At 46.5% G+C, this 237,264-nt stretch overlaps 2 protein-coding genes and 2 long non-coding RNA genes across 10 annotated transcripts; 2 read left to right on the top strand and 2 right to left on the bottom strand.

Annotated features, from left to right (window-relative positions):
* Positions 1-18,968: 18,968 nt before the first annotated feature.
* On the bottom strand, positions 18,969-156,273 carry LOC138764694 (diacylglycerol kinase beta-like). 7 transcript variants are annotated; one of them, XM_069940923.1, is made up of 24 exons: positions 156,255-156,273; positions 126,127-126,231; positions 118,077-118,153; positions 113,497-113,614; positions 111,844-111,957; positions 106,911-106,960; positions 101,896-101,970; positions 101,170-101,289; positions 100,184-100,301; positions 98,400-98,488; positions 93,352-93,468; positions 92,889-92,987; positions 91,356-91,448; positions 79,877-79,950; positions 76,736-76,810; positions 58,470-58,555; positions 55,905-55,994; positions 47,227-47,384; positions 45,402-45,466; positions 43,412-43,502; positions 32,781-32,964; positions 30,194-30,314; positions 30,031-30,091; positions 18,969-19,658 (listed from the first exon to the last, which is right to left on the bottom strand). In XM_069940923.1, exons 2-24 carry the CDS (start codon positions 126,191-126,193, stop codon positions 19,584-19,586), a joined length of 2,217 nt encoding a protein of 738 aa, XP_069797024.1. In that variant the 5' UTR covers positions 126,194-126,231; positions 156,255-156,273; the 3' UTR covers positions 18,969-19,583. The 7 variants fall into 7 exon arrangements, with proteins under 7 accessions (XP_069797024.1, XP_069797023.1, XP_069797021.1 ...); XM_069940922.1 differs by lacking the exon at positions 156,255-156,273 and adding an exon at positions 146,223-146,347; XM_069940920.1 differs by lacking the exon at positions 156,255-156,273 and adding an exon at positions 128,896-128,967.
* Positions 21,319-27,473, top strand: LOC138763004 (uncharacterized). Its single transcript, XM_069936484.1, has 2 exons — positions 21,319-22,237; positions 24,312-27,473. Exon 2 carries the CDS (start codon positions 26,670-26,672, stop codon positions 27,471-27,473), a length of 804 nt encoding a protein of 267 aa, XP_069792585.1. The 5' UTR covers positions 21,319-22,237; positions 24,312-26,669.
* Positions 156,274-207,672: 51,399 nt separating the features above from the next.
* LOC138764737 (uncharacterized) lies at positions 207,673-208,445 on the bottom strand. Its single transcript, XR_011358287.1, has 2 exons — positions 208,153-208,445; positions 207,673-207,860 (listed from the first exon to the last, which is right to left on the bottom strand). It is a non-coding gene; the product is annotated as an uncharacterized lncRNA (long non-coding RNA).
* Positions 208,446-208,506: 61 nt separating this feature from the next.
* On the top strand, positions 208,507-219,540 carry LOC138764738 (uncharacterized). The gene is made up of 3 exons (XR_011358288.1): positions 208,507-208,869; positions 212,500-212,955; positions 218,687-219,540. It is a non-coding gene; the product is annotated as an uncharacterized lncRNA (long non-coding RNA).
* The last annotated feature ends 17,724 nt before the right edge of the window (positions 219,541-237,264 follow it).

The raw sequence follows: 237,264 nt of genomic DNA, 5'->3' as shown, positions 1-237,264 counted from the left end.
GCAGCTGACATGGACTTTACCCCTCCATAAATCTTCGTCCGCGAAGCCAAGCCAAAGAAAAGAAAGAATGTGTGTTTGTGTGTGCGTATCTGTATGTTGTGTGTGTGTGTATATATATGTGTTTGTGTGCGTGCGTCTGTATGTTGTGTGTGTGTGTGTGTGTGTGTGTGTGTGTTTGAGCATTTGCGAACCTTGGAACACATTTACTGCTATTAGATACTGATCATTTTCTGCCATTATTGTCGATTCTGATGGCTGTAATAATTTTGTTCTTAAACTACTTCCCTTTTGCTGTGTTAGGTTTATATTTGATCGGTGTCCAGTTTAAATATAAAGCCTCTCGCACCACGGCTCGACTCATCTCTTTGAGTTGATGGTCATTGCACAGGATATGATATCACTGTACTCCCAGCATTTATTGTCCATCCTAACTGATCCTGAATTGATGGGACAATGAACCATGCAACACGGGATGGATCAGGTGAAGCATCAGGTTTCCAAGCCTGGAGGTCTCTACGGGTCCCGGTGGGTGTTTACTGCAATCTGGTGCTTTCAGAGAACCTGTTATTCCTTTTCATCACTTTTAACACCCTGACTATTCAGACACCAATCAATCTCTGCCTCAAATACACCCAACGACCTGGCCTCCAGAGCCACGTGTGGTCAAAAAGGTAAAGGAGACTGAAGACGAGCACTCAGCAGCACAAGGAGAGCTTTTTCCCCACTGCCGTCAGATTCCTGAAACATCAATGAACCACCGACACTGCCTCATTTGGACTTTTCGTGCAATAGTTTTATTTATTGTTGGAAGGTGGTTAATATGAATATTTGCTCTGTGAAGCTGCTACAAAACAATGACTTTCATGGCTTGTTCTTGACAATAGATTCTGATACTGACAGATAACAAATGTAAACAAACTGACTGCAATATAATCAGAAAGAATTAAAACAATCAATAACGTGCACGAGTGAGAGTCCTTAAATGAGTCCCTGATTGAGTTTGACAATTGAGGAGTCTGATGGTGGAGGGGTAGCGGCTGTTCCTGAACCTGCTGGTGCAAGTCTTGTGGCACCAATACCTCGTCCCTGGTGGCAGCAGCGGGAACAGAGCGAGTGCTGGGAGGTGAGGGTCTTTGATGATCGCTGCTGCCCTCTGACGTCAGTGTTCCCTGTAGATATCCTTGATGGTGGGGAGGGTTTTGCCTGTGATGTCCTGGGCTGGGGCAACTACCTTTTGCCAGGCTTCACACTCTGGGGCATTGGTGTCCCCATACCGGACTGTGACGCAGCCGGGCTACGCACTTTCCACCAGGGTTTCCGATGTCATACCAAACCCCCACAAACTCTTGAAGAAGTAAAGGCTCTGACGTGCTTTCTGCATGTAGCTGTTGGGTGCAGGAACGATCCTCTGAGATAGTGACTCCCAGGAACTTGCCTGGAGTCCCTGCTGCAGAGAATGATGATAAACTCCTGGTACAGAGCACGTTTCACACACACATAATTCCCGATATCTGGGTGTCACTGAAAGCAGAGTTCGGCTGAAACAGATACTCTTGCGGTTCGTGCAATGCTGTTACATCACCAGCAGTCAGGACTGGGGTTCGAATCCTATGCTGTCTGTAAGGAGTTGGTACGCTCTCCCAATGACTGTGTGGGTTTTCTCCCAGGGCTCTGACCATTCAAAATGTCCTGGGGGTTACAGGTCAATGGGGTACAATTGGGTGGTACAACTCGTGGGCCAAAAGGGTGCTGTATGACTAACTTTAAAAAATTTTAAACATTTAGCAGTCCATGCACCACCTCCCCCATCACTGGTACCGGGATGTCAGGACTCATGCACACTCATCAATGGGCTAAATATGGACAGAAACAGCTGCCTTCATTTCTCAACCTGCACCTGTCCATCGTGTCAAAGTCGAGGATCGTCAGGCTATTCTGGCCGGGTGAGATCTCCAGACTAAGTGTGTGACATTACTGACGGCTCATGGGCCTCTTTAGCACAGATCGACACACGGTTGTTGGCGGTTACACCACGGCCAATTTTCAAACGACTTTTCCAAAATATACTCTGCCTAAGGCCACGTTCCAGAAAAGGTATTGGGCAACTAATACTTGTGTATGTACTCGTCCATGCATTCCAGGGCACACTGCGCTGTGGTCAGCACATCGAGCGAACTGAGAGGGCCCACATGTGAGGTGCAATGTTGGCGCTGCTGCCAGCGCGACCCCACGGAACCAGAGAGCAGAGGCCCAGTGCGCCTGCACGGGGTCCAACATCCAGCCTGACCGCCTCCGGGCTTCGAACAATCTGTTAAAGGAGGCAACGGTGGTTTCATTTAAAATCCCACGTCCAAGATGGCAGCACCTATGATCAGCGGGTGGCCATGAGGGGTTGCAGACTGAGGGGAGGTGGAGGAATGGCAGAGGCCACTGGAAATGGGGAGACCAACCATCGTCTGAGAAGGAGAAGCAGAACTCGTCAGGCGCATGATGGACACCCAGGTAAACGAGTGCAATATCAACTGTTTATTCGATAGAAGGAGTACAGAAAGCTTTATCCACCCTGATAAATGACTGTCCTTTAAAGCATAGCCCACCAAACACAGGATATCACTCGTGTCCAAATCATCCATGTGGTCCTGTTGGAGGCATGGTGTACAAACGTGCCAGACTGCTCACTCCACCACAATTCTGTACCCCTTTGCTACTGGATTTCCAGTGCCAACTTCACTCTGCGCTTCACCCACCCCCTCCCCCTCACTGTCTGCAACCAACAGTTTACAGGCTACATGTGGTTTCAGGACCCTCAGGGTTTCCCCCACCTCCCCCATTCCGTTCGCCAACCTCACCCCCAATTGCAAGCCAGTGGCCACCAGGAGTAGACGGTACTGTGCGGCTGACCGGGCATTCATTAAAAGGTGGAGGTTCAGCGCTTATTGGTCGAGGGCATCATCAAGGCCAGTAAAAGCCCTTGGAGGGCCCTGGAGTTCATGGTAAAGAATAAGATGGTCATGGACTACAGCCAGACCATCAACCAGTACACGCAGCTCGATGCTTTCTACCATTCCCACATATCCAATATGGTCGACCAGATCGCACAATATCAGGTATTCTCCATGAATGTCTTGAAGTCGGCGAATCACCACCCCCAATCCATCCAGAGGACTGTCAGTGTACAGTATTGGAAGAGGATAGCTGCCCATATCACTTCCTCCAGGTCTTTTTCGGCATCTCCTTTTTCCTGCTGGAGATGGACCACACGGTGGCCCGCTATGATCTGCAGGCCGCCTTCTCATATCTGCTGGTCATGGCCGCAGATAGCAATGTTATCTAGATACTATCTATGGCCACAACCAGAATGATCATGATGCGAACCTCTGCAAATTTCTCCGGGCAGCAAAATGCATGAACCGTATTTGGCTGTGTGGCCAAGAATGGTGTCATTGGCCCCAACCCGGACTGCGTGCGAGCACTGATGGAGCCATCTTTCCCACATACCCTCAGGTGGTTATCATACTGTGCTCAATGAGCCCCGAACTATGCGAACAAGATTCGCCCATTGGTCAAAACTACCTTGTTTCCCCACCAGCTGAGTTCGACTGTATCAAAGATGACATCGCCAAGGCAATCATGCATACCATATATGAGTCTGACTTTGCCCTGGGTTTCAAACTCAACCAAGCAGCCAGGCCCGTCGCCTTCTTCTCACGAACCCTCCAGGGCTCTGAAATTCGCCACTCCTCTGTCAAGAGGAAGGCCCAGGCCATCGTGGAGGCCGTGCGCCACTGGAGGCACTACCTCGCCAGGTAACGGATCACCCTCCTAATGGAACAGCAAGTTCAATAACAAGCTAAGGGGCAAAATCAAGAACGGTTAGATCCTTGGGTGGAGAATCGAGCCGTCAACTTACAACTACGACATTCTCTACCAGGCCGGCAAACTTAACAAGACCCAAGGCACTCTATCCCAAGAAACGTGTGCTAGTCTTCAAATGGACAATTTGCAGGCTCTCCACCATGACCTTTCCGCCCCACAGTTACCCGGTTTGTCCATTTTATCAAATCTCGAAATCTACCATACTCCGTTGAGGAAGTTCGGACTATGACTAAACTCTGCCGGGTCTGTGCCAAATGCAAACCCCAATTCTACCAGCCGGACAAGTGCATCTGATCAAGGCTACTGTCCCCTTCAAGCCCCTCCCCTCCTCCAACTGGTATGTCTACTTCCTTCCCATCATTGATTGAACACTCCCGTTTCCCCTTTGCCAGCCCCTGCCCGGACATGACCACGGCTACAGTTATCAAGGCCCTCCATAATATCTTCATTTTCTTTAGGTACACTGGCTTCATCCACAGTGACTGTGGTACATTATTCATGAGTGATGAGCTGCAGCAGTACCTGCTGGCCAGGGGCATCGCCACGAGCAGGACCACCAGCTACAACCCTTGGGGGTAGTGGGCGTGGAGAGGTAGAACCCCACTGAGGTCATGGGGTCTCCCTGCCTCCCAATGGCAAGATGTCCTCCCCGACGCACTCTACTTCATCCAGTCACTTTTATCCACGGACATTTGCTGTCCCTAGGAAGTGTGTGTCAAGGACTATGCTGCCTGCTGGGCTGACATCCCCAGGCCAGTCCTGCTCTGGAAGCACATCAGGCAATTTAAGCCTGACCCGCAGCTGAGATGGTCCGCCTCCTCCACACGAAACCCTAGTAGGCCCGCTTTGCCTTCCCTGACGGATGCAAAGACACCGTCTCAATCCGGGACCTTGCTCCATCGGGGGCATGCCTGACCACCACTGACTTTCAACAGGCACCCCACACCCCCCCACCAACTTCAACCTTGGGGTCCCGGACTCTGCAGCTGGCCACCCCTTATCCCTGGTGCCATTGTTGTCACTAGCGATGTACCAGCTCCACACTCCCCCACCATCGCACTCTTCGACAAACTGTTAACAGGCCAACCTCAGCAGCTGCTCAGGATGTTACAGCAGTGCTCCAACCATTGCCACGTCGCTCACTGCAGCAGAGGAGACCCCCTGATAGACTTAACCTGTGAAGTTTATTTATTTAGTCTTTCACCTTCTCTTTTTTCTCACCTCACAAGACTCTTCTTAAAAAGGAGGGGGGAAGGTGAGAAACCACTGTTATGCCATATTTGGCTGCTGCCGGCTAGACAAGACCAATCCTACCCAGAGCCCCTTGCGTGTTCCCCTTTTCTCTTTGCTTCGATCAGTTAATGAGGTTGACGGTTGTTCCAGTCTTTAGTTAATAAAAGCCTGATAGTTTCACAACTCCAGCCTTTCTCCTCCTCATCAGAAAGAGAGGGAGGGGAAGGGAGAGAAAGAGAGACCGGGAGAGAAAGAGAGAGGGAGAGAGAGAGAGGGAGAGTGAGAGAGAAACAGATAGATAGAGAGAGAGAGGGAGAGAGTGGGAGTAAAAGAGAGAGGCAGAGGGGGAGAGAGTGAGAGAGAAAGAGAGAGATCAGAGACAGAGAGAGAGTTCCAGCTGAAAACAGAGCCACCAGTTCCGGAAGCAAACGATCAGGAATGATCGGGAGTTTATCTGTGAAACATGCTGTTAATCATTGAAGGTAAACAAGGCGCCTGAAGAGACTGGAGTCTAGTGCAGTGCACAAAAGTGCTGGAGAAACTCAACAGGTCATGCAGCATCCATGCAAAGCAAAAGGCTGCTGACATTCCGGGCCTGGGCCCTTCGTCAGGTATTCCAAGTCATCGCATTGATTTGAAGTAGGTCCTTGATCAGTCAGGTTGGCAGAGGTCGCGGGGAGAAGGCGGGAGAATGGGGTAGAGAGGAAAGTTCCATCAGTCAGGGTCTGAGTGGTAGAGCAGACTCAATAGGCCAAGTGGCCTCTAATTCTGCTCCTACTATTATGTGGTCTTCCGTGTTGAGAAAGCACTCCGGCCCAGCAGTGCCCAATGCCTCCGGGGAACCATGTCGCAAGATCACGGTGCAGGAGCAGAAGGTGGCCAATCAGCCCATCGGGTCCACTCTGCCATTTAATCATGAGCCCCACTCCCCGTAACCCTTGGCTAATCAAATATCCGTCAATCTCAAATATCCTTCAATACACCCAGCGACCTCGCGTCCACAGCCACCTGCAGCAACAAGTTCCACAGACTAACGACCCTTCAGCTGAAGAAATTCCTTTGCATCTCTGTTTTAAATTATCCTAAAGTTGTGGTTTCTTGTTCTAGACTCCTCTACCAGGGGAAACATCCTTGCTGTATCTACTCTGTCCAGGCCTTTCAGCATTCAAAATGTCTCTATGAGGTCCCCTCCTCCTTCTGTACTCCAGTCCAAGAGCCAGCAAGCATTCCTCATATGCTAACCATTTAATTCCTGGGATCATTCCGGTAAATCTTTGAACCCTCTCCAAAGCTGCCACATCCTTTCTCCAATATGGCTCCCATAACTGTACATGGTACTGCAAGCGAGGGCTCACCAGTTCCCTATGGAGTCTCATCATTACATCCCCGCTCTTGTATGCTGTTCCTTGAGAAATGAACACCAGTGTTGCACTTGCTTTCTTCATTGCATTCGACTCACCTGGAGGTTGACCTTTAGGGTCTCCTGCATGAGGACTCCCAAGCCTCTTTTCACCACTGAATTATGAAGGATCTCCCCAGGTAAACAATAGTCTGTCCATATTTTTCCTGAACCAGAGGGCACTTTCCAACCTTGTATTTTATCTGCCCCTTCTTCTAATCTATCCAAATCTCTTTGCCATTTTGCCGTAACCTCAGCAAACAGGCGATTGTCCCGAGTAGGATCCCTTCATTCCCACTCTGTTTCCTGCCTGTTATCCAACCCTCTACCCATCCTAATATCCTTCCTGTAATTCCATGAGCTCTCCTCTTGTTAAGCAGCCTCACATGTGGCACCTTGTTGAAAGCCTTTTGAAAGTCCAAGTCACAGCATCCACTGCTTCTCCCCTGTCCATCCTGTTTGTTATTTCCCCAAAAAATTGTAGAAGGTTTGACAGGTAAGATTTTCCTTTAAGGAAACCATGCTGACCTGAAGATATCTTGTGATACTCCTCTAGGTACTCTATAACTTCATCTTTGAGGAAAGATTCCAACTTTTTCCCAACCACCGAAGTCAGACAAATAGGTCTATAGTTTCCTTTCTGCTACCTCCTTCCCTTCTTCAATAGTGGAGTGACATTCGCTGTTCTCCAGCCCTTTGGAATCATGTTTCCTGGAAGATCATTACCAATGCCTCCACAATCTCTGCCGCCACTTCCTTCAGAACTCAAGGGTACACTCCATCCATTCTAGGAGAGAAACTCCTGACCATCAACCCTCAACCCTCAGACCATTTAGCTTCCCAAGTACCTTGTCCTCTCTCTCCAGTGAAACCTCTGAAGAGTGCATGGCAGTTGTCCCGGATGAACCCCTCCCCAGCTCCTCTGCTCACTGCTCACCTTTATTTCCTTCAGTGCTGGTCAAGAACCTCCAAACTGTGGACCTTTGCACCCCTCACTGCAACTGGATCCTCATCAGAAGACCACAGTCGGGATGAATTGGAAACAACATCTCCTCCTCACTGACTATCCACGCAGTTGCACATCAAAGTTGTGTGCTAAGCCCACTGCTCTACTCACTGTACAGCCATGACTGTGAGGCCAAGCACAATTCCAATACTATCTACAAGTTTGTCGATGACCCCACAGTTGTTGGCAGAATCGCAAACAGCAATGAGGAAGCGTACAGAAGGGAGATAGATCAGCTCATTTGAGCGGTGTCACATCAACAACCTGGTGCTCAAAATTAGCAAAACCAAGGAAATGATTGTGGGCTTCAGAGGAAGTCAAGAGAACCTGATCTAGTCCTCATCATGGGCTCAGCAGTGAAGAGGGTCAATAACCTCAAATTCCTGAGTGACAACCTCTCAGAGGATCAGTCCTGGATGCAATCATGAAGAAGGTGTTTGAGGAGATTCAGTGCGTCACCGAAAACTTCTACAGGTGAACCATGGAGAGCATTCTGGCCAGTTGCATCACTGTCTGGTATGGAGGCACCAACTCTCAGGACAAGAATAAACTCCAGAGGGCTGTTAACTCAGCCTGTGACATCACAGGCACCAGACTTCACTCCATCGAGGACATCCATAAGATATGGTGTCTTAAGAAATCAGCCTCTATCCTCAAGGAACCCCCCCACTACCACCACCCAGGCCATGCCCTCTTCACTCTGCTACCATCGGGGAAAAGGTACAGGAGCCTGAAGACAAGAGGCACAAGGACAGGTTCTTCCCCACTGCCATCAGATTCGTGAACCATCAATGAACCACAGACACGGCCTCACTCTGACTTTTCATGCACTGTTTTTATTTATTGATGGTTTGTGTGAACGTTTGCCCTTGACGCTGCTACAAAATGATAAATTTGATGACTTGTTCGTGACGATAAATTTGGATTTGGATTCTGGGAGGTTGCGTGACTTGGATCACTGCTGCCCTCTGCTGATTTCACACAGATGTACATTTGCGTGGACCACTGATGCACAGTAGATCTTGCTAGAAACCTGCCCACATAGTTTTCCCCTCTGCCACAATCAACACAGCCCTCACCTGCACCACTTCAGTTATCCACGCATCTGCCCTGGCCCCATCTGTCCTCGCCCACAATGAGCCTCGGATTCCCTTTGTCCTCACCTACTACTGCATCTGGCACGTCCACCTCTGCCATTTCTGCCACCCACTACGTGATCCCATCACCAGACACATATTTTCCTCTCATCTCTGCCTTCCGTAGGGACTGCCAGACACATATTGCCCTCTCCTATCTGCCTTCCATAGGGACCGCTCCCTCCGTGACTCCCTTTCTTCCCTCTCACACCTATCCTCTGTGACCGTAGGAGGTGCTCCACTTGCACCCACACCTCCTCCCTCAGCACCACTCGGGGCCCCAAACAGTTCTTCCAGTGAAGCAACATTTCACTTGTGAATCTATGGGGGTCGTCCACTGCATCCCGAGCTCCCGCTGTGGTCTCCCCTACATCGGAGAGACTGGGCGCAGACTGGGAGATCGCTTCATTGAGCACCTCGGCTCTGACCACCGCAACAGCGGGGATCTCCCAGTGGCCACCCATTTCAATTCCCCGTCCAATTTCCCTGCTGACATGTCTGTCCATGGTCTCACGTGCTGCCAGACTGAGGCCACCCGCAAATTGGATGACATTAAGATCAAATTCTCCGGCTTCCATTAACCCCGGTTTCTCATTTTCCCCAATGTCTCCTCTCCGCTAGGACCCCCCACCTCTCTCTCTCTCCCCTTTTCTTCATCTCCTTTCTCAGAGTCAAAATCTACCCTCTATCAATTCCTTTTATCCAACCAGCACCTTTTGCCTGTTTTTCGCTTGCGCCCCGATGGGCTCAGGCCCGAAGCATCAGGAATATATCCTCCCATGGACTCTGTGAGGCCAGCTGATCCCTCCAGCACAGACTGTGCGCTTTCGCTGCTCTCTTGGTGTTAAAAGGTTGGAGGGTTGTGAGATGCTGTAACGAATGATGGACTTGAACTCTGGGCCGAACTGTTGCTGCACCAAACTGCTCATGGATATTTTCTAACCCTGTCAGGAGTCATAATTTAAACATACAACATGGTTGCAGGCCCTTTCAGCCCACGAAGCCCAACTGACCTACAACCACCAGCAGTTTTTGAAGGAAACCGGAGCCCCCGGAGGAAGGACGTACATACTACTGACAGACAGGGCAGGATTCGAAGCTCCCGTCGCTGGCGCGGTAACAGTGTTACGCTGACCGCTACAACAAACGTGCCCCCCCCCACCTCCACATTGTTTCATTGTTGAAATCAGCACCAGATTAATTGTTTAAATTATCCCCAAATCCTTTGCAACTTGACAATGCAAAGTCGTAGCTGGAAAGGTTTGGGATCTATTTATCTCACCTCCTTAAAGTAATGTGCTTGAAAGCAAATAACACTTGTTTTTTTAAAAACATAGAACATCGAACCCTACAGGCCTTTTGGCCCTCGATGTTGTGCCAACCCACATTGTGAGAAACAGAAGTACCTTCACAGAATTTGCTCAAGACAAAAATAGAGAACAAAGAACAATTATTATACAACAATGCAAAGTTGGGTGCTTCCCCTTACCCTGGGAATACACATACACACTGGGGCTCACCCAACTTTTCTACAGTTTATTTCAGTATAGAAGTACCCTCCCCCTTACATTCTTCTGCCTCCTGGATGAGTTTGGCATTAGGCAATCCTGTCTGCCTGCGTGCTGTTTCTGTGAACTTGGAGGACTGGGGGGGGTATCCTGTCTATGTCCCATCATGTCATTGTCCTTATTGACAAACCTGTCTTTGTGCTTATTCACACCTTCCCAACCCTCAGGGCTTACTAACTCTTATGCGGAACTTGCTGACTCTGTCTAAGGCTAGAAGACCCTTATCTTATTCAGACTAACTTTACTTCCTACATTCTATTATCTATCCTTATCCTATTCATACTGGCTTTATTCATTATACGTATATCCATACTAGCTTTCTTCATCTCTCATATTTTCATATTAGTTTTACTCATCTCTCACAATCCTCACTTTTCTTTCAGCTACACTTCGTGAATTCTCAACTGGAATATATTACTTGTAAACTTGGTCTTTTTCCCAGCGAGTTAGTAAACGAACTGCAGTCTCAGCATCATCAGACAGAATTTGGGAAACATACATCCTTTGGGTTATAAGTGATCTGACGAGGGGTCCGTTGAATTAAATACTGCACACAAGTCTTTAGGCAGGGGAGCACCATAATGGCCAGAATAGCGAGTCCAGCTGCTATAAGGGCTGTGGGTATCAGACTCCAGTTACCAATAAAAAGTCTAGTCTATCCCACACCGGACCAAGGTTGCCAAGTCTGAACCTGGGCATGGGAAGATTTTCGAACTCCTGAAGAAGTGTCTTTAACCGCCTGACCATTGTGAGCATTGTCATTAACCAGTCTTTCACAAACGTTGCCTTCAGCAGCCAACGAGTAATCGAGAGCCAGGCGGTTTTGTTGAACTGTGGCTCGTCTCTGTCGTCTTTCTTCAGCCCATAAATTCAGGGCCATCGCTGTCTGTTCGGTGATGATCTCCAAGGCTGCCTGGAGTCTGATTAAATGATTTAAATGCCAAGCAGCTGTGGTGTTCTGGAGCAGCTTACGTCGTTTACAACTGGAACTCCCCTTACAGTGGTGGTTCTTAACATTCCGAATGTCTGTGTGACCCAAAGGATGATTTACAGGAGACCAAGTTGGGGAGGGGTGTTTCTTGTCACTTAACCTGTGAGTTGCAGCTTGTCTGTGAACATTAGCATAAGTATCACTGAACCTGAGTTGCAGCCTGTCTGTGAACATTAGCATATGTATTCACCCTATCTCTGCTACATGTACAATCCTGACTAACATTCTGTCTGTCATTGTCCCACTATCTTCTTTGTGCTATCTCTTTAAAACTCCTCTTTTTAATATCTGTAGAGGCCGAAATACAAATCAAGTCTACTCCCCTAGGGCCATTCTGTTCCCCTGGTCCATGTTGGGATCCTAATATTAACCCATACTAAATAAGGTACCCCACTATGACTATACTCTATACCTGCGCCCTGTCTGCATTCTAAAGGTAAATAATTGGCTCCTCTGCTGCCCCTATTCCAGGAGGACTTAATACATTGTGAGTAATTTGGTGATTTCCCAAAAATTGGGAACCAACAAGTAAACAAAACAGCAAATGATACAAACAACATTACAGCACTTTTTCCTGGCATAATGTAACTTTCAGATCAGAAGGATGAAGGACTGCACGCCAGGTGGAGGGTAGATTATCAATGTCTTTAGTCCATGGATCAGCAGCTTGTTTAATTCGTTGTATGTGAGTCCACCTCTTTTCTTTCATTCGCACGGCAGTGTCTGTAATCAAAAGTACACAATAGGGGCCGTCCCAGACAGGTTTTAGTTGGTGATCTTGCCATGCTTTTACATATACCCAATCACCAGATTTAATAAAATGAATAGGATGCTCCAGGGGTGGGTTTTGAACTAATAAACCCTTCTGTCTTAATTAACTGCCAATGTTTTCCCAGGATTTATTAGTTCACGATCCTGTTTACTTGGTGAAATGCCAATTGAAAGTGAATAGCTGCAATTTAATGCCTTATCTGTTTTTACAATAGTTTCCAAAATTGCTGTGGGGCAAGACACCGTTTACCATAACAATCTGACATTTCTTTGTGTTAGTGTAAATGTTATATTTAGAATTATTGTAAAAAGAAACACAAACCATATTTCCATGGGTTTTGAATATATTAGACCTTATTAAAATGCAGTTGAAGCTGTTTGTCTGTATGGGGCAACCAACCTGCAATTTGTTACAGTGAGTACATAACAGACACTGCAGCACAAGAGCCCCTGCGAGAGAACTTGAAACATATTCAACCTTTAGTTCTGCCTTAAGTACACAATTAGCCATAATGATTCGGCGAGTGATATTAACTGTATTCTAAAATGAATTTATTTTAAAAATAGCCGAGTGGGAATAAGGCATGTCTTTGTCACTGCAGACGACAACGAATTTGACGATTATTTAACGTCGCTATTGAAATTTAAACATTAAATGCCTTGCGCCAAAGCCCACAGGAGCTGGCCTTATTTAAAGCAATCTGTAAAACCGGCACCGAAAAACATTTAAAATATGTTCTTATGAAGATTGCACACACAATCATTTAAGTACAGGCTAGTTTTTATTATATTCCACTTAAAGTACTGCTGCATGAATCCTGGAGCTTGTGGAGTCATTATTGAATCAAGAAATATTGGTGCCATGCCAATCTCTCTGTAACATGCCGATTTTTCCAGTCCTTAAGCCGAGACGTACTGAATAGCATCTGGTACAAGATCTGTGAACTATTAATGATATTGTTATGCCTATGCACCAAATTGTTCTGAACTATGCCACTAATTTAAATCATATTCCAGCTATTGCAGTACTCACACACCACCTGTTCGCAGGTTTATTTCTCCATTAAGCTAAATCCAGACGCGCAGGGTTTACCTCCGTGCACACACATTGCCGGCACAACACAAAAGTGTCTTTGCAGCGGCCAATATCACTTTCCATCAGCTGGTATAAGTTTGCAATCAACATTCAGTGCCGGCCCTCCTGATGTCTAATGAGACACACCACATGACTCAAGCATGTTTGAGCCTCTCTGAACTCTATTAGCGAACCCGTATTTGACCTTCACAACTGCAGTACTATTAACCCAGCAGTCTTTTAGACACCACTTCCAGATGAATTTGAAAAACCAGATCATGATTATTTACAATGTAACTTCCACACGACCGGATTTAAGTTATCATGAACTAAATTACAGCGGCAATACAGAGAAATTGTGTTGAGGCATGAGTTTCACTCCGGAGGAAAATGCACCAGAGAAATCAATCATTAAACTTATTGGATTCCCCAGAGGTTTCTTTATTCTCCAGAGGTGGGCGATCTTTAAGCTCACGGACCTTGACTGCTGAATGTGTAGAACAAATGTACCAAATCTATTGAGAGGACTCCATACCGCTAACTGCAAGACAGGAGCCTGGAGGCTCAGTTTCAAGTGAACAGAATACAATTCATTAGTGCCACAACACGCTTAAAGGGACATGCACACTCCCCCTTCAACTGGCTGATCCAGCCACTTTACACATCAGATCCTTTCTTTATCTTACATACACTTAAAAAAGTAAGACGTATAGAACTCACCATATTTGCACAAACATTTCTCCCTGCAAATGTTATAAAATCGCTCAACTCTCACGTACTCCCTGTGCAAAATCACATTTGAATACAATTTATTTTATAAAATGAAATTAACTGGAAGTTAAATTCACTCATTCTACAGTATTGGTAAATGATCATTTATGACATTTACATTTTATCATGAATTTTAATTAATATTGGTCAGTGACTGAAGTGAGAAGTTGTGATTTATGAAATTATCTCTGGTCTCTACTCTCCCACTCCTGGCGCTTCTTCCAACGTCCAGGAGCTGGCACACAGCCCCTAACATTTCCCTGCTGTCCCTCCACAACTTCCTTGACTGCCTGCATCAAAATCTTAGCCTTTCCTTTCTGTTTATCCTCCGACCTCGATGTATGCCCTTTGTGCGATCTGTAAAAGCTGTATGTGCCAATTCATGCCCTGTTCATGCCAATTCTCAGTCTTCTGCAATTTTCTCCTGATGTCTGGGGCTGAATTAGTAACGAAGCCCGTTAATACCAATTGTTCACCCGCTGGGGATTCTATATCCAAACCCCCATATTGCTGTATGGCCGCACGCAATATATTCAGAAATGCAGAGGGGGTCTCCTCGGGACCTTGGGGAACCTCAAATGCTTTCTTAAAATTCTGTCCCTTTGGTACAGACTCCTTGATTCCTTTTATCAGATTAACCCTATATTCCTCCATTAATGTGCGACCATCATTAGTATTCTTATCCCAATTTGGTTTTGCCAGGATGAATTTAAGTTCCCCAGGTATCACCTCTGGTCCCCCTTGGTGTTCCCTATCCTACACTCTAATCCCTGCCTGGCGAATCATTCCATGTTCATCCAAAGTGAACAGATGTTAACTCATCCCATGTATATATATTTGGTCCCAAAAATTGATCTAACTGTTCGGCACATCCCTGACGATCCTCTATCAGGGACGTAATTTCTCTCTTAAAGTTACGCACCTCCATACTAGTCAGGGGCACATTTACAAAACCGAGACCCCCTCCCATGGGAACTTCCCGTAACGGAAAATGAATCAAAGGGTTCTGCCCTTCCCTCCCGGAGGGTCTCACACTGTTCTGAATCAAAGTCTCCTCCCTCTTTTGTCAATTGAGGTGGTAATCTAGTACTTTGTGAATGGGTCATCATACCACCCCTACTTTCTTCTCCTTTCTTTAGATGTGGGGGAGGAGGGGAAGGTGAAGAGGGTAGAGCATAGGACAGAGGGGAAAGATAGGAGCCGGCATAGGAGGAGCACAAGGTGGAGGAAGGGAATGTAACACATCCCATCCTTGTGTTTCAGGGACAAAAGGTTCCTCATCCTTCTTGTCCTGACATTCCTTTTCATTCAAAACAAGTTGATCAACCGATCCACTGAGCCAGCAGGCTGCATATTCTCTGCTCTCAATATTATCTCTTTGATTTTGATAGAGCAAAATGTTCAATGCCTGACACATCCAGTCCTCATCGGATCCGAACTTTGGCCAATATACCGAATTCCCTTTTATTGGGTTTTTAACCCATTCCAGACAGCAATACCTGACCATGGTCTGTTTGTCTTTCCCGCGGGTTTTCCCCGCACCCCAATCAGATAGCATTAATCCTAACGGACTTTGCTTAGTTATCTGATCGTCCCATCCTTCCTTAGGACTATTTCCCTTGCTACTCACACCTCCCATACTAACAGGTAAGTAAAATTCCTCTTACCGGGATCCAGTAGCTATTCCTAGCATGCTTCCTTAATGTCCTCCCATCGTTTGTTCTCAATGCCTCTTCTCAGATATCACTCGCTTCATCCACTGACAAGTCACCCGCTGTCCGTGAGTCCAGCTGAATCAGCCGGGGTGCACCTACCCTCATCGTTGGGCACTCTGTCAGTGGAGGGAGTGGGATCCCGGACGAGCCCCCATTTGTGAGAAACAGAAGTACCTTCACAGAATTTGCTCGAGACAAAAATTGAGAACAAAGAACATTTATTATACAACAATGCAAAGTTGGGTGCTTCCCCTTACCCTGGGAATACACACACACACTGGGGCTCACCCAACTTTTATACAGTTTATTTCAGTATAGAAGTACCCTCCCCCTTACATTCTTCTGCCTCCTGGATGAGTTTGGCATTAGGCAATCCTGTCTGCCTACGTGCTGTTTCTGTGAACCTGGAGGACCAGGGGGTATCCTGTCCGTGTCCCATCATGTCATTGTCCTTATTCACAAACCTGCCTTTGTCCTTATTCACAGCTTCCCAACCCTCAGGGCTTACTAACTCTTATATGCAGAACTTGCTGACTCTGTCTAAGTATTGATAATGGCTTATTCGTTAATATATGCATATTAGCTTTCTTCATCTCTCTTATCTTCATATTAGTTTTACTCATCTCTCACAACATGTTCCTGGGGGTGGAGGTTAATGGAATCGTATATTTTACGGTCCGCCGTTTAGCGCCAGATATTTTACTGCTCGCATTTGGCGACAAGCATGGAATTTATTATATTTAAATTAAATATAACAAATGTAAAATTATTAATTTATTATTATTTTAATTACATATAATGGAATAACTCCTCCACACTCCCCTCTCCCCGCGGTGATGCCTCTGCGCTTCCCTCTCCCCCACGGTGATGTCTCAGCGACCCCTCTCACCCCGCGCCCCCTCTCCCCCAAGGTGACGCCTCCGACCTGGTCAGGAACCATTCAGCACCCTCTCACATCCCGGTTCTGATACCTGACACCGCTTCAGCCAGTCTCCAGCAGCCCACAGCCCTGGCGCGAGTGCCCCGACGGCAGTCTCCAGCAGCCCGCTGCCTCTGTGGATTCCTCCCCTCGAGTCGGCAGGTGCCCACCGCATGCGTGGGCCTTTCAGCCTCAGAGTCCCCTCACTGGTCCACCATCGTGGGCATTGTCCCATGGGTCGTCACTATTTTCTGGTGCCCCGTGCTAGTCCTCCACTCCCCTGGAATCGGAAACCTCTCGCAGCTGATGCTGATTTATGATGCCGGGCCAGACCCACGGTTCAAAGCATGTGCAGAGCTGATGGCAGTTGGACCCCATGGGAGCGCTGTATCCCCGCTCCTTGTGGGTCTGCACCAGCTGCCGTTACTGCAGCTTCAACAGCACAGCCATTTTCTTTTGGCTCAAGCCCGAAACATCAGTTGTGTATCTTTACTCTATATATAATGGACACTATTTGACCTGCTGAGTTTGTGAGGGGCAGAGTTGGGGTCAGGTTGTCGGAGTGCAGAGGGGAAGGGAAAATCTCACCCCCTAAGGTGGTCAGGGATTGTCAATAACCTGCTGGCATTGGACTGAATCATCTTTCTGCAAGTGCTGCCCAATCTAATGAGTGTTTCTGGCTTTTACTTCGGATTTACGGCATCTACAGCTTCCTTTTATCAAAATGTTCATCCGGAGGAATATTCGTTCCTCGCTCCTCCCTTCCCAGTGCATTGAGCACACAAAGACTTTTCTTTCTGAACCCTTTTGGATGTATTTTATGGATTTTGGGATGCTGATCATGAAAATGCCTTAAAACTTTTCCTATCACGTACCGTTTTATAGATATAACTTATTTTTTGTGATTTCCTGTCATATTTTAAGTCGACTTTGCAGTGAACTGGCATTCACTGTCTGTGTGTTCTTCAGATGCCTGGCTCCACCCCCACCTTCCCCAATATAAAGCCTGGTTTTCCCGCCTTACCTCAGATTCACCTGAGGACCATTGTGTCTACCAGCCATTGATTGTAAGCGATTACAATTGTAACGCATTGCACCCAGAGACGTGAGGAGTACAAACACGCTTTTAATAGCTTACAATCAATGGCCGGTGGAATGGCGCCTGAATGAAAAGGCAGAGGGTGAAGGGAAAAAGGGGCAAGGAGGAGGAAGGCAGGCCAGCAGCCAAGAGGAGGAAAGCTGATCATTGATCAGGAGGTGGCTCTGTGAATTCAGAGCTGGAGGGAAAGGAGAAGAGTGAGAGAGCCAAAGAGTGGAAAGCTTGAGGACATGTTCTTGTGTATGCTGTTCAATGAATATTGCAGGTGAGGCAATTGTAACAAACAGTGTCAAGGAATTCTAAAGTGGCCTTGGAATATCCAATTGGAGATCATTGGGTAACATCTCTAATAGATCTCTCATTCAAGTTATGATTAAATAGCTTTATTTTCAGTTCCTGGTCAGTTTTATCTTCCATCATGGAAAACTCTCCTCAGAAGAGGAACTTGCGAAATCCCGTTTGCCTCTCAGTTGAATCACTGTCTGGTACGGAGGCGCCAACTCTCAGGACAAGAAAAACCTCCAGCGGGTTGTTCACTCGCCCTACGACATCACGGGCGCCAGATTTCACTCCATCGAGGACATCTACAATAGGCGGTGTCTTGTGAAATCAGCCTCTATCCTCAAGGACCCCCACCCACCCCCCAAGGCTACGCCCTCTTCACTCTGCTACCTTCAGGGAAAAGGTACAGGAGCCTGAAGACGAGCAGAAGGACAGCTTCTTCGCCGCTGCCATCAGATTCCTGAATGATCAATGAACCACAGACATGGCCTCACTCTGACTTTTCATATATTATTTTTATTTATTGTTGTCAGGCTGTTTCTATGAATGTTTACACTGTGATGCAGCCACAAAACAACGGACTTTCATGAATTGCTTATCACAAAAAAATTCTGATTCTGAATAGAAACTTTCCACAACTGTATATTTAGTTAACACCCTGTAAACTGCATGCAAGATACTATTCATTCCTAGGATATACCCCAGATGTTGGTCAACGTCAGACAAAATATCACAGGATGGTGTCAGAGCAAAAGAATATGTGCTGTAATATTTCAACAGATTTCATAACAGATCAAGATCCAAGATCAAGATTCAATTCGTTGTCATGAAATAAACAGAGTCCATATTAAACGAAATTGCTTTCGTCTGCTGTAATGTAGACAGGTTTATCATCAGCAGAAATTACCTGATGTGCCTCTTACAGTCAGAGAAAGAGAAGCAAGAGAGAGTGTGTTCCCCCCCCCCACCCCACCCCCAGTGACTGAGTGTCCGTGGATTCACCTCCAGCGCTCCCGCAGAGTCCAGTCCAAACCATGACGACCCAAGCTCCAGATCCAAAACTCCGACACGACCAGGAACCCTTCAGACCCCTCTTACATCCCGATTCCGATACCTGGTCCCCCCCCCCCCCCCCCTTCAGCCAGTAGCCCAGAGCGAGTCTATTGACCGCAGTCTCCAGCAGCCCGCCGCTTCCGTGGGTTCCTTGAGTCTCAGAACCCCTCACTGCTCCGCCGGCATCTCCTTGTGAGGCACCGGTTTTCCGGTGCCCTGCGCACCAGTCCTCTGCTGCCCCAGGGTCTGTAACCCCGCGTGGCTGCTGCCATCTTGAGCGCAGGCCCCGCGATCGAGAGGTTTTAAATAAAACCATCGCCGGCTCCATTTACAGGCCGTTTAAAGGCTGTGTGGAGCTGATGGCAGTGGGACTGGGCGGCTGGACCCTGCGGGATCGCTGTAGCTCCTCTCCCCACTCTCCACAGGTCCACGCCAGCAGCCGTAACAGCAGCTCCAGCAGTGACACCAATTTTCTACCAAAGGTGCAGACCCATACCCTGAACTAGATGAAAGGAGTGAGAACATGAAACAAAGAGCACGTGACAGGCTAAAGGATCCGGGGGAGGGAGGGATAAAGGCTCTGACATAGCAGAGGATCTCAAAGAATTTCGATTTGCGTCATGTGGAGTCTCCGGTGAAGTGAAGAGCCCGGTGGGTTTGAAAGGATCGACGCACCTGTCTTGCCTGTCTCATTTCCTGGAACCCGACGACTTGGCGGAAGGTCCCATCAGCATTGGCGATTGGTTTTTATGGGTTATCTTAATCTGGAGGAGACACACAAGAGCAGTTAAACTTGGTGAAGGAATCAATGACTTCACTGTATCCGAACATTCATGACCGCTTCATAGAACATAAGGCCCTTCGGCCCTCGACGTTGTTCCAACCCATATATTCCTAAGCCCTCCCTACCCCACAACCCTCTATTTTCCTTCCATCCATATCCCTGTCTAAGAGTTTCTTAGATGCCCCTCATGTTTCAGCCTTCACCACCATCCCTGGTGAGGCACTCCAGGCACCACCTCTCTGTGTAAAAAAACCTACCCCTGAACTTCCCTCCCTTCACTTTGTACATGTGTCCTCTGGCGTTTGCTGATCCTGCCCTGGGGCACAAGTACTGGCTGTCCACCCTATCTATACCTCTCAGAATCTTGTCGACCTCTATTGAGACTCTTCTCATCCTCCTACGCTCCAAAGAGAAAAAGCCCAGCTCTGCTAATTTTGCCTCATAAGACAAGCAACATCCTGGTAAATCTCCTCTGCACCCTGTCCATAGTTTCCACATCCTTCCTGGAATGAAGTGACCAGAACTGAACACAATACTCTAAGTGTGGTCTCACCAGAGATTTGTAGAGTTGGTTCACGAAAGGTTGGTTCCCAGGGGGGGAAAGTTTATGGTTCCCGGTGACATGATAAATGGAAACCATACTGCAGTCATGGATCAATTCTACTGAGGGGAGGTCAGTTACAAACCAGAGGGCATGGGTTAAAGGTGAAAGGGGGAAAATTGAGCCCTTCTTCAGGGAATAGGCAGAATGAGGCAAAAGCAGGAAATCTCAGGATGCAGACAGTGCCGGCTGGGGGGAGGAGTCAGAACCAACATGAGGTGTTAATCGGATATGATGAGGGGAGAGGTGAGAATTGATCACGTCTGTGCGAAAGAAGACAGAGCTGGAGGAAGGGGACGGCGGGGGCAGGGGAGGGAGGTGGGTGGTTTTTAAATAATCGCCAGAGAAGTCGATTTCAATGGCATCTGGTTGGCGGGTGCCTAGTCGGAAGATGAGGTGTTGTTCCTCCAATTTGCGGGTGGTCTCAGTCTGGCCGTGCAGGAGGCCATGGACAGACATGTCAGCAAGAGAGTGGGGCAGGGAAGTGACATGGGCGGCCACTGGGAGATGCGCTCTTCTGCGGAGGACAGGGTGGAGATGCCCAACCAAGTGATCTCCCAGTCTGTGTCGTGTCCACAACAGGAGCACTGTTCGCGGTAGCTGACCACTGCCACTGGTGCGGACCCACGGGGAGTGAGGGAACGGAGGTACAGCGCTCCTGCGGGGTCCAACCACCCAGTCATCTGCCGTCGGCTCTTCAGACTTTGAATGGCCTGTTGATGGTGGTTTTAAATGAGATCCCCCGACCACGGGTCTGCACCCAAGATGGCGGCTCCTATTAATCGGCAGCAGGCATTCTGAGAGGGAGAAGCGGCGGAGTCGACCAACAGGAGAGCGACCACGGCGGCGAACCAGTGAGGGGGCTCTGCGGCTACGGAACCGGAGCGTGCAGCAGGCTGCTGGTGACTCAAGGCGAGGAACCCATGGAGGCTGGGGGCTGCTGGAGTCCGCCGCCGGGAGACTCGCACCAGGCAGCGGACTGCTGGAGAGAGGCTCGAACTGGCTGGAGGAGTATGTTGGAATCTAGGGGTTAAAACAGTATGAAATAAATGATAAATTAATAAGTGTATATTTACTGCATGGAATCTAGGGGTTAAAACAGTATGAAATAAATGATTAATCAATAAGTTTATTTGGACTGCATGAGTCAGGGAAAGAGGAATGTGGCTAAGTGGCTGTCACAGCATGGAGCAAAGTTGGCTGAACAAAATTGGCTGCTCCCAAGACACAGGGAGAGGATATGCATAAAACGATTTAGGAGGAATGCTCAACTGAAGGAGGTGGGAAGTAGCACAGGAGACACAGGCCAGATCAGAACAAAGAATGGCCCGCAAGAATCAAAGGGAATGGAAAACCAGTCTAGGAGGAAGATTAAGGCAGGAGGAGGTGTTAAAGAGAACAGCAGAAATTGGCAGGACAAGAACAGAATGGTGATTAGAGATATCTGGGGATGAAGTAATTTCTGATCAACACAACGGGATAGTCTGGCCAGGAGGATTAACATGGGAGTGCTACACCCCAGATATCTGCAAAACAGGAGATGACTTGTGATAACCCTTATGCAAAAAAATCTAGCAAAGGAAGCCAACTTTTGTTCTGTATGATAAGGTTGACCTATATAAACTGAACCAACTGGACAATAGGGGTCAGTCTCGGGGAGTAGCTCACTGGCAGGTGACCTATGAACTAACAGACTGACCCAGAGCTCTGTTAAGTTTTATTCTTGTGCTGTGTAATAAATTGACTGTTGAACCGAATACCTTCTCCTATCACTTCATTCAAAGAACGCGCTGGACTCAGACTACACTTAGACTAAATTAAGAGTAAGTTAAAGCCAGAGTCCGACAATTTGGTGACCCCGACGTGATGAAGATGGAGAAGTGACGGAAGAAAAAGATACGAAACACCGGTCGATTGTGGTGTGGTGATAACAACAAATGGCCATTCAACAAAGGGAGGTAAGCAGACGCCTGTTCAAACGAAGTTCTGCTATTGGCAAAGATAAAATTGTGTGTTGTCACTACTCTGCAAAAGACCTAGTTAAAGACAAGAATAAAACAGAAAGGAGGTTGGAATCCCTCTACGGAGGTTGAGGTCCCTCTAGGAAAAGGAGGTTGGAATCCCTCTACGGAGGTTGAGGTCCCTCTAGGAAAAGGAGGTTGGAATCCCTCTACGGAGGTTGAGGTCCCTCTAGGAAAAGGAGGTTGGAATCCCTCTACGGAGGTTGAGGTCCCTCTAGGAAAAGGAGGTTGGAATCCCTCTACGGAGGTTGAGGTCCCTCTAGGAAAAGGTTGGAATCCCTCTAAGGAGGTTGAGGTCCGGTTGGAATCCCTCTAAGGAGGTTGAGGTCCCTCTAGGAAAAGGAGGTTGGAATCCCTCTACGGAGGTTGAGGTCCCTCTAGGAAAAGGTTGGAATCCCTCTAAGGAGGTTGAGGTCCGGTTGGAATCCCTCTAAGGAGGTTGAGGTCCCTCTAGGAAAAGGAGGTTGGAATCCCTCTACGGAGGTTGAGGTCCCTCTAGGAAAAGGTTGGAATCCCTCTAAGGAGGTTGAGGTCCGGTTGGAATCCCTCTAAGGAGGTTGAGGTCCCTCTAGTAGAACGGGGTTGGAGCCCCTTGTAGCAATCTCGAGAGGTAGATTTAGACACTTGGCCAAGTAGTATAAGGTGTATTGTGTTATAGTTATTTGTTTCTATAGTGTGTAATAAGTATTTGTTTAAGAATCGTGTACCATAGTAGTGTATAATAAGTATTTGTTTAAGAATCGTGTACCATAGTAGTGTATAATAAGTATTTGTTTAAGAATCGTGTACCATAGTAGTGTATAATAAGTATTTGCTTAAGAATCGTGTACCATAGTAGTGTATAATAAGTATTTGTTTAAGAATCGTGTACCATAATAGTAATAAGTATCTGTATAAGGTGTTCGGCATTTAACTGTTTTTTCATGCACGCTGGTATTGTTGCTGTGTATATCACTGTGTTACTCACGATGTTTTAAGTACTTCTGAAAAAGGGGTAGCAGAGGTTACAGATTGTACTGTTTTACAGGGTAGAGAGGGCATAGAGGCAAGGTATTTAGAATACGGATCGGGGAAACACAGTGGGGATAGGCAGTCACACAGTGAGGCACCTGTGTACACAGACTAACCGCAAAACAAACAATGTACATTTCACACAAAGGGGGAAACTAACAAGCTAACCGCAAAACAAACAATAGACACTTCACACAACCACGAGACACATAATCCCCCAGCTGGCTCTCTCTCTGATCATCCCTGAAGGGGAACACCTGTTTTCAGGGAGCTGCTGGTCATCTAGTGGTTATACAACGTGGGAAGGGACGAAGTAGATTGCAGGGTGTCAGAATCACGAAGTCTAAAGGGTTAAAGATCAGAACGGAGATGGAAGGAGTAAATAGGGATGTAGGGCAAGAGCTCGGGGGAGACAGAGGGGTTCCCCTATCTGTAAACCGACAGTGGGAGAAAACAAGGGATCAATTACTGGGAGGAGTACCGAAGGGAGAGGAGGTACAGGCTATGGCACGATACGAACAGATATGGAGAGAGCTGCAGAATCAGGGGAAGGTGCCACAAGGATTTGAAAAAATCCGACTGGTACGGTACTTAGGAGAAGCAGAGAGGGAAGCAGCCAAGGAGGTGCAGGAACATGAGGCAAAAGGACAAGGATCTGATGTGTAAAGTGGCTGGATCAGCCAGTTGAAGGGGGAGTGTGCATGTCCCTTTAAGTGCACTGTGGCACTTGAAATTGAGGCTTCAGGCTCTTGTCTTGCAGTTAGAGGTATGGAGCCCTATCAACACATTTAATACATTTCTTCTACACATTCAGCAGTCAAGGTCCGTGAGTTTAAAGATCACCCACCTCTGGAGAATAAAGATACCTCTGGGGATTCCTATAAGTTTAATCATTCATTTCTCTGGTGCATTTTCCTCTGGAGTGAAATTAATGCCTCAGCACAATTTCTCTGTATTGCCGCTGTTATTTAATTCATGATAACTTTCCCCCATTCATCAGGTTTATATTTAAATCCGGTAGTGCGGAAGTTACATTGTAAATAATCACGGAGGTAAACCCTGCGCAACTGGATTCAGCTTAATGGAGAAATAAACCTGCGAACTGGTCTATGGTGCTGTGTGAGTACTGCAATAGGTGGAATATGATTTAAATTGGTGGCATAGTTCAGAACAATTGGGTGCATAAGAATAATAATATCATTAAGAACTCACAGATCTTGTACCAGATGCTATTCAGTACATCTTGACTTAAGGACTGGAGAAATTGGCATGTTAGAATGAGATTGGCATGGCACCAATATTTCTTGATTCAATAATGACTCCACAAGCTCCAGGATTCATGCAGCAGAACTTTTAAGTGGAATATTATAGAAACTAGCCTGTACTTAAATTATTGTGTGTGCAATCCTCATAAGAACATCTTTTAACTTTTTTTTGGTGCCTGTTTTACAGACTGTTTTAAATAAGGCCAGCTCCTGTGAGCTGTGGCACAAGGCATTTTACTTAAGGCAGAACTAAAGGTTGAATATGTTTCAAGTTCTCTTGCAGGGGCTCTTGTGCTGCAATGTCTGTTATGTACTCACTCTAACAAATTGGAGGGTTGTGCCCCATACAGACAAGCAGCTCCAACTGCATTTTAATAAGGTCTAACATATTCAAAACCCATGCAAATATGGTTTGTGTTTCATTTTACAATTTTTACACTAACACAAAGGAAAGTCAGATTGTTATTCATTTTATTAAAATCTAGTGATTGGTTATATGTAAAAGCATGGCAAGAGGATCAACTAAAACCTGCCTGGGATGGTCCCTTCTGTGTACTTTTAATTACAGACACCGCAGTAAGAACAAGAGAGAAAGGCTGGACCCACATTCAAAGAATTAATGACAAAGTGCCATAATGTTACAATTTTATTCGTTTTTTTAATGGTTTATTCAGTTTTGTGTATTTTATTGCTGTTTTCAATGAGCTTTACATTTATTGTGGTTTTATTCAGTTCTTCTTGCATTTTATTGCAGTTTTCAATGAGCTTTACATTTATTGTGTTTTATTCAGTTCTTATTGTATTTTAATGAGCTTACATGTATTCTTCATTGTTGTTTACTAATTTCTTTGGAATATTGTTCGTTAATGTTTTAAGCCCCCCTGGAATAGGGGCAGCAGAGGTTGCAATTCAGCTCCTTTAGAATGTAGACAGGGCATAGATTTAATGTATAGTCATAATGGGATATAAGGGATCCCAATACGGACCAGGGGAATTAAACAGCTTTAGTGGAGTACATCTAATTTGTATCTTAGCCTACACAGGTATTAAAGACAGGAGTTTTGAAGCGATAGCACAAAGGACATGGTGGGACAAAGACAGACAGAATGGTAGTCAGGATTGTACATGTAACAGAGAGAGAGAGAGTTAGTACATATGCTAATGTACACAGACAGGCTGCAACTCACAAGTTCAATGATACATATGCTAATGTTAGCAGACAAGCTGCAACACACAGTTAAGTCCCCCTTTCCCCCGGTGTCATGCAGTCCCTGACCTTTTCCATAAAGGAGGATGAGGAGATCTCGACTTTTTTGAGTCAGTGTAGGGAGAGTTGGACTGATAAGGCAGGAGTACACCCAGCCACAGATCCCTTGCAGACTACACTCTTTAGGGCTGCAGTAACGAGTGGACTGCCAGCTGTAGTTAGGGAGGCATTAGAGAATAACCCTGATATTCCTGGCTGCTCGAGTGAGCAATGGGAAAAACATTTGACCCATCACATGAAACGTTACAGGGCTAAGCAAAAGGAGGACAAACATACTATGGAGTCGGCACAAGTGCAACTCCTTAAGCTTCAATTGGCAGAGGCTAGGCAAAAGGCAAACGAGGTAAAAAAGATTTCCTCAAAGGGTGCAAACCAGATGATTCAGCAGCCAACGCAGCCACCACAAGGGAATAATATGAGTTGGCACCCGGCCCCATATTGGGCACCGGATCCCACCTATGTGGCCAGAATGGGAGGTCCAATGGGGGAATTCCGAGTAAGAGGGAGAGTTCGGAGTGCTCCACGAATGCAGCCAGCCGTATGTTTTGTATGCGGTCAGCCAGGACACTGGAAGAGAGACTGCCCCCTGGCTTGGGATCCTCGGGACACTGGGGGAAGGGGATATGGACCACCACAAAATGAGCATTGGGTCCAGTCCCAGAGATCGTCAGTGCCACCCCCGGTACATCAGGCACCCCATGCGGCTTTAGCTCCAAAGAGACAATTCCCTTTGCTGACAGAGGAGGAGCAATATTGCCCACAGTGACGGAGCCCGAGCACCCACGAGCAGGCTAGGTTGGCAGACCCTTTCCTGCAGATTAAAGTTATGGACATGGAAGTATCCTTTTTAGTGGATACGGGAGCCAGATTTTCAACACTCACTGGCACTGAATTTCAAGATAAAACATCATCCTCTAGCGTCCAGCTGATAGGGTTCTCGGGTACACCAGAAAATCTGCCGTTTTCTACACCACTAGTCACTTCTGTGGCAGGACAGACTTTTACACATCAATACATTTTGTCAGCCAGGTGCCCTACCAATCTTTTGGGCAGAGACCTGTTGGTCAAGTGCGGAGCATCGATCCTTTGTGGACCCAGCGGAATAGAGATTACCTTTCCAAATGGATATTCTATGAACTGTTCAGTAACTACACTGCATTCCAGTTCTCAGATGTTGTTGGCGGCAGCTGGAGGATCCGCGTCTGAGGGACAATGGGCTGACATTTACTGGGGGCTGCTGCAACCTGAGGACCCACAGAAGGGAGGGCTGCTAAAGCTTTATAATCAATGGAAGCCGTGGATCCAGACGTTACACCCGTATACCCCTCCCTCGGACCCTCCCCATATGACCCTCTTTTACGATAGGGATGGGGATGAAATGTATCAGCATGCCTTTTATGAAGAGGTAGAGGGCAGGCAATGGGAAATTAATTCGGACTACATAGTGATAGGAAAGGAGGGAGTGGCCGCTGCGGTGGCACTGACATCTGAGCAGCTGGAATGGTATGAGATGGCAGGTGAGGCCATTCCTCATGTCACCCTTGCAATTGGCACTACTCATCAGGCAAAAGATTTGGGACCGATGTGTCGGAACTTGATCAGAAATTACTTCATCCCCAGATATCTCTAATCACCATTCTGTTCTTGTCCTGCCAATTTCTGCTGTTCTCTTTAACACCTCCTCCTGCCTTAATCTTCCTCCTAGACTGGTTTTCCATTCCCTTTGATTCTTGCGGGCCATTCTTTGTTCTGATCTGGCCTGTGTCTCCTGTGCTACTTCCCACCTCCTTCAGTTGAGCATTCCTCCTAAATCGTTTTATGCATATCCTCTCCCTGTATCTTGGGAGCAGCCAATTTTGTTCAGCCAACTTTGCTCCATGCTGTGACAGCCACTTAGCCACATTCCTCTTTCCCTGACTCATGCAGTCCAAATAAACTTATTGATTAATCATTTATTTCATACTGTTTTAACCCCTAGATTCCATGCAGTAAATATACACTTATTAATTTATCATTTATTTCATACTGTTTTAACCCCTAGATTCCAACAAGTACCAGTGATCGGAAGGAACCGGGACGCGAGGGGGTGCCGAAGGGTTCTTCACCATGTTGGAGGGTTTTGATCTGGAGCTCGTGTTGCCAATGGTTTGGACCGGACTCTGTATGGCTGCGGAATCGCGGGGGGGTGGGGGGGGGGCTCTCATTTGCTTCTCTCTCTCTCTCTCTCTGACTGTAAGAAGCACTTAGGCAGTTCCTGCCAGTGGCACTTCATGTAATATGACACTGTTTTACCACTATGGTAATAAATTGAATCGTGATTCTCTTGCAAGGGCTGCTCCAGTCAGAAGATGAGGTGCTGCGGGTGGCCTCAGTGTGGCAGTGCACGAGGCTGCGGACAGACATGGACAGACTTCTGCAGGGCTTCCCTGGTTTCCGAAGCTGATTGGAGAGGTGGCAGGAAGTGGATGGCTACAACTCGGACTGCTGTGGGTTGGGTTTGAGGGGAAGGACCAAGCAGAAGGCTGAATACAAGTTTAGGAGAGTGGATGGACAGAGGGTCCTTGGGGTTCAGATCCACACGACCCTCAATAGTTCAGAAGGTCGATGGGATGCCTGTTCGGTGCGGACTAGAAGGGCCTAATGGCCTGTTTCCGTGCTGTAAATTGTTATGTTATGTTAATAGGGGGGTTGTGTTCAAGAGTCAATAGGTCATGTTCCAACTCTACAAATCTCGGGTGAGACCACACTTGGGAGTGTTGTGTTCAGTTCTGGTCACCTCATTACAGGAAGGATGTGGAAGCTGTGGAGAGGGTGTGGAGGGGATTTGCCAGGATGTTGCCTGGATTGGGAAATAAGTTTCATGAGGCAAGGTTTGCAGAGTTGGGAGTTTTTGGAGAGTAGAAGGATGAGAGGAGACTTCATAGAGGGCTACAGGATTATGAGAAGCATAAACAGTGCCTGTTTCCCAGGGCAGGATCAGCAAACACTAGAGGTCATGTGTACAAAGTGAAGGGAGGGGTTTAGGGGAGATGTCAGGGGTAACTCTTTTACACTGAGGTGCTTTGCCAGGGATGGTGGTGGAGGCTGAAACATTAGGGGCATTTAAGAGACTCTTACAGGCACATGGATGGAAGAACAATAGAGGGTTATGGGGAAGGGGGGGGGGGCTTGGTATCCTTTCAAAAGGGATATAGGGGTCAGCACAACATCAAGGGCTGAAGGGCCTGTATTGCACTGTACTATGTTCCTGGAATGTACGTCAATTCTGGGAGAAAGGGCCAGCGATGCACTGCATTGACCATCATCTGTCGAGGACATGAGGCACACCTTGTTCTCTATCTGCTGGTGGGTGGGAGAGTGGAGGGGTGGTGGGGAGGGTCATATCCCAAAGGCACGGTAGTTGGTAGGTCAATTGTCCAAGTGTCGGTGGGTGGACCTGGGGAAGCCAGTGGGTGAATAAGATAGAATAGCCTGCAGGGAAATTTTAAATATCTAATCTTTTACCTTAGTGCCATTTTCCAACACTATCCTCTTTTCTTAGTTTAGACCTACAGCACGGTAACAGGCTATTTCAGCCCACAAGTCCGTGCCACCCAATTAACCTACAACCACCCAGAAGCCAGAATCCCCAGTGGAAAATCCACGCAGACGCAGGGAGAATGTACAAACTCCATACAGACAGCAAGGGGTTCGGACCACGGTCCCGATCGCTGGCGCTGTAACAGCGTGGCGCCAACCGCTACGCAAACCAATCCTAATCGTGCTGCCTTGCATTTAGACATACAGCATGGTAACAGGCCATTCTGGCCAATGAGCTTGTGCCACCCAATTAACCTACAACCCCCAGTTTGTTTTGAATGGTTGGAGGCAACAAGAGCACCCAGGGAAATCCCACACAGATACGGAGGGAACGAGCAAACTCCTTACAGTCAGTGCAGGATTCAAACCCCGATTTCTGATGCTGTTACAGAGTCATGGTAACTGTGCTGCTCAAATAAGCAGTTGGTCAGCCTTTGAGATCAGTCCGAGTCCCTTTCAGGAAGAGACAACCGCATAATGTAGGCCAGCACTCCCATGCAGGGAGAGGGGAGGGGTCGCACCTGGAGGTGCGGTCCATGCCACCCCTGGGCCTGGAAGCAACGGGGAGAGTTTTGTCACCGGGCCAGGTCACGGGAGATGTGACTTACTGTGCAAGGGGGCTGTAGCCATGGTTCACCGTCAATCTGCATCGGCAGCAGTCGCTGGGTCCTTGGGGGGGGGGAAAGCAGAAACAGTCAGGGGCCACATGCCAGCCGGCCGGAAAGCAGGTGAAGATGGTGGGCGGTCACCGCATCGCACCCGCTCAGTTACCTGATGGTGACCTCTGTGGACTGAGCCAACCGCTTCCCGGCGCTCTTCAGACCTGCGTAGATCTGCCCCATTTCAATCACACCTTCCAGACCCACCACTTCAAGCAGTTGGTCACTCAGCTCTACAAAGCAGAAACATCACAGTGAATCCCCTTCCATCAGGTGGACTCTTCAAAATCAGAATCACGAACGAGCCACGAAATTTGTTGTTTTGCGGCAGGACCACAGTTCAAACATTTGTATAAACCACTGGGCAGGAATAGCAAACACCAGGGGATGTGTGCACAAAGTGAAGGGAGGGACATTTGGCCTTTATAAATCAAAGAATTGAGTGTGGAAGTTGGGATCTTATGTTGAAGTTATTGGCGAGGCCACACTTAGAATAACGTGCAGTTCTGGTCGCCCAGCAGCAGGAAGGATATCAATAAGATTGAAAGAGTGCAGAGAAGATTTACTATGATGTTGCCTGGTCTTTAGGAGTTGAGTGATAGGGAAAGATTAAACAGGTTAGGACTATACTCCTCGGAATGAAGAAGGATGAGGGGAGGTTTGATAGAGATTTATAAGATGATGAGGGGTTTAAACAGAGTAGATTTGATTAGGATGTTTCCACTTGGATTGGGGGAGAGGTCATCACTTTAGGCTGAAAGGGGAGAGGAAGAAGGGGAACATTAGGGGAAGGTTTTTCACTCAGAGAGTGGTGGAAGTGTGGAATGAGCTGATGTAGTGAATGCAGAATCAATCTTGAGTTTTAAAAATAAATTGGAGAAGTACATAAATGGGAGAGGACTGGAGTATTGTGGAATGAGAGCAGGTCAGTGGGGATAGCTAGTTTTATTGGTCGGCACAAACCGGAAGGGTCAAACTGCCTGTTTTTCTGTACTGTAATGTTCTATGGGGGACAACAGGGACAAGTTTTTTTTTTACACAGAGATATGGGTGTCTGGAATGTCTTGCTGGGGTGATGGTGGAGGCTGGAACATTAGGGGGCATTTAAGAGACAGGATCATGGGTTATAGGGTGGGGAGGGTTTAGTTGATAGGATAGTTAAGGAAGCCCATGGAACCCTGGGCTTCATTAGTTGGGGGATTGAGCTCATGTTGCAACTCCACAAATCTGTGGTGAGACTCCACCTGGAATATTGTGCTCACTTCTGGTCACCTCGTCGCAGGAAGGATGGTGGATGCTATGAAGAGGGTGAGAGGAGAGTTACCAGGAGGCTTCATTTGAGCTTCTGCTCTGTTAGAAACCTAATGTGATGTAAACCAGGTGATTCTTTTTCCCACCCACATCAATACATGAACGTGGGTGGCCTTGGGTACAGTCTGGAGGTTACACTGATGGGAGCTGGGCTGAGAAGTGGCGTTTAACCCAGAGAAGTGTGAACTGGTTCATTTTGGTCGATCAAATTTGAATATAGAGTACAATGTTAATGGAAGGACTCCGAGCAACACAGACGAACCAAGAGATCTTGGGGGTCATGACTTCAAAGCTGCTGCACAGGTTGACAGTGTGGTCAAGAAGGTGTGTTGTGTGTTGGCTTCATTAACCTTGGGATCAAGTTCAAGCACCAAGAGGTTAAGTATTAGACCTCGCTTAGGCCCCACTTAGAATGTTGTGTTCAGTTCATTACAGGAAAGACGTGCTCGCTGTACAGAGGGGGCAGACGAGATTCATAAGGAAGCTGCCTGGATCAGAAAGCACGCCTTATGAGGAGAGATTGAGTGAACTCAGTCTGTTCTCCTTGGAGCGACGGAGGGGTGAACCGATAGAGATGTACAAGATGACGAGAGGCATTGGTGGTGTGCATGGACAAAGTCTTTTTCCCCGGGGCTGAAATGGCTAACACGAAGGAGCATGGTTTTAAGGTGCTTTGGAGTTAGTACGGGGGTGAGATGTTCTTCACAGAGAAAGTGGTGGGTTCATGAAAGCGCTGCCGGCAACGGTGGTGGAGGCAGGGGAAGAGGATCGTTTACGAAATCATTAAACTGGTACATGAAACTGAGAGGGTACAGTCTGGAGGGTACGCAGCGGAGACATTCTAGGCGGTTGTTAGCGTGGGTTACTGGGTCGGCACAGCAGTTGTGGGCTTCTATTGAAATTTAATTTTTAAAAAAAATTAAATTACATCACGATAACAGGCCCTTCCGGCCCACGAGCCTGTGCCACCCTACAAACTTTGGTACGTTGAGAAGGGTGGGAGGAAACTTGAGCCACACACCCAACCCGGTGGAAACCTATGTAGGCACGGGGAAAACGTGTCAACTCTGAACAGACAGCATCAAATTCAAGCCCCAGTCCCGATGGCTGGTACCGAAGCAGCGTGGCGCTAACCGTGCTGCCCTTCCGTGCAGTAGGTTTCTATGTTCCTTTGAACCCCACAACGAACAGCTTTTTGTCGGAGAGAACCTCCAACTCCCATCATTTTTTTAAAATCCAGGGCATCCAAGCTCTCCGTTCAAGACGAGGTCTTTGAATTGAAAGCCGCAGGCTACGGAACCTGGCCCGCTGGATCTCCCGAACGTCTTGAATGAAGTTGGGTGCCTGCCTCTCATTGCTTATTGCCGCTTGGCAGGAAGGAGACTCACCCTGCACGCATGACTTCAAAGCCTCGGGGTCCGTGATGGCCAGGTAGGTTTTGTTTGGCAGGGGCTTACTCTCTCCCCTCCTGTTCTCGCCCCAGAGGTTCGAGCCCCCGTGCATGCTGGGAATGTTGAGGACGGCAATCCCCTCCAACGAGAGGTGGCTCAGGTCGACGAGGGTCCCGCAGCACTGCAAAGGAAAGGGGAGACGAGGTTTCACGAACCCGATGGGCACAAAGTAGACTTTCCAAATGCCACGGCCTTCTTCTGGAGGGGGTCTGCTACCCTGAACTGATTCAAGATTCAACTATTGGTATGTAATAAAAACAGCGTCACGTTTCATAAAATTGCCTTTTGCCTTCTGGAATGCAGATAGATTCCCTTTCAGCTGAAATTGCCTCTTACAATCAGAGAGAGCGAGAAGCAAGAGAGTCCCCGCGGAGTCACCGAGTGTCCAGCACTCCCGCAGCCTCAGAGTCCAGTCCAAAGCACCAGCGACACGAGATCCAGATCCGAGCCCCCGATACCATTAGGAAGCCTCAGTGCCCGAGGCACCTTCTCCCATCCTGGATCCGAGCCAATCTCCAGCAAGCCCGCAGCCTGCGCGGGTTCCTCGCCTTGAGTCGCCAGCAGCCACCGCCACCAGTGTGAGTCCTTCAGCCGCAGGTCCGCCACAATCCCGTGGGTCATCTCCTCCGCCTCTCCTTCTCAAACGGGAGTTGGTCTCCCCGTTTTCTGGGGCCCTCCGCCTGCCCGCAACCCCTCGCAGCTGCTGCCATCTTGGGCGCGGTGGCGGGATTGTGGATAAAACTGCCGTCGGCTCCCTTAACGGGCCGTTCAAAGCCCCTCTGGTCGGGCTGAGTGGTTGGACCCAGCGGGAGCCTCTGCTCCCCGCTCTTCGCGGGTCTGAACCAGCGGCAACGCTGGAGCAGCTCCGACAGTGCCACCATTTGGGGGTGGGGGGTAGACTGCCTGCCCGGGGTGAGGGACGCTTGTTCTGGGAAATGAATGGGAAATTTAGTGCACCTCACAGCCAGGTTTGGAAATCAAACTGGGCAAGAGTGCAGAAGGGTGAGAACCAGGTTTCCCCCAGCTGGGTGTGACTGTTACTTACCGCTCATCACAATGCTTTCCCCACTCACGTATCACCGTAACCAATCCCTTACCAGCAACAAAGAAACTGCGGCAAACGGGGAGCTTCATTTACAAAAACTACTGCACACACTTCTGTGGTCGTTGATTTTTTTTTGGATCACTTTTTACACGGGTCAAATTTTTGACCTGGTGAAGTGGCTGTGGCATTCAGGTGTCGGGAGCTCGGGTGGCCGGGACCTGGTGGTGAGTCTGCGGTCGGGAGCTAGGATGGACGGGCACCCAGGGTGTCAGAAGTTAGTATAGTATATGTGGGCGGCCAGGCCGTCTGGAGCTCGGGTGTATGTATGGGCGGCCGGGGTGAGGGTCTGTAGTCAGGAGTTGGGGCGGTCAGTGCCAAAAATAGGCGGGGGAGGGGTCCACTTTTACGCGGCATCGACGATTACAGCATTGGGGTGGCACCTCATGACACGGGAGCAAGAGTATCCCGGTGGCCCGTCAATGTGGACTCTGGCTGTGGACTCAATTTCCCTTACATGCTCCATTCCCCAACGATACAAAAAAAATCTGCATTTTAAATACATTTCATGAGGTAGCCTTTTCTGTGTCACATGGACAGGAAATTCAATTGATTCTCTCTTCTCCGTTACCCCATATCTCTGATTACTCCCCTGTACCTTGAGGCTATGTCCCCTGGTTCTAGTCCCACCTCCCAGTGGAAACAACCACCCTGTTTCTATCTTATTTATTAGAACCATAGAACATCACAACACAGAAACAGGCCTCTTTGGCCCTTTAGTCTGTGCTGAACCATCTTTCAGCCTCATCCCACTGACCTGTACCCAGTCCTTGTCCCTCCACACCCCTCCCATCCACTTACCCATCAAAATTCTTCTTGAATGTTAAAATTGAACCCACGTTCACCACTTCAGCTCGTTCCACTCTCCCGCCACCCTCTTTGTGAAGAAGTTCCCCCTCGTGTTCCTACTAAACTTCTCCCCTTTCACCCTTAACCCATGTCCTCCAGTCTGTATCTCACCAACCGTCCTCATAATTTTAAACACCTCAATCAAATTCCCCCTCATTCTTCTATGCTCCAGGGAATAAAGTCCTAACCTGTTTAACCTTTCCCTGTAACTCCGTTCCTGAAGTCCAGGCAACATCCTAGTAAATTTTCTCTGCACTCTTTTTACCTTATTGATATCTTTCCTATAGTTAGATGACCAAAATTGCTCACAATACTCCTAATTTGGCCACGCCAATGCCTTATACTACTTTAACATAACATCCCAACTCCTGTACTCTGTAATGTGATTTATGAAGGCCAATATGCCAAATGCTCTCTTGTTCCTTTCTTAATCTTATGCAGATCCCTTCATACTTCAAAACACTAATGTCTCACATGATTCCATCTCCCCTTACAAAATAACCCTCCACTCTGGACCCCCCCACCCACCCTCTGCACCACCTCCAAAGCCACCAGAACTGCACTCAGTACTCCAGGTGTGGCCTCACCAGGACCCCATACAGATCCTCCCTGCTCCTAAATTCAATCCCTCCACGAATTATGGCAAACATCCCATTTGCCTTCTTGATTGCCTGCTGCACCTACAAACTAGCCTTCTTGCAATTCATGCACAAGTGCTCCCAGGTCCTTCTGCATGGCAGCATGCTACAATTGCTTCCCGTTTAAATAATAATCTGATCTTCCATTTTTCCTTCCAAAATGGATACCCTCACATTTACCAACACTGGACTTCACCTGCCAGACCCTTGCCCACTCACTGAACCTATCCATATTCTCCCTGTGGACGCTCTGCACAATTTGCTTTTCAATTCAATTTAGTATTATCAACAAACTTAGATACATTACACCAGGTCCCCTCCACCTGTGACAAATGTGATAATATTAATCCTTAGTTCGATGTTAAAACTATATTTTATCTCAATTTGGTTTAATAAGTTAGCTTTGGGTGGACAAGGCTCATTTACATTCTTCGGACACACTTGGTTCTTTACAACTGTTAAATGGCTTCAGCACAAAGACAATACATTAGCAATTTAAACATGTGGTGACCCACTTACCAGCAAGAAAACCAACTCCCAAAATGGCGGACGTGCTAAGGAAAACACAGGAAATTGACCTACATCCAACACAGGTTTTTATCTGAGCTGATGATATCACTCATCATGATGACATGTCCATGTGACAGAAGGAGTGATGTCTATAAGCCCAGCTTGCAAACCTGGAGATGTCAGTCTTGCATTAGACTCCACGGTGTACACATCGACTTTCCTGCGTATACATCAACTCGATAATGTGTACAGTGATTCCACAATGTGCACACTGACATCTATAGCAGTTCAGTATAGAATACTTCACTACACACATGCAGTTTATTGCAGCTGTTAGCTGGCCTCAACACAAAGACAACACATTAGCAATTTAAACACACGTGGTTCTTTGAGATGGAAAACAGAAGCCAGTTTGAAAGACGGAATGGCTGCTTCTGCAGATGAAGTAAAGAGATGAAAGGATTTATGATGGTTACTGAAAAAAAGGTGTTATCTCAGAAGCACCTGTGTAAAACAGCCATTTTGTTGGTAAATTCCAGACAGCCTGGAAGCAGGAGGGCACCATCAAACAAAGTTAATTACTTTGATTCTGTGAGTGAGTGGACAGAGATGTTTTAGCACATCAGTGTGAAAAGACATTATGAACTTCAAAGACAGAAATTATGTCACATCTCATGTGATGAGAGATTTGGAGAAATATATTATCAGTTTCAGAAGTGAAGACCCTGTGACACATGGAGAAATTGTAAAAGACATGGTTGAATTACAGTAATAAAAGGGGAACACAGAAAATAAGTGGATTTCAAAAGGAAACCTACTTCACTTTCCGACTGCTCTTTCGAAAAGAAAAGTGCAGCCTCACCATGAATCTTAAGAAGAAAACTGAAAATTGACCTCTTGGAAAGACAAGACGTATTACCCTATTCACAGGAGGTACAACATAAGTGGCTTTTAAATAAGTAAGGCACTTCCCATTTGTGCCCAGAAGATGTTTGAAGAATATCTCTGAAGGACAACTGATCAAAAGAATTGTGAGTTTAAAGAGGCCTGATGTTTAAAAGCACTTTGTAATTATTTCTAAACAGAGAATTAAAGACCTTCAAGCAAGACTAAAATGATACTGAAGTTTTAAAAATGACTTTTCAGAGTTTGGGACTTTATCATGCGCGCGCACGCACACATACACACACACACACACACACACACACACATTTACATTTGTGCATAGTGGGGTTAAATTTAGAGTTTAACTACTATTTTGAATTTACCATTCTTTGGTGAATTTTCCATTGCTGTTCCTTTGTTAGTGCTCCTTTGTTGGGTATAAGCCCGTTCTCCACTGGACATCATGATGCCCACATTATGATGTCACCCTTATATATACAGTATAACCCTATGTGTCTAATAGAAGTAAAGGATGATAAAGCAACCTATCTCCGAGTCTTAATTGCGTGAGTGCATACACAACAGTGGCGATGAGGAATGAAACAATCCGTACAAATACTCCATGCTCCAACTGTAAGAAGGAAAACAACAGAAGAAAGGTAGAAAACGACTACTTATCAACCCCAACAAATTTCCACCAAAAGATTAAGACGAAAACGTGCCAAGATGGCGGTGGGAAGAAAGTTGGGATAACTATGTAGAACGGTTTAACCACTACTGCGTATCCCACAATATTGTGGAAAGACCAATAAACCGCAAACCTGCCCTCTTCCTCTGTATAATGGACAGCAAAACATTCGACCTCCTTAAGACCTTGGTGGGCCCAGAGGATCCAGGGATGAAGATTCAACGAATTATGCACAGCTCTAAAGAACTATATAAGCCCCAAACCACCAGTTATGGCAGAAAGGCAATGATTCTATGAAAGGAGACAAGGACCAGGAGAAACAGTAAGAGAATACCTGGCATTGTTGTGCAAACTGGTGGAGCACTGTCATTTCGAGCAGTTTCTCAATCAGGCACTGTGAGACAGATTAGTGATGGGGCTGGCAAATCGCCAAGGAAAAAATTGTTAGCAATGTATGAAGACGTTATGCTGCAGATTGCATACAGGACTGCTTGCAGCTCTGAAATGGCAGATAAAAACTTGGATATGGGTCAACAAGACCTACTGGTCGGAGATCTTCCCACCAACAATGTGGGAAGTGCAACCACTGATCAGAAAACTGTTTCTTCAAAAATTCTAAATGCAACCATTGCAAAACAGAAGAACATATCAAAGCTAAATGTCCGCTTATAAAGCGCAGGTGGCCTTCAGGTAAGCAGGCAGCTAAAGTCAAAACAATTGCAGAGCGAGAGAGGCAACCTAGCAATGACGATGATAACAGGCTGACCTTCAAGCTCCTGAAATTTCAGCTCTTGAGATATTGCACATCTGAGGAATAAACAGAGGAAACACAGCAATCTTTATACAGCTAAAAATAAATGGACACCCCTTGAAGATGGTTAGACACAGGGGCAGAGGTGTCCCTGATGCCGTTACAGGTAAAGGAACACTTGCTACCACACCTTCCGGTAAAAACAATTAAAATAACTCTAAGATCTGTTACAGGAGACTGAATCAAAGTGTTTGGAAAATGGACAGTCCAAGTACAATACAAACAACAGCAAACAAAAACACTCTCTCTACAGGGAGCAGCACTTTTCAGAAGAAACTGGCTACAACACATTCGCCTAGACAGGCTGGAAATTGTTCACGACTAAATATAAACCACTGGGACACCTCCTAGTGAGAAATCGACCAAATCCTCAACAACTACACAGTGATTTTCCAACCAGAATTGGGAAAATCAAAGGTGTTCAAGCTAAACTGCAATTAAAAGATAATGCAAAACCAAAATTCTTCAAAGCCAGAACAGTCCCATTTGCTATGAAAGTGAAAACTGAGACTGAATGAAAAAAACTAAAACATGAAGGGAATATGTGACAATCAATCCCCATCTGGGACTATTCACCTACACACAGGTCTTATGAAGTTTCAGCATTACCTGCGATTTTTCAAGCAACAATGGACAAATTTCTACATGGACTCTCAGTTGGGTGTTACCTAGATGATATCACCATCACGGCCTGAAACAACAGTGAACACTTACAAAATATTGAAAAGGTCTTAACCAGACTACAACAGGCTAATATATAATTATAAAAAGACAAATGAGTCTTCATGCACCCCTCATGGGTTTACAATCAACAAGGGGGTGCGAATGAATCCAGCAAGAACAGAAGCCATTCGCAATGCCCCATACCAACCAACAAATCGGAATTACAGTCCTACGATTTGTTAATCACTACTGAAAACATATCCTTAATATGTCTACACTATACAGCCTGCTGAACCAATTACTCAAAAAAGATCAAACATGGTATTGGAACACAGAAACTAAAAACACAGTCAATCAACTAAAGGAAATACTAATGTCAACAAATAAGGTGCTGATCCACTACGACCCTAGTAAAGAAATTACACTAGCCGTGGATGCTTCACCAATGGGACTAGGAATGGTGCTATCCCAAATCACAGAAAAAGGTGAGTAGAGTATGCTTCGCGAACATTAACCACAAGCGAACGCAATTATGCCCAACTAGAAAAAGAAGGATTGTAAAAAAATTCCACCAATGTCTTTATGGAAGAAAATTCACCCTGATCACAGACAACAAGCCTCTTAGTTTAATTCCGGGGCCACACAAAGGTATTAGCTGCGGCAAAAATTCAAAGATGGGCCATGCTACTAGTGGCAAACAACTATGATATAAAACAAACCAGGAACACTCAACAGTCATGCAGATGCCTTATCACACATGCCGCTACCCAGAATAACGAGAAGAAGTTATTAAATGGACAGCAGACGCAGCAGCCATCAACCAAGAACAACTTCAACAACTGCCCATTACAGTCTAGATGATCAGAAAGGAAACCCGAAAAGAGGCAACATTAAGCAGGATCCTATACTTCACCCTTAATGGGTGGCCCGAATCTGAAGTCATCCCAAAAGATCTAGAACCTTACCACAATGCCGCCAAGAAACTATCAGTCAAAGAAGGATGTTTACAATAGGGTACCCATACAATTATTCCAGCCAAATGGGAAACTACCATGTTATCAGAACTGCACCACAACCATCTGGGAATGGTCTAAATGAAGGCAGTGGCCCGGATGCATGTCTGGTGGCCCTCCATAGACAGAAACATTGAAACAACAGTAAGAGAATGCAAAGTATGTCAGACAATGCAGCCAAAAATGCCACAAGCCGAATCTAACCCATGGAAAGGCCATCCAAACCTTGGCATCAGATTCATGTAGACTTCGCTGGACCATTCATGGGTGAGACTTTCCTAATAGCTGTTGACACACACTTCAAATAGACAGTAGTTTCACAGCTGAAAAACACCAAAGCAGACCCCACGATTGACTGTCTATGAGGTATCTTTGCCACTTAACGGATTGCTTCAAGAATTAGTTACAGACAATGGGCCCCAGTGTACATCAAAACATTTTTTTTAATATATGCGTGACAACAATATCAGACATATTTTGTCCACACCCTATCACCCAACTTCTACTGGGGAGGCAGAACATTTTATAACCATATAACCATATACAGCACAGAACAGGCCAGTTTGGCCCTACTAGTCCATGCCAGAACAAATCCCCACCCTCCTAGTCCCACTGACCAGCACCTGGTCCATACCCCTCCAATCCTCTCCCCTCCATGTAATTATCCAGTCTTTCCTTAAATGTAAATAATGTCCTTGCTTCAACCACCTCTGCCGGAAGCTTATTCCACATCCCAACCACCCTTTGCGTGAAGAAATTTTCCCTCGTGTTCCCCTTATAGGTTTCCCCCTACAATCTCAAACCCTGGCCTCTGGTTTGAATATCCCCCACTCTTAATTGAAAAAGCCTATCCACGTTGACTCTCTCTGTCCCTTTTAAAATCTTGAACACCTCCATCAAATCCCCCCTCAATCTTCTACACTCCAGAGAAAAAAGCACCAGGCTGCTCAACCTTTCTCTGTAACTCAAACCCTGGCATCCTGTCAACATTCTCATGAACCTTCTCTGCACTCTCTCTATTTTGTTTATATCCTTCCTATAATTTGGTGACCAAAATTGCACACAGTATTCCAAACTTGGCCTCACCAATGCTTTGTACAATTTCATCATAACATCCCAACTCTTGAATTCAATACTCCGATTTATGAAGGCCAACATTCCAAATACCTTCTTCACCGTTCTATTTACCTGAGTATCAACTTTGAGGGTACTGTTTACCATAACTCCTAAATCCCTTTGTTGCTCTGCACTCCTCAATTGTCTACCATTCAATGTATATGACCTATTTAGATTTGCCTTTCCAAAATGCAACACTTCACACTTATCCGTATTAAATTCCATCAGCCATTTCTCAGCTCACTCCTCTAGCTTTCCTATATCTCTTTTTAAGCTACGGTAATCTTCCTCACTGTCCACAATACCACCAATCTTTGTATCATCTGCAAACTTACTTATCCAATTCACCACCCCTTCTTCCAGATCGTTAATATATATAACAATAATATATCGGCCCAGGACCGATCCCTGAGGAACTCCACTAGTCACTGGCCTCCAATTTGACAAACAATTTTCTACCAGTCCTCTCTGACATCTCCCATCCAACCATTGCTGAATCCATTTCACTACCTCCTTATTTATACCTAATGCCTCCACCTTTTTTCCTAACCTCCTGTGGGGAACTTTGTCAAAAGCTTTACTGAAGTCTAAATAGACAACATCCACAGCCTTCCCTTCATCAATCTTTTTTGTAACCCCCTCGAAAAACTCTATAAGGTTTGTTAAGCATGATCTACCCCTGACAAAACCATGCTGACTACTACCTATCAATCCCTGTTCTTCCATACATTTGTAAATGCCATCCCTCAGAACACTTTCCATCAACTTACCCACCACAGACGTCAGACTCACAGGTCTATAATTTGGACCCTTTCTTATTAAACAGCGGAACAACATGAGGCACCCTCCAATCCTCTGGCACTACCCCCGTGACCAGTGACATCCTAAATATCTCTGTTAATGGCCCCACTATCTGTACACTAGTCTCCCTGAGTGTCCTTGGGAATACATTTTCTGGACCCGGAGATTTGTCCACCTTTACCTTTTTTAACACTGCCATCATTACCTCCTCAGTTATCCTTATATGATTCATGACCTCCCCACTATTTTTCTTTACTTCAAATGGTACAATAGTTTTTTTTCCCTAGTGAATACCGAGGAAAAGAAATCATTTAAAATTTCCCCCATCTCCTCTGACTTTTCACATAGCCTATCCTCCCTATCTACACGGGGTCCAATTCTATCTCTCACTAATCTTTTACTTTTAATGTACCTATAGAAACCCTTTGGATTTATTTTTACACTGCCTGCCAAAGCCTCTTTGTGCCTCTTTTTGGCCTTTGTAATTTCTTTCTTAATATTTTTTCTACACTCCTTGTAGTCCTCTTTCAATTTCTCAGCACCCTGCTGTTTATACCTCTTGTTCACCTCCCTCTTTCTCCGAACCAAATTTCTAATATTCCTCAAAAACCAAGGCTTCCTATGACTCCTAAGCCTTTCCTTTGATCCTCACTGGGACATATCTACTCTGTAAATATTCAAAAAAGCAATGAAACCATGAAACTTCTAAATGCCTCCTGGACACACAAAATCACAGATTTCCTATTGGGGTACAGAAACACACCACATTCTCCACAAAACGCACCCCAGCAGACCAAACGTTTGGACACAACCTGCAGACCAGGCTGTCCACAGTTCATCCAGATCTGGATCTCTGATTGCAAAAAACAACATCATCACAAACCTCACCTGGAACACTGGAAGTGGGTGATAGAGTTCTGGTACAACATTATAGATAATATAAAGATTCATGGGTGGTGGGAGTAATCTTATAAAAATTGAGACCCTGCTCATGCTCTGTTATAGTGAGGGACAGATTGTGGAAGTGACACATGACCAATTATGAGGATTGAATGACACTAAGGTCCATGAACTGCCTCAAGAACTGGGGGAGGTGGAACCAGACCTGCCATGGCCTGCCCCGACCATCCCACCGCTCAGGCCGAGTGAAGAGGGGGGGTGGGGAGATGGTCGTGGAGTTGAGGAGTCCAGTGAGGTCCAATAACAGACACGCAGCCAAGAGTGTGGCTTATACTGATCTACATGGCACCCCACTCTCCACCGATTACCAACCAGAGAAATAACCATTTACCTCAACCATCTGCCTCTTATTGGTTAGTTATTCCTCTATCAAGCACCTTTTTGGAAATCTTAATGGATCCAATGTTTACCCCTTTTATTCACAGTGCTTGTGACCTCTTCAGTGAACTGGACCAATGATCTTTATATTTCCATGCATCTAGCAACCCTTGCTGAGACAACGTTGAGCCGAGCTGGATCCAAAGCAACTCACTTCTATCTCCAGAACCTCCTGCAGATTCTTGCAAGTGGCAGAGATGGTTTCTGAGGTGGCAAACTCAAAGTACCACAGTTTATTCTTCATCCTGTTGAAGAAGAAAATTGACCATGAGGAAGTAATTGAGGTTGGCAGGGTTACTAGTTGGTTGAGTGGTGTCACACCAACAACCCTGTGCTCAATGGTGGCAAAACCAAGGAGATGATTGCGGACAAGGAGGAAGTCGGAAGGACACGATCCAGTCCTCACCCAGGGCTCTATAGTGGACCAACACATGGGGACAATTAATGACATCACACCTCTCACCTACACATGAGGAAATTACTGGCATCCTACCCCTCACCTACACACAGAGCAATTAACGACGTCCTAACCCTCACCTACACATGTGGTAATAAACGACATCCTACCCCTCATCTACACATGGGGCAATAAACGACATCACACACCATCACCTACACACGGGGCAATTAATGACCTCCTACCCCTCACCTACACATAGGGCAATTAATGACATCACACCCCTCACCTTCACACGGGACAGTTAATGATGTCCTACCCCTCAACTACACACAGGGCAATTAACAACATCTTCCCCCTCACCAACACATGGAGCAATTAACGACGTCCTACCCCCTCACTTACACATGGGGCAATTAATTACATCCTCCCCCTCACCTACACACGGGGCAATTAACTGTGTTCTCCCAACCTGCACGTCTTTGGAGTGATAAACAAAAGTCCTGGAGGAACTCAGTGTCTATCGGAGGGAAAGACACGTAGCCGACGTTTTGCGCCTGAGCCCTTCGCCAAGGTAGCAAGCACCAACCAGGCAGGTGCCAGAATGAAAAGGCGAGGGGAGGAGTGTAGAAGGGGCAGATGGAAGAGCGAAAGCCAACAGGAAAGAGGTCACAGGTGGTCAAGGGTGGGAGGGCAGGAGAGAATGAGTTGAGAAGAGATAGGAGAGGAGGGGGCTCTCTGAATGGAGGGAAGGGTGCAGGGAAGTCTGCTGATTGTCGTAACAATACACAGAAATGCTGGAGGAATTCGGTCAGTCGGAGACAAAGATAGATTGCTGATGTTTCGGACCTGAGCCCTTCTTCAGGGAATAAGCAGAATGAGGCAGAAGCAGGAAATCTCAGGATACAGACGGTGCCGGCTGGGGGAGGAATCCGGACAAACACAAGGCGTTAATGGGATATGATAGGAGAGGTGAGGATTATGTGTGTGCAAAAGGAAACAGGGAACTGGGGAAGAGACAGAGCTGGAGGAAGAAGTGAGGTGGGGGAGGTTTAACGAAAGCCAGAGGTCAATGTTTAACGAAAGCCAGAGGGAGCCCAGTTGGAAGATATTCCTCCAATTTTCAGGTGGTCCCAGTCTGGCAGGGCATGAGACCATGAACAGACAGGTCAGAAAGGGAAATAGATGGGGAATTGAAATGGGAGATCCACGCTATTGCGGCAGACAGAGCCAGTCTGCAGCCAGTCTCTCCGACGTGGAAGAGACCTCAGCGGGACCACTAGATGCAGCAGACGGCCCCTGCCGGTTCACCAGTGAAGCGTTGCTTCCCATGGAAGGACCGTTTGGGGCCCCGAATGGGGGTGAGGGAGGAAGTGTGGGTGTAAGTGGAGCACCTCCTTCGGTCGCAGGGGTAGGTGTCAAGGGGTCAGTTAGTGGGGAGGGAGGGGTAGACGAGGGCGCCGTGGGGGGAGCAATTCCTGTGGAAGGTGGAGCGAGGAGATTTTGTCTGGCGGCAGGATTGTGTAGTGAAGTGGCAGGGGAGGATGTAGCTGCTGGTGGTGGGGTGGTAAGTGAGGATGAGCGGAGCCCCGTCCGTGTTACGGGAGGGGGCAGAGAGGGCCAGGGCAGACTGCGGGAAATGGAGGGCGTGCAGGTGAGGGCCGAGTTGATGGTGGTGGAAGAAAAGCTGTGTTGTTGCATCCACACCTCCCTCTTCACCATTCTGTCCAGATACCAGCTGACTCACCTGCTGTTGAATTTTTCCGGATACTTCTCCCTCATCACATGGAAACGATGAGCAATTGAAGCATCCTTTGAATAAATCAAGACATCTGCAATCAGTTCTCACCATTTCTGATTTCAGATTTCAAATATAGTGTCAGGGTACATCACATGACAGCACATACAACCCTGAGATCCCTTCTCCCACGGGTGCACCAGAATTACCCCTAATTCAAGGTGTAAAAAAAACTGCACAGTGTACACGTGTAAACAAATAAACAAATGTAAACAACTGATGCAATACAGAGAGGAGAAATTTTAAAAAACAATCGATAAAATGCACAAGTCCTTAAATGAGTCTCTGATTGAGTTTGTCATTGAGGAGTCTGACGGTGGAGGGGTAGCAGTTGAACCTGGTGGTGCGAGTCTTGTGGCACCGACACCTCTTACCTAACGGCAGCAGCGAGAACAGAGTGAAGGCTGGGTGGTGAGGGTCTTTGATTATCGCTGCTGCCCTCCGACGACAGTGTTCCCTATAGACATTCTCAACAGTGGGGAGGGTTTTGCCCGCAATGTCCTGTTCTGTGTCCACTACCTTTTGGAGGGCTTTCTGCGTGGGGGTATTGGTTACCCCATACCAGACTGTGATTCAGCCGGTCAGCACACTTTCCACCACACCTCTGTGGAAATTTGCCAGGGTTTCCGATGTCGTACCGACCCTCTGCGAACTCCTGGGGAAGTAGAGGCGCTGACGTGCTTTCTTCACGGTGCCATTGGTACGTTGGCTCCAAGAAAGATCCTCTGAGAGAGTGACTCCCAAGAACTTAGATTTGCTCCTGCTCTCCACCTCTGATTCTCCCGGTGATCACTGAATCCTACACCTCTGGTTTCCCTTCTTGGGATGGGATGCAGAGTGAAGCCCCCTCCTCACTGTCCCATCACACACTCCCAGGGTGGGATGCAAAGTGAAGCCCCCTCCGCACTGTCCCATCACACACTCCCAGGGTGGGACTGTATTAATACTATTATTAAATCGTCAAATCAAGTTTATTGACATCCGATTGTACAAGTACAACCCGACTAAAGTGTTCTTCGATTCTCATGCTTTGGAAATAACTCCAAGAGGCTGGCATAAAAACGGAGGAGGGACTTTGGCCCACTTGTGAATCTCGTCCTGCATACCGCTGAAGCCGTTCGGTCATGTCAAAGGGTAGCTGGCGAAAGCCAATGGAAGGCCCAGCTCCTTGCTCCCCATGTATACACACCAAGAATGAACACAACACAATGGGGAGCGTAAAATTGAATGCACATTGATGCAAACATGAAGAAGGCTTGCCAGTGGCTTTGTGAGGTGTTTGAAGAGATTTTGTGTCACCAAACGCTCTCAAAAACATCTACAGGTGAAGCGTGGAGAGCATTCTGGCTGGTTACATCACTGCTGGGTATGGAGGCGCCAACTCTCAGGGCAAGAATAAACTCCAGAGGGTTGTTAACTCAGCCTGCGACATCACAGGCACCAGACTTCACTCCATTGAGGACATCTACATGAGGCGGTGTCTTAAAAAAGCAGCCTCTATCCTCAAGGACCCCCTCCACCCCCCCAGGCTATGCCCTCTTCACTCTGCTACCATCAGGGAAAAGGTACAGGAGCCTGAAGATGAGCACTCAGCGGCACAAAGACAGCTTCTTCCCCGCTGCCGCCAGATTCCTGAATAATCAATGAACTGAAGTCACTGGCTTACTTAGACTTTTTGTGCACTAGTTTTATTTATTGTTGGAAGATGGTTTATATGAACGTTTGCCCTGTGATTTATACATGACAATAAATTCTGATTCTTTTTCTGACTTACCACCCCAATTGAGAAATAGTTGTTAATGATGTTATAAGGGACGGGGTCTCCTTTCTCCAGAACGGATTGAGTCACCTCAAAGCTCCAGCGATCCAGCAGCGTTGGAGGACCCACCTCGATATCTTTCAGCACTTTCGTTAACTTTTCTCCTTCATAGCCTTTGAAACACACAGGCAGACTTCAAATTTTTAAACTTCTAAATGGAGACATACAGCAGGGTAAAAGGCCCTTTCGGCCCACGAGCCCACAGGGAGAACGTACAGACTCCTTCAGCATCCCGTTAGAGAGTCAGCAGGAACAGGAGAAATCTCCGAGACGCGCATGTCTCCCTCTTTGAATGGGATCAGACAAACCCCTGCATCTGTCTCCCTCCTCCACCCCTCACCCCCTCCCCAGCTCCCTCCTCCATCCCTCACACCCTCCCCCAGCTCCCTCCTCCAACCCTCACACCCTCCCCAGCACCCTCCTCCATCCCTCACACCCTCCTCGATCCCTCCCCACCTCCCCCAGCTCCCTCCCATCCCTCACCTCCTACCCCAGCTCCCTCCTCCATCCTTCACCTCCTCCCCAGCTCCCTCCTCCATCCCTTATCCCCTCCCCAGCTCCATCCTCCATCCCTCACCCAGCTCCCTCCTCCATCCCTCACCCCTTTCCCCAGCTCTTTCCTTCACCCCTACCCCACCATCTCTCCAAAACTCCCAGGAGCAAATTTTTAATCTCGTACAAAGGCAACTCCCACTACTCATTGGACAATAAAAAAAAAATTAAATATTTTGCTTCCTGAAAGAAAATTTGGGTCATGATAAACAACGTCAAGATGTACGTAAAGGTAATTTTGGATTTTATGTATCACGTAGGAAGTTGCAGAAACATTACTGAATTTGGTACGTTTAATCACATATTGATGCTGTCATACTACGGCAGTTCAATTGTCCTAGAAATGTTCTGCCACTGATTTTTACCTGAACCCTATTGTGTCAGGGTCCAACAACAGTCGACCAGAAATGACAGATTCCAGTTGCCCTGATACCGCTTTTCCACGGTCGCAGTGTCCTGGTGAAACCTTTTCACCGTGCTCGTCCCTGACTGCGCCAAGATCAGCAGGGACGAGGTCCACCTTTATCTTTTTTTTTTCCTTTATCTTTTTTAACACTGCCATCACTACCTCCTCAGTTATCCTTTTTTGATTCATGACCTCCCCACTATTTTTCTTTACTTCAACTGGTACAATAGTTTTTTTCCCTAGTGAATACCGAGGAAAATAAATCATTTAAAATTTCCCCCATCTCCTCTGACTTTTCACATAGCCTACCCTCCCTATCTACAAGGGGTCCAAATCTATACTTCACTAATCTTTTACTCCAAGTGTGAATGCAGGAAATGAATTTTCCCTGACATGTTGCACTTTATGGATTTGTATGCTTGGAGTGGACTCCAAATATGACAGGAAATCACAAAAATAGGTTATATCTAAAAAAGAGGGTATGTGATGAGGTTTTCAGGTGATTTTGGTGACCATCAGCTCAAAGTCCATGATATAAACCCCAAAAGTGTTCAGGAAGCAAAATCTTTGTTGTCCAGTGCTTTCTCTCATATTGATGTCAGTCCTCGTGCACCCTGGAGGTTTAAACTACAGCAGAAAACAGGCCGGTGGAGGAACTCGGCGAATTGGGCAGCATCGGCGAGGGGAAGAGGAATCGTCAATGTTTGGGGTCAAAACACTTCATCATGGCTGATCGTGGAGAGGGGAGAGAGCCAGGGTCAGGGGAGGGTAGGAGGGGGCGAGACAGGGCTCCGCAGGAAACTGATGAACCAGGAAGACTGTCCTAGTCGTACAAAATTACGAAGGGCTAGTGGAGGCAGGGTTAAAGGCGAAAGGGGAAAAGCCGACCCATGAGCCCGTTCCATCCAAATTACACCCAAATGACCTTCAACCCCCGGTACATTTTGGAGGGTGGGAAGAAACCAGAGCCCCTGGAGGAATCCAACACAAATGCGGGAAGAATGTGGAAACACCTCACAGATAGCGCCAGATTTGAACCCCGGTCCCGATCGCTGGCACAGAAACAGAGTTGCCAATACATTAGGGGAACTTCTTCATGCAGACAGAGATGGGAGTGGGGAACAATCTGCTAGCTGAAGTGCTGAATGGGGGCTCAGTTTTAACATTTAAGAAGAATTTGGACAGGTACATGGATGGAAGGGGTGTGGAAAGGTGTGAACTGGGTGTAGGTCAGTGGGACCTGGCAGAATCGGTACAGGGAGAGGGGGGAGGGAGAGAGAGAGAGAGAGAGAAAGCAAACAAAACAGGAGGAAATAAAGAGAGAGGGAGGGAGGGAGAGAGAGCAAGGAGAAAGAGAGGGAGAGAGAGAGATGTAAGCTTTCGAGAGTGAAGGATGAAAGGTAGGAGATATAGAGCAGGTACATCTGCCACCAAAACAGGTGGTCGTTAGAGCAGGGGTGGCCAACTCACAGCTCGTGAGCTACTTGCGGCTCTTTGACATATAATGTGCCAGTTCGTGGAAATATGCTGGATGAGAAAGGATTCATACGAGCCTGTGCTCGACTGTGGAATTACCACCCGGTCCCGGCCACCCGCTCGCCCATCTGAGCTCCCGAACTCCTGAACGATACTGTGGTCAAAAGTAGTAGGTGTGTAATAGATGACTCCCCTAAATTTTACCCTAAAATTTGGTCGGCTATTATACACGTGGACATGGTAAGTGTATTTTTTTGATATTGAAATAATACAAATTAGCAGTCTAAAAATACATACATGAATAAATATTATTATGTACTTTTTCTTAATATTTAAATAAATATTTTATTTAAAATGTGCATGTAAAATTTTTAAAAGTGTTTGTAATATTCTTTTCATGTTTTGTGGCTCTCAAACATCTGGTTTATCAGAATCCGAGTTTATTGTCACGAACAAGTCATCAAATTCGTTGTTTTGCAGCAGCGTCAGAGGGCAAACGTTCATATAAACCACCTTCCAACAATAAACAAAACTAGTGCACGAAAAATCTAAGTGAGCCGGTGACTTCGGTTCATTGATTATTTAGCAACTGGCGGCAGTGGGGGATGAAGCTGTCCTTGTGCCGCTGAGTGCTTGTCTTCAGGCTCCTGTACCTTTTCCCCAATGGTAGCAGAGTGAAGAGGGCATGGCCTGGGGGGGTGGAGGGGGTCCTTGAGGAGAGAGGCTGTTTTTTAAGACACCGCCTCATGTAGATGTTCTTGATGGAGTGAAGTCTGGCGCCTGTGATGTCGCAGGATGAGTTATGGAGTTTATTCTTGTCCTGAGAGTTGGCGCCTCCATACCAGGCAGTGATGCAACCGGGCAGGATGCTCTCCACGGTCCATCTGGTGAAGTTTTCGGTGACGTACCGAATCTCCTCAAACACCTCACAAAGTATAGCTGCTGCCGAACCTTCCACTTGATTATTGGAGGTGGCTCTCATGTTAAGCAAGTTTGGTCACCCCCGGAGTTAGAGGAAATGTGTTGCGGGCCTCAGCAGTGGAAGAGATAAGGTAGATTCGGCCTTTGATGACAGACCCCACGCAAGAAGAACGGGGCATCCCATTGAGGGCAAGGGGGAATTAACAGGTGGCCCATGGAAAAAGAGATGAAGTGGAAGGGTGGGCAGGTAGAAGACAAAATGCTGTTCCTCGAGCGAACATTGTCAAATGTCCCAGTTTGAGGATTGCTGGCCTCGTTCAGCTCGCAGACCTCACAAAAGATCCGTACAAATGGGACAGTTGCCTTGCTGCAACTGTGAATTGCTGTCTGCCTGCTTTGGGCTGTAGAAGGAGAAGGTGTCAGTGACATAACTTTCCTTCATGACAGCCCAGATCTAATTGTATGTAGCCTGTTGGCTGCAGTCTCCAAAACTCTCTGGATCCAGAGTTCCCAGAGTGTGATTTAAATTTAAACCTACAGCACAGTAACAGGTCCTTCCGGCCCAATTACACCCAATTGACCTACAACCCTTGGTGTGATTTGGAGAAAACCGGAGCATCAGGAGGAAACCCACGCAGACACGGGGAGAACGTACAAACTCCTTGATGTTGATAAAAGAGGCCTTCGTCAAGGAATGAAAAAACGTTGGGAGGCATCTGAGCAAGGCTGAGGTTTTGGGAGGAAATTCCAGAGCTGATGCTTTTTGTGAAAATGAGAGTTGAGGGTGAAGTTGGCAAGCTCAGATGGTGAAGCCGCTGTCAGCAATGAGCAGTGCCCATTATCTCCTCTCCTTCCCCGCCTCACCACCCCCCCCCCACCCATCGCCAGCATGTCTGTCCGCAGCCTTGTGCACTGCCAGACTGAAACCACCCCCTGCTTGGAGGAACAATGCCTCATCACCGCATCACAGGCACCAGACCTCACTCCATCGAGGACATCTACGTGAGATGGTATCTTAAGAAAGCAGTCTTTATCCTTAAGGACCCCCCCCCCCCACCATCACCACCCAGGCCACGGCCTCTTCACTCTGCTACCATTGGGGAAAAGGTGCAGGAGCCTGAAGACGAGCACTCAGTGGCACAAGGACAGCTTCTTCCCCGCTGCCATCGGATTCCTGAACGACCAATCAGCCACAGTCACTGCCTGCCTGACTTTGACTTTTTGTGCACGAGTTTTATTTATTATTGGAAGGTGGTTTATATGAATGTTTTCCCTGTGATGCTGCCGCAAGACAACAAATTTCATGACTTGTTCACAACAATAAATTCTAATTCTGATTTATATTCCGTCTGGGAACTCTGCATTAACACCGACTTCTCTGGTTTCCTGCAAGAACCTCCCTCTTCTTCCCCATCTCTTTCCCCCCAGCTCTGCCTCTCAGTGGCGTCACCAAGGTTGGCATCACCCAATGTGGTAACTCATGATGTCACCCTCCCCACCACCCCCCACCCCCGGCCTGGGACCTCCTCCCATACCAGACCAGACAGAATCCTTAGTAATATTTTTGGTACTGATGCATGATCAATTAACCAAAAGACTGAAGTAACAGGTACTGAGGCTTTTATTAGCAAGAGATGGACAGCATCCCTTGAGTTGCTGGCTCACACTGACCCGGACTCGAACTGGGGGTAGAGTTGTGACATGACAGCTTTTATGGGGAATAAAGGGGAGGAGTCAGGAGCCAGCCAGTGAGAGCAGGGTCAAACATACAAGGTCAAGGCATTTACATATACAAGTAGTTCAACCACAATGTTACTTGTAATTCCTGTATATCACTGAATGTAATAATAATAGAGGTAAACAACTAGCAAAATTAAAATTGCACCTTTAATTTACAATATCATACACTGCAGTAACGAAAACAACAGCGTGTGCTTGCAGCACGTGCAGACAAAACCACGTAATTCAAAGCGTCGTTGTAATTGGATAATAACAACAGCTCTGACCGGAGCACATTATAAGGTTCATAAAGTAAATTAGTATAGACTTTTAACCTTGTAGGTGTATTGATACGTGTAAGCTGGACTTACTAAAAATGGTTTGTTGTTATAACTAAATACAGGGATATTTTTGTAAAAAATAATAAATTTCTGCTGAAACACTGCTCAAAAATTTTATAAACAGTCATTTTGGTGTCACCCCCTCTGATGGTGTCTCCCAGTGCAGTCGGCAACCCTCTGCACCCCCCCCCCCCACAGTGACACTAATGCTCTCTCTCTCTCTGCTTCTCTCTCTTCCCTTTTTTCTCTGTCTCCTTTCACAGACCCAAAATCAATTCTCACCTCTCCAATTCTCATATCCAATTAACACCATTTGTTGGTCTAGTTCAGTGGTTCCTTTGGCTCCCAGGCCACATTCCTAGCACCCCTGCTGGTCCCACCCACCCACTCAGACACCCACCCACTCAGACACCCACCCACTCAGACACCCACCCACTCAGACACCCACCCATCCAGACACCCCTGTTGCTTTGGTGTTAGGGCTACTGCACATCACTGCGCTGCCAGCAGGAGCAGTGTGTGTGTGTGTGTGTGTGTGTGTGTGTGTGTGTGTGTGTGTGTGTGTGTGTGTGTGTGTGTGTGTGTGTGTGTGTGTGTGTGTGTGTGTGTGTTAGATATTTTTGATTACTTGCAACCTGTGCAACTTACGTCGATACGCACGTACGACAGAAAATTTGTTAAAAATATATAAAATGCAAAATTTACAGAGTTTATGTTGTATTTGACAAACTATAACAGGGATACAGGGCATGGAAGAGCCAAGTTTTCTAACGATATTGAATTTGTGTCCTTAACTCTCACATATGCACCAACCGAACGCCAATACGCGAACTCACCGCGCATGTGCCAACTGAAGACTCGCGCATGCGTACAGGAATCAAGATGGCCGCGCCCAGCCTATGGACCCCGGGACGCCGACTAACAAGGTAAGTACACAATTCTGACATCCATCCATTCCGAGATATGACCAATCCTTTAGTTCACATTACAATCGTAAAGCGGGGAGTACCTGTACATTCAGCACTGTCGATCTCTTTAGGAATTATGGACATCGATGTCAACCTCTGCTGCAAGGAAACAGCTTTTTGTTCAAGGAAAAGATGACTGTGTAAGGGGATAAGGCTAAATTCAGAGCAACTCTGTGAACATTGACTGCCCCCTTGTTACTCACCACCCCCTTGGATCTTTCCACCACCCCCAGGTAGCCGGCACCAGCCACTTTGGGAATGACTGCTCTAGACACTTCCTCTCCCATTCTTCCACCTTTCTCTCCCGGAGAGGGATCTTGCACCGAGCCGCTGGAATTAATCCACCGATTAATTTCATTGCCGACCTGCCCAGAGTATTTGGTAAATCACTATATTTGTCCAAAAAAAACCATTTTAAACCAGTGGTTCTCAACCTTTTCCTTCCCACTCACATACCACTTAAAGTATTCCCTATGCCACCAGTGCTCTGTGATTAGTAAGGGATCACTTAAGGTGGTATGCGAGTGGGAAAGTTGAGAATCCCTGCTCAAGACCCAATTGTTACTGAAATATTTTGCTTGAGAAAAATTGTCAATGGCCCATTTCCTTTGGAATTATGAAACCGTGCATATAACGAGTCAATGAAAACAGTGGTTTTCAACCTTTTTCTTTCCACCCACATACCACCTTGAGCAATCCCTTACTAATTACAGAGCACCTCGGGCAGAGGGAATACTTAAAGTGGGACATGAGTGGAAATGGTTGAGAACCACTGTAAATTATCTCATGATATAAATGAAGTTTCTATGAATTGAACATTGCTGCAGCGCCCTTAACTTTCAACTTTAATTATCTACAGTCGGGCAAATTCTGCTCACAACAGGTGTGACCTGTCCTCTTTTTTAATATTTGGCTTTGGAGTGGCAGCAGTAAATCAAGTCCAGCAGGCAGTTTAAGCCCGGGCACTGCCTTTTGGAGACAGTCTGCAGTCTGCCATTAATCTAATAGCTTTTTAAGAACAGTCACATACTCAACCACTTTCTTGCCAAGCGGAAGAACAATTCTTTCATACTTGCCATCAAATAAATGTGTTTCACGAAGGGCTGCACAATCACAGAGGTTCCTGCCCCTCAGCCCTTTGTTTCATCTTGTGCTCATTGACCTATCCATTGGCTAGAACTAACTTTATAATGAGACGAGTCGATCAGCCTCATGGGTCTCTGTTCATTGCCTGATTACAAATCAGTTCAACCTGCAGTGATTTCCATCAGAAATCCAAAAGCGTCATTAAAGGACTTCTGCCCCATTCATACCCCGAAGCACTTTTGTCAGAGGGAGATTCTTTGTTGGGGTCGGGTGTTCCGTATTGGGTGGGCGAGACAAGGACCCCCCTCGAGTGGCGCCCAAGGCACATGCCCTGGCTGCCTCATCTATGCCTCGTGGACCTCTCCCCCGACCCCCACCCCCCAAACCCAGACCAGGCCCTCTTCACTCTCCTGCCAGCGGGGAAAACATTCCAGGAGCCTGAAGAGGAGCACAAGGACAGCTTCTTCCCTGCTGCCATCAGATTCCTGAACGATCAATGAACCACAGACCCTGAATCACTTTGATTTTTCGTGCATGACTTTTATTTATTATTGGAAGATGGTTTATTTGAACGTTTGCTCTGTGAAGCTGCCGCAAAAAGACGAATTTCCTGACTTGTTCATGACAATAAATTCTGATTCTGAACCTTACAGATGGCCATTAGACAGACTGATGGGCAGGAACGAAACATATCACAAGCAGGAAGATGAGATTCGTTAGAATGGCCTCATGGTCAGCAGAAACCAAGAGTGACACGGTTGGCATAGCGGTTAGTCCAATGCCGTTACAGAGCCTGCGATCGAGACTGGAATTTGAATCCTGAAAGGAGCTAGTAAGTTCTCCCCGTATCTGCGTGGGTTTTCCCTGGGGATCTAGTTTCCTCCCACTGTTCGAAACATATTGGGGATTGTAGGTTAATTAGTGTAATTGGGCAGCACGGACTCATGGGCTGAAATGGCCTGTAACCATGCTGTATGTCTACATTTTTACAAATTCAATTGGTCCTAAGTGCTGTTTGATTCTTTAAAAATGTGAGGGGCAGTTGCATTGCACATTGGCACTTGGCCTGGGGAAGTTGCTGAGAATTTGGAGAGAATAACGGGACTGTTGTGAACTAAATGGGCTGAAGGGCTATCCGGTGCTGGGGCGAGAACTGGCTCTTACCTCCACCCCATCGCAGGCAGCGGGCCAGGTCGTTCCCTGTTCCCAGAGGCAGAATGGCGACAGGAGGTTTCACCGGAAAGTGCATCTTATCTGCAAACCAAAGGATAGGTGGTTGCTGCACAGGTTCTGTGAAAGGTCTGAAGCTGGCAACACAAGCACGGCCATGGGGGCAAAGGGGTCACTCCTGCACCAGTCGACATCGCCATCTATGTCAAGGCACAGACTCCCTACCTCTCTCCCACACACACAGACTCACTCACATAGACACACACAGACTCACTCACACACAGACACACACACTCATACACACACCCTACACACACAGACTCACTCACACACAGACACACACTTATACACACACACCCACACACACTCATACACACACCCTACACACAGACTCACTCACACACAGACACACACATACACACACACACCCACACACACTCACTCACACACCCACATATACACACCCTACACACACACACCACACACTCACTAACACACCCATTACACACACACACCACACTCACTAACACATACCCACATATACACACACACACATCACACACTCACACCCACTTTTACACACACACCAACACTCACACCCACATTTACATACACACACCAACACTCACACCCACATTTACACACACACACCAACACTCACACACACTCACATTTACACACACACCAACGCTCACACCCACATTTACACACACGCACCAACACTCACACACACACCAACACTCACACACTCACACCCACATTTACACACACACACCCAATCCCATCATCCTGAATTCCAGATGCCTGCAGTATTCTACATTGATCGAGGACGACTCGCACGGCGAACAGGTTTCCCAGCCCACCCACCTGGGTGGGTGACAAGGTTGGGAGCAGCAGGGGGTTCTACTGGCCAGGGTCTTGAACCAGGGCACATCATGGGCGTGAGCTGCAGAGCGTGGGGACCACAGTGACCCGCGGATCCCTGCACAAGACCTTGCAGGCCAATGCTTGCTTCGCTGAGCTTTCTCCAATACTGAGAGGGAACGAAATCCCGAGAACATATTTGGGTGATAGTAGGGAAGGATCCAAAGTCTCAACCATCCCTCGTCTCCAGGCAAACAATTTGCCTTACATTGCAAAACATTGCTCGGGGAAGGCAAGAGCTGACCTTGCAAGGCCTCCTCCTGACCCAGCCCATCTTCTCACTCAGACTCAACGTTAGTCATGCACTCATACAGGAAAGAGCATCATATCCGAGGTACTTCACAGGAGCTGAATAGGGTCACAGAGTCACAGAGCGTGGTAACAGCCCCCATGGTCCAACGTGCTCATGCTGACAACAATGTCCTAGCCACACTGGTCTCAAATGTCCACATCCCTCTATACCCATCTAATCTATGGATCCAACCCATCCACACTGGTCCCACCTGCCCACATCCCTCTATACCTGTCCTATCTATGGCCAACCCACCCACACTGGTCCCACCTGCCAATGTCCCTCTGTCCATCCTATCCATGGTACCAACCCAACCACACTGGTCCCACTGGCAAAGTCCTTCTAAACCCATCCTATCCATGGTCCAACCCACCCACACTGGTCCCACCTAGCGATGTCACTCTAAACCCATCCTATCCATGGTCCAACCCACCCACACTAATCCCACCTGGTGATGTCACTCTAAACCCATCCTATCCATGGTCCAACCCACCCACACTGATCCCACCTGGCGATGTCACTCTAAACCCATCCTATCCATGGTCCAACCCACCCACACTGATCCCACCTGGCGATGTCACTCTAAACCCATCCTATCCATGGTCCAACCCACCCACACTAATCCCACCTGGCGATGTCACTCTAAACCCATCCTATCCATGGTCCAACCCACCCACACTGGTCCCACCTGGCGATGTCACTCTAAACCCATCCTATCCATGATCCAACCCACCCACACTGGTCCCACCTGGCGATGTCACTCTAAACCCATCCTATCCATGGTCCAACCCACCCACACTGGTCCCACCTGGCGATGTCACTCTAAACCCATCCTATCCATGGTCCAACCCACCCACACTGGTCCCACCTGGCGATGTCACTCTAAACCCATCCTATCCATGGTCCAACCCACCCACACTAATCCCACCTGGCGATGTCACTCTAAACCCATCCTATCCATGGTCCCACCTGGCGATGTCACTCTAAACCCATCCTATCCATGGTCCAACCCACCCACACTGGTCCCACCTGCCCACATCCCTCTGTGACAGGACTGCTTGAGAGGGAGCTTCCCCAAGTGCCTAGCATGTACTGCCCCGCCTTTGGAATGTGTAAATGGGACTGTGTGGGTGGAGGCTGGGTATCTTGATCATGGCAACTCTGCCTCTGAAATTGAAACGACAATCACTGAACCCCCATCATTTCGCATCAGCTGGAACACCTTGTCTATGATTAAAGATCAATTATTTTAAATGTAATCTTCATAAATTCATAATATCAAAATAGGATAAGCATTTTTAAAGCATCTTTTCTCATTGAAAGTTCATTAAAGCATACAATACCAATGGAGTCGAGGATCCACCCCACAGTGCCATCACCTCCACACACCAAGACACGGATATTGGGAACGTCCTGAAAGAATTTCAGCCTGCAAGAGAGGGAACTGTTAAAGAACGTTTCTGATTATTCAAGATGGTGCTTTAGGGTGAGGTTTCTCCCTGAGGGCTTTCGCGGGCATTCTTCATGGGCCTGTCTATGTCACCGCCGGGGTCGAGGTTTGCAGGCCTCGGGGCCTTCCTGTCTACGTCACCGCCAGGGCGGAAGTTTGCAGGCCTCGGGGACTTCCTATCTATGTCACTGCCGGGGTGGAAATTCGCGGGCCTCAGGAACTTCCTGTCTATGTCACCGCCAGGGCAGGTAACAAGAGCCAAGGCAGCTACATTAACTCTCTCATATACGAAAGATTTAAACGATGGATGTATGAAGGCAGTCTAACCCTAAGAAGAGAGATTATTTATTTCATTCCAAAAAAAATGATGCACCTACCAGAATAGATTTATTTTTGCTATCATAAAAACGGAATATTTAGCTAGGCTGCCCTCAGATCATTCGCCGCTAACCTTGGTAATACAATTATCGGAGAAGCAGGAAAATAAATACAGATGGCGATTAAATACAATGTTACTAAAAAGGAAGGATTTTAAACAATTTATACGACAGATTGAACTTTTTTGTTTAGCTAATTTGGGATCAACAGACAATAGCTTTCTAATATGGGACACATTAAAGGAATAGCTGCGAGGACAAATTATTTCATATACAAAAAGGATTAGATTAGGATTTAATGCGGAAATAAATAAATTGGAAATGGAGATAGGAGAATTAGAAAAGGAATATCAAAGGATGGGAAATAAAGACAAATATAGATCACTGGAAAATAAGAAAATCCAATACAACACCTTACAAACACATAGAATAGAAAAGACTATATTAAATACAAAACCAAAATACTATGAATTGTGAAAAAGTGCAGAAAGTATCATCACGGCAACTGAAGGTTGAAGCATCAGCGGGAGCGATAAATGCTGTACAAAAGGAAAATGACACGATTACATACAATCAGATAAATGAAACTTTTCAACAATATTACAAAAATTTATATAAATCTGACTCGCCGGGGATGAGGCTGAAATATATAAGATTTTGGATGAAGTGGAACTCTTGAAGTTGAATGATGAGGACAGGCAGGAATTAGATTTACAGTTTTTTACCAAGGAAGAAATTTAAAAAAACACTGGGGTCGCCTCAAGCCAACAAAGCCCCAGGCGAGGGTGGATTTCTGGTCAAGTTTTATTAAACAATTTAAAGAGCTGTTAATGCCCCTGTTTATGGATGTAATAGAATAAGCAGTGAAAACCCAGAATTACCAGATTCCTTCTCAACAGCAATAATTACTGTGTTGCCCAGAGAAAAAGAGATCCTATGAAAACTTCTTCTTATCGACCAATATCTTTTTTGAATGTAGATTACAAAATAACTGCGAACAGCAAACAGATTGGGGCAATTTTTTACCTAAATTAATTCACATAGATCGATTTGTTAAAGGGAGGCAAGCGTCAAATAACTTGGCGCAACTATTTAAAACGTAATACTCTGAGCTTAGTCACGGAAGGACCCCAATATAGTGGCATCTCCAGATGCAGAAAATGCATTTGACACACTTGTTTAAAACACTGGAGAAGTTAGGTATTGGCAAAAATAATAACCAGATATCAGGAATGTTCCCATTAAGCCGTTTGAGCAGGCACGGCTGCCCCCTTTCTCCGACACTATTTGTCATGGAGTTAGAACCTCTGGCAGAAATGATCAGGGGTGATTCTAAAATTAAAGGCTTCGAAGCTGGACAAGTTCAACACAAGATTAGTTTTTTTGCTGATGATGTACGGCTGTTTATGTCTCACCCCGAAATTACAGGAAATTTTAATAAAATATGGGAGAGTATCAGGATATAAAATAAATATGGAAAACAGAGAAATTTTACCAATAACAAACCAAAATTATGAGCGCTTTAAAGTAAAAAGTATGCTTAAATGGAAAAATGATGGGATGAAATATTTAAGAATCATGCTTGATAACATTTTGAACAATTGATACAAATTGAATTACTTTCCCCTACTGGGAAAAATAGATTTGCATAAGTGGAAGGACCTGCCCCTGACCTTAAAAGGAAGGGTTAACTGGATTAAAATGAAGATCAGGCCAAAGATCCAATATTTGCTCCAATCACTACCAATATATTTATTGAACAAGTTTTAAAAAATAATAAATGGCATTTTTTATGGAACAATAAAGTGCCGAGAAGAGCACTGGACAAATGGACATGGGACGACAAATCAGGGGGTTTGAGGCTTCCTGATTTTAAGAAATACCATCCGGCTTCACAGCTGAGATATTCGGCATTCTTTTTGGAAACAGAATCACTGAATTGGGTACATATGACGCTACACGGGTTAATAAAATCCCAAAGATTTTATTTATCGTTGGAACTGCAAACTAATTAAGAAAAAGTCTTCTCATCCTATACAGAAAATATGGCAAGACACCAACAACATTCTTCTTTTTTTTCTTTGGCTTGGCTTCGCGGACGAAGATTTATGGAGGGGGTAAAAAGTCCACGTCAGCTGCAGGCTCGTTTGTGGCTGACCAGTCCGATGCGGGACAGGCAGACACGATTGCAGCGGTTGCAAGGGAAAATTGGTTGGTTGGGGTTGGGTGTTGGGTTTTTCCTCCTTTGCCTTTTGTCAGTGAGGTGGGCTCTGCGGTCTTCTTCAAAGGAGGCTGCTGCCCGCCAAACTGTGAAGCGCCAAGATGCACGGTTTGAGGCGTTATCAGCCCACTGGCGGTGGTCAATGTGGCAGGCACCAAGAGATTTCTTTAGGCAGTCCTTGTACCTTTTCTTTGGTGCACCTCTGTCACGGTGGCCAGTGGAGAGCTCGCCATATAATACGATCTTGGGAAGGCGATGGTCCTCCATTCTGGAGACGTGACCCATCCAGCGCAGCTGGATCTTCAGCAGCGTGGACTCGATGCTGTCGACCTCTGCCATCTCGAGTACCTCGACGTTAGGGGTGTGAGCGCTCCAATGGATGTTGAGGATGGAGCGGAGACAACGCTGGTGGAAGCGTTCTAGGAGCCGTAGGTGGTGCCGGTAGAGGACCCATGATTCGGAGCCGAACAGGAGTGTGGGTATGACAACGGCTCTGTATACGCTTATCTTTGTGAGGTTTTTCAGTTGGTTGTTTTTCCAGACTCTTTTGTGTAGTCTTCCAAAGGCGCTATTTGCCTTGGCGAGTCTGTTGTCTATCTCATTGTCGATCCTTGCATCTGATGAAATGGTGCAGCCGAGATAGGTAAACTGGTTGACCGTTTTGAGTTTTGTGTGCCCGATGGAGACAACAACATAATAGGGAGGAAAACAGGAATTTCTATAAGGGGTCCGTTAGTTAACAATCTGTTGCACCCTGTGATAATGGGGAACAGGATTTTAATATTTGCTCCCAGAAGGGGATTAGGTACATTGCAGATTGTTATAAGGATGGAATTTTAATATCATTCGAACAAATGAAGCAAATATACAATGTCCCGAATGGGACCTTTCTTTGCTATCTGCAATTGAGGTTTTTAAGAGAAATTTGGGGAAACAATATGACTCCTCTGGAGTCAAATCAATTGGAATGCATTTTATGGTGGTGGGGGGGGGTAATATACCCAAGTTTATTATTCAAATTTATTTTACCCTCCAGATGGATGGGAAAAAGCTCAGAATTCATAGGTCCAGGGAAAGATGGGAAGCAGATTTAGCAGTGAATATATCAGAATATTCCAGGGCTGAATGGTGTAAAGAAGGGGTAACATTGATTATGAATGCAAGGTATGGTTTGGTGCAACAAAATTTTCTCCATCAATTATCTTTGACTCCGCAAAGACTGCACAAATCAAAATCCGAGAGATCCAACAGACATTTTTGAAGTTAAATAGAAGGAGGAACGTTTCTCCATTCTGTTTGGACATGAGTGAAAGTAAATGTTTTCTGGCAGGAAGTGTCAGAACGATTAGTTAAGATTACAGGAGTCAACTTCCCCAGCAATCCAGAATTATATTTGCCATCAGTAATCATTTAACTGAGTTCCAAATCTCGTTTACTGTGATTGCACTGGCGAGAGCCAAGAAATGTGTTGCCAACACGTGGAAATCCGATGGATATCAGAAATGGAAAGTTGTATTCCCATGGAAAAGATTACTTATAATTTAAGAAACAAACACAATACATTCCTGAAGACCTGGCAGCCATATTTGAACTTTATTGGTACACAAGTGTAATATAAATGCGTGATCTGTCCGCAACCTTAGACTATTATTTTTACCAGTTAAATAGACAGTGAGTCTCAGCGGGAGACAAAATTACTCTGTACCTGCTTATCTTGTTAAAGTCAAGGGGAAGGGGGTACTGGGGGTGGGCTGGAATGTTTTTGTTTTGTTTTGTTTTGGAATTTTTATATTGGTTTGTTTATAAATATATATTTAAATTGTACTTTTTGTATTTTTATATTTATTTGTAAGTGGTATATAGATTATTCTGGTGTATATATATATATATATATATATATGTAAAGAATGTATCAGAGATAAGTGTTTGAAAACCAAAAATAAAATTTAAAAAAAGGTAGTTTATTCAGTGATTTCAAGAAATCACCTTAGTACAGTAATTACTAGGCCCTTTCAAGCTGCCTTGTAAAATGGGGTTAACCGGGCTATTTCCTTGGTTAGCGCCCCACTCACAAGGCAGCGTGAAAGGGTCTGACACGGTTAGCGATGCCAATAATCAACCAGATCCCTGCCCTACCTCGGAGGTAGTCAGGGAACCCATTAATACTTGTGTTTTCCCGTGGCTTTAAAGCGAAAATGGCCGACCCAGTTACTCCTGTGATGTCAGTGCTTGCCAGCAAAAGGGGAGAGAGAGGCCGCCAGTAGGGCAGAGGGGACCCCGTGATCGGCAGGCCGGGGGGGGGGGGGGAAATGCTGCGATCGGCTGCCATGGGGGCAGAGGGGTCAGCTGCCAAAGGGGGGGGCACAGGAACAATTGGCAGCTGGTGGGGGGGGGGAACGGGGGAGACATCAATAGTTTGTGTGACGCGTCATTCAATGCGTCATCGCAGGGACAGAATCCCCCTTAAATCGCCAGGTAGGTGATTTACTGGGTCGGTCCCACCCCATCTTGAAAGGTGCTGGGAGCACCATCAACCCATTTAACGGAGGGAGGAGTCACGTGATGGAGTAGTAGCTGGTAGGGGAACTCCAGCCCTCTCCAGAAAAGTTAAAAAAATATAGAGAAAAAGCAAAGGCACAAACTTAAAAACCAAAACAAAGTGAAAGTAAAAGTGTGAAGAAAATGGCAGCGAAGAAAGAAAAACCAAAAACAACGGGAAGAAAAGAAGAAGGAAAGACGTCGGAAGAAGAAGGTGAAGGCCTTACCTGTCCGAAGAGGCCCACCGCGGAGAGAGAAGCCCGCTCCCACAGGTCAGTGGAGGTCCCGGGCTCGGGACTACAAAAATGGCTCGCAGAGCCGAGTAAAAGTGCGAGGAGTCGCGCATGCGCGATGCACATTAAAAAAAAACACACTGACGGGAGGGGGGAACAGCTGCGGAGTCGATCTCCACAGCTGAGAGAGACACCTGCAGCACAGCAGCAGGTGCAGAACACAGACAATAACGACAACAAGAAAGAAGAGGGTAAAAAGAAAACAAGGAAACAACAGATGGTCAACCCAGAGGAAGAAGAAGAAGAAGAACAGAAAGAAGTGGAAGAAGAGAAAGGCAAGACAATGGATGTATCTTTTTTTAAAGAATATATGGAATCAGTGAAAGAATGGCAATTACAAGAATTTGATGAGATAAAAAGAAGAATTAAGAATGCAGAAGAAAAAATGAATAAAATGGAAATGGCCATATCAGAATTGGCAAAAAGAGTGGAAAATATGGAAAAACGAGAAACATTTGTAGATATGGAAGTAAAAGAGTTAAAAGAGAAATTAGAAGAATCTAATAAAAAAGCTAAAGAGGCACAGGAGCTGTTAGCTCAGAAGATAGATATAATAGAAAACTATAATAGAAGAAATAATATAAAGATAGTGGGCCTTAAGGAATATGAAGAAGGCAAGAATATGAGAGAATTTATAAAAGATTGGATCCCCAGGGTCCTGGGAAGACCAGAATTACAGGAAGAAATGGAAATAGAGAGGGCACATAGAACTTTAGCCCTGAAACCACAACCGCAGCAAAAACCAAGATCCATTTTAGTAAAATTCTTAAGATATACAACAAGAGAAAATATATTGGAGAAAACAATGAAGAAAGTAAGAGAGGACAAAAAGCCACTGGAATATAAAGGTCAAAAAATTTTTTTCTATCCAGACATAAGTTTTGAACTCCTGAAGAAGAGGAAGGAGTTCAATACAGCGAAAACGATCTTATGGAAAAAAGGATATAAGTTTATGTTAAGGAACCCAGCGGTACTTAAAATAATTATTCCAGGGCAACAAAACAGACTATTCTCGGATCCAGAGGAAGCAAGGAAATTTGCAGAACAACTACAAAACAAGCAGAGAGATGAAGACATGTAATAAGAGTAAAAATGACCACGATCTATATGTATGTGTGTAAAGGGGTATATGTGTGTGTATATATATAGTGTGCATACATGAATGTATCCGTATTTAGAGGAAAATATATAGAGTATAGACAAGAATTAATAAGGGAGGGAAATGGAATAGAGGGAATAAGGAGGGAATTAAAAGAGTGACCTTTGTTACATATGAAAATTGAAATCTTTTCTGGGGGGGCTGGGTGGGGAGGAGTTACGGTCACTGCAAAATCAGCTGACGTTTGCAAGTGAATTCGCAAATCCAAATGGAGAGGGGAGATGTGGTTGTCTGACAAGAGATAAAGGACAACTCAGGAGGGGGAGGGGAGAATGGGGTTAAAGAAGTTTTAAATAGGAGAATAGGGAAAATGTTTGATGTTTTAGAAATGTTGTCTTATAAAGTGTTCAAAACAAGAAAGCAGAAATGAATAAGAAGGAAAGGTGATGATGGAGAAACGGAAAGGGAAGATAAACAAAGTATAAAATGGCTACGCTGAACTATATGACTTTAAATATTAACGGAATACATAACCAAATTAAAAGGAAGAAACTGCTAAATTTACTGAAAAAAGAAAAAATTGATATAGCATTTGTGCAAGAAACACATTTAACTGAATTGGAGCACAAGAAATTAAAGAGAGATTGGGTAGGACATGTAACAGCAGCGTCGTATAATTCAAAAGCAAGAGGAGTAGCTATATTAATTAGTAAAAATGTGCCAATTAAAATAGAAGAGGAAATAATAGATCCAGCAGGGAGATATGTAATGATAAAATGTCAGATATATTCGGAGCTTTGGAATCTACTCAATGTATATTCATCCAACGAAGAAGATCAAAAGTTTATGCAAGATATTTTTTTGAAGATAGCAGATACGCAAGGGAACATATTAATAGGAGGGGATTTCAACCTGAATTTGGATTCAAATATGGACAAAACTGGGAAAAAAAATAACAGAAAGAACAAAGTAACCAAATTTATAATTAAATCGATGGAAGAAATGCAACTTTTGGATATATGGAGGAAACAACACCCAAAGGAAAAGGAATATTCCTATTACTCGGCTAGACATAAAACATACTCAAGAATAGAGCTATTTTTGTTATCAGCTCCGATGCAAGATAGAGTAAGAAAAACAGAATATAAAGCTAGAATATTATCGGACCATTCACCCTTAATATTGACAATAAAGTTAGAGGACATCCCTCCAAGAATGTATAGATGGAGATTAAACTCCATGTTACTCAAAAGGCAGGATTTTATAGAATTCATTGAAAGACAAATTAAAATGTATTTTGAAATAAATACGGAATCAGTGAAAGATAAGTTTATACTATGGGATGCAATGAAAGCGTTCATTAGAGAGCAAATAATAAGTTATGTAACCAAGATGAAGAAGGACTATAATCAGGAAACAGAGCAGTTGGAAAGGGAAATAGTAAATATAGAAAAAGAATTAGCAATGAAGGAAGATACAACTAAAAGAAGAGAATTGGCAGATAAAAAAATAAAATATGAAACACTACAATCAAATAAGGTGGAGAAGAATATAATGAAGAACAAACAGAAATATTATGAACTAGGGGAAAATAACGCACAAAATTCTAGCATGGCAGCTTAAGACAGAACAAACTAAGAAAATGGTATTGGCATCAAGGAAAAAAGACAAACAAATCACATATAATCCAAAGGAGATCAAAGCAATTTAACTTAAGCAGGTCAACATGGCAGGGATGCCCACTATCACACTTATTGTTCGCTTTAGCTATAGAACCACTAGCAGAACTGATAAGAACAGAAAATAAAATAAAAAGGGATAAAAATAAAAGACAAGGAATATAAAATCAGTTTATTTGCAGATGACGTTATAGTATACTTAACAGAACCAGAAATATCAATAAAAGAATTACATAAGAAATTGAAGGAATATGGAGAAGTGTTGGGATACAAGATTAATGCAAATAAAGGTGAAGCAATGCCAATGAATAATGCGGATTTCTCAAAATTTAAGAAAGAATCACCATTCAGATGGCAAATGCAAGCAATACGATACCTAGGTATACAAATAAATAAAAACCTCGGCCATGTATATAAACTCAATTATTATCCACTAATGAAAAAATTACAGGACGATTTAGAGCATTGGAAAGATTCACCACTAACACTAATAGGAAGGATAAACTGTATTAAAATGAAAATTTTTCCAAGGATATTATACCTATTTCAGGCATTGCCAATACACTTGACAGAGAAATTCTTCAACGAGTTAAAGAAAATAATAAGGAAATTTTTATGGAAAGGGGGGAAACCGAGGATAGCACTAGATAAATTAACAGAATGGTATAAACAAGGAGGCTTACAACTGCCAAACTTTAAAAATTATTATAGAGCCGCACAATTAAGATACCTATCAGATTTTTATCAAACAAGGGAAAAGCCAGATTGGACTAGATTAGAATTAGATAAAATAAGGGAAAAGATACCTGAACACATATTATATAAATGGGATGGAAAATTGGTACAACATATAAGTTCTCCAGTATTACATCATCTACTCAATATTTGGAAGAAGATTCATGTAGAAAGAAATAAAACAAATTATCAATTACCAAAACTAATATTGACGCAAAATAAGTTACTCCCTTTTACAGTAGATAACCTTTCCTTTAGAGAATGGGAAAAAAAGGGATCAAAAGAATAGAAAATTGTTTTTCAGGAAATAGATTATTATCCTTTGAACAAATGAAAGGTAAATACAATATAACTCAAGATACAGTGCTGGCATATTACCAATTGAGATCCTACTTGAAGGACAAATTAGGAAGCAGCCTGAGTTTACCAGAGGGAAGTAACTTTGAATATGTGATTACAGATACAATGATAATCAAAAGATTTATAACAAATATGTATATTAAACTGCAAGAAAAGGAGAATGAGGAAACAAATGGTAAAAGTAAACAAAAAATGGGAACAAGATTTAAATATAAAGATAAAAAAGGAAACATGGGAGAAGTTATGTCCTGGAACGATGAGAAATACAATAAATACGAGGTTACGTATGATACAATATAACTGGATACACAGGCTATACATTACACCTCAAAAGTTAAATAAATGGGACCCAACAGTATCTGATAGATGTTTTCGATGTAAAAAAGAAATGGGAACAACAATTCATGCAATCTGGACATGTGAGAAAGTAGAAAAATTTTGGGAAGATCTAAACCAAATATTAAATAAAATGACAGAAAACAATATACCAAAGAATCCAGAGATCTTCCTCCTAAGTAACATAAAAAACAAAGAATTTGGAATTGATTTGGATGATGCACAAAAAAGATTTGTTAAGATAGCTCTAGCCGTAGCAAAAAAATGTATTATGTCAATCTGGAAATCGGAAGATAATTTGAAAATACAACAATGGTATATAGAAATGAATAAATGTATTCCATTAGAAAAAATAACATATAGTTTAAGAAATAATATTGAAATATTTGAACAAATATGGGAGCCTTACATGAAACATAATAGAGAAAACCTACCGGGGACATTCACTACCTAAATTAACGAAAGGAGAAGGAAATGAAAAGAATTGACTCAGTGGAATTTCTTGTTTATTTTTATTGAATGACAACATTGTTTGACTGGTTTAATGTATCCTAGATTTTGTACTTTAAATGGACGGGGGGGGGAGAGGGGAGGTAGGGAGGGTGGTATGGGAGGGGTGGTGGGGGGGGAGAAAATGGCACTGTATATATTTGAAAAGGAAAAAGTATGTATGTGGTTTATGGTGTGAAAAATAAATAAATAAATAAATAGAAGACCCATTTAACGGACCTGGGTCCCAGGAGGGCTACCCTGGTGCGCAGTTTAAAAGTACCTACAGTATTACATTAATTGTGTTAGACACGTTCAAATTACAACACGATCGTCACCACCCACTGGAGCCCCTGTGGCCCAGAAATCTCCCATCGTACCTGTGGAAACTGTGTACTCCCCTTCCAGGGAACATGAGGGTACAAACACATCCATGGGAAAGGGGTAGGCTGTCAGCCGGGGCCAAACCCTCGACTACCCGCTGCCAGGACCCATGGATGGTCAACTTGGCCAAGCCCAGAAACAGACCAACCAGGAGATCGCCTTTGAGTGACCCACCCCACTCCCCCCTCCCCCCCCACCCTGCCCGGGTGACTGAAGATCAGGAGGGTGGGGCTGATATGCAGCCAAAATGTGTGGAGCATCCCCTTCAGATATCCAGATAGAGGCTGCAACCTTTCACATTCTGTGTATATATGGTACGTTGCCTCGTCCCAAAGGGCCTGTACTGTGCGGTAGTGCGGTAGTGTTCTATGTTCTCCGTGTTCCATGTGACTGTTGCTGCCTGTGTGGTGGTAAAGATGAACTTACTGCCAAATAATTAATCGCGGTGAGACTTCTGGTCCTTGTGGGTGATCTGTGGAGTTTACACGGTGGTGCCAGAGGGTAAATAGCATGTATGTGAAGAGGTCTGCAAATCTACTACTGCAGTAGAGCATGGCCGCCGGAAGTGGAAAGGATTGTGGGAAGGGAGATGGTGAAACAGCCAATCAGCAAGTCAAGAAGAAGCCTGCAGATGCAGTTCACAGAGCATCCACAGGAAGTAGAGGGTGACCAATGCTCTGGGCCTGGGCCCTTCGTCTCGGCGTGACAAAGGTAGGGGGGAGGAGAGGATTGGAGGGAGGAAGGGATGGGGAGAGGAAGGAGGAAGGGGCAGGAAGGACGGAGCAAGGGGAGGAGAGAAGAGGAGGGAGGAAAGAGTGGAGACAAGAGGAGGGATGAAGCAGGGGGAGGAGAGGAGGGAGGAATGGGCTGGGTAGGAGGTAGTATGTGGAAGGGAGGAAGGGGCAGGGAGAGGAGAGAAGGGTAGGGGTGGAGATGAGGAACAAAGGGGCAGGAGAGGAGAAAAGGGAGGAAGGGGCAGGGGAATGAAGCAGCTCCTTCAGAAGGGACAATACAGGGTGAATGCCTGAATGGCCTCAAACTGGGCTCCGTGGTTTAAAGATTCGCATTTAACCATAAAAGATGGGAAGTTACAGTCAGGCCAGCCACAGGGCACAGGCTGGTGAGGTTGAGGGGCCTACCTGCTCCTAATGCACATGCCATTTGTTCAGGTTACTCCAGTTGGAACGTTATGGCACGAAAGTCCAAACCTGCACTTTGCCCTTTTGGACTTCTGAAGAGGACGCAAAAAATCATCGAGGACCCTTCCACCCCACACACGGCATCTTTCAGCTGCTCCCATCAGGGAAGAGATACGGGAGGATCAGAGCCAGCACCACCAGGCTGAGGAACAGCTTTTCCCATGGGCAGTGAGAACGCTGACAGTCCAAAGGAACTGCTCGCACTAACCCCCCCGATGCTCCCATACATACGAAATAATATTTATTTATTTGTACAGCTGAATGTATTGTTTGTACCTGTGTTGTGTCTGCGTGTTTTGCACCAAAGACCGGTTGGTGAGAATAAACTTGGCTTGACCGAAGAAGGTTACACTGATACGAGACACAGAACGGAAGGTTTGTCCTTTGAAATTGGACATTACAGTAAATATTTGAGTCAGAGCAGAACATGTGGAGATGCTCTGATGGTACTGAAATGCACAACCGTGCTGGAGAAACTCGGCAGGTCGTGCAGCAACTTTCCCCAGCACCTTTGAGTGTTGTGTCAAGAGAAATACTTGCTTCCTTCACCTTTGTCCTCATGAGTGAAGATGCCATGGCTGAGCACTCACATTTCCAGCCCCCTCCGTTCGGATGGCACACGTGTGTAATGAAATGTTGGGTAGAGTTAACTCAGCAGCTATGACACCATAGTTGTCAACAGTATCACCAACGGCAATGAGAAAGTGTACAGGAGGGAGATGGTGTCATATCAACAACATTGCGCTCAATGTTAGCAAAACCAAGGAGATGATTGTGAACTTCAGGAGGGAGTTGGGAGAACATGATCCAGTCCTCATCGAGTGGAGAGGGTCGAGAACCTCAAATTCCAACATCTCCGAGGGTCTGTCCTGGAGTCTCCGCGATGATGCAAAGAAGGCTCGCCAGCGGCTATACTCGGTGAGGTGTTTGAAGAGATTCGCTACGTCAGCATGAACTTCTACAGGTGTTCCGTGGAGAGCATCCTGGCTGGTTGCATCACTGGCTGGTTGCATCACTGTCTGGTACAGAAGTGTCAATGCTCAGGACAAGAATAAACTCCAGAGGGTTGTTAACTCACCCTGAAACATCACAGGCACCAGACTTCACTCCATCGAGGACATCTATATGAGACGGTGTCTTAAAAAAACAGCCTCTATCCTCAAGGACCCCCCCCACCCAGGCCATGCCCTCTTCACTCTGCTACCATCAGGGAAAAGGTACAGGAGCCTGAAGACGAGCACTCAGCGGCACGAGGACAGCTTCTTCCCCGCTGCCGTCAGATTCTTGAACCATCAATGAACCAAAGACACTGCCTCACTTTGACTTTTCATGCACTATTTTTATATATTTTTGTGAGTTGGTTTATAGTATATTTGCCACAAAACAACAAATTTCATAACTTGTTCATGACAATAAATTCTGATTCCAGTTCTAATCAAGCCCACCACACATGAACCATCTTCCTCTTTCTGTTCCGTGACGAAGCCAGGTACACTCCAGGTTGGGAACTGTGGGCAAGGCTGGAGGGTCATTGGTAAGGGTTGGGAGCCTAGTGTCCCTAGTTTAGTTAGGTACAAGCCTTACCTGCAAGGCACAGCAAGAGGTGGTGGGTATCGTACATTGTAACTTGATTGTAAAGCCTTCTCCCCGCGAGTGGTTGTGAATGTGTAGCGACCCATGGACTACTCCACGACCTGACTCAAGTAGCGACACGTGAACACAATGGTTGAGCAGGCAGCATGGGCCTAGAGAGCCTTCTTCCATAGGCCACAATGGCAACGGAGGGAATGGACCAATTACCAATCAGCGATTGGCAGAGCATAGGCCACGCCCACTGATGACGTAGGCAGAGCGAATGACCAATAAATCAGTACTGTTTGTACACTCGAGTGTGCGCGTCTTCTCTGGAGCTCTAACCCAGAGTTATGACCGCAGCCACAAGCTACGTGCATCATTTAATCTGGCGAGTGTGGGTATGTTAAGTCAAGACAAGTTTATTGTCATCTGATTGTACAAGTGCAACCTGACGGAGCAGCATTCTCCGGTCCTCGGGGCAAAACACGCAGACATGCAACCAGGCGTAACACATATACAGGTAAACAATATCCATGAAGGACAAGTATTTTATTTATACAAATAAATAAACAAATATTGTCTCATGAATATGAGAGCCTCAGAGGGTGAGTGGGAGCAGTTTCTATGGTTTTTCAGCGTTCTCAGTGCCCGTGGGAAGAAGCTGTTCCTCAGCCTGGTGATGCTGGACTCTAATCCTCCTGTATCTCTTCCCCGACAAGAGCAGCTGAAAGATGCTGAGTCCAGGGCAGAAAGGGAACCTCGGTGATTTTGCACCCCCTCTTTGGACAGCAGTGTATGAGAGTCTCGGAGGATTAGTGTGAACAGTTCCTTTGGTCGTTCAGTGTTCTCAGTGCCCGTGGGGAGAAGGGCATGTGTGTGTCCTTTAGCCCGACTGTGACTCCCCTCCACGTGTAAATAAAACACTACTGTTCAATCACCAGTGTTCAGACTCATTAGTCTTGCGACCAACCAAACCGGCTTCACCTACGCAATAGCCTTTGAGAGTCATTGCACTGAATTACACAACCTGAAGACGTGCACAGAAACAGCTTCTACCCCCCCCCACCCACCACCAGATCCCTGAACAGACAGTGAACCACAGACCCTTCCTCACTTACTCTTCTTTGCATTCATTTTTTAAAAAAATGTAATTTATAGCAATGTTTGCGCCCCTGACGCTGCTGCAAAGCAGTGACATGTTCCTGACAGTAAGCTCAGATTCTAAATTTTGAAATGCTTGGTCTCAGTGGTGACGAGTCAGTGAATCATTTGCTGGGCGTTGGCTGAACCAAATGAGTGATCACATTGTCAAGCCTTCACTGATGCATCATGGCCAAATTCAGCACAGGCCACTGTTTGCACCAGCTACACTTGGTAGCTCCAGACATGATGAAGCCCTCGGCCTGTTATTGTCCAGCCCTCTGCAGGACCGCATCCCCTCAATCAGAATTTATTGTTGCAAACAAGCCACGAAATTCGTCGTCTTGCGGCAGCGTCACAGGGCAAAAGTTCATATAAACCACCTTCCAACAATAAATAAAAACAGTGCACGAAAAAGTCCAAGTGAGGCAGGGTCTTCGGTTCATTGATGGTTCACGAATCTGATGGCGGAGGGGAAGAAGCTGTCCTTGTCCCAGTGAGTGTTCATCTTCAGGCTCCTGTACCTTTCCCCGATGGTAGCAGAGTGAAGAGGGTATGGCCTGGGAGGTGGGGGTCCTTGAGGAAAGAGGCTGCTTCTTTAAGACACCGCCTCATGTCAATGTCCTCGATGGAGTGAAGTCTGGTGCCTGTGATGTCACAGGCCAAGTTAACAACCCTCTGGAGATTTTTCTTGTCCTGAGGGTTGGCGCCTCTGTACCAGACGGTGATGCAACCAGTCAGAATGCTCTCCACGGTTCACCTGCAGAAGTTTTCGGTGACATACCGAATCTCATCAAACACCTCACAGGTAAACGTTCCATTATTGTCATGTAACATTACATTGAGAATGTAACATACTTTAAATTCGTTGACTTTTGTCTACCGTAAGGCAGACAGAAAGTCACATCTCTCGCAGAAACCTACAGCATCTGGTGGTCCAAGGCAGTCTCCCCTCCAAGTACTGACCAGGCCTGAGTCTGCTTAGCTTCCAAGATTAGACAATCACAGGCCATTAGTATAGCCACAGGGGTGCCTTATTCATGATTTCATCGACACGGAGGCTCCAGGACAGATCCTCGGAGATGTTGACACCCAGGGACATTTCCGACATTTTACCCTCTCCCCTGCTGAGCCCTCCCCGAGGACTGCTACGTGTTCCCCAGTTTGAGGCTACCTCTGACCATGCTGGGCAAGTCCAGGAGGCATCGAGCTACGGGTGTGAGCCTCTCAATTCCCCGTCAGCCATCCACAACACAAGGAGCAAGAGCAAGAGCGTCGATGTGACCAACTGGTGTGGCTTCTTGTCATTCCTTGGATGCCAATTATCCACCTGAACAACAGGCAGGATGCCAGGAGATGAGAGATGCCCGGGGGAGATATTCTCGCCACTCAGAATCAGAAGCTCAGGAGGACATGTCTATAGGGGCAGAATGAACAATGACAAAATAATCCTTCAATATGTGGTAAAACCCCTGTTATCCGGAATTCAAGGAACCGGCAGCCTCAAGCAACAGTGGATGTTTGCTTTTCAACCCCCTTCGTCCAGGACCAGGATGATGCTCTGTTCTTCAGCAAATGTAGTGTAAGGAATGGAGGTCTTGGACACTTTTGTTTCCCCAGTCCTCCCTTATTTTTTTCACACAGCCGCTGCGTTCCAGGAAATTATTCCCAATTTCCCGGAACACAGTCTGTGTATAAAAAGATCGGAGCAGGAATAAGGGGTCATTCCCATTCTGACATTTTACCTCCCTGACCCCGAGTTATTTTCCCGGATCGCCCACGGTGTAAATCGAACTGCAGATGATCCGTGAACAACGGGCTAATGAATGGGATGTTCAGCCTCCTTAAAAACCACACTTCAGGTGTTCTATCTAAACCCGCCGCATGATAAGGATATTTGGAGTTTTGGTCATTCCTGTGTGAGCAACTACTCCAGGGTGGTCGGGAGACACTTCAACACACAGGAAAATCACGCAAGTTCTATGTAAGAATAAATATTCTTGATTACACACATAGCTTGGCTGGAGATCCATCACCCCCCCCACCCCCCCAGGGAATCCAGGAGCTCTCAGAACATGCTAAGATGTGCCTTCAACACTATCTGACATTAACCAATTTCAAAACAGTCATCGGCATGTCTGCAAACATTATCATTATCTCATCAGTGTTAAGCTATGAAGTAATTGATCAAGTCAAATTGGTGTTACCACATTCCAGAGTCTCTCACTATCCCTGGTCAGGGCTAATGGAATGTAGATGGCTGTCGTGCTGGGCAACACAGATCCTAGGCCCGCTTCACTGTTCCAGCATAAATATTAACCAAATTGTATTTCTGTATTAATATTTTGGCCAATTAACCAATCTGTTCATGTGTTTGATGTATTAATCAACACCAATCTAAACCACGTTGAACCTTACCTCTACACAACCGGCAAAAAGAAGGCGTGGAAAACAAATAGGTAAGAGAGAGGAACGTTTAAAATTGGTGCCCGCCTCTCTCCTCCACCCCCCACCCCCACTCACCACCCTCAGTTGGCCAATCCACGCAATCTCAAGCAATTGGAAAATCACTCACCTACCAATTCCATAGATACTGAATACCAGGGGTTTGACTACGTTGTTCAAGCATTTCCTTCAATTTGGAGACATTAATTTCCTGAACCAAACACTGCCCAATTTCCAAAAGCAATATAGTAAAATGTCCCTCCCTGTATCTCCCTCTGTTCCAGTTTCACTGATTCCTTCCTCTAGACCAGTGGTTCTCAACCTTTTTCTTCCCACTCACATCCCACTTTAAGTAATCCCTACACCATCTATCGGTGTTCTGTGATTAGTGAGGGATTGCTTAAGGTGGGATATGAGTGGGAAGGGAAGGTTGAGAATTATTGCTCTAGGCTCGATTGTTACTGAGATATTTTGCTTGAGAAAAGTTGTCATTGGCCCATTTCCTTTGGAGTTGTGAAATTGTGCACATAACGAGTCAATTAGGTATGATTAAAACAGTGGTTTTCAACATTTTTATTTCCACCCCCATCCCACCTTAATCAATCACTTTCTAATCACAGAGCACCTATGGCATAAGGATTACTTAAAGTGATATGTGAGTGGAAAGAAAAAGGTTGAGAACTACTACTCTAGACAGGTGACACCCAGTGGAACTGCGCTTATTATCCCCGGGGGCTTCACTCACAGACTGACATGAATTTGATCAAAGCCACACAATGAGAGGCGGTGGATTAAGAAAGTGGCCTCTATCCTCAAGGACCCCCACCACCCCTTTAGGAAGGAGGTGCAGGACCCTAAAGACAAATGCTCAGTGGCACAAGGACAGCTTAAATTTAGATTTTTTTTTTGAAAGACATACAGCACAGTAACGATCCGGCATCTCCCAATTTATACCCAATTAAACTACAACCCTCGGTACTCTTCAAACGGTGGGAAAAAATCAGAGCCCCCGGGGAAAACTCTTTACAGACAGAGTGGGATTCAAACCTTGGTCCTGACCGCTGGCGCCGTAACTTCCCCTCCGCCATCAAATTTCTGAACGGACAACAAAACACAGACCCCACCTTTTCTTTTTGCACTGATTTATTTATTTTTGTAATTCAGAGCAACACCAGAATTAGACAAGATGTTTGCTGAGAACCTCAGCCACTTTGGATGGGCATGGAGAGTTTGAATGAGAAGCCATTGTGACCTGAAAGCTATTAAATTGTCACAAAAAACAGCCTTACCCTGGTGTTGGTCCATCTTTGGCCAGGTTGAAAACTTGTCTTGGGTTTAAAAGGTACTGGAACTTCCTTAACACTCTGCAAAAACATAGCAAAGCATCATCTAATTACCTCTGCAAATGTGCTTCCATAACACTCTCTGCCAATCAGGGCCCACTGAAAGACTGAAAGAATCCCACCTGGCTTTCTTGAGATTGAGACATCCAGCCTGGTATCCCCCCCCCAGTACGTTTTTGAATGGTGGAAGGAAACCAAATACCCCCACCCCCCCGGAGAAAAGGCAGACAAGGGGAGAACATTCAAACTCCTTACAGGCAGTGTGGGATTCAAACCTCCAGTCCCGATCACTGGTGCCATAACAACAAAGCATTCACTACACCACTCGAGTGGATTCCCCGTTTCCCTGAAACGCATGGCATTCCAACGTTGGGCATGGGATGAAATTTTGCTGGCTTGCTTGGTCCAGTCCGATTTTCTTGCAGTTGTTTCCTCTCCCCCCCACCCCCCACCATGTCCCACCATTCCCCAAAGATTCAGCAATCTGACAATCTTTGTTTTGGGCACTAGAAAGTTGTGGGCATCTGGAATGCTTTGGCAGAGGTGGTGGGTGGGGTGGGGGGGGGGGGTGGTGGAGGCTGGAACAATAGGGACATTCAAAGGGCTCTCAGACAGCCAGATGGATGGAAGAAAGGTAGGATTATGGGGGTGATGGAGGGAAGGGCAAGATTGCTGTGGTAAAAACACTGAAATGCTGGAGGAACTCGCCGGTCTCGCAGTGTCCACAGAAGGTTATGGTATGTTAAATATAGACATACAGCAGGGTAACAGGCTCTTTCAGCCCACGAGTCCATGCCGCCCAATTACACCCGACTGACCTACAACCCCCGATACTTTTTGAACGGTGGGAGGAAACTGGAGCGCCCAGGGAAACCCCACGCAGACACAGGGAAAATATGCAAACTCCTTACAGACAGCACGGTCCCGATCGGTGGCGCTCTAACAGTTCCGCTCTAGCCACTATGCCAACCGTGCCCCCCCCCCCCCCCCCAATATCTTACTGGCATTTCGGGCCTGAGCCCTTCCTCAAGCTATGAGAACAAAGCAGGCAGTTACCCTCTCTCTGGGATTGTTGTGCAGCAGGGTTTACATATAAAGGACTCTCAGAAAGACACATAATGGAAGAAAAATTAAGAGTTATGGGTGTGAGGTAGGGAAGGGTTAAGGCCTTTTCATGCCAGGCCACTGCCTGGAGTCTGGCTATAAGCACCTTTCAGATAGCAGCCCTAAAAGGCTGCTCCAGCGTCCCATTGAGACGCACCTCATAGCATCCTCCAGAGCCGATGGAGGCGGGGTGACTGCTGCCATGGCACTGCCCATCATAAATACGCGGCAAAGCAATGGCCGTCTTCCCTATCCATAACTCCCCAGGCAGCTGGAAACTCTCTGTGTTTCCCAGAATGGTCCCAGCTGCGTGGGAAATCACGGATCGGGAAGATGGTCTTTGCTCTACTGTGTTTTGAGCCACCGATGAACAGCCCCAAAGGCCGGAGCAGCCCGGTGAGGTGCCGGAATGGCCGGCGGGGCTGTTACAGCCCGCACTGGCCTCCCCCTGATGGCTCCTGCCAGCTGCCCCTATCCTGTGGGGGGTCATAGAGGGAGAGGGGTGAGTGGGTGGGAGAGAGAGGAGATGGGTCGTGGCCCCTAGCCAGCAGCGCCCAGACAAACAGTGACATTGCATTCATGTGAGGCGGCGGAGCGCTGGTCTCCGCTGATTGTCCTTCCCCGAGAGGGATTGCAGCCAGCGCCTTGAGGCAGCCACGGCCCATTCATCGAGGTAAGTCTCCCGACGTAAGGGTGGAGAATCTCTGCCTTTACAGGCAGGCTTTTTCACTGCATGAAAGGGCCTTTAGATTGTTGTGGAGGCGCCAACTCTCAGGACAAGAATAAACTGTAGAGGTTTGTTAATTTGACCTGCAACATTACAGGTCCTAGACTTCACTCCATCAAGAACATCTACATGAGGCGATGTCTTAAAAAAGCAGCCTCTATCCTCAAGGACTCTCACCCCCCAGGCTAGCCCCTCTTCACTCTGCTACTGTCGGGGAAAAGGTGCAGGAGCCTGAAGATGAGCCCTCAGTGGCACAAGGACAGCTTCTTCCCCACTGCCATCAGATTCCTGAACCATCAATGAACTAGACCCTGCTCACTTGGACTTTTCGTGCACGTTTTTATTTATTGTTGTGAGGTGGTTTACAATACGAACGGTTGCTCTGTGGCGCTGCCACAAAACGACAAATTTCATGACTTGCTCATGACAATAAATTTGGATTCTGCTCCTGACATGTCAACACGGGAATGGGATGGGGAATTGAAATGGGTGGCCACTGGGAGATCCACACTATTGCAGCAGACGGAGCTGAGGTGCTCACTGAAGCAATCTCGCAGTCTGCGCCCAGTTTCTCCAACATAGAGGAGACCACAATGGGAGCATCAGGTGCTGATGTGGGAGGCCTTCGGAGGGTAGAGATGGATTGGAGGGGACGGTGCTGGTGGTTGGGGGGCAAAGGGTTGGGGGCTCCAGGGCACATGACAAAAGCACTGGGGAGCTTGTCACTCGGTTTTAGTCCACATATTTGGGATGTCTCCATCGCAGGGTTGTGTGTGCCTGGCTTACAGCTCAGAGTACAGACGCTACTGGCTGGGGGAGTGGGGGGGGGAGGTGGGGGATTGATCAAATCTGTGCGAAAGGATACAGGGAAAAGGGAGAGCGACAGAGTTGAGGGAAGGTGGTGGGGAAAGAAGTGAGGGTGAGAGAATGGGAGGGGTGGGAGAGGAGCCCAGACAAACAGGCAAAAGGTGTTCAATGGATATGATAAGAGGATTTGGGGAGGGGGGTAATTTTTAGCTTTGTAAAAGGAGGCAGGGAAAAGGGGAGAGAGATAGAGCTGGTGGAAAGGAGACAGGAAGATGGTGGGGTTGGGGGCCAACGGAAACTGGAGATGTCGATGTTAATGTAATCCAGTTGGAGGGTGCCCAGCCAGAAGATGAGGTGCGGGTCTAACATGGACAGACGTGTCAGCTAGGGAGTGGGGCGGGGAATGGCTTCTTCAGGGTCAGGGAAGCAACATGGGCGGATTTCCTTACCTCTCTCCCTGTTTCCCTCCGCTCTTTGGGTTGACAAGCACCAGCAGGGGATGTGTATTGGGAACCGGGATAATCTGTCAGTGAAAAGAGGAGCATTAGCAATCAGTTTCAAAATGCGTTCAGGTGGCCTCCGCTAGCGTCCGTTCGCGCACACCAAGATTTGGATGCAGGCCCTTTTAGGAGCAACTACCTGCATTTAAATAGCACTATGTTCATCACTAAAATGTCCTCAACTCCTTCAGAAGGAAAAAGTTAATCCAAGCCACAGTATTGAAGAAGACCTCCGGGTAACAAATGTCCAACACAGACAGCTCATACTTCCAAACAGACTACGCACGGCTTCAACGGTGCGTTGGCCCGGGGAAAAATGCTGTCTGCCATTTTAAGTTGGACCACGTTGCCGTCGACGATCATAATCAGTGTAATATGCCTGTCAGCCTTGCTTTAGTGCAAGAAAAGGCTCAAAGCCTTTTCAACGATTTAAAAACTGCACGTGCAGCAAGTTCTGACTTACCGTCAAACTCGACTTAGGAATGGACCCCATTTGTAATCCAGGGACGGCCTGGATGGGAGTTGGGCTGAGATGGGAAAGTTGTGTAAGACATTGGCGAGGCCAACTTTGGAGTATTACGTGCAGCTTTGGTCACCTAACTGCAGGAAAGCTATCAATGAAATAGAAAGAGTGCAGAGAATACATATGCCCAAACTTAAATGATCTCGTTTTTATGTTGATGTTGATCCACGATGAGAGAAGTGTAACATTTTTGAAGCTTCATTGATCCATATGCCCTGGGAGTGTCCCAATTTAGGAAGAGTTTGGGCAAGCATTTTTCAATCTTGATCAAAATAGAACCATGCCCTCTAACTGTCCTGTTCGGTTTTTCTTGTGAACCAGATATACTTTTGTCTGCATCTCAAAATGAAGTTTTAGCTTTTTATCACGTTGACAGCCAGACGAGTAATTTTAATGAAATGGAACATTGACTCTTCACCGACCCATACATAGTGGTTACATGATGTAATGACATACTTAAGCTTGGAGAAAATGAGATACAACATTTTAGATGGAAAGTTTCAATTTGAAAAGATGTGAGGCCCATTCATAGAAAACTATCCCGTTTGACAGATTGAAGTAATTTGGATTCTCCGGCAACTCTCTGCCTGGTTTCTGAAGGTCCAATTCAATCCATATCTTTACTATTTTTTCTACAAGGTCACCTTGATCAGAGGGAGGGCATCAATTAGATCTAGTTTTTGGTTTTTTTTGGTTCTTTTTTTTTCTTTTGGTTCCTCTTTTTTAGATTAATTGGTTCCCAACCTTTTTCTTTCTACTCACATCCCACTTTAAGTCATCCCTATGCCATTGGGGCTTTGTGATTAGTAAGGGATTGCTTAAGGTGGTCTTTGAGTGAGAAGGGAAGGTTGAGATTCACTGCTCTAGACCCAATTGTCTCTGAAATATTTTGCTGGAGAAAAATTGTCATTTGGCCTATTTCCTTTGGAGTTATGAAACCATGCCCATAATGAGTCAATGAGGTACAATTAAAACAGTGATTTTCAAACTTCTTCTTTCCACCCACATACCACCTTAAGCAATCCCTTACTAATCAGACCATATCATCAAATTAGACAGATATTACTCCATGTTACGACCAAGTTCTGGTATAATGTAACTCATTTGGTTTCTATCCAGAATTATTTATGAAATAATGTTAAATCAACAAAAATGGATGGATTTGAATTAGATTTATATTAATTTGTGATATGTATATGATGCTTTTTGTTATATTAGTAGCATATGTATGTAGGATTAAGATGTTAAACTCAATAAAAATATTTTAAAAGGAAAAGATGGAAAGGGTACAGGGAAGATTTAGTTGGATGTTGCTGGGACTTCAGGAACTGCATTACAGGGAAAGGTTAAATACCTTAGGACTTTATTCCCTAGAGCATATAAGAAGGAGGGGAAAAGTTATGAGGGGGATAGACAGAGTAAATGTAGGTTGGCCTTTTCCACTGAGGGTCGGTGAGATACCAACTAGAGGACATGGGTTAAGGGTGAAAGGGGAAACTTTTAAGGGGAACACAAGTGGGAACCTCTGCACACAGGCAGTGGCGGGAGTATGGAACAAGTGGGTACCCTGCACAAAGAGAGTGGTTGGAGTGTGGAGCATGTGGGAATCCTGCACACAGAGAGTGGTGGCAGTGTGGAGCAAGTGGGAATGCTGCACACAAAGAGTGGTGGGAGTGTGGAGCAAGTGGAATCCTGCACACAGAGAGTGGTGGGAGTGTGGAACAAGTGGGTACCCTGCACACAGAGAGTGGTGGGAGTGTGGAACAAGTGGGAATCCTGCACACAGAGAGTGGTGGGAGTGTGGAACAAGTGGGTACCCTGCACACAGAGAGTGGTGGGAGTGTGGAGCAAGTGGGAATCCTGCACACATAGAATGGTGGGAGTGTGGAACAAGCTGCCAGGCACAATAGGATCTTTTAAGAGATCCAGGTACATGGAATTGGAAGGTTATGCCATAGGGAAATTCTAGGGAGTCTCCAGAATGGGTTGGCACAACACTGTGGGTCAAAGGGCCTGTAGATTACTATGAATTGATGAACGTACAGGGCGCAAGTCAAAATGTGATTAAGATCTCAAGGTATGAGCAGGCATAGGCCAATTGGCACAACGGGCCTGCTCTGCAATTTAATCGTGAGCTGATCCATCTTCTCACTTAGTCCCACTTCTCAGACTTCTCCCCTAAATCCTTGATGCCCTGTGTAGAGCTCGTCGAAAGAACCAAAGACTTGTTGATCCAAACCAAGGCTTTTATTAGCAAAAGACCGGAGCTCTTCACAGGTGGCCGACCAGTCCGGAATGATCCGACCTGGCTAGGGACACAACCCTTTAAGGCCCAAACAATAGGTGTGGCTTAGCTCTCAGCCAATCGCTGTAAGCACAGTCTAGATACAATAACTATATACACTATGTACATTGGTGATAGATCTGTACTATCACATTCACCCCTTCTTGGAGAATTGACCCTGGAAAAAAAAACAAAAACGAGGGAGAGAATGAAAAGGAAGGGGTAGGTCAAGGACTGTAGCGGTCAGGGGGTCTGACCATCCGGCGTGACCGCCGTGGTGCCGGGATTGGGGTCGCTGGAGTGGTGTCGCCAGCGGGCTCATCGGGTGCGACTGCTCCGTCGCTCAATTCCCCAGTCGTTTTGTCGGCAGGGTGGCCCGAGTCATTGGGGTGCTGTTGGTCCTTCTGTTGCGGCACGGGGCCTGGAGCATAAGGAGTTGGGGGGTTTGCTGGGTCTACCGCGTCCTGAGCTAGGTCCCGCACCGAAACAGTGTCCTCCCGCCCGTCCGGGAACTCCACGTATGCGTAATGTGGGTTCGCGTGGAGTAGAGTCACTCGGTCGACCAAGGGGTCGTTCTTTGAGTGCCGGACGTGGCGTCGCAAAAGGACAGGGCCAGGGACGGTGAGCCATGCCGGTACAGTGGTTCCCGATTCGGATTTCCTCGGGAAAAGGAACATCCTTTCGTGGGGGGTGGCATTTGTTGCAGTACATAGGAGGGAGCGGATGGAGTGTAAGGCACTAGTGAGAACCTCCTGCCAGTGAGAGGTGGGGAGACCTTTAGACCGGAGAGCCAGTGTAACCGCTCTCCATATGGTGGCATTCTCCCTCTCGACCTGGCCATTACCGCGTGGGTTATAGCTCGTGGTCCTGCTTGAAGCAATACCACACTCCAGAAGGTACTGTTGCAGCTCTGCACTCATGAATGAGGACCCCCTATCACTGTGGATGGAATTGGGGTACCCGAAGATGGTGAAAATACTGTGAAGGGCCTGTATCACTGAGGTGGCAGTGGTGTCTGGGCAGGCCACAGCGAATGGGAAGCGGGAGTATTCGTCGATGGCCGTAAGGATGTAGGTATTACGGTTGGTCGACGGTAGGGGTCCCTTAAAGTCTACACTAAGACGCTCGAAGGGGCGGGTGGCTTTGATGACGTGGGAGTTATCCGGACGGAAGAAGTGGGGCTTGCATTCGGCGCACACCGAACAGGCTCGGGTCATGGAGCGGATCTCCTCAACTGTGTAGGGTAAGTTGCGCGCCTTGACAAAGTGAGCAAACCTAGTGACCCCTGGATGACAGAGCGCCTCATGGAGTTTCCGTAGTCTGTCCATCTGTATGCTGGCGCACGTCCCCCTGGAGAGCGCGTCAGGCGGGTCGTTGAGCTTACCAGGCCGGTACAGGATGTCATAGTTAAAGGTGGAGAGTTCGATTCTACATCTGGCGATTTTGTCGTTTTTTATCTTACCACGCTGGGTGTTGCTGAACATGAAGGAGACCGCGCGTTGATCAGTCAACAGTGTAAAGCGCCTCCCAGCGAGGTAATGTCTCCAACGACGTACCGCTTCAACTATGGCCTGGGCCTCCTTCTCGATCGAGGAGTGTCTACTCTCCGGACCCTGGAGGGTTCTGGAGAAGAAGGCTACAGGCCGACCGGCCTGGTTCAAGGTGGCTGCCAGGGCGAAGTCGGATGCATCGCTCTCGACTTGAAACGGGACAGACTCATCGATCGCGTGCAGCGTCGCAGCAGCGATGTCAGATTTGATTCGATCGAAAGCCACTGTGGCTTCGGTCGAGAGGGGAAAAGAGGTGGTCTTGATAAGAGGACGTGCCTTGTCGGCGTAGTTTGGAACCCATTGGGCATAATACGAGAAAAGGCCCAGGCAGCGTTTGAGAGCTTTCTGGGTATGTGGGGGGGGTAAGTCCATTAAGGGACGCATGCGGTCAGGATCTGGCATGACTATCCCGTTTTCCACCACACAACCTAGAATAGCGAGTCGTGTGGTCCGGAAAACACACTTGTCCAAATTGTAAGTCAGGTTTAGCTGACGGGCAGTTTGAAGAAATTTGTCTAGGTTGGCGTCATGGTCCTGCATGTCGTGGCCGCAGATGGTGATATTGTCCAGATACGGGAAGGTAGCGGTTAGCCCGTTCTGGTCCACCATCCTGTCCATTTCCCGCTGGAAGACCGCGACACCATTTGTGACCCCGAATGGTACCCTGAGAAATTGATATAGCCGCCCATTCGCTTCAAAGGCCGTGAATGGTCGGTCCTCGCAGCGGATCGGGAGCTGGTGGTAGGCCGAACGTAGGTCAATAGTGGAGAAAATGCGGTACTGGGCGATCTGGTTCACCACATCCGTGATGCGTGGCAGGGGGTACGCATCCAGGAGTGTGAAGCGGTTAATGGTCTGGCTATAGTCGACCACCATCCATAGTTTTTCCCCATTCTTGACAACCACCACCTGGGCTCTCCAGGGGCTTGAACTGGGTTCGATGATGCCCTCATCCAGCAATCTACGCACCTCACTCCTAATGAATTGCCTGTTTTCGTAACTATATTGCCGACTTTTGGTGGCCACAGGCTTCCAGCCAGGGGTGAGGTTTGCGAAGAGTGCTGGCGGGGCAATCCGGAGTGTGGAAAGGCCGCAGGATTGGCCCCGGGGCACGGGGGCGGGTTGCTCGGGTGCTTCGGGAGTGGGGCGATGGCAGACCGAGAGGGGGGCGTGGGGTCCCCCAAAGTGTAGGGACACCGTTTGGAACTGACACTGGAAGTCTAATCCCAGCAACACTGGGGCGCACAATTGGGGAAGGACGAATAATTTAAATTGGGTGACCGTCACGCCCTGTACTTCCAGCGTGGCGATGCAATACCCCTTTATCCCAGTCGAGTGCGACCTCGTCGCTAATGAGATCCTCTGGGTAGTGGGGATAATGTCAAGTCCCCAACGGAGGGCCAGATCTGGCTGGATAAAACTGTCAGTTGACCCAGAGTCAAATAAGCAATTGGTGTAGTGTCCATGCACTTTAATCAGTTCCATTGCTCTGGTGAGGGGATGAGAGCATTGCTGGTTTAATGTTATTGAAGCAGTTGACAGGCGAGTTTTGCGCGATGACGTCACGCAACGGGATGACGTCACGCAACGGGATGACGTAGTCAACGCTCGAGGAGCAGGTTGGAGAACCTCCCGGAAGTGCTGTTGTGGCGGGTGAATGGTAAGTAGTGGGGTTTGTAGTTGCTCGCGATCGGCGGTCGGGCCCTGGCGGTCATCAGCGATGGACGCTAGGGTGAGCACCTGGTTGGCCGCGGGGGTGGCTGCGGCGGCGGTAGCGTCGGCCCCGGGGGTGTCTGTGGCGGCGGCAGCAGCGGCGGTAGCGTCGGCCCCGGGGGTGTCCGTGGCGGCGGCAGCAGCGGCTGTAGCGTCGGCCCCGGAGGTGTCCGTGGCGGCGGCAGCAGCGGTGGTAGCGTCGGCCCCGGGGGTGTCCGTGGCGGCGGCGGCAGCAGCGGCGGTAGCGTTGGCCCCGGGGGTGGCTTTGGCGGCGGCAGCCGCGGCGGCAGCGTCGGCCCCGGGGGTGTCCGTGGCGGCGGCAGCAGCGGCGGTAGCGTCGGCCCCGGGGGTGGCTGTGGCGGCGGCAGCAGCGGCGGTAGTGTCAAGTGTTCCGCACGGGGGCGAGAGGCAGGCCATCACCATGGTTGCGACGGTGGGTTGCCCCTTCCGGGTTCGGCGTCTCCGTGACGTCAGGCGTTGCCGTGCAGGGGAGCCCTCGCTCTCATTGGACGAGAGCTCTGGGGAAGAAGAGTTTGAATGGGATAGTGGCGGTTGAGCTTCACACGAGGCACTGTGTTTGCTGGCGGCCATTTTAGACCTACAGACTGCAGCAAAGTGGCCGTTTTTAAGGCACTTCTGGCACCTGGCTTTTCTTGCTGGGCACTGGGACCTGCTGTGCTTGTCCCTCCCGCAGAAATAACATTTCGGGTTCGCACGGGGCAGGGTAGCAGCAGCCGACAGGCCGTCAGGGGTAGGGTAGAAGGGCACTCTACTCACATCAGAATGTGGGGTCCAGTCCCTAGAGAGCTCGGTGGACTTTAAGGCTGCATCCTCCATTGTGATTGCAATCCGGGCCACGTCCTCTAGTTTTTCTACCCCTTGTTCGAGCAAACGCAGCCTCACTTCGTTCGATCGGAGCCCGGCCACATAGGCATCCCGGACGAGGTCGCTAGTGATCTCGGCAGCAGTTTTGTCCACACAGTTACAGTCCTTGCCCAATGCCTTTAATACTTGTAAATATGCCCTGCTGGACTCACCGGGCTGTTGCTTCCTCGACGCAAGCATGAGCCGGGCATGAACTCTGTTCACCGGTTGATCATACAGTTCCTTCAGTACCTTTATGGCTGCGGTGTAAGTGGTCTCATCCTGGATGTTCTCGTAGACTCTCAAGGACACCATAGACAGCAATGCTGTTAGACGCTGGTTATCCTCCTCTACCTGAATGAATCTCAGGAAGTTTTCAAAGTTCAGCAGCCAGAACTTAAAGGCTTTGAAGGCTGTAGCTGACTGTGGGTCGATATCAAGTTTTTCTGGCCGAGTTAAACGCTCCATCCCTTTCAAAAAAAATTCTTTTTGCTAATAAAATTGTAGAGCTCGTCGAAAGAACCAAAGACTTGTTGATCCAAACCAAGGCTTTTATTAGCAAAAGACCGGAGCTCTTCACAGGTGGCCGACCAGTCCGGAATGATCCGACCTGGCTAGGGACACAACCCTTTAAGGCCCAAACAATAGGTGTGGCTTAGCTCTCAGCCAATCGCTGTAAGCACAGTCTAGATACAGTAACTATATACACTATGTACATTGGTGATAGATCTGTACTATCACACCCTGACAATCAAATACCTGTCAATCTCTGTCTTAAATACACCCAACAACCTCGCTTCCACAGCCATCGGGGGCAACAAATTTCACAGACTCACGACCCTTGGGCTAAAGAAATTTGTCTGTCTCTCTGTTTTAAATTGATGCCCTTTTATCCTGACGTTGTGCCCTCTTGTTGTGGACTCCTCTAGCATGGGACACATCCTTGCCACATCTACTCTATCCAGGTCTTTCAGCATTTGATAGGTCTCCAAAGATCAGCCCTATGCTATTTGTACTCAGACAGCAAGCCTTCCCAGTCATTTCATGATGGGACAGGTGAGAATGGAAATAGAATGGGCTGGAGGAGGCTCCTGAAGTAGAAATGTATTGGGAATTAAGTTATCTCAACTGAGGCAAATAGTCCATGTTGATGTAATCCTGAAGAAGGTTCACCACCAGTGATACTTTGTGAGAAGTTTGAGGTGATTCGGTTTCACCAAAGACTCTCGAAAACGTCCACAGGTGAACCATGGAGAGCATTCTGGCCGGTTGCATCACTGCCTGGTATGGATGCGCCAACACTCAGGACAAGAAAAAACTCCAGAGGGTTGTTAACTCAACCTGCGACATCACAGGCACTGACTTCAGTCCATTGAGGACATCTACATGAGGCGGTATCTTAAGAAAGCGGCCTCTATCCTCAAGGACCCCCAACCCCCAGACCACGACCTCTTCATTGCTACCATCGGGGAAAAGGTTTGGGAGCTTGAAGACGAGCACTCAGCAGCACAAGGACAGCTTCTTTCCCACTGCCATCTGATTCCTGAATGGACAATGAACCTGTGACACTGCCTCATTTTGATTTTTCGTGCTCTGTTTTAATTTTTGTTAATATAAGGTGGTTTATATGAATGTTTCCCCTGTGGACACTGCTGCAAAACAACGAATTTCTTGACTTGTTCATGACAATAAATTCTGATTCCAATTCTAATTCAGTTACTTTCAAGCCAACCTGGAGACAACATTCTCGGCCACACTGTCACTACCAACTGTGTGGTGCGAGCTAGCTCGAACGGAGAGAGTGCGGCACTCCATCAACAATGTCTGTAGCTCAATACCATCGGCACTGGAGTAGGGGACTGAGGTGCGCAGTAGAACAGGGGGATGTGAAAATGCACATTCCTTGAACGTGTGTCACATGTATTGTGAGCAGGTCTGGTCACTTAACTACAGGAAAGATATCAATAAGATAGAAAGAGGGCAGAGAAGATTTACTCAGATGTTGCCAGGACGAGGAACTGAGTTACAGGGAAAGGTTAAACAGGTGAGAACTTTATTCTCTGGAGCGTAGAAAAATGAGAGGAGATTTGATAGATGTATTTAAGATTATGAGGGGGATAGACATAGTGAATGTAGATGGGCTTTTCCCACTGAGGGTTGGTGAGATACAAACCAGAGGACATGGGTCAAGGGTGAAAGGGGAAAAGTTTAGGGGGAACTTTAACTTAGAGGTTAGCGCCATGCCTTTACAGCGCCTGCAATCGGGGCTGGGGTTCGAATCCCACGCTGTCTGTAAGGAGTTTGTATGTTCTCTCTGTGGCTGCGTGTGTTTTCTCCAGGGGCTCTGGTTTCCTGCCACCGCTCAAAACATACCGGGGCTGTAGGTTAATTGGGTTTAAATAGGGTGGCATGGACTTGTGGGCTGAAATGGCCTGTTTCCATGCTGTGTGTCTACATTTAAAATTTAAATTTTAAAATCAACTTCTACACACAGAGAGTAGTGAGAGTTTGAGATGAACTGAAGTGTTGAATGCAGGCTCAATTTTAACATTGAAGAAGAATTGGGACAAGTACGTGGAGGGGAGAGGTAGGGAGGGCTATGGACTGGGTGCAAGTCAGAGGAACTAGGCAGACTAATAGTTCAGCCCCAAGCAGAAGGGCCGAAGAGCTAGTTTCTGTGCTTGTAATGTTCTATAGTTCTATGGCCTAGTCTGGCCCATGTCCAATATGTGACATTATGTGCATGACAGGAGAATGTTTTCTGTTGGGACATTACCATAAGATGGTACAGTTGGTGTAGTGTTTAGTGTCCGGCCTTTACAGCGCTAGCAATCGGGTCCAGGGCTCGAATCCCACATTCTCTGTAAGGAATTTTTATGTCCTTCCCGTGATGCGTGGGCTTTCCCTGGGGGTTTCAGTTTCCTCCCACCGTTCAAAACGTACTGGGGGGTGCAGGTCAATGAGGTGCAATTGGGTGGCATGGGCTTGTGGGCCGAAAGGGTGACTTTGAGAGGAAACCAGAGTGCCCAGTGTGGGGGGGGGGGGGGGAGTGGGAGGGTGATGGTGGGAACGGAACTCCACATGGTAGAGAGGGGAACATGAAAACCCCGCACAGACAGCAGCAGAGGTTGTGGTCTATGGGACTGTGAAACACCTGCCACATCACTGTGTAAACATTCAACAAGGTAACGGTGTTGTATATCTAAATTATGTGGACACTGCGATACCAGTGAGTTCCTCCAGCATTTCGGTGTTTTTACCACAACAATCTCGCCCTTCCCTCCATCACCCCCATAACCCTACCTTTCTTCCATCCATCTGCCTGTCTAAGAGTCTTTTGAATGTTCCTATTGTTCCAGCCTCCACCATCCCCCATCCAGACAAAGCATTCCAGACGCCCACGACACTAGCACCCAAAACAAATATATTCAGATTGCTGAATCTTTGGGGAATGGTGGGACTGGGGGGGAGGGAACAAGGGCAAGAAAATCGGACTGGTCCAAGCAAGCCGGCAAAATTTCATCCATGCCACTTCAGGAATCCCACGCAATTCAGGGAAACAGGGAATCCATGCTGTTACAGTGCCAGCGATTGGGACTGGGGTTCGAATCCCACACTGTCTGTAAGGAGTCTGAACGTTCTCTCCGTATCTATGTGGGTTTTCCCCGAGGAGGGGGGCTCCGGTTTCCTCCCGCCCTCCAAAAACGTACTGGGGTGGGGGGGAGTTGTAGGTCAATGGGGAGTAATTGGGTGGTGGCTGTCGTGTCCAGAACCCAGAGAGCAAAGGTGTGTGAAAACACTCAGCTCTCCGATCAGGCCAACTAACCATGCAGCAGGCGGAGTCACTGTCTCACAGTCCCAGAGACCCCAGTTCAATCCCTACCTCCACCTCTGTCCGCACTGCATCTGCACACCTCCCTTGCCACCCACATGGGATTCCACTCACCCCCCAACCGGGCACTCCGGTTTCCTCCCACTGGAGGAGCAAGACCTCATCTTCCAACTGGAACAGTCCTACCCAACTGAACCAATGCTTCACATCAATCTGCAAGGGTCATTTACTGTATCTGGTGCTCCCGCTGTGGTCTCCCCTACACCAGAGAGACTGGGCACAGACTGGGAGATCGCTGCATGGAGCTCCATCCGTGCCGGCATGTCCGTCCATGATCTCATGAACTTCCAGACTGAGACCACGTGCAAATTGGAGGAACAATGTCTCATTTTCCAGCAGGGTGCCAGCCAACCAGATGCCATTAATATCAACTTCATTGCCTTTCATTAAACTACCACCCCCCACTTCTTCCCCGCATCCCCTTTACCCAGCTCCATCTCTCCCAGTTCCCTGTCTCCTTTCACACAGACATGATCAATCCCTTCTCATATCTCATTAACACCTCATGTTGGTCCCGGCTCCTCACCCAGCTGGCACTGTCTGCATCCTGAGATTTCCTACCCTTGGCTTGTCCTGCTTATACCCTGAAAAAAACAGAATACCTGGAGAATTTTCCCATCAACTGTAGTCACGGCCTGGTCCCCATCGATCGACGAGCTCTCCTCTTCGTTCTTCTTCAGGCTGTTCTGCCTGTCCTTAGTTTAAAAAAAAAGAGGAAAACATGTCAGGGAAGAGTACTTCCCGAGTAGCTGATGCCCCTCCCCGCATGGCCCTACCCACAAAAAACTATGCCCTCCAGGGTGTTTTCACACCACCCCTACGAACAGAAAGAGCATGCTTTAACCCCAAATACAGAGAACACCTCAGCACAGTAGAGGTCCTTCGGCCCTCGATGTTGTGCCAACTCATATATTCGTTTAAAAAAACACTGAACCCTCCCTAAACCTATCGTCCTTCCATCCATGTCCCTGTCTAAGAGTCTCTTGAACGCCCCTAAAATGTTCCAGCCTCCACCACCCTCCCCAGCATCCACAACTCTCTGTATAAAAAAACTTGCTCCTGACAGCTCCCCTAAACTTTCCTCCCTTCACTTTGTACCCACGTCCTCTGGTGTTTGCTACTCCTGCCCTGGGGAGAAGGCGCTGGCCGTCCACCCTATCTATGTCTCTCATAACCGTGTAGACCTCTATCAAGTCTCCTCTCATTCTTCTACGCTCCAAAGAGAGAAGTCCCAGCTCTGCTAACCTTGCCTCATACGACTTATTTTCCAATCCAGGAATCATAAAACAGTAAGAGGCATTGCCCAAACAACAGTTTGGGACATCGTTAAGAAGAAAGAGCAGACTAGGTGAGCTCAGCAATCGCGAAAGGACTGTTGATGACAGAAGAATCCTCATCATAATGAAGGAAAATTCGCAAACCCCTGTCCGACAGATCAGACCCACTGTTCAGGAGGCAGGTGTGGACGTGTCAATGACGACTCTCCGCAAAAGATTTCATAAACAGAAACACAGAGGCAACACTGTATGTCTAGTTAGTCATGGGCACAGAATGGCCTGATTACAATTTGCCAAGAAGTATTTAATAGAGCCTGTAGAACACTGGAAAAGGTCTTGTGGACAGATGAGCCCAAGATGAACCTGTGTCAGACGTGATGGCAGGTGCGAAGTGTTGGAGGCGTAAAAGAACGGCCCAAGATCCAAAGCCCACCATCTTTGCCATGGAGTTTGCATCTTGCAGAGCAGCCTCTGCATTTTTGTTCAGAAAGTCTTCTGCGGACGGTCGCCATTGACACATCTGTCTCCTGAAGAACGTTTCTGATCTGTCAGATGTGCATCTGGGGATTTTCCTTTATCATGGTGAAGATTCTTCTGTCATCAGCAATGGAATGCCAGCCCCTTGGCAGTTACTGAGCTCACCAGGAGACTCATTCTTCTTACTGATGTTCCAAACTGTTGATCTGGGCAGCTTCCCTTCACTTCTTCCAGAACTGCTGAATTCCATGAGCAAGGGAGGCTGAGCGAGGCACACCTTGCCCCCAGATCTTCTCCCAGTTCTCTGGCACCCGAGTCAATGGCTTGACACGTGGTTATCCCAAGAAAGACAAATCCTGCGGCTGCGAGGTGAACATTTACCAGTACCACAGGGTAGATAGCCGATGGGGGAAGCACATGGTCCTTCAATGGTCCACAGTCACACACCTCCATCGCCTGAGACACACATTCATGGTGGAGCTGTTGGCATAGGAATAATGGCATGACTGAGCTGATCACAAAGGAGAGAGACCCAAATGTTCCCCCACCCTTCACTTCGAGTCCAGTATCTACGCAGCCAATGGGACAGCTGAGAAACCTGTTCCCTGGATGTCTTGCAGCGGGTAACCAGGAAATGACCACACACTCTCAGCGTGTGTCCCCACTGTCAGGAGTGGGGTCACGAAGCCTTGCCAATGTCCCAGTTCAAGGACTCCTGGACCAGTCAAGTTTATTGTCGGTTGATTGTACAAGTGTAACCAGTCCTCGGTGGAAAACCACTAAGACACACCACACATGAATTTAATGTTGAACCACGAATGTTCTCACAACTTGTCGGACTCACAGTGTTGTGGCACCAGACGCAGTGGACACCCGTCAGCCGTTGAAAACTCTTTATTGTCTTTTGACAACTTCCGCAGGTGATGTTGCAGTTCCCTTCGACCCACATGTGCTTCATGACCTGAAGCGAGAATGCAGAACACTTGAATAAAATTGAATCATTTGGTGATTAATCCCGGGATCACTGGTTTGAACCTCGTACACTCTAACTCTTGATCAGCAAGACATCTCCCCCCACTCCCCCCCACCCCTACTGGAAGGAACAGTGGCCCTGATCTCTCCCTGGAACTTCAGGAAGTGAGTTTGGGAAAAATTAAACTGATCCAATTGACCACATTATCATCCAGATCATTGATGTGTTTGTCATCTCTATCAATGATCTGGATGATAATCTGGTCCAATGGGATCAGCAAGTTTGCAGGTGACACCAAGATTGGAGGCGTTGCGGGCTTCAAAGGAAGGTTTTTCAAAGCTTGCAGAGGGATCTGGACCAGCTGGAAAAAAATGGGCTGAAAAATGCAGATGGAATTTGATGCAGACAAGCGTGAGGTGTTGCATTTTGGAAGGACAAACCAAGAAAGGACGTACACGGTAAATGGTCGGGCATTGAGGAGTGCAGTAGAACAGAGGGATCTTGAAACACAGTTACATAGTTCCCTGAAAGTGGAGACACAGGTGGATAGGGTTATGAAGAGAGCTTTTGGCATCTTGGCTTCACAAATCAGAGTATTGAGTGCGGGAGTTGGGATGTTATGGTAAAGTTGTATAAGATATTGGTGAGGCCAAATTTGGAGTATTGTGTGAAATTTTAGTCACCTAATTACAGCAATAAGATCAAAAGGGGGCAGAGAAGATTTACTGGGATGTTGCCCAGACTTCAAGATCTGAGTTACAGGTAAAGGTTAAACAGGTTAGGACTTTATTCCCTGGAACATAAAAGAAGGAGGGGAGATCTTATTATAGGAATTTAAAATTATGAAGGGAGACAGCCTAAATATAGGTCGGCTTTTTCCACCAAGGGTAGGTGAGATACAAACCAGAGGTCATGGGTTAAAGGGGAAAGGTTTAAGTGGAACTTCTTCACTCAGAATGGTGAGAGTGTTGAACAAGGTGAAGTAGTGAATGCGGGCTCCATTTCAACATTTAAGAAGAACTTGGACGGGTATAGAGATGGGAGAGAAATGAAGGGCTATGGGCTGGGTGCAGGTCTGTGAGAAATGACAGAAAAATGGTTTGGCATGAGCTGGGAGGGCTTAGGGGCCTATTTCTGTGCTGTGAAGTTCTGTGGTTGTATGGACAAGGCTGAGAAGTGTGGTGTGGCTGGGTGGGTTTCAGCAAGGGTGGTGGCCCTGTTGTGTCCAGTCACAGCATTGGTCCAGATCTGTCTCCCTCCATCACCACACCCTGGCCCTAGGCAGGAAAAGTCAGCCACAGCCGGAGGCCCAAAAGTCCTCAGTAACAACTGCCCCTGGTCAGGGGCTTCTGACCTTCTGTCCAGAGAAAGAAGCAGCACGGTTAATGTTGCACTGTTACAGTGCCAGCGACCAGGACCGGGGTTCAAATCCAGAGCTGTCTGTAAGGAGTTCATGTGTTCTCCCCATGTCCCTGTGAGTTTCCCTGGGGAGCTCTGCTTTCCTCTAGTCGGTCAAAACGTACCAAGGGTTGCAGGTCAATTGGAGGTATAATTGGGTGGCACAAGCTTGTGGGCTGGAAGGGCCACCCAAACTATCTGTTTGGATCTAGGAGTTAAGTGTGATATACAGAGAAATCCCCATTATCTGGAATTCAAACAACCAGCACAAGAATTTTAAATTGGGGCCCTCCCGCAAGTTCGCCAATCCACACAACACATGATTTCAAGCAAGCAGAAAATTAATTTTTTGGCATCCACCAATCCCCATAGTACAGGATACTGGGGGGAGGGGTTTACTATATCCAAGTTGGCTGATCATGCCATACAGGGTGGCAAGTCCAGTATGCGGGGTGGGGGAGGGGGCTTTAGGGGAATGCAGATAGATTGTGTCTGGGGGAGGACACGGCCAATGGAATGTGAAGACTCTCCTGTCGAGCTGCCGCCCCCTCTGCTCCAACGCACCAGATTACGGGAAGATGGCAGGAAACGGCGAGAAGGTTGGTGCCCAAGGTTGTGCTGGGGCAAGGTGGGGGAGGTAGCCTCCTGTACACTCGAGTCAGTGGGGCAGGTTGGATCAGAATCGGAATCAGAATTTATTATTGTGACATGAATGTCACAAAATTTGTTGTTTTGTGGGAGCTTCACAGGGCAAACATTTACATGAACCACCTTCCAACAATAAACAAAACTAGTGCACGAAAAATCGGAGTCAGCTAGTGTCTTTGGTTCATTGGTCGTTCAGGAATCTGACGGCAGCAGGGAAGAAGATGTCCTTGTGCCATTGAGTGCTCGTCTTTAGGCTCCTGTATCTTTTCCCCGATGCTAGCAGAGTGAAGAGGGTATGGTCTGGGGGGGTGGGGGAGTCTTTGAGGATAGATACTGCTTTTTTAAGATACCGCCTCTTGTGGATGCCCTCGATGGAGTTAAGTCTGGTGCCTGTGATGTCGCAGGCTGAGTTAACAACCCTCTGGAGTTTATTCTTGTCCCAAGAGTTGGTGTTTCCAGTGCAACTGGTCAGAATGCTCTCCATGGGGCACCTGGTGAAGTTTTCAAGTCTTCAGTGCTGTACCGAATCTCCTCAAAGTATGGCTGCTGACAAGCCTTCTTTGTGATTGCAACGACATGGAGACTCCAGGACTGCCCAGGAATTTAAAGTTCTTGGACGCTCTCCACTGCTGAGCCATGGATAAGGGGGCCCTGGGACATCAATGCGGACATGGAGCAGTTGCTGTGCTTCCTGTAGATTACTCTTTACCTCAGCACCGTTTTCCTGCAGTAAAACACGAAAGTCTGCAGACGCCGAAGTTGAAGTAAAACCACAGCGCTGGAGAAACTCAGCAGATCAAACCATGTCCTTTATGTAGCAAAGGTAAAGATACATAACCAACGTTTTGGGCTTGAGCCACTCATCAAGGTCTGGAAAAATGTCGGCAGGTGTCCGAACTAAAATGGTAAAGACGGGAGGCGTGGGGGCCGGAGCATGGCCCTGGCAGGAGGTACTGGTGGAGAAGGGAAGGAGGGCACAGCAGCAAGCGTGGGGAGGAGGGATGGCTCATTGAATAAAGAGGGAAGGGGGTGGAGAACAGATGGGTGAAGGGAAGGAAGGGGGAAAGGTAAGCCGATGTTGGTGCCTTCCAGCTGGAGAGGGCCAGGTGGAAAATCAGGTGTTGTCCCTCAAATTTCTGGGTGATCTGGGTGGGAGAGTACATGAGGCTGATGATGATGCCATCCGGTCAGAGAGTGCCCAGACAGATGTTGATGCCATCTGATCAGAGTGTCCAGACAGATATTGATGCCATCCAGAAGGAAAGTGCCCAGACAGATATTGATGCCATCCGGTCGGAGAGTGTCCAGACAGATGTTAATGTCATCTGGTTTGAGAGTGTCCAGACAAATGTTGGTGCCATCCAGTCGGAGAGTGCCCAGAAGGATGTTGATGCCATCCGGTCGGAGAGTGTCCAGACGGATATTGCTGCCCATCCAGTCAGAGTGCCCAGACAGATGTTGATCCCATCTGGTCAGAGGGTGCCCAGACGGATGTTGATGCCATCTGGTCGGAGAGTGCCCAAACGGATGTTGATGGCATCTGGACGGAGAGTGTCCAGACGGATATTGCTGCCCATCCAGTCAGAGAGTGCCCAGACAGATGTTGATCCCATCTGGTCAGAGGGTGCCCAGACGGATGTTGATGCCATCTGGTCAGAGTGTGCCCAAACAGATGTTAATGCCATCTGGTTTGAGAGTGCCCAGATGGATGTTGATGCCATCTGGTCAGAGAGTGCCCAAACAGATGTTGATGCCATCCGGTCGGAGAGTGTCCATTCAGAATTGATGCCATCTGGTCGGAGAGTGTCCAGACGGATGTTAATGCCATTTGGTTTGAGAGTGTCCAGACAAATGTTGGTGCCATCCAGTCGGAGAGTGCCCAGATGGATGTTGATGCCATCTGGTCAGAGAGTGCCCAAACAGATGTTGATGCCATCCGGTCGGAGAGTGTCCATTCAGAATTGATGCCATCTGGTCGGAGAGTGTCCAGACGGATGTTAATGCCATTTGGTTTGAGAGTGTCCAGACAAATGTTGGTGCCATCCAGTCGGAGAGTGCCCAGATGGATGTTGATGCCATCTGGTCAGAGTGTGCCCAAACGGATGTTGATGCCATCCGGACGGAGAGTGTCCAGACAGATAATGATGCCATCCGGTCAGAGGGTGCCCAGATGGATGTTAATGCCATCTGGGCTGAGAGTGCCCAGACAGATGTTGATGCCATCTGGTCAAAGAGTGTCCAGACAGATGTTGATGCCATCTGGTCAAAGAGTGTCCAGACGGATGTTGATGGATAATCGGGTGTTGCCCCTCCAATTTGCGGGTGATCTTGCTGGGATAGTGCATGAAGCCACGGACAGGCACGTGAGTATGGGAGTGGGACACAGAACTGAAATGGCTGACCACTGGGAGGTCAGTGTGGTCAGAGCGAAGGTGCTCAGTGAAGCGATTCCCCACTCTGCGCTTGGTCTCTCTGATGTACAGAAGGCCACAATAGTGGCTTCACCAAGATTCCAGTTGGGCGGGGAGAGTGAATTCTGGAAAACTGCAGCCTTTCCCCATAGTTGGGGAAACTGCAGCAGGACTGCCACCCAAACCTCCCTTCCCCGCACCTCGATTCCCCACCCTCCAGGCCACGCGCCGGGGTGAACTTCCCCTTCCGGTGGGATTGCAGGACGGGGCCTGCTTGGGGCAGGAGACCGTCCTGCTTTGGTCACTCGCTCAGGCATGGGGGACGGATAAAACCTTGGCATCTGCCCCTCTGAATTGCGGAGGCAGCATCGTGGGATGAAGACAATGCTGCCTCCACGGTGGACTGGAGAAATGAGATGGAGGGAGTGAATATCATGAAGGAGAGCCAGAGAAAAGACTTACGTTGGTGTCCTTTATAGACTTGGCATAGGTTCTGATGCAGGATGAGGGAGCTTTGGAGGCACACCTCTCGTGCACGGTATATTTACAAACTGCAAACAAAGAGTGAGGCAGTGAGTGACCCTGAATCCTGACCCAACCACACTCCGGGTTGAACTCAACACTCTCTTCTTCCCCAAGAGCAGCCCCCATTTTAACGTTGGGCCTCCCTTCTCAATGCATTGACTCAAGATTCAATTTATTGTCATGTAACCAGTGTCATATTCACAGTGGTAAATTTATAGAAAACATCGGTGAGGCCAAATTTTGAGTCTTGGGTGCAGTTTTGGTAACAAAACTGCGGGAAAGATATCAATAAGTTGAAAAGAGGGCAGAGAAGATTTACTAGGATGTCTTCAGGAACTGGGTTACAAGGAGCATAGAAGAATGAGGGGAGATTTGATATTTAAAATTACGAGGGGGATAGACAGAGAAAAAGTGGGTTGGTTTTTTTTCCACGGAGGATTGGTGAGATACTAACCAGAGGACATGGGTTAAGGGTGAAAGGGGAAAGGTTTAAAGGGAACATGAGGGTGAACCGCTACACTCAGAGAGTGGTGGGAGTGTAGGATGAGCTGAGGTGGTAAATGTGAGCTCAATTTTAACATTGAAGAAGAATTTGGATGGGTACGTGGATGGGAGAGGCATGGAGGGCTATGGACTGGGCGCAGGTCGGTGGGACTAGGCAGAGGAATGGTTGGGCACAGACTAGAAGGGCTGAAGGGGCCTGTATCTATGCTGTCATGTTCTACGGTTCGAGGATTTTATATCGCATGAAACTCCTTTTGTCGGCTGTAAGGCACTCAGATTCACCATCTGCAGTAATCGCCTGAAGCACCTCTTACAATCAGCGAAAGAGAAGAGAGGACCCCCCCCCCCCACTTCCCAGAGTCACTGAGTGCCCATGGGTGCACCTCCTCAACTGCAGACTCCAGTCCAAATCATTATCCACCAACTGCACCCCTTCCCCCTGGCTTTTTAAAAAAATGTTATTTTAACGTAGACATGTAGCATGGTAACAGGCACTTCCAGTCCACGAGCATGTGCCTTATATTCCTAAAAGAAGTACTAAACCCTCCCTACCCTGTAACTCTCTATTTTTCTTCCATCCATATGCCCAAGAGTCTCTTAAATGCCCCTAATGTTCCAGCCTCCACCACCATTCCAGGCACCCCCAAACTGCTCTCCCTTCACTTTGTACAAATGTCCTCTGGTGTTTGCTGATCCTGCCCTGGGAAACAGCTGTCTGTCCACCCTATCAATGTCTCTCACAATCTTGTGGACCTCTATCAGTCTCCTCTCATCCTTCTATGCTCCAAAGAGAAAACTCCCAGCTCTGCTAACCTTGCCTCATGAGACATTTTCCAATCCAGGCAACATCCTGGTAAATCCCCTCTGTGCCCTCTCCACATCCTGTAATGAGGTGACCAGAACTGAACACAACACTCCCAAGTCTCACCCGAGATTGTAGGAAGACCATTTGAAAAATATTTGACATCGAGTCTCCTGGGTCGACATTCACACCGGGAATAAAGGTCAGTGAAGGAGAAAGTTTTGAAAGAACGTTTGAGGCAGAGTAGAAAAGACGGGAGGCGAGGCAGCCGGGAGGGGATGTCAGCGAGGCAGCTGGGAGGGGATGTCAGCAAAGAAGCTGGGAGGGGAGGTGAGGCAGCCAGGAGGGGAGGCGAGGCAGCCGGGAGGGGATGTCGGCGAGGCAGCAGGGAGGGGATGTCGAGCTCAGCTCTTACATGTGCAACATAATCCCTGTTTTCTGATTCCCAGGAGAATATTTTGGCACATGTTACAGAAGACCGGCCGTTTAAAATGTTTTAGCCGCCAAATATGTTGTCCATCATCCTTCAGACTCTGCGGAGAGAAGCAGAATCAGAGACATGGCCTTGTAAAACGGAGGACATCACAATGTCGTCTCATGGCAACTAACAATAGATGCTGACACTGTAACTCCCCATGCAGAAATCAGGAGTTGTTCATTCCATCCCACTGCTCTCAACAGAGTGAGATTGTCAGAGCCTGAGTCGGTGAGAAAGAGGGTGTGAATGTCAGATAGTGTGGGTGCATGTCAGTGCATGTGCCCGCATGTGTGTGTGTGTGTGTGTGTGTGACTGTGTGTGACTGAATGTGTATATATATTTGAATGTGTGTGTGTCTGTTCATGTGTGTGAATGTACGTATGTTTGTCTCTATTTGTATGTGAGTGTATGAGACTTGTGTGTATGTGTGTGAGTGAGAATGTCAGTAAGAGTGTTTGATAGTGCGTGAGAGTATATGAGTGAGCGTGAGTGTGTTTCATAGTGTGTGTGAGACAGTATATGTGTGTGTGTGTTTGATAGTGTGAGTGACAGTATAAGAGTGTGGCTGATTGTATTTGATATTGTGAGTGTGTGAGAGTAGACGTGTGTGTGTGTGTGTGTGTGTGTGTGTGTGTGTGTGTGTGTGTGTGTGTGTGTGAGTGAGGGAGTATATGAGTGTGCATGAGTGTCCACGTGTTGCATCCTCTGACCTCTGTCCTCCTGGTGAGGTGAACGCCGAGCTGTTCTCTGCTCATCCCACCCCTCACAAGGGCTTGGTTTCTGTTCAATTCTCAGATCTCACGGACAGAAACCAGATAGATAATTCTGCGTGGTCAGGATTGTGAACAGCGACCTACCAGCAGACCAGCTTCCAGCCCACACTGTCCCTGACTCCAATCCCCGAGACCCACCATATTACTCACAGTTTCCAGCCCGAGAAGGACCAACAGTGGAACTGTTGTCATTCCTCCTTTAATCCACTCGTCCAATGAAACTGTACCATTCCTGTCGTAATCAATCTCATTCATCATGTCTGTCAAAATCTAAACGGTGAAAGAAGAGTTTTAAAATCAGTTGAATACCCAGAAAAATGGATCATAGGCCAATGCACAGGTGCATCAGAGCAGCAGAGAGGATCACGGGAGTCTCCCTTCCTCCTTCCCATCGACGTGATTCTACCGGGATCGTAGTGTGAAGAGGGTGCACAAAACCATTGAGGACCCCCCTCATCCTTTACTTAGCATCTTTCAGCTTCTTCCATCAGGAGGGGGTAGGGAGGGGGTGGTGGGGAAAGGGATGAGGGTGGGATGGGGATAAGGGAGGGAGATGAAAAGATGAAGATAGAGAGGGAGAGGGGAAGGGGAAGAGGGGGTGGGAGGATGAGGAGGGGAGGTGGAGAGGGAAGGAGGAATGGAGGGGGAGGAAGGGAGGTGACAGAAGGAGAGGAAGATGGTGGAGGGGAGGGAGATGGGGCAAGGCATAGGGTAGGGGAAAGAGGGGAGGGGGAAAGTGATGAAGAGGAGGGGGAGGGTCAATCCGTTTATTCCCCAAAGGGACACGGAGGTGTCAGACCCACTGATGAAGGCTGTTGATACGAGTTGTGGTTGCGTGATTTCAGGGTTTTCAGGCGAAGCTGAAGGAAGACTTACAGGTTTAAGTTCTGTCACGTCCCAGTCCAAATACTTTGCCACGTGCATCATCTGGGCGATTATACGATCCACCTCCTAGAGGGAGCAGGAGCCACAGATCAGACCAGCTGCCGGGACCTTATCATGGGTGCGCTGAGCTACCGTGCAGGCGGGGTCACGTGTGGAAATGCTGCGGCTGTATAGTGATCGCAAGACCCACATTTCTTTTCTGCTGCAGGTCTCATGCAGCATGCACACACATCCCAGAACAGAGGGAGGGGGTTGCAGGTGGGCCAGTTGGCATGGGCCTATGATTTTGAGGGGGCCTACTCCCCCTGGTTGAGGCAAAGGGTGGGGGGGGGAACCCTTTACAATATCAATACCAAGGCAAAGGGGGGGATCCTTTGGCACAAAATATTAATATTTTAAAGATTTATTAAAGATTAATACGGATAAAATTAGATAAATAAATGTAGGTAACTGAAACCAACTTATGTTTTTTGATTTATTATACAAATCTTGTGGTGTTGCAAATTAAAATATACACCATCTTTTCACGCTCTTCTCACAACTGCCGCAATGCTAGCCATGCACGCGCATCGTGTGGGAACAAGTGATCGTGCCTGCCTCGCCATCGAGCATTAGCTCAATAGAGCCAATCTTTCCCCACCAGTTTCTTCGTGCTCATATAGTTGTTGCGTTTGTGTAATTGGTTTATAAATAGATTTCTGCGTTGAGCCTGTGCAGCTCCGGGACACACTCACCACGCAACATATCTCTTTATTCAATTTCAGGGAACTTGGCTTTGACAGCAGATAAATGCCGTCACTTTGAGTAGTCAGGCCTGTGGGTGGCTTCGATGCTTGTTAATAAAAGGTTCATTATTATGTTTTAAATTAATGGTTTCATTATTAGCTTTGTTATTTAGCACTGTCTTTTGTGTTTTATACACTCCTGTTTTTATTTTTTGTTAACTGTTTATACTTTTTATGTTAAATATATTTTATATTACATTAAATATAATAGAGCTGCTAAGTTTGTGAAAATCTTCTTGGTCAGTCATTTTGCTTGGTCTGTGGTAGCAAATTGACTGACCTAGAAGATTTTCACAATGAAAAAATATGAGAGTGGTGTAGCAAAAAGTCCAAACCAATTGCTGACTTCCCAGCTGGACTTCACCATCAACGTGAATCCGAGGATGACCACGCTGACGCTGACCACCAGGTTGTCGGACCAGGACCCAGCTGCAGACACTGAAGGTAAAACTCCCAGAGACACTGATGATAAACCGATCGAGCAAACAGTGGAACACAATTGCCAGCTGAAGACGATAATAATGAAACAGGGCCCGAAGACGGAAAAGCCTCCGCATCTCAAACTGACATTGGACTGACTGAGGAATAGAATTGACCCTGAATCATTGCCAAAAGTTCAGGGTTTCGAAGTATCAACTGATGTTCCCAAGAACAAGATAGTCACTCATTTCCAGCTCGCCTTTTTATAGGAACAAATGGAGAGAAAGGTACATGAGATGGGCTGCGTTGGAGTCAAATGAAGCAATTGCTGTATTGTGCCCCTTTGTTGTTTGTTTACCAAGGGGGATTGTCTCTTCGAGTGCGAGAGCATTAACCTGTCATCCAGGATGGAGAAAGTGTGGAGAAAATTAAAGGATCGCACTGCAAGTCAAGAAAATTCTAACTTACACACAGAAAACTCTATTACATGGGAGGTCACAGGTAAGGGCAGCAATGAGCAGGGCTTCAACTTCATTGACAATTATATTATTGATCAGCTCAAATGTCATGTACATTTTGAATAAAATTACCTGTCATTACCCTTTTCATAAACTGTTCTAGTTGTTTTATTCTGTTCTGTTCACCATGTACATGTATAAACCCAGACATACATCATGTGTATTTAGCACCCATTACAAAAATATTTTATGAGCCTATTTTCCACCTGACCTGGGCACCAGGGCCGGCATCAATCCACGGGCATTGCCCTCCCTCCCCCCAAGTGAGGTGTTGTGCCCCCCCTACGCTGGCGGCTATCGCTCGCTGCCAGACCCAGCCCAGTCCGCGCCACTAGCGTGTGCCAAGCATCACAAGCGTCCAGCTTGACACACGCTAGTGACTCTCCCAGCAATAAAAGCAGCTCTTTTATCTGCTACATCAGAAGGACCGAAGACTGTAACGTTCGTCGGCAAGTAGTTGCCAGCAACCACCCACACAGCAATCCCCTCCTTGCTGAGTGAGCTTGTAAGCTCACACCAGTCATGATAATGCCCCCTCCCCCCCACCACACAACACGCATTCTGGCACTGACCCTGTCTGGACCTATTATCAGCTTAGTACAGGTTTGTACACGCGCACACACATGTGCATACTCTACCATGGTTCTTGGAGGGCACCATCCTCAAAGGCAAATAAGGCCAGGCTTTAAATGCAGAACTTTCACAGTCAGCACTCTCCACAGGATGAGAATCTTATGTGAGCCAGTGGTTATATTTTCTGAGATGTCTGAAGATATTCAGTACGTCACTGAAGATGCTCGAAAACTCCTACAGTTGAACCGTGGAGACCATTCTGGCTGGTACGAAGATGCCAATGCTCAGGACAAGAATAAACTCCAGACGGTTGTTAACTCAGCCTGCAACATCACAGGCACCAGACTTCACTGCAAAGGACATCAACAGAGGCGGTGTCTTTAAAAAGCAGCCTCTATCCTCAAGGACCCCCACCCGCCAGACCATGCCCTCTTCACTCTGCTACCCTCCGGGAAAAGGTTCAGGAGCCTGCAAATGAGCCCTCAGCGGCACAAGGGCAGCTTCTTCGCCGCTGAACCATCAATGAACCACAGGCATGGCCTCACTCGGACTTTTCGTCCACTAGTTTTATTTATTGTTGGAAGGTGGTTTATATGAATGTTTTCCCTGTGACGCTGCTGCAAAACGACAAATTTCTTGACTTGTTCATGGCAATAAATTCTGATTCTGATTCAGAAATTCCTCGTCTGGTTCTGGCCCAGATATCCGGCAGGGGATGTCTTTGTCGAAGTGCAGGGTACATGTTTAGCGCTCTACGCTGCGTGCAAGGTGATCCAGGGTTGTGATTTCTGCACCCCCCACCCCCCCCCCATGGGTGCGAGCTCACTGATGGTGGGGAGGCGATGATGGTATGCAGGAGAAGGTGCAAGAGTCAGCCACGATTAGTGTTCATGTTGCCAATATTCCTGCTGGTTGCTAAGTGATCTGAATCAGAACCAGAATTTAATGCCATGAACAAGACACGAAACTCGTTGCTTTGCAGCAGGATCGCAGGGCAAATTTTCATGTAGAACAATTACAAGGCAGAAACAAACCTCTTCTGCCCCTCTAGTCTGTGCCAAAGCACTTCTTCTTGCTTAGTTCCACTGACCTGTACCCAGCCCATAGCCTGTACATCCACGCACCTGCCCCAATTTCCCTTAAATGTTAAAATCAGGCCCACGTTCACCCTTTAGCTGGAAGCTCGTTCCACACTCCCACCACTCTCTTTGTAGAGAAGATCCCCCTCATGTTCCCCCTTAACCTTTCCCCTTTCACCTTTAACCCATGGCCTCTGGTTTGAATCTCACCAACCTTCAGTGGGAAAAGTCGATCTACATTTACTCTGTTTAATCCCCCTCATATAATTTTAAATACCTCTATCAAATCTCCCCCTCATTCTTCTACGCTCCAAGGAATAAAGTCCTCACCTGTTTAACCTTTCCCTGTAACTCAGTTCTGGAAGCCCAGGCAACATCCTGGTAAATCTTCTCTGCCCTCTTTTGATCCTTTCTGTAGTTAGGCAACCAAAATAGCACAAAATACTCCAAAATTGGCCTCACCAATAATATAAACAACCTTAATAAATAAAACTGGTGCACGAAAAGTCAAAGTGAGGCAGTGACTTTGGTTGGCAAAGAAGCTGTCCTTGTGCCGCTGAGTGCTCATCTTCAGGCTCCTGTACTTTTCCCTGATGATAGCAGAGCGAAGAGGGCATGGCCTGGGTGGTGGGGAACCTTGAGGATAGAGGCTGCATTTTAAGACACTATCTCTTGTAGGTGTCTTTGATGGAGTAAAGTCTGGTGCCCGTGATGTCACAGGCTGAGTTAATAACCGTCTGGAGTTTTTTTTTCCTGCCTTGAGTGTTGGTGCCTCCGTACCAGACAGTGATGCAACCGGCCAGAATGTTCTCCACGGTACACCTGTAGAGGTTTTTGCCAGTCTTCGGTGATGTACCGAATCTCCTCACACCCCACACAAAGTATAGCCACTGGCGAGCCCTCTTTGTGATTGCATCAACCTGGAGGCTCCAGGACAGATCCTCAGAGATGCTGTCACCCAGAAATTTGAAGTTCTTGACCCTCCCCACTGCTGAGCCCTTGTTGAGGACTGGGTCATGTTCCCCTGACTTCCTCCTGAAGTCCACAATCAACTCCTTGGTTTTGATAGCATTAAGCCCAATGTTATTATCAACGAGCTGATCTATCTACAAGTCATCGGCAAACTTGTAGATAGCTTTGGAATTGTACCTGGCCCCACAGACATGGGTGTATAATGAGTAGAGCCATGGATTAAGCATGATTTGGGGTGCACCTGTGTTGCTAATCAGTAAGGAGGAGACGTTGTTCCCAATTCATACTGACTGTCTTCTGATGAGGAAGTCAAGGATCCAGTTGTTGAGGGTGAGTGGGGGGGGGGGGGGGGGGTGGCACAGAGACCCAGGGTTTGGAGCTTGTTGACCAACTCTGAGGGAATGATGGTGTTGAAGGCTGAGCTGTAGTCAAGGTAGAGCAGCTATAAGTATGAGTTGCTGTTTTCCAGGTGATCCAGGGCTGAGTGGAGAGCCAGTGATATTGTGTTTACTGTGGAGCGATTGTGACGACAGGTGATTTGCAGTGGGTCCAGAACGCTGTTTAGGTTACATGTTAATCGTGGCCATGACCAACCTCTCAAATAACAAATATTGTGCATGAAATGCATTGATGGACCAAAAACATACGGAAACACTTACAGAGCTGTCCAGGAGGCCATTTGCATCAGTGTCATACAACTTGAAGGTAACTGTTAGGGAAACAATAAACCGCAAATATTAGTAGGGTGGTATAGTGGGTGCAGCGGTTAGCGCAATGCCGTTACAGCGCCGGCGAATGGGACCAGGGCATGAATCCCGCGTTGTCTGCAAAGAGCTTGTACATCCTCCCCATGTCTGTGTAGGTTTCCTCTGGGGGCTCTGGTTTCCTTCCACCATTCGAAATGCACCAGGGGTTGTAGGTCAATTGGGTGTAATTGAGCACCACGAAAGAGTACTGTATGTGTAAATCTAATTGAAAATTTAGATCAACCCTCTGCTTTTTATCAAATTAGAAGCAGATTGTACCCGACGTGGCCCTCATCCCGATGGTCGCTTTCGTGTGCGGCTGCATTGGGCTGTGCATGGGCCCAAAGCACCAGGTGCCACTATGTGCTGTGGCTCTACCTGCCCCAGGTGCTGTGAGGGGCGGGCCTGGCCCCGTTGCCGCACAGCGTGGCAGTCAGCTGGGCTGCACCGGATCAAGGAGGTGCCTCACCCCCACATTCCCCAAGGCAGTTGGACAAGGGGCAATAAATGTTGGATCTGCGTTCAATTAACAGATTCCCCCTGCAACTCCTTCCTTTTCCCCTTCACTGCCCTCTTCACCTGTGTTGCAGGGGAAAAAGGTGTGAAGGGGAAGAGGGATGTGGCTTGTGGTAATAGAACCAGTAAACATTACAGCACAGAAGCAGGCCCTTTTGACCCTTCTGGTCTGTGCCAAACCATTTCTCTGCCTAGTCCCACTGACCTGCTCGCAGCCCATAGCCCTCCATACCTCTCCCATCCATGTATCTCTCCAAATTCTTCAGCCTTCAGCTGGCAGTTGTTCTACACTCCCACCACTCTCTGTGTGGAAAAGATCCCCCTCATGTTCCCCCTAAATCTTTCCCCTTTCACCCTTAACCCAAGTCCTCTGGTTTGTATCTCACCAACCCTCAGTGGAAAAAGTCTACTTACATTCACTCTGTCTATCCCCCTCATAATCTTAAATACCTCTATCAAATCTCCCTTCATTCTTCTACGCTCCAGAGAATAAAGTCCTAACCTGTTTAACCTTTCCCTGTAACTCAGTTCCTGAAGTTCGGGCAACATCCTAGTAAATCTTCTCTGAACTTTTTCCATCTTATTGATATTTCTCCTGTGACCAAAACTGCACACAATACCTGACCTCACAAATTTGGTCTTATACAACTTTACCATAACATCCCAACTCCTGTACTCAATACTTTGATTTATGAAGCCCAATATGCCAAAAGCTCTCTTTACAACCCTCATCATTTTCAGGGAATTATGGACCTGTATTTCCAGGCTCCTCTGTTCTATCCCACTCCTCAGTACCCGACCATTGACCAAGTTTTTATCCTTCCTTCGTTTGTCCTTCAACACCTCACTCTTGTCGTAACAGGGAACCAAAGACAGGCCAAAGAGTGGAGAAGTGGGACGCAGCAAGGATAGCTCCCAAGTTTCTGGAACACCATTAATGATGTGATAATATGCACCTTTTGCTGTTAACAGGAAATTGTATTAATGATTAAGTAAACTGCAATTGCAAAATGCACTGTTGTTTTATGCAGAAACTTAGACCCATTGTTAACTAAGTGTAACTTATAAATAAATAAGCATCCGATTCAATAATCAAACTTTATCTTGCCAGTAACTAGATCTTTATAACTCCCATTCTGTAATCAAGACCAAGTTAATCAACTGTCTGTAATCATGTCCATTGAGAGTATGAAACGGGCACCAAAATCATACTCTGTAGATCAGTTTTAATAAATCGCCAGTTGTTTCGGTCGAACTCCACGTGGTATTGCTATTTTGCTCCTCTGCCTGTCTGTCACCCTCATCTTCCTTCCTCCAGCTCCCCACCTCCTTCCCTTCATTCCATGATCCATTGTCATCCTATCAGGGTGCATCTTCCTCAGCCCCTCCATAATTCCCATTTCTTCACCCCCCCCAACTCCACATGGACTCCCCCACCACCTCCCAGCCAGTGCTCCTCCCTCTCTGCCCACCCTATTATTCAAGTTTATTGTCATCTGATTGTACAAGGAGAACCTGACGAAACAGCGTTCTCCAATCCTCAGTCCAAATCACGCAGACACACAATCCGACGTAACACAGATACAGACAAACGATACATGTGTAGAACAAGTTGCATCAATTGCATAAATGCAAACAAATAAATATTTTGCTTTTGTACAAAGGAGAGTCCTGGGCAGTTAGAGGAAGCAGCTCCTTTGGTCGTTCAGCATTCTCACTGCCCATAAGAAGCTGTTCCTCAGCCTGGTGGTGCTGGCTCTGATCCTCCTGTATCTCTTCCCTACTGGGAGCAGCTGAAATATGCTGTGTGCAGGGTGGAAGGGGTCCTCGATGATTTTGCACACCCTTTTCAGACGTTGATCCAGGTAGATCACGTCAATGGTGAGGGAGAGGGAGACTCTGTGATCCTCTCTGCCACTCTTACAGCTCTGTGGATTGACCTCTGATCCATTTCCCTGAAGCTACCATACCACACTGTGATGCAGCCAGCCAGGACACTCTCGAAAGAGCTCCTGTAGAAGGTCAACATCATGGTGGCCAGTCGCCTTGCCCGATTCAGTCTTCTCAGGAAGTGCAGTCGCTGTTGTGCCTTCCTAACCAGTAAGGAGATGTTAAGTGAACACCAAGAAGCCAGGCGCCGATCTCTTCCTTCCCAGCCCTGATGAAACATCGACTGTATATTGCCTTCCTCAGACGCTGCCTGACCCACTGAGTTCTTCCAGCCCTTGGTGTGTCGCTGAACTGAAAACTCAACCCGTGGAGCACTTCCTACCCTACTGCCTGGCTCCGCAGATTGACAACCTACTTTGCTTTTTATCACTGAGGCACAAAACATGCTAAACAATTTGTGGCCGCAGATTAGACTGTAACTTTCAAAAAGTTATCAGATGAGTGCTTGGAAAGAGAAAACAACAGAGAGATACTGGTAAAGTGTAGAAGTGGCTGTGGCTGGCTCGCTCCATTAATGTGCAAACACAGTGAAATGCTTTTTCAGCCAGTCTTTTCAGCCTCTGTAGGAGACAAACATACATTTGGGGCCTGAGCCCCTCTTCAAGGGACAATCAGGATGAGGCAGGAGCAGGAACTGTCAGAACATGTCAGCATTCAGACAGTGCTGGCCGGGGGAGGAATCCAGACCAACAAAAGGGGTTAATTGGATATGGTGAGGGGACAGGTAAGGATCTGTCAGGTTTGTGTGGGAGGGGAGGGGAGGGGAGAGTCAGAGCTGGGGGAAGGCAATGGGGGGAGAAGTGGGAGGGTTTTAATGAAAACCAGAGAAGTCGATGTTAATGTCATCCAGTTGGGGGGGGGGGTGCAGTCAGAAGATGAGGTGTTGTTCCTCCAGTTTGTGAAGGATGTGCATATTGGCAGGGGAATGGGACGGGGAATTGAAATGGTGGACACTGGGAGATCCCCACTATTGCAGCGGACAGAGAAATTTTTTAAATTTGCCAGGGATGGTGGTGGAAGCTGAAACATCTTAGGGGTGTGTAAGAGATTCTTAGAGAGGGACATGGATGGAAAGAAAATAGAGGGTTACAGGGTAGGGAGGGTTTAGTACTTTTTTTAAAGAATATATGGGTTGGCACAACATCAAGGGCCGAAAGGCCTGTATTGTACTGTGCTGTGGTGTTCTATGGCCAATGTTCTAAATGCCAGGACATCCAATACAAGACTCCCTGGACCCAGCCTGTGAAATTTCAAAATGATGGATTTAGATGGCACAGGCTCCTGGGCCAGAAGGGCCTGTTACCAAGCTGTACATTTGAATTTAAAATTTTTAAAAATTTAATCTTCCCTCATCCTTCTATGCTCCAGGGAATAAAGTCCAAACCTGTTTAACCTTTCCCTGTCACTCAGTTCCTAAAGTCCGGGCAACATCCTCTCGTAAATCTTCTCTGCACTCTTTCTATCTTATTGATATCTTTCCTGTAGTTAGGTGACCAAAACTATACACAATACTCCAAATGTGGCCTCACATCGTCTTTTATAACTTCACCAAAACATCCCAACTCCTGTATTCAATACTCTGATCTATGAAGGCCAAGAAGTCAAAAGCTCTCTTCACAACCCTATCCATCCGTGACGTCACTTTCAGGGAACTATGTATCTGTATTCCCAGATCCCTATGTTCTACCGCACTCCTCAGTGCCCGACCATTTACAGTGTATGTCTTTTCTTAGCTTGTCCTTCCAAAATGCAACACCTCGTCCTTGTCGGCATGAAATTCCATCTGCATTTTCACCCCATCCAGATCCCTCTGCAAACCTTCAAAACCTTCCTTGCTATCCATAACGTGTCCAATCTTAGTGTCCCCTGCAAACGTGCTGACAAACACATCAATGAGCTGGATGATAATGTGGTCAATTGGATCAGTTTAACCTTTCTCGAATTTCCAAAATGCAACACCTCACACGTCGTAACAGGGAACCAAAGACAGGCCCAAGAGTGGTTATGAAACACAGCAGGGACAGGACCCAAGTTTCAGCAACTCAATAACTATGTGGTAACATTCACCCTTTGCTGTTATGAAGGTCAATATGACAAAAGATCTCTTTACAACTGTATCTACCTCTAACTTAACTGTTTGGTTGGATATCAGCATTTTATAATTGGGCAGCATGGGTTCATGGGCTGGAAGGGCCTGTTACCATGCTGTATGTCTAAACTTTAAATATAAAATGAAATTTGATTGATTACTACAGAATTGATATACACAATCTAACCAAACTCATGTGCATTACATCACCAAGAAGATACCTCGCACTGAGTTTAGATGTGTGCTGAGTTTCTATTATATATTTTTTAAAAAGATCCCAACAAAACTCACACTTGAGTTTGTCCTCAGGTTGTCCACCTTCCAGGAAGGATAAATAACAGACGACATCCTTCACACAGACCACGTCTTGCCCGTTTACATCTTCAGGTTTGCCGCTCTGCGCATCTGCAGAAACAAAATGGCAGGCGAGAAGTCACAGTCAAGGACAGCGAGAGCAGGTTCGGCTCAGACAGAACGGTGCATCGGGGGGACTAGGTCCTACTGAGGTGTTTGAGGAGATTCGCTACGTCACCAAAGACTCTCGAACACTTCCACAGGTGAACCGTGGAGAGCATTCTGGCTGGTTGCATCACGGCTGGTACGGAGGTGTCAATGTTCCCCGCTGCCATCAGATTCCTGAACTATCAATGAACCAAAGACACTGCCTCACTTTGACTTTTCGTGCATTAGTTTTGTTTATTGTTGGAAGGTGATTTATATGAACGTTTGCCCTGTGACGAATTTGGTGACTTGTTCGTGACCATAAAGAAATTCTGATTCTATAAATTCTGATTTTGATGCTCCTGTACCTCCTACCTGGGGGTCATGGGTCAAATTAGCTGCTGGTGTTCCTCCACACAGGAACAAACTGTGAGATAAGGGTCAGGAGCGGGTGAAGTGTGATGGTAATGTGTAAAGGTACCCAATAAACTAACATGGCTTTCCCTCTACCACCGTCGGCTCACCCGCATCCCCTCCATTACCCTCACATCTGCACTGGTCTCCTCTGGACCCACACACAAGGACACAGTTCCTCTTGTCCTTACCTACCACCCCACCAGCCTCCGCATCACCTACCATGTGATCCCACAACCAGACACATATTTCCCTCTCCGCCTTCTGCAGGGACTCCTCCCGCCCCACCAATCGTCCCCATGGGACCCACCCCTGTGACTGCAGGTGATGCTCCACTCATGCCCATGCCTTCCTCACCACCATTTGGGGCCCCAAACAGTCCTTCCAAAGTGAAGCCACATTTCACTTGTGAATCTCCAGGGCTCTTATACTGCGGTCTCCTCCACATCAGAGAGACTGAGAGGTCGTTATGTCGAGCACCTCTGCTCTGTCTGCCGCAATAGCATGGATCTCCCAGTGGCCACCCATTTCAATTCCCTGTCCCCTTCCCTTGCCGACAAGTCTGTCCATGGTCTCATTCACTGCCAGACTGAGGCCACCCGCAAATTGGAGGAACAACACCTTATCTTCCAACTGGGCACCCTCCATCCAGATGGCATTAATATTGACTTCTCTGGCTTTCGTTGAAACCCCCCCTCCCCACTCACTTCTATCCGTCACCTTCCCCCAGCTCTGTCCCTCCCCTTTCGCACAGACATGATAAATTCTCATCCCTCCCCTTATCATGTCCAAATAACACCTTTTGTTGATCTGGGTCCCTTCCCCAGCTGGCACTGTCTGTATCCTGAGATCTTGGCTTGTCCTCCTTATTCCCTGAAGGGCTCCAGCTCAAAACATCAGCCAATACTTCTTTGTCTCATATGGACGCTGAAAGACCAGCTGGGTTCCTCCAGCAATTCTGGCTGCTTTTACTACCCAATGGAAATGTGCCTTCCATCTGTGGCCGTGAGCATATTGCATGCATGAATGCTTTGCAGTCCAGTCTTGCAGTCATTAGAGACCTCCAGGAGTTTGGACCACTGTTCTCACCTTTCTCACTTGACCTTGTCTGAAAGGACCAGAAGAGGTGGTGACAGAACTGGCTGGGAATATCCTGCACATCCAGGTAGATCTTCATCAGTGTCCGAAAGCCTTCAAAGTCTATGCTCTGCAAATAGAGTCGAGAGTTATCGGCGGCCATGGGAAAGGGTCTCATCCTGTCACAACAACTCCTCCATCAGTAAGTCAATCATCTGATTGTACAAGTACAACCCAACGAAACAGTGTTCTCCGGACCTCGGTGCAAAACATGCAGACACACAACCAGATACAACACACGTAAAGCCAAACAATGCATATGCAGGACAAGTATTTCATCTCTACAAATAAATAAATAATATTGCTTTGTACAGATGAGAGTCTCAGGTGGTTAATGTGAGCAGATCCTTTGGTCATTCAGCGTTCTCACTGCCCGTGGAAAGAAGCTGTTCCTCAGCCTGGTGGTGCTGGCTCTGATCCTCCTGTATCTCTTCCCTGATGGGAGCAGCTGCAAGATGCTGAGTGCGGGGTGAAAGGGGTCCTCGATGATTTTGTGCACCCTAGTCAGACAACAATCCTGGTAGATCACGTTAATGGGGGGGAGGGGATGGAGGGAGACTCCAGTGATCCTCTCTGCCATTCTTATAGTCCTGTGGATTGACCTCCAATCCATTTCTCGGTAGCAACCGTACCACACTGTGATGCAGACAGCCAGGATAGTCTTGATAGAGCTCCTAGAGAAGGTCAACATAATAGGTGGCCAGTAGCTTTGCCCAATTCAGTCTTCTCAGTAAGTGCAGTTGCTGTTGCAAGCGAGGAGATGTTTAGTGTCCACGATAGGTCACTAGTTCAGTGATGCTCTTCACTCTCTCCACGACAGAGTTGTTGATGTGCAATGGAGGGTGGTCGCTCCAGGACCCCCTGAAGTCCACAATCATCTCTTTCATCATGTGCACATTGAGACTCAGGTTTGTCTCGCACCAGTTCACTTCTCTGTTGTGCGACTCATTGTTGTTGCTGACAAGGTCAATGACTGTCATGTCATCTGCAAACCTGATGACTCTGTTGGAGTTGGATCTGGCAATACAGTCATGGGTCAGAAGTATGAACAGGAGTGGGCTGAGCACGGGGGATACCCTGCTCCCTACACCCACACACTCCCTTGCAAAATACACTGGGTAATTCGTACTGTCACCCTGCCCGGCTCTGGGTTCAAATGGAATCACCAAAGAAGGAAGGGAAGGTGGGTTCGGTCATATAACTCAGAGCCCAGGAGGATGAAGGGTGATCTCATGGGGGCGTACAAAATCATGGGAGGAATAGATTTGGTGATTGCAGAGTCTCTTGCCCAGAGGATCAGTAACCAGAAGGAATAGGTAAGGGGGAAAGCACTGAGGAGTATGGTAGATCAGAGGGATCTGGGAATATAGATACATAATTTCCTGAAAGTGACAACATGGGTAGATAGGTTCGTAAAGATAGCTTTTGGAAAATTACCCTTCATAGATTAAAGAACTGAGTATAGGAGTTGGGATACTATGGTGACCAGTCATATGGATGTGGTCTATGTGGATTTTAGTAGGCATTCGACAAGGTTCCACATGGAAGGCTTATTCATAGGATCCAGGGAACCTTGACCATATGGATTCACAACTGGCTTGCCTGTAGAAAGCAAAGGGTTGTAGTGGAGGGAGAATATTCGGATTGGGGGGAGGGGTGGTGACCAGTGGAGTCCCTCAAGGATCAGTTCTGGGACCTCAGCTTTTCGTGATTTTTATTAATGGCTTGGGTGATGGGGTAGAAGCTCCACAAGTGGAGCATCACCTGCAGTCTCAGGGGTGGGTTGGCAAGTTTGCAGACAGCACAAAGTTTGATGGTGTTGCGGATTGTAGAAGATTGCAGAGAGGCATTGATAGGATGCAGAGCTGGGCAGAGAAGTGGTGGGTGGAGTTCAACCCGGAGAAGCGTGAGGTGGTGCACTTTGGAAGGATAAACTCCAAGGCAGAGTATAGGGTTAACGCCAGGATTCTTGGTCGCATGGAAAAGCTTCTCGCATGGGGGTCCATGTCCACAGATCCCTGAAAGTTGCCTCACAGGTAGATAGGATTGTTAAGAAAGAGTTAGCTTTCATGTTGAGGGATTGAGTTCAAGAGTAGCGAGGGAAAGATGTCGCTCTGCAAAACTTTGGTTAGACCACACTTGGAGTTCCATGTCCAGTTCTGGTTGCCTCATTGTAGGAAAGGTGTGGAAGTGTTGGAAAGGATGCAGAGGGAATTAACCAGGAGGCCTCCTGGTTTCAAGAGTGCGCATTATGAGCAGAGATTAAGGGAGCTAGGGCTTTACTCTTTGGAGAGAAGGAGGATGAGTGGAGACATGACAGAGGTATACAAGATTATTAAGAGGAAGAGATAGAGTGGACAGTCTGCATCTCCTTCTCAGGGCACCACTGCTCAGTACAAGAGGGCACGGCTTTAAGGAAATGGGTGGGAAGTTCAAGGGAGATATTAGAGGGAGGACTTTTACCCAGAGAGTGGTTGGTGTGTGGAATGCTCGACCTGGGACAGTGGTGGACGCAGGTAATTTGGTGAAATTCAAGAGACGACCAGACAAGCATATGAAGGAATTTAAAGTGGAGAGTTAAGTAGGAGAGAGGGTCTAAAAGTCAGCACAGCATTATGGGCTGAGGGGCCTGGTCGATACTGTTCTATGTGGTATAAGTTATTGGTGAGGCCAAATTTGGAGTATTGTGTGCCGTTTTGGTCATTGAACCATAGGAGAGATTTCAATATGATGGAAAGAGGGCAGAGAAGATTTCCTAGGTTATTGCCCAGACTTCAGGAACTGAGTTACAGTGAAAGATTAAACAGGTGAGGACTTTATTCCCTGGAGTGTACAAGAATGAGGAGGAGTATTGTGTGCATTTTTGGTCACCAAAGTAAAGGAAAGATACTAATAAGTTGGAAAAAGATTTACTTGGATGTTGCCTAGACTTCAGGAACTGAGTTACAGGGAAAGGTTAAACAGGTTAGAATGTAGAAGAATGATGGGAGATTAGATCGAGGTATATAAAATTATGAGAGGGATAGACAGAGTAAATGTCGGTGGGCTTTTTTTCACTGAGGGTTGGTGAGATACAAACCAAAAGACATGGGTTAAGGGTGAAAGGCAAAAGGTTTTAGGGGGAACATGAGGGGGATCTTCTTCCCACACAGAGTGGTGGGAGTGTGGAACGAGCTGCCAGCTGAAATAGTGAACGCAGCCTCAATTTGAACATTTAAGAAGAATTTGGACAGGTACATAGATGAGAGAGGAATGGAGGGGTATGGGCCAGGTGCAGGTCAGTGCGACTAGGCAGAAAAAGGATTTGACAAAGACTTGATCTGCTTCCATGCTGTAATGTTCTATGGTTCTAAGGGAAGGTTCATCCATAGACGCTAACCCTCTCACTCCTCAGAAATGCTTGTAGGACCAGTACACTCTCCGAGCAGGATATAATACTTCACGACACGAGTGGCTTCAACATGCAAAGCTAGAATACAAACCCATGTCTGACTGCCCAGCCTGTGTGGATCAAAGTCATTGTCACCCTGAACTTCAAAGCCACTTGTGTGTGTGTATGTGTATGCATATATGCATATGTGTGTGTATGTATCTGTAATGTGTGTGTGTGTCTGTCTGTATTTGTGTTTGCGCACGCGCATGTGTGTGTGTGCGTGTGTGTGTGCGTGTATGTGTGCGGTACGCCTTCCCTGTACTCAGTTCACACAGCTCTCATGGGGACATAACGGGGGCAGGTTTCATCCAGGGTCTGGTCCATGCCTCTATGACGATCAATAACCTTACTGGGCACTGAAAGCACCCTCCCACCACCCCTAGTGGGAGCTGCAGTGGTGAATCCAGGCACACCCTTCCTTGGTGGTGTGCCCACATAGGCAGCGCAGAGACCTGCTCCTGTGATGGGCTTTGTTTGGGTTGGGAGGGTTGGGGATAGGGTTTGAGGTTCGGGAGGGCTGGGGGTTAAGGCTTGGGTTAGGATGTGGAAGCTATGGAGAGGAGGCAGAGATTTACCAGGATGTTGCCTGGATTGGTGAAAATGTCTTATGAGGCAAGGTTAGCAGAGCTGGGTAGGACTTTTCTCTTTGGAGCGAAGCAGGAGGAGAGGAAAATTAGTGGATGTCTACAAGATTATGAGAGGCAGAGATAGGGTGGACGACCAGCGCCTGTTTCCAATTGCAAACACTGGAGGACATGTGTACAAAGTGAAGGGAAGTTTAGGGGAGACATCAGGGTTAAGTTTTTTTTTGTACACAGAGAGTTGTGGGTGCCTGGAATGGTTTTCCAGGGATGGTGCTGGAGGGGAATTTAAGAGATTTTTAACAGGCACATGGATGGAAGAAAAATATAGGGCTAAGGGATAGGGAGGGCTTAGTATTTTTAAAGAACATATGGGTTGGCACCACATCGAGGACAGAAGAGACTGTCTTGTGCTGTCGTCTTCTATGGTCAATGATCCTGGGACAGCAGAGTTACCCTGTTGGGGAGATGGGCAACGGATGCAGTTGGTGTGGTATGACCCTATCTGCGACCATCACCTGCTCCGTGCTGTACTCTGAGAGCTGGCCTTCTCCATTGAACTCTTCCAGGACGTCCTTCACCTTCTTGGTAGAATCTGCAAAAACAAATGAAGATAAATTTTAAGGAGGTTATTGTTTAGGACAGGGAACTTTCCAATGGTAGTAGTGGCTTTGATCTGAGTTCATGGTGCGTGATTCCCGTATGAAGGAGGCCGTTAGACCCATTAGGGCCATCCTATCTCACCATCAGAGCAAACCCTCACACAAAGGGGAAAGCTCTGACAGAGGCTGAGAAGTGAGAAACTCAGAGAAAAGTGAGGCCAAATTTAGTATTGTGTGCAGTTTTGGTCACCTAATGATCTTTCCTAAGATTTCAGATGTATTGTCAGGGTACATACATGACATCACATACAACCCTGAGATTCTTTTACCTGCGGGTGCAGCAGAATCATCACTAAATGCTAGTTGAAAAAATAAATTGTACACAGTAAACAAGTAAGCAAACAAAGAACAGTAAACAGATAACGAATGTAAACAAACTGACTGTGCAATACAGAGAACAAAAGAAAATCAATAAAGTGCACAAGTAAGAGTCCTTAAGCGAGTCTCTGATTGAGTTTGTCGCTGAGGAGTCTGATGGTGAAGGGGTAACAGCTGTTCCTGAACCTAATGGTGCCTATACCTCTTTCCTGATGGCAGCAGCAAGAACAGTGTGTGTGCTGGGTGGTGTAGATGATTGCTGCTGCTCTCCAATGGCAGCGTTCCCTGTAGATGTACTTGGTAGTGGGGAGGGTTTTGCCTGTGATGTCCTGGGCTGTGTCCTTTTGGAGATCAATAAAATAGAAAGAGTGCAGAGAAGATTTACTAGGATGTTGCCCGGACTTCAGGAACTGAATTACAGGAAAAGGTTAAAAAGGTTGGGACTTTATTCCTTGGAGAGTAGAAGAATGAGGGGAGATTTGATATTTAAATCAAAGAGAGAGTAAAGGTAGATAGGCTTTTTCCATTGAGGGTAGGTGAAATACAAACCAAGTGCTGTAGGTGGGGGAAGGGGGGGAGGAGGCATAATAACTCATTTTGGGGGGCAATGCCACATGTAGCCCCCCCCCCCCACCTTTGCATCGGTCATGGTGAAAGGGGAAAGGTTTAGGGGAATCGTGAGGGGGATCTTCACACAGAGAGTGGTGGGACTGTGGAACGAGCTGAAGTGGTGAATGCGGCCTCAATTTTAACATTTAAGAAGAATTTGGACAGGTACGTGGATGGGAGAGGAATGCACTGGATGCAGGTCAGTGGGACGACGTAAATGTTTCGGCACAGACTAGAAGGGCCGAAAGGGATAACCCTAACCCAAATGCTCTATGGTTCTAAAGAGAAATTGCTGTGATGCTCAGATGGATCTACAGTGCACAGCCAGGTGACAGGAGTATTTCGATCTTTGAATTATTCGACAGTGTGAGTGGTTTTGTGTGTGGAACATGTATATTTGCATATCTTTGTGCATGTTTGGGGCAGCAACGCCTTAATGGTGCCAGCGATCGGGGTTCAAATCCCACCCTGCCTGTGAGGAGTGTGTACGTTCTCCCTGTGCCTGCGTGGGTTTTCCCCGGGGGCTCTGATTTCCGGGGTGGGTGGGGGGGGTTATAGGTTATTTGGGTATCACAAGGCACCAAGGGCTCTTGAGCCGGAATGGCCTGTTTGATACCGTGCTGTCTATCACTAAAAGATAAACTGGGAACATGGGCCAGCGATGGCAGACGGAATTGAACCAGGACTCGTGTGAGGTTAGGGTTCTGCACTTTAATATTCTGGATAATAAATATTCACAGTAATCCAAGTGCAAAAAAAAAGTCGTTCTGAACTGGATTGTTCTATGTTCTAGACCAGGGGTCCCCAAACGTTTTAGACCATCAACCCCTTCATGGAATCCTTGATCCCTCCTAGACCCCCAGGCATGTAGAAAATAAATAAATAGACGTGCAGTTTCCAAATGCACCATGTGCATGGTGTCCGGGCCTTTCAGTAACAAACCAAACTTTGTTACCACACCCCAATCGCCAAGTAACAAATCTGTAAATTAACCAAGTGATCGCAATAACAGAAAAAAAAAACCTTTGCTTCTGACTGAGAAGATGCCGAACGGAGCTGGGTCCAAGTCTTCACCATCGGCCACGGCAATTCCATTCTCAACATCATCAGGTACAGTGCCATCTGCATCCAAGTGGTTGCCTTGGGCTCCCGGGGCCGGAGCGAGGGGGTGAGGGGGTACCTCGGGCTCTACAATAGTTTTGACTCCAAAAGATCAATGGATCTCCTGGCGTTTATCAGCCCTATTTCAATCCCCTGGCATTTTTCGACCTCTTGGATAGTCCCATCGACCCCTAGGGATCGATATCAACCACTTTGGAGACCTCTATTCTCGATAATAAGTAATCCTAGTTCCATAATAAAAGTGATCTACAATAGTACAGACACGTCCTTTTGTGGTGTCGGAGAAGTCCCAAGGTCAAGAGCAAGATTCCAAGAGGATCCGGATACACTGGGGAAGTGAGCCAGGAACATCAGGTGGAATTTAACTGGGACAGTGAGAAGTCATTCAGGGCCATGGAACAGAAAGGTGGGGAGATTGCAGCACAAATTTGCTTTATCTGCTTCTTTCCTTTTGTCATAAATTTCAGCAGCATGAAAAGGCTGAAAAAAGAATATTTTTTAATGGACAAATTGTGGTGCACTGTTCGCCAGAATCAGACATACACAAGGTAAAGACTGTACAACAGGCTTTAATCCACAAAGAATTCCACAGAGCTGCAGTAACTCTGAGTGAGGCCTCAGGAGGCCTGCACAGGCTTATATCCCGAAGGGTGATTGACACCCGACCAGGAGGGGCTTGATCCATTCAGGCCGACTGATTGACAGCCGGCCAGGTGTTGTCCTGTCCCCTTGTACTCCTGCAGGTACAGAGATGCCCCCTGCAGTAGGCTGGTGGTGTACCACCACACAAATACTAGAGTCTGTTAAAGAAATATTTTTCAGAAGCATGGCTGCAAGACCAAGGCTGTGTTGGTCTCAAAACACGCGCTAGAGGTTTTGCTGAAGTTTGCTGATTACAGGTCATGTGAATGGGCTGTAGAATGGGATGCTGGACCATTTAAAAAGGCTGAGAATGGGCTTTCTGGCAGAAAGACCCTGTTGAAGGTTACAACTGTTTTTCTCTTGTAACGGAGCATCCGCTCGGCAAAGCTTAGCAAGTTGTGTTACACTCACGTTATTCGTCAGGCACTTCTTCCTATTCAGTTGGAGTTGAATATGGGTGTATCATTCCCTGAAAGTGGCGCTACAGGTGGGCAGAGTGGTGGATAAGATGACCAGACACAGTGTATGTCCCACCTGGATTAGTCCTTCCAAAGAGTAACGCCGGGCACAGGCCAGCCTGACCGCCGGCTGACTTTAAAAATTCTCCCACTTCTCTAATGTGGTTCACCCTTTCCCTCTCCACGCCAATTCACCCCTTCCCGCTCCTCACCAAATCACCCCTTCCCACTCCTCGCCAATTCACCCCCACCCTCTCCTCGCCAATTCACCCCCTCCCTCTCCTCGCCAATTCACCCCCTCCCTTTCCTCGCCAATTCACCTCTCTTTAATTCATATTCACCCCTTCCCTCTCCTTACTATTCACCCCCTCCCGCTCCTCGCCAATTCACCCCCTCCCTCTTTTCGATAATTTATCCCCTCCTTCTCTTCACCAATTCACCTCTCGTTAATTCATATTCACCCCTTCCCTCTCCTCGCTAATTCACCCCTTCCCGCTCTTCGCCAATTCACCCCCTCCCTCTCTTCACCAATTCACCCCCTCCCTCTCCTCGCCAATTCACCCCCTCCCTTTCCTCGCCAATTCACCTCTCTTTAATTCATATTCACCCCTTCCCTCTCCTTACTATTCACCCCCTCCCGCTCCTCGCCAATTCACCCCCTCCCTCTCTTCGTCAATTCACCCCCCCGCTCCTCGCCAATTCACCCCTTCCCTCTCTTCGTCAATTCACCCCCTCCCTCTCCTCGCCAATTCACCCCCTCCCTCTCCTCGCTAATTCACCCCCTCCTGCTTCTCGCCAATTCACCCCCTCCCTCTCTTCGACAATTCACCCCCTCCCTCTCTTTGCCAATTCACCTCTCCTTAATTCATATTCACCCCTTCCCTCTCCTCGCTAATTCACCCCTTCCCGCTCCTCGCCAATTCACCCCTTCCCTTTCCTCATCAATTCACCCCTCCTTAATTCATATTCACCCCTTCTCTCCTCATTAACTCACAAGATAATAAGAACAGAAGTAGGCCTATCGGCCCATCAAGTTTTCCCTGGCATTCTAATGATGAACTGATCCATCCGCCCACTCAGCCCAACTCCCAGCCTGCTCCCTGTGACCCTCGATGCCCTGTCTAATTAAATGCCTGTCTAACTCTGTCCTAAATACACTCAAATACCTCGCTTCCACAGCTGCCTGTGGCAACTGTTCCACGACCCTCTGACTAAAGAAATTTCTCTGCTTCTCTGTTTTGAATTGACAACCTTTTATCCTGAAGTTGTGGCCTCTTGTCCTGGACTCCCCTACCATGGGAAACATTATCACATCCACTTTGTCCAGGCCTTTCAGTATTCAAATGTCTCTATGATATATTCCCCCCCACCACCACCGCCCCACCATCCTTCTGTACTCCAACGAGTACAGTCCAAGAGCCGACAAACATTCCTCACATGTTAACCCTTTCATTCCTGGGATCATTCTAGTCAGCCTTCTTTGAACCCTCTCCAATGCTGGCACATTTTTTCTCCAATACGGCTCCCATAACTGTACACGGTACTGCAAGTGAGGGCTTGGCAGTGCCCGAGAGAGTCTCAACATTACATCTCCGCTTTTGTCTGCTGTTCCTCGAGAAATGAATGCCAACACTGCATTCACCCCTTCCCCCCCCACCCTCGTTAATTCAAGTCAAGTTTATTGTCACCTGATTGTACAAGTGCAACCCAACGAAACAGCATTCTCCGGTCCTCAGTGCAAAACACGTAGACATACAACCAGGCATAATACACGTACAAACAAACAATACACGTGCAGGACAAGTAGTTCATCTATACAAATAAATATTTTTTGGTGTAAAAGAGAGTTTCAGATGGTTAGTGTGAGCAGCTCACTTGGTCAGTCAGCGTTCCCACTGCCGTTGACTGCCACTGAAGCAGCTGGTCCTCAGCCTGGTGGTGCTGGCTCTGATCCCCCAATGCTGTTTTCCCAAAGGAGAAGTGGGTTGGGAGGGGTTCCCGATGATTTTGCGTGGCCTCTTCTGACCATGACCCCAGTAGATCACGTATATAACTCCTGTTTCTGACTCTGAGTTTATTATTTGAATGAAGGGCAGGATGAGGGTCTGGTTTTAATGTGTGAAGGACCATATGGAGACCCTGAGTTATTTCACATTGTGTTTTTAACTGCAGCTTCTCTCCTGCCTCTGGTGTGGCAATTATATCTTCAACTACATCTCTGCTGCTCTTGTAGTCCTGTGGATTGACCTACGATCCGTTTCTCTGTAGCAACTGTAGCAGCCAACAGCAATTTACCCCTCTCCACCCCCCCCCATTAATTCACCCCTTCCCTTTTGTGAATTTCGCCCTTCCCTACCCTGATGAGCGGGTTCTTGTCCCTGCTCATTCTGTGGCAATGCCTGCTCGTGACACCCTTCGGGTGACTGTTAGTGAAAAAGGGGACTGTGTCCAGCCAAGGTGAGCTTGTGTCACCTGTTTTAGACCAGAACTGTTTTCTTTTTTCTTTTCCTGTGAATCCAAATGACACACACACTTGCGATTGTGGCTTGATACTGAGTTGAGGTTTCAAATCAGAATCAGAATTTATTGTCACGAGCAAGTCACAAAATTTGTGTTTTGCGGCAACGTCACAGGGCAAACGTTCATATAAACCGCCTTCCAACAATAAATAAAAACAGTGCACAAAAAGTCAAAGTGAGGCAGTGTCTTTTGTTCTTTGATGGTTCAGGAATCAGATGGCAGTGGGGAAGAAGCTGTCCTTGTGCTGCTGAGGGCTCATCTTTAGGCTCCTGTACCTTTTCCCCAATGGTAGCAGAGTGACGAGGGCATGGCCTGGATGATGGGATCATTGAGGATAGAAGCCGCTTTCTTAAGACAATCTCTCTTGTAGATGTCCTCGATGGAGTGCCCTTGATGTCACAGGCTGAGTTAACAACCCTCTGGAGATATTTCTTGTCCTGGGAGTTGGCGCCTCCGTACCAGGCAGTGATGCAACCGGCCAGAATGCTTTCCACGGGACACCAGCAGAGGTTTTCCTGAGTCTTCAGTGATGTATCGTATCTCCTCAAATATCTCATCAAATATAACTGCTGGCAAACCTTCTTCCTGATTTCATTGACATGGATGTTCCAGGATAGATCCTCAGAGATGTTGACACCCAGGAATTTGAAGTTCTCGACCCTCTCCACTACTGAGCCCTCGATGAGGACTGGATTGTGTTCCCGACTCCCTCCTGAAGTCCACAATCATCTCCTTGGTTTTGCTGACGTTGAGCGCAAGGTTGTTGATGTGACACCACTCAACGAGCTGATCTATCTCCCTCCTATTTGCTTCCTCATTGCCGTTTGTGATTCTGCCGACAACCGTGGTGTCATCAGCAAATTTGTACATGGGTGTCGAGTGAGAAGAGCAAACTGGTTGAAATAGTAATTAAATGTCTGGCCTAGGAGAGGTTCAGACAGTCCCGCAACTCCAGGCAACTAACTGAACAGTGGGCATGTATCTGTTGTTTCACAATGATCCAAGATCCCAGTTTTGAAAGGAAGTATGAATCTGTCCTGCAGCCTCCAAGTCAATGTAATCACAAAGAAGGTTCGCTAGCAGGTATACTCTGTAAGGGGTGTGAGGAGATTTGGTATGTCACCCAAGACTCTTGTAAACTTCTACAGGTGGACCGTGGAGAGCATTCTGGCTGGTTGTATCACTGCCTGGTATGGAGGCACCAACTCTCAGGGCAGGAAAAAAACTTCAGATTGTTGTTAAAATGGCTGCAACAACATCACGGACTTCACTCCATCGAGAACCTCTACAAGTAGCGGAGTCTTAAGAAAAGCAGCCTCTATCCTTAAGGACCTCCACCCCCCAGGCCACGCCCTCTTCACTCTGCTACCATCAGGGTACAGGAGCCTGAAGACGAGCACTCAGTGGCACAAGGACAGCTTCTTCCCTGCTGCCATCAGATTCCTGAATAATCAATGAACCAAAGTCACCGGCTCACTTAGATTTTTGTGCACTAGTTTTATTTATTGTTGGAAGATGGTTTATATGAACGTTTGCCCTGTGATGCAGCCTCAAAATGACAAATTTTGTGATTTGTTCATGGCAATAACTCCTGTTTCTGACTCTGAGTTCATTATTTGAATGAAGGGCAGGATGAAGGTCTGGTTTTAATGTGTGAAGGACCATGTGGAGACCCTGAGTCACATTGTGTTTCTAACTGCAGCTTCTCTCCTGCCTCTGGTGTGGCAACTACATCTGTGGAACACAGAATGTCTCACACTGTTCTGTGCTCACAAGGCCAAAGGTTGCTGTGTGTTGCCAGGACATCATAGAAGAACTGGTCACACCCTCACTGCACTGTTACCGCATCCACTGGCACAGTTACAACACTCACACACAGCCATACAGACATACACACATATTCAAATACTACACACACACACACACACACACACACACACACACACACACACGCACGCACGCACACACACACGCACACACACATAAACGCGCACACTAATGCACATAGACACACTTTCCCTTGCCTCTCAACCCCTCCCCTCACCTCCCCTTGACTGACATCTGTAGACCATGGGGGCTTTACTGCTCATGACACGAGAGATGCAGGGGGTGGAGGGAGGGTCTGGACTGAGATGGATCAAGGAGTGTGGGTATTGCCCCATTCCCCCGCCCCCCCAAAGTTCCCCCTCCCCTTCCAGTCCACCACACTGCACGAATGGACACAGGGACCGACTCACACTCGATGTACTTGTGTAGTTGAGCAAACTCATCAGGGCTCAGTGATGTCCACGGTTCACCTTCCATAGGTGAGTCCCTCAGGGGGTGGCTTCGGCAGAAGGCTCCTATGGGGGAGGGAGGAGAGGGGAGGGAAAGGCGGGGAGAGGGGCAGGGGAAGAGAGGGGGGTGGAGAGGGAGAGATGCAGGAAGGGAGGGGTAGGGAGAGAGGAGAGGGGGAGGGGAGGGGAGGGAGAGGTAGAGGGAAGAGGAGGGGCAGAGAGGAAAGGTGGAAGAGAAGGGAGAGGGGCAGGGAGAGGAGAGGGAGAGGGAAGAGGAGAAGTGGAGAGGAGAAGGGCAGGGGTGGAAAAGGGGGTGGAGGGCGAGAGCAGTGGGAAAGGAGGGGTAGGGAGAGAATGGAGAGGGAGAAGGATATGGGGAGGTTGAGGTGAGAGGGAGGGAGGGTGAGGAGAGGAGAAGGGAAGGAAGATGGGGAATGAGGGAGAAGGGATATAGGAAAGAGAGGAGAGGGGGAGGTTGAGGGAGGCAGTGAGGGAGAGGAGGGAGAGGGGTGGGAGGGAGGGAGGGAGGGAGAGAGAGTGACAGAGAGGTAGAGAGTTAGCCCACATGTGAACAATAAACAGACAGGTTTATTCCAGTGTAGAGCCCCATCACCCCTTCAGCAGCTCTGATCAGCTGACCCCTGAAGCCAGCCTGCTGGATGACCTGACAGGGGAGTGGTCCTCTCTACCCAAATTGTTTACAGTACTGCACAGACACCCAGCAAGGAAGATTCTCCCGGATCCCTTATCGGATTTATCCGTGAATGTGGGAATTCCTTGAACATGGAAACCTGCTTTGCTTCATGTCCCCGACCAAGCCCTTGTGGTCCAGTTCTGAGCAGGAGTAAGTAACTGCTACTTGCTCCAACAGAATCCCAGTGGTTGAACGACACTGAAGTCCAGGCCAAGTGAAATCAACCCCTCACCAGCGGATGCTGGATTTAAATTTGATTCAGAAAAGAATGTGGAAGTTAAAACCACTCTTTAGAATCAGAATCAGGATCTATTGTCATGAACAAGTCACGAAATGCGTCGTTTTGCAGCAGCGTCACAGGGAAAACATCCATATTAACTGCCTTACAAAAAATAAATAAAAGCAGTGCACGAAAAGTCAAAGTGTCTTTGGTTCATTGATGGTTCAGGGATCTGATGGCAGTGGGGAAGAAGCTGTCCTTGTGCTGCTGAGTGATCATCTTCAGGCTCCTGTACCTTTTCCCCAGTGGCTGCAGAGTGAAGAGGGCATGGCCTGGGGGGTGGGGGGTCCTTGAGGATAGAGGCTGCTATAAGACACCACATCATGTAGATGACCTCGATGGAATAAAGTCTGGTGCCTGTGATGTCGCAGGCTGAGGTAACAACCCTCTGGTGTATTTTCTTTTCCTGAGAGTCAGTGCCTCCATATCAGGCAGTGATACAACAGGCCAGAATGCTCTCTCTGGTGCACCTGAAGGAGTTTTCAAGAGTCTTTGGTGAGACTCTGATAGCTCAGTGGTTAGGGTGCCGGCCTTGTAAACCTGGGGTTGCAAGTTCATCCCTTACTGGGGCCTCATTTCTGTGAGGGGTGCTGGATAAAGTGGTGATTCTATCTTCCTTACGGTAGGAAAATCTAAAGAATTTTTGTACGCTACATTCTAAATGTAGTAATATGTGACAATAATAGAACCTTTACCTTTTACATACCAAATCACCTCAAAAACCTGACAAATTACAACCACTGGCGATTCTTTGTGATTGCATCGACGTGGAGACTCCAGGACAGATTCTCGGAGATGTTGACTCCTCGGAATTTGAAGTTTTCGACCCTCTGCACTGCTGGCCCCTCAATGAGGACCTGCACAGGCAGACTGAACAGATCTGGCTCTTACACTCCCCAAACTGAGACAAAAATCCACCAAAGGGTATCTCATGGTGAAAAGCCGGCATCCAGCACTGCTGGAACACCAACAACTGGGTGAAAGACGGATTTGAGTTTGCCCCAAATCTGTTGGTCCTTCAGCATGCTGAGATGTCCATCCCGGAACGCTGCCGACTGGCACATTTCAGGCTGCAGGAGTACGTGCTGAGGGACGCACTGAGGCTGGGTGCAGCCAACGCAAGAGTGCTATGGGGAAGGAGTCCTCCCATTACCAGGGATCAAGACCGAGGGAATGGAGAGAGGGGGCGGGGAAACGACAAGGTGCCACAGTGGTGGTAACGGGGTACAGAAAATGTACAATGTACAATGTATCGATCTGATTGACACTAGTAATATAAAAAGTCTGGAATGGTTTTCTTGTCTTGTAAGTGCTGGAGACTGGCTTGAAGCTGACTGAAGGGGTATTGGAACTGGGAGGTGAGAGGGTGTCAAAAGGTTCCTGATTGTGTTGGAAGTTCAGATCAGGAGCTCAGTTTGCTATTGTTTTGGACCGAGAGCTCAGGGGGAAAATCCACGGACACTCGGTGACCAGATTGAACTCGCTTTTGTTTCTCTTTCTCTGACTGTAAGAGGCGCTTCAGGCAATTTCTGCCGCTAGCAAAACTGTCTGCCGAACAGCAGGCAGAAGGAAATTTCTTGTAATAGGACACTGTTTTTATTATATGAGTGAAATTAATATTGAATCTTGAATAATTGATTGTGAATAAAGAATATTTTTGGAAAAGAAAACTGGCTGGCTCCTGCAAAGTGACAGGGCTGTGGGCAGAGAGTAGCTCTCTCCCTTGCTGCCTGATAGCCCACACTGACAAACTTACCTCGAGTGCTGATCGTCTGGGTCTTGCTCCACACCTGCACAGTAGGCCAATCACAATAAATCATGGCACATTTCCAAGAAACTTGGGGAGCTGCAACGACAAAATACTTGTCCTGCATGTGTATTGTTTGTCTGTATCTGTATTATGTAGGGTTGTGTGTCTGTATGTTTTGCACCAAGGACCAGAGAACATTATTTCGTTGGGTTGTACTTGAACAATCAGATGACAATAAACTAGACTCGACTTGATTTGACCGACTTTCAGAACAGGAAGCAAAAATGTTACCATTCCAAAATCTGAGTGAGATGTGTAACTACAAGAGAGAGATTGAATGCTCCTTGTTGAGCACAGGGGGGGGGGGTCTGTTGCACAATGGTTTGAGGTGACCTAAGTGTAGCAGGGGGTTAATTGAACACACTGATAGGGCTGTATTATAGACCACCCAACAGTCAGAGAGAATTGGAGGAACAAATCTATCGAGAGACAGCAGCCCAATGTAAGAAACAGAAAGTCCTGATAGTTGGAGATTTTAACTTTCCGCATATTGACTGGGACTCCCATACTGTAAAAGGGCTGGATGGCTTGGAGTTTGTCAAATCTGTTCAGGAAAGTTTTCTCAATCATTAAATAGAGGTACCAACCAGAGAGGATGCAATATTTGGTCTCCTATTGGTCTCCTATTCAGGTGACAGAAGTAGGTGGAGCGGAATATTGTCATTAGTTTCAAGTTAATTATGGATAAGGATAAGTCTGATCCTCAAGTTGAGATTCTAAATTGGAGAAAGGCCAATTTTGTGAAAATGAGAAAGGATCTAGGATGGGGATAAGTTGTTTTCCAGCAAGGATGTGTTCAGTCAGTGAATGGCCCTCAAAGGCAAAATTTTGAGAGTGCAGAGTTTGCAAGTTCCTGTCAGGATTAAAGGAAAAGTTAACAAGCAGAGGGAACCCTGGATTTCAAGGGGTGTTGGCGATCTGGTTCAGAAGAGAGAAGTATAAAGCAGGTATAGGCAACAAGGAGAAAATAAAGTTCTGGAAGAATATAGAAAATGTAAGAAAATATTTAAGAAGAGCATCAGGAAGGCAAAAAGAAGACATGAGGTTGCTTTGGCAGATAATGTGAAGGTAAATCCGAAGGGTTTCTCCAAGTATGTTAAGAGTAAAAGGATAATAAGGGAAAAATTGATCCTCTAGAAGATCAGAGTGGTCATCCATGTGTAGAGCCTCATGATATGGGAGAAATCTTAAACAGTTATTTGTATCAGTATTTACACAGGAAACTGGCATCGTGTATAAGGAAGGAAGGGAAACAAGCAGTAGTGGCATGGAACATGTAGAGATTAAAGAGGAGAAGGTACTTGCTGCCATACAGCGAATAAAGGGAGATAAATCCCACGGGCCTGACATGATATTCCCTTGGACCTTGAGGGAGAGGAGTGTAGAAATTGCAGGGACCCTGGCAGAAATATTTAAAATGTCCTTACCCACAGTGAGGTGCTGGAGGACTGGACGGTAGCTCATGTTGTTCCGTTGTTTAAAAACGGGTCCAAAGTTAAACCAGGAAATTACAGGCTGGTAAGCCTAACATCAGTAGGGGGTAAATTATTGGAGGGTGTTCTGAGAGATTGGATATACACGTATTTGGAAAGCCAAGGGCTGATTAAGATTAGTCAGTGTGGATTTGTGCATGGTAGGTCAAGTTTAACAAATCTTATAGAGTTTTTGAGGAGGTTACCAAGAAAATAGATGAAGGGAAGGCTGTGGATGTTGTCTACACAGACTTTAGTAAAGTCTTTGACAAGGTCACACGTGCGAGATTAATTCAGAAGGTTCAGACACCAGGTATCCATGGAGAGATTGTAAACTGGATTCAAAATTGGTTGAATGGGGGAAGCCAGAGAATGGTAGTGGATGATTGCTTCTCAGACAGGAGACCTCTGATTAGGGCTGTGCCTCAGGGATCGATGTGGGGACCATTGTTGCTTGTTGTCTCTATCAATGATCTGGATGACAATTTGGTAAATTGGATCAGCAAGTTTGCAGATGACACTAAGATTGGAGGTGTTGGGGACAGTGAGGAAGGTTTTCAAAGCTTGAAGAGGGATCTGGACCAACTGGAAAAATAGGCCAGAATACGACAGATGGAATTTCATGCAGACAAGTGTGAGGTGTTGCATTTTGGAAGGACAAACCAAGGTGAGACATACACAGTAAACGGTAGAGCACAGAGGAGTGTGGAGGAACAAAGGGATTTGGGAAGACAGATGCATAATTCCCTGAAAGTGGAGACACAGGTAGACAGGGTTGTGGTGGATACACAGGACTCGGGTTAACAAAGAGTTGCAGTTGGATAACCCGGTCTCGGGTGAACAAAATGTTGCAGGTGCATACCCCGGACTCGAATTAACAAAGAGCTGAAGTTGGACACACTGGTCTCAGTGAACAAAGAGATGCAGAGGGTTACCCCGGACTCAGGTGAACAAAAAGGTGAAGGTGGATAGACCAGATTCAGGTGAACAAAGAGCTGCAGTTAGGTCACTGGGATTGTGTGGAAGTTTGGTACCAAATTACAGTAAAGATAACAGTAAGATTGAAAGAGAGCAGAGAAGATTTACTAGGATGTTGCTGGGTCTTCAGGAATTGAGTTACAGGGAAAGGTTAAACAGGTTAAGACTTTATTCTTTGGACTGTAGAAAAATGAGGGGAGATTTGATTGAGGTTTACAAAATTATGAGGGGTTTAGATGGAGTAAATGCGAGAAGCCTCTTCCCACTTAGATTAGGAGAGGTAAAATCAAGAGGACATGGTTTTATGGCAGTGGTTCTCAAACTTTTTCTTTCCACTCACATCCCACTTTAAGTATTCCCTATGCCATAAGTGCTCTGTGATTAGTGAGGGATTGCTTAAGGTGGGATGTGGGTAGAAAGAAAAAGTCTGAAAACCACTGTTTTAATCATACCTAATTGACTCGTTATGTCCGCGGTTTCACAATTCCAAAGGAAATGGGCCAATGAACATTTTTCTTCAGCAAAATATTTCAGTAACAATTGAGTCTAGAGCAGTGATTCTCAACCTTCCCTTCCCTCTCACATACCACCTTAAGCAATCCCTTACTAATCACAGAGCACCAATGGCATAAGGATTACTTAAAGTGGAATGTGAGTGGAAAGAAAAAAGTTGAGAACCACTGGTTTATGGTAAAAGGGGAAAGGTTTAGGGGGAACCTCTTCACTCAGACAGTGGTGGGAGTGTGGAACAAGCTGCCATCTGACGTGGTAAATGCAGGCTCACTCCAAAATTTTAAGAATAAATTGGATAGATACATGGATGGGAGAGGGCTGGAGGGTTATAGAATGGGAGCAGGTCAGTGGGACCAGTGGAATGATTGTTCGGCACAGACTAGAAGAGCCGAATAGCTTGTTTTCTGTGCTGTATTGCTTGTCTGTATCGGTTTTATGTGTGGTTGCGTGTCTGCATGTTTTGCCCCAAGGACCGGAAAACGCTGTTTTGTTGGGTTGTACTTATACAATCAGATGACAATAAACTTGACTTGACTTGGGAAGTGTAACCCAGTCAGGCAGCCGCAGAGAGATGAAAATTACAGAACAGAAATACGCTCCTCTTTAAAATCAGGGCAAAGTGAGTAATTTAAACTTAAAATAACAAAATATTTCCTGGAAATGCTGCCCAGATGGTGAGACTCCAAACATCCCCATCCAAAATCCCACATCAAAGGGCACACAAGACATGAAAGTACAGACGAGGGGAGTTTTCCTCCCACGTTGGCCCTGTTTCTTTTTTAAGAAGCAACTTTCCATAATTAGACTGACTCCTAACATCTCAGATTTCAAATTTATTGTCAGAGTACAGATGTGACATCACATACAACCCTGAGATTCTTTTTCCTGCGGGCCAGAAAGAATCACCACTTATTGGCAGTTTCAAAAAAACTATACACATCACACAAAGTAAACCAATACAGGAAATGTAAATACAGGGCCCTTAAATGAGTCCCTGATTGGGTTTGTCGTTGAGGAGTATGATGGTAGAGGGGTAGCAGCTCTTCCTGAACCTGGTGGTGAGAGCCTTGTGGCAATTGTACCTCTTTCCTGATGGCAGATGTGAGAGCAGAAAGGGTGCTAGGTGGTGTGGATCCTTGATGATTGCTGCTGCTCTCCAACGGCAGCATTCCCCGTACAGTGGGGAGGGGTTTACCTGTGATGTCCTGGACTATGCACAGGGGTATTGGTGTCCCCATAGCAGACCGTGATGCAGCTTGTCACACTTCTGAAGAAATTTGCCAGGGTTTCTGGTGTCGTACCAAGCCTCTGCAACCCTGAGGAAGTAGAGGTGCTGACGTACTTTCTTCACGATGCCATCAGTGTGTTGGGTCCAGGATAGATCCTCCGAGATAAAGACTCCCAAGAACTTAAATTTCCTCCCGCTCTCCACTTCTGATTCCCCACTGGTCACTGGATCATACAAATCTGGTTTCCCTTTCCTGAAGTCAATAATCACAACCTGATTAAGATTCCTATTGAAGGCAGTGAAAATAATTCAGAAAAGAACCCCAAAGAGTGGGAAAGTTTAAATTCAAGCTACTTATGGAACATCTCCTTTTCTCCCAGGTTAAATACAAGTTCCGATATGGATAAGTTTAGTGAATGGTCAAGGGTCTGGCGGATGGAGTACAGTGTTGGTAAATGTAAAGTTGTCCATTTTGGAAGGAAGAATGGAAGATCTGTCTATTATTTAAATGGCAAGCGATTGCAGCATCCTGCCATGCAGAAGAACCTGGGAGAGCTTGGGCATGAATCGCAAAAAGGCTGGTTTGCAGGTGCAGCAGGCAAATGGAATCCTGTTCTTCATTGCTGGAGGGATTGAAGTGAGGAGCAGGAAGGTTATGCTGCAACAAGGTACTGGTGAGGCCACATCTGGAGCACTGCATGCAGTTCTGGTCTCCTTCCTCGAGGAAGGATGTGCTGGCTTTGGAGGCAGTACAGAGGAGGTCCACCAAGTTGATTCCGGAGATGAGGGGGATGGCCCAATAGGAGAGGTTGAGTTGTCTGGGACAAGTACTCACTGGAATTTGGAAGAGCGGGTCTTAAGGAGACCTATAAAATTATGAAAGGCAGAGATAAGATAGAAGTAGGTAGGTTGTTTCCATTGGTAGGGGAGACCAGAACTAGGGGACATGGCCTCAAGATTCAGGGTAGTAGATTTAGGGCGGAGATGAGGAGGAATGCTGTGCCCAGAGGGTGGTGAAAATATGTGGAATTCATTGCCCATTGAAGCAGTGGAGGCAAATATATTTAAGACAAGGTTGGATAGATTTCTACATAGTTGGGGAATGAAGGGATGTGGGGAAAAGGCAGGTAGGTGGAGATGAGCCTATCATCAGAGCAGCTGTGATCTCAGTGAATGGCAGGACAGGCTCGACGGGCGACTCCTGCTCCTATTTCTGATGCTCTTATATAATCATTCATTATGAGTGGGTGGGTCAGCATCTTTCCATCTGATCAAAATAGCTCGTCTCGCAATAAGAGAGCCCAAGGCTAACACATGGCATTGAAATGAAGACAATTTCACTTCCCTCTGTTCAACCATCCCAAACAAGGCCACCAACGGGTCTGGGGCTAGGTTAACATTAATAATTATTGATAGAGTACAAAAATTCTCTTCCCAATACTTGGCAAGGGTCGAACAAGACCAAAACGTATGAATTAATGATCTGTCCTCATTCTTACATCTGTCACAGAAAGAACTAATATTAGTGTAAATACCAGCTCATTTAAGTTCAGACATACAAGCTCTAAGCACAACTTTGAATTGTTATGCTGAGTGACGGGCACAAAGAGAAGATGGTGTATGTGCTTCTGAGTGATCACAAGATACAAGAGCAGAAGTAGGCCGATTGGCCCATTGGGCCTGCTCTGCCATTCAGTCATGAGGTGATCCTTATCACTTGGCCCCGTTCGCCGTAACCTGAGATGCCCTCACTAATCAAATACCCGTCAATCTCTGCCTCAAATACACCCAGCGACCTCGCTTCTGCAGCCACCTGTGGCAAGAGGTTCCGCAGACTCATGACCCTCGGGCTCTGTTTTAAATTGACGCCCTTTTATCATGAAGCTGCAGCTTCTTCCCTACCATGATAAATAACCTGGCCACATCTACTCTGTCCAAACCTTTCAGCATTGAAAATGCCTCTATGAGATCCCCCCACCCCCCCACCAACCCTTCTGCACTTCAATGTGTACAGTCCAAGAGCTGACAATCGTTTCTCAAATGCCGGGAAATGTTATATGGGAAACTCTGAAGTAGGAACGCAGACTGTGAATGTCTGTACTGTGGATTTCTCTCTGATGTGCACATAATTCTAAATCTCCGCACACAATCATCAGTGGAAGAGAATGACAGGAAACAACAGTGTAACAGGGTCCACGTGCCCCCCACCCCCCCCCCTCGTTCCTGCTCCAGCACAGCAGGGCCTCTCTCTCTCTCTCCGCAGCCTCCCTCCTCAAGTCCTATAGTCCAGTGACCTCTACTACGGTGGCAGATCCCCAAGAAACACATTGCACTCTGACTCCGTGTATCCTCCACCATTAGGAAGTGCTCATCCAGCTGGCAGGAGTTGACTCACCTCCCTTTCCACTTTTGGTACATCTGCCAGGAAGATTTTGCGGCCAGGATTTTCACAGTCTTGCTTCCCGAGAGTCGAAAAGAGGAAAGCTCCATGTATGTCCAGAAGACATAAGAGCAAAAATAGGCCATGCAGCCCATTGAGTCTGCCCCGTCACTTAATCACGAGCTGATCCATTTCCCCGCTCAGCCCCGCTCCCTGGTCTTCTCCCCATAACCTTTGATACCCCGGCTAATCAATCTCTGCCTGAAATAGACCCAGTGACCTGGTCTCCACAACCGCCTGTGGCCATAAATGTTACCGCCCTTTCACTGAAGGAATCCTTCCTCATCTCTATTCCAAGTGGATGTCCTTCAGTCCTGAAGTTGTGCCCTCTTGTCCTGGACTCTTCCACCTTGGGAAACAACCTTTCTACATCTCCAACGTCAGCACAGCCTTTCTTAAACGAGGAGCCCAAAACTGCACATAATACTCCATGTGAGGTCTGATCAATGCCTTATAAAGCTGAGCATCACACCTCTGCTTTTATATTCTAGTCTTCTTGAAATGAATGCCAGTATTGCATTGGCCTTCCTCATCGCCATCTAAACATGCAAGTTTACCATCAGGCTATGCTGCACGAGGTCTCACAGGCCCCTTTGCATCTCGGTATTTTCAAATTTGGCCCAGAAGCCTGTGGCCTGGTCTGCGTTTTGGGCCCAGAAGCCTGAGGCCTGGTCTGTGCTCTGGGCCACAGAAGCCTGAGGCCTGGTCTATGGTTTGGGCCACAGAAGCCTGAGGACTGGTCTGTGGATTGGGTCCCAGAGCCTAGCCTACAGAATTCCTCATCTCCAGGCCATAATCAGCGAGGATTGGGAAGAACATCTCCATAATTTCTATCAGTAGTGGAGCACCACAGGGCTGGGTTCTTAGCCCCCTGCCCTTCTTTAAAACTATGTCCATGTGGCTCCATATTACAATAACCATCTACAAATTCACTGTAGTGGGTTGCATAAAAAGGGGCCGTTACGTCACAGACCAGCAGCAATGGAAATCCACCAAGAGAGAGTTAATGTTTTTCTTTTAAAACAATAACTTTATCGATAATTACTAATAATAAAACATCTTACTTAAATTTACCCCAACTATGCACGAATATAGGTGTGCATGTGTGCGCATGTATGAGAGAGATACCCAAACCGTTACAGCTTAGGCACAATTCTGGAAAGTCATTCCAACGTTCAGTCTTACAAATTCTGTGTTGAACCGCAGACTTTTAAACTGTTGCCCAGAGGTAATTATGAAGGAGGTGGGAGAGACTGAGTGCCTGGATGGCCAAAGACTCCCGACTGTGGTCCTTGCCCACAGCGCCCTTGCATGGGCTGGGCCCAGCCTCAGCACGTCCCCCTGCAGCCTGGAATGTGCCAGTTGGTAGTATTCCCCCCACCGACAAATCTGCGTGCTTCAAGACCAACAGATTTCGGGCAGTCCGAAGGCAGTGTTTCACTGAGTGACAGTTAACCCCCTGTCGCACTTGGGGCACCTCAAACCATTGTGCGACAGACACCCCTGTGCTCAACAAGGAGCATTCAATCTTCTCTTGCAGACACACATCTCACTCAGATTTTGGAATGGTAACATTTTTGCTGCCTGTTCTGAAAGTCGGTCAAGTCAAGTCGAGTACAGTTTATTGTTATCTGATTGTTCAAGTACAACCCGATGAAATAATGTTCTCCGGTCCTCGGTGCAAAACGTACAGACACACAACCAGACATAACACAGATACAGGCAAACAATACATATGCAGGAAAAGTCTTCACATATACAAATAAATAAATAAATAAATAGATTTTGTTTTGTGTAAGTGAGAGTCTCGGATGGTTAGTGCGAGCAGTTCCTTTGATCATTCAGCGTTCTCCCTGCCCGTGGGAAGAAGCTGTTTCTCAGCTTGGCAGTGCTGGCTCTGATCCTCCCGTATCTCTTCCCCGACGGGAGCAGCTGAAAGATGCCGTGTGCAGGGTGGAAGGGGTCCTCAATGATCTTGCGCACCCTCTTCAGACAATGATCCTGATTGATCACATTGATGAGGGGGAGGGGATTCCAGTGATTCTGCCTGTCACTTTCATGGTCCTGTGGATTGACCTCCAATCCATTTCCCTGCAGCACTGTGATGCAGCTGACCAGAACACTCTCGATAGAGCTCCTATAGAAGGCTGACATAATGGTGTCCAGAAGCCTTGCCCGATTCAGTCTTCTCAGTAAGTGCAGTTGCTGTTGCACCTTCCTGACAAGCGAGGAGATGTTGAGTGTCCACGATAGGTCACTAGTTCAGTGAACTCCAAGGAACCTGATGCTCTTTACTCTCTCCATGACAGAGTTGTTGATGCATAGTGGAGGGTGGTCACTCCTGGTCCTCCATAATCATCTCTTTCATCTTGTGCACATTGAGACTCACGTTGTTACTCTCGCACCATTTCCTGAGACTTTTAACCTCTTCTCTTCCCCCAGACCCTCAGCCAGATCCCATGATGGGAGTTTTGAAAATGAAAATTCCCATTGAACTTGCAGGCAAATGCGAAGGGCAGGACTGACGCTTCAGTCAAAGGCTCAAGCAGCTTCCACTGCACGTTCAGAATATGGGGTTCAGTAATGGGTGAAGGATAGGCTTGGAAGAACATCCAGAGAAAGCATGCGAGAGAGGAGGGTTTGAGCTGATAGGGAGGAGGCAACAGCATGAATTACACCTGGAGAATGGAGCTTCGAACTGTAGAGGGATTGAGAGAATGGAATGGAATCCGGGTGGGAAGGAGTAGTTGAGGTACCTGTGGGTGGGTTTGTAGAGAATGTTCATCGACAATTTGTCTCCTGAGATGGAGACAGAGGGATCAAGGAAAGGGATGGGCCAAGTAAATTTGAGGTTGGGGTGGAAGTTGGCAGCAAAGCGAATGAAGCCAACGAGCTCATCACGGGTACATGTGGCAGCACCAAAGTAGTCATCGATGTAGTGGAGGAAGAGTTGAAGAGCCTTACCCATGTGGGAATGCAGCAGGGATACTCCACGTGGCCAATAAAAAGCCTGGCACAGGTGAGCCACCATTTTGATCTGGCTTCTTTCCAGCTGCCATCAGATTCCTGACCAATCAATGAACCAAAGACACTGCCTCACTTTGACTTTTCAAGCACTAGCTTTATTTATATTTTGTAAGGCCGTTTGCCCTGTGACGCAGCCATGAAACAATGAGTCTTGTGACTTTTCATGATAATAAATTCTGATTCTGTTTTTGTTTCAGATTCCAGCAAATGCAACTTGATTTGATTGAACTGTTGTGAGCACACTCAAAATAGGTCACTGGTGAGATTTAACAACCTTCTCCTGTGAATAACCCTGTAAAGAAGGAAACCATCAACAAACAGTCCACTCCCTGATCAGATTTAGTGCTCTAATGGGTTCCCAGGAGAAGCAGGGATTCGTGAACTTGCTACAGCATCAACATTTGGCCCATACGGATTCTCAGGGCAATGCCCTCAGACCAATCCCACTGATTTTACCCCACAGCCCTGCAAATTACTTTCCCTCAATGTGTTCAATTGCCTTTTCAACTTTAAGTGTATGACCTTCAGATACAACCTGACAAAGCAGCGTTTCTCCGGGCCATGATGCGTGTATATATACACAGTGGAACCTTATTTTAATGCCATAGTTAGGTTCCCAAAAAAAATCACATTGCAATAAAAGCGGGGTCAAGCTATACACACACATCCATCGCGACAGCAACCCAGCCCTCCCTCCGCTGTTCACAGCAGCACTCACCACCCCCCCCATCCATCCATGCGATGAATTCCCCACCAACATAAACATTACTGTACTGAATTTAATCATTTAGATGCACAATTTCTGAACATTTGCTCTGCCACAGCGTGTCATTCTCTGGTGCTGCATCGTTTAAAATGGGCTTACTTAACGTCCGACCTCAAGGAACGGAACATGGACATTAAAGGGGTCCAATGACTCATTATGTTCTATCCAAATTCGCGTTAAATCGGACTTCCACGTTTTATACACACACACACACACACACACACACACACAGACAAGATACGCACACACACTCAGACAAGGCATGGACAAACACACACACACACAAGATATGCACAAACACACACAAACAGACACACTCAGAGATGGTACACACAAGTACAGACAAGGTACACACAAACACACACACAAAACTTGCTTGCCAAATTCCGCTAATGGGCAAAGCCTGAACCCAAGATGACCCCGTCCACCTCAATCAAATTCAAGTCATGCTTATTTTCATCTTATTGTAAAAGTACAACTTAATGAAAAAACGTTCTACTGTCCTCAGTGCAAAAAATGCAGACACACAACCAGATATAACACAAAGAAGATAGACATAGAACAAATATTTTATCAATACAAATACAGTAAATATTGTTTTGTACAAATGAGAGCCTCGGATGGTTAGATCAGTTCCTTTGACCATTCACCATTCTCATTCCCCATGGGAAGAAGCTGTTCCTCAGCCTGGCAATGCTGGCTCTGATCCTCCTGCATCTCTTCACCGATGGGAGCAGCTGAAAGATGCCATGTGCAGGGTGGAAGGGGATCCTCAATGATTTTGTGCACCCTCTTCAGACAACGATCCTGGTTGATCACATTGATGAGGGGGAGGGGATTCCAGTGATCCTCTCTGCCACTCTTATGATCCTCTCAGTCAATTACCCAGGGGTGCCCACCAACCTGACCAGGGTGCCACTAACTGCCTCTGGACGCTCTGTGTGAGCTGCCTTAATTCAAACCCCACTCCCCACTCTTCCACCTTCCCAGCACCAAATTATTAGAATTTTAATGTCCAATTCGGTTGTTAAATATATAATAATATGGTGAGAAGTTGGAGGACTGGGCGGAGGAGGGGGTCAAACCCTGCCCGTAATCTCCAAGAAGGGAGAATTTAGGAGCCCACATGATGAGCACGACACAACCCGGCACTGCCAGGAACAGGCACCGAACTACCTATCCCCCAACTTGGGCAAATAGGTAGTTTGGTGCTCGTGCTGCTACCTGGTTGTGCCGTGTTTGAAGGGTCTCACTCCCTCTCCAGACAAAGGGAACACCATCTATTAAATAATCTGGGGCAGCTTGATTTGATGGATAAATCCCTAACAAAATAACTGTGACCTCCCCCCCTCCCCCGTCGTGCTCCACACAGGTGCTACTTTGCTAACCAGCAGGCACCAGTTATTTACAATGAGAGTCTGGAATCAAAGGGCCTGTTTATAACTTGTCCCTGTGATATTTTATTATCCATGTAGACTAGCACAACATTATACACAGTAGATGTAGAGTCCTTTGTTTTGTTCTCTGCACTTTTCTTGGAGCTGTCTGAGGGCAAAGACCATGTCAGTGGTTCCTCTGTTTGCGCGAAAGCCGCACTGTGATTCTGGGAGAATATTCTCGGCGACGCTAGGTATTATTCTATTTAGTAGAATCCTAGCGAAGATTTTGCCTGCAATGGAGAGCAACGTGATTCCCCTGTAGTTTGAGCAGTCTGATTTCTCGCCTTTGTTTTTGTACAGGGTGATGATGGTGGCATCACGAAGATCCTGAGGCAGTTTACCTTGGTCCCAACAAAGCTTGAAAAACTCATGCAGTTTGGCATGCAGAGTTTTGCCGCCAGCCTTCCAGACTTCTGGGGGGATTCCATCCATACCTGCTGCTTTGCCACTTTTCAGTTGTTCGATTGCCTTATATGTCTCATCCAGGGTGGAACCTCATCCAGCTCTAGCCTTAGGGGCTGTTGAGGGAGCTGGAGCAGGGCGGAATCTTGGACTGAGCGGTTGGCACTGAAAAGAGATTGGAAGTGTTCTGACCATCGGTTGAGGATGGAGATCTTGTCGCTGAGGAGGACTTTGCCGTCTGAGCTGCGCAGCGGGCTTTGGACTTGGGGTGAGGGGCCGTACACAGCCTTTAGAGCCTCGTAGAAACCCCTGAAGTCGCCAATGTCCGCGCTGAGCTGTGTTCGTTTGGCGAGGCTAGTCCACCACTCATTTTGGATCTCCCGGAGTTTGCGCTGAAGATGGCTGCATGCGCGACGGAAGGCTTGTTTCTTCTCTGGACAGGACGGCTTTGTAAGGTGAGCCTGGTGGGCAGCTCGCTTCTTTGCCAGCAGCTCCTTTGTTGACCTCACCAAAGCCTTCGACACCGTGAGCAGGAAAGGGCTTTGGCAAATACTAGAGCGCATCGGATGTCCCCCAAAGTTCCTCAACATGATTATCCAACTGCACGAAAACCAACAAGGTCGGGTCAGATACAGCAATGAGCTCTCTGAACCCTTCTCCATTAACAATGGCGTGAAGCAAGGCTGTGTTCTCGCACCAACCCTCTTTTCAATCTTCTTCAGCATGATGCTGAACCAAGCCATGAAAGACCCCAACAATGAAGACGCTGTTTACATCCGGTACCGCACGGATGGCAGTCTCTTCAATCTGAGGCGCCTGCAAGCTCACACCAAGACACAAGAGAAACTTGTCCGTGAACTACTCTTTGCAGATGATGCCGCTTTAGTTGCCCATTCAGAGCCAGCTCTTCAGCGCTTGACGTCCTGCTTTGCGGAAACTGCCAAAATGTTTGGCCTGGAAGTCAGCCTGAAGAAAACTGAGGTCCTCCATCAGCCAGCTCCCCACCATGACTACCAGCCCCCCCACATCTCCATCGGGCACACAAAACTCAAAACGGTCAACCAGTTTACCTATCTCGGCTGCACCATTTCATCAGATGTAAGGATCGACAATGAGATAGACAACAGACTCGCCAAGGCAAATAGCGCCTTTGGAAGACTACACAAAAGAGTCTGGAAAAACAACCAACTGAAAAACCTCACAAAGATAAGCGTATACAGAGCCGTTGTCATACCCACACTCCTGTTCGGCTCCGAATCATGGGTCCTCTACCGGCACCACCTACGGCTCCTAGAACGCTTCCACCAGCGTTGTCTCCGCTCCATCCTCAACATCCATTGGAGCGCTTACACCCCTAACGTCGAAGTACTCGAGATGGCAGAGGTCGACAGCATCGAGTCCACGCTGCTGAAGATCCAGCTGCACTGGATGGGTCACGTCTCCAGAATGGAGGACCATCGCCTTCCCAAGATCGTGTTATATGGCGAGCTCTCCACTGGCCACCGTGACAGAGGTGCACCAAAGAAAAGGTACAAGGACTGCCTAAAGAAATCTCTTGGTGCCTGCCACATTGACCACCGCCAGTGGGCTGATAACGCCTCAAACCGTGCATCTTGGCGCCTCACAGTTTGGCGGGCAGCAACCTCCTTTGAAGAAGACCGCAGAGCCCACCTCACTGACAAAAGGCAAAGGAGGAAAAACCCAACACCCAACCCCAACCAACCAATTTTCCCTTGCAACCGCTGCAATCGTGTCTGCCTGTCCCGCATCGGACTTGTCAGCCACAAACGAGCCTGCAGCTGACGTAGACTTTTTACCCCCTCCATAAATCTTCGTCCGCGAAGCCAAGCCAAAGAAAAGAAGATACACAGTAGAGTAGTCATGCTCATCCCTCCACCCAGTCTCGTGCCTCGAGGAAGGACCGCGGTCACCCCATCAGCAGCGGGGTCTCGGTCCCATCTATCAATTCGGGTTCCGCCAGTCCCAAAGCCACCTGTCAATCAATGCTCGCGTTTGTAAAAGGGCACTGGAGTCCGAGGTCTCTCCTGCAGCGTCAGCGTCGCTCACGGAAAAGTCGGTTGACAACTGATTCAATTGGACGGAAGCGGAGTGAGTGATCACTTTAATTATTCATGCTATTTCAATTATGAACGACAGAAGGGTTTCTGGAAATTGTACCCAGAGTTTGCAAATTGCAATGCTCACTGTAAATGGTTGAAAGGCGGGGCTGTGGCTGGTACAAGCTGGTGGGGCGGGGATTGTTGCTGCGCAGGGACTGGACAGACTTCCCCAAATTCAGCCCTGCGTCAGATCCCGGCGATGAGGACCCGCCAACTGCTGGAATCAAGGCAACCCACCACCGGCCCAACCCCGCTCCTCCTCATGCACCCCTCTCCACCGGGCTATTTGCCACCAGGCCCACCGATTCTACTCTGCCAGCGCCAAGCACGGCGTGCACTCGCACACCCTGAGTACATACCTGGCGAATAAATTTAGAATATGTGAGGGGAGGGCATCACCGGGGGGGGGGGGGGGGGGGCGGGTGCTTGGGGGCCCGTGTCGCAGTTAATCCGTCACTGCCCGCGATATGTTTCGATCGGTAGGAGGAAACCGGAGCCCCCAGAGAAAACCCAAGCAGACAGAGCGTATAGACAGAGCGCGACTCAAACCCCGGTCCCGCTCACGAGTGCTGTCAAGGCGTTGCGCTCACCGCGCCGCCAACCGTACCGCCCTGTCTGTTTGCCTGTTGCATCTGGTTGTGTTTTACACCGAGGACCGAGAATGCTGTGTAATCTCTCTGATGTATAATCTAGTGGTATGGTTAATTACCTGCATATCATGATTTGTTTTATGAAACTCAGGTGAGGCCTAGTCTTTTAGTTTACATTGGGTTTTGTTCAGGATCATATGCGATCCCTCTGTTAAATATAAAATGCTGACTGTTGGGCAGTTGAAAAGATTCCTGAAAACAATAGCACCCATTCCGGTGTGGATCCAGATTCGCGAGGCACATGTCCACTCTGTCACTGAAAGCAAACCATCCTCTTCATCACTTGTGCCGAATGCAGCCCTGTCAGGCACCTGTGGGCTGGTCAATCCCACCAGATGATAAACTGACACACAGACAGCAAGCGTATTTACACAGCTTGTTCTTGTGAGATGCAGAACTCCAACAAGAAGTGAAACTGGAAAGTCCGCAGGCACCGTGGTTCAAGTGAAAACACAGCACTGGAGAAACTCCGTGTCCTTTATGTAGCGAAGATAAAGATGCATCACCGACATCACGGACAAAATGTCGAAAAAACCGACCATAGAACATCACAGCACATTCAGGCCTTTCGGCCCTCGATGTTGTGCCAACCCATATATATACTAAACCATCCCTATCCTGAAACCCGGTATTTTTCTTTCATCCATGTGTCATTAAGAGTCTCTTAAATGCCCCTCAATGTTTCAGCTTCTTTTACCATCCCTGGCAAGGCACCCACAATTCTCTGGGTTAAAAAATACTTACCCCTGACGTCTCCCCTAAATCTCCCCCCCCCCCTTCACTTTGTACACATGTCCTCCGGTGTTTGCTCATCCTGCCCTGGGAAACTGGCACTGTTTATGCCTCTCATAATTTTGTGGACCTCCATTAAATCTCCTCTCATCCTTCTACCCTCCAAAGAGAAAAGTCCCAGCTCTGCTAACCTTATCTCACGAGGACTTGTTCTCCAATCCAGGCAACATCCTGGTAAATCTCCTCTGCCCCCTCTCCACAGCCTCCACACCCTTCCTGTAATGAGGTGACCAGAACGAACACAATGCTGGCATAAACCAAACGTTGGAGAAACTCAGCAGATCAAACAGCGTCCATAACGTAGCAAAGATAAAGATACATCGCTGACGTTTCGGTCTTGAGCCCTTCATTAAGGTACGGACAAAATGTTGTCAGGGCGTCCGAACAAAAAAGCAAGGGCGGGAGGGTGCGTGTGGGGAGGAGCACAGTCCCAAAGGCAGGAGGTAATAGGTGGAGAAGGGAGGCAGGGTACAGCAGGGAGAGGAGGGATTATTTTTTAATTTAGAAATGGAGCATGTTAACAGGCCATTTTGACCCACGAGTCCGTGCCGCCCAATTTACAGCGCGTTAACCTACACCCCCGGTACGTTTCGATCAGTGTGAGTAAACGAGAGCACCCCCCCCCCCCCCCCCCCGTCCAATGCAGACAAGGGGAGAACGTACAAATTCCTTACAGACAGCCCGGGATTCAAAGCCACGGTCCCGACCGCTGGCGCCGTAAAGGCACTGCACCAACCGTGCCACCCGGGAATGGCTGGGTAGAAATGAGGGGGGGAAGGGGGTGGAGAGCTGAAGGGAAGGGAACAGGTTAGCGGAAAGCGAAGTTCTTGCCCCGTCCTGCTGGGAAGATCAAGTGCCAATTTTCTGGGGAGGGGTGGGTGGGGGGAGTTCTTGGTGGGACAGTACACGAGGCTATGGGTAGACATGCGATTCTGGGAGTGGGAAAGAGAACAGGGGAAGGGAGAGCCGGAGTTAGCAGGAAGCAAAGGGTTAACTGGACCAGCTGAAATCTCACACGCCAGTGGAAATCACTCAGCGCCTGGCCACATTGCCGAGGAGGGTGGAAATCAAACCAGGGTCCTGAGAATTGCTGGCAGGGGAATAATTAGGCGACTCTTTCCAAGAGCCCAGATTTGAAACCGGGACCACAGAAGTTAATATTTAACGTCAAAATTGTCGCAATGAAGTCTGCAATCACGAGGGGGCGGGGGGGGGGGGGTGGAATCAGGGTCTGCACTTTAGGCTGCGCTATCTCTTTCTGAAGTTTAAGCCGAGGAGGCGTTGAACCTGTTCCCTGGCTGGTCGGACAACTCCAGCCCTCAGCTCCCCAATCCCCCACCACGGATCAGCCTTTCGCCCCAAGCGCCCGGTTTGTCGGGCGAGGAGGGAGTGCAAAACCGCTTCCCGCCCCCCTCCCCCCCCACCGGCACGGGGATCCCTTCTTACCCTGGACGGTCGCTCCTGGGCCGGCGACAGCGGGGCAAATGTCAGCGAGGCGGACGCAGCGAAACGATCGGACTGGATCCCGGCTCAGCCCGGAACCTGATTTCTTGCTGCGCGCAGCACCGAGCGGAGGATGAAGACACACCCCCCCACCCAGAGCAGAGCAACCCCGCTGACATCAGCATCTCTGCCGGCCCCTCCAGCCCTCCCCTTCACCCCTCCCTCCCTCCTTCCCCACTTCAAACCACCTCCCTTCCACCTCACCATCAGGTCAAACAGGAATAAAAAGAAGACATAACTGACGTTTCGGGCTTGAGCCCAGGACCAGGGAATGGGACAAGGGGTGACAGGCGACCGAATAAAAAAGGTGGGGCGGGAGGGGAGGAGCAGGGTCCCAAGGCCGGAAGGTACCAGGTGGAGAAGGGAGGATGGCTGGGTGAGAGGGAAGGGGGGGGGGGGGGATGGAGAACTGGCAGGGGGTAAGGGCGACAGGAGAGCAGGTTAGCGGACACCGGAGGAGTCGATGTTAACGCCATTCCCAAACGGTAATCTCAAGTCTTATCCCTCCACTTTACGGGGGGAGGGGTCTTGGTGGGATAAGAGACAGCGTCACCACAAATCGGCTTGGGGGGGGGGGGGGGAGCGACGACAATGTAAATACTTGATAATAAAAGTTTGCCGTCAACAACCAACCCAGTTCCAACTTCAAAACAGCTGTAAGGTTTCTCTCTTTCACTCACTCATACACACATCCACCCTTCACACACTCGCATGCCCCCACACGCACTCGCCCCACACGCACTCGCCCCACACGCACTCGCCCCACACGCACTCGCCCCACACGCACTCGCCCCACACGCACTCGCCCCACACGCACTCGCCCCACACGCACTCGCCCCACACGCACTCGCCCCACACGCACTCGCCCCACACGCACTCGCCCCACACGCACTCGCCCCACACGCACTCGCCCCACACGCACTCGCCCCACACGCACTCGCCCCACACGCACTCGCCCCACACGCACTCGCCCCACACGCACTCGCATGCCCCCATACGCACCCACACCCCCCACCCTCACATTCACACCCACTCACACTCACACACCCACATTCAGACCCATCCACTCACTCATACACACCCACACTCACATGCACTCACACACTCACATTCAGACACATCCACACTCACACACCCACTCACACTCATACACATGCCCATTCACATGCACACTCACACTCCCACACCCATACACATACACACCCATTCACACACTCACACTCATACACACCCATTCACACACACACACCCACATTCACACACCTTCACACCCATACACATGCACACATGTGCACTCACACACACCCACACTCATGCACTGCCACACATGTACACACATGCCCATGCACACATATGCATGCACACCCACATACGTACACACACACATACAGGCATGCACACGTGCGCGCGCACACACATTGCACAAAATACAGCCTATGTGCAAGTCACATCTCTCTCTTACTGTGTGTGTCATTAGAATATCATTTGAAATAGACTATATACTCCACTCTTACCGAATAAATGCAGACAGACCCAAAAATCCATATCATATGGATCATATTGCAGTGCAGTGTTATGGCTCAGCAGTCCTATGTGTTCAATTGCCCAAACCCTGTTTTGTTACATTGCACTTCCTCATACATACACGAGTAGAAAAACATTAAAATTAAAATCACGACCTGACATTGAAGTGAGAAAACAACGCTTAAAACCAAAAAAGTGATTACTGTAGAAATATTTATCAGATTTGTACTTTCCAGTTCAAATTTGCTGCAGAATATGATTAATTAGATGAAAATTGTTGCTGGATAAGCATATACGAGGTGTTTTTAAACTTTGGAACATTGCCCAACAAAAACAAATATATTCATTGTTTACAACATAATCAGGAATGTCTCGCCCTCTATCCTTTATTCTTGCAGTCAGCATCACACAAAATCATCCCACGGATAACTCAGTGCCACCTCAAATCACCACAGTTTAACGTTAATGCAACACAAAACAGATGGATGGCAAGGTTTGCATAACACCACTCAATGCTTCAGTTCTTTGTGCAGAGAATTATTGCAAATGACAGCCCTGACCTCTTAAACGTAACTATCGATGGTTTTCAGGAAGATTTCAGTAACGAGAAGTGCAGAGCCCACTATCAATGAGATACTGGTAATACCAAGGATACCGAGCGTGTACGTCACCCCAGATTGGATACACATTATAACACAAGGCAGGAATGGTTCTTGAAACCTCCACTTCCTTTTCTTTTCAAAAAAGTTTTATTAATTTTAATACAATAAAATTATATGGATAGTTACACATAATTAATAAAACAATCAGTATATCAAAAGCAAACGTAAATTGTAAAACATGGTCCTTTTTTAAAATATTGGTGTTTACATTATAAAGAATTAAAGAGTATATTTGTAGCAGTCACACGAGGGTGAACCAGTAAGCAAACTTTACTTGAATACCTCGTGCTGCTTTTAAGGGGATGATCCACTTCCTGTCTGGGGTGCACTGGTCTAAGGGAGTCACTGCCTGCCCAGCAATGCACAACAGGAAGTGGCGACATCCCCCGGGCAACACGTGCCACCAAATGCAGGCCTCTCCTGAGAGGGGAAGTGGGGGGCCCACGCAATCTTGTCTCAACTGACTGGGGCAGCGATTCGGCCCGTCTAACCACGTGGTCACTCGGCCTGCTACACCACCCCTGCCCTCCCCGAATCGCTGCCACCCTTTGAGCAAGTCACAGTACTTTAGGCGAGCGGACTCTATGTCTGACCTGGAGAGCTGGCTCGAGTCCAAATGTGCTGCCTTGAGGCAGTAAATGGTAAACATGTCTAGCCGCCCGCCACAGTCCAGGGTGAAAATGACACCATCGTGCTGCAAAACCTTGAATGGGCCTTCGCATGGGCATTGCAGGGGTGTTCCTTGCTGTTCTCTGTGAACGAAAATGAAGTCAGTGGACTGCAGATCCACAGGGACGTGACAGGGTGGAGAGCTGTGCCAGGATGGTGGCAGAGGTTTCGGCTTACCCAGGAAGTGGCGACATCTCCCGGGCAATGCATGTCGCCAAATGCAGGCCTCTCCTGAGAGGGGAATGGGTGGGCCATGCAATCTTGTCTCAACCGACTGGGGCAGTGATTCGGCCTGTCTAACCGCGTGATCGCTCGGCCCGCTAAACAGTTATATATTGTGCTGTAAGATTCAAGAGAAAAAAAGAATTATTACAAAAAACTTTCCTCGTGATTAAAAAAAAATCCAGAGGACAACCATAGTAAAGAAATAGAATTGAACAATGCACACAAAATACCCAAAAGAAATAAATATATATATTTTTTAAAATAAGAAAACTAATATTAGAAAAAAGGAAATAAAAGGAAGAAAAAGTGAAAAGAGTAAAAGGAAAATAAAAAGAAAGGAGAGCCAAAACAAAGAGAAAGATCTCGGTACCCCTCTCTAACGATTTTGCCAGATGCTTTACGTGATTGACATGAAAGAAAAAATGAAGGGAGAGAAACAGTGTGAAAAAGAACATGGAAAATACACTCGTCAGACAATTCAATTCCATTGAAGTAAAATGATAAAATAAGAAAGTGAGTCGTACAGGATCTGGAATCTGAACTATTAACTGAATAATGAGTCTTTTCCATATTCCAACAGGACTTGATGTCCCGTAACCACTGGCCATGAGTAGGCGGAGTAGCTTCCTTTCATTTAAGTAAAATCCCACACCTCACCAAAAGAGGTAGCATGACTCTGAACCAGAGATAAAGAAGAATCATCTCCTCCCATTGTACTGAAGAGGGCCACCAATGGGTTCCATACCAAATCTATATTAGAAATTGTGGACACAGTGCTGAAAACCTCTCTCCAGTATTTTTCTAGAGGAGGACAAATCTAGAACATATGAATTAGTGATGCTTTTCCGCTCTCACACCTGTCACACTCCGGGCTCATATCAGAGCAAAAATGAGACAATTTAACCTTAGACATGTGTGCTGTGCACCATCTTGAATTGCAATGAAGAATGACGAAGAGCTATTCACCAACTTAAGCATTGTGACTCAACCCACATCCAATATTGTCAAACTTAAATCTTGTTCCCAAGCATTTTTAATTTTAACAAATGAAATCTGTTTTAAACATAACAATTTCTCATAAATAGTTGGTATTAAACCTTTACAAGAAGGTGTGAAACTAAAACAGACTCATCTATAAAATTTGATTCAGACACTCTTTGAAAATCAAAAAATTGTGATACAAGAAAATGTCAGATTTGCAAAGATCTGAAAAATTGCAATTTGGACAGGTTAAATTTAGCAGAAAGCTGCTCAAATGATGCAAAAATATCCATCAATGAACAGATCCTTCAAACTTTGAATTCCCTTTCTATACCATTTCTGAAGAATAGCATCATGGTTGAAAAGGTTGAAAAAAGTGATTGGATACAATAGGCTTGAAAAAGAGAAAATATGAAAAGCAAAATGTGCCCAAAATTCTCACAGAATGTTTAACAATGGGATTGTCTATTAACTTGGTTGAAAGTGAAAGTGAAGAGTTGAAAAGCACTATAATTGGACAAATTTTGGGGGGGAATTCAGCTGCATTAATCCCCATAATGGAACAAAAATCAGAACAGATTAAAAAAGATATAAACATTTAGGTGAGATATTCATTTTAATAGAATTTATACAGTTAACTAAGGTTGTAGATAAAGGTGACTTTACTTGCTTCACTTGTTTGAATGTTGCAAGATAATTCTCCTTAAAAAGGATGTTTAAGATTCTTTGTAATACCAAGATAGATAAATTGATTATTAACGATCTTAAAAGGAAAACCTTCATACATTGATACAGGAGAATTTGACGGGAGAAGTAAACTTTTCTGCAAATTCAATTTATATCCTGAAAATTGACTGAATTGTGAAAGTAATGAAATCATATGGGGGAAAGGGAGGAAACTGGATCCAAAAATGAAAAGTAAGAGGTCACCTACACAAGGAAAGGCGTTATGTTCAATCCATTTCCTCCCAGGATGTCCTTGCACTCACAGATCAAATACTAAAGGACTTAGTGGGCATCTTTGACGTGGCAGATTGTAAGATGAGATTGTTGTAAATTAGTAAGAATTGTGGTGGATGGACGTGAATACAATAAATTAACCTATGTAATAAAATCAGAACCAAAATTAAAATTTTCAAGAGTTGTAAGCAGATGTGCCCATTCTATCTGATCAAAAGCTTTTTCTGCATCCAATGATCGAACACACTCAGGAGATTTCCCAGAGGGCAAATACACAATATTCATTAAGCAACATACCAGGAATATCGGTTTTTAATAAACCCCATTCAATCTTCAGAAATAACTGATGGTAGTATGTTTTCCACCCCACTAGCTAAAATTTTAGCCAAAATTTCATCAAAATTTATAGAGAAATTGGTCTCTAGGAGGAATGTTTGGTTATGTCTTTATCTTTCCTGGCAATTAAAGGTCTGCATGCACACTAAATTAATCTGGAAGTTTACCCCTGATTAAATGAGCACCACACTCAAGTAAGGTGTGAGCCATTGAGAAAATAATTTGAAAAATTCCGCAGAAGACCCATCGAATCTGCAACTTCCACTTCCAAACAGTCGAAGGTTGCTGCTTTCTGTATTGTATTTCTCCGTGTGCACCTCACCCCACAGCAGATCACCTGACAACCCTGAAATCCTTGTGTACGGGCAATTGTTACCCTTTTCTGCGCTGGCGCATGGCCACTGGGGTGTGAGCACTGACAGCTCGAAGAGGAAGGAAGTGGCAATGCAGCTCAAGAGCGCAAACATCAGTTAACATGAGAGGCAGCCACCTCGGAGGAGTTTACATTTTCAAGTAGATTTGTGTTTTTCTTTACTTTCCCACATCTCTAATTCACATCTGACAACCTTCAATGTTGTTCTTCCACATAGATTAAACTATGGGTGGGTGGGAGTGTGGAACAATAACTGATTTGGGAGGGGGTATGGCCTGCTGATGCCCCCCATGATGCCGACCATAAAAGTACGAGGCCATGAACAGTCACAGAGTTAAGGGGAAGCATGGGTGGTGGGGGGGGGGGGGGGGGGAGGGTGAATTTGAAGACTGCAGCAGTTGGAATCTGAGGAAATCTCTGGTCCCAGGCCTGAAATGTCGAACATTCTTTATCTCCCACAGAAGCTGCTCACTCAATGAGTCCCTTCAGCAAATTGTTGCTGGAGGGTGAATATTTCACCCACATTGGACAAAAGATGAGGACATTTTGTTGCATCAGGGGGCAGAGGAGTCGAGGGTAGATGAGCGGGAAATAGAGGAGATGCAGGTGAGGGCTGAGTTGATGGAGGTGAAGGGGAAGCCATGTTTGTGGAAGAAGGCAGACATTTCGGAAGCTCTGGACTGGAAGACCTCATCTTGGAAACAGATGCAGTGAAGATGGGGAAATTGAGAGTAGGGGATAGAATCCTTGCAGGGGACAGGATGTGAGGATGTGTAGTCCAGGTAGTTGTAGGAGTTGAAGGGTTTCTAGTGAATGTCGGTGGAAATCTTGTCTCCCGAGATGGAGACAGAGATATCCAGCAAAAGGAGAGAGTTACCGGAGATGGACCAGGTGAGTCTGAGATCCGGATGGGCATATTCATCAAACAATACAGAACAGTACAGGCCCTTTGAACCTTGATGTTGTGCTGACCCATATATTACTTCGAAAAAATAAATACGAAACCCTCCCTATCCCGTAACCCTCTATTTTTCTTCTGTCCATGTGCCTGTCTAAGAGTCTCTTAGATGCCCCTAATGTCTCAGCCTCCACCACCAACACCGGCCCCCACAAATCTCTGTGTAAAAAAACTTACCCCTGATGTCTCCCCTAAACTTCCCTCCCTTCACTTTGTACAGATGTCCTCTAATGCAGAAAAAACTTTGCGAGATACAGAACAGCTGGTTCAGCAAGAAGGCCATGAAATCCAGGGCTCTGCAGACAGCCATAACATAAAGTACTTCTACGATGTGTTTAAGGCTGTATGCAGACCTCAGTCCTCTGGCTCCTCCCCCCTCCTCAACACAGATGAGACGCAGCTGCTGACAGAGAAGAAGGAGATTCTGGAGTGGTGGGCTGACCACTTTAACAACATCCTTAACTGCCCTGCCGACATCACTGATGATACCATTGCCCGCCTGCCTCAGGTAGAGATCAGCAAGAACCTCGACACCCTCCCCACAGTAGATGAAGTCAGAGAAGCAACTCTCCTGTGGCAAAGCACCAGGACCCAATGCAATCTCTGCTGAGGTATACAAATCAAGAGGCCCTGTCGTGATGCAAAGCTGACTGCATTCGTCCAGTCCATGTGGAGAAATGGATAGGTCCTGCAACCGCTAAAAGATCCCAGCATAGTCCAGATCTACAAGAGGAAAGGCAACCACCAGTCTTGCGACAACCACCCAGGCATCTCCCTCTTGTCCATTGTGCGGAAGATCCTGCTCAACTCCCTTCTCCAACACCTTGAGCAAGGTCTGCTCCCAGAAGGCCAGTGCGACTTCCGTGCTGAACGTGGGACCGCAGATATGAGTTTTGCTGCGCGTCAACTCCAGGAAAAATGCCATGAGCAACACAGCGACCTTTTCATGACCTTTGTCGATCTAACCAAGGCTTTTGATATGGTCAGCCGAGAAGGCTTACGGAAGATTGTGGAGAAGTTTGGCTGTCCCAGCAAGTTCATCACAATCATCCAGCAGTTCCTCGATGGTATGATGGTGAAAGTTCTGGAAGACGGCGATGAGTCAGAGGCCTTCCTAGTGACAAATGGCATCAAAAAAGGCTGTGTTCTCACTCCAACTCCGTTCAGTATGGTATTCTCTGCCATGCTGACAGATGCCTTCCGTGACTATGAAGAAGGAATCCACATCAGGTACAGGACTGACGGCAGGTTGTTCAACCTTGGATGCCTGCAGGCAGTTACAAAGGTGCAAGAGATTTTCATCGGAGATTTCTTGTTTGCTGATGACTGCGCACTCAACGCCAGCACAGAGCAGAAGATGAAATGGACGGCTTCTCACAAGCCTGCAACAACTTTGGTCCCACTATCAACACCAAAAAAACCGAAGTTATGTACCAGCCTGCCCCAGGAAAACCATACCAGGAGCCGCACATCACGGCGAAGGGCCAGAACCTTCAGGCAGTCAACAACTCCACCTACCTGGGCAGCATACTCTCTCACGCAGTGAACATAGATGCTGAGGTCAACAACAGGATTGCCAAAGCCAGCGCTGCCTCTGGGAGACTCCATGAGAATGTCTGTGAGCGGAGAGGACTCAGCCTACCAAGCTGAAGGTCTACTGTGCAGTGGTCCTTACCACCCTCCTTTACGCCAGCGAGACCTGGACTGTCTACAGCAGACACACCAAACAGCTCAACCATTTTCGCCTGAGCTTCCTCCGCAGACTCCTCCACATCAGGTAGCAAGACAAAGTCCCCGATGCGGAAATCCTGGAACAAGTTGGGCTCTGCAGCATCTATACCCTCCTGCTGACATGAGGGCTGGACATGTGGTAAGAATGCCAGACAGCCGATTGCCTAAGCAACTGCTGTGCGGAGAACTGTGTCAGGGCAAGCGCTCAGTCGGGGGGAGGGGGGGGGCAGAAGAAACATTACAAAGACTGCCTCAAAGCATCCTTCAAAGGCCTGGGTGTCGACCTCAACACGTGGGAGACCCTTGCCCTTAACTGTCTAGCTTGGTGCAGCAAGATCACCACAAGAGCCTGTGCAGCTGAAGTCAGGCACATCACTGAGGAGAACGAAAGCGTGCTGTGTGCAAGGCCCAAGCAGCACCTACTGCCACGACAGCACCCAAGCACTTGTGTCCCACATGTGGGCAAGCCTTCAGGGCCCAGATTGGCCTAATCAGTCACCTCCAGACCCACAGTCACCAGTCTCCCATTTGATTTTGAGGCCATAGTCATCTTCGACTATGAAGGACAAACAACAACATGTCCTCTGGTGTTTGGTAATCCTGCCCTGGGAGATGGGCGCTGGCTGTCCACCCTATCTATGCCTCTCATAATCCTGTAGATCTCTATCAAGTCTCCTCTCATCCTTCTACGCTCCAAAGTGAAAAGTCCCATCTCTGGGAGTGAACCACAGGGTGGGAGTGAGAGCAAGAAAAACCTTGCCTCATAAGACTTGTTTTCCAGTCCAGACAACATCCTAGTGAATCTCCTCTGCATCGTCTCCACAGCTTCCACATCCTTCCTATCAAGAGGTGACCAAAACTGAAAACAATACTCTTAAGTGTGGTCTCCACTCCTGAATTCAGTCCCCCTATTAATGAATCCCAATATCCATAGGCCTTCTTAACTATCCTATCAACCTGCGCGGTGGCCTTGAGAGATGTATGGATTTGAACCCCAAGGTCCCTCTGTTCATCCGCACTCTGAAGTAACCGACCATTAACCCTGTACTCAGCCTTCTGGTTAGTCCTTCAAAAAAGGCATCACCTCACGCTTTTCTGCATTGAACTCCATCTGCCACTTCTCTGCACACCTCCGCATCCTGTCTACATCCTCGTGTAACCTTCGACAACCTTCAGCTCCATCCACAACTCCTCCAACCTTCCTGTCATCCGCAAGATCTCTGACCCATCCGTCTGCCTCTTCATCCAAGTCATTTATAAAAATCACAAACAGCAGAGCTCCCAGAACAGATTCTTAGGGCACCTCCATTAGTCACCGACCTCCAGGTTGAATACTTCCCTTCCGCACAGCCAAGGTTCCACTGATCCTGTCCGCACCTCATGACTTCTTGGATGAGTCTAGTGGGGGATCTTGTCAAATGCTTTGCTAAAATCCACATAAACCACATCTACTGCCCGACCCTCATCAATTTCTATTGTCATGCAGACTGATTCTGGAAATCAGTAAAAGCAACAGGGTTGTCACAGTGGAAGGCTTTAACTTCCCCATTACTGACTGGGTTGTCCTTGCTTCGATGGCGTAGACTTTGTTGAGGGGTTGTGGCCGTCAGGAAGACGAAGGTCAACTATACACTAATGCCTCCGTCGCAGGGAGACAGTACAAAACTGACGCAAAAAAAAGAATGATCCTTTGATCCAGCAGAACCTGTTTTTCCTGCTCTCCCTCCCATCCTGCGGTTCCCTCCCAGACCCGAGGCAGAGTTTGAGCAGGAAAGCTCTCCTCTGAGCCTCGAAATGCCGTGGCAAACCCAGCAACGTTTCTAAGTCCGTGATCCCTCAGCCACGGCTGCCTCCAGGATGCAGGCAAGGGCAGTCTCGTGGGTGGGGGGGAGTTTGGTGGGTGGTGGAGAGGGTGAATTTGAAGACTGCAGCAGCTGGAATCTGAGGAAATCTCAGGTCCCAGACCTGAAGCGTTGAACATTCTTTATCTCCCGCAGAAGCTGCTTAATTCAATGACTCCCTTCAGCAAATTGTTACCGGAGGGTGAATTTTTCACCCACATTGCACAAGGCCATTGGGGATTAGTGTTGCAAACTTCATCCAGGTGAGGACATTTCAAGTAGCTGAAATGTAGATCATGAATTTCCCAGTTTCAAAAAGCTCTGAGACAGTGTGAAAACCTAGAACATTACAGCACAGAAACAGGCCCCTTTGGCCCTTCTAGTCTGTGCCAAACCATTTTTTTCTGCCTAGTCCCACTGTCCTGCACCATCTCCCATCCACATACCTGGCCCAAATCTTCTTCAGTGTTAAAACTGAGCCCAAGTTCACCACTTCAGCTCATTCCATGCTCCCACCACCCTCTGTGTGAAGAAGTTCCCCCTAAACTTTCCCCCTTTCACTATTAACCCATGTCCTCTGGTTTGTATCTCACCAACCCTCAGTGGAAAAAGCCAACCTATATTTACTCTGTCTAGCCCCTCATAATTTAAAATACCTCTATCAAATCTCCCCTCATTCTTCTACGCTCCAGGGAATAAAGTACAAACCTGTGTAACCTTTCCCTGTAACTCAGTTCCTGAAGTCCAGACAACATTCACGGAAATCTTCTCTGCCCTCTCATATCTTTTTTGTAGTTAGATAACCAAAAGTGCACAAAATCATCCAAATTTGGCCACACGAAGACCAAGCGATAATTATAATACAGTAATTATCTGACTGTACATAGACAACCAGACAAAACACAAAACAGCATTTCTCCAGACCATGGTATATATATACACACACACACACACACACACACCACAAAATAATCACATGGATAGTCAGAGATATAATTTAAAATAAATAGATACAAATATTTTGGGATGATTTACTCAATTACAGGATTCTGTTCACCAATCTCATAGCCTTGCAGTCCCAATTTTGATGCTCCTGTACCTCCTTCCTGATGGTAAGGGGTTGTAAGAAATAGATGTACCTTCACACAAATTGCTCAAGACAAAAATTGAGAACAAAGAACATTTATTAAACAACAATGCAAAGTTGGGTGCTTCCCCTTACCCTGGGAATACACACATACACTGGCGCTCACCCAACTTTTATACATTGAATTTCAGTATAGGAATACCCTCCCCCTTACATTCTTCTGCCTGCTGGAGAGGTTTGGCATTAGGTAATCCTGCCTGCCTACGTGCTGTTTCTGTGCACTTGGAGGACCAGGGGGTATCCTGTCGGTGTCTTCTCATGTCATTATCCCCATTGTCCTTATTCACAACCTTGCCCTTGTCCCCATTCACACCTTTCTGACTCTCAGAGCTACAGTCCCTTCATATGCAGAGTTCGCTAATCCTGTCTAGGGTTGACTAATTTAATATACATAACTTGATAAATCTGTGTAAGGCTTACTAATTATATATGTAGAACTTGGTACTTCTGTCTAGGGCTAGGGGACCCTTATCTCACCCAGACTACTTCTACTTCCTACATTCTATTATTCCTTGCCTCTCCTTATCTTATTCATAGGGTGGGCTCACTGATCCTGTCGAAAGGACTAGAAGGTTCTTATCTTACATAGGCTGACTCTGCTTCCTGCATCCTAATTTCCATGCTTAGCCTGTTCATACTGGTTTAATCCATCACTCCACATGTCTGCACTAGTTTCCCCATCTTTCATATTTTATGTCAAGTTTCCTCATCTCTCACAATTCTCACTTCTCTTTTAGATCAGTGATACTGATCTCTCAAAAAGATCAGTGTTACTGATCTCTTACAATCCTCACTTCTCTTTTAGATCAGTATTACTGATGTCTTTAACTGAAAATGTCTTATGTCGGACTCTGGCTTTACCTTACTCTTAATTTAGTCTATGTGTAGTCTGAGTCCAGCGTGTTCTTTGAATGAAGTGATAGGAGAAGGTATTCGGTTCAACAGTCAATTTATTACACAGCACAAGAATAAAACTTAACAGAGCTCTGGGTCAGTCATTAGTTTATAGGTCACCTGCACAGTGAGCTATTCCCCAAGACTGACCCCTATTGTCCAGTTGGCTCAGTTTATATAGATCAACCTTATCATACAGAACAAAAGTTATCTTCCTTTGCTAGATCTTTTTGCATAAGGGTTATCACAAGTCATCTCCTGTTTTGCAGATATCTGGGGTGTAGCGCTCCCATCTTAATCCTCCAAGCCAGACTATCCTGTTGATTGGATCAGAAATTAATTCATCCCCAGATATTTCTAATCACCATTCTGTTCTTGTCTGGCCAATTTCTGCTGTTCTCTTTAACACCTCCTCCTGCCTTAATCTTCCTCCTAGACTGGTTTTCCATTCCCTTTGTTTCTTGCAGGCCATTCTTTGTTCTGGTCTGGCCTGTGTCTCCTGTGCTACTCACCACCTCCTTCAGTTTGAGCATTCCTCCTAAATCGTTTTATGCATTTCCTCTCCCTGTATTTTGGGAGTAGACAATTTTGCTCAGCCAACTTTGCTCCATGCTGTGATTGCCACTTAATCACATTCCTCTTTTTCCCTGAACCATGCAGTACATATAAACTTATTAATTAATCATTTCTTTCATAATGTTTTAACCCCTAGATTCCAACAGTCCCCCTTTTGGTCTCATGAAAATGAGACCAACCACCAGTTAACTTATGGGACCAAGAGCTCAAGAGTTTTTGCAAGGACTGGCATCTCCGACCCCTTGTTAAACTTAACCTCACAAACTTGGCCATTATGAACACACTTCAGTTCAGTGTTCAGAAACGTCAGTCCAATCCGCAAAGTACTGTTTCGGTTAGTTATGGGCCTCCCAGGCTGACCACAAACCCTTTGTACAGTTGTTTCCTTCTCCAGATGCTTCAAAGGCTAGGAACAACATCACCCATAGTCCCCACATAGTGTCTATCACAGCCCCCTTCATTGTTTTGATGCCAATAAATTGATTATACCGTCAACCACTGATACACAGTCACCGTAGTCCAATAGTCTCTTTAAAAAAGGGACGTGTTGAGTGTTCTTAGTCCGTAGTTGCTTCACATGTTCTCAATCATCTCCGTTCGAATCTGTTCCAGTGTCCGTGTCGGTGGGTCCGTTGCTGGACACTGACTCCAATGATACCACGTCTCGCCTTTTCCCTGTAGTCGAACTGCGTGGGACGTCCTCTCCACCACTCTGTAGGGTCCTGTCCACCTGGGTTCCGACCACTTTCTCTTGATGACCTTTAGCAGAACCCACTCCTCGACTGATGGTATCGGTGTTTCCCCTTTTCTGTTGGGACTTGTGACCTGTTGTGAAAAATCTGACACCAGAGCCGTTAGTTTTTCATAATAAAGCTTGCATCCCATTGAACTTACCTCATTCTTCGTAGTCTGAATTCCGGCTCCTGGTCCCGGAAACTGGTGCCCTGTTTGTAGTTCATATGGAGTAAATCCTGTCACAGAACTTACCGAACTCCTTATTGACATTAATGCCAGGGGCAACGCATCCACCCAATTTAGTTTGGTCCGTGCCTGTACTTTCCCGATCTTACCTTTTATTGTTTGGTTCATCCTCTCCACTTTCCCTTGGGATTGTGGATGGTACACCATTCCAAAGGCATGTTTCAGTCCCAACATTGCTTCTACCTCCTGTAGATCGTTATTCTTAAAATGACTTCCATTATCGGACCTAATTTTTCTGGGAAATCCGTGTCTCGGAATATACTGGTTGATCAGGAATTTACATACCATCCTTGCATCTTCCCTTTTGGCAGGGATTGCCTCCGGCCACCCTGTGAACACATCTACTGCTACTAAGAGGTATCGATAGCCACTTACCCTCTCAATCATGTCCGTATAATCAAGTACGATTTCCTGCCCTGGTAACTTAGGTAGCGGGAACTGACCTTCATGTGGCTTTACAGTCGCCTTTACATTGAAAGCTATACATACCTCACACTCTCTAATATGGTTCTCCACCATCGCCGGCAGGAAGGGGTGCCACCAATGTATCAAGTACCTTATCATCTGCTTCTTTCCACAGTGTGTTAGCCCATGCGCCTCCTCGAGGAGGGGTTTCATGAGTCCAGATGGTAAAACTGGCCTCCCGTCTATCGATCTCCATAGTCCTTGATCCTCAGTTGCCCCCCTTTCCTCCCATACAATCCTTTCCTGAGGTGATGCCTTTACTTGTTCCTGTATTATTACTTCTACCCTACACAGTGGTAATAAGTCATGTGCTGTTCTGTCTGCCTGTATCATAATAAACTGAGGGCCGTATCCTGCTGCCCTTTTAGCGGCCATGTCCGCTTCCTGATTTCCCCGAGCCACCATCTTATCTGTTCTATCATGTCCTTTACATTTAAGAACTGCTAATGCCCTTGGTTTCAGGAGGGCCTCAGCCAGTTTCCTAACGTCCTTCTCGTGTTTAATTGGGGTCCTTGCTGCTGTTAAAAACCCACTTCTAATCCATTGACTAAGTTCAACCTGTATTGTCCCTACCACATATGCCGAGTCTGTATATATATTGACCTCCTTCCCTTCTGCCCATTCTAATGCTGCTATCATTCCCTGTAGTTCTGCGAGTTGTGCTGACTCCTTTCCTCTCACTGTCCCTGTAATGATTTCTTCAAATCCTCCTGTAGTTTTTCGTACCACCGCATAGGCAGCTTTCAATCCATCTGTGGGGTGTCTGTAACAACACCCATCTGTAAACAAGGTTTCATCTGGTTCTCTTAAGGGTGTAGCCTGTAAGTCAGGTCTTATTTTAATATCCTTCACTACCCTCTTCTCACAACAGTGTGGTTCTCCCTCTCCCATATTGTCTGCCATGTTAATGCCTTCATGGGTAACTGTAACATTTGGAGCATTCAGGATCTTTTCTAGTCTCGTCTGCCTTAGCGAAGTCATTGTAAATGCTGTCGAGCTCACAAATGCTACAATGCTATGTGTTGTTAATACCGTCAGGCCATGTCCCATTACTATGTGTGCCACCTTTTGTAAAATCTTTGCTACTCCCGCTGCATGTCTCGTACATGGTGGGTGCCTGTCTTCCGTCGGGTCTAGTGTGATACTCACATACATGAGCACACATCTTCCACCCCCTTTTTTTCTGAAAAAGAACACCATCAATTGTGTGTGCTTTTTCAGAAACATCCAAAAAGAAAGGTAGTTTATAATTTGGAATCGCCAAATTTATAGCTGTTGTAAGAGCTTGCTTCAATAGAATAAAACTCATCTCAGCCTGTGCAGTCCAATCAAGTGCAGCTCCCAGATTCCTCATCCCCTGCTCATTCACCAAAGTTCGCAGTGGATGTGTCAACTCACCATACGATGGGATAAACTGCCTACTATAACCTGACAAACCCAAAAACGAAAGCATCTCTTTTACTGTCTTTGGTTTTGGATGATGTAGTATCGCTGTTCGATGTGCAGGGGAAATCCCTGTGCCTTTCGCTGAGACCATTCTCCCTAAAAAGGTGACCACCTGTCTGCAGCATTGCAGATTTGAGCAAGAGACTTTAAAGCCTGCCTTGAACAGCTGCACTAGCAGGAGACAGGTGGCCTCCAAACAGGAAGTATGATCAGGTGCTGCTAATAGGATGTCATCTACATACTGGATCAGAACTACCCTACCTGGTAGTGCTAGCCCCCCCAGCTGTTCTTTCAACACCTGATTGAAAATCCCTGGAGATAAGATAAAGCCCTGCGGAAGCCTAGTATACCGCAACTTTCTACCTCTATACGTGAACGAAAACACATCTCTTAATGGTTCTGCCAGCAGCAAGCAAAAGAAAGCATTCGCTAAATCTATGCAAGAGAACCACTTGTGGTTAGGGGTTAAAGCAGTCATGGCAGTATATGGGTTTGGTACTGAAACTGTGGGTGTTCGCACAATACCATTGATGCGCCTTAAGTCTTGGGCCATCCAATATTTGCCCGTGTCCTGTTTCGGAACAGGTAAGATGGGTGTATTCCAACTAGAACGCGAATGTTCCAACACCCCTGAATACATAAGGCCATCAATGGTATCTGCCAAACCTTCCTCAGCTTCAGGTTTGTGGAGATACTGCATCTGCCAAATAGGGGTGTAATCTGACAGTTCAAAGGTTATGGGATCAAAACCCACATCTGCTGATCCCATTGACCACAGGTTCTCAGGGAGAGAATCTAGCATCGGGGCCGAGTCGGGGTGATCCATCTTCTCTCTACCATGAAAGCGTTCAATCTGTCTATGCTCAAGGAGGACTCGATCAAATGTCGGGGACAAAATTCTGTATGCCTGACCAGATGAGGAGAACTGCACTGTCGGTATTTGGGTGTCAGACCAGTCACTAAAGGACCTCAAGTTCCGACACATCGGTCCCAAATCTTTTGCCTGATGAGTAGTGCCAATTGCAAGGGTGACATGAGGAATGGCCTCACCTGCCATCTCATACCATTCCAGCTGTTCAGATGTCAGTGCCACCGCAGCGGCCACTCCCTCCTTTCCTACCACTATGTAGTCCGAATTAATCTCCCATTGCACGTCCTCTACCTCTTCATAAAAGGCATGCTGATACATTTCATCCCCATCCCTATCGTAAAAGAGGGTCATATGGGGGGGGGTCCGAGGGCGGGGTATACGGGTGTAACGTCTGGATCCACGGCTTCCATTGATTATAAGGCTTTAGCAGCCCTCCCTTCAGTGGGTCCTCTGGTTGCAACAGCCCCCAGTAAATGTCAGCCCATTGTCCCTCAGACATGGATCCTCCAGCTGCTGCCAACAACATCTGAGAACCGGAATGAAGTGTAGTTACTGAACAGTTCATAGAATATCCATTTGGAAAGGTGACCTCTATTCCGCTGGGTCCACAAAGGATCGATGCTCCGCACCTGACCAACAGGTCTCTGCCCAAAAGATTGGTAGGGCACCTGGCTGACAAAATGTATTGATGTGTAAAAGTCTGTCCCGCCACCGAAGCGACTAGTGGTGTAGAAAACGGCAGATTTTCTGGTGGACCCGAGAACCCTATCAGCTGGACGCTAGAGGATGATGTTTTATCTTGAAATTCAGTGCCAGTGAGTGTTGAAAATCTGGCTCCTGTATCCACTAAAAAGGATACTTCCATGTCCATTACTTTAATCTGCAGGAAAGGGTCTGCCAACCTAGCCTGCTCGTGGGTGCTCGGGCTCCGTCACTGTGGGGAATATTGCTCCTCCTCTGTCAGCAAAGGGAATTGTCTCTTCGGAGCTAGAGCCGCATAGGGTGCCTGATGTACTGGGGGTGGCACTGACGATCTCTGGGGCTGGACCCAATGCTCATTTTGTGGTGGTCCATATCCCCTTCCCCCAGTGTCCCGAGGATCCCAAGCTAGGGGGCAGTCTCTCTTCCAGTGTCCTGGCTGACCGCATACAAAACATACGGCTGGTTGCATTCGTGGAGCACCCCGACCTCTCCCTCTTACTCGGAATCCCCCCATTGGACCTCCCATTCTGGCCACATAGGTGGGACCCGGTGCCCAATATGGGGCCGGGTGCCAACTCATATTATTCCCTTGTGGTGGCTGCAGTGGCTGCTGAATCATCTGGTTCGCACCCTTTGAGGAATTCTTTTTTGTCTCATTTGCCTTTTTCCTAGCCTCTTCCAATTGAAGCTTAAGGAGTTGCACTTGTGCCGACTCCGTAGTTGGTTTGTCCTCCTTTTGCTTAGCCCTGTAACGTTTCATGTGATGGGTCAAATGTTTTTACCATTGCTCATTCGAGCAGCCAGGAATATCAGGGTTATTCTCTAACGCCTCCCTAACTCCAGCTGGCAGTCCGCTCGTTACTGCAGACCTAAAGAGTGTAGTCTGCAAGGGATCTGTGGCTGGGTGGACTCCTGCTTTATCCGTCCAACTCTCCTTACACTGACTCAAAAAAGTCAAGATCTCCTCATCCTCCTTTATGGAAAAGGTCAGGGACTGCATGACACCGGGGGGAACGGGGAACTTATCTCTCATTGCCCCTCCTACTGCCGTAGCATGGTTGGCAAATGGCTCGGCATCGAGGCACCTAGTGATTCCTGCGATCATTTCTACCTGCTGTATCTCCCACAGCCCAAGCTGTTTACCCAATAATGCTCTCCAATCCCCTATGGCTATCTTATGTCCCATCGTATATTGGCAGAACTTTCCCATCCACGCTCCACCTCCCTCAGTCGGAGGTGGCATTTTGTCCAAAATACAATTCATGTCGGTGAATGAGAAGGGTTGATACCTTTCCCCAATTTGCGGACCCTCATAAATTAGCGGCATCTGTCTATACCTTTCTGGAAGCCGTACTTCCTCCCTGTCCCGCAACGCATATCCCAAAGGGGAACGAGGGTTATCCTGACTCTGTCTTCTGTGTGTGATCATGCTCCCCCTGATCGTGACTGGCTGTTCCTCCTCTTCACTCTCAACACTCACACTAGCTATATCAGTTTCCTCGTTCTGCTCTCTCTCCTGCTCCCATCTGACACTCGCTGGGTCATTTCCCTTCCTATTCTCCTCTTCTTGTCCCAGCTCTCTCTCATCTGTACTTCCCAAGCCCCTACTATTTTTCCTTACTGCACATCTATCGTTTTGTACTTCGTGCACCCACTCTTTTGTTTCCTCCACTCTCTCCTGCGCAACTCTCTTCAGTCTCTCCTTCGCCTCATGTAGTTCTGGACCTGTTAACTCAGTGACATTCACTATTCCCTCACTTATCTGCATCGCTGGCATTTGGGGAATAGGATAAGGTGTTGGCAATGTCTCCGGTAACTCTGGATATAACGGGGCTGACGGCTTCACCTCCCCCGTATTCTCCTTAGTGTTATGGGATCCCTTTTTAATATCATGTTGAAGGTTCGCTTCCACAGCCATGCAAGCCAATGTCATAATGTGTAAATCTGCCCTTCTCTGTTCCTTCACTTCTCTCTGTTGTTTAAACCTTCTTCTATTCCATATAGATCCTTGTCCTTTTGCCTCATGTTCCTGTACCTCCTTGGCTGCTTCCCTCTCTGCTTCTCCTAAGTACAGTACCAGCCGGATTTTTTCAAACCCTCGTGGTACCTTCCCCTGATTCTGCAGCTCTCTCCATATCTGTTCGTACCGTGCCATAGCCTGTACCTCCTCTCCCTTCGGTAATCCTCCCAGTAATTGATTCCTTGTTTTTTCCCACTGTCGGTTTACAGATGGGGGAACCCCTCTGTCTCCCCCGAGCTCTTGCCCTACATCCCTATTTACTCCTTCCATCTCCGTTCTGATCTTTAACCCTTTAGACTTCGTACTTCACTGGGTCTCTCCCCTGGTAGGATTTTGACACCCTGCAATTTACTTCGACCCTTCCCACGTTATTATAAACACCAGCGGCACACTGTACACAATCCTTAAACAAATACTTATTATAAACTATTATGATACACTAGACGATTCCTAAACAGATACTTATCCACTATGGAAGCAAATAACTATAAAACAATACACCTTATACAGATACTGATTATACACTACTATGATATATGATCCTTAATCAAATACTTATTACACACTATAGAAGCAAATAACCATCACCATGCACCTTATACAGATACTTATACACTACTATGGCACATGATCCGTAATCAAATACTTATTACACACTATAAAAACAAATAACTATCACAATGCACCTTATACAGATACTGATTATACACTACTATGGTACACGATCCTTAATCAAATACTTATTACACATTATAGAAGCAAATAACCATCACAATGCACCTTATACAGATACTTATACACTACTATGGCACATGATCCGTAATCAAATACTTATTACACACTATAGAAACAAATAACTATCGCAATACACCTTATTCTAATTGGCCAAGTGTCTAAACCTATCTCTCGAGATCGCTACGAGGGGACTCCAACCCCGTTCTACTAGGGGGACTCTAACCCCCTTTTTTCTACAGGGGACTCCAACCCTGTTCTACTAGGGGGACTCCAACCCCCTTTTATTTTATTCTTTGGCTTTAACTAGGGCTTTTGCAGAGTAGTGACAACACACAATTTTATCGTTGCCAATAGCAGAACTTCGTTTAAACAGGCGTCTGCTTACCTCCCTTTGTTGAACGGTCACTTGTTGTTATCACCACACCACAATCGACCGGTGTTTCGTATCTTTTTCTTCCGTCACTTCTCCATCTTCATCACGTCGGGGTCACCAAATTGTCGGACTCTGGCTTTACCTTACTCTTAATTTAGTCTATGTGTAGTCTGAGTCCAGCGTGTTCTTTGAATGAAGTGATAGGAGAAGGTATTCGGTTCAACAGTCAATTTATTACACAGCACAAGAATAAAACTTAACAGAGCTCTGGGTCAGTCATTAGTTCATAGGTCACCTGCACAGTGAGCTATTCCCCAAGACTGACCCCTATTGTCCAGTTGGCTCAGTTTATATAGATCAACCTTATCATACAGAACAAAAGTTGTCTTCCTTTGCTAGATCTTTTTGCATAAGGGTTATCACAAGTCATCTCCTATTTTGCAGATATCTGGGGTGTAGCGCTCCCATCTTAATCCTCCAAGCCAGACTATCCTGTTGATTGGATCAGAAATTAATTCATCCCCAGATATTTCTAATCACCATTCTGTTCTTGTCTGGCCAATTTCTGCTGTTCTCTTTAACACCTCCTCCTGCCTTAATCTTCCTCCTAGACTGGTTTTCCATTCCCTTTGTTTCTTCCAGGCCATTCTTTGTTCTGGTCTGGCCTTCAGTTTGAGCATTCCTCCTAAATCGTTTTATGCATTTCCTCTCCCTGTATTTTGGGAGTAGACAATTTTGCTCAGCCAACTTTGCTCCATGCTGTGATTGCCACTTAATCACATTCCTCTTTTTCCCTGAACCATGCAGTACATATAAACTTATTAATTAATCATTTCTTTCATAATGTTTTAACCCCTAGATTCCAACACTTACTTGACAATTTGGTGTTTTTCCCAGCTGGTCAATAAACGGACTGCAGTCTCAGTATCTTCGGATGAAAGTTGGGAAACACACATCCTTTGGGTGATTGTGTTCTGGCGAGGGGGTCGATGAATTAAGAATAGTACACAAGTCTTTAGGCAGGGGAGCACCATAATGGTTAGGATAGCGAGTCCAGCTGCTATAAGGGCTGTGGGTATCAGACTCCAGTTACAAATAAAAAGTCTAGTCCATCCCACACCAGACCAAGGTTGCCAAGTCTGTACCTGGGTATGGGAAGCTTTTCGAACTCCTGAAGAAATGTCTTTAACAGCCTGACTGTTGTGAGCATTGTCCTTAGTCAGTCTTTCACAAACGCTGCCTTCAGCAGCCAACGAGTAATCGAGAGCCAGGCGGTTCCATTGAATTGTGGCTTGTATCTGCCGTTCCTCTTCAGCCCTGAAACTCAGGGCCACCGATCTCCGTTTGATGATGATGTTCAAGGCTGTCTGGAGTCTGATTAAATGATTTAAATGCCAAGCAGCTTTAAAGTTCTGTAGCAGCTCACGTCGTTTGTAACTGGTGCTCCCCTTAACGGGGTGGTGTTTGTCATTCTGAATGTATGAGAGACCCAAAGGATGTTTGAGAAGAGACCAAGTTGGAGAGGATTGTTTCTTATCGTTTAACCTGGGTGTTGCAGCTTGTCTGCTAACATTAGCATAAGTATCATTGAACTTGTGAGTCCAAGCCTGTCTGTCTGCAGACGTATTAACTCTCTCTCTCTGCGACATGTACAATCCTGACTAGCATTCTGCCTGTCTTTGTCCCACCATCTCCTTTGTGCTAACCTTTTAAAACTCCTGTCTTTAATACCTGTGTAAACTAAAATACAAATTAAATCTACTCCTCGAAAGCTGTTCAGTTCCCCTGGTCCGTTTTGGAATCCCTTGTTAACCCATATCCCACTATGACTATACATTATATCTATGCTCTACATTCTAAAGGTAAAAAATTGTGACCTCTGCTGCCCCTATTCCAGGAGGACTTAATACATTGTGAGTAATTAAGTGATGTCCCAGAAATTGGCAAGCAACAAGTAAACAATACAGTAAATGGTAAAAACAACATTACGGCACTTTATCCCGGCGTAGTGTAACTTTGAGATCAGAAGGATGAAGGACTGCATGTCAGGTGGAGGGTAGATTATCAATGTTGTTATTCTGTGGTTCAGTAGCTGGTTTAATTCGTTGGATGTGGTTCCAGCCTTTTTCATTCGTTTGCACGGCAGTGTCTGTAATTAAAAGTACACAATAGGGGCCATCCCAGACTGGTTTCAGTTGGTTATCTTGCCATGCTTTGACATAAACCCAATCACCAGATTTAATAAAATGAATAGGATATTCTAGGGGTGGGTTTGGAACTAATAAACCCTTCTGTCTTAATTAACTGCCCATGTATTCTCAGGATTTATTAGTTCACGATCCTGTTTACTTGGTGAAATGCTAATTAAAAGTGAATAGCTGCAATTTAATGCCTTATCTGGTTTTGTTTTACAATAGTTTCCAAAATCGTTCTGGGGCAAGGTACCGTTTACCATAACAACCTGACTTTTCTTTGTGTTAGTGTAAATGTTATATTTAGAAAAATTGTAAAAAGAAACACAAACCATATTTCCATGGGTTTTGAATATATTACACCTTATTAAAACGCAGTTGAAGCTGCTTGTCTGTATGGGGCAACCAACCTGCAATTTGTTAGAGTGAGTACATAACAGACACTGCAGCACAAGAGCCCCTGCGAGAGAACTTAAAACATATTCAACCTTTAGTTCTGCCTTAAGTACACAATTAGCCATAATGATTCAGCGACTGATATTAACTATATTCTAAATGAATTTATTTTAAAATAGCCGAGTGGGAATAAGACATGTCTTTGTCACTGCCGACGGCAACGAATTTGACGATTACTTAACATCGGTATTGTAATTTTAAACATTAAATGCTTTGTGCCACAGCTCACAGGAGCTGGCCTTATTTAAAACAGTCTGTAAAACCGGCACCAAAAAAATTTAAAATATGTTCTTATGAAGATTGCACACACAATCATTTAAGTACAGGCTAGTTTCTATTATATTCCACTTAAAAGTTCTGCTGCATGAATCCTGGAGCTTGTGGAGTCATTATTGAATCAAGAAATATTGGTGCCATGCCAATTTCTCTGTAACATGCCAATCTTCCAGTCCTGAAGCCGAGACGTACTGAATAGCATCTGGTACAAGATCTGTGAGCTATTAATGATATTATTATTCCTATGCACCCAATTGTTCTGAACTATGCCACCAATTTAAATCATATTCCACCTATTGCAGTACTCACACACCACCATAGACCAGTTCGCAGGTTTATTTCTCCATTAAGCTAAATCCAGTCGCGCAGGGTTTACCTTCGTGATTATTTACAATGTAACTTCCGCACGACTGGATTTAAATATAAACCTGGTGAATGGGGGGGGGGGAGTTATCATGAACTAAATTACAGCGGCAATACAGAGAAATTGTGTTGAGGCATTAATTTCACGCCGGAGGAAAATGCACCAGAGAAATCAATCATTAAAATTATTGGAATCCCCAGAGGTTTCTTTATTCTCCAGAGGTGGGCGATCTTTAAACTCACGGACCTTGACTGCTGAATGTGTAGAAGAAATATACTAAATCTATTGATAGGGCTCCATACCTCTAACTGTAAGACAGGAGCCTGAAGCCTCAGTTTCAAGTGCCACAATGTGCTTAAAGGGGCATGCACACTCCCCCTTCAACTGGCTGGTACAGCAACTTTACACATCAGATCTCTTTATCTTACATATTTATGACATTCACATTTCAGCATGAATTTTAATTAATATCGGTCAGTGACTGAAGTGTGAAGTTGTGATTTATGAAATTATCTCTGTTCTCTACTCTCCCACTCCCGGCGCTTCTCCCAATGTCCAGGAGCTGGCACACAGTCCCTACCCTTTCCTTGTTCCTCCACTACTCCCTTGACTGCCTGCATCAAAATCTTAGCCTTTCCTTTCTGCTTATCCTCAGACCTCTGGACAAATGCTTCTTGTGTGATCTGTAAAAGCTGGTCATGCCAAAGTAAAGAGTGTTTTAAAGATAGATGTTAACTCATCCCAGGTATATGTATTTGGTCCCAAAAATTGATCTAATTGTTCAGCACATCCTTGAGGATTCTAAGACCCGACCGAATAAATTTGGCGATTCTGTAAAGCCCTGGGGAAGGACAGTCCACCGGTATTGATTCTTGCGTCCAGTAAAAGGATTTTCCCATTCAAAGGCAAACATGTCTCTGCTCTCTGTTGCTAATGGACAGGTCCAGAAAGCATCTTTGAGGTCAATCACACTAAACCATTTACTATGGGGATCGATTTTACCCATTATTGTATAGGGATTAGGTACAACTGGGTGATGGGTGAGAATAATCTTGTTTAGCTCCCTCAAGTCCTGCACTAATCGGTAGGTACCGTCTGGTTTTTGGACAGGTAAAATTGGGGTATTAAAAGGTGACATACAAGGTTCGAGTATACCATCTTTCACCAACTGGTCAATTACTGGCTGCAGCCCCTTTTGGCCAGCCATCGGAATTGGATACTGCTTTCGTCTAATTACTTGCTCAGGATCTTTTAGAGTAACTTGCAGGGGAGGAATATCTAACACTCCTCTATTGCCTTTTTCTGCCCATACTTTCAGATTTATAAGTTCTCGATCTTCCTCGCTTAATACATATAGTTGAACCCCGATACTTGATTCTTGTGGTCTGGTGCCGATAGCCAATTGGTCCTGTAAATCTCGTCCTAACAAACAAACTCCAGCTTGGGGAACTAGTAGAAGATCCTCTGTGATTATCTTGTTGCCCATTTGAATTCTCACATCTCTTAATACAGGGACTGTAAAATCTCTTCCTCCTACTCCCAAAACTATCACTGTCCCTTCTATCCTAACACCCTTGGGTTGATGTAAAATACTAGACCAGGTTGCCCCGGAATCAACTAAAAATACCATCTTGTCACTGTGGGGTCCTATGCTTAAATTTACTAATGGTTCTCCGTGCAGCCTCACGGTGTGTATTGACTGAGAACCGTGACCCCCCCTATTCATAATCTGCTTCATCTGTCGGACTCTGGCTTTACCCTACCCTTAATTTAGTCTATGTGTCGTTTGAGTCCAGCGTGTTTGTTAAATGAAGTGATAGGAGAATCAGTTTATTACACAGCATAAGAATAAAGCTTAACAGAGCTCTGGTTCAGACATTAGTTCATAGGTCACCTGCACAGTGAGCTATTCCCCAAGACTGACCTCTACTGTCCAGTCTCTACAGTTTATATAGCTCAACCTTATACAGAACAAAAGTTGGCTTTCTTTGCTAGATTTCTTGCATGAGCTTTATCACAAGTAATTTCCTGCTCTGCAGTTATCTGGGGTGTAGAGCTCCCATTTTTTTTAATCTTCAAGGTCAGAATATCCTGTGGTTTTGATCAGAAATCAATTCATATCCCAGATATTTCTAATTATTTCTTTGTTCTCATCTGTTCTTCTGTTCTACTAAACATCTCCTTCTGTCTTAGCTTCTTACTGATTCCATTCTCTTTGTTTCTGACAGTCTTTGTCAGGATTCTTTTGTTTGTGCTAATCAACACCTCCTTCTGTCTTAACATTCCTACTAAATTGTTTCATACATCTCTTTTGTATTTTGGGAGCAGGCAATTCTAAACCTACTGTAATCAGCCAATTTTGCTACATACTGTGGTGTCCCTTACTTACATTACTCTTTCCCTTCACCATGAGGTAAATATTAAATTGTTACATAGTACTGGATTCATGTATACAAACTGAATAGTTTTCTTTGGCTTGGCTTCGCGGACGAAGATTTATGGAGGGGGTAAAAAGTCCACGTCAGCTGCAGGCTCGTTTGTGGCTGACCAGTCCGATGCGGGACAGGCAGACACGATTGCAGCGGTTGCAAGGGAAAATTGGTTGGTTGGGGTTGGGTGTTGGGTTTTTCCTCCTTTGCCTTTTGTCAGTGAGGTGGGCTCTGCGGTCTTCTTCAAAGGAGGCTGCTGCCCGCCAAACTGTGAGGCGCCAAGATGCACGGTTTGAGGCGTTATCAGCCCACTGGCGGTGGTCAATGTGGCAGGCACCAAGAGATTTCTTTAGGCAGTCCTTGTACCTTTTCTTTGGTGCACCTCTGTCACGGTGGCCAGTGGAAAGCTCGCCATATAATACGATCTTGGGAAGGCGATGGTCCTCCATTCTGGAGACGTGACCCATCCAGCGCAGCTGGATCTTCAGCAGCGTGGACTCGATGCTGTCGACCTCTGCCCTCTCGAGTACCTCGACGTTAGGGGTGTGAGCGCTCCAATGGATGTTGAGGATGGAGCGGAGACAACGCTGGTGGAAGCGTTCTAGGAGCCGTAGGTGGTGCCGGTAGAGGACCCATGTTTCGGAGCCGAACAGGAGTGTGGGTATGACAACGGCTCTGTATACGCTTATCTTTGTGAGGTTTTTCAGTTGGTTGTTTTTCCAGACTCTTTTGTGTAGTCTTCCAAAGGCGCTATTTGCCTTGGCGAGTCTGTTGTCTATCTCATTGTCGATCCTTGCATCTGATGAAATGGTGCAGCCGAGATAGGTAAACTGGTTGACCGTTTTGAGTTTTGTGTGCCCGATGGAGATGTGGGGGGGCTGGTAGTCATGGTGGGGAGCTGGCTGATGGAGGACCTCAGTTTTCTTCAGGCTGACTTCCAGGCCAAACATTTTGGCAGTTTCCGCAAAGCAGGACGTCAAGCGCTGAAGAGCTGGCTCTGAATGGGCAACTAAAGCGGCATCATCTGCAAAGAGTAGTTCACGGACAAGTTTCTCTTGTGTCTTGGTGTGAGCTTGCAGGCGCCTCAGATTGAAGAGACTGCCATCCGTGCGGTACCGGATGTAAACAGCGTCTTCATTGTTGGGGTCTTTCATGGCTTGGTTCAGCATCATGCTGAAGAAGATTGTACTTGATTCATGTATACAAACTGAATAGTACATAAGCATATATTCTACATATTTTCTATGATTAATTAACCCCTATATTCCAACACATCGGTGCATAAGGTCGTGTCTCCCTGGCTTGCATTGGGCATTCTCTCTTAAAATTACACACCTCTGGACTAGTTAGGGGCACATTTACAAAACCGAGACCCCCTCCTATGGGAACTTCCCGTAAAGGTCTCATCCAGTTAGTTTCTGGCTTATTATGTCTAGGTTCCTGCTCTCTGGGAAATGAATCAAAGGGTTCTGCCCTTTCTTCCTGGAGGGTCTCACACTGCTCTAAATTAAAGTTGCCTCTCTCTCTTGTCAATAGAGGTGGTAATCGAGTACTTTGTGAAGGGTCATCATACCACTCCTACTTTCTTCTCTTTTCTCTATCTGTGGGGGAGGAGGGAAAGGTGCAGAAGGGTAGAGCATAGGAGGGGGAGGAAAGATAGGAGCCGGCATAGGAGGAACATAAGGTGGAGGAAGGGAATGTAACACATCCCATCCTTGTGATTCAGGGACAAAAGGTTCCTCATCTCTCTTGTCCTTGCATTCTTTCTCATTCAAAAGCAATTGATTGAATGGTTCCCTGAGCCAGCAGGCTGCATATTCCCTGCTCTCAAGATTATCTTTCTGGTTTTGATAGAGCCACATGTTCAAGGCTTGACACATCCAGTCATCATCGGATCCGAACTTTGGCCAGTATACGGAACTCCCTTTAATCGGGCTTTTAACCCATTCTATACAACAATACCTGACCATGGTCAGTTTGTTCTTTCCACGGGCTCTTCCCGAGCCATAATCAGATAACATTAATCCCAATGGGCTGTACGTGGTTATCTGATTCTCACATCCTTCACTAGGATTCTCTTCCTTGCTACCCACACTTCCCATACTAACAGGCAAGTAGAATTCCTCTTACCGAGTTCCAGTAGCAATCTCTAGCCCGCTTCCTTAACTTCCTCTCGTTGTTTGTTCTCAATGCCTCTTCTCGGATATCACTCGCTTCATCCACTGACCAGTCACCCTCCGTCCGTGAGTCCAGCTGAATCAGCTGGGGTTCACCTACCCCCGCCGTCGGGCACTCTGTCAGTGGAGGGAGTGTGATCCTGGACGAGCCCCCATTTGTTAGAAATAGATGTACCTTCAGAGAAATTGCTCGAGACAAAAATTGAGAACAAAGAACATTTATTGTACAACAATGCAAAGTTGGGTGCTTCCCTTTACCATGGGAATACACACATACACTGGGGCTCACCCAACTTTTATACAGTGAATTTCAGTATAGGAATACCCTCCCCCTTACATTCTTCTGCCTGCTGGAGAGGTTTGGCATGAGGTAATCCTGCCTGCCTATGTGCTGTTTCTGTGCACTTGGAGGACCAGGGGGTATCCTGTCGGTGTCATGTCATTATCCTCATTGTCCTTATTCACAACCTTGCCCTTGTCCCCATTCACACCTTTCCAACTCTCAGATATAGTCCCTTCATATGCAGAGTTCGCTAATCCTGTCTAGGGTTGACTAATTTAATATACATAACTTGATAAATCTGTGTAAGGCTTACTAATTATATATGTAGAACTTGGTACTTCTGTCTAGGGCTAGGAGACCCTTATCTCATTCATATTACCTCTACTTCCTACATTCTATTATTCCTTGCCTCTCCTTATCTTATTCATACGGTGGGCTCACTGATCCTGTCGAAAGGACTAGAAGGTTCTTATCTTACATAGGCTGACTCTGCTTCCTGCATCCTAATTTCCATGCTTAGCCTGTTCATACTGGTTTAATCCATCACTCCATGTGTCTGCACTAGTTTCCCCATCTTTCATATTTTATGTCAAGTTTCCTCATCTCTCACAGGGTCAAAGGGCCCTCAGTAAATCTTTGAGCCCTGGTGAATGTCGTCAGTGGAGAAATGGGAGACCCCAGTGATCTTCTCGACCGTTTTGATGATCCTCAATGTTGACCTCCAGTCCGATGCTTTGCAACTACCATCCCGCACAACGTTGAAGACAGACAGGGCACTCCCCTGATCTGAGCCAATTGCAGCTGAGAAGAACCACATGTCTAAGAAAGCCACCCAGCAGGCTGAGCATTCTGGCCAGTTGCATCACTCTTTGGTACAGAGGCACCAATCATCTGGACAAGAAAATACTCCAGAGGGTTGTTAACTCAGCCTGTGACATCATCTCCATTGAGGACATCTACAAGAGGTGGCATTTTAAGAAAGCAGCCTCTCTCCTCAAGGACTCCCACTATCCAGGCCATGCCCTGTTCACTCTGTTACCATCAGGTAAAAGGTGCGGGAGCCTGGAGACAAGTACTCAGCAGTACAGGGACAGCCATAGGCATATAAGGACTCTTTGGTAATAGAGGAGTTGAATTGACTGAAATTTTACATGGGGCCTGCACTGCACCCGGGGATGGGGAGGGTGGGGGGAATGGGGACCAGGGAGAGCAGAGCAGAGACCACAGGTAGGGGTGGGGAAGCAGAGACTGGGGAGAAAGGGAGAGACAGACTGGGCCCCAGTGATCCAGAACTGACCCAATGTTACCACCCCCCCCCCACTGCCCTCTCACTTGGGGTGCTGCTATCCCGTTGCCCTCCCCGAGCCCCTCACTCCCCAGACAGCACCTCCGCAAAATAATTAAAGCCTTACCTGATCACCACGTGTTGGTCAGGGCACTCTGCAAACAGGTAGCTGGAGTTGAGCTGAACTTGTCCAACTCATGGCAGCGCCCCTCTCCCCCTCCATTGTGGTGTGTGCCCAAGGCGGCTGCCTCATTTGCCTAATGGTAGCGCCGGCCCAAGGCACAACTGGGAGAGACAGTCACTCTGGGGGACGTCAGATATATCCGGCAGTAGTCTGGAGTAAGTCAAGGATGATGGCTGATTTTAGTGACCACCTCCCCCCACCCGCACCAAGAGAACGTCAGAATTTTTCTCTGTCCGATTTTTTTTTTTGCTTTGCCGAACTTTCCCCACTGTTTTGCCCAAATTTTGGAGGGGAGTTTCCTCCCCCATCACCCCAGCTTCTCGGCTGCCATCAGATTCCTGAGCGATCAATGAACCAAAGACACTGCCTCACTTTGACTTTTCATGCACTAGTTTAATTCTATGTTGGAAGGTGATTTATATGAACGTTTGCACTGTGATGTTGCCACAAAACGACGAATTTTGTGACTTGCTCATGACAATAAATTCTGATTCTGAGTGTGGTATAGGGTATAGTGTCAGGTGCAGAGGATTCACAGAGAGACCAGTCTGGACATAAGTGGCACAATCAGCGGTAACGTTATTGTACACATAGGAATCAAATGGAAAGATGCTAACAAGTACTACAGGCATTCACATCAGATTCAGGTTGGGCTCTGATACCAGTGGCCGCCTATCTTCTACATGATGCGAGATGAACACACACACACACACACACACACACACACACACACACACACACACACACACACACACACACACACACACACACACACTGTGGTGATAAGTAATTATGCCACTAGGTCACCAGGGGTCATCTCGGTGCGGTGACCTTGAATATAAAGCAGTCCAGAGCTACAGTCTAGCCTTCCAGGTTCGTCTTGCAGAGAGACAAGACCTCTTAGTGTACACATTATTTTATTAAGGCTGTCTTATACTCGCGCTGCTGGTGTGGTTATTGTCAGTTCAATTTAATAAACTAATATGATAGCTACTAGGATGGAAGCTGCTTCTGCTCCAATGCGCATTCCCAACCATCTGGAGACTCTTCCTGAGGAATGGAATCTGGGGACGACTAGCACGCATGTGCATCCGAGGACAGAAACGGCGAGGGACCGCTGTACTGGAATCGTGGTGGAATGCGGGGAAGACCACAGAAGTACAATAGGACAGGTAAAAAACAGCCAAGAGCCTTGCCTGCCCATGGGTTCGCCAGTACAGGCGCCGCCAACCCTAAATCGCTGTCTGATCAGAAAGGGGCCACTACAAGCGTGGGTGGAAGGCTCTCCACAAGTCGTGCGTACTGCCACTAACATGACCCCACATGACTGTATTTTTTCTTTCTTAAGGAAAGCCACGACGGGCACAGTGCTGCCTAAATGGATGATGATACCAGGACCTGTTCTCCTCCGAAAGCACTGCAGACCCCACAAAGCAGACCTGCTGGTGGATCAAGTGGAGTTGAGGCACGTGTACCCTCAGTACACCTTTGTCACATTCCCAGATGGAAGAGAAGACTCGGTGGCCACCAGGGATCCATGCCAGCCGGATGTGTGAACAACGTGGAGGAAACACAGATGTCTACGGATCAACAAGGAGCACAGCAGCCGTCACTGGAACAGTCGTCCATCGAGTCACCCCAGAGGACTATACCACCCACCCCGGAAATCAGGACCTTGGTTACACCCACCCCACAAAATATCACCACCCTAGACTTGATGGCAGGACCTAATCCCATACAAGAGGATCCCCAGCCCACACGGCCACATGGCCATATAGTACTTCCCACTCCCCGACATCCACCAAGAAAGACCGAAAGGCAGATGGCACTCCCCACCCCTATACCACTACCGAGGAGGTCCAGAAGGAAACAGAAGCCACAAAAATGTTTGGACTTATAAACTTACAAACAAGGGAAAGAGGGCGGGGGGAATAACAATTTTTAAAAAGGGGGGGGGTGTTATAGTTTATTAAATTGTACTAACAATAACCACACCAACAGTGCAAGTATAAGACAGCTTTAATAAACTAATATGTACACTAAGAGGTTTTGTCTCTCTGCAAGACAAACCTGGAAGGCTAGACTGTAGCTCTGGACTGTTTTATGTACAAGGTCACCGGGATGACCCCTGGTGACCTAGTGGTGTAATTACATATCACCATATTCACCCCCCCTTAAAAAAATAATGCCCCCCCGTCCTCTTTCCCTTGTTTGTAAGTTCATAAGTCCAAAATTTTTCATGGCTTCCGTTGCCTTCTGGACCTCCTCGGTAGTGGTATAGGGGTGGGGAGTGCCATCTGCCTTTCGGTCTTTCTTGGTGGATGTCTGGGAGTGGGAAGTACTAGATGGCCATGTGGCCGTGTGGGCTGGGGATCCTCTTGTATGTGATTAGGTCCTACCATCAAGTCTAGGGTGGTGATATTTTGTGGGGTGGGTGTAACCAAGGTCCTGATTTCTGTGGTGGGTGGTATAATCCTCTGGGGTGACTCGATGGACGACTGTTCTAGTGACTGCTGCTGTGCTCCTTGTTGATCCATAGACATCTGTGTTTCCTCCGCGTTGTTCACACATCCAGCCGGCGTGGATCCCTGGTGGCCACCGAGTCTTCTCTTCCATCTGAGAACGTGACAAAGGTGTACTGAGGGTTCGCGTGCCTCAACTCCACTTGATCCACCAGTGGGTCCACTTCGTGGGGTCTGTAGTGCTTCTGGAGGAGAATAGGTCCCGGTGTCATCATCCATTTAGGAAGCACTGTGCCCTTCGTGGCTTTCCTTGTGAAAGAAAAGATACGGTCATGTGGGGTCACGTTAGTGGCAGTACACAACAAAGAACATATAGAGTGTAGGGCTTCTGCCAACACTTCTTGGCATCTAGTAACAGGCAGGTCTCTTGCCTTTAAAGTCAAGAGGACGGTATCCAGACAGTGGTATTTTCCCTTTCAACTTGTCCATTCCCTCTGGGATTGTAGCTGGTAGCGCGGCTGGTAGCAATCCCTCTCTCATGCAGGTACTGCTGTACTTCTGCGCTTATGAATGCAGCCCCCCTGTCTGTGTGTAAGTAGTTCAGGTACCCAAATATGCTGACGATGGGTTAGAGGCATTTTATAACAGTGGCTGCTGATACATCAGAACACGGGATTGCAAAGGAGAAACGGGAATATTCATCTATTACGTTTAGGAAATAGACATTTCTATTATTGGACTGGAATGGGCATTTAAAATCGAGGCTGAGGCGCTCAAAAGATTTGGCAGCTTTTATCAGGATGGCTTTGTCTGGCCGGTAAAATTGCGGTTTGCATTCTGCACAGATGGGGCAGCTCTTGTTCACTGACTTCACTTCCTCTACCGAAAATGAGAGGGTTTGGGTTTTAATGAAGTGAAACAGTCGAGCGACCCTCAGATGGCCCAGCTCATTGTGCAAGTTCTGCAACTGGGACGTGGGGTTAAGGATGGCACAAGTGCCTCTGGACAGCATGTCCGGGGGCTTGTTGAGTCTCCTGGGGTGATATAGAATGTCGTAGTTAAATGTAGACAATTCTATCCACCAGCGCAGGATTTTGTTGTTCTTAATTCTTCCCCCTGTTCTGGTTATTGAACATAAAAGCCACAGACCGTTGGTCCGTGATGAGGGTGAAGTGTTTGCATGCCAGATAATGTCGCCAGTGCCTTATTGCTTCCACAATGGCTAGGGCCTCCTTTTCTACTGCTGAGTGTCTTATCTCTGACCCCTGTAGGGTTCGCGAGGAAAAAGGCCACCGGTCATTCGTCTTGGTTTAGGGTGGCTGCCAGAGCCACATTGGATGCACCCGTTTCTACTTGAAACAGGATCGACTCATCTATGGACCGCATAGTAGCTTTAGCGATATGGTCCCTAATGTCCCTGAATGCTCTGGTGGCTGCACAGTGGGAAAACTGAGGTTTTTATAAGTTGGCGGGCCCTGTCGGCGTAGTTGGGTACCCATTGGGCATAGTAAGCGAACAGTCGCAAACACCTTTTTAGTGCTTTCAGCGTGTGTGGCACTGGGAGGTCTAGGAGAGGGGGCATACAGGTTGGATCTGGGCTGATTTCCCCATTCTGCACTATGTAGCCAAGGATTGGCAACTTCCTGATGCTAAAGACAAATTTGTCCCTGTTGTACGTTAGGTTCCTTTCCTTGGCTGCCTGGGAAGAAGCGTTTTAAATTCATGTCATGATCCTCCTAAGTGTGGCCACAGATTGTCAGGTTGTGTAAGTAGGGGAACACCGCTTTCAGTTGAAACTCATCTACTATTTGGTCCATTTCTCTCTGAAACAGGGACACTCCATTGGTGATACCGAAGGGGTGTCGCAGAAATTGATACAGCCTGCCGTCTGCCTCAAATGCCGTGTAAATGCAATTGCTGTTTCTAATGGGCATTTGCTGGTATGCTGCCTTCAGGTCTATGGTGGAGAACACCTTATACTGCGCAATGTTGTTGACCATGTCTGCGATGTGTGGCAGGGGGTATCTAGTTGTGTAAATTTGTTGATTGTCTGGCTGTAATCCACTACCATGCGCAGTTTTTCTCCTGACTTTACTACAACCACCTGGGCTCTACAGGGGCTGGTGCTCTGCTCTATAATGCCCTCCTGTAGTAGCCTGCGGACCTCTGTCCTAATGAAGGCTCTGTCCCTCAGGCTGTACCTCCTGCTCTTTGTGGCTATTGGTGTGCATTACTATTGTAATGCTTTCTAACAGGCACTGAAAATCTAACTCCAATAGTACCGGGGCACAGAGGTGAGGGAGTACTAGTAATTTGAACCCTTCGTATTTTTGTGCCCTGGATTTCTAGAGTAACCCTGCAAAACTGTTTTACCTCAGCCGCAAGGCTGCTGGCTGCTAACAGGATCTGGTGCTCACTCGGGCGTGTAGGGAGGGCAAGGTGGTTGACTAACCCCTGGTCAATAAAATTTTCAGTGCTTCCACTATCTATTAAGCACTTTAACCTCACATCATTCATTTTGATGCACACAGTGGCATCAGATAAATTGTGTGGACTTGCCTGATTCAAGCGTAGGGAAGCAAGTCTGGTGTGTCCTTAGTGTCCTTCCATCCGACAGTACTTGGCATCATATTCATCTCCTGAAGACTGTGTCCTCTGCTCTGTAGCGTTTGACCAAGATGGCTGGCTGCACATGGCATTCTTCTTCTTCTGTTTGTCTGTGAAGAAAGAAGAGCTTTCCAGCCTCTCATTAGCATGAGAATGGGCCTTGGTTGTGGCCTTGGGGTTTCTGCAGACTTTTGCATAATGCCCAAGATTTCCACAGTTGGAACAGACATTTTCTCTGGCAGGGCAGAGGGCTCTGGGGCGGTTTCTTTGTCCACAGAAAAAGCACTTGGGACCCTCAAGGTGTGCTGCTGCTGTGACTTCCTGTGAGGCAGCTGTGATAGTACAGATCTATCACCAATGTATATAGTGTATATAGTTACAGTATCTAGACTGTGCTTACAGCGATTGGCTGAGAGCTAAGCCACGCCTACTGTCTGGGCCTTAAAGGGTTGTGTCCCTAGCCAGGTCGGATCATTCCGGACTGGTCAGCCACCTGTGAAGAGCTCCTGTCTTTTGCTAATAAAATCCTTGGTTTGGATCAACAAGTCTTTGATTCTTTTGACGAGCTCTACAATTTTATTAGCAAAAAGAATTTTTTTTGAAAGGGATGGAGCGTTTAACTCGGCCAGAAAAACTTGATATCGACCCACAGTCAGCTACAGCCTTCAAAGCCTTTAAGTTCTGGCTGCTGAACTTTGAAAACTTCCTGACATTCATTCAGGTAGAGGAGGATAACCAGTGTCTAACAGCATTGCTGTCTATGGTGTCCTTGAGAGTCTACGAGAACATCCAGGATGAGACCACTTACACCGCAGCCATAAAGGTACTGAAAGAACTGTATGATCAACCGGTGAAAAGAGTTCATGCCCGGCTTGTGCTTGCTTCGAGGAAGAAACAGCCCGGCGAGCCTAGCAGGGCATATTTACATATATTAAAGGTGTTGGGCAAGGACTGTAACTGTGTGGACAAAACTGCTGCCGAGATCACAAACGATCTCGTCTGGGATGCCTATGTGGCCGGGCTCCGATCGAACGAAGTGAGGCTGCGCTTGCTCGAACAAGGGGTAGGAAAACTAGAGGACGTGGCCCGGATTGCAATCACAATGGAGGATGCAGCCTTAAAGTCCAACGAGTTCTCTAGGGACTGGACCCCTCGTTCTAATGTGAGTAGAGTGCCCTTCTACCCTACCACCCCCCCGATATACTGACGGCCTGTCGGCTGCTGCTACACTGCCCCCTGCGAACCCAAGATGTTATTTCTGTGGGAGGGACAAGCACAGCAGGTCCCAGTGCCCAGCAAGAAAATCCAGGTGCCAGAAGTGCCTTAAAAATGGCCACTTTGCTGCAGTCTGTAGGTCTAAAATGGCCGCCGGCAAATACAGTGCCTCGTGTGAAGCCCAATCGGCACTATCCCAATCAAACTCTTCTTCCCCAGAGCTCTTGTCCAATGAGAGCGAGGGCTCCCCTGCACGGCAACGCCTGACGTCACGGAGACGCCGAACCCGGAAGGGGCAGCCCACCCTGGCAACCATGGTGTTGGCCCACCTCTCGCCCCCGTGCGGAACACTCGACCCGGCCTCGGTCCCGACTGTGGCAACCGCTGCTGCTGCCACCGCCACCACAGCCACCTCCGGGGCCGACGCTGCTGCCGCCACAGCCACCCCCACGGCCAACGCTACTGCTGCTGCTGCCCGCTCCCCGTCTGCCGCTGCCTACATTGCCGCCGATGCGGCCACCATGACCGACTGGGGACCCGCCGCGGCCAACCAGGTACTCACCCTAGCGTCCATCACTGACAACCGCCGGGGCCCGACCGCCGCGACCGAAGACCTACCCACCGCCAACTGCGAGCAACTACAAACCCCACTATTTACCTTTCATCCGCCGACGCCGCCACAACAGCACTTCTGGGAGGTCCTCCAACCTGCTCCTCCAGCGTTGACTACGTCTATTATGTCATCCCGTTGCGTGACGTCATCACACGGAACTCCCCTCTCAACTGCTTCAATAACACTAAACCAGCAATGCTCTCATCCCCTCACCAGAGCAATGGAACTGATTAAAGTGCATGGACATTACACCAATTGCTTATTTGACTCTGGGTCAACTGACAGTTTTATCCAGCCAGATCTGGCCCTCCGTTGGGGACTTGACATTATCCCCACTACCCAGAGGATCTCATTAGCGACGAGGTCGCACTCGACTGGGATAAAGGGGTATTGCATCGCCACGCTGGAACTACAAGGCGTAACGGTCACCCACTTCAAATTATTCGTTCTTCCCCAATTGTGCACCCCAGTGTTGCTGGGATTAGACTTTCAGTGTCAGTTCTGAACGGTGTCCCTACACTTTGGGGGACCCCACGCCCCCTCTCGGTCTGCCATCGCCCCACCCCCGAAGTACCCGAGCAACCTGCCCCCGTGCCCCGGGGCCAATCCTGCGGCCTTTCCACACTCCAGATTGCCCCGCCAGCACTCTTCGCAAACCTCACCCCTGACTGGAAGCCTGTGGCCACCAAAAGTTGGCAATATAGTTAAGAAAACAGGCAATTCATTAGGAGTGAGGTGCACAGATTGCTGGATGAGGGCATCATCAAACCCAGTTCAAGTCCCTGGAGAGCCCAGGTGGTGGTTGTCAAGAATGGGGAAAAGCTACAGATGTTGGTCGACTATAGCCAGACCATTAACCGCTTCACGCTCCTGGATGCGTACCCCCTGCCATGCATCATGGATGTGGTGAACCAGATCGCCCAATACCGCATATTCTCCACCATTGACCTACGTTCGGCCTACCACCAGCTCCCGATCCGCTGTGAGGACCGACCATTCACGGCTTTTGAAGCGAATGGGTGGCTATATCAATTTCTCAGGGTACTAATCGGGGTCACGAATGGTGTCGCGGTCTTCCAGCGGGAAATGGACAGGATGGTGGACCAGAACGGGCTAACTGCTACCTTCCTGTATCTGGACAATATCACCATCTGCGGCCACGACACGCAGGACCACGACGCCAACCTAGACAAATTTCTTCAAACTGCCCGTCGGCTGAACCTGACTTACAATTTGGACAAGTGTGTCTTCCGGACCACACGACTCGCTATTCTAGGTTGCGTGGTGGAGAATGGGATAGTCATGCCAGATCCTGACCGCATGCGTCCCCTAATGAACTTACCCCCCACAATACCCAGAAAGCACTCAAACGCTGCCTGGGCCTTTTCTCGTATTACGCCCAATGGGTTCCACACTACGCTGACAAGGCGCGTCCTCTTATCAAGACCATCTCCTTTCCCCTCTCGACCGAAGCCAGAACGGCTTTCGATCGAATCAAATCTGACATCGCCGCTGCAACACTGCATGCGATTGATGAGTCTATCCCATTTCAAGTCGAGAGCGATGCATCCGACTTCACCCTGGCAGCCACCTTGAACCAGGCCGGTCGGCCTGTAGCCTTCTTCTCCCGAACCCTCCAAGGTCCAGAGAGTAGACACTCCTCGATCGAGAAGGAGGCCCAGGCCATAGTTGAAGTGATGCGTCGTTGGAGACATTACCTCGCTGGGAGGCGCTTTACACTGTTGACTGATCAACGCGCAGTCTCCTTCATGTTCAACAACACCCAGCGTGGTAAGATAAAAAACGACAAAATCGCCAGATGGAGAATTGAACTCTCCACCTTTAACTATGACATCCTGTACCGGCCTGGTAAGCTCAATGTCCTGCCTGACGCACTCTCCAGGGGGACGTGCGCCAGCATACAGATGGACAGACTACAGAAACTCCATGAGGCGCTCTGTCATCCAGGGGTCACTAGGTTTGCCCACTTTGTGAAGGCGCGCAACCTACCCTACACAGATGAGGAGATCCGTTCCATGACCCGAGCCTGTTCGGTGTGCGCTGAATGCAAGCCCCACTTCTTCCATCCAGATAACTCTCATGTTATCAAAGCCACCCGCCCCTTCGAGCGTCTTAGCGTAGATTTTAAGGGGCCCCTACCGTCGACCAACCGTAATAACTACATCCTTACGGCCATCGACGAGTACTCCCACTTCCCATTCGCTGTGCCCTGCCCAGACACCACTGCCACCTCAGTGATACAGGCTCTTCACTGTATTTTCGCCATTTTCGGGTACCCCAATTCCATCCACAGTGATAGGGCGTCCTCATTCATGAGCGCAGAGCTGCAACAGTACCTTCTGGAGTGTGGTATCGCTTCAAGCAGGACCACGAGCTATAACCCACGCGGTAACGGCCAGGTCGAGAGGGAGAATGCCACCATATGGAGAGCGTTTACACTGGCTCTCCAGTCTAAAGGTCTCCCCACCTCTCACTGGCAGGAGGTTCTCACTAGTGCCTTACACTCCATCCGCTCCCTCGTATGTACCGCAACAAATGCCACCCCCCACAAAAGGATGTTCCTTTTCCCAAGGAAATCCAAATGAGGAACCACTGTACCGGCATGGCTCACCGTTCCTGGCCCCGTCCTTTTGCGACGCCACATCCGGCACTCAAAGAACGACCCCTTGGTCGACAGAGTGACTCTACTCCATGCGAACCCGCATTACGCCTACGTTGAGTTCCCAGACGGATGGGAGGACACTGTTTCGGTGCGGGACCTAGCTCAGGACGCGGTAGACCCAGCAAACCCCCCAACCCAACCTTCCCCAACTCTTTATTCCCCAGGCCCCGTGCCGCAACAGAAGGACCAACAGCACCCCAATGACCCGGGCCACCCTGCCGACAACACAACTGGGGAATTGAGCGAAGGAGCGGTCGCACCCAACGAGCCCACTGGCGACACCACTCCAGCGACCCCAATCCCGGCACTGCGGCGGTCACGCCGGATGGTCAGACCCCCTGACCGCTACAGTCCTTAACCTACCCCTTCCTTTCATTCTCTCCCTTGTTTTTTTGGTTTTTTTTCCAGGGTCAGTTCTCCAAGAAGGGGTGAATGTGATAGTTCAGATCTATCACCAATGTATATAGTGTATATCATTACAGTATCTAGACTGTGATTACAGCGATTGGCAGAGAGCTAAGCCATGCCTACTGTCTGGGCCTTAAAGGGTTGTGTCCCTAGCCAGGTCAGATCATTCCGGACTGGTTGGCCACCTGTGAAGAGCTCCTGTCTTTTGCTAATAAAAGCCTTGGTTTGGATCAACAAGTCTTTGATTCTTTCGACGAACTCTACAGCAGCATACTTTTCTTTTCATGGGGCTAGAGCAGGGGTGTCAAACTCAAATTCACAGAGGGCCAAAATTAAAAACTTGGACTAAGTCGTGAGCCAAACTAAATATTTATTGAAAATTTTCAACAACATCTGCATGTTTTCTCTTCTTTCAACATGTAATGTTAAACATTTTCTTATTAAAATATATGTTTAATAATAGTTTTGGTTAAACTCTTTCCAGAAGAAGCATTAACAAATGAGAAACAAAGTATAAAATAAAGTTTGCTGTAAAACCAGACTTCTTTTCATCTCCTCCACCTTCTGGAGCTTTTGCTTCTCGTTCAGATCCTTATACCTGTCCTGGTGTTTCGTTTCATAGTGTCGTCGTATGTTATATTCTTTAACTACAGACACGCTGGCTCCACACACAAGACAAACAGGTTTGTCTTTTAAAATGATGAACATATAGTCTGCCTCCCACCTGTCTTGAAAGGTCCTGTTTTCTGTCTTTCGTTTGGCCATTTTTTGTAAGGGGTTTATTACATGTGAGTTGGGCGACAGGTCACAGATGCTATTGAAAGTAAAGAGAGGAGGTGGGGCGATTAGCGGGCTGACGGGCCGGCGCCAACGCATTTGCAAAGCATTCTGGGATTTGTGGTATTAGCTGTGCATGCGCTATACTGGCGCGGCGGCCAGTGGGCCAGCTCTAATACATATTTCATATGATCTTGCGGGCCAAATATAATTATATCACGGGCCAAATTTGGCCCCCAGGCCTGAGTTTGACATGTGTGGGATAGAGAGTCCAGCAGTGTGATGTTTGTCCCAGCCCCAGGGTCCTGTGAGTACTCCTCCAATTCTTTCCTGGTGCTTTCTAAAGCTTCTGCAATAGTCTCTGCCTCATCTAGCCCCACCATTCCTTTCTCCAGCAATCGATGTCTCGTCTCAGTGGACCATATGCCCACAACAATTCTGTCCCTAATAAGGTCCTCTGCATTCTCCTGAGCTGATACTGCTTTAAAGTTGCAGCCTCTCGCCAGTTCTTTCAGAGAGAGTATAAAGTCTCTGGCAGGCTCCCTGTCGTGACCTGGTCATGAGCCTGTACCGGGAGTGGAGTTCACTATGCCCCTTACTGTAATGCCTCTGTAAAGTGCTCATTGCTTCTTGTTAGGACCTAGCATCCTGTATAAGGGAGTAAGGGTGGTCTCCCAGCTGAGCTAACAGCAACATTAATAGCTCTTTATCCGATACCTCAGCACCCTCCACGTAATTCAGAAAATATCTCGGTCAGCAGCCGAGGTGTGTGCCGGCTCCGGGATTTCTGAGGTCAAGCTCCAGCCTGTCTGGTCACAGCACATTGCTAGGCTGCAGTCTCTGGTCCCTTAGGTAATGTGGGGGCACCCCGGGGATTGTTCCTGGTCTCTACGTGGTCTCTGGGTCTAGGTGTAGCAAGGGTGGACACTGGGGTACTGGGAGCTGCTGGTAGAGCCTCTGTGGGTCTTGTGTTTGCTGGAGGAGTAACCTGGGTGCTTGGGGCTGTTGGCTGAGTCTCTGGCTTTGGGACATTTGCAGTGGGCTTAGGGGGGATCCCAGCGGTAGCGTCAGGTCTCCGTGGTACTGGGAAACCTGCTGCTGAGGGAATGACAGTAGCAGTGTCTGCTTTCCCTGGCTCTGGAGTGGTCGGGAATTCTGCACATACGTGGCAACCAGCCCTTCCACCCGTGCTCATAGTGGCCCGAACTGGCTGCAAGGAAATAGAAGATGATCGGACCGGGGTTTAGGGTCGGCGGTGCCTGTACCGGTGAACCCACAGTCAGGCAGGGCTCTTAGCCATTTCTTACCTTCCCAATTGTACTTCTGTGGTCTTCCCCACATTGCACCACGATTCCAGTACAGCAGTCCCTCACCATCTCTGTCCTCAGATGGACATGCGTGCTAGTTGTCCCCAGATTCCATTCCTCAGGAAGAGTCTCCAGGTGGTTGAGAATGCGCATTGGAGCAGAAGCAGCTTCCGTCCTAGTAGCTATCATATTATTTTATTAAATTGTACTGACAATAACCACGCCAGCAGTGCGAGTATAAGACAGCTTTAATAAACTAATATGTACACTAAGAGGTCTTGTCTCTCTGCAAGATGAACCTGGAAGGCTGAATTGTAGCTCTGGACTGCTTTATATGTCCCTGGTGACCAAGTGGTGCAATTACATATCACCACACACACACACACACACACACACACACACACACACACACACACATATCCAAACAAACTCCCGATTCCCTGCACCAACAATGGGGAGGTTCCCAGCAAGCACTGATCTATCATAGCATAATGGCTTAGCTAAGCATGGTGCACACCTTACCCACGACTCCTTGTTGAGAGTGAGGAAACAGGTTTGGTAAGTCTCAAAGGCAAGGACTCTGGACACACAGTTTTGATAGGGAAGGATTTTATTTACAGAAGGCAAGTGTGGGAAATGGTAACAGATGCAACACGCTCACAGTTTACAGCATCCGTGGGAACATAATAGCAGACAATTAATAATGAACATGGGGAAAATAGCGTGGGAACAAGGTACACACATACACACACACACACGCACACAATGAACTGGTACATACAATGATCAGGGAAAAATCACTATGATGCCCCACCACCCCTTGACTCAGAGCAGGCATGACTCTATGCTACAAAGGATACTAATTAAATGCTCGCAACCCTTTGAACAGTGCACATCTTACCAACAGTTTTCTCCAGCATTTCAAGGCCTGGACTGAAGAAGGGTGGTCCCATGCTGGCAAAGAGGGAGAACAAAGAACTCATGGCATCTTTATAGTTCTGGAGGGTCCAGCCCAGGTCGTTGGTGCCGGAAGAGTTAATCAAATTACAACAGCAAATGGCTGGTTGGGGGGGGGGGGGGTGGTGAGGGATCCCATGTGATGATGTGGGGCTAGACTTGAATTCTCTACTCTCTCTGAAAAAGTTTTAAAAAAAGAGTTAAGAAGCCTGAACTGGCTGCAAGGAAATAGAAGATGAAGCTATCAGAAGGCCTTCAGAACAATAAACAATGCCTCCTAAGAAAGATAAACTGACTGTTTCTTTTCAAGAATTTGAACAAGAAAAAGCTGATAAAGAAGAGAGGCCGACCTCAAAGAAGGATCCTGGAGCTCTCCAGAAGGTAAGTGCCCGTGGTGACAGACCTGGAGCTGGGGTGATCTTGGACATCGCATGCGCAGAGCACAAAAAACTGGAAGCAATTTTTTAAAAATCTCAAGAAGCCTCCAGATTTATATAAATCAAAAATGCGATGGGAGATTTAAAGATACAATTTAAAGAAAGATTTAAAGATACAAATTCAGGAGGGTATTTGGTTAAAATTATGTTATGGAAGTGTTACGAATACAGTAAATGTTAGATATCAAATTGTTCAATATAATTTTCTTCATCAATTGAATTATACTCCTCATAAGTTAAATGGACGATCTTAATTATTGAAATAAGTGTTTTCGAGGTGCGAAAGAAATGAGGACTCTTTTGCATTCAGTGTGGTCTTGTGAAAAAGTGAAAAGGTTTTAGAATTAACTGAGTTTATTATTAGGGCAAATTATGAAGATAAAGATATCAAAAGATCCAAGAATATTTTCACTTGAAGATATTTATGAAAAGGATATAAAATTGAAATTGGACAAATACCAAGAAAAAAATTTAAGTATTGCACTAGCAACGGCAAAGAAATGTAGAGCGATATCATGGAAAGATGATAGAGAAGTGTTAGTAAGTAGATGGTATAATGAGATGCAAAATTGTATACCTTTGGAAAAAATCACGTATAGTTTAAGGAATCGATTTGAAAATTTTTTTAGTATTTGGGAACCATCTATGGATTTTATGGATAATCTAACGTCCACCTCTCCTATATTATCCACTCTTAATTAGTAATTTTTAATGACAATTAATGATTGTCTATGCTCATATTATTTTATATTAAATGGTAGGTGTTTCATTCTTTTCTTCCCTTTTCTTACTTTTGGGTGGGAGGGGGGGATGGGGAGAAAAATATAAGTTTTTTTTGTATCATTGGCCTATGGATATTTGATTAATGTTTTATTCATTTTTTTTCCTGTAATGATGCAAACAATTGAATAGTTTTTTTAAAGAAACAGCCAATGGCACAAGGCCAAGTACAGGCAGACTGGAGAGTCCAGTCCAGGTAATTTACAATGGCAAGGTGTGCACTAATGGGTGAGGCGGAACCAAAATTTGATTGGCAGCTGGTGTGCTCTAACTAGGTAGGGGGCAGTGCTGTAACATGACAGCCACAACCCTTCCCAATACATTCCTCCAGTGAGGTCCACAGTAGCGACTGGTGTAAAGGCTTGGACCAAGAGGCAGAGAGAGAGAGAGAGAGAGCGAACTGTCGCACATGTTGGACTTTATGTGGTTCTGAGCTCAGACACTGGCCATTGATGACACTGCATCATTCAAATGAGCCAATGGTAAGGTGTAAAAGCACACCAAATAGCTGCAGGAACTCAGCCAGTCTTTCAGCATCCATAAAAGACAAAGTTATACTGCCGACTTTTCGAGCCTGAGCCCCTCTTCAAGGAATAAGTAGAATCATCAATTATATATATATAGCTCAACTTTACAGCTGTGAGACCAAGAATCATCACCCCAATGGATCGAGAACTCAGATATTCAAACCAACAATTTGTAAATATGGGCCCCATACTTTCAAAAAGAAATGATATTTATCCCGTAAATTATGTTACCTTTTCAAGAGGGATACAAGACTTCATTTCAGTGTGCCATCTTTCCATTCCCAACACCCAGTCAGATTTCCATATGATAGCCAGATATTTCTTAGAACCAGGTAAAGCTAATTGTAAAAATTCAATTTGATACATAGTTAATCTTAAATTTTAAACTTATCATTTTCATATCTCCTAATAAAAACAACATTGGGTCAAATGGAAAATTAACTTTTAATATTTTCCAAAAATAATTTAACTTGTATCCAAAAAGTTTTAACTTTGGGGCATTACCACATCTAAAACATAAATCTGAGGTTATTAAATTAAACATTTTTTTTATTTTTGAGGGGTTAAATATAATTGATGTAAAAAATTATATTGGACTAACCTCTACCTTACATTAATAAGTTTAGTCATATCATCTCTTCATAAATTTCTCCAATCATTTTCACCTCTCTTTCTATTCAAATCAGTTTCCCATTTTAATCTTAATTTAAGAATATTTAATTTAGGCATTTTCCTTTGTAATAATTTATACATCTCTGAAATAAATTTCTGTTCTTTCTTTTAGTGGGTAATTGTAGTGGGAGGAGGGTGGGGAGGCAGGGGAGTAATGGGGAGGGAGAGGGCTTTGGGGCTTGTTTTTATGTATACACATATATTGTATATCTTCTTTATATGTATTTTATTATAATTGAATTGTGGTTTCAAACTTTTAAAATAAAGTATTCAAAGAAAAAAAGGAGTAAAGCAGAATGAGCAAAAAACAGGAAATCTCACAATACAGGCAGTGTCGACTGGGGGACGAACCTGACCACAGAGCATGTTAATTGGATATGAGAATTGATTTTGTCTGTGTGAAAGGAGACAGGGAAAAGGGGAGAGACAGAGCTGGGGGAAGAAGTGAGGGGAGAGGTTAACGAAAACCAGAGAAGTCAATGTTATCAGTCGGAAGATGAGGTGTCCAATTTGTGGGTGCTCTCAGTCTGGCAGTGCGTGAGACCGTGAACAGATGTGTCGGCAAGGGACTGGGATGGGGAATTGAAATGGGGGGGCCACTAGGAGATCCACGCTATTGCGGCAGACAGAGGTGCTCAACGCCGCCATCTCCCAGTCTGTGCCCAGTCTCTCTGCTGTCACAATGGGAATGGTAAGACGTCCACCAATGGGGGGGGGGGGGGGGGGCGGAGTCCAACCTTGATTGGCAGGTGATACAACTTCCGACAAGGTTCCAGACAGGGAGGTCATGAAATCCTCTGCAATCCAATCCACATAATAACAATGAGTGAAAGACTTTTGAAAGACTTTTGGAGAAGAGAAATGGGGAGGGGGGGTGTTTGGAGGTAAGTGTGAAAATGAAACAATGATATTAATGCAATTGATGTCATCGCATGTAATGTGGACATGGGCATTGACTGCTGGAAGAGATCAAAAAAGCCAACGCATGTCATGATGCTCCCAGCATCTTATAGATCAGGGGTGGCCAAACTTGGTCACTGCAAGAGCCACGTAGAATGATAAAAAACAACACAGAAAACAGACCATTCAGCCCTTTTAGTCTGTGCTGAAACATCATTCCTCTAGTCCCAATGACCTGCACCATAACCCTCCAGACCCCTCCCATCCACATATCTATCCAAATTTATTCTTAAAATTTAAGACTGAGCCTGCATTTACCACATCAGATGGCAGCTTGTTCCAAATTCCCACCACTCTCTGAGTGAAGAAGTTCACCCTAAACCTTTCCCCTTTCACCCTAAAGCCATGTCCTCTCCTAATCTAAGTGGAAAGAGCCTACTCACATTTACTCTGGCTATACCCCTCATAATTTTGTAAACCTCAATCAAATCTCCCCTCATTCTTCTACGCTTTAAGCAACCTGTTTAATCTTTCCCTGTAACTCAATTGCTGAAGATCCAGCAACATCCTAGTAAATCTTCTCTGCACTCTTTCAATCTTACTGACATCTTTCCTGTACTTTGGTACCAAAACTCCACACAATACTCCAAGTTTGGCCTCACCAATGTCTTAAACAACCTCACTATAACATCCCAACTCCTGCACTCAATACTCTGATTTATGAAGGCCAAGATGGCAAAAGCTTTCTTTACAAACCTGTCTACTGGTGTCACCACTTTCAGGGAATTATGCATCTGTCTTCCCAGATCCCTTTGTTCCTCCTCACTCCTCAGTGCTCTACCGTTTATTGTGTATGTCCCACCTTGGTTTGTCATTCCAAAATGCAACACCTCACACTTGTCTGCATGAAATTCCATCTGCCGTATTCTGGCCCATTTTTCCAGTTGATCCAAATCCCTCTTCAAGCTTTGAAAACCTTCCTCACTGTCCCCAACGCCTCCAATCTTAGTGTCATCTGCAAACTTGCTGATCCAATTTACCACATTGTCATCCAGATCATTGATAGAGACAACAAGCAACAGTGGGCCCCACACCGATCCCTGAGGCACAGGCCTCCAGTCTGAGAAGTCCATTACCACTCTCTTTCTGCTCCCATTCATCAGTAATACTTCAGATGTTTGAGAGCTGCAAGACATGAAAAAATATTACATACACGATTTTACTCTTACATGCACATTTTGTTACAAAATTGTATTTAAATATTAAGAATACATGTTCATAATATTTATTTGTGTATGTAGTTTTAAAACTGCTAATTTGTATTATTTTCATTAATCAAAAAGTACACACATCACAGATTACAAGATCAAGGAACAGAAGTAGGCCATTTGGTTCATCGAGTCTGCTCCACCACTTCACCATGAGCTCAATCATTTGCATGTCTCGTTCCATTTTCCAGCCTTTTTCCCATATCCCTTCATATCCTGACTAATTAGATACCTATCAATCTCCCCGTTAAATTCCCCCTGTGATCGGGCCTCTGCAGGTCTATGTGGCAATGAATTCCACAAATTCATGACCCTCTAGCTAAAGAAATTTCTTCTCCTCTCTGTTTTAAATGGGTTCCTTCTAATTCTAAGACTGTGTCCTCTTGTCCTCCAAGGGAAACATTTATTCATTTCTACTCTGTCCAATCCTTTCAGCTTTCAAAATGTTTCTATGAGATCCCCTCTTATTCTTCTATTTTCCAAAGAATACAGTTCAAGAGCTGCTAACCATTCCTTATATGTTAGCCCTTGCATTCCAGGAATCATCCTGTACTCTCTCCAACATCATTACATCCCTTCTAAGATAAAGGCTGTAAACTGCGCACAGTACTCACTTTCTTTACTGCCGATCCAACCTGGTGGCTAACCTTTAGGGAATCCTGCATGAGGATCCCCAAGTCCCTTTGCACTTCCAAATTTTGAATCTTCTCCCCTTCCAAATAATAATGTTTATTTCCTCTTTGAAAATGTACAACTGTACATTTCTCCACATTGTATCTCATCTGCCTTTTTTTTTACCCACTCTTCTAAGTTGTCCAAGTCTCTCTGCAACCCTCCAGTTTCTTCAACACTTTCACCACCTATCTTGGTATTGTTAGAAACAGAATTACCTTCAAAGAAATTGCTCGAGACAAAAATTGAGAACAAAGAACATTTATTATACAACAATGCAAAGTTGGGTGCTTCCCCTTACCCTGGGAATACACACATACACTGGGGCTCACCCAACTTTTATACAGTTTATCTCAGTATAGGAATAACCCCCCCCCTTACATTCTTCTGCCTCCTGCTGGAGAGGTTTGGCATTAGGCAATCCTGCCTGCCTACGTGCTGTTTCTGTGCACTTGGAGGACCAGGGGGTATCCTGTCGGTATCATGTCATTATCCCCATTGTCCTTATTCACAACCTTGCCCTTGTCCCCATTCACACATTTCCAACTCTCAGATATAGTCCCTTCATATGCAGAGTTCGCTAATCCTGTCTAGGGTTTACTAATTAAATATGCATAACTTGATAAATCTGTGTATGGCTTACTAATTATCTATGTAGAACTGGCTAATACTGTCTAAGGTTTTCTAATTATTTATGCAAGCCTTGCTAATTCTATCTGGGGCTTGGAGACCCTTATCTCGTTCAGACTAACTCTACTTCTATCATCCATTGTCTGTCCTTATCTCCTTCATTCAGTGAACTTGCTGCTTCTGTCTGAAGGGCTAGGAGATTCTTATCTTACTCAGACAGTGTCAGCTTCCTGCCTTCTAATATCCATGTCTCATGTTGTTTGTACTGGCTTCATTCATTTACTTATGTATCTATTTTATTTTCTTCATGTTCATATTGCAATATCAGTTTTTCTCATCTCTCACAATCCTCACTTTTCTTTTAGATCAGTAATACTGATGTGCTTAACTGAAAATGTCTTACTTGACAACTTGGTGTTTTTCCCAGCTGGTCAGTAACCGGATTGCAGTCTCTGTGTCATTAGACAGAATTAGGGAAACATACATCCTTTGGGTTATAGTGTTCTGACGAAGAGTCCGTTGAATTAAATACTGCACACGTCTTTAGGCAGGGGAGCACCATAAAGGTCAGAGTAGCGAGTCCAGCTGCTATAAAGGTTGTGAGTATCAGACTCCAGTTTTCAGTAAAAACTCTAGTCCATCCCACATCAGTCCAAGGTTGCCAAGTCTGAACATGGGCATGGGCAGATTCTTGTCGAAGTCCTGAAGCAGTGTCTTTAGCCGCCTGACTGTTGTAAGCATTGTCCTTAACCAGTCTTTCAGAAACGATGCCTTCAGCAGCCAACGAGTAGTCGAGAGCCAGGCGGTTTTGTTGAACTGTGGCTCTGTCGTCTTTCTTCAGCCCCTAAATTCAGGGCCATCACTGTCTGTTCGGTGATGATCTCCAAGGCTGGAGTCTGATTAAACGATTTAAATGCCAAGCAGCTTTAGCGTTCTGTAGCAGCTTACGTCGTTTACAACTGGAACTCCCCTTAACGAGGTGGTGCTTATCATTTTGAATGTCTGAGGGACCCAAAGGATGTTTGAGAAGAGACCAAGCTGGGGAGGGTTGTTTCTTATCGTTTAACCTGTGTGTTGCAGCTTGTCTGCTAACATTAGCATATGTATTAACTCTCTCTCTCTGCAACATGTACAATCCTGACTACCATTCTGTCTGTCTTTGTCCCACCATGTCCTTTGTGCTATCGCTTTAAAACTCCTGTCTTTAATACCTGTGTAGGCTAAGATACAAATTAGATGTACTCCACTAAAGCTGATCAGTTCCCCTGGTCCGTATTGGAATCTCTTGTTAACCCATATCACACTGACTATACATTAAATCTATGCCCTGTCTACATTCTAAAGGAAAATAATTGTCACCTCTGCTGCCCCTATCCCAGGAGGACTTAATACATTGTGAGTAATTAAGTGATGTCCCAGAAATGGAGAAGCAACAATTAAACAATACAATAAATGGTAAAAACAACATTACGGCACTTTTTCACGGCGTAGTGTAACTTTCAGGTCAGAAGGAAGAGGGACTGCACGCCAGGTGGAGGGTAGATTATCAATGTTGTTATTCTGTGGTTCAGTACCTGGTTTAATTCGTTGGATGTGGCTCCAGCCTTTTTCTCTCGTTCGCACGGCAGTGTCTGAAATCAAAAGTATACAGTAGGGATCATCCCAGGCAGGTTTCTTGTTGGTGATGTTGGCATGCTTTTACATATAACCAATCACCAGATTTAATAAAATGAATAACAATCTGACTTTTCTTTGTGTTAGTGTAAAAATTGTAAAATGAAACACAAACCATATTTCCATGGGTTTTGAATATATTAGACCATATTAAAATGCAGATGGAGCTGCTTGTCTGTATGAGGCAACCAACCTGCAGTTTATTAGAGTGAGTAAATAACAGACATTGCAGCACAAGAGCCCCTGCGAGAGAACTTGAAACATATTCAACCTTTAGTTCTGCCTTAAGTACACTTTTAGCCATAATGATTCGGCGAGTGATATTAACTGTATTCTAAATGAATTTATTTTAAAATAGCCGAGTGGGAATAAGACATGTCTTTGTCACTGCCGACGGCAATGAATTTGACGATTATTTAACATTGCAATTGTAATTGTAAACATTAAATGCCTTGTGCCACAGCTCACAGGAGCTAGCCTTATTTAAAACAGTCTATAAAACAGGCACCAAAAAAATTTAAAAGATGTTCTTATGAAGATTGCACACACAATCATTTAAGTACAGGCTAGTTTCTATTATATTCCACTTAAAAGTTCTGCTGCATGAATCCTGGAGCTTGTGGAGTCATTATTGAATCAAGAAATATTGGTGCCATGCCAATCTCATTCTAACATGCCAATTTCTCCAATCCTTAAGTCAAGATGTACTGAATAGCATCTGGTACAAGATCTGTGAGTTCTTAATGATATTATTATTCTTATGCACCCAATTGTTCTGAACTATGCCACCAATTTAAATCATATTCCACCTATGGCAGTACTCACACAGCACCATAGACCAGTTTGCAGGTTTATTTCTCCATTAAGCTAAATCCCGTCGCACAGGGTTTACCTCCGTGATTATTTACAATGTAACTTCTGCACTACTGGATTTAAATATAAACCTGATGAATGGGGGGGGGGGGGGGGGGGAAGAGTTATCATGAATTAAATTACAGCAGTAATACAGAGAAATTGTGCTGAGGCATTAATTTCACTCCGGAGGAAAATGCACCAGAGAAATTAATGATTAAACTTATGGGAATCTCCAGAGGTATCTTTATTCTCCAGAGGTGGGCGATCTTTAAACTCACGGACCTTGACTGCTGAATGTGTAGAAGAAATGTACTAAATCTGTTGATAGGGCTCCATACCTCTAACTGCAAGACAAGAGCCTGAAGCCTCAATTTCAAGTGCCACAGTGCACTTAAAGGGACATGCACACTCCCCCTTCAACTGGCTGATCCAGCCACTTTACACATCAGATCCTTTCTTTCTTTATCTCACATACACTTAAAGTTAAGATGTATAGAACTCACCATATTTGCGCAAACATTTCTCCCTGCAAATGTTATAACATCACTCAACTCTCAGGTACTCCCTGTGCAAAATCACATTTGAATACAATTTATTTCATAAATTGGAATTAACTGGTAGTTAAATTCGCTCATTCTACAATATTGATAAACGATCATTTATGACATTTAAATTTTAGCATGAATTTTAATCAATATTGGTCAGTGACTGAAGTGGGAAGTCGTGATTTATGAAATTATCTCTGGTCTCTACTCTCCCACTCCCGGCACTTCTCTCAACGTCCAGGAGCTGGCACACAGTCCCTGCCTTTTTCATGTTACTCATCTACTATTCCTTTAACTGCTTGCATTAAAATTTTCGCCTTTCCTTTCTGCTTATCCTCAGACCTCTGGACAAATGCTTTTTGTGCAATCTGTAGAAGCTGGGTAATTCCTTGCTCATGCCAATTTTCCGTCTTTTGTAATTTTCTTCTAATGTCTGGGGCTGAGTTGGTAACAAAACCTGTTAGTACCAATTGTTCCCCTGCTGGGGATTCTATGTCGAGACCCCCATATTGTTGTATTGCCGTGCGCAATCTATTCAGAAATGCAGAGGGGGTCTCCTCGGGACCTTGGGGAACCTCAAAGGCTTTCTTAAAATTTTGTCCCTTTGGGACAGATTCCTTGATTCCTCTTATCAAATTAACCCTGTATTCTTCCATCAATACCCAACCATCATTGGTATTTTTATCCCAATTAGGTCTAGCCAAGGGGAATTTAGCTTCTCCAGGTACCGCATCTGGTCCCCCTTGGTGATCCTTATCCTAGACTCTAATCCCTGCCTGGCAAATCATTCCACGCTCATCCAAAGTAAACAGAGTCTTAAAGATAGATGTTAACTCATCCCAAGTATATATATTTGGTCCCAATAATTGGTCTAACTGTTCGGTACATCCCTGGGGATCTTCTATCAGGGAGGTCAGTTCTTTCTTAAAGTTACGCACATCAGTACTGGTCAGGGGCACATTTATGAAACCGAGACCCTCTCCCACGGGAACTTCCCGCAGTGGTCTCATCCAGTTGGTTTCTGGCTTATTAGGTCTGGGTTCCTGGTCCCTGGGAAATGAATCAAAGGGTTCTGCCCTTTCTTCCTGAAGAGTCTCACACTGTTCTGAATTAAAGTACCTCTCTCTCCTGTCAACAGAGGTGGTAATCGAGTGCTTTGCGAGCGAGTCATCATACCACTCCTATTCTCTTCTCTTTTCTCTAGCTGTGGGGGAGGAGGGGAAGGTGCAGAAGGGTAGGGCATAGGAGGGGGAGGAAAGATAGGAGCCGGCATAGGAGGAACATAAGGTGGAGGGAGGGAATGTAAGCACATCCCACCCTTGTGGTTCAGGGACAAAAGGTTCCTCCTCTCTCTTGTCCTTGCATTCTTTTTCATTCAAAACCAATTGATCAAACGATCCCCTGAGCCAGCAGGCTGCATATTCCCTGCTCTCAAGATTATCTCTCTGGTTTTGATAGAGCCAGATGTTCAATGCTTGACACATCCAGTCATCCTCAGATCCGAACTTTGGCCAGTACACGGAGCTCCCTTTAACCGGGCTTTTAACCCATTCTATACAACAATACCTGACCATGGTCAGTTTGTCCTTTCCACGGGTCCTTCCCGCGCCCCACTCAGATAACATCAACCCAAGCGGGCTGTACGTAGTTATCTGATTCTCACATCCTTTACCAGGACTCTCTTCCTTGCTATCCATACTTCCCATCCTGTTAGGCAAGTAAAATTCCTCTTACCGAGTTCCAGTAGCAATGCTCTAGCATGCTTCCTTCCGTCGTTTGTTCTCAATGCCTCTTCTCGGATATCACTCGCTTCTTCCACTGACCAGCCACCCGTCGTCCGTGAGTCCAGCTGAATCAGCTGGGGTGCACCTACTCTCGTCGTCAGGCACTCTGTCAGTGGAGGGAGTGTGATCCCGGACGAGCCCCCATTTTTTAGAAACAGAATTACCTTTAAAGAAATTGCTCGAGACAAAAATTGAGAACAAAGAACATTTATTATACAACAATGCAAAGTTGGGTGCTTCTCCTTACCCTGGGAATACACACATACACTGGGGCTCACCCAACTTTTATACAGTTTATCTCAGTATAGGAATAACCCCCCGTTACATTCTTCTGCCTGCTGGAGAGGTTTGGCATGAGGTAATCCTGCCTGCCTACGTGCTGTTTCTGTGCACTTGGAGGACCAGGGGGATATCCTGTCGGTGTCTTCTCATGTCATTATCCTCATTGTCCTTATTCACAACCTTGCCCTTGTCCCCATTCACACCTTTCCATCTCAGATATAGTCCCTTCATATGCAGAGTTCGCTAATCCTGTCTAGGGTTTACTAATTAAATATGCATAACTTGATAAATCTGTGTATGGCTTACTAATTATATATGTAGAACTGGCTAATACTGTCTAAGGTTTTCTAATTATTTATGCAAGCCTTGCTAATTCTATCTGGGGCTTGGAGACCCTTATCTCGTTCAGACTAACTCTACTTCTATCATCAATTGTCTGTCCTTATCTCCTTCAGTTAGTGAACTTGCTGATTCTCTAGGAGATTCTTACTCAGACAGTATCAGCTTCCTGCCTTCTAATATCCATGTCTCATGTTGTTTGTACTGGCTTCATTCATTTACTTATGTATCAATTTTATTTTCTTCATGTTCATATTGCAATATCAGTTTTTCTCATCTCTCACAGTGTCATCTGAAAACTTAGCAACAAAACCATATAAGCGTGTAATAGTTGAATTTTGTGCACCAAATTTTAGGGTCCCTATCTCACGCACCCTACTTTTGACCTGTGTCGTTCGGGGCTTTGGACTGGGTGGCAAGTCAGTCGGTGGTCGAGCTCATCCAATTCCCTTCACAGCCAAAGTCTGTATGCAAAAGAGCTGCTTGTGGCTTGTGAGCTGCAGTTTGGCTATGGATTGTGTTCATCCATTCTATAAGACTGGATGCCAACCAACACAAAACATACAAAGGCAGAAGGGTGGATTTGGGAGGGGATTCCAGAGCTGGCAGCCTTGGCAGTGGAAGACCTGATCATCATTGCTGAAGGAGTTACATTTAGAATGTGGAACACGACCGCATAGTACAGGCCCTTCAGCCCTCGATGTTGTGCCAACCCATATATTCCTTAGCAAAACGTACTAAATCCTCCCTACCCCTTAACCCTCTATTTTTCTTCCATCCATGTGCCTAAACACCCCTAATGTTTCACCCTCCACCACCATCCCTGCCAAGGCATTCCAGGCACCGACAACTCTGTGTAAAGAAAACATACCCATGAACCACCCTCCCTTCACTTTGTAAACACGTCCTGTGGTGTTTGCGATTCCTGCCCTGGGGAAAATGCGCTGGCTGTCCACCCTATCTATCTTGTGGACCTCCTGTTAAGTCTCCTCTCATCCTTTTACACTCTGAAGAGCTCTGCTAATCAATGGATGCTTAGGAGGTGAGGAATGGCCGATCCCTAAGAATTCTGCAGACGGAAGATCAGGGAGCAGAGTCTTCTGCTGGAGGCTGATTAACTTCGCCAGGCTCCTTGGGGCTGGCTGCAGACTGCAAGACGAGCCACCCGACTTTCTGTGGCTGCAGCATCAAGTTCCAAAGGCAATTTAGCGCTGATTTAATTTTAGACATCCTGAGCTCGTCAGAGCAGGTAATGACAGAGCTGTAAGCGTTGATACCCACTGCTCCCCTGGAGTGCACAACTGAAATTGGTTTCAGATCCATCAGCTCTGCATCGCTGGCTCCACAAGGCGGCGGCGGGGGAGTGGGGGCGATAATTCAAGTTTCGTTGGTCAAAAAGACGGCTTCCAGTTCCGTTCTGTCCCTGTAATCAACTCTAATTTCAGCTGCAGTGGCAGGGCAAGGCTCAGGTTCTGCAAGAGGAGCTGGCGCACAGCAACGTTACTGGGCGACTCCGTGTCGATGAGTTTCAGTCGCCCTCTCTAAACTGCAGCACCTGGCTCGTCCTGGTGTCGAGTTTGATTTATTGATGTCCAAAAATGAGTCAGGAAACGCGGAGAAATCTTCAGAAAAATTTAAGGCTTTATTTGCAAACAAAAGCTGAGACGTCAAAGTCTGGACTCTGGAATGCCCATTGCTATGAGTCATGGCCCTTTTTTTAAAATACGCATTTTCAGTTACTTATCAATGTCCGACTTTGATTGATGTTTTGTGCCATCCTGGGTCCGTTTCTTGGTCATGGTTCTCTTATCACCTTTCCTTGCGCTGCAGGTATCTTCTTGTAACCGGCCTGTTTCAGAATAAATCATGCGCTACTACCTCGTCCTGTCTAACTTTTTGTACTAATACGTTTTCCTCCATTGTATAGCCCCTACCAGTTACTGTATATACGAGGCTGGCCCACCCACTAATGACTCATCCTTTAAGTCTCCTCCCCTTTTCCCTGGCCATAAAGGTCGCGTTACCTTTCCCCTTTCATGCAGTCCTGTACCTGGGCCAGCCAAAGTCTTGTGTGCATTAAAGCCTATTGTTCCAGCAGCCTATGACTTTATGGTTAATGAAAGAGCCTATCACTTCTCCTATCGGATCTCCTGTTACTCCCCCGTAGGACCTTGATGTTTTCTCTCTGGACTTGTGCTTTAAAGTTGGCAGTTTTGCGTAACCTTGGGGGTGAAGATATTTTCCCTTTTTGTGTTTTAAACTTCGCAGGCTATGGAGTCAGCAAATTCTACACACTTTATTCAGCCAACATTTCTACATACTGTGGCTGTTACTTAATTATATTAATATTTCCCATAGACAGTGTAGTTGAAGTACACAGTAAATTGTTGCATAGTAATGGATTAATGAATAGTACATAGGTATATTTTCCATACTGGGACCCAGGTGAGATTAGTGGGGAAAAGGTGCTGGAACCACCTTTTAAATCATAGGGATTCGAACCATTAAATCACCAACTCGGCGATTTAAGGGGATCCCACCCCCACAATGACACGTCACGCACTTACCGGAAGTACTGCTGGGTGTTCAGATGCTGGCTGGCCGGTGACGCACGCCCTCAAGCGCTGACATCACCAGAATAAGCGGGCCGGCCGTTTTCCTGTTCAAATCGCCTGTGGATGTGACCTAGGTAGGTTCAACTGGGTTCCCTGACAGGGACCCGGTTGGGATCCAATGGGGTTGACCAGGTCGGACCCTTTCTAACTGCCGTGAAACTAGGGCACTATCTCCATTTTACACGGCAGCTTGAAAGAGCCTATTAACTATCATGCTGTTACAAGCAAGACACACTCACACACATAGACACATGCAAGCATATACCCATGCGCGTGCATGCATATGTACACACACGCAGCCATGCACACACAGACGCACGTGCACACACACACGCACTCCCTTGACTGCAGTGACCCTATTCTCCCCCTCCTTCCGTCTTCACCTACAATGTTGAGAGGGACCTCTCCATTGCCAAATTGAGAGGACCAATCCGCCCACAATCGATCATTAGATTGTTCATTGAATGAAGACGGCAGAGCATTTTCTGCCTATAATAAATGCACATCTGGAATAGCTTAGCAAATTAAAGATTTCTTGATGAAGGCCCGTCTTTTTAATTGTCACTTTATTATTAGAAGCATAGTGCATTACAGCACAGAAATGGGCCCCTTCGGCCCTTCCAGTCGGTGCTAGACCATTTTTCTGCCTAGTCCCACTGAGCTGTACCCAGTCCAACAAGCCTCCATACCTCTCCCATCCATGGAGAGAGAACGTTCCGGGACGTCGGTTCCGTTCACTCCCTCTGGAGGCTGCGTGAGTTTCTCCAGCGCTTCCGTGTATTTGCTTCTCTGCAGTTTTCCCCCCAAAAAGTACAGTACTTTATTCACAATAAATTCAGATTGAATTATTTACAAGAAAACTGTTCAAAACATTTTATATTAATCGTGTCAATCATATCGATACATTCTCATTTCTAATCTCCTGTTACCATCAGTGTGATACCTTGTTATTTCTACCCTCCCCCCCCCCCCCTTTCCTGTTGGTTGAGGGGGCTTCCCCTCAATATCAGCCCCTCAGTGCCTGGTAATGGGAGGACTCTGGACCAGTGGTTCTCAACCTTTTTTACTCCAGGTCCCACTTTAATTTTTCCAAAAAAAAACGTACGCCCCACCATTAGCGGAAAAAGGTTATATATTCAAAAGAAGTTTTAATTAAATAATTTACTGCAAGTGTATTTCAATGCAATTAAGGTTGGGAATACACTGGAACACATATTTCATGTTCAACTGCTACTTCAATATGTCAACCGTCTCAAACACACATTGAACAATTGTCGTCACTTCAATGGGAACTTTGTCCCTGATGCTGGCTGCAGATTTTTTTGATTTGAGGGACTAATTTTCAACCTTAAATCTCCATGTTTTGTAATTTCCAATCGCTTTCCCTTAGCTTGTAGCAAATCACTAACAGCACTGAATAAGATTATGGAAAATATATCAATAGCTTCCTTGCTAAAGTAGTCGAGTTTGGGAGCTTCTTTTCAATCTCGTTAAACAGCCTCATCATGGTTCCTTTCACTTTGAGCAGAATTTTCACAGATTCATTCATGTTGCAACTCAGATAACTCCTATTGATATTGCACGAGAACTTCGGATAAGTCCACCAGAAATGGCTGAGTTAACCAAAATCTATAATTGAAGTTGGTAACTGCAGTTTTCAAATCCTCAAACCAACTTTTTTAGTAATTTCCCAAAATATTCCTAAGCCCCACTAAAATATTCTTAAACCCCACCAAAAAGCCCCACCTCGAGAATCTATGCTCTGGACCATTGCACCTCGGCAACGTTTACGGCCCTGAGCCCAGCCTGATGCAGCGCGCCTGTTTCAGGATCTGTCTGCCCCTCTGGCTTCCATCAGCCAGGGTGAGTACGTCATCCTTGGTGGGGGGGGGGTCACTTCAACTGTACCCACAGTTGAACTGTAGAGATTGTTCCAGCCTTCAGTGTAGCTGAGAGGGAACTGAGGGAGTTGGTGGGATCCTTCGATCCAGTCGATGTCTGGTATAACCTTCATCCGGACTCTTGTGCTGACATGAGGAAGCCCGGTTACGTGCTCGAACCACTGCCTGGTGTGGGCGGCACTCAGTCCGCTGCCCGCACCGCCAGGGTCCGCGTGCTGGCATTTGAACAACCAGACGACCGCCAAATCCGGAATTCGTCCCGTCATTTCTGAATGACTTGGAGGAGGGAACAGAGGAGTTTCACCCTCAGGCTCTGATGAGACGTGGGCAAGGCCTATGAAAGGCTGTTCCGCCACAAGTAAACGCGAGGGTCCACCAAAGGACTCATGTCCGAGATCAAGTGGCTCTTGAAGGAGCCGTTTGACGGAGCCTCAGCTGGGGCTGACTGCTGAGGACTCACTCATTTGGCAGAGCTACCAGAAGAAGGAAGCAATGAGGGACTTGGAGTTTGAGAGGTTGCAAGGTGCATATGTGAGGTCACGAGTGCCGATGCTGCGGGTTATGGACCGTGCCTTACCCTTCTATTTACTGGAGCCATGGCGGGGAGTCAGCGGGCAGCTCATCAAGCTGCTGGGGGAAGAGGGGTCCTCCATCACGGATCTGGCAAGAATAACTTGAGATGTCATTGCTTTTTCACGACTCTGTTCTGACAGGACCTGTCCAGCGAGGTCCCACGTCACGCCCTGTGGAAGGACCCACCACAGGTCAGCCCCCAGGCTGGAAGATCCCTTGTGCTGGAAGAACTGACCCGTTCTCTCCACCAGCTACAAGAAGGTAAGTCTCCACATATACATGGAGTTGGATAGGTTGTAGCCCCTCTTCGCCAACTTGAACTTCAGCCCTATGCTCATGATCGATGGCTGTCCTGTGTCTGGGGTGGTGGTGGATGGGGTCGAAGGATCTCCTTGTGGGGTGGTTGTTCAGCCTTGGCCATTCACAGGTCGAAGAGGCAAGCAGTCAAGGGTTCAGGGTGAGTTGACTGCCATCCTCTCCTTCGGGATTATTCCCTGGCACGAGTGTCGTCATTAGATGGGAGCATACGGTATCCGATGGGACAGTGGCCAAGATACAGGAACTGTGGGCTCCCCAGGGGAATGGGTACATCATAAATGAGATTAGTGGGATTTTAATATAAAATATGTCAGAGAGACTATAGGGATTTACCTCCATTGCAGATTTGTCTTTTCTCTGTTAATGTAACTAGTTTATCAGCTATAGTTCTGTGTACAGTCTGTGTTTTCTCATGTTGTTTGTTGAAATAAATGTTTGGGTTTTTTTTTAAAAAGGGCCAAACTTAGTGGATGGGGGTTCAGGGTGGAGAGAGGGGACTGGACTGAAGACAGGAGAGTTCCAGGTCCATGGAGGGAGGGTTTGTGCCAGAATCCCATGGGGATTCAAATGGTCCATACAGTTTAGAATGTTGGGCATTTCAAAAAGGATGAACATTCCGAAGGCAGCCAGAAGGATCCAGACCAAGCCAATGGTTCCTCTCTCTGCAAGCAACACAAGACCACTTCGAATTTTGTGCTCTCTCTCTCTCTCTCTCTCTCAAAGATCTTTTGGCTTCAGTTTACAAAGCAAACTGAATTTTGTTTATGATCTTTGCTTCGGTTGAGATCGAAGTTTTGAGAATCTTGTCTGCTTTGTGTCTAAGTTTTTCTGTGGGCTGGTAGGAAATATAATGCATGTTATATTTAGGCTGGGGAATTTATTAGTTTTACACTGTTATAGAAATTTGCATAGTAACCAGTGGGCATTGTTATAAAAGGGGGGATTTTGAATTAAAGTTTGAAGGTGAATTTTTTTGTTAATAAAGTAATTGTTCATCTTTACCCCTGTGTGATATGCCTTCTTTGTGGTTGCTGGTTTGATCTTGTAACACAGGTAATAAACTGTTGGCATAAATCAATCTAAATGATTGTGATTTAGTGGGCATTACACAAATGTGTTTGCTGGTTGGAGATGATTGGGAATGAAATACCCAGGGTGTCAGGGAATTTGTTAAGATAAGGCAGGAAGATATGGGAGGTGGGGTAATACTCTAGATTAATGATGAGATCAGGGTGACAGTGAGAGATGATACAGTTTCTGAGGACCAGAATGTGGAACTGATCTGGGTAGAGATGAGGAATAATAATGGGACCAAAATATCTGGTGCGAGTAGTGCACAGGTCATGAAATATCAGCATTACAGTGCAGCGGGCACTGGCTGGGCACTTTAAAGGAAATTCAGGCAATGACATGCTGTTGGGTCTGGAGATATATCACCCAGAACCGGATTCTGAAGACAAGAATGAGACTAAAATCTTCCTGTCACAGCCATTTTTATTCAATGTCCATCAAGGTACAGGTCAGAGAGGGTCTGTCCGTACCAGCCAGCCCAGCAAGTACAAAGGGGAAGTGACCCAGGAGATGTGATGCAGTTTAGATGAAAAATCCAATGAACAGGGGCAGCAGGTCAACTGGGGATTGTACAAACACACAGAGAGCTGGAGCTGCAAGGAAAAACCCCATCAGAACAACAATCTGGACCCCAATTGTCGGCACCAACCCCAAACTGGAGGGTCAACACCTTACATTCCGTCTCCACCATCCAACCAGACAGCATGAACATTGACTTCCAATATCAGTTCACCAGCTTTTTCTTTCCCCATCTATCTCCTTTCCTCCAGCTCCCACCCACGTCCCTGCCTTCTCCTGTCAGAGAGACCCTCTGCCCTCTCCCCTGTCAGTTCTCGGCTTCTATCTCTTCTCCCCTCCTATCTGTATCCACCTGGGGCCTCTTACCATTTCGCCTGTGCTGTTCCCCCTGCTCTTTATTCGGATGATTTCCTCAATTTCAGCACTCCTGGGGAAGGGCTTTAGCCCAAAATGTTGATGGCTTTTTACTGTCTATGGATGCTGTGTAACCTTCTGAGTTTCTCCAGCACTTGTGTCTTGCATTAGATCCCAGCATCTGCACACCCTCATCATCTGAAAATCCAGAGGTTGCAGCATTGAGTTTCAAATTACAAACACCAAAGGGAACTTGCACGGCTAAGTCTTGTCCAGCAGTTAACGACGCTGACGTCTCCTGGCTGGTTTATGATTTTGTCACAAAAGCCCAGCCACGCAGGCACTAGGTCAGAGGTCACCACCACACTCACCTCAGCAGCAAAGCACAAAGCGCTGGAGCAACCCAGCAGGTCAGGCAGTATCCACGGAAGTCAATAGACAGCAGGAACCCCACACTCAGAATAGCAGGGAAAGACGGCAGAAGCCCATCTAATAGAGTGGGGAAGAGTGAGACGGGGAGGGTTTCAGGCTACAGGGAAAATCCCCATCAACACAACAATCCTCAAACCTGTGGCCTCTGAAACATCGACCCTTCGTTCCCCGTGTCTGTACTGAACAGGATGCCCAAGTTAAACTAAAACTGCTGCCCCCACAATAACCACCTCCCTCCATATTCATGGGGCTATCAAGAATCAACGACACCTGGGAGCCCGTTCCACTGCTCTCTGGGTAAAGTATTTGCTCTGAACATCTCCCTTAACCTTAACCTCATCACTATAAACACATGTCCTTTAATGTGTGATACTTTTACCGGGGAGAAAAATCCTGACTGTCCAAGGTAAACACTCTCTCCCCGTGTGAACCCACTGGTGTCCCCACAGACCAGAGAGCTGAGAGAAGCCCTTCGATCACAGGGAGCAGGTGAACAGTTTCTCCCCGGTGTGAACAGAATAGTGCGTCAACAGGTTGGAGAACTGAGTGAATCCAATCCCACAGAGAGCAGGTGTACTGTGTGAGCCCGCTGGTGTGACTGAAGGCCAGAAAGATGAGAGAACTCCTTCCCACACAAGGAGCAGGTGAACGGCCTCTCCCTGGTGTGAATTCTCTGATGTTGTAGCAGGTTCAGGGATTGAGAGAATCCCTTCCTGCATATAGAGCATTTAAAGGCTCTCTCCCGGGAGTGATTGTTCTGGTGCTGCAGGAGGCAGGAGGACTGGGTGAACCCCTTCCCACACACACGGCAGGTGAACCGACTTTACTCCGGTGGAACACATCTGTGCTCCACCAGGTCCTTGGAGGTTTGAAAGCTCTTCCCACAGTCAGAGCAGGGGAACGGGCTCCCCCTAGTGGGGACACACTGGTGTTGCAGCAGTGCCTCAGAGCTGGCAAATCCCAACAGTCCAGAAACCGCTCTATCCAAAGAGCCTCAATAGCACACAGGTAAACTGCATTAACATATCACCATAAACATAACTTCTTTGACTCATCCCACTTCCTCCAAATTATGTGGCTATGGGTGCCTGCATGGGTCCCAGCTACGCCTGCCTGTTTGTAGGCTTTGTGGAGCAACCCAAGCTCCAAGCCTACACAGGCAAGACCCCTCAACTCTTCCTCTGGTATAGTGACAACCACATCGATGAGCTGGTCAATTTCATCCACTTCACATCCCGGTCTCAAACTCACCTGGTCCATCTCCGACCACATTCTCCTCTTCCTGGATCTCTCAGTCTCCATCTCTGAGACAAGCTTTTCACCAACATATACTACAAACCCTCCAACTGTATATTACCAAACACTTTATTTGCTTATTATCAAGTATGAGATTTATTGTTAGGAAGTTTTGGTAAAGAGTTAATATTACCTGGTCAAACAAAATTTGAGAAATTAATTGTTGATAAGGGGAAAAAGGGATTGGTTTCAGAAATGTATGTTTCTACAGGAGAAGATGACAAAGGTTGATATATATATATATATATATATATATGTATAAAGCAAAAGATAAATGGGAGAAGGACCTATCTATTCCCAAATCAGTGGAGGAGTAGTCTAATATGTGTGTTGACAGTGTTAAGAAGTTAATTAATGTACAATATAGTTTGGTTAATTATCATATTTTGCATCAGTTGTATTTAACACCTGAAAGATTGAAAAAATATGGATTTAGTTAATCAAATCTTTGTTTTCGGTGTGGTGAACAGACAGGTACTTTTTTTTATTCAGTATGGGAATGTACAAAAGTCAGACCTTTTTGGGAAAAAAATTATTAAATGTTTGCAAGATTTATTCAAGATAGATCTATATATTGAACCATGGGTATGTTTACTGGGCTATATGATTACACTAACAACAGATTTGCAACTGGAGAAACCTCAAATTGCATTTATACATTTAGGGCTGGCAGTGGCTAGAAAATCTATAGATGTTACTTGGAAAAATGCTGTTGAATTGAGTATACAAAGATGGCACAACAAAATTCAATCGTGTATTTACCTGGAAATGATACGGAATAATTATTCTTTTTTTGTTAAAATGTAGAGTCTGTATTTGTGGAGTCTGTATTTGTGGCATCTGTATTTGGAGTGTATGGGTTTGGAAGTTAAGTAAATGTTTTTTTTAATGTAAAAAGATGGCACACCAAACAGCAATCTGTTAAAGCCAGATACAATTGTTTTTTTTTGGAAAAAAGCTCCAAAGGCAGGTGGGTTGTTTGGGGTGGATTAGGTGGGGGGAGGGGAGGAGGTGGGATAGTAGGGGTTATTTTTTAAAATAAGTATATTGTATATGTTTATTTTGTAAAATTCTTAAATAAAATTTTCAAAAACCTCCAACTCCCACAACTACCTGGACTACACTTCCTCACACCCTATCCCCTGCAAGGATTTCATCCCCTTCTCTCAATTTCTCCATCTCCACTGCATCTGTTCCCAAGATGAGGTCTTCCAGTCCAGATCCTCTGAAATGTCTGACTTCTTCCACAAACCTGGCTTCCCCTCCACCCCCATTAACTCAGCCCTCAACTGCATTTCCTCCATTTCTTGCATATCTACCCTTTCCCATTCTGGCCCAGACACAACAAACATGGAATCTCCCTCATCCTCACCTACCACTCCACCAGCCTCTGCATCCAACATATTATCTGCCGATCCCAGCACCAGACACATTTTCTCTTCTCCTCCCCTCTTGACATAGGGACCACTTCCTCCATGACCCTTGTGCACTCATACCTCCCCACCTATCACCCCCCACCTTCCCCTGTGGCAAAAGGTGCCATACTTGCATCCACACCTCCTCCCTCACCACAGTCTGGGGCCCCAAATGGGCTTTTCAAGTAAAGCAACACATATACCCACCGATTTACTGCATCCAGTGTACCCTTTGTGGCATTCTCTACATCAGAGTCCAGTGGCAGATCGCTTCACTGAGCACCTCTACTCCACCATAACTGAGACCTTCCAGTAACCAACCATTTCAATTCTGAGTCACATTCGCATTTCTGCACATGACCTTGTGTACTATCCCACTCACACCACCTGCAGATTGGAGGAACAACATCTTATTTTCCATCTAGGCACTCTTCAGCCAGAAGGCATTAACATCACCTTCTCTGCTTTCTGATAACCTGCTGGTCTTTTCTTTCCCCTCCCCCTTTCCAGTTCTCCCCTCCACCCACCCATCCCTCCTCCCCTACCTATCATCTCCTACCTTTGTGACCTCACCGCCACCCCCCCCCCCTTTTGTTTGGACGCCTTCCGACATTCTCTTGTAATGATGAAGGGCTTAAGACCAAAATGTCGGTTGTACCTTTGCTACATAAAGGACACTGTTTGACCAGCTGAGTTTCTCCAACATCGAGTTTTTACTTCAACCACGGTGTCTACTGATTGTCATGATTTACATTAAACATATCACCTTTCCATTGTGACGTTAAAGGATCAGCAGCTTCCAACCAATCGCAAACCTCCCGACCCACAAACAGTTGCGTTTAATACTGATGTCTCAATCGCTAGCAACCCCACGTGACACCATCTCTGTATCAATCACCTACACTCAAGCAGCAGTTTTGAGGGGATGGGAACAGAGTTTCCTTTGCAAAGACAGAGCTGGAGGTAGGAATTCAACCGCATCCAGGAGCTGAGTAAGGTCAGAGGTTGGATAATTGGGGCGGGCAAGGTATGGGAAGAGAACAGAGACCTGGATATTAGCACCTCTGGCTCCAAATTGGAATCCTTCTTCACCATCCACCCCTCCCCTTTCACCCAGTCTGCTTTCACACATCCAACCCCTTTATCAATTCTCACCTTTTTCTCGCCTATTCAATATCCATATCCAATTAACATCTTTGTCTGTCCGACTAAACAGTGATCGCAACTAATTTACTCACCAGAAGAAAACGTTCAGCAAAACAATCAACAAAAGAAAAAGCAACGAGCCTCTGGAGTTGAACAAGAAAACCTGCAGATGCTGGGGTTGAGGGCAGTTCACCAAAGTGCTGTAGAAACTCAGCAGGTCACACAGCATCTACAGGAAGTAAAAGCTGAACCACGTTACGGGCCTGAGCTCTTCGTCATGAATCTGCACAAACAGGTAAAGGCCTGAATAAAAAGGCTGGGGGAGGAGCACAGGATAAAACATCAGGGGTAATAGGTGGATCCACGTGGAAGGGGAGAAGAGAAAGAAGATGAGAAGTAATGGGGCGAGGACAGGAGACGGACGGGTGGGAAGAGTCTGGGGAGATGGAGAGAAGGAGATGGAGGAGGAGAAAAAGAGAGAGAACGTTCCAGGACGTCGGTTCCCTTCACTCCCTCTGGATGCTGCGTAAGTTTCTCCGGCGCTTCCGTGTATTCGCTTCAGGGTCCAACGGCTGCAGCTGCTTGTGTTTCTCCGATTGACAACCGCCCGCACGCTGTTGCCCTGCTGCATCGGTCAATCTGCTCACAGGGCGGGGCTGATTGGCCAGTGTGACGCTATTTCCTCCATGTCTCATTTGTGGCCCGAAATGTGAAATTGATAACACCATCAACACATGATTTACCCGTTGAACATCAGTGTGTATTTATTTCTCTGCTTCCATTATTCCTCCATTCTGCATCTGCATTCCTCGCGCGCATGCCCTCTGACCTCCCGTTAGGTTAATACCTCAACCTCTATCTGCATACATCTCATGCATATTCATTATCATGACATCCCTCCTTTCAACGGAAATAAACTTTATATCTTTATGTGTCTTAACCTTTCAATCTAAGTGTATATCTTGTATGAATATCAACGAACATAAGTGTTTCTTTCTGTTTAATGCAAACACTTTAACACTATCAATAGCATTTTTCTGCCTTCCAAACCAACAAAAGCAACATCAAATTCCCTCTTCACAAAATGTAACGTAACCATGTTATAACCAAATGTAATATAATAGCTCAACATTTCTTCTGTAGTTATACTAATACAATGGTCACCTCATATGCAAAATGTAAACGTTTAAAATTATACGCCCCACATATTTCCTTCCCCTTTATTTTTCATGACTATTTTTCCGTTCTATAAAGCCACATATTTAAATTTCAATACTTTTGTTTTTTTTTCATTTAATATCAAATAGTCGACCAAAACAAAAGTGCAATTCTTACAGCACTCATACATGTACTTTATGATGTATTTATCAAAATCACTGTCAAAAAATGCTCCCATTATCATTCCTCTTCCTGCATCAACATACTTCTGATTGTTGGTTACTGCTGTGAGAAACAGAAGTACCTTCACAGATTTCGCTCGACACAAAAATTGAGAACAAAGAACATTTATTGTCCAACAGTGCAAGGTTGGGTGCTTCCCCTGACCATTGGAATACACACACATACTGGGGCTCACCCGACGTTTATACAGTTCATTTCAGTGTAGAGATAGCCTCCCCCCCTTAACATTCTTCTGCCTCCTGGATTGGTTTGGCATTTGGTAATTCTTTCTGCCTACGTGCAGTTTCTGTAAACTTGGAAGACCATGGGGTATCCTCTCTGGGTCCCATCATGTCATTGTCCTCATTCATGAATCTGCCCTTGTCCTTATTCACACCTCTCAACCCCCAGGACTTATTAATTCTATATGCAGAACTTGCTAGTTCTTTCTATCACAATAAGACCTTTCTTCTATTGTACTTGCGGAACCCTTCCTCACACTCTTATCAGAATTCATCCCTATTCAGCACTTACTTAACTTCCTCTAGTCTATTTTATTCATACTAACTTTACTTCCTGTAATCTATTATCTCTCACACTGCTACTGAGTCAAACCACGTCAAATATAAAATAAATGTTCGGCACACAGTTTTTTTTTCTAATAATGCTAAACACAACAAAACAGCGATGATCCAGGTAATCATAGCTCAACTTTGCAAAGGTCTCTTTCTCGGAGTTCGCGATGGTTTCCTTCATGACATCCACATATACTCATTCACTGCTTGTTTCACAAGGGCAGCGTTTGGCGTACACCCTTTACATTATTTCTCTTATTGTTTTTTTTCCACAATCACCACACATTTCCACTTTTCCTTGGTGTGTATCATTACTGCGCTTCCATTGAATCAATGCACTTTTTTTTTCTTCATTGAAACTCATTCCAACTATCACAAACTTTCATGATAATGCGGGCACAATTAGAAATATGGCACAAAATCTTCATATAGCTTAGGTGGTTTCCTGTTCCATCTCAGCCTTCCTGCAATGCTACTTTCGCAACTTGGTTGCTCACCCTCAGCACCTGAAACACTGCTCGCTACGGCCTCTGGTGTTTCTGGTACTCTGGCCACTTCATCGGGAAAACTGGTAACTACCTCTGGAACGTCATCTGGTCCCTCAGGTTGAGCAACTCGCACTGGATTTCCAACCACTTCACTCGGTGCTGCTCTGGATTGGTACTTTTTGACACCAGGCATGTTTCTTTTGTAGAGGACTCCAGCTGGAGACCTGACTGTCACCATACTGCCGCTTCTGGATACAACAGTGTAGGGTTGATGGTAATAAGGTATGTCTAGCTTACCACCACTCTCTTGCCTTACAAGAACATTATCTCCAGGCATGATGTCTGAGTACCTGGCCCCACGTCTCAAGTCTACATCCAGCTTTACTGCCCCCTTCTTTTCAGCATCGTGGTCCCTCATCTCCTGGTTGTCCCTGATTTCCTTCAGTTCAGGCATTTTTGTGCAGATTTTCCTCCCGAAGCGTACTTCTGCTGGACTTTTTCCTGTGGTTGCATGGGTTGCCCGATAGACAGCTACATAGGATAGCAATACTTCTCTCCAGTTCTGTCCTTCTGCATGAGCGATCCGTAGTTGTTTTTCGATGGACTGATTTTGTCTCTCTACTTCTCCGTTGGCTTGTGGCCATTTAGGAGTTACTTTGTGATGGTGGATGCCTGTGGTCCTCATATATTCAGCAAATGTCTCTGAGATGAACTGTGGACCATTGTCAGAGTATAGCGTAACAGGCAATCCATATCTCGCGAAGATCTCTGCCAATGCTTGTATCGTTTTTTCAGTGGTCGTTGACCTCATCACAGAGTACTCATAGTATCTGCTGTAGTAGTCCACCACTACCATGATTGACTTGCCAGTTGGTTAAGGTCTGAGAAAGTCAACAGCTACATCGATCCACGGTCCTGTCGGGAGTTGCGTACTCCGGATCGGCTCTGGGGGATTACTCCTACTTGTGAGTTGACACCCATGGCAGGTTTTGACGAATTTCTCCACGTCTTTATCACAACCTGGCCACCATACTTTTCTCCTGAGGTTTTTCTTGGTACCAACAATACCTAGGTATCCTTCATGAGCTAATGATATGATCTTCGGTATCAACCTCTGTGGTATCACCAGTCTACAACCCCTCAACACACACTGCCCAATGCAACAAAGTTTGTCTCTAATGGGAACATATGCCTTGTGAGTGCACTTGTCCCATTGTCCACTTTGGATACATTCTCTAACTTCTATGAGTTCTGGGTCATGTTTGGACTCTCTCTCGACTTCCCTCATTGTCACAGCTCCCGGTGTCGACTGGATAGCTATGAAGTGTACAAAGCTCTCTGCTTCTGTCCCCAGTTCTGACTTGGATTGTGAGCATCCATCTTTCAACAATCTGGACAGCGGATCAGCAATGTTTGCTTTCCCAGCAATGTGGACTACTCTGTACTTGTACGGTTGGAGTCTGAGCACCCATCGTTCTATCCTGGCACACGGTTTGGACTTGGCGGCGTAGATCACCTCCAATGGTTTATGGTCCGTGATGAGTTCAAATTCAATGCCATACAAATATGCATGGAATCTCTCGCTGGCCCATACAAGTCCAAGTGCTTCTTTCTCCGTCTGAGAATATCTCCTTTCAACATCTGTCAAAGATCTGCTGGCATAGGCAATGATTCTTGGTCCCTCATCATGCGTCTGGACCAACACGGCTCCTAAACCAACAGGGCTAGCATCCGCTATGACTTTGGTTAGTGCATCCGGATCATAATACCCAAGATTATCGGCATTAGTCAGACTTTGTTTCAGAGCTGTGAATGCTTCCTTCTGCTCAGGGCCAAAATGGAATGGTACACCTTTCCTGGTTAGTTTCCTCAGTGGTTCTGTCAGTGTAGCAATGTTAGGGATGAACTTTGCGCAATAATAGACCAATCCCAAGAAACTCCTCATCTCCGTTGCATTCTGGGATTCACGTGCATCGGCAACAGCTTTCACCTTGGCATCAGCTGGGTTCAGTCCTTCCCGTGTAAGCCTGTGTCCCATGAAGTCCATCTCTGAGACTTCACTTGTCTCCATTCACAGTAAGGCCTGCCCCCTGTAGTCTGGATAGCACAAGCCTCAACTGTCTGTCATGCTCTTCCTGTGTAGCCGCATGGACTATGATGTCATCAGAAATGTTGGCGACTCCAGGAATGCCTTGAATCACTCGATGGATTTTGTACTGGTATATCTCAGGAGCTGCATTGATGCCGAACGATAGCCTCTTGTACCAGTACAATCCGCAGTGAGTCACAAATGTTGTCACGTCCCTGGATTCTGGGTCCAGCTCTTGTTGATGATAGCCCCATTTTAAATCGATTTTTGAGAACACCTGACTGGTTGTTAACGCCTGGAGTACTTCTTCTACTGTTGGTATGGGGTGTCGTTCTCGAATTATAGCTTAATTGGCCATCCTCATATCAACACACAGTGTCATGTCACCATTTGGTTTGGGCACGATCACTACTGGGCTGATCCATTGCATTGAATGTTCGACAGGTTCAATAATGTCTTGCTCAATCAACTCTTTGATTTTGGCCTCGACTTTCCCACGAAGTCCAAATGGGGTTCTGCGCACTGGTTGCGCCTTGGGTTTGACCGTTTTGTCCACTGCTAGCTTTAGTTGTCGACCTTTCAGCTTTCCTACTCCCTGGAAAACTGCGGGGAATTCTTGCTTCATATCCTCGTATGACTGAACTGAATTGACATGAGCTCCAATATGAAGTATTGCCAGATCTTGCGCCGTGCGTCAACTCAGCAATGGTTCTCCCCTTTCGTCTATGACAACAAACTCTGCTTTGGTGTGCTTGTCACCAGCTTCAACAGTCACAGTGAAACATCCAATGGTCTGCAATGGCTTGGTTGCTGTGTGTGGATACAGTTTCTTTGAACACTTCTTTGACGTACAAATGATCTTTTTTTTCCAATTTCTCCCATAAGTGTCGGTCAATTACATTACTGTCACTGCCTGAGTCTACAATGACCGGAACTGTCACACCACCAATTATCACTGGGACTTTCTCATGATGGCCATCATTCAATGTAAACTGATAGTATTTCTGCTCATCCTGGTTGTCGTCATCATCGTCACTTTCTGGGTCACCTTCTATATGGCGAACAGTGCCTTGCTTTCTCTGTCCATAATTGCTTTTCTTTCCAGGAGACTTTCCTTTCCCCCAAGCTTTGCCCTTAGAAGCTGGTTTGCATTTGGCTTGCTTTTGCACTTCTTTGCAAAGTGGTCTTTACCTCCACACTTTCTACAAACTTTGCCTTTTGCTGGGCAGCATGGGTCTTTTCCAAAATGACCTCTGTCTCCATATCTGTAACACTCCAAGTCATGTGTCGGCATATTTACTTGTTGACCAACTTTGTCTTTACTGGGCTGGCTTGAATTGTCTTTCAGTTTCATGGTATGAAATTGCCCCTCAACAGCCTCTAATGCAGCAGCAATTGCTAAGTCATTGGTAAGTTTCAACTCACCCCCTTTTTCCAGCAGTCGCCTTCTGAGTTTGTCTGATCTGCAGTGCTGCACGACTTGATCCAATAACTGGTTGTCCAAATCAGCTGCCACGTAATTGCATCCAACAGCCAGTTGTCGCAATCTCATCACGTACTGGGCGACCATTTCCCCATCTTCCTCTTTTGTTTTGTGAAACAAATGGCGTTGAAATGTGGCATTCGGTGTCACCACATAGTGTGCATTCAATGCATCTACAGCTTTCTGGTATTCCTCCTTCCTTCCTGTATTCGAAAGCGTCTTAAAAGTTTCCCGAACTGCAGGTCCTGTGGTGAAGAGAAGTAACGCCCTCCGCTGCGCTTTCTGCTCCGCCGTGCTCCCATCGAGAAATAGGCCACGACTGTCGTCGTAAGCTTCGAACTCTTCAAGCCATGCCTTCCACTTCACGCTCACAGTGCTTGCATCACCCGTCGGGTCAAAATGAGGAACACCGCGAAGTGCTAGAAATTCAGCTCCAATGACTGCCATGATGAAACGTTCCAGCTCAAAGCCACAGATTCAAAATCCAAAATGTTTCTCCTGGTCGCCAATGTCACATTTGTGGCCCGAAATGTGAAATTGATAACACCATCAACACATGATTTACCCGTTGAACATTGGTGTGTATTTATTTCTCTGCTTCCATTATTCCTCTATTCTGCGCCTGCATTCCTCGCCCGCATGCCCTCTGACCTCCCGTCAGGTTAATAGCTCAACCGGTATCTGCATACATCTCATGCATATTCATTATCATGACACTCCACATGTCCTTTTTAAAGCTGTGTGAGTTTTTTTGACATAACACGATGCTGAGCAGGTGAAGCAGTGTACTTTATTGAGCAAAGATAAAGATACATAAACAATACCTGGTGCGGAGCATTGTCTGCAGTGTTATTTCCTGATGGGCAATGCACATTAAGTGGGAGGAGAGTCAACATCGCAAGGAGAGCCAAATTCTTAACTTGGAACATGGCCAGAGAGAAGGTGGCAGCGTTTATACCCACAATGCAACGAGCGCTAGAAACCATCCCATCTCAACGGCCTCAAAAAGGAGACACAAACTGCCACTGAAGCACGTGGTCTCTTTATGATGTCATGCACAGTGCCGCCCGCCTATCCCTGCTCCCCATCTTCCACCAATGGCCGACTTCAGAATCCTGTCACTCTCCTGGACCTGCCTCCAGGCCAATCACCATCACGTGCCCCTTTCTCGGATTCGCCGATTGAAACTATCAATCATGTTCCCTCGCACCTGCGCAGAGCGACAGGTAAAATGTTAATGGGATGTGGACGAGAGGGAAGGGGAGGTATGGTGGGGGAGGGGGTTGGCTGTCGAAGCAGAGCTGGGGGAACGGGGTGGGGGGGGAGAGAGATCTAGAGGAAAGGGGACATGGGGATAGACAGGGAGGGAGGGTGACAGACACTGTACTGAAACATTGAAGTCTGCAGACACCTTGAAATGCTGCAGGAACTCAGCATGTCCCTTGAGTGCATGGATTTCAAAGACATGTACTTATACAGGTGGGGTGGGATTGACAGGAGAGGTGAATTTCCACTAGGTTCCCATTGGAGAGGTCATATGGCCCTCCTGATGCACAATCAGTAACTCCAAAGACTAGAATTTCCCTGACTGATTGACTTTTATTGCCATAAACAAGACTGCTGACCCAAGCTTATTCTGAGGAGAGGTTATGGCATGGCCAGCTTTATTAGGGGATTCAAGGAGGTGAAGCCACAGGTACTATCAGCAAGGGGTTGGTCAGCCATACACAAACAAACAGTATTAACGGTGGTACCACCAAGTCCAGCGGGGTGAATGAGTTCAGTCTGATCAGTGGTCTTGTCTGCCATTGTGACCATCATAGCTCTGGCTATGGCTCAGCTGTTGACTCCTTGACGGTCTGGTCATTGTCGGGAGGCGGGGTATCTGGCGACTGAAATGAGACATTTGGAGTGGAAGCTGGGGTAGGTGACATGGTACATGGTGGAGGATCAAAGGGGGCCAATATACTGGTTGGTTGGCTGGAATCCCAGGGTCTCCCACGTGCGCCAGGTCCTGGAGGAGCACAGTGTCCTTGCGCCCATCCGGGAATGCCACATAGGTATATTGGGGGTTGGCATGGAGGAGGTGGACCCTTTCGACCAGTGGGTCGGACTTAAGGCTTCTCACATGCTTCTGGAGCAGGACTGGCCCTTGGGATGTCAACCAGGATGGCAATGTGGTCCCCGACACGGCCTTCCTGGGGAAGGGAACAACCTTTCATGTCGGGTGGCATTGGCGGTGGTGCACAGAAAGGATCCGATTGCGAGCAGTGGTTTGGGTAGGACCTCTTGCCAGTGGGAGACAGGCAGGCCTTTTTGACAGGGCAAAGAGGATGGCCTTCCGGTCAGTGGTGTTTTCCCTTTTCCTCTGGGGTTGTAGCTGGTGTTCCTGCTTGTGGCGATACCTCTGGCCAGTAGATATTGTCACAGCTCATCACTCATGAAGGAGGAACCCCAGTCGATATGAATGTAGCAGGGGTATCCAAACAGGGTGAAGAGGATGACCAAGGCTTTAATGACGGTGGCAGAGGTCATGTCTGGGCAGGGAATGACAAACAGGAAACATGATGTTGAGGAAGTACGTGTGGCTAGGATGTGCCTGGCGTAAACTCCATTCACCTGGGCTAGGTACTAACCTTTCAGAATGTCCATTGCTTCAGCAAATGTCTTGCAGTCTCTGACCATTGGGTAAACGCGGTGCCCGACCCGTGAGGAAGTAAGTACAGCTCATCTGCGTCGGATTGGATGATCGCAGTGGAGGCCTGCAGAAACATGATGAAACAGCGCAGCCAGAGTTCAAACTTGTCGGATGCTTCCGGTGATGGCGGCTCGATTTCCAGCCTCTCTGGTTCCAGAGAAACTTGTCCATTCCAAAAAAAGATATGATAATAAATTTGATGCAGTGTCAATAATCCCAAAGACTGGAAGTTACCTGGCTGATGGGCTTTTATTACAATAAACAGAAGACACGTCTCATGCTGCTGACCCGAGCTTGTTCTGGGGGAGGGGTCAGGGAGTTTGGGAATCAAGGGGGGGGGGGGATGTCCCAGGTACAATCAGCAAGAGGCTGACTAACCATACATGTACAAACAGTCCAGAATACCCCCACAATCCACACTGTTGCATCTCATCACATTTACTCCCCTGAACCTGAGCCTAGCCCGATGCTGTGCGCCTGTTTCAGGATGTGCCTTCCCTGTTGGCTTCCATCAGCCGGGTGAGTGCATCACCCTTGGGCATGACTTCAACTTCACCCTCGAGGACAGGGATAATTTCAGCCCTTGTTCGCGCTGAGCCTTCGTGAAGTTACTGGCGGCACTTTCATCCGGACTCTTGGGCTGACTTGAGGAAGACTGGAGGAGGGAGAGGGTCACAGATCCACTGGCTGTACATCTCCAGAGTGTATGTCCCCCGTGTGTCAGCAACCTCCATGCAGCTGGTGATGTGCTCAGACCACTGCTTGGTGTGGGCAACGCTCAGTCCGCTGCCTGCACTGCGGGGGCCCACATACTGGCATTTCAACATCCAGCTGCTGGATGACCACCGATTCTGGGATTCATTCCATCATTTCTGGGTGATGGAGGAGAGAGCAGTTTTATGGATTGTTGTGTTGATGGGGATTTCCCCTGTAGCCTGTGATCCACCCCACTCTGTTATTTGGGCTTCTGCCCTCTTTCCCTGCTATCCTGAGTGTGGGGTTCCTGCTTTCTGTTGCCTTCTGTTGATGCTTCCTGACCTACTGAGTTGCTCCAGCATTTTGTGCATCACTGCCGAGGTGACTGTGGTGGTGACCTCTGACCTGGTGACTGCGCAGCTGGGCTTTTGTGATGAGATCATAAACCAGCCAGGAGATGTCAACATCGTTAACTCAGATGTCAGCTTTATTGTCAGGGTACATACATGGCATCACATACAATCCTGATCTTCCTTTTTCCTGTGGGCAAGGCAGAATTATCATTAATTGGTAGTGCAAAAATAAAATGTACACAGTGTTAACATGTAAACATAAAGAACTGTAAACAGATAATGAATGTAATCAAACTGTACAATACAGAGAGAATATTAAAAAAATCAATAAAGTGAGAGTCCTTAAATGAATCTCTGAGTTTATCGTTGAGGAGTCTGATGGTGGAGGGGTAGAGCTGTTCCTGAACCTGGTGGTGCGGTATGTTCAGATTAATGGTTCTCGACCTTTTTCTTTCCACTTTAAGTAATCCCTATGACATCGGTGCTCTGTGATTAGTAAGGGATTGCTTAAGGTGGTCTGTGAGTGGGAAGGGTAGGTTGAGAATCACTGCTCTCGACCCAACTGTTACTGAAATATTTTGCTTGAGAAAAATTCCCATTGGCCCATTTCCTTTGGAGTTATGAAACTGAGCACATAATGAGTCAATGAGGTACGATTAAAACAGTGGTTTTCAAACTTTTTCTTTCCACCCACATAGCACCTTAAGCAACCCCTTACTAATCACGGACCACCGATGGCATAGGGATTACTTAAAGTGGGATGTGAGTGGAAAGAAAAAGGTTGAGAACCACTGATTTGAACCTATTGCCTCTTTTCTATCTTTTGTAATCCTAATTCGTCAAGGGCATTATGCCACTTTTGTCGATATCGACCCTATAACCACACACTCTAACATATTATAACTTTTCCAAGGACTCCTCCCGATCAGACTGACCCGGCCTGGCTTTACGCACGAGTTGTTCACTCGCCAATTTAGTGGGATCTCTGAGTAAAAGGGGTATTTGCTTCCTATGGAGGCTGTAGGGCCTGCTGAGCTTCTCCAGCACTTCTGTGAATTTACAACTGTTCAAAGTTTGAATTTATCATCAGAAAATGTGCACGACGGGAGGAGTCACGTGATGGAGTAGTGGCCGGACGGTGAACTCCAGCCCTCTCCAGAAAAGTCAGAAAAAACAAAGCAAAACACAAAGGCACAGAAATAAAAATCAAAGTAAATTGAATATAAAGGTGGAAAGAAGATGGCGACGAAAAAAGAAAAGTTGAAACCAACGGTAAGAAGAGAGGAAGAGAAGACAACGGAAGATGAAGGAAAAGGCCTTACCTGTTCGAAGAGGCCCGCGGTGGAGAGAGAAACCCGCTCCCTCAGGTTGGTAGAATATGGACTACAAAAATGGCTCGCTGAGCCGAGTAAAAGAGCGCGATGCGCATGAAAATAAACACACCGACGGGAGGGGTGACCAGCTGGGGAGTCGATCTCCACAGCCGGCAACGACAGCTGCAGAACACCTGCAGCAAGAGGAAAACACAGAAGACAACGAAAACAAGAAAGAAGAGAAGAAAAGGGCAACAAAGAAACAACAGATGGCCAACCCAGAGGAAGAAGAAGAGGAAGAGGAAGAGTACAGTGAAATAGAAGAAGAAGGGAAAGGCAAGATAAAGGATTTACTTTCTCTTATTAAAGAATACATGGTGTCATTTAAAGAATGGCAAGCGCAGGAATTTGATGATTTAAGAAGAAGAATAAACAATACAGAAGAGAAAATGAATAAAATAGATATGACCTTATCAGAAATGGGAAAAAGAATGGACAAGGTGCAAGAACGAGAAGCAGCAGTAGAAATGGAGGTAGAGGACTTAAAAAAGAAATTAGAGGAATCTAATAAAAAAGTTAGAGACACAAGAACTGTTAGCTCAGAAAATAGATATAATGGAAAATTATAACAGAAGAAATAACATAAAGATAGTGGGCCTTAAGGAAGATGAAGAAGGCAAGAATATGAGAGAGTTTATAAAATATTGGATCCCTAGGATCCTAGGATGTCCAGAACTACAGCAAGAAATGGAAATAGAAAGGGCACATAGAGCATTGGCCTTTAAACCACAACCACAACAAAAACCAAGATCTATTTTAGTAAAATTCCTAAGATATACTACAAGAGAAAAGGTACTGGAGAAGACAATGGAAAAAGTAAGAGAGGGCAACAAGCCACTTGAGTACAAAGGGCAAAAAATCTTCATTTATCCAGATATAAGTTTTAAACTCCTGAAGAAGAGAAAGGAGTTCAATACAGCAAAGGCGATTTTATGGAAGAAAGGGTATAAATTTATACTAAAGCATCCAGCGGTATTGAAAATATTTATTCCAGGACAACAAAACAGACTATTCTCAGATCCAGAGGAAGCACGAAAATTTGCAGAACAATTACAAAATAGACTGAGAGATGAAGACGTGTAACGAGAGTACAAAAGACTGCAAACTAAAAAGACATAAGTTTTGAGCTCCTGAAGAGGAGGAAAGAGTTCAAAACATCGAAAACGATCTTATGGGAAAAAAACAAACTATTCTCGGATCCAGAGGAAGCAAGGAAATTTGCAGAACAACTACAAAACAAACAGAGAGATGAAGACATGTAATAAGAGTAAAAATGACCACGATTTACATGTATGTGGGTAAAGAGGTATATGTGTGTATATGTATAATGTGCATACATGACCACCGCCAGTGGGCTGATAACGCCTCAAACCGTGCATCTTGGCGCCTCACAGTTTGGCGGGCAGCAGCCTCCTTTGAAGAAGACCGCAGAGCCCACCTCACTGACAAAAGGCAAAGGAGGAAAAACCCAACACCCAACCCCAACCAACCAATTTTCCCTTGCAACCGCTGCAATCGTGTCTGCCTGTCCCGCATCGGACTGGTCAGCCACAAACGAGCCTGCAGCTGACGTGGACTTTTTACCCCCTCCATAAATCTTCGTCCGCGAAGCCAAGCCAAAGAAAGAAGATACATGAATGTATCCGTATTTAGAGGGAAATATAGATAGTATAAACAAGAATTAATAAGGGAAGGAAAAGGAATAGAGGGAATAAGGAGGGAATTAAAAGAGTGACCTTTGTCACATATGGAAAGCAAAATCTTTTCTGGGGGGGCTGGGTGGGGGGGTATTACGGTCACTGCAAAATCAGCTGACGCTTGCGAGTGAATTCGCAAATCCAAATGGAGAGGGGAGATGTGGTTGTCCGACAAGGGATAAAGGACAACTCAGGAGGGGAAGGGGGGATTGGGGCTAAAGAAGTTTTAAATAGGAGAATAAGGAAAATGTTTGATGTTTTAGGAATGTTGTCTTATAAAGGATTCAAAACAAGAAAACAGAAATGGATAAGAAGGAAAAGTAATGATGGAGAAACAGAAAGGGAAGATAAACAAAGTATAAAATGGCTACGTTGAACTATATGACTTTAAATATTAATGGAATACATAACCAAATTAAAAGGAAGAAACTGCTAAATTTACTGAAAAAGGAAAAAATTGATATAGCATTTGTGCAAGAAACACATTTAACTGAATTGGAACATAAGAAATTAATGAGAGATTGGGTAGGACACGTAACAGCAGCATTGTATAATTCAAAAGCAAGAGGAGTAGCTATATTAATTAGTAAAAATGTGCCATTTAAAATAGAAGAGGAAATAATAGATCCAGCAGGGAGATATGTAATGATAAAATGTCAGATATATTCGGAGTTTTGGAATCTACTCAATGTATATTCACCTAACGAAGAAGATCAAAAGTTCATGCAAGATATCTTTTTGAAGATAGCAGATACGCAAGGGAACATATTAATAGGAGGGGATTTCAACCTGAATTTGGATTCAAATATGGACAAAACTGGGGAAAAAATTAACAGAAAGAACAAAGTAACCAAATTTATAATTAAATCGATGGAAGAAATGCAACTTTTGGATATATGGAGGAAACAACACCCAAAGGAAAAGGAATAATCATATTACTCGGCTAGACATAAAACATACTCAAGAATAGACCTATTTTAGTTATCAGCTCGTATGCAAGATAGAGTAAAAAAAACAGAATATAAAGCTAGAATACTGTCGGACCATTCACCCTTAATATTGACAGTAAAGTTAGAGGACATCCCTCCAAGAATGTATAGATAGAGATTAAACCCCATGTTGCTTAAAAGGAAGGATTTTAGAGAATTTATTGAAAAACAAATTAAAATGTATTTTGAAATAAATACAGAATCAGTGAAAGATAAGTTTATACTATGGGATGCAATGAAAGCATTCATTAGAGGGTAAATAATAAGTTATGTAACCAAGATGAAGAAGGACTATAATCAGGAAACAGAGCAGTTGGAAAGGGAAATAGTAAATATAGAAAAATAATTAGTAATGAAGGAAGATATTACTAAAAGAAGAGAATTGGCGGAATAAAAAATAAAATATGAAACACTACAAACATATAAGGTGGAGAAAAATATAATGAAGACAAAACAGAAATATTATGAACTAGGTGAAAAAACGCACAAAATCCTAGCATGGCAGCTTAAGACAGAACAAGCTAAGAAAATGGTATTGGCATCAAGGAAAAAAGACAAACAAATTACATATAATCCAAAATAAATTAAGGAAAACTTTAGAGAATTCTATGAACAATTATACCAAACTGAAAACGAAGGGAAAGAAGGGAAAATAGATGAATTTCTGACTAAAATTGATCTACCAAAACTACAAATAGAGGAACAAAATAAATTAACAGAGCCATTTGGAATAGTAGAAATACAAGAGATAATAAAAAATTACCAAATAATAAGACACCAGGAGAGGATGGATTCCCAATAGAATTCTACAAAACATTTAAAGACTTATTAATTCCGCCCTCCTGGAAGTAATCAACCAGATTGATGAAACACAAAGCTTACCAGATTCATGTAAAACAGCAATAATTACAGTAATACTAAAGCAAGGGAAAGATCCACTCTCACCAGCGTCATATAGACCAATATCTTTACTTAACACAGATTATAAGATAATAGCTAAACTATTAGCAAACAGATTAGCAGAGCATGTACCGAAAATGGTAAATTTAGACCAAACTGGATTTATCAAAAAAAGACGCACAACAGACAATATTTGTAAATTTATTAACTTAATTCATGCAGTAGAAGGAAATAAAGCACCTACAGTAGCAGTTGCTTTAGACGCAGAGAAGGCCTTTGACAGAGTAGAATGGAATTATTTGTTCAAAGTATTGCAAAAATTCAGTTTACCGGAGAAGTATATTAATTGGATTAAAGCATTATATAAGGGACCGTTAGCGAAAGTGACAGTAAATGGACATGTATCAAAGCAATTTAACTTAAGCAGGTCAACACGGCAGGGATGCCCACTATCACCTTTATTGTTTGCGTTAGCTATAGAACCACTAGCAGAACTGATAAGAATAGATAATAATATAAAAGGAATAAAAATAAAAGACAAGGAATATAAAATCAGTTTATTTGCGGATGATGTTATAGTGTACTTAACAGAACCAGAACTATCAATAAAATAATTATATAAGAAATTGAAGGAATATGGAGAAGTGTCGGGTTACAAGATAAACGTAAATAAAAGTGAAGCAATGCCTATGAATAATGCGGATTTCTCAAAATTTAAAAAGGAATCACCATTTAGATGGCAAATGCAAGCAATAAGATACCTAGGTGTACAAATAAACAAAAATCTCGGCCAACTATATAAACTCAATTATTATCCACTAATGAAAAAATTACAGGACGATTTAGAGCATTGGAAAGATTTACCACTAACACTAATAGGAAGGATAAACTGTATTAAAATGAACATTTTTCCAAGGATATTATACTTATTTCAGGCATTGCCAATACAACTGACAGAGAAATTCTTCAAGGAGTTAAAGAAAATAATAAGGAAATTTTTATGGAGAGGGGGGAAACCGAGGATAGCACTAGATAAATTAACAGAATGGTATAAACAAGGAGGCTTACAACTGCCAAATTTTAAAAATTATTATAGAGCCGCACAATTAAGATACCTATCAGATTTTTATCAAACAAGGGAAAAGCCAGATTGGACGAGATTAGAATTAGATAAAATAGGGGAAAAGATACCTGAACACATATTATATAAATGGGATGAAAAATTGGTACAACATAGAAGTTCTCCAGTATTACATCATCTCCTCAATATTTGGAAGAAGATTCATGTAGAAAGAAATAAAACAAATTATCAATTACCAAAACTAATATTGACGCAAAACAAGTTACTCCCTTTTACAATAGATAACCTTTCCTTTAGAGAATGGGAAAAAAAGGGATTAAAAGGATAGAAAATTGTTTTTCAGGAAATAGATTCTTATCCTTTGAACAAATGAAAGATAAGTACAATATAACTGGAGATACAGCGCTGGCATATTACCAATTGAGATCCTACTTGAAGGATAAATTAGGAAGCAGTTTGAGTTTGCCAGAGGCAAGTAACTTTGAATATGTGATTACAGATACAATGATAATCAAAAGATTTATAACAAATATGTATATTAAACTGCAAGAAAAGGAGAATGAGGAAACAAATGGTAAAACTAAACAAAAATGGGAACAAGATTTAAATATAAAGATAAAAAAGAAAACATGGGAGAAGTTATGTTCTGGAACGATGAGAAATACAATAAATACGAGGTTACGTATGATACAATATAACTGGATACACAGGCTATACATTACACCTCAAAAGTTAAATAAATGGGACCCAACAGTATCTGATAGATGTCTTTGATGTAAAAAAGAAATGGGAACAACAATTCATGCAATCTGGACATGTGAGAAAGTAAAAAAATTTTGGGAAGATCTAAACCAGATATTAAATAAAATTACAGAAAACAATATACCAAAAAATCCAGAGATCTTCCTCCTAAGTAACATAAAAAAACAAAGAATTTGGAATTGATTTGGATGGTGCACAAAAAAGATTTGTTAAGATAGCTCTAGCCGTAGCAAAAAAATGTATTATGTCAACCTGGAAATCGGAAGATAATTTGAAAATACAACAATGGTATATAGAAATGAATAAATGTATTCCATTAGAAAAAATAACATATAGTTTAAGAAATAATATTGAAATATTCGAACAAATATGGGAGCCTTACATTAAATACAATAGCGAAAACCTACTGGGGACAATCATTACCTAAGTTGATGGAAGGAGAAGGAAATGAAAAGAATGGACTCAGTAGAATTTCTGGTGTATTTTTGTTGAGTGACAACATTGTCTGACTGGTTAAATGTATCCTAGATTGTATACCTTAAATGGACGGGAGGGGTGGGGTGGGGAGGGTGGGTTGGGAGAGGGGGGGGGAGAAAATGGCACTGTATATGTGTGAAAAGGAAAAAGTGTGTACCATGGTTAATGTGATTTATGGTGTGTGTGAAAAATAAAAAATTTAAAAAAAAAAGAAAATGTGCACGACGTCACATACAACCCTTAGATTCCTTTTTTCCTGCAGGCCAGGCAGAATTTCTACTTATTAGTAACTGCAATCAAGAAGAGAGGAATGTAAACAAAGACATGAAAATAAACTCTGCAAAAACAAGGAAAATAAATATTCAGTCTCAAATCATGTGAAATGTAGAAGTCCTTAAATGAGTTTCTGATTGGTTCTGTTGTTTGGGAGTCTGATGGTTGAGGGGTAGCAACTGTTGGTAAGCCTGGTGGATGAGTCCTGTGGCACCTATTAATTATTTTCCTGGTTGCAGTAGTGAGAACAGAGCATGGAAACAATGAAGGACACCTGGCAGCTGTGGCAGGGCCAAAATGCCATAACCTGCTACAAATCTGGTGAAGTAGCAGACGGCAAAGCTTCACTCCCAGAGGAACTCAGTGCCTTCCACACCCAATTTGACCACAGTAACAGGGAAGAACCACCCCTCCACACCCTCATGTCCATGATGATCCTATCCTGTCTGTATCTGAGGCCTGCCTTCAGGAGAGTGAATCTGAGGGAAGCATCAGTCCGGAAGGAGAATCTGGCCGAGTATTAAAAAATCTGCGCTGACCAACATACCAATGTATTCACGGATACCTTCAACAGATCACTCTGGCACAGCATAGTATCACTCTATTTCAAACAAGCGTCCATCAAGGAAAGAGTAGTAACCTGCTTGATTGACTAGCAACCAGTGTTGATAGTATATCAAGCAGTGACATGGATCCATTCCAGTTCACCTATCGTAACAACAGGATGCCATCTCACTGGCTCTAAACAAAGCCCTGGAACACCTGGACAGCAAAGATATCTTCATCAGGATGCTCTTTATCAACTACAGTTCAGCATTTAACACCATCATCCCCTCAAAACTGATCAGCAAACTCCAAGATCAGGGACTCAACCCGACTGTGTAATTGGATCATGGATTTCCTCACCTCCAGACCATAATCAGTGAAGATTGGTAAGAACTTCTCCACAACTTCTATCAGTATGGGAGCTCCACAGGGCTGTGTTCTTAGTCCCCACTTGACTCACTTTATGCCTATGACTGTGTGGCTCTTTACAACAATAACACCATCTACAAATTTATTGACGATAATATGGTAGTTGGTTGTATAAAGAAAGGGGATGAGTCAGCACACAGCAGGGAGATTGAAAACTCGGCAAAACGGTGCACCAACAACAACCTGTCAGTCAAGACTAGTACCACCAGGTTCAGGAACAGCTACTACCCCTCTACCATCAGACTCCTCAACGACAAACCCAATCAGAGACTCATTTAAGGACTCGTACTTGTGGACTTTATTTATTTTTTATATATATTCTCTCTGTATTGAACAGTTAGTTTACATCTGTTATCTGTTTGCAGTTGTTTGTTTGGTTATGTGTACCGACAGGAGCTGATATGCTTCAACATCAGCCTCTCAAAACACTTCATCACTCTGGATATGAGTGCCACTGCTAGGCAGTCATTTAGGCAGGTTACCACACTCTTCCTGGGCATTGTTACAAGAGTCTCTCTCTCTCTCTGTAGATTTCCTGCAGAGCTAAGGACACCCCTGCACACACTCCCTGTTTTGAAACCTCTAGTGTTGCCACAAGTGTGCCACACTGGTAGCAGATGAAGGGCCTCTCCACAGTATCAACCCTCTGGTGGTATGAACCTTAGGATGAGCCTCCAGCAATTCTGGACAAAGCCCCACATCACTGCACCATCACATTAGAGTGTTTTCTCTGCAACGTCACTGGTCACCTGACCGTCCAATTGGCTGAAGCCCAATCCACACACAGGAGTGGGATTTCTCCACCCTCCCAAACCATGGACAAAGCTTGATGATACTCCAGCCCTGGTGAATCCATTCATTCCATCAGATGTCAACGTGATGTCTGTCCGCAGCTTCCTGCCAGAAAATGCCCTGTCTCTCAACTCTGTGAAGGGAAGATGGGTCAGAATGAAGGGGAGCAAGGCTTTCTCTGCAGCCAAGTTTACAGGATGACACAAATACCTGGAAGCGCAGTCGACAACACCACAGACTGTGGACAGATTTTTGAACTGCGAGGAAGATCATCGTGGACGAGTTGGTGGAACTGGAAAAAACATGGAGGTTGAAATTTAGATCAGAGAAACAATCGTGATGTATTTTGATTGAGAGAACATTCAACACAGGGGGAACAAATTACACTTGCACAGATTACACTTGCAAGAAAGTGTTCAGAGAGATGTTTCATTCTGAGAAACACACTTTTGAGAACACGAAGGTTTTCAGAGTGGAGAGGTATCATTCAGAATTATATCAGGTTTCTGATGTTTAATGGGGGAAACGACTATATCAATGGCAAAAATTTTGCTTATTACGCCTTGCAGTTCAGAAAAAGCACTCTCTGACGCAACCTGTCAGGACACAGATGTAAAACGCAAAAGCCTGCAGACACAGGGGTTGAAGTAAAAACACAATGCTGGAGAAACTCAGCGGGTCTTTATGTTCTTTCTTTGGCTTGGCTTCGCGGACGAAGATTTATGGAGGGGGTAAATGTCCACGTCAGCTGCAGGCTCGATTGTGGCTGACAAGTCCGATGAGGGACAGGCAGACACGGTTGCAGCGGTTGCAGGGGAAAATTGGTTGGTTGGGGTTGGGTGTTGGGTTTTTCCTCCTTTGCCTTTTGTCAGTGAGGTGGGCTCTGCGGTCTTCTTCAAAGGAGGTTGCTGCCCGCCGAACTGTGAGGCGCCAAGATGCACGGTTTGAGGCGTTATCAGCCCACTGGCGGTGGTCAATGTGGCAGGCACCAAGAGATTTCTTTAGGCAGTCCTTGTACCTCTTCTTTGGTGCACCTCTGTCACGGTGGCCAGTGGAGTGCTTGCCATGTAACATGATCTTGGGAAGGCGAGGGTCCTCCATTCTGGAGATGTGACCCACCCAGCGCAGCTGGATCTTCAGCAGCGTGGACTCGATGCTGTCGGCCTCTGCCATCTCGAGTGCTTCGATGTTAGGGATGAAGGCGCTCCAATGAATGTTGAGGATGGAGCGGAGACAACGCTGGTGGAAGCGTTCTAGGAGCCGTAGGTGATGCCGGTAGAGGACCCATGATTTGGAGCCGAACAGGAGTGTGGGTATGACAACGGCTCTGTATACGCTTATCTTTGTGAGGTTTTTCAGTTGGTTGTTTTTCCAGACTCTTTTGTGTAGTTTTCCAAAGGTGCTATTTGCCTTGGCGAGTCTGTTGTCTATCTCGTTGTCGATCCTTGCATCTGATGAAATGGTGCAGCCGAGATTGGTAAACTGGTTGACCGTTTTGAGTTTTGTGTGCCCGATGGAGATGTGGGGGGGCTGGTAGTCATGGTGGGGAGCTGGCTGATGGAGGACCTCCGTTTTCTTCAGGCTGACTTCCAGGCCAAACATTTTGGCAGTTTCCGCAAAACAGAACGTCAAGCGCTGAAGAGCTGGCTCTGAATGGGCAACTAAAGCGCATCATCTGCAAAGAGTAGTTCATGGACAAGTTTCTCTTGTGTCTTGGTAAAGGCAGGCGCCTCAGATTGAAGAGACTGCCATCCGTGCGGTACCGGATGTAAACAGCATCTTCATTGTTGAGGTCTTTCATGGCTTGGTTCAGCATCATGCTGAAGAAGATTGAAAAGAGGGTTGGTGCGAGAACACAGCCTTGCTTCACGCCATTGTTAATGGAGAAGGGTTCAGAGAGCTCATTGCTGTATCTGACCCGACCTTGTTGGTTTTCGTGCAGTTGGATAACCATGTTGAGGAACTTTGGGGGGCATCCGATGCGCTCTAGTATTTGCCAAAGCCCTTTCCTGCTCACGGTGTCGAAGGCTTTGGTGAGGTCAACAAAGGTGATGTAGAGTCCTTTGTTTTGTTCTCTGCACTTTTCTTGGAGCTGTCTGAGGGCAAAGACCATGTCAGTAGTTCCTCTGTTTGCGCGAAAGCCGCACTGTGATTCTGGGAGAATATTCTCGGCGACACTAGGTATTATTCTATTTCGGAGAATCCTAGCGAAGATTTTGCCTGCAATGGAGAGTAGCGTGATTCCTCTGTAGTTTGAGCAGTCTGATTTCGCGCCTTTGTTTTTGTACAGGGTGATGATGGTGGCATCACGAAGGTCCTGAGGCAGTTTTCCTTGGTCCCAACAAAGCTTGAAAAACTCATGCAGTTTGACATGCAGAGTTTTGCCGCCAGCCTTCCAGACCTCTGGGGGGATTCCATCCATACCTGCTGCTTTGCCACTTTTCAGTTGTTCAATTGCCTTATATGTGTCATCCTGGGTGAGGACCTCATCCAACTCTAGCCTTAGGGGCTGTTGAGGGAGCTGGAGCAGGGCGGAATCTTGGACTGAGCGGTTGGCACAGAAAAGAGATTGGAAGTGTTCTGACCATCAGTTGAGGATGGAGATCTTGTCGCTGAGGAGGACTTTGCCGTCTGAGCTGCGCAGCGGGCTTTGGACTTGGGGTGAGGGGCCGTACACAGCCTTTAGAGCCTCGTAGAAACCCCTGAAGTCGCCAATGTCCGCGCTGAGTTGGGTTCGCTTGCCGAGGCTAGTCCACCACTCATTTTTGATCTCCCGGAGTTTGCGCTGAAGATGGCTGCATGCGCGACGGAAGGCTTGTTTCTTCTCTGGACAGGACGGCTTTGTAATGTGAGCCTGGTGGGCAGCTCGCTTCTTTGCCAGCAGCTCCTGGATTTCCTGGCTGTTATCGTCGAACCAGTCCTTGTTTTTCCTGGAGGAGAAGCCCAGTACCTCTTCAGTGGATTGCAGTATGGTAGTCTTCAGCTGATCCCAGAGGGTTTCTGGGGACGAGTCCGTGAGGCGGATTGCATCGTCGAGCTTTGCTTTGAGGTTTGCCTGGAAGTTTCCTCTCACTTCGTCTGACTGCAGGTTTCCAACATTGAACCTCTTTCTAGGGGCTCTACTGTTCCTGGGGTTTGGCTTGAAGTGAAGGTTGAGCTTGCAGCGAACCAGGCGGTGGTCAGTGTGACATTCCGCGCTGGGCATGACCCTGGTGTGGAGCACATCACGTTTGTCTCTTTCTCTCACCAGGACGTAGTCCAGGAAGTGCCAGTGTTTGGATCGGGGATGCATCCAGGTAGTCTTCAGGCTGTCCCTCTGCTGAAAAAGGGTGTTTGTAATGTTAAGCCGCTCTTCTGCGCAGAGCTCCAACAGGAGGTGCCCGTTGTCGTTGCACTTGCCGACACCATGCTTGCCCAGGATTCCTGGCCAGGTTTCTGAGTCTTTGCCAACGTGAGCGTTGAAGTCGCCAAGGATGACAACCTTGTCGGCTGTAGGGGTGCGTTGAATGAGGTTGCGCAGGTCAGTGTAGAACTTGTCCTTTTCTATTGGTTCCGCCTGGAGGGTTGTAGCATAGACACTGATGAGGGTGATGCGATGCTTGTTTTGAAGGGGGAGTCGCATGGACATGATCCGGTCCGAGTGGCCTGTCGGGAGGTTTTAGAGTTTGGAGGCAATGGAGTTCTTGACCATGAAGCCTACACCAGATAGGCGTCATTCATCCAAAGGCTTGCCAGACCAGTAGAGTGTGTAGCCTGCGCCGTGTTCTTGGAGGCTGCCTACATCTGCCAGGCGGACTTCACTGAGAGTGGCTATGTCAATGTCAAGTCTGAGGAGTTCATGTGCAATGAGGGCAGACCGACATTCAGATTGGTGTCTGTCAGCCTTGTCTAGCATGGTTCTGATGTTCCAGCATGCTAGTTTGAGTTTGTGAGCATCTTTTGAGGGGGAGGACGTGGAGGGGGAGGTCGTGGAGGGGGAGGACGTGGAGGGGGAGGACGTGGACCTGTCCTCGGGCCTGCGCAAAGGAGCTTTTAGGTGGAGTGCAGTGCGCGCAGTACTGGCCCCACCCTTTACACCCATGGTTCGTTTGCCGTGGCCAAGCAAGCTGGGACGTGGCAGCAAGGTCCTTGAGTCGTAGGTTTTATATCGGAGTGGCCTTCTCCTATGCAGGTTTCTTACCCGGGCTGGAGGGGTCTGCCTCCCCTCCTAGGTCGGTCCATACTGCCCGGACCGGGGCCGAGGCCGCCGCTGCTTTCCCTGTGTCCGGACTGGGGCCGCCGCCTCCTACTTTCTGCCCGGACCGGGGCCTCCGCCAGCCTCACTCGACCGAGGCTGGGGCCGCCACCTCCCCGTAGCTCTTGCCCGGATCGGGGCCGCCGCCGCCTACCCTCTGCCCGGACTGGGGCCGGGGCCGCCGCTGCTCTCCCTGTGCCCAGACTGGGACCGCCGCCTCCAACTCTCTGCCCAGACCGGGGCCTCCGCCTGCCTCACTCGACCGAGGCCGGGGCCGCCACCTCCCCCTTGCTCCTGCCTGGATCGGGGCCGCCGCTGCCTACCCTCTGCCCGGACCAGGGCCGGGGCCGCCGCTGCTCTCCCTGTGCCCGGACCGGGGCCGTCACCTCCAACTCTCTGCCCGGACCGGGGCCCCGGTCCAAAGATAAAAATACATCACCTACGTTTCAAGCTTGAGCCCTTCTTACAGGTATGAAAAAATGTCAGCAGGCACCCAAATAAAAAGGTAAGGGGGGAGGCACAGGGGGAGGAGCATGGCAGCGAAGGCAGGAGGTAATAGGTGGAGAAGTGGGGGGAGGGCACAGCAGCAAGCAGGGGGAGGATGGATGGCTTGGTGAATAGAGAGGGAAGGGAAAAGGGAGGGGGGAAGGAGAACAGGTGAGCAGAAACCAGAGTAGTTGATGTTGATGTCGTCCAGATGGAAACTGCCCAGATGGAAAAAATCAGGTGTTGTCCGTCAAATTTGTGGGTGGTCATGAGGCCATGGACAGAAATGTGAGTATGGGAGCGGGACATAGAACTGAAATGGTTGGCCATAGGGAGGTGCCTGTCAGTGGTGCGGACAGAGCGAGGGTGCTCAGTGAACCGATCTCCCAGACAGCACCCAGTCTCTTTGATGTAGAGAAGGCCACAAAGGGAGCACTGGATGCAGTCAATCAATCCTGCGGATACAGAAGTGAAGTGTTGCTTCATTTGAAAGGCCTGTACATAATAATAAATAATAAAATAAAATAAATAAAAATATAAATAATAACAAATTAAAAAAACATAAAATAGAGCAGAATTCTTAACATGGGATGCAATTTGCCCAACATCACAATCACTCAACAACAGATGCAATATCCACTGGCTCTCCAATCAGCTCTGGATCACCTGGAAAAAAACAACTCATACATATGGCTGCTCTTCATCGGCTACAGCTCAGCCTTCAGCACCATTATTTCCTCAGTGCTGGTGAAGAAGCTGCAAACTCTGGACCTCTGCACCCCCTCCTCCCCCTCTCCCTCCCCCCCCCCCCCCCACCCCCCAGCAACTGGATCCTTGGCTTTCTCATCAGAAGATCTCAGTGATTATCAACACAGACACACATCAAGGATGAGTGCTAAGCCCATTGCTCTACTCATTATACACCCATGACTGTGTGGCCAGACACAATTCTAATGCTATCTTCAAACTTGCTGATGACTCCACAGTTGTCAGCAGAATCTCAAACAGAAATGAGAAAGCATACAGGAGGGAGA

The sequence above is a fragment of the Narcine bancroftii genome, chromosome 5 (assembly GCF_036971445.1).
Source record: "Narcine bancroftii isolate sNarBan1 chromosome 5, sNarBan1.hap1, whole genome shotgun sequence".
NCBI classification, from domain to species: Eukaryota; Metazoa; Chordata; class Chondrichthyes; order Torpediniformes; family Narcinidae; genus Narcine; species Narcine bancroftii.
This window is presented reverse-complemented; position numbering and strand designations above follow the sequence as displayed.

Bases quoted from the DNA above. Each gene is read 5' to 3' on its own strand.
- LOC138763004 (XM_069936484.1), top strand. From the start codon at position 26,670: ATGGACATGGAAGTATCCTTTTTAGTGGATACGGGAGCCAGATTTTCA.
- LOC138764694 (XM_069940920.1), bottom strand. From the start codon at position 128,959: ATGATTTATTGTGATTGGCCTACTGTGCAGGTGTGGAGCAAGACCCAG. The intron at 92,988-93,351 runs GTGAGTCCGACA...CTATGCCAACAG, and splicing joins GCGTCTGGTGCCACAACACT to CTCCACCATGAATGTGTGTC. The intron at 30,092-30,193 runs GTAACTGAGCGG...CCCCCCCCCAAG, and splicing joins TCCACAGAGGTCACCATCAG to GACCCAGCGACTGCTGCCGA.